This window comes from Hemicordylus capensis, chromosome 2 (genome assembly GCF_027244095.1).
Source record: "Hemicordylus capensis ecotype Gifberg chromosome 2, rHemCap1.1.pri, whole genome shotgun sequence".
NCBI classification, from domain to species: domain Eukaryota; kingdom Metazoa; phylum Chordata; class Lepidosauria; order Squamata; family Cordylidae; genus Hemicordylus; species Hemicordylus capensis.
The window spans coordinates 392,321,209-392,548,809 of NC_069658.1; the positions used below are offsets into that span (position 1 = coordinate 392,321,209).

Sequence of the window (227,601 nt, forward strand, 5' to 3'; positions counted from 1 at the left end):
TATTTTTTATTTTATATTGTAATTTGTTTGTTTTGTGTTATGTGTTTTAATTTAATTTTTTTATTTTGGTGTTGTGAGCCGTCCAATTTGTTATGGGGTGGCATGGCTAACAAAGTTTATTTATTATTATTCTGTGCCAGGCATTTGGAGATGCTGTTTCAGCTGAGATTGGAAAGTGGGACTTTGAAGATGAAGGAGATGCGCGCGCACACACACACACACACACCCGCCCCAAGCTGGATGTTCCAGGATTGAAGAAGGGTCTCTGTGCTCTGAACATGGTTGTTCATTCCTCTGTTCATTAGGAAAGTCAACTAAAGGTAAGTGTGTGATCGAGCGACACTGGAGGAGTAGCTAAAATCTAGGAGGCATGCATGCTTCATTTGCTTGGTTTGCAGGAGGTCGTGCTTTGCCACAGTAGCTTTCTCTATGAGACATATTAACGAGGAAGAATGTGTAACTATCCAAAGGTCACTTGGCTCCACTGTATAGCAGCAGCTTCAGATATTAGTAATGTACGAATGATCTGACCAAGTACTCGGGTTGTAGAGTGTAAGCTACTATAGAAAGGCCTGGAAAAGGCAGCTTTTAGGTTTCACCCTTCCTAGTATATCAATGCTCTGTTCATGATGTCAACTATTTATTTATACGAGTTGTGCACATGATCTTTTATTGTGGGGAGGTATTTTGTTCTCAAGAATGCTTCCTCCTACATAACAGCTTACTGGCAATTATCAGAAAACTTGGAACAACAGAGAAAACATAAGCAAGGAGCAAAACATTTTTTGACAGGTCTGTCTACTTCATGATACTGTGAAATATCACCAATAGAAGCAGTGCCATGTCAGCACTCTTGGGCTACAGTGTGTCACCATCTCAGGCCAGTACCCCTTTGTCTCCCATTTCTCTAGGCATTATGCTAGCAGTGGCCTAAGCCAGGGTTCCCAACCTTGGGTCTCCAGATGTTGTTAGACTACAACTCCCATCATCCCCAGACACATTGGCTTTTGGCTGGAGATGGTAGGAATTGTAGTCCAACAGCATCTGGGGACCCATAAGAACAGCCCTGCTGGATCAGGCCCAAGGAGGCCCATCTAGTCCAGCATCCTGTTTCACACAGTGGCACACCAGATGCTGCTGGAAGCCACAGGCAGGAGTTGAGGGCGTGCCCTCTCTCCTGCCATTACTCCCCTGCAACTGGTACTCAAAGGCACCCTGCCCATGAGGCTGGAGGTGGCCCACAGCCCTCCGACTAGTAGCCATTGATAGACCTCTCCTCCATGAAGTCATCCAAACCCCTCTTAAAGCCATCCAGGTTGTTGGCTGTCACCACATCCTGTGGCAGAGAGTTCCACAAGTGGATCACGCATTGTGTGAAAAAGTACTTCCGTTTGTTGGTCCTAGACCTCCTGGCAATCAATTTCATGGCGTGACCCCTGGTTCTAGTGTTGTGTGAGAGGGAAAAGAATCTCTCTCTCTCCACTTTCTCCACACCATGCATGACCTTATAGACCTCTATCATGTCTCCCCGCAGTCGTCTTTTTTCTAAACTAAAAAGCCCCAGGTGTTTTAGTCTTGCCTCATAAGGAAGGTGCTCTAGGCCCCTGATCATCTTGGTTGCCCTCTTCTGTACCTTCTCCAGTTCAACAATGTCCTTTTTAAGATGTGGTGACCAGAATTGTACACAGTACTCCAAGTGTGGTCGCACCATAGTTTTGTATAAGGGCATTATAATGTTAGCCATTTTATTTTCAATCCCCTTTCTAATGATCCCTAGCATGGAATTGGCCTTTTTCACAGCTGCCGCACATTGATCGACACTTTCAACAAGCTGTCCACCACCACCCCAAGATCCCTTTCCTGGTCCGCCACCGACAGCTCGGATCCCATCAGCATATACTTGAAGTTGGGGTTTTTCGTCCCAATGTGCATCACTTTACACTTGCTAACATTGAACTGCATTTGCCATTTTGTCTCCCACTGCCCCAGTTTGGAGAGATCCTTTTGGAGCTGCTCACAATCCATTTTGGATTTCACTACCCGGAAGAGTTTGGTATCATCTGCAAATTTGGCCACATCGCTGCTTACCTCTGCTTCTAGATCATTTATGAATAAATTAAAAACCACCGGTCCCAGTACAGATCCCTGGGGGACCCCACTTCTTACTTCCCTCCATTGTGAAAACTCTCCATTTATACCTACCCTCTGTTTCCTGTCTTTCAACCAGTTAGCAATCCACACATGTACTTGTCCCTTTATCCCATGACTGCTAAGTTTCCTCAGGAGTCTTTGATGAGGAACTTTGTCAAAAGCTTTTTGGAAGTCCAGGTAGACTATGTCAACTGGATCACCTTGATCCACACACTCGTTGACAATCTCAAAGAAGTCCAAAAGGTTGGTGAGGCAAGATTTACCTTTGCGGAAGCCATGCTGGCTCACTCCCAGCAAGGCCTGTTCTTCTAGGTGCTTTACAATTTTATCCTTGAGGATGCTTTCCATCAATTTGCCTGGAACGGACGTTAGGCTAACTGGCTTGTAATTTCCCAGATCGCCCCTGGATCCCTTTTTGAAAATTGGTGTTACATTTCCCCCCAAGGCGGGGAACCCCTGACCTAGCCAGTACAGAAATTGTCTACCTTATTCAATGTTTGGTGCCACTTTAGTTTTGTATGTATAACAGAAATAAAGCTAAGCTACATATAATATTGATGGGGCTGTTGAGCTCTCAGCCCTGCTTCTCTTCCAACTCTGTTATTCCACAAGGGAGAGAATAATTGAATTTTTTCCCCAATGTTTTGAAAACCTTGAGCTGATGATATTCTAGGTCAAGAGTAATTGCCCTTAAAAGTGATGACCCAGTTGAGATGGATAAGATTAGATTGCTTGTAGGGAGATGGGAAAGTGGTGCAGTTGACACTGGGAAGTTTGTTCTCACGCATCATATCATGGTAGAGGCATTGTGAGGCCACACAAGGGGGAGGGATAGAGAGGGAGCACCCAGGTGTCCTTGTTTGCCACCAATAATGGAGGTTTTGAAACTGTATGTTAACCTAACAACATTTTCTCAGTGAGCTTTAAATGGCCTCTGAGAGCCTTTCTCTCTGCTATTTGTAATGTTGGCTCAATGTTAATGCAAGAGAGGTATTTCTAGTGCAAATGAGCATTCCAGCCAATTTTGGTTTACATGCTTAAAAAACCAATTAAAGTGTGCCCTAAATCATTCACTAGAAACATACACATGTGCACATACTTTCGATCTTATCCTCTAGGGCAGGGATTCTCAACGTTGGGTCCCCAGATGTTATTGGACTTCAACTCCCATAATCTCCAGCCACAGTGGCCTTTGGTTGGGGATTATGGGAGTTGAAGTCCAATAACATCTGGGGACCCAACATTGAGAATCCCTGCTCTAGGGCAGAGGTTCTCAACCTGTGTTCCTCCAGATGTTGCTGAACTACAACTCCCATCGCTCCCTGCTGTAATTTATTGTGGCTGGGGATTATGGGAGTTGTAGTTCACCAACATCTGGAGGACCACAGGTTGGGAACCCCTGCTTTAGGGCTCCGGAGTTTCTTATTCCTTTTCCTCTTTGAAATGTCTGTTATTTAGGGGACTTTTTCATGCAAGCTGTTTCCCCAGTTGTGTTACCTTAACATAGAACTAGGGATCTGAAAGCACATAAGGACATTTGTCAGATTTCACAAATATGTCAATATGGACATTCTGTTCGCACCAAAAATGTACCCTCCTTCTTGTCCAATATTTCATTCCAGATGGAAGATAATTTAATTCTGTCCATCAACATATTAGAATATGACATGTCTTCCTAGGGCAGGGTTGCACAACTGCAGCCGTTTTTGGACTACAGCTCCCATAATTCCCAGTCAGAGTGGTCAGCAGTCAGGGATTGTGTAAGTTGCAGTCCAACATGTACAGGAGCGCCAAAGTTGTTCATTCCAGTCCTAGAGCATTTTGGTGGCTCTGGAGGCTTCTTTAATATTGTAGAATACTCTATGCATGCCCAGAGGCCTCGTGAATCAGCTTAATATGATTATGTCATTGTGCTGCACTTGCACAGGAGGCTTCTGGACATGTGTTGCATAGTGTACAATGTTAAATAAATCTTCTAGATCTACTGCAGAACTTGACAGATTCCACTAACTCCAGCTTTCAGTTTGATTCAGTTTTACTGTGTGCAGAACTGCAAATCTGCTGAAAGTTGCTTTGTGTGGAATTCAGCACTATTGTTACTAAAAGGAACAGCACAGAGTGAAAGAGAGGGTGGCAACTAGGCAGATTAGAGGAGGGGATATTGACAAACTTACATGGGGAGCATAAGAAGAGCTCTGCTGGATCAGGCAAGATGCAGCAAGGACAAGTCCTTAGAACATGTTGATCCAACAACAGCCAGAGGCAGACTGAGTTCTTAAATAAGTCTCATAGTCTGCACCTGCTGGGCTCCACCGCCCTACCTGGAGAGCAACAGTCTGAAAGGGGCAGACATCTGGCCTGCAGTCTGGCACTCCTTCTACTCCTCCTTTACAGCTGATCATGTTGATATCAGAGAGGGTAATGGAAGGGGAGGAGCCATCCCCCTTGGGAGCTTGGGTTCCAAGAGTGTTGCTTCAGAAGTCATGACCGTTCCCCACAATGATCAACCTGATGTTTCCAGGAAGTCCATAGCAGGATTTTGAGGCAATGGTTGCCTTCCACTGTTGCTGTCCAGCAGTTGGTATTCAGTGGTATATGAGCATGGAGGCTCTATATGGTATTCATTACTAATAGTCAATGGTAGACCTAATCTCCATTAACTGGTCTAACCCTCCTTCAAAGTCATCTTAACTACTAGTAGCTATCCATCACATCCCATAGCAGTTTATCATGCACTGTGTGGAGAAGTATTTCCTCCTGTTTGTCCTGAATCCATACTGTCAATCAACTTCCACTGGGTGACCTCATAAGAAAAGCCAGGTGCAGAGCCTGACCGCCGGCGGCCCGTGTGTGGCCATGGCAGTGGCCCCACTGACCCCGCATCTGACATCAGACATGGGGGGCGTGGTCTGGCTCCCAAACGGAGCCTTGAGGCTATGTTCGGGAGTTGGAGTTCAACTCCCAAAGAGGCCGCGCAGCCCCTTCAGGAGCTATTCAGGCTGATGCTGCATTCGCAGCCCAGCAAGAAGTGGCTCTTCCCTGCCTTAGCAGGGAAGAGCTGATCCTGGCTGCTTTAGTTTCGCTCCCGAAGCGGTCGCGCAGCCCCTGCTCGGGAGCTAAACCAGCACACCCACGTCTGACGTCAGAAGTGGGGGGCATGTCGGGGCTGCGAGGTGTGGCCCCTGATTGGGTGCGGCCCGAGTTCTTTGAATCCATTGGCCTAATGGTGGCTCCGCCCCTGAGAACAGCCCTGTCAGTTCAGGCCCAAAACCCATCTAGGTCAGCATCCTGTTTCACACAGTGGCCCATCAGATGCCACTGGGAGCCTACAAGCAGGAGTTGAGGGCATGCCCTCTCTCCTGCTGTTACTCCCCTGGAACTGGTATTCAGAGGCATCCTGCCTCTGAGGCTGGAGGTGGCCTATAGCCCTCCGTCAAGTCTTAGTATTATAGTGGGAGAGGAGAAACTAAAAAATTGCTCCAAATGTGATAACCTTACTTAACAGAAAAGGAACTACAGCCCCCTGATTACTTTGGTTGGCCTTTTCTGTACATTCCCTGGCTCTACAATATCCTTTTTGAGATGGGGCAACCAGAACTGTACACTATTACAAATATGACCTCACCAAATAAGGACATTCAATCAATCAATCAATCTTTATTACAGGCCAGCATAAAGTAAATTATAAAACCTAAGTAACAATAAATTTTATACTCTAAGACTATCATAAGATGATTTAAAATATACAATAAGAAATATAAAAGATGCTAAAATATATTACTAACATAAAATGATTTAAAATATTAAAAATAGGCATGTGACTGTACTAAAAATCTAGCTATGGCTCTAATAAGAAACATAGTAGACTCTGGGCAACATTTAAATAAGGGCATTACAATACTGGTAATTTTATTTTCAGTCTCTTTCCTTATACTCTCTAGCATGTAATTAGTCTTTTTCACAGCTGCCACACACTTAATTGATGGTTTAATTGAGTTGTCTCTTTCATGGTTGGTTCTCTGCAAGGTGGTCACAGAAATGCTGTGTTGGTCATCTTCCCTGGAGCATAGGATGCTGCCTATTCAGATTCCATCAGTATAATGGAAGACTCAGATTTTAAATATATATATTCACATTGATTTCAGTGGAACATTGTCAGTTACAGATGCCGGCCACTGTAGTTGCACCCTGAAATACAAGATAACTACTAGTTTTGGAGACAAACCAGGAGGAAAAGCCATTTTTCATTTGTTTTGCTAAATTTGGCATAAGGCAGAGTGAGCTGACATGTCTGTGTAAACTGCACAGTTGTGTGCCCATCAATCTCAATCTCATCAATTAATCAAGAAAAATAATTAATCTGTGATTATAGCTTTAGTTGATGAATCTACTAATTAACTTGATGAAATCTTGCAAGCCTAGTTATTTCATCTTGCAGCAGAAATTGACCCTAAATGTGAAGATCAAATGAGCGTGACTATTTTTACCCACACAATAAGATCAAAGTGAATGAGTCGGCCATAATGGCCCCTTGTCAATTGACAAAGCATGAACCTTGGGGGCCTATCACACAGTCCCAGTTTCAATGCAGCATCTTCCGTAAACTAACAAAATATCACAACTAACTTTGCTCAGTAAACTGTCCAACAATATTCATTCTCTTTTCTTGTACACAATACCTTTAGCTAAAGAGTACGGACAATCGGGCTCCACAGTTCCTGTTCTAATGTGCTGGCACGCAAATACATTTGCGCTTATATCTCAAGTCTCATTGCAGTATATAAAACCTCTGCTCCTTGCATGAGGATCCATTGCATAAGGAGCCAGCACACCTTACTAGATATGCATCAGACATGCCTTTCCTTGGCTCCCTGAAACAATATGGACTACTCTTTGGTCCCTCCTTAATGTTGTCTGGTGACTCAATATAAAATGACACTGACAAGCTCCTAATTCTCTCATTCCCTCTCAAAACCAAATTTGGTGAAGCAACCTGTAATGTTTGACTAGAGCCCTTCGAATCAAGCAATCCAGGTCCGCAATGCAGCAGGTCACTTTTTCTGGATACATGCATGTATCCATTACTGCTGCAGTCAAAGAGCAGAGGCAGAGTTAAAGAGCAAGTTATAATGCTGCAGGTAGAGAGGGGAAGCGAGAAAACTTGCACCTGTCAACATTACGTCTTCTATGCAATCATGTACAGGGATACTATCCTCTCTTTCATCTGGTCACCTCTGCACTTTGTAATGCTCTTTTGCATATTTTTTTGCAAACCGTTCCAGTCAATTTTTACATGGCACACACTGCTTAAGCCATTATTAATGACAGATGGGCCCCACCAACATCTCTTGAATGCCTGAAATTAATACAGGCTTTGGAAGGGTTGGTTATGAATTGAAGTCCTCTAGGTTCCATTGTGCTTCTGATTTGAGAGAATGTTGGGAGGGTGATGGAGCCTATTTAACCCAAAGTTCCTTTCAGCACAAATAGACCCTCCCCACCACTTTGGCTCAAGCCACCTAATGGCACAGTGGGGAAATGACTTGATTAGCAAGCCAGAGGTTGCCGGTTCGAATCCCCGCTGGTATGTTTCCCAGACTATGGGAAACACCCATATCGAGCAGCAGCGATATAGGAAGATGCTGAAAGGCATCATCTCATACTGCATGGGAGGAGGCAATGATAAATCCCTCCTATGTTCTACCAAAGACAACCACAGGGCTCTGTGGTCGCCAGGAGTCGAAACCGACTGGACGACACACTTTACCTTTACCACTTTGGCTGCTTACTGAAGGCAGAAAGGAAGGAAAAGATGGCTCCTCCCATCCATGTATGTGTAGGGCTCTGGGTGCAATGGGAGCTGAGGTATGAAAGCCTGAGCGCTATCACACATACAAGGGCAGGTAGGGCTCCATTTTGGGATGGCTTGGATTCCAGTGGCATCTGATCTGAGATTGACACAGTGGGACAGAAGATGCATTAGATCTAGTGCCTGAGCCTATCCTCATCCCAAATTTGGATTCAAAGTCTGTCTCAACACTAATAATTACAAATTCTGGTCATATGCACATTTAGGGCTCAGTCTGGAAGTTCCTCACTGCCAAATACCACCAACTCTCTATTGTCATGGATAAAATTTACAGTTTAAAAAGTCTTGATTATTGTGATGATGGAGAGACAGCCCAACCACAAAGGACCTCATGCCCTGTTATATCTTCTGGTAAAGGAGCCATTCTGGCCATGTAGAAGCAATGAGGGATAAGAGCAGTAAGGCCTATAAGAGTGCCTTCTCTTAGGCAGGCCCAGAGAAGATGACACACATGGGCTCCATTTACAGACCCATATTCTGAACTGTATTCATGGGTCTCTGGTTGATCAGCTACATGGTAACTTCTGCTACCATCCAGATGACCTCACACAGATGAAATCATGGTTCTAGGTTTTGTGGTGCTCTTTCGGGAAAACTCCCTTAGTGGACCTACTTCTTCCTTGCGCTACCCCCCACCCTCTCCTTTCTAGCTCAGTTCCCTTACTTCATTGCCCAGAGGGAAAGGATGGGCAAGAGAGTAGGCAACAGCCACAGCAAAGAGGAGCCATACCTGGTGGCTGCTCATTGCCTTGCTCTCTGAGTAGTGATGGTTATTGGATCTTAGGCTATTTCCAGTCCCCACCACTGCCCAGAGGGAAATGGCTGCTGCTTCCTATATACTGATGCCATTGCTTGTGTGTGGAAATTTTTCTGTAATTTTGTAATAGTTTGTGGCACTAGCATTTGCTAGTGGTGATCTTAATTGGAGGCAGAGTCCCTTCTTTCTTCCTGCCTGTACCTTTGTAGAACTTGTCTTTTCCTGTTACACAATAAAGCAGTCTTATCCTATAATGGCTGCCTTCCTCTGAGCAATCATGACAGCTTGCTTGCTTGCTGGCCTGCTCCATTGGGAGAGAGTAGAAGACAGAGATGCTCTTACCCCTGGACTTCAGGGCCGAAGTCCAAGGCCTCTACACCCCCTGGGGATCCCCCAAATCATCTTTAGTCTGTCTTGGGTGGTGTGGTTTGTGCCCTCAAGAGTCTACGTGTTAAAAAAGGATGCTTAACTTGCAGTGGGTGGGGGCTCCTAAGGCCTTTAGGTCCAGGCTCCAAAATTACCTAGGTGTAGCTCTGGTAGGAGAACAAGCAGGACAGAACAAGTCATCCAGGCCAAGAGAGTGTTTGGTTCACCCTCTTGGTCTGAGCGATGGAAGAGATTGGGTTCAGCCCCACCACCACACAGGGGGATAAGGCAGGAAACTAAACAAGAAGCAGCAGCAGCAGCTGCTTCTCTTCTTTCCCATCACTGATCACTTGTTTGCTGCTCATTCTCTCCTAGGACCAGAGGGAGAGGGCAACAGAGTGGGCCATAACAGTGAGGAAGAGCAGAGCCTGTGGAGGAAATCCAGTGGGTTGGCCCTCTGCTCAGGTGTAGGCCTTGGGAGGTATATGACCATGCCAATTCCTGATGCCAAACCCTGCATAACAAATAATAACTGAATTCCATCTTACCCTTTAAAAATCTTCTGTTTCCATCAATATTTTGCTCCTCATCTTTGCCAGCTATCAGTATTCCACTTTGTCCTGTGGCTACTGTGGGGAGGAAATGTTCTTAATTAATGTCTCTCTTCTTTCTGAGTTGCATATAAGAGTAAGGGAATTCAGTACAAGACACAGTATGCATCCTTATCAACGGGATAACTATGCTCCAGCAAGGATCCCAGTGTAACTACATCCCTTCTTGGGACACAAGTTACAGTGTTTCAAGATTAATCCAAGCCTGTCTACTGCTGTGACGACTGCTGGATCACTTTTGCTCTCATTCTTATTTATGCTGTGTTAAGATGCAACAGCACAGTATTGTGAAATGCTCACTAATTTGTGTGATATTTGAAGCATGACTGAACCCTTTTAGGATGCTATAAGACTCAATGATATACAGAAGCCACCAAATTGACTTCAAAACTACCTAGAAGCAGTAGTATTGTTTAACATTCCAGTCCTATAGAGATATGACAAATAGGAGGAAAGCTTTAAGTCGGGATGACTCTCTGAAAACAATTTTGCTAGATATTAGGCTTATAGTGGGCCCCTTTCTGCCCTAGAAGCTCAGTAGCTGCTCTGTGTGGTTTTAAAGAGGCCAGCAGTGGGGCAGCTAATTTCCGCTCCCCTCTAACTCTCTTTCTCCTCCTCCTCCAGCTGTGACTTTGTTGCTGGGCTCCTGTCTGGCAAGAATTCGGCTCTTCACCTTTATTCTTCAGAATGTTTCTTCATGAAGGAGGAAATACGACCCCTCCTCACACTTCTCTAATGTAACAGCCCTGCCTCGCTCTCCTCAATAGATGCAATGCTATGGCCAGAAGGAAGTAGTACAACCCAAACAGCCTGCATCCCCCACTCTATTCCAGGCTTGTCTACACCCTGTTCAAACACTCTGATGCTTGTGGTCAAATGGTAACCAGGAAGTTTTTCTCAGGAGATTGAAAACTGGCAGAAAAAAATGTTGCATGGAGATGCAACAGGCTCTTTCCTCAAAATCTGTGTCCAACTGAACTCTGCCTAGTCAAAGAACTAGCAAAACAAAAGCACTGAATGACAATCCAGAATGAAATGGTCTGATCACAGATGGGGACTGCATTAGATAATGCAAGGATTCCCAACCTTTTTAAACAAGTGTACCCCTTCTGCCAGAAACCTTCAGCTCAGGTAGCCCATATAGTGTTTGTGTGTGTGTGCACATGCGCATGTGCACAAATTTAAATGTTATGAGACAGGCTACTCTAATAACTGGCTTACATCCAGACTAAGTTACTGATGAGTACTCCCATTGAAATTAATTATTTTCAGTGGGAATACTCCATGCTCATTTTCTAAAGCCTGTCAGTCAGGCTGAGGGGAGGTACACTGAACTTCAGCATGTAGCCAGCCAACCAGGAGCAGGGGACGAGAGTCTTAACTCTTCTCCTTTTCTTTTTGCAATGGATATATCGCTGAGGACCCATTGGTTTCAAGCTGGCAGTGCTCAGATGGGGAATAAATAGTGCAGCTGCAGCAGCAGGAAGCAGAAGGGTACCCCCAGGAGCCTTTCCTATACCCCTAGGGGTACTAGTACCCCTGTTGGGAATCCCTGGGTTAAAGTATAGATGGGGGAGGTGTACATCATAACTGTTATTTTGATGAGGCCAATTAAATGTTGGGCAACTGGATTGGCTAGTGGACTTTCTAGGAGAGATCATAGAGCGGAGGGGCCAACATAAAAAAACAGCTCTGCTGAGTTACCAATGTTCACCAAGTAACAGTGTGAGAATAGCCCCGGAAGCTATGAATTATGTGAGCATGCCAAGGGGAAGAACATTGCAGGAGGAAATATGAACATTTGAAGCTGCTACTAATGGCCAAACTATTGCCTCACTTCACTCAATACTAATTGGCAGTGAGCCACGGTCTGGGGAAAATTTCAGACCTGGGTCTTTTCCAGCCCTAAGAGCTATCAGTGATTGGTTCTAGGTCCTTCTGCATGCAAAACACAGACTCTGCCACAGAAGCATGACCCCTACATGCAATGGTCAACTCTGTATAAGAGGAGTCAAATTGTGTTACATATCCAGTTTCATCCAGACTGGAATCCTGTTGGGTGCTCAGCAAAGTCTAAAGACAACCAGTCTGGAGCAGAGGATATGCAGCAGTAGATCCCACATATCCAATAGCAGAGAGCAGGCAGCCACTCAGAGACTGCAAGGCCAGTCTCAATGAAGTGTTAGCCAAGAGGATCTTCATACTTGCACAATATAAGTTGTTCTTGCTATTATTTATAAAAGATAGGAGTCCGTGGTAAATGGATGCACCGCATATGTGGTGATGTTTACATACAGATGGATACTACAAATATTGTAGCATGCAATGTAACATGTGAATTAAGCATGACATAGGGGTATGTGGAGTGATCAATGTCTTAGATGTGAGGCTAAATTTCCACAAAGGGGACCAAATAAAAACCCTGTATTAGTGAGAGCATTGTATGCGTTGTAAAATCCCATATTCTCTCTGTAGACAGTGAGCCATTTTTGCCATCATAAAATACAATATGATTCCAGCTAAAATTGTGAAACAAACTTTCAAACCTAGGTTGTGAGACAAGGAAGAGGGAAAGGAAGGAAGAGCCAGTATCTGAAAAAGGCAAATCAGAGAAAGACTTTCCATCTTCCTTGTGTTAGAGAGTTCAGGAGGGGAGATTTCTTTATCTGCCCCAGCTACAGCAGAAGTGCGCAGGTAGTTAAGTGCACTGCTAATTAAGATTGTCTGGAGATATGGAGTTAAAGTTGCAATAAAGTAGTTTATTTATGAAATCCATCAGGGAGATAGATTGAGACCAGCATGCCTCACTGCTAGCTACATACAGAAGTGGGGAAAGGGAGAAGAAGTCAGTCTCTCTTTCAGGTGAGAGAATGAAATCTCAAACTATCAGTCTAGGGAATCACAGTAGAGAAAGCCTGGTCAAAGGGGGAATACCTTTCCTGGCTATCCATGCCCCTAGTGCCAGTGCTAAGAGCCGATGCCATCAGGAGCTGCATCTCCAACACCTTGGAGGTTTTGAGAAGCTTTAACCATAATAATGGTTTAAAAATAATGGCAAAAACTACTTCACAGAATATCCTCATAATATGTAGCATTCTCTGTTCTAAGAATTACCTGAAAGAAGAGGGATGAGCTTGAGCTAACACAATGGTGTCATCTATACCATGAAACTGACTCTGCAAAAGATAACAGAGCTATGTTTGTATGTCTCCCTAAAGTGACAGGGTTCTGTGGTCTTTAATAGTTGCAAGTGTCTTCCAGGCTCTAGGAACTCTACTCAGACCAAACTGCATATAGGATTTCACTGCCATTTCTGCCTGAGAGAGAATGGGATAGCCATATCAAAGCCACAATATTATTCTAATCAGTGGTGCAGCTTCTTTTGTGAATTGGTTGTCTCTTAAGCTACAGTTCTGTGCACAGTTAGGCTACTTTAGTCCCATTCAAGTTGATATGCCAATGTGCACCACATACAGGTGAAACTCGGAAAATTAGAATATCGTGCAAAAGTCCATTAATTTCAGTAATGCAAATTAAAAGGTGAAACTGATATATGAGACAGACGCATTACATGCAAAGCGAGAGAAGTCAAGCCTTAATTTGTTATAATTGTGATGATCATGGCGTACAGCTCATGAAAACCCCAAATCCACAATCCCAGAAAATTAGAATATTACATGGAACCAAGAAGACAAGGATTGTAGAATAGAACAATATCGGACCTCTGAAAAGTATACAGTGTACTGTGCTTGATTGGCCAGCAAACTCGCCTGACCTGACCCCATAGAGAATCTATGGGGCATTGCCAAGAGAAGGATGAGAGACATGAGACCAAACAATGCAGAAGAGCTGAAGGCCGCTAACGAAGCATCCTGGTCTTCCATAACACCTCATCAGTGCCACAGGCTGATAGCATCCATGCCATGCCGCATTGAGGCAGTAATTGCTGCAAAAGGGGCCCAAACCAAGTATTGAATACATATGCATGCTTATACTTTTCAGAGGTCCGATATTGTTCTATTCTACAATCCTTGTCTTCTTGGTTCCATGTAATATTCTAATTTTCTGGGATTGTGGATTTGGGGTTTTCATGAGCTGTACGCCATGATCATCACAATTATAACAAATTAAGGCTTGACTTCTCTCGCTTTGCATGTAATGCGTCTGTCTCATATATCAGTTTCACCTTTTAATTTGCATTACTGAAATTAATGGACTTTTGCACGATATTCTAATTTTCCGAGTTTCACCTGTAGCTATCTTTATCTTTGGTTTTCATTTACTGAAAGAAATGTAAAAGCAGGAAATGTCAGATGACTCTAAGATGCCAGTCTGGCATCTTGAACATTAACCTAGAACTAAAACTGATATACTTACCATGGATTTCACAAAATCATATGATTGTTCAGATGTGAAAGGGAATGATATTCATGTGCCTTTAATGGTAGTATAAAAGAGGTACAGCTTTCATTCTTATTCCTCAGTTACAAGCTGCACCTTGCCAAAATGTTCTTTTATACACAAGCTATTGAGGGTATAGCTGCCTGGTCCACTGCATATGAGACACCCTATGAAATGGTAGGTGTGGCAGGCATATGTATGTAATTTAGTCCAACCTCCTGCAGTGAGGCAGGGTCTTCCAGTGCAAGTTGCACAATCCAAAAATGTCATCAGGCTTGCACAACATTCCTACCAGGGGTTTCAAACTCAAGAAACGTTAGTGCTGAGCTTTAAAAAGTACACATATCAAAGTATCTACAAGCACAAAATATGATAAATAACAGACAACTTGCCACACTTTCATGTCACCCAAAATCTGCCATTGAGGCAGGGTTGGCCCTGTGCTAGTTTGTACATTTTCTTGCTATACCTCCCCCCATATTGCACCATGAAGTCAGCTATGGGAGATGTTGCCATCTGGACAAGTCCATATATACGGATACAATAAGGCCTGGACTATATAAGTAGTGAAATAGGAGGAGAATCTTGAGGAGGCAGAGTGGTTGGTATCACTTCAGATTACAGGTGGAAGATAATATTTGCATGCTTTTCCATGTAAACTGCTCCCTGCAAAAAAACAACAACAAACTAGTGCATCAGGGGAGAGGATTGGATTAGAACCTGCCTTCAAGATATACTACATTTCTACTTGCAGACTATTGCTTATGTGGGGGAATATTCAAAATATGATCCTCCAGCTTCAAGTGTGACAGTCTACACTATCGCTGTATAACTTTACGGCAGCATTCCACTGCGTGTGTACACCAGGCCTAAACGTAGCTTTGGTAAATGCTACATACAGCAAATGGCTGTTAACATATTTTGTGTGGCCAAAGATTGTCTACTGAAAATATGTACTGTACTAAATGGACAGTACGTTGCACAAAAAATTGGCTTGGGGATGACTGATTTATTTAATAGAGGCCTAAATGGGAAGTACTTCCTGCCTGTAACGTCTTTGGCCTAAAGAGTCAATGAATTCCCTACCAGGTAGTGTATTTCCCCATTCTCCAACACATTTTTGCGGTGTGCACACACTGCTGTTTGCTAAGTGGATTAAGGACATAGTATTTACTTTTATCTGAGTTGCATCAAGAATAGCTTGCCCCCTGCCTGAAAGGAATGTCCCAATTAAATTACAAATGACATGTCCTAAGTGTAAAGACTGAAGATTGGTTGAGAGCAAGCAAAGCATTCAAGCTTCACTGTTCACCTGTCAAGATTGGTGCATAGGGACATCTAGTGGATAGGACATGTTGGCTAGGTTTGGTTGGGGTTCCCTCCTCCCCCCACCAAACAGTTATTTGCATGTCATGGTTTCCTGCTGTATTTGTATAATGACTATAAAATTATTTGATATGCGTTTCTTATGTAAAACTCAAGATTTACTGGCTTAAAGGGACTATGAATTTGACTAGTCATATTATTTCACCCATTTGTATTCATGGGGATAGTTTTGTGTCATGTTTTTCCTCATTCTGTGTTTAGAACCACAATTATAGATAATTTACATTTTTTTCCCTTCCAAAAGCATCCATGCATCTTTGTATCTACGCCTCAAGAAAACAACTACAGAAGGAGAATTGTCAAGAGGATACTTTTTTAGGATGGTGTGCAGACGTGAACTCTTGAAATGAGATATAATGTCTAGGGACTTATGCCCATCTCCTCATGCAGAGATTAGTGTTCAGCTCCTTAGCTTCATGTGAGTCAGCTATATCTGGGCAACATGTTGGCATTCAAATGGTCCTTGAACTGCTCATGTTATACCTGGAACAGAGCAAACTTAACAGTGTGCAATAGTAATTTATACCTTTCTAATGTACTGTGGCAAGTTCCATACAAGAAATACAACATATATCAAGGTCATATGTTTGTAGTATGTGTACGGTTTCTGTGAGATTTCAGACCACAAATTAATTTATCTTCCTCTTCTTGCTCACACAGACTTATCTGGATCAGAGGGCAGTTTTTCAGGTGAGTGACACAGTCTGAGCTTAAATGTTCGCATGTACACTTGGGAGTAAGTCCCACTGAACTCAGTAGAAGTCATTTCCAACAAAACATGCAGGGAATCAGACATACCATGTACGGTCCCTTTGAACGGAATGGGGTCTGTTGGCTCTAGCCAGCATATTAAGGATTGCAGCCTTTATTCCAAATAAATGTCCATAGGATTCAGTTGTTGGTCCAGAAAGGTGGCTCTTGTGACTGCTAAAGCAACACAAAGAACTGAAAGAGCCCAAGTTATAGCCTTGAGTCACACTTTTCAGAATTTGATATATAAATAAGCAATTTTAATGTGTAAATAATAAAACTAGGTCTAAAAGTTTAAACTAAGCATCTAAAATTAAAACTAAAGACTGAACTAGGGGCTCATAGTCTGGTAATAAGCAGGTCAAATGACTGAGCTTCATTTTTAAGAGGTAGAAGAAACACAATTTTCTGGAGAATTACTGAAGAATCAAATTTTCATACAAACTAGAAAGCTTCTTGTCTCATTTGATGCAATTTTATTTTCCTATAGCTTAAAACTTACTGCAACCTTAATAAGTGTCAAAATTCAGAAAGCAGGAGCAAAGTTCTGACCTCTGATCCCCAGGTAATATTAACTTCATCTATTATAAAGGAACATAGCACTTTCCAGCGTGCAAAACACTTTGCTAATTTATACAAACAGCTCTAAGGCCAGACAGAATTCCAAGATAAATCTTTGTGAGCCTCTTAAGTTATTTACGTTGGAGAATACTCCTAAACCAGCCTCGTCGATTGATTAAATAAATATTAAGACGGGCGTGTCCATTTTGATTAGCATACCCATATTAAGACGAAGCCAAACGTGCTTTACTTCTTTCGCTATCTCCGTGGCTGAAAACCAGCCAGGGTACCCATGACTAGTGATTAGTTGTCAGCGCCAGCCTCTGGCGGGAAGGATATCACCTCCCAAAGGGTTTAAACCCAGCGGCGTTGGATGCCTCTCCCAACATGGCCGTCGTTTGCAGATGGCCGTCGTTTGCAGGTTGCCGGCGTGAGAAGCGCGCATGCCTGTTCTGCTTCGCGTGAGCCTCCCCCAGTCTCAACCCTCTCAATAGGGCTCCTCGTCGTCCTGTACTGCAGAAAAATCGGCAGCTGCCACTCTCAAGATGGCGGCATACTCTGCCGGGGAGGGCGGGGAAGGAGGCGGAAATGAGGGTGGGAAGTGTTGACAGGTCAGAGCAGGGCGGCGCTGGAGGCCTTGTATGTGTGTCGGGCACTGTCCGGTGTCAGGATGATTCCCACCGAGGAGGCGTCTGGCCGGAGGCGGGAAATAGAAGAGAAGCTTAAGCAGGTGGGGCTGGCTTGGAGGGAGGGAGACGTTATTCTCTCAGAAACCCCCAAGACACTCTCCAGCCTCGTCCTCCGCCCGTCTCCCTTCCTCCCGGCCCAGGTGCTCTCCGACGTAGCCATCCCCGCACCCTCTGGAGCACCCGAGGGGGCTCCCCTCAAGCGACTGTGGGCCGCCCCTGTCTCCTTCACTGCGTCAGAGACCACAAGCTGGAGAAAACCTAGCCTCGGTTATCCCCGCCCTACCCCCGAGAAAAGAGCCTGCCTGCGGAGGGTCTCACTAGACTGAGCATGCTCGTCCGTGGTGTCTCTTTTACCTTATTTGTATGTTAATGGCCCTGTTCCTCCAGTCCTTTCAAGGGCAGCCTGGGTGAGGCACTCAGGCTCACTTGGCAGGTGAAGCTTTTCCTTGCATAAAGATCAGGAAGTGATGGGGAAATCCTCACCTGCTAAGCGCCCCCCCATGGGGTGGTGGTGGTGGTGCAGTTAAACATAGACGACTGGGGCAGCGGATGGCAGCTCTGCTGCAGCATCTTGCTGAGACCCTCTGATCTCTTTGGTCTCCGAGAGAGGCAGACTCCTCCCTCAACAAAAGTTCCTGCCTGGGTGCCGATTTTGTGGGGATCTTAAAGTGCAGAAGGCCCTGCTGGAATGTTCCTAGGGGCTCATGTGGGGGGAAATCCTTTCTTAGTGTTTTTGAAGAGTGAGAGATCCTGATCGGTATGATCAAGCCGGGCTCTAGAGTGTCTTATTTGAATGCTTTTCTAGAGTCCTGAGGCTCTCCCTTTCCAAAAGAGAGCCTTGTGCTTGTGGTCCTGATTTTGTAGTACCCAAAGTGTTTCCTTGTGTCCGCTTTAGTTCTCTCTGCAGTCAAGATGGCCCAGGTTCTAGAACATTTCTAATCAGACTATTCTGTATGGCATTTGCTGTTCTACAAACAGTATCCAATGCATCTCCTTGGTATTCTTGAGAATTTGCTGCAACACATCCTTTAACATATCCCAAGAGCCACTCAGGAGCAAAATAGCTGTATGCCCCCTTAAAGTGACACAAAGTGGCCAAAGGAATAGAGCTTACTCACAAAATCTCTTCTCCTTCCCCAGTAGCAGGGGCATAACTATAATAGGGCAAGGGGAGACAGTTGTCTGGGGGCCCACTGCCTTGCCCCCCCCATAGGCAAGTCACATGACTGACTCCCCCAGCCACGCACCCGCCCGGGCTTCCTTCACTTGTATTCATCCTCTGAAATTGATGTGAGTGTTAAGACCTGGAGCTACCAGAACAGCATGTCTTCCTCTAGTACCATTAAATGACTTGCATTGTCCACAATTTACAAAACCTTGTGGCACATGGGATATAGATGGATAGATATTTTACTATGCTTTTTGTTTCCACTATTCAGCCTCATTAAAAATTTCTTTACTTCATGAGCTGAGCTTCAGTGAGGGGGGAGCCCATTTTAAAATCTTGTCTCTGGGCCCACTCCAACCTTGCTACGCCCCTGCCCAGTAGATCTTCTCAAAGGCTTAAGAGACCTCCTGGGAACTTAGGGTGGGGATATCATGGTATTTCCCTCCAACTCTTGATTTTGTCATTTAAAACTCAGTGTATCTTTCAATGTATCCTCCTGTTCTCTCTTCCTATACCCTGCCATCCAAATTTCGGTGTCTTGACCCTCACCAAGCCCCTGGTAATTTGTATAAAATATATAAAATCTATGTTAAAAGCTCCTAGTAATTCATATAAAATCTGTATTTCATTTATCCCTCAAATTATATTTGAAGTCATTTATAAATAAATAAATTTTACCAGTAATATTGGTTTAAATGTCTAGTTAATCTGGCAAATCTCATGCCATAGTCACAACACTTTACAGTACTACAAGAAAATGTCTAGATAAAAAGCTGCTTTTTAATGTTTTTCTTCAACTCAGTATCCAGATCTCATGATATAATATATAGAGACAACATTTATGCAGAGGGTTTCTTTCCCCCTCCTGCAATAACAGGAAGAAGAAACATTGTCTTTCATTAGAGACAGCCTAGAAAAAAGTGACCAGCTCACCAAAAACATGGTAAGTTGACATAACTTAAGTGCTTTTTAAAAAGTAGACTATAAGTATTTTGTTGCACAATTTCATGCATGTTTACACAGAAGTAAGTCCCACTGTGTTCAATAGAACTTTTGATCCATAGTATTGCAGCCTTAACCTTTCGTCATAGTGCCTGGGTTCAGACCTAATGGGAAACCGTGGTTTCCTGCTATGAGAATGAGCCTCAAAGAGTTGTGGGATTAGGCACTTATTCTCTCCTCTGCTTTTGCTTATGCAAGGAGATTGAAAGTTCTTGTATTCACTCAAAGAACAAACCACTTTTCTGTGTTGCATATGGACTAGAGATATACACAAATCATGATTCAAACAGTGATTCGCAGCACAGCCCTGGTACCTGTTAAAAGGGAGGAAAGCAGGACCATAACTGCTCCTCTGCTGCTCGCCACTGTGCTCCCCCACCCCAGCTTCCATTGCATGCCAGCAGCGCTCTCCCCAGGTGCCTCCACATGCTGCTGCCATGTGAGGACAGCTGCGGGGGGAGTGCTACCAAAACAGGAAGCTGCAGCAGAGGAGCAGATATGGATCTGTTCTCCTTCCTTTTAAAGGTGTTGGGGCTGTGCTGTGAATTGCTGTTTGAATTGTGATTCGTGCATATCCCTGACCCGGCCGCTGAGGCAAGTGGCGGCGGTGGGCCCGGCAAGCCCCAGGAGGGGGGAAAGAAAGGGGAGGGGGCAGAAGTGGCAGTGGGGAGGAGAGGAGACTGGGGCAGAAGGTGGTGGGGAAGAGGTAACCGCAGGCCCCAAAGAGCGCACAGATGCTCTGTGCGGGGTTGGCTAGTCTATACTAAAAGAAATGATGCCAATCATATATTGGATGTTTCTGGTTTTTTGGGTTAGGTTTCCATTCTTTCATCCTTTGAAAGCCGTTTGATGAGGCTGGAGAACTCAATTATCCCTGTGCATAAGCAGACTGAGAATCTTCAGCGCCTACAGGAAAATGTTGAGAAGACACTGTTTTGCTTGGATCATGTTATAAGTTACTACCATGTAGCAAAGGACACAGAGAAGATCATAAGAGAGGGGTGAGTTGACTTCCAGGACACTCAAGGTCTTAGGTCTGTTCTTCTTCCAGTGTGTGTCTCCTCCTCTATATTGCCACCTTGAATAATCTAATTAGTCTTGAGAATTGTGGTTTTGTTAGAGAAATTCAGTAGAGGTGAACAAGGATATATTGCCTTTGATTAGGGAAGCAAAATTAGTAATAATTTTGGCAGGGTTATCCTGAGACTGACGGTCATCCTGAACTTGGCTCCTTGAGGAAATGTGTCAACATGCATTTCTTTTAAGTTGTTGGACAAAAATGCAAGGCACAGCTTCTAAATATTATATTGGGGGTCTAATAGAAAACTTTAAGCAGTCTGCTGTTTTAGTAAACAGTTGTATTCTTAAGTGGCTGTTGTAGATTTCACAGTTTGGATTTTGTTCATATGCCTAGTATTATTGTTTAGCCACCTGACATGTAGGAAGAGGTGGGATAAAAATGTGCATATAAAATTATCAAGACATTTGGTTAGTGCAAAGCAAAGTGTCAATCCATTATTTTTCTCGGTTCTTGCTGCCAGGGACATCTCATGGGTTATCCCTTTCCACCAGCTCCGAGACAGGACAGATACTCTGATTGGAAAAAACAGATAACGGCACGCCCACTCGGGGCTGTTGTGGATAACCCCGCCCCAGTTCTTTCTGTCCTCACCTAGCTCTGGCAGCAGATTTTTTCCTCTCCGTTCGTACTCCTGATCTTTCTCTTAAATCTTCTATTATCTGTCGTTCCTATCGTGTCCTACTTCGTATGTTAGTCATCCTTATTCTCCCTGTTTAAAGAAACAAAAAACCAAAAAACCCCACCTTTATCTTCTCAGCGTTCCCTGGTTTCGTCTTTCACTCTGTCCCCCCTCCCTCTTCTCCGCTCCCGTTGCATGGAGCTTCCTTTCAGAGGGAAAATAGTGCTAGTCCCCAGGGGAACGAGGCAAAGTCGCTTCGGGCCAACGTGTTCCAAGCCATTCGGAGCCGCGGCCCCACTGCACGTCGCGCCGCCGCTTTTTCAGTCGCCTGCTAGTGTTCCGGGCGTTCTGGCATCGCACCAAGTGGCCCCTCTACAGCCGCCCGTTCTGCTGTTCCCTGCCGTTGCGGGGGTGAGTGAGCCTGAACCGCGAACGGCCATAGTGGCCTCCGAGGAGTTTACCACTGCAGCGACGGTGATGGCTGCCTTAGAGCCGCCCGCGCCACTCGCTCCCGGGTCCGCGGCGAGTCTCCTGCCTTCGGGCCGCGAGACTCGTGCTTCAGCGGCCCGGCATGCAGCTGACAAAAGCGAGGGCCTCCCCTCTCAGGGCATTGTTTTTTCGAGGCAGCCCTTCGCTAATCCACCTCCTTGTTCGGCCAAAATAAGGGCCATAGCTGAGGCCCACGATTGGAGAAAAGACAAAATGGCGGCGGAGGCGGGGGGAAAGGCGCAAAAAGAGGCAGAAGTGGCCATTTTAACCAAAAAAGACCAACTCCCGACGGGGCCACCAACCGAGAAAACTTCCTCCAGGGAGGTAATGGGGGAGTTCTTGGATGGTGGGGGAGACTGGGGCCAGTCTGTTCCTGTGGTGTCAGTGACTATTCCTAAAACAGTACCTCCTGACTGGCAGGCGTGGTTTAAAAACGCCATTATAGACACCATCTATCAGGTCAGACCAGTTAAAAAGGACAGAAAATCCCATAAGCGGAGAAAGTGGGAACCTTCGCCTTCAGATAGTGCTTCCTCTAGTGACTCCTCCCGCCACCCCCTAAGAAGGCCAAGGCCAAAACAAAACATATCAAGGTTAAAAAGGCCTCCCAACATAGGAGTGCTCCTCACTCTTCTGATATGTCTGACCAAGACTCCGGCGATCCTAGGCCTCTTAATCCTAGGCCTTTAGCGAATCCGTGCAGAAATCCCCCACAAAGCCTGATATCGGGTGGGGAGGATACCGGGACTAGAATGGGTTCCTTACCACAGGACCCTGAGGGCCCAGATAGGAAAGACGGTGATTGGTCAGGGGGAGAAGACAATGATGCTACATCTGTGTCTCAAAGGCTGTTCATGGCGGAAGATTTCAACCCTCTCATGTCCAGGATTATAAAAACTATAGGGCTTCAGCAGACCACTATCCCTGAACCCACAAATGAAAAAGGGGACTGGGTTTTTCCTAGGGCAATGCCAAAGGACATTCTCTTGCCTTTTCCAGAATTATTTGCAGATGTGGTGAAACAGGAGTGGCAGCTTCCCACGGCAAATAGGAAGCCTCCAGCTATTTCTAACCGTTTTTATTCTTTTCAGAAGGTCACAGAGTTGTTTAAAACGCCCTGTACAGACGCTCCCATCGCGCAGCTGGTCTCAAATTCCTTGGTGCCAAGAGATGGTGAGGTAACTCTCAAAGACCCGGCGGATAAGAAAGCCGAGTCTGCGTTTAAACGCACGCACAATAACTCGACTCATGTGACCAGAGCAGCGGCAGCAGCCTCCATGGCGGCTAGAGCCTCCTTGCTTTGGTTATACGGGCTGCTAAATGATCCACCAGCTGAAAACGTTAGGTTAAGACAGCAACTGGTCAAGATACAAAAGGTGCAGGTTTTTATAGCTGATGCCACCCTTGATTCCATCAGGTACTCTTCACGGGTGGCCGCAGCATCAGTTTTAGGGAGACGCCATCTGTGGTTAAAAAACTGGGTGGTGGATAGCACCTCAAAGAGCAACCTCACAGCTGTCCCTTATGACGCCACTAAGCTTTTTGGGGAAGAAGCACTAAAGGACGTTCTGGTTGAGTCAAGCGATAAGTGCAAGACCATGCCCACAGCTGTACGCAAGCCAGAGAGGCATCCGTTTAAGAAACATTTACAACAGTTCCAGCCCTTTCGGGGGTTCCGGCCTTTTAGAGGCCGGTACAGGGATACTAGACAGCAAAGGGGGTCTTGGGGTCGTCAATGCTTCCCCTACAGAGGGAGAAGTAGCTTTAGACAACAACCCGCCCAAACAAAACAAAAACCCCAGCAATGACTGCCAAGCAGTCCAGTTGGGGGGGCGCCTAGCTCAATTTTTTCCCGCCTGGGAGTCTTCCATAACAGATTCCTGGGTTCTATAAGTAATAAAGGGAGGCTACAGAATAGAATTGGATGCTCCTTCCCCCCACAGGTTCATATCCACTCCCCGATCTCGATCTCACCTAAAGTATGCAGAGATGTTACAAGCCATCAGGCATCTCCTAGAGATCGGAGCGGTGGAACCAGTACCCCTTCCCAGGAGGGAGGGGGTATTTATTCTGTTCTATTCACCATCCCCAAAAAAGACGGCTCAAAAAGGGCGGTCCTAGACCTAAAATTCTTGAACAAGTCAGTCAAGAAACAACGCTTCCGCATGGAAACCTTAAGGTCGATTTCGGAAGCCCTTCTCCACCATCGTCCATCGACCTGAAGGAGGTGTATTTACATGTACCCATTCATCCCGAAAGCAGAAAACTACTTCGCTTCAAGTACGCAGGGCACCACTATCAGTATGCTGCATTGCCTTTCAGCCTGTCTGCTGCACCCAGGGTTTTCACCAAGGTCCTAGCGCCCTTGGTGGCGCACTTACGTCTGCGGGGAGTTCGGCTTTTTGCGTACTTAGATGATTTGCTCGTGAAATCAAGCAGTCTACAGGAAGCTCATCAAGACCTTGCCTTAACAATAGCAGAGCTAGAACATCACGGCTTCCTCATAAATCACCAAAAAAGTCAGCTATGGCCAAGCCACCATCTTTGCCACCTCGGGGTGGTGATAAATACAGTAGAGGATCGTCTTTTTCTTCCATGGGACAGATTCAACACCATCACGGAGGAAATAAAGACAGTATTGGCGTCTCCATCAAACCTGCTTACGTCCCTATCCAGGCTGTTGGGCCTGATGGTAGCAACGATAGAAGTAGTCCCATGGGCAAGATTCCACCTACGCCCACTTCAGTGTTTCCTGCTTCCGCACCAACAGTCCATTGCGAGGAAGAAGTAGTTGTGGCTGCACCTTCCAGTTCAAATCCTAAAGTCACTGCGTTGGTGGTTGAACCCGATCAACCTCTTCCAAGGGAGGGAGTTCCTGGACCCTCCAAAGGTGTTGGTGACAACGGACATGAGCAACAGGGGCTGGGGGGCACACTGCCTCCATCTCTCCGCTCAAGGTCGCTGGGACAAATCTACACAGCATAAATTGGAGGGAACTCAGGGCCATTCGCTTAGCTCTGGAAGCTTTCCAACCGACAATCCGGGGTCATCATGTTCTCATAAGTACAGACAACACCTCAGCAAAGGCCCACGTGAACTGACAAGGAGGTACCCGTTCCCGGTCCTTACATCAGGAGGCGATGCTACTCCTCTCCTGGTCAGAGACAAACATCAAATCTCTCTCAGCACATCATCTCAAGGGTGAACTGAACCAGGTAGCGGACTGGCTCAGCAGAGAAGATCTCCACCCGGGGGAATGGGGCCTCAATCCAAAGATATTCCAGCTGATCACCAGGCGAATGGGCAGTCCAATAATGGACTTATTCGCAACCCTAAAAAACACAACTAAAGTGGTTCATGTCCAGATTCCCCTCCAAGGGAGCAGCAGCAGTGGATGCCCTGTCAAGTCCATGGCCAAGAGGTCTCCTGTTTGCATACCCGCCAACACCCCTGCTGACCAGGGTACTCAGGAGGATTTGCCTCTTGAGGGCCTGAGTGATCCTCATCGCACTGTTCTGGCCCAGACGGCCGTGGTTTCCGGAACTGGTACACCTGGCCACAGCACCCCCTTGGGAGCTCCCCGTCAGCAGTGATCTCCTCTATCAAGGACCAGTCCATCATCCAGATCCGGGTTGGTTAAGGCTGACCGCCTGGAGACTGAACGGGGATTGCTGAGTCGATTTGGTTACTCACCAGCAGTGTTACGGACAATCTTGGCTTCGCGTAGACCGTCAACCAATCGTATTTACCAAAGTACCTGGCACGCGTTCCTACGCTGGTGTTCCCGTCACTCCGTTCCTAGGGGGACTGCCACCCTAAAGTACTTATTGCCGTTCCTGCAGGATGGTCTGGAGAAGGGCCTCAAGCCGAACACCTTGAAGCGCCAGGCGACATCTTTAATAGGGCTTCTATCCGGGCGTCCGCTTTCCTCCTCGCAGTCCGACCCTCATTTGAAAAGGTTTCTCAGGGGGGCTACCTTGATGTCTCCCCCGGTCGTCCATAGATTTCCATCATGGGATCTACATGTGGTCCTTACGGCTCTCCAGCATCCTCCTTTTGAACCAATCTCAACCATCCCGCTGAAAACCCTATCTTATAAATTGGCTTTCCTAGTGGCGATAACCTCGGCCAGACGAGTCTCAGAGATAAGGGCCTTATCAATTGGAAAATATTTTTGCATCTTTCAGAAAGAGGCGGTAAGGCTTATTCCTGACCCCCTTGTTCGTCCAAAGGTTTTGTCTGTTTTCCATCCGTCACAGGACACTTACCTTCCTTCCTTTTGTCCTCACTCTACCCATGAAAGGGAGAGGCTATGGCACAAACTGGACGTGCGTAGGTGTTTGAAGATGTACATTAAGAGGACTGCATCTATATGCAAAACAGACACTATGTTTGTATCATACAATGCACGTTCTATGGGAGCCGCCACATCTTCAGTTTCGATTGCTCGCTGGATAAGGGAATGTATTATTATGGCCTACGACACACAACGCATAATGCCCCCTTCTCGAATCACAGTACATTCCACCAGGGCAGCAGTGGTCACGGCAGCTTTCTCTTCCCACGCACCAGTACAAGACATTTGCAGGGCGGCTACCTGGTCGGCTCAGTCGACGTTTACCAGACACTATAAGATGGATACACACGCCACCATCCAGGCGGCTTTTGGTAGGAGGGTCCTTCAACAGGTCCTCCCACAGGAATAGGCAGGTATGCTCCTGCCCAGGTTGGCCAAAGCTGTGGTATGTCCCATGAGATGTCCCTGGCAGCAAGAACCGAAAAAGGAGCGTTGGTTTCACTTACTGTGAAGGCTTCTTCTGGTTCTTGTTGCCAGAGACATCTCGACCCACCCAGTAGGCGCGTCCTGCCTGTTCCTGTCGGATATTGAGATATTACTAGGGAGTGCTTCTTTTTCTGTTTCAATAGACCTAATTCCTTGCTGGTTTCTTGTTTCTTGTCAATGTCAATGCTCATGCTTATCGGATATAGGTCCGTTTCACCTGTTCCGGTTATCTGAAGTTTCTATGTTAGTTGGTTGTTATTTACATGTGGATAATTATCCTTTTCACAGCTCAATTTGAACGAAAGAACTGGGGTGGGGTTATACGCAACAGCCCCGAGTGGGCGTGCCGTTATCTGTTTTTTCCAATCAGAGTATCTGTCCTGTCTCAGAGCTGGTGGAAAGGGATAACCCATGAGATGTCCATGGCAACAAGAACCAGAAGAAGCCTTCACGGTAAGTGAAACCAACGCTCCTTTCTAGTGGTATTGAGATGAATGTAGCTCTTTAGTCTTTGTGTTGTTGTTGTTGTTATTGTTTATAAACGGTTTTTCAACATAAAGTTCTCAAGGCAATTTACATAGCAAAATGAATACGAAAATGGTTCCCTGTTCCTAAGTGGTTCATCATTTGAAAAGAAATGCAAGAGAAACATGAGCAACAGCCATTAGTTACCCATGCCATGATAAACCACAGTTCAAGTGGCTGCTTATTTGCTAACTATAATCTGTAATATATGCCAGCCATCCTTGTACTTAAACTAGATCAGTGAGAGAAGGATTTCTCAAGCTGTCTGTTGCCAAAATCCAAAAATTACAGAATTATTTTTTAATCTCTTAGGAAAATAGTGGTCCGCTTTACTGTGATTTCATGATAAGCAGTTGACTATACACATATAACTTTGTCCCTGAACCAGCTGTACTTTTTATTGCAGCCCTACGGGGAGACTGGAAGAATATTTGGGCTGCATGGCTAAAATCCAGAAGGCTGTAGAATATTTCCAAGACAACAATCCTGACAGCCCAGAACTCAACAGAGTGGTATGTAATGTCTTTGAATGTGGGACTACTGAGTGTTGTGGCCTCTCCTTATAACATTCCTTGCTTTATTCATTTAATTCACAGTAGGGTCTATTACATTTGAAAGCAAATATCAGTGCATCATGATATCTTTGGAACTTCTAATGATCCAGAAGTACACACACATTTTTATATACACAAATTTATGTATACATCTTGATTTTTTTCCTAGCAGAAAGGGTCCCCCAATTTCTAAACCTCTTTTCTGCAGTAGTGCCGAAGGTATTCTCAGTTGCTGGGGTCAAGGCCATCTCTACGGGTTATCCTCATCACGTGCTCCAGGGACAGTAAATTAGTTGAAGAAAGACCCGGGCTGAGGAGGATGACCCCGCCCAGTTTTTTTTCAGTCCTGCGTAGCTCCAGGCAGGCTTTTCTCTCTCTCCGTGAATTCTAGCCTTTTCCTTCCGCAGCTTTCTACCTTGCTATTTTCCTGTACCCACTGCTGCTTGTTTTCCTTCTGCTTACCTCTCCTGCAAAAGAAAGAAAGAAAGAAAAAGATCATGCTTCCTTCATTTGTCTCCCCACTTCCCCATCCTCTCCCCCACCCCTGTATGGAGCTACCAGGAACATCTTTGCATATTTGCGTTCCTGCGGGGAAGCCGAAGAGGGACTTTCCAAAGGGCACTAGAGCGCTTGGTTCGTCCCTTCCACCACTGCCCCCACGAGCTGCCGGAGTGCCGGCCTAAGGGGAGCCGGCCTCAGCCACAGCACGTCTCCCACCCTCGGGCACTGGGACGTGCCCCACAGCGGCTCAGCAGACCTCCTCCAGCCCGGGCGAGACGGCGGAGCCCTTTCCTCCCCGGGTTCTGCGGAGCAACGCAGCAGCAGGGTGCCTGGTGATTTATCCACTGCCGCTGCAGAGGGAGAGGAGAGCGACATCAGAGGCCAGCATGGAAGCGGCACCTTCCCCGGCGCTCCAAGAGGGCGCCTGCCCCGAAAAGCCTGCCAAGAACGCAGCTGCTCTGACGGAGGTCCTCTCGGACCTACTCTTGCAAATGTGGTGAGCTCTGCCCAGTGGCGGGAGGGGTACTTTCACCGAATGTTTCCATTTGCTGCATCCCCTGCCTTAGACTGTTTTGATGAAGCCTTAGTGTGCTTCCTTTTCTTTTTGGCTTTTTTGGGAGAGGGAGAGTAGGGACTAGACTCAGAGAACTCTTCAGAGGAAGAGTCCCTTTTCCTCTTTCTGGATCATTTTTTACGCTTTTGGGGGTGCAATTGCAAAAAAGTATCCACCATGGCTAAGGTGGATACTTTTTTGCAATTGCACCCCCAAAAGCGTAAAAAACGACCCAGAAAGAGGAAAAGGGACTCTTCCTCTGAGGAGTTCTTTGAGTCTAGTCCCTACTCTCCCTCTCCCAAAAAAGCCAAAAAGAAAAGGAAGCACACTAAGGCTTCATCAAAACAGTCTAAGGCCTCCTCCCCTCAGGCCACCAGGGCTCGCTCACTCTGAAATCTCAGATTGGGATTCTGGGGATCCAGACCCCTTAAAGCGCAAGCCCGCATTTCCATTGCAGTATGCCAGACCTATGGCCTCTGGCGGGGGCTCCCACATGGTGGAGGTTCTGATGGACTCAGGAGAAGAGGCGCAGATGCCAGCTACCCCTTTAGATAAAGAGGATGGCGAATGGTCAGGGGTGTGTGTGTGTGAAGGGCCTGAACCCTCTCATGTCTCTCAACGCCCAGAGGACTTTAACCCTTTAATGACTAAAATCCTCACAACTATAGGCTTGCTATCAAAGATCCAACCTGACTCTACTCCCGCTTCAAAGGGTGACTTAGTGTTTCCCAAGGCAAAACCTAAGGACATGCTTCTCCCCTTGCCTGACTGTTTCATTGAAAGCATTAGGGAGGAATGAGCCTTACCCGCCTTGGTGCGCAAGCCCATGGCAGCGGTGCGTTTTTACTCTCTTCAACAGGAACCAGCGTCTCTCCTGAAAACTCCAAATACAGACGAGCCAGTGGCTCAGCTGGTCTCTAATTCGCTGCTGCCTCATGATAGAGAAGTCTCCCTCAAAGATCCGTCTGACAAGAAAACAGAAATGGCCCTGAAGCAAGTACATGACAACTCTTCTTATGCTACCAGGGCGTCAGCTGCCGCATCCATGGCCACCAGGGCCAGCCTCCTCTGGATCAGTGACCTCCTTGCTGACTCCCAGACGGACCCTTCCCGCCTTAGGCAGCAGCTGGTTAAGCTGCAGAAGGCCCAAGCCTTTGTGGCGGATGCCACTCTCGACACCATAAGATTCTCTTCTCGAGCTTCTGCCGCATCAGTCATGGGAAGGAGGCATTTATGGCTAAAAAGCTGGCAAGCGGACGCCACCTCTAAGGCTAACCTGTCGGCAGTACCTTACGACGCCAAGAAACTCTTCGGGAAGGCTGCCCTTCAAGAAGTCCTTGTAGAATCCGCTGACAAACGGAAGACCATGCCTTCCGCACCCCGCAAACAGGACAAGCCAGCATTCAGATGATCCTTCCAGTCCTTTCGGCCCTTTCGCGCCTCTTACAGGCCCCGGGATCAGGACCTCAAGGCGCAGCGAGGAACCTGAAACCTGCAGCATTTCCTCTCCAGAACCTCGGGAAATAGACAGCCTTCCTCTCAGGCGAAACAGTCAAAGCAACAGCTATGACTCGGGCCAGGTGCTCCTGGGAGTTTGCCTTCCTGCATGCCTGAGAGCAGACCACGACAGACAAATGGGTGCTCAGTGTGATCGAGTGAAGCTACAGAATAAACGGCCCTCCTCCCCCGAGATTCCTACCTACCCTGCGCTCAAACTCTTCTACTAAACGCTCAAACCTGACCTGTGCAATTCAACATCTCGTGGAGATCGGAGCGTGGAGTGGGTTCCTCAGGACCAGGTGGGGAGGGGCGTTTACTCTATTCTCTTCACAGTGCCAAAGCAGGATGGCTCATTCCGAGCGGTGCTGCACCTCAAATTTGTAAACAAGTGGGTGCGGTACAACAGATTTCGGATTGAGACGCTCAGAGCCATCACGGAATCCCTACATCATGGGGATCTTCTCTCATCAGTGGACCTGAAGGAGGCTTACCTCCATATCCCGATCCACCAAGACAGCTGATCCCTCCTGAGATTCAAGTATGCGGGCATCAATTATCAATACACAGCCCTCCCCTTCGGGCTGTCCTCAGCCCCCAGGGTATTCACAAAGGTCCTGGCCCCACTCCTGGCGAACCTTCGCCTGCGGGGGATCAGGGCCTTTGCGTACTTAGATGACCTTCTCACTCTGAGGCGCCACGGCTTTATTATCAATGTTCAAAAAAGCCAACTGGTCCCTGCACATCGCCTTTGCCATCTCGGAGTCATAATCGACACCCATCAGGATCGTTTATTTCTCCCACACGACAGATTTCTACTCCTGACTTCAGAAATCCGACAGCCACTGGACTCCCATGCTTGATGTCCCTCCCTCCCTTGATGTCTCTCACAAGAATCTTGGGCCTCATGGTCGCCACACTCGAGTCAGTTCCCTGGGCCCGGTTCCATCTTCGAACCCTTCAGTGGTTTCTCCTGCCTCACCAGACAGCCATATCTCTAAAGAGGCCGGTTCTGCTCACCCTTCCTTCACTGGTACGTCACTCCCTCCTCTGTTGGCTGGCACCCCAGAATATCCTGCAGGACAAACGATACATGGACTATCCTCGCCTGATAGTAACCACGGATGCCAGCACCAGGGGATGGGGAGCCCACTGTCTCCAACAGTCTGCTCAGGGTCGATGGTCTCCTGAGGAGCAGAAGCATTCCATCAACTGGATGGAGCTGAGGGCCATTTGTTTGGCGCTCTCCAGCTTCCAGGACATAGTCCAGGGAAAGGATGTCCTCGTGAAGACAGACAATATGACGGCAAAGGCCTTTGTGAACAGACAGGGGGGCACCCAGTCCAGATCACGGCATCATGAGGCAACCCTCCTACTCTCGTGGGCGGAGGAACACCTCCTCTCCATAACAGCACATCATGTCAAAGGTGACCTCAACTCTCTGGCAGACTGGCTCAGCCGAGAGGACCTCCTTCCGGGTGAGTGGTCACTTCACCCCCACATTTTTGATCAATTGGCACGCAGGTGGGAGACCCCAGAGGTCGACCTCTTCGCAACTCCCATCAACGCAAAGCTTCCAAGGTTCATCTCGAGGTTTCCATGCACGACCTACACAGACACCCTGTCCGCAACCTGGCCTCTAGGGGTCCTTTATGCCTTTCCACCTATACCTCTCCTAGTGCGCTTCCTCAGATGCATCAGGACCTTGAAGGCCGAGGTGATACTGGTGGCACCTCACTGGCCTCGTCACCACTGGTTCGCCGAGCTCCTCCATCTCAGTATCATGGAAACCTGGCATCTCCCAGTGTTCCCTGACTTCCTATCTCAGGGACCAGTACACCACCCAGATCCAGGTTGGTTTTGGCTAGCCGCATGGAGACTGAGCGGAGGATCCTAGCAGAGAAGGGGCTCCCCCAGAATGTCACCACTACTATCCTGACCTCACGCAGAGACTCCACTAACAGAATATACCAATGCACATGGAGAGCCTTCCTGCGCTGGTCCTCCCACCATCATGTCAAGAAGGGCACGGCCTCTATGACTCACCTTCTACAGTTTCTCCAGGAGGGTCTGGATAAGGGGCTCAAGCCCAACACATTGAAGAGACAAGTGGCCTCACTGATCGGCTTGATTGCCAGCACCTCTCGTAGGTCCTTGCTTGTCCATCCTCTCCTCAAGTGTTTCCTCCGTGGAGTGATGCTGCTGTCACCTCCGACATCTCACTGTTTTCCCTCTTGGGACTTACACACCGTTCTCAGGGCTCTACAGCAGACACCGTTCAAACCTATCAAATCAATCTCTCTCAAAATGCTTTCCTTCAAGCTAGCCATCCTGGTGGCTGTCACTACCGCCAGACGTGTGTCAGAGCTACAGGCCTTGTCAATTCATAAATCTTTCTGTGTGTTTGCGGCTCTGTTGCCAGATTTGGCTTTTTAAAAGCCAAATTTTGGGTTACGGCCCATTTGACTCACGGGTATACCCCTTAGGTTCTGGCCACACTGGCAGAGGACTCTGTTCGCCTCATCCCCGACCCCTGTTTCAGACCTAAAGTCCTGTCACAATTCCATCTCTCACAGGATGTATTCCTACCTACCTTCTGCCCATGCCCTCTACATGCCCAAGAAAAGCTGTGGCATAAGCTGGATGTCTGGTGTTGCCTTAAAACGTACATAAAGGGGACTGGTTCCTTCAGGAAATCCGAGGCTATGTTCATTTTATACCTACCAGTCTCCATGGGTGAAGCGGTCACCTCAGCTACCATCGCTAGATGGATTCGAGCCTGCATCGTTTCAGCATATGAATCCCAACAACTGCAACCCCCAGCTAGGATCACAGCCCATTCCACTCGAGCGGCAGCTGCATCTAGGGGTGTGTCCGAACCGGTCCGGAGGCCATTGTAAAGGCCTCCGGACTTTCCAGACCGGTTCGGATCTGGCTGGTCCGGGTCCGGGTGGGGGGGTTCCTTTAAGGGCGGGGAGGGTTTACTTACCCCCCCTGCTGCTTGCCCCCGTCCAGCGCGCGTATTTAATGTAATAATTGGGGCAGCAGAATACTTCCCTGCTGCCCCTTGTCCCTCTGCAATGCCGCCAGCCGCTTTGACTCACAGTTTTGAAAGTTATTACTGCTGCCCAGTGCCAATAATGAAGTCGAAGAAGAAGCCGGCCTCCACTTCGGCGCCTCTCCGCCCGGCAGCTCCCCCAGGAACCGCCGCCACCCGCCTCCCAGCAGCCACTGAGAACGGCTCTGCCATGGAGGACGTGCCGACACACCGCGGCAACCCTCACTTCCAGCTACCATGCGACTTTCCCCCACATACAGAGTGGCTGCATTCTGCCACTCTGTATGCAGGGGGAAGTCGCATGGAATCCGGAAGTGAGGATTGCCGCGGCGCGTCGGCGCGTCCTCCATGGCAGAGCCGTTCTCAGTGGCTGCTGGGAGGCGGGTGGCGGCGGCTCCTGGGGGAGCCGCCGGGCGGAGAGGCGCCGAAGTGGAGGCCGGCTTCTTCTTCGACTTCATTATTGGCACTGGGCAGCAGTAATAACTTTCAAAACTGTGAGTCAAAGCGGCTGGCGGCATTGCAGAGGGACAAGGGGCAGCAGGGAAGTATCCTGCTGCCCCAATTATTACATTAAATACGCGCGCTGGACGGGGGCAAGCGGCGGGGGGGGGGTAAGTAAACCCTCCCCGCCCTTAAAGGAACCCACCCCACAGTGCCGGACCGCAGCTCTGCGGTTCCGTGCACACCCCTAGCTGCATCCACTGCGTTCTCTACAAACGCTCCTCTACATGAAATTTGCAGGGCCGCAGCTTGGAAGAATCGATTGACCTTCACGCAACACTACAAGCTGGACACCTTTGCCTCTGCCCAGGCAGCGTTGGCCGACGTGTCCTTCAGTGTTCTCCCCCAGGATTAGTCTTGTCCAGTCGCTCCCGCAAGACGTACAGCTGTGGTATGTCCCGTAGAGATGGCCTTGACCCCAGCAACAGAGAACGGAGCATTGGTTACTCACTCTGAAGGCTTCTTCTGGTTGCTGAGGTCAAGGCCATCTCAACCCACCCGTTCTGTTCTGGACTACATCTGGGGGAGACGTTCCTTATCTCGGCGTAGCATGGAGCCGCCACCTGCAGACTTGAACTCTGGGGGTCCCTCTTTCTATCTTCTCAATGCTCTTTTTTCACTACCTGTAATACATTCTCTGCTGCATTCTACTGGGCTTGTAAGAACTGGGTGGGGTCATCTTCCTCAGCCCGGATCTTTCTTCAACTAATTAACTTAAGTCCTGCCCCTGGAGCACGTGATGAGGATAACCCGTAGAGATGGCCTTGACCTCAGCAACCAGAAGAAGCCTTCACAGTGAGTAACCAATGCTCCATTTTACAATTAATAAAACAATTTGCTAAAAATAAGATTAAAGCACATTTTTGAAGTCAGGATTTTAGAGCGGAAAAATACAGTGTGTGCACCAACACCATTTTGCTTTAAAAAGCATTTGGTCAAATATCTGACTGTTTGTTTGAACTCATGAAGTGAAAGAGCAGCTTGACCCTGTTGGAGTATCTTCTGAAAGGGAAATGGACATATCTGACTGCAATTGCACATTGTGCTCTTGCCTTTCTGTGTGGCAGCTGTGTTACAGTCTTGTGCCACCTTAGAAGCAGCAGTGCATGCAACTGATCTTTCTTCTGTGTTGTTTCAACTAGAAATTGTTGTTCGAGAAGGGGAAAGAGTCATTGGAGTCTGAATTCCGTAGCCTTATGACCCGAAATTCCAAACCAGTTCCACCAATTCTCATTCTGGATCTCATCAGTTTGGATGAAGAAATGGAAACTCAGGAAGATGTGACCTTAGAACACCTCCCTGAGGGTGTCCTGCAGGACATAATCCGTATTTCTGGTTGGCTGGTGGAGTATGGAAGGAACCAAGGTAAACTGACTAAAGGATTAGCTATTGTCTTTTACATTTGCACTGGGCTAGGAATGGGACAGCCACCTTAAGTGGCACAGCAGGAAAATGCTTGACTAACAAGCAGAAGGTTGCTAGTTTGAATCCCCACTGGTACTATATCGGGCAGCAGCAATATAGGAAGATGCTGAAAGGCATCATCTCATACTGCATGGGAGGAGGCAATGGTAAACTCCTCCTACCAAAGAAAACCACAGGGCTCTGTGGGTGCCAGGAGTCAAAATTGACTTGACGGCACACTTTTTCTTTAGGAATGGGACACATACTTGTCAGATTCCTGGAGAAAGCAATTTTCATATTGTTTATGATCTACCTTTATGGCTACAGAAACTTGTTTGAAAACAATGGTTGCAAAAATGCTGAAGCGCAGGATGCAAGTAAAAGTCGTTAAAAATTTAAAAAGGCTTTCAGAGATCATGATTGTTCACAATGTAGGTTTTTGCTGTTTAGAATGCAGTTACTGTATATCTAGTATAACCTGTCTATCAGCTGTTGTTTGTGCATCAGCCACGTTAATGACATTCAGGTTCCATTCTACCATGATATTTGTATTAGTCACGGTCTTCTCATATCACCAAATTTCTGTTAGTTTTCCCAGCTGATCTTGTTGGCTTGGATGGTCCATCTGAAGGAATATTATATGATAAAATGAGACTGTGTTGATCAGTGCTTTTTAATAATTGTTACATACATTTTCCAGAATGGCCATGGCAGGTTCAAGTAATGTGTTACGGCACACACATTCGGAGCAACTCCCCCATGAGGCAAGGTGAGGTAATGGCCTCAAGTGGTGTCTGTGCCATGGGGCAGCAAGTGTGCCCTCCCCATGGGTGTCACCTCATCTGCCTGCCACTGCCATCCTTGCTTTGTGTTTCGCCTCCTTTTATTCTGACCCCACCCCAATGTCAACACCAGCCTTGCTCCTTTGCTGGCACCACCCTCTTCCCTATTGCCCAGCTGCCTTCCCTTTTGGGTGCACTGCTGTTTTGAATTGCAGGTCAGTGATGAAAGTGGTGAGTATGGCACTTCTTGCATGGAGATGCCTGCAACCTCTCCTCATTGCCCCTGATTCACTAGCTTCAGTAGCTGGATAGCTTTCTCTCTTGCTCTTTTCCCCCTGCACCTTCTACCAACAGATTTGCGCACTGTGTTTTGCTCTCAAAATGGAGCAAAGTGCACAAGTAGCCTTGTGGAGGGAAGGGAGCAAGAGAGAAAATGATCCAGCTAGTGAAGCAGTGACAATGAGGAAAGGCTGCCACTTCTTGCTAGAAGCTCTGTCCACCTTGTTTCCTTTGCGGACCTGCAATTTAAAACAGCAATGCACACAGCAGTTATAAGGTAGCAGGACAATGAGGAAGAAGGCAGCACCGGTGAGGGAGGTGGGGCTTATGTCAGTGTCAGGGGCACCGTCATCATTAGGAGTCAGGGCTGATGTCATCTTGACTCTCTCCTCTAGTGGCAGTGGACAGCAAGCTGGCACTGCACATAGTGAAACTAGGTTTTTAGCAAGTTAATATGAGCTTATAGTGGTGACTACAGATAAGATCCAGAGTTTTGTGCAGAGGTCTGCACGAATTTTGCTGAACAGCTTATCTCACGCAATTTTCAAATGGCATTTGAAACTAACCATAAAGAAAAATTGCAGTTTGGGAGTTAAGCAGGGTGAGAAGCTGCTTCAAGGGAATGCAGCTAAATGAGTGGGTGGTGCATAGACATGGATTGTGGCCAAAGCCTATAACTCAGAACATACATAATTCCCCCTCCTTTTGCTTGCATGAAAATAATGAGGCATTATGAATTCAGTCCTTCTGCAGTCTTTGTCAGAAGGAGAAAGCACATTTCTGATCAGTCTCTTCTCAGAGCAGGGGGCAATGAATTTGACTTTCTTGTTAAAACAAATGTGTCTTTGCACAGGAATGTTTAGCTTTGGTGTTTCCACTAAAATTCCCATGGGTTTTTATTCTGTTTAATGTAATTAAGGGGTAGAATGAGGTAACTAACTTTTCGTTGATATTTTGTATGTAACTGTAGAGACCTCATTTGTATCAAGACCTGTGCAGGATTAAAATCCCATTGACCATAATGGGACTTAACTTCCAAGTGAGCATGAATACAGTTGTGCTGTTAGGCAGCTATGCATAAGTCCAATATAATTGCAGTCCAGCCAACTTATTCTTTTTGAAGTCAATGAAACTCCCCAACTTTTAAGGTCAAATATGCCAACTTGTATGCTTTGTAGCTCACAGTATTTAGTGTGAATCTTCAAAATGTTAGTTTAAAGCAGCTAGAAATCCACATGTTATAGACACTTGTGAACCTAATATGAGGTTTAGTTATGGCTTCTACAGCAAAACTACACCCCCCCCCTTGGTTTTTCTTTTTTTAATCAGGCAAGGGTACCCATCTGGACAACTTAATTTTTTCCCAAGGTCTCATCTGTTGTTTATCATTTGCAGTTAAATTCTACTGCGTACACTCTTGTGCAGTGAGCATGACATAGTCTCATTGATTTTTTTGCTTCACCAGTTTGCAACCTTCATAATCTTCTATTCCCTGGGTATTCACATCTCCCTTCTGAATGGAGGGTGGTTAATTCTGTGATATTGCCAGCAACTGCAGGATAATATGAAGAAACTTGACTGACATGAAACTCCACTTAGATCATGTAGATGTGTCGACTCTTAATGTAGCATGGTATAGTGCTTTAGGGTGTTCATTGTTCTTCACATAAATTGAAAAACTTCCAACAGCCCTGAAAGGTGGGCCGGTATTATTTTCATATTACAGACAGGTTGGGGGCGGGGAGAGGAAGAGGGGCAGAGGCTTGCTTAAAACCACCTGGAGAATTCATGGTAGAAATGAGATTCAAACCAGGGATTCACTTTGCTACATTCTAGTCATAGGATCGAAGGGCTTGAATAAATCCAGAGGCCATAGTTCAAACCTTTGCCCTGATGTAGACACCCCACTCCCGCCCCATATCTTTCCCTTTACAGATCAGTCCAGCTCCTCATTATTGTAATGTGTCAGAGGGAGAGGAAAAGGGGGAAAGGTAGCTCATGCTACAGATGCTGTGTGACTCAAAGAATCGTTGAGTAATTCTTTTGCAACCACTCTCTTGACAAAATAGTAGGGTATGGTTTATGAGGTTGATTGTGGGGGTTATTCTCATATTCAAATTATAATGTACAGAAGTTGGAAATCTGCATAGTCCACTGTCTTGAGTATTCATTTTGGGACCATAGAGATCTAGGTTCACAGTTGCTCAGATATGAATGGCCTAAAAAAATGGTCTAAAGGCACATGACGAAGATCTTCTGCTGCAGCTTTTGGCCTTGAATACTAGTTGGATAGCAGACTATCCGGAATCTATACATAAGCTGTTTTGAGCTCTATGAATGAATAGTGGGGTACCTGTGTACTCTGAGGCCAACTAAAAATTCTGAGCTTCTGTTATTTTCCAAAAAAATATTAGGGCCTATCTGATAGTGACATTATACATAAAAATCTGAGAAGAGCTGTAAAGCACTTCACTCTCATAAGCAGTTAACAATGTATTCATTGCAAACTTGTAACAGAGCCCTGAGACTGGTTTTTAATAAGAAAAGCAGCTTCTGGAAAGGGGGAATCTTGTTTACAATTAGTGTTATCTGTCCCTGAACATGCTTCAGTGCTAGTTTCATTGGCATGAGCTGGAGAGGGACGTGCAGAACCAGTTCTGTTCAACCGACCCTGGTTTGAACCAAAACGACCCTGGTTTGTATGGAACCGGTTTGGAACTGGTTTGGTGGTTCGAGGGGTATGCTTGTAAAGGGGAACCCAGTGAGGATTTAAAATATTTAAAAAACTCATTTCAGTCTTTGACTGGCTCTAGGGATGTGTGCATGGAACTGATTCCAGCGGTTTGGTCCAAATTTGAACTGAATTCAAACTGTACTGCCAGTCCGCAAGCTGGTTTGAGTCAAACTGGCCCCCAGTTCAATGGTCAAACCAATTCAGAACCGGTTTGATTAAGTTCATGGGGTATGTTTGTAAAGGGGAATCTAGTAAGGATTCCCCTTTACAAGCAAAGTGTGAAACCATGCCTTTAAAATACTTCTAATGGTGGCCGGGAGGCCACCAGCTGTTCCTTTAAACTTTGGACCAGGTCTGGCACTCCAGCGTGGCCCAAAACCAGAGCACCAGACCTGATCTGGAGTTCAGAAAAGCTGCCAGCACTGGTAGTAAGATGCCCACTTGCCACCCCACCCCCCTGGCCATCATTAGAAGTATTGTAAAGGCATGGTTTCACACTTTGCTTGTAAAGGGGAATCCTTACTAGATTCCCCTTTACAAACATACCCCATGAACTTAATCAAACCGGTTCTGAATTGGTTTGACCATTGAACTGGGGGCCAGTTTGACTCAAACCAGCTTGAGGACTGGCAGTCCAGTTTGAATTCGGTTCAAATTTGGACCAAACCGCTGGAATTGGTTCCATGCACACATCCCTAGAGCCAGTCAAAGACTGAAATGAGTTCAGAGCAAGTCAGAAATAAATGTGTAAACAATACATAAACAAGACTTCTATTAGAAAGTTTTTTGGTGCCTTCCAGACATTCTAAAGTGCCCTGCATGCTTTTCTAGCATCAGCTACTTACCTTTCTCTGTCCCCAGCAGTTCAGCAGCAGGAGCAAGAACAGCAGCAGATGATGGTATCTTCAAGTCCAGTTTGGAGTGAGTAGGGAAGGGGGCCAGCAGCAAAGTCTTGAGGTTCTCTGCTGCTGGGTGAGGGCATCTCTTAATGGGTTATCCTTCCAACATGCTCCAGAGGCAGGAGTATGTAAATTAGGTCAAAGGTCTTTAAGAGCCTAGGAAGGATGACCCAACCCAGTTCTTTTAGTCCTGCGCTAGCTCCAGACAGCTCATTTACTCCTTATTTGAGGCCTTTCTGTCTTCTTCTTTCCCTTCAGCATTTTCATTCTTTTAAAAAACCAAACTGTGTTTTCTCCTTCTCTGCTTTCCCTTGCTTCTTGCCCCTTTGATCTCCTCTGTCTTCAATGGAGCAAACAAACAGACTAAGGAACATCCTTGTTCTTGAGGAGGGGGGGAAGCATCAACAGCTTCCCCCCCCAGAATGAGAGCTCCAGGATCTTCTCTCCAGCAGTCATCCTGTGTGATGAACACCAACAAGCCTTCCTTGCTACAGACGGATGACGCCAGGGATGATTAATTGGGTCTCCCACCTTCTGGCCGTGAGACCTGATGCTGAGCTGCTCAGCGTGAAGGTGCTGCTTCTGCAGGTGGAGACTGAGCCTACAACCTACCATCTGGTCCACCCCACCTAAACAACCTTACAGTGTGGCAATTTCAGCCCTGCTTCCTTCTGTGCCCCACGATGGTGCTCCAATGCAATGGACACTGCTCACCCAAATGCAGCTGCCTCTCAGGGAATGGCGGGAACCTCCACCACCACCTGCAGGCAGAACCATGCTGCCATCGCTACCCAGGCCAGCTTGGAAGCACTAAACGCCGGGGATGAAGAACCGCCTGATGGTCAGCCTCACCACCCAACCCCTTGTGCTTCAGCCACCTTAATGGGTTTGGAAATGGCGACAAGCAACAAATAGCTGGTGAGACCTCCGCCTATCAGTCCCGCAGTCACCACCATAGACTTGTCCAGAACTCCTCTGTGATCCCCCTTCCCAGGCTTTCCCAGTGAAGTTCCTCATGTCTGGCAAGCCTTTCAAAATGCCCTGTCCCTATCATTCCAGCAGGCTAAGGAATCCAGGGCACAGAGACCCTCTTCATCACCCTCCTTGGATTCTTCCTCTGCTTCTCACAGCCCCATACCTAAGAGAGCCAAAATGAACTGGAAGCGTACAAAAAGATCAAAATCTCATGACTCTAAATTTTAAAAGTCTACTGCTGCTATTGGCAGGCACAGCTCAAAATGGTGCACACTCTCACTCCTCTGAGATTTTGTGGCATGAATATCCAGATCCGCAGCCCAGTGTTCCACCCACTACAGGCCTGGATGCTTTTCCGTCCATGCCAAATGTTATAAGAACAGCTTGTTTGGGTGCTGCAAGCACCGCCCTCTATATGATTTGGAACTGCAGGCTTGCAGTCACCATCTTGGCTACCTGGATTTGTGGGACTGTGAGCCCTCCATATGCCCATATTTGACAAACTCTCAATTAAGTCACTTAGCAGACGCCTCTTGGGGCACTTTTACCCCCAGATCAAGTATGGCATGCAACTGAAAAGTAAACCCCCCCCCCCCAAATTCCCCTCTCCATCTCACAATACAGAGAAGGATGCTAGCTGGGTCAGTTAAGGAGAAGGATTATTTCTCAAGAGAATAATCAAACTCCTCTTGTTGTTGGCACAAAGGATTAGCTGAACTAATCACCTCAAAAGTAGCTTAGATAAGGCTGTATCACTCCCTTTCCACTATCACAGTATTAATGGTCTGGCCTAGATTAGAGAAGGAGCCTGTTAGCATGAAAAACATTCCAGTTTCCACACCTAGAAGGCCTTCCTGACCCATGAGATAAGCTTTTAGCTTGCCCATTCACTCTGTCCCACACAGGTTTTTCAAACCAGTTCACTCCATTGTCTTTCAAGACTGCACACACCCATAATTGAATCATACAGTATGTATTATTACATTTTTATTTTACATTTATATCCCACTCTTCCTCCAAGGAGCCCAGAGCAATGTACTACATACTTGAGTTTCTTCTTTCTTCTTCAGTATTATTTTGTTAACCACAGATGTCAGCCCCTGCAACCAGGAGGTGTGACCCGTGTTTGGCCCGAAGGCATGTTTGTGCCTATCTTAACCCTGAGCCCCACTCAATGGCGTGCTGCATCTTCGGACCCGATGGCGAAGGAGTACGGTCGTGATGATCCTTTGATTTAAGCTTCTTTCCTGATGGCTCGGACAAGTGAGCTGAAGATTTCCTCTTCGGACTCGCACAATGGCTTCCCAGCTTTTAAAAGGGAGCTTTCCCACCCAAAGATGACTTCAGGGTTTTCGCTATCGAGGCAGTCGATATCAGAGCTTTTGACGCCCAAGGTGCAGTCGACATGGCGGGGGCTTTAGACTGTGTTTTAGCAGGACCTGGCCCGGCAGAAATGGAGGAAGTCTTCTCTGCAAGAAATGCCTCTTCCATTAGGTAAACTTTGAGCCGTGCACTGTGATTTCTCAGGGTCTGTTTGTTAAAGGTTACACAGACACTGCAATCTGTGGTATTGTGGGCCTCCCCCAGACAAAACAATCATGTCCGTCTGTGGAGGGAATTTTCCCGCGGCACTCGGTGCACCTTTTAAAGGTGGCTTTCCCCTTACCAACTTTCTTGGTTTTGCTCATCTGGCCGTGGATGAGATTAGAGTGGTCGTACAGTCCGAGTCAAAGGGGTGCTGCTAATCTTTCCAGATCTGAGGGAAACCGAAAGTGGAGTAGTTGTCCATTCTGCATTAAACCAGGGGATCCAAAATTCATCAAGGGAAGGTGGCAGCAGAAGAGTGGTCAAATATGTTCCGGTAGTTGTTTACGAAGTTCAATTGAATCTTAGTTCATCAAGTTTTGAGATGATGATAAAAGAGTGGTCAAGTACGTTCCGGTAGTCGTTTATGAGTCTTTATTTTTCCGAGGAGCAAACTGCTTCCGAGGACTGATCTGTAACGCGGTCAGCAAGAAACTGAGTAAGAGGACACCCAGCCGCTGCTAGAGGGTACTGCAGTCACATGCAGGGGCGATTAAGGGCGTCATGAGGAGCTAACAAATTCTAACCAAAGCTGATCTGCGCAGGCACAGAACCCACTATGATGAATGTCAGAACCACTACCAGATCATCAGTTACAGGTGAGCAACCTTTTTTTTTTTTTGGTTAACCACAGATGTCAGCCCCTGCAACTAGAAGGTGTGGCCTGTGTTTGGCCCGAAAGCATGTTTGTGCCTATCTTAACCCTGAGCTCCACTCAATGGTGTGCTGCTTCTTCGGACCCATTACCCACGTGTGCTTTGGCTCTGGCAATTCCATCTACCATTGCTCCAGCTTCACTCCCAACTCCTGGTTTGGACTTACCTCTTTATCCAAACCATGCACCACACTGCTTGGCAACCTTAGAGAGCTGACCTCCCCTGGATTTTCCCTGGAACTCATCACTTTCCTGGATCCCTGGCTTGCGAGTGGTACACTTGCCTCCCTTCTACCCCATCCTTCTGCTTGGCCCCTGGGGAAAAAGATCCCAGCATTCCTCATCCTGCAAGGGTGAGAGACACCCTGACAGAATTTGAAGAAGTTATACTAACAATCTCTCCCTTTCTCTCTTCCCCCGCTTTCTAAATCTGAACTCTGCATTCCAGGTCTTCTTTCTCTCTAGCAAACTGATTTAATAGCAATTTGGACCTTTAAGCTAAAAATAGAGATGCAACTCTTAAAGATATCCTAGTTGAAACTAAGGACAAAATGAAGGCCCTAACTTATGTAGAAATTACATTTCTCCCTGCAGAAATGAGCGCATTCAACCCAGAAATTATTTTCAGCCCTTTTGATCGTTTGGGACACCCTTCAGACAACAAGGCAGAGTCGCCTCTTTTCCTCGCATCAAATTCTCCATCTAGGGGTTGTGATAGACATACTAGCAGACCATCTGTTTCTTTCCTGAGAACATCTCCAGACCCTATGGGAGGCAGTTTTCTCCATCATGTCATCAAAAAGTACCTCTGCACTCCTTGGCCCAACTACTTGGATTAATGGTGGCTGACTTCGACTTGGTTCTATGGGCCCAATTCTACCTTCACCCCCTGCAGTGGTTCCTCCTTCCTGATCAGTAGACTATAGCCATGAAAACCTCAATATCTGTTCTGCCTCACTCAGTTGGTGGACCTCACTGAACCAGCAGGTCAAAAAATTCCTGGATTCTCCAAGAATTATCGTCATCACAGATGTCCGTGAACTAGGGTGGGGAGCCCATTATCTTCGCTTATCAGCCCAAGGCAATTGGACACCATAGAAGCAAGTACACAGTATCAACTGGCTGGAGCTCCAAACAATTCGCTTTGCACTCCTAGCATTCCAACACATCCTTGCTCACCAACATGTCCTTGTACGTACTTACAATACCATAGCAAAAGCTCATGCCAATCGCCGAGGGGGCACCAGAGCGAAGTCATGACATTGTGAATCAGTCTTTCTTCTCCAGTGGGAGGAAAAACATCTGGCATCTTTCATATCCAGGGGAATCTCAACTCCCTAGCTGATTGGCTCAGCCACAAAGAGATCCTCCTGGGTAAATGGTTCCTAAAATACCAAGCATTCCAACTCCTCATACAACTTCGGGACTCCTCAGGTGGATCTGTTTGTGTCTCCAAAGTCACAGACCCTGTCAGTCCACAAGAACCTCTGCATTTTCTATCCTGACTCAGTCTAATACCTGATCTGTCCTTCTGATCTAAAATTTCTTTGTATTTTCACCATTCTCAAGACATCATCTTGCTTTCCTTTTGTCTGAAGCTGGTAGACCCATCTTTAAAAAGCGTAGTACAAGGTGGATATCTGTAGGTGCTTAAATATAGATGTCCAATTCACCGCCCACCTTTTGTCCACCAGGGCTCTGTTTGTGTATTTTCTCCTGATCTCCATGGGCAAAAAGGTTTTCTCTTCAACCATTGCCAGGTGGATCAAGGCATGCATCACCCTGGCGTACGAGACTCAAAACCTTTCTTCTCCTACTCACAATCTTGCGCATTCTACCTGAACGATGACTACATTGGCAGCTTTCTCAATGAACGCCCCTCTTTAAGAAATTTGCAGAGCTACCATGTGGAAGCTTCCTTTGATATTTACCAAGCACTACAAAATCGACTCATACGCTTCTGCCCAAGCAGCATTTGGAAGACAAGTGTTGCAACAAGTTCTTCCTCCAACATAGAAATGCATGCTCCATCCCGACTCATGGGACTGTGACATGTCCCACTAAGAGATGTCCTCATCCAGCAGCAGAGAATGGAGCACTGGTTACTTACTGTGAAGGCTGCTTCTTGCTGCTAGATTTGAGGACATCAACCTGGTCTACGTCTTGGTCTACCCCAGGGAACGGATGACTTTATTCTGCCTTATGTAAATATATAAGTATTTGTTGTTCCTATGTTTGTCCACTATACAGTATATTTTCCTTCTGAAGCTATACATCTTGCTTCCTGTCTTTATTCTTCTAACTTTGCCTGATAGAACTGGGTGGGGTCATCCTTCCCAGGCTCTAAAAAGACTTTTGACCTAATTTACATAGTCTTGCTTCTGAAGCATGTGGGAAGGATAACCTACTAAGAGATGTCCTCAAATCCAGCAGCAAAAAGAAGCTTTCACGGTAAGTAACCAATGCTCTGTTCTTGGTAACAATGAGGTGAACAGATAATTAGAAAAGAGTTCAGATTCTTGGTAGATGAGAGTGGAAGTTGGAGATGAGGGAGAAAGGAGTGATTAGTATGTGTTTTGTACAGATCATGGGGGAAATGCAGCAAAAGGCGGGGCGGGCGTTAGACTTACAGGTGACTCTTGAGCAAAGGATAAAGCCTGAGTCTCCTGAATAAAAAAGGAATAACATTTTGAGAACCTTAGAATATGATTTGCCTTCGGAATCTGGTCCTGTTGCCTATATTTAAGGATTTTTCAGCTCTGGCCTGTAAACACAGGCTCTGAAATACATAGCAGGAACTCATAGCAACTGGACACAATTAGCCATTGCAGTGGCGTAGGGAGGTCAGCGAGGCCCCCAAGCCACTCCCCCTGCATGTGACATTAGACGCAGGTGGCATGGTTTTGCTCGCAAACAGGGCAGCGCGTGCAAAATTCCATCCCATAGGGATTAAAAACCTACATTCTGTGACAGATATAGAATTCTATGTTTCCACAAGGTTATGGCGTGTGCGTGTGCACGCACACACACCACCCTTCCACCTCAGAATGCACATAGCCCTCATAATACCCTAGAAAAATAGAACTTCTAGTTGGAAGGGATCTTGGAGGTCTTCTGAGCCAATCCTGTTCATTGCAGAGAATTATTACAGTGTCCCTGTTGTTGTAAACGGCAACAAAATCAAGTCGGGTATTCACAGCCCAAGATACAATCACATGAAACAATTGCTGAAGGGAGAGAAAAGATGCAATGGGTATCGTTTTATAGTGTAATAAAACTAGAGCACAAGTTGCATGAACAAATCTGAAGGAAGAAATTACTTTTATTCTCAATTTGCCACTGAAGGGGAAGCAAGTGACAAAACCAGAACTTGCCATACAATGATCCCGTTTGGGATCACTGGCACAAACACCAAAGGCTAACAAATGTAATGTGTCATCTTTATGACACAATGGACTGTTGACTGTCTGCTTTGCCATATAAGCTTATGCCATGAAAAATTAGCTAGCTTTTCATGTGCCATGAGACTTGGAGCCTTTTCTCACGATTAGTGAGAAAAGGCTCCAACCTTCAGGGGAGGAAGCCTTAAAAGCTTACCTCCCTTCTAGATGATCGAGGGCTCCTTCCTTGGTGGGTGAATCGCCCAGCCAGACAATTGCCGACTACTGGAGGGTCAGGGGCTGGGATGCGTCTTCCCACCACAAGAGTGTGGTGCATTATAAGGATTCTGCTGGAACTGGCAAGGAGGCTGCTTGCGTGTAGGTGTCATGCGGAGCAGTGCTGCACCGACACATGAGCACTAAGCCCAGTTCAAGGGTGCCCTTGCACCCATAACCCGGGCTAAGCAGCAGGCTCTCTGAGCGGGTTTGCTGCTGCACCTCCACTGGGAGCTACGTAGCTCCCGGAGGTCCACACACTCTGGCAAAACCGGGCTGGGCTTCCTTAGTCTGGTTTTCCCTGTGTCTGTGTGTGAATAGCCTCTTTGTTTTTGGTACTAGGGACTAGCGTGCCTGCCCTTTGAAATGGCTAGTAAGAATGACCTCGATGCCTAAAATGTGAACAAATTTGGCCTGAGCCCTTTGAAGGCAGTAGTCTGCATTGGTTGAAGCAGGTACAGAAAACAGTTAGATTTGAAAGTGCTCCAGCAGTTAGGTATTCCTGCTGCTACAATTAACACAGCTACTGTTCTGAAATTATGTCTCTGAAACTAATTGTGATTATTGTTGCAGTTGTACCTCTTAATGTAGGAAGTGACAGGTGTAGTGTGTTGAGATAGTTGCATTTTCAGCTATTGATTTCCTTGGCCCCTAACCTGTGAAGCTTCTCTTGCCATCTGAATTGAGCCTTACAGGCATCTGTTTGACATAGTTTGTCTTGGTTTTTCTTGTGGTGCAGGTTTTAACTGTCTGTGTGAGGACAAGCAGCTGCCTGCAGGAGCCCAGAGAGGAAACCTAAAGAAAGAGCACAGAGCTAGTTCCTGCACCAGCATAGCCTCTAGAGAGAGCTTTGTAGAACGGTCGCTCAGAGAATTAGGACACAACTGTAGTAAGTGCAGGGGAGAGCAAATTTAGAAAGCATCAGGGAGTGATACAGAATTTAAAATGTCTGCGTCTTTGCTATTTATCTAATCTATTTAATCTGGTCTTCAAAATCTGGTCTTCAAAAAATGTTCCAGGGAGGCTTACAGCACAAACAAAAACAGTGAAACAACAGCATACAAAACAAGACAATAAAACATAAAAACAGCACGTCAAATTGAAAACAAAAACAAAAAACCAGCACATAAAAAGCATAGCAGCACACTCAATTTTGTCAAGGATTAAAATTAGTCACATCTAAAATGTGGAAATTTCAGTTACCTGGGAAAATGTTTTTTGCCTGGCACTGAAATATCATCTGTATAGGTGCCAGGCAGGCCTCTCAGGGGAGTGTGTTCCAGAAGCAGGGCATTACCATCAAGAAGGCCCTCTTTCCCCCATTGCCATCTGCCACACCTCAAATGGCAAGAGCATCTGAAAGGGGGCCTCCAAAGGTAAGTGTACATACAGGCACATGTGGAGATGAGTGTTCCTTCAGGCTTTAAAAGTAAGCTTTGAATTATGCCTGGAAACTGACCAGAAGCCAGTATAGCTGTAAAAGGAATAGAAGAATATGTCCCCAGCTACTGGTTCCAGTTAGTAGCCTAGCGGCTATATTCTGAACAGTCTTCAAAGGCAGCTCCTAGTATTACAGTACATGTTGTAGCAGTCTAACCTGGAAGTTACCAGACTATGGATAACTGAGGCCAGGCTATCTTTCCAGGAAGGGTTGCAGCAAGTCCACCAGTCTAAGCTAGTAGGGATGTGCATGGAATGATATTTGCTTTGTGTTCCGAGCTCGGAATGGAATGCAAGTGCCCTGAATGTTTCATCGGAACATCTGGTTGAACCAGTTGTTCTGACAGAATGAACTCGGAATGTTCTGAGCGCCATTTTTGGACTTCAAAATGGCACTCTTCTGGTCCCTGCACACACGTGGCAACCATTTGCTTGTTTGTGCTGACCACACAAATGGCTGCTGCACTGGTCATGCTCTTTCCAGCTGCGTCAGCATGCCAACACAGGGGGTGTTATCCGCACTGGTTACTGACATGTGGCCCTTCCAGCTGGCCAGTGTCTTTTTGCTGGCTGCTTTCCTCTCCTTTGCTTGCAAGGGAAAAGCACCGAACTGGGCTGGTGAAGAAAGTGCTGGCTGGCTGGGCCCCATGTGCACAGCACTAAAAAGGGGGCAGTGAAATAGAGTGGCAGCCAGCAGCAGGGAAGGGTGTGCAAGGCATCTGGCAGCAGCAGGGAGGGATGGTGGTCCAAGTAGTCATTGCCAAGGGCTGTAGCAGCTGCTTCTGCAACACTGGGGAGGCAAAAGGATGTCCTAGGGGAAAGGCAGCAGGCATCCTGGCAACTCCCATACCCCCATGCCTCCCCTTGCTCAGTGGTGACTACACCACTTGCTGGATTTAGTAGCAAAACCTAACCTTTTAAGAGAGTGCAAGCCAATCCAGAAGAGGTTGAACACCGCCATCCCGGGCCGATGACCTATTTATCTACAGATATATTACTCTGGGAAAGCATGTTTATGTGCCGTGAAAACAATTACGTAGGGTTTTCTCTAAATTAGTTGCAAATGCATTGCAAAACTAATTGTTTCCTGTTTTATTTCTTAGATTTAAACCATGGTTAATGCAATTTTTGAACATGTGTGCCTTACTTTTTTTTAATAAGCAGGATTTTTACTAATCTCCTGGTCAAGCCCCATGCTCATATGTATAAAGTATAAGATGCTCCACATTTACGTTTTAGTGTAAAGGCTATTGCTGTGTTTCTGTCATGTTATCTTTAATATCAGTGGAATTTTGGAAGAAAAACTTGTTATGTTGCTTTATGTACACTTTTCCTCCCCTAGATTTCATGAATGTTTACTACCAGATCCGTTCCAGCCAGTTGGACCGCTCTATCAAAGGACTGAAGGAGCACTTCCGGAAAAATAGCTCTTCCTCAGGAGTCCCATACTCCCCTGCTATTCAGAACAAGAGGAAAGACACACCAACAAAAAAACCCATCAAAAGACCAGGTTAGCCCAGAATTCTAGGTGTCAGTGCCCTGTCGTTGTCCTGGAAGAGTCAAGTCTGGTCATTTCATTTGTTTTTAATCAGTATATTACTCTAGAAAAGCATTTCTCTTTGTCTTCTAACATTTAATACTATGTCAGGTCTTTCTAGAAGTTTCTGTATTGGGTAGGATGCCCAAAGAAACTTCCAGATAGCCACAAAAAGGTAAAAAAACAGGTATTTATTAGGGGTTTTTTTGGTTTTGTTTCTTTGTGGTGGATTGTGATGGAAAGTGATGGATTGAGCAACCCTCATTTCTCCACCCTGTGCTGCACAAGACTATAGGAAGCTCAGCCTGTTTCATTTCATGGGCCCCAAGGCCATGTTCACTGCATCTGTTCCTGTCGTGACTGAGACCCCTTAAAGCTCTCTGGGACTCTGCTCTATGTGCCTAGGCAGGAAGAATTTTTCTTTATGCATTCTGAACCCCCAGTCTCAGTGAGAGTGCCTTGGTCTTTTTATGGACAGATGGGCGTTGTGCTCATCAGTTAAGCACTGTGGAGAAGCTAAACTCATTAACTAAATGACTATATTTAATCTACTTTCTCACTGGCACTACTGGCTAAGGAGATGGAGGTTTTGCAAATATTCATATACACATACACATGTTGCTCACACCAGTGTGCCTGAGTGCATAAAAAGGTGAAAACTTTGTGGAACCTCACTCTGCCACCTGATGGTGATGTGGAGCCACAGTAAAATGTCAAACATTTCCCCTTGCTGAGCTGTCCACACAGTATTTATTCACCTTAAATGAGTATTCATTTAATCTTGAAGGCTTCTGGAATGTTAGCACTTTATTTGGCTTTCAAAAGATTCTCATACCAAAATGATTATCTTCAAATCTCCCCTTTCCTAAGCCATGTGCTTTAGATTCTCTTGCCATTTAGCTGCTTTCAGAGCTGATTGTCTTTATGTACAATGTACATAGTGGTTTATACTGAACAAATATAAGCATTTGCCATTCTAACTGGCAAAATGGGACTGAAAATTATAAATGCCCTTATGTATAGAAGAAGTAGACAAGTAGCAGGATTATAGAAAAGTTGAAGATTGGCATATGAGGCATGAAAATGGCATGTTGTAATTGTCATGTTTTTTTTATTTTTGTTTCTTATTATCCTTATGTGAATGACAGTCCTCATCCCAGGTAAAGTGTGTGTCTCGTCTGCAGCTTGATAGAACTTACTAAGCTTCTGTGTGCAAAGATTCCGTTGCAGGCCTATCACTGCTGCTAACAAAAGGTGTGCTTGGCATATTCCAAATGGATGTCTGCCCATGGAGGCCTGTAATGCTAGGGGGATGCGTACAGCCAGCATTATTACCATGTCTTAGAGTTCTCTCTGAAAGCTGTCAGTACAGAGAGGAGGAGGGGGAGTATGATTTGGGGCCAGAATTTCAATTGATACTTAGTGCACTGTACATGTTGATGTGCCATGGTTAGGCTGCCTGTCGGCCATCTCTTTCTCGCTTGAATGTAAACCAATCTAAAAATTTCCCTTCCAACCCTGCTACCACACTTGCTCACACATGTGTACACTACATATGTTTGCAAAATTAAATTGCAAGTTTGAATAACAAATGGACTGCAATCTGGACACTAACGTTAGGGTACCTTAGAGGAGCAAGAGGTTCCAAGAGTGTCCAGGGCAGTCTAGTGCAGTTCTTCCCATTTATAGTGCCCCTAGTATAGCTTTCATAGGTTTTTGCTCTTTGTAAAGTCCTGAAGGCAGGAAAACTTTAGGTTTCAAGGTGAACAAAGGAAGCAGATTTGAAGAGAGTATGGGGGTGGTGATGGCTATTCAGAGGAAGAACAGAACCAAAGAGTGCTAGTGTGCTGAATATGCAGTGATGTGGGACTTGAACTTGATTGCATGTTGGGGTGCTTTAATCGTTTAGAAGCTCTTTAGCCTCAGAGACTTTAACATTAAGGAACCTTTTGCTGTCAGGAACTCTGGATTCATTAAGAATGCACAAGATTGAAAGAGAAGGGTCACCTTTTGCTAGGTAGCTTTTGCACTGATTCAGTCTTTGCACAACACTCTTGCTTGATCCAAGCAGAGGTCCGCTTTTTCTCCTGGACTGTCCATTCTTTGCTTCTCTTGCTTTCTGTAAAATGTCAGTTTCCCAGAGAGGGGTGGGGTGGGGGGTTAGGCTGTCTGGTAACAGTTCTGAGGCTTACAGTGCTGTTTTTGATTATACCATACACATTTCTTTTGGGGAAAGCTCTGGGAGGAACTACAGTCCCCTGGCAGCCCCATGCTTTTTCCCAGCCACCCCTGTGTGTCTTCCTGGCATTCCTTGGACCCACCTGACTTCCCATGTGCCTGTGCTGGGAATTAAAGAACCCCCACCCCAACCACTGTACTACCTGGGGCAATTTACCTGGGGCATCAGCTGCCTCCATGTGGTGGGGGGAGGGAATGGCCCTATCAGGCCTTCCAATATTTCCGAAAGATCAACTCTAACCATTGCCTCCCACTTTGTGGACATGATAAGATTGCTAGCTATCTGAGCTGATGTGTCAGGCCTGGAATATGCTCAATCTGAACTAATGGTATGTATTTAAAATGGTAAAGCAAATCTGTGCTTCACCAGCAGTGAAGCATACCTTAAAAATAATGACAGATAATTGAGCCTTCATGATTCTTTGGCAGATAAAAAGTCTCTTAGTTTTATTATTCCCCATGAAGTATTCAGCTTTCAAAGGCAGCTCTTGAAGTGAAGTTCTAACATCTTTGTCAAAATTGTCGTCCTTGGTTTCTTTTGTTGTAATTTAATCGTCCCCTATTTTGTCTTGAATGATGAAGGAAAGAATTTTTCCATTTTCTGTGCCACAGCTTGACAAATTCATGTTAACCCCCTCCCTCCTAGTCACTTTTAAGCTTATGGTTTGTGTTCCCTGGTTCTAAAGGAAGAATATTTCAGCACTATATCCCTATTTTAATCTCCTGCAACAAATTAATATGATGCAACCCTTACCCCAAAGTCCTGGAGAGTGAGTACTGGGTGGGGGAAGTGCTGAAAGGTGTTATATTCCAGGATGCAAGTGACAGACCCATACCAAAACGTAGCTGGACCTGGGGAGAGCTTTCTTTTATATTTGAATGGTGAACCTTTTAAACATGTTTCCATCATATCTCTGCACCTTGCTTCCAGCCAGATTGCATGTTTGGAGGCCTTTCTGGCACTCCAAACAGAATCCTCTCTGAGTTGCCGAGGTATTTGAGCAGATCAAGGGAAGGTTCTAATACAATGAAATTACAAGCCTACATGCTCAGTGTCCCTAGGAACTTTGTGAATAGATTATCAAGTTGCCAGCCTAGAGCAGTTCAAAAAGTTAGACAGGTTTTTTCTTCTTGATGGGAACAAAACTGACAGGTGGGTCCCAAGCAAAGAGAGTTCTGCTGTTGGATAATGTTTACTAAAAGGCTTTGAAACCATTATGCTAGTTGCTTTTCTGTAGTAGAGGCAAAATAGTAGGATTCCATAACCCTTTTACAGAGAGATAAAAATCTGGCAACTGTTTGAGTACCTTAGAAGGGTGGAGAGTAACTTGGGCTGCAGTAACACTGTCCAAAATTTGAGGCAAATTTACTAGATGAAGAACCCTAACTGGGCTACCACCAAACAATAATTTTTTAGTCTTAACTGCATTTATAAATATCACACCATATATAGCCCAGAGGCACTCATGGTGGTGTATGTGCCTTTCCTCCTCCTTCCCCCATTTTATTTAGTCAAAAAGCCTGTGAGATGGGCTAGGCTGAGAGAGAGTGACTGGCCCAAGGTCACCCCGTGACTGTGAAGATCTGAATCCTGTCGCAGTCTAACAATCTAAACACTATACCATGTAATCCAACTGTACCACACAATTTCTAATTTGAACACGTTTTCCCTGAGGAAGTGTGAGGGAAAAATAGCTGGTGTTTCAGTAGAAGTATGTTTGGATCTAGGGTGTGCCCCCCCCCTTAAGTTAAAACATTCATCAAGACAAATAGGTCAGAATTATTTACTTTGAACTTTTATGGTGATTGCACTTCATATGGATCTTTGTATTAGTTCAGTCTCATACTGCATAATGTAACATTGCTGTTTCTAAGCTGCAGGGGCTCCTGCACATGTAAAAGGCAGCCCCGGCGGTGTTTTATGAGAGTTCACTTGCACAACTACCTAAACCAGTGTGTGTGCAGTTGCACAGTGCTGCTTCCATCGCACACAATAGAAACAGCGTGACGCAAATGATCATGTGCTGTTTTAGGTAGTTGTTTGAATGCACTCTCGCGCAACACACCTGGTGCTACCTTTTACATGTACCACAGCTCTGACGAGTTAGAAATGCTGACGTTGCTTTGTGCAGCATTTTGACCAGTGTCACTAGAAAAAATTACCAAAGAAATTTATCTGGTACCTTTTGGTTCAGAAAAAAAAAATCTTTATAAAAAGTTGAAGAATGTGGCTCTAATTAAAATTGGACTATCTGATTATGTCATTGCCTGATATATAATTGCTGAAATGTGAAAATTAACACCTAACAATTGTGTTAATATTCAATGGATTTTCATTGAACTGTGAAGGGCAAAACCGCACTTTTAGGGAGAGATTTTAAATAGCTGTTTCTTGGCCATTTCTTAGGTGAAACCTGGCCATCTTACAGCTCTGGCCTTGCAAGACTCTCTCTTGAAAATTTCATAAAATTGGGACAAATTGTATTGATTTTATAATTCTTCAAATATTCAGACATTACCATCTGCTTCAACAGTTATGCTAGAGAACTCAGAATTCCACAGCGTTGGAAATAATTGCTGATAACTAATTAGAAAACCTTCAAATGGTTATAGTCGGGGAACCCCCTTGGAAAACTACTACCATTCATTCTGAAGAGCCATTGCTTCCTGGAGAAAGTAGGAAGCTTCATTCTCTCTAGACTACAAGTAGTCTAGCCGTCTCTTCATCCACCTTCTTATTGGTGGATACTAATCCACCCTGTGGGAATCACTCTATTAACTACTTGCTGTATAATGCTTGCAAGGAGATAGTGCTCTAAGGACAACTGCGTAAACTTAGAAGCAGCAGGCTGTTCTTTCTTTCCATGTTTGATCACTGCCTCTACCTTGAATGTGATGCCTTCATTAGTAACCACCATGCTATCCCACTTGGTTCAGAAGCGTCTATTCGGGGAAAATAAACCAATAGAATCCATCAAAGCCTAATTAGGATGCTAAATACTCTGCTCTTCAGTAGCACTAAATTAATACCCAGCAGCACTTGGTGTGTCTGGCGGTAAATATGGCTAATTGTTCCTATGTAAATTGGAGGAGGATGCTGAGACGTGCAGGTCCTTATCTGTAGAGAGCAGGGGGGACTGACACTCTCATCTTGCACTGGGAATAGCTCAGGCTGATGCCTGCTGCATACATAGTAGCTAAACACATACTTATGCCAGTAACAAAAATAAGGCTGTTAATTTCAGTTATGCTCCAGTTCTTCAGAATCTGATGATTTTCTGTATAATGTTTTACAGAGGAAAAACTCTACAAAATATCAGTAGTTACTTCATTTAAGGAAATCAGTGGGTTTATTACACAGTTGAAAATGTTTCATTGTGTAAAGGAGAGGATTTTTTTAAAGTGTGCCTGCTGCTGGCTGCTAGCAGACACTTTCAGACACACAGCCTTTCCAAAGGAGACAGACAGACACACCACCAACCTCCAGTCAGTTTGTAATCCTGGTACCATTCCACTGTGATAATCCACAAAACTGACAAAAGTAGAGAGAATATTAGGGAGTGGTTTTTAGTTCTCTGCAACCACTGGGAAGAACACTTTATCTGACTTTGTTGATCATAACTGATTGCAAAGTGTGATTTTAATTAGGGTTATCCTTTGTGAAGGGATTTTGGTGCTCATAGCATGGTGGTAAGTACTGAACAAGTGTGTCTGTATATGTGTGTATATACGTAAGTGTGTGTTTGTGTATACACACACACACAGCTTTTGATGCAGATAACCCATTCATGTTTTTCAAAGAAGACTTTTAAAAAGCTATTTCTGTGGTTTTAATCGTGCTATTGTTAGGCAGCCTCTGTATACACTAATACCTTTTATAGTTATTCTACAGTATCTTATTAATTTTCTTGCTTTCATCCCTAACTGCAGTTAAATCTGTTTGCGTGAGCATTTGCTCACATTCATCCCTTGTTGCACTCTTTACAACCACCTTTTTCTGTGAAACCCTTTCTGAACCCACTATGTAAAGATGATGATGGCGGTGATTAGTATTATGAAGTGCTGTCAGTATATTTTGCTTACCCTATAAAGAGCCACGTACAAGTTCCTGCCCCAAGGATCTCACAGTCTAAAGTTTGATGTTGGAAAGAAAACTGGGAGGAGAGGAATCCTAACCCACTCACCCGCTTCCTTATATTCCACAAGACTTTCTTGCTGTTAACCAATCAGTTGAAAATTATTGAAGTGTCTAGTGATTGTAGAAGGGCTTATCTTTTGAACTGGTGCTGTTCACACATATTGTCATATGGTAGGATAAATACTATGACAATATTCTTGCCAAACTGATAAAACCTATTTGGGGAGCTTTTAAAAAAATCTTTCCCCAAATAGCCATCCTGTTAAATTACTACTTGTAGCACACAACAGAAAGAACATTTGCTTTCTATGGGGTGTGCAGAACGTGTACGCCCCATTGCATGCTTAACAAACTTTGTTTCTGTGTACCACTAGTTCCAGATGTGCTTACTGTAAATGAGAGAGTAAGCACTTGTTACAGTGATAAGGGTGCTTGTTCCTCTGTTGTTCTGTTATCAAGTGCAATTGCATAATTATATCCAGTCTAAATAGAATACTCTCTAGTCTGAATAGGGTACTGTGGACTTTTTAATCAGCCATAATGCACATGATGTTGCAATCACAAAAGTGTTTGGAAGTTGGGGTTAGTCTGTCTTTTTCTTCTTTCTGCAAAAATGGTGTTTCTTGTAATATCAGCACCCCACCAGTCAACCAATTCATTTTTGTCATTGGAAAGACTATTGAATTTTTTATACCTCCCCAAACTTTCCATTCCTTGCTTGTCTACAGCATCTAATCTACAGAGCAATACCTGCACTTAAGGGGGGATGGGGGGATGGGCATGTGTGCATGCATATTTGCCCCTGTTTTATTTTGCTTTTTTGTGCATTCACTAATAATGTTCTGAGGTTTGTTGTGGACCAACATTGTAATGCTTTTTCTTTTTTGTGCTTTTTTCAGTGTTTCTTAGTTGCAGCATCCTGCTTCAGCTACAGTTTAATGTTCTTTTTAAAAATCCATGTTTGTAGTATAATTGATTTGCATTTATTCAGAAGAACAAAGTCCTGGCATGGGGTAGGGTGGGATGGCAGAGGGAGTAGCTTGATTTTTGTCTTTCTTTTCCTGCTAAAGAGGGGGGTTGGAGCAGAGATGGGCTGTGTAGTTAGCTCCTGGCTTCTATTACCTCTGCTTCTTGTGGATGCTAACCTCGTGCTATAAAGATCGACATTTCTCTTACCTTTATCCTTTTGTTAGAATCCTTATCTATCCATGGTGAGAATGCTCAGAAATAACCTACAGCTTCTAACTGTTTTTGTGATCCATCTGTTCCTAAAGCAGAAGTGCAAGGATGGAGTCCTTATATGGCCATTGGTGGTAGACCTTCACTGCAGAGTCTAGTAGCTGCTGTGAAATTTTGAGAATGTCCGCTACTATTTGCTTTGAAAGAGCATGTTTGTAGCTCTCCTAACAGTGGAGTAAAACTTGTGCAGTGCCTGCTAAATTGGCAGGGGATTTGGGTAAGGTCTTCAAGAATTCAGTGTGTGTTAGTTCCTCACAGCAAAGGCCTGTGTCCCTCTCAGGCCACAATTACGGTTGACATTCTAAACTTCCTTGCCTAATTTCCTAACAATTTGAATAAAAACCACTCTTCCTATACTGGAAGATGTGGGAGCTTGCCTCTTTTTAAGCTGGCTTCAGACATTGATGAATTTGGTAGGGTCTGTCCTTGCCATTTGTAACAGAAGCCATGCTGTGGAATGGGAGATGACATTCCCTATTTGTGCCTCTAGACTTAGGGCAAGTACAGCCCATTAATAAAGACTTACTGCGCAATTCACCTTACAGGTATTATGGCTTCAGCATGGCGCCTGCACCATATGAATGTGGTTTTTCTGTAGCACTTGTGCTGAATCCATAATGTTTTAATTTGGGCTTAATTCCCCACTGGAGAATGTTTCTGTAACACAGAATTTTAGATCTCCCTGAACATAAATACCTACTTTTATGTAATAAGAAAAGAAGATATGATATGGTTATTCCATGCTAAAGCTCAACTAAGATAATACTACTGGGGTGATTTTCTGTGCTTTGTACTTATTGGCCTGGAAAATGTTAAAAACTTGCAGTTCAAGTAGAGAATTTTTATGATGCACTGAGCATTCTCACTGACACGCACTACCATGCTAGATTTGGGTGGCACAGCGCTGGTGAAGGGTTGCTTTGTGTTTTGTTTCTCTCATTCATTGCCAAGGTCTCTTTGTCTCTCCTCTCTTGTGGCTCTGGTGACAGGCACGATCCGTAAGGCTCAGAACCTTCTGAAACAGTATTCTCAGCAATGTCTAGATGGGAAAAAGGGGGCCTCTAACCTCATTCCTATGGAAGGTAATCACTTCTCTCTCTTGGGGTCTAAGGTGGGTATTGGTCTTTCATCTGTGTTCATAACTTCTGTTAGTCTTTAGCCCGACTGCTGGTATAGCTTGAGGAGAACACTGCAACTTAAGTATCTTGGCTTCTTTGGGACTCAAAACAGCATGAAGAGCAAAGGGAGAGAAATGAAAGGTAATTCTTTGCATAGCTTTAAAGGATTTGGGCCACATATAATTAAGAAAGGTCCAATCTGTAATGCAGTTTGACTGGCTAACAGAAGTTCTGCTGTCTCTTGGTGACCTTTCCCTCCACACTATCCTTGATCATTTATCTGGACATGTCAAGAAAGGTAGTAGCTCTTTCAGTCTCGATCAAATCAGAATTATATTAGCTTATGGTACAACTTCTTGCTGTCGCTTGCTTCTTTTGGGATGTACATATTGAAATAAAGATATCAGTGTCAAATTATGGTTGCACTTGCTTTTGTCTGTCAACCATGCATTTGTATCCTGCTTGAAACTGCTACTACTGCTATTGTGTTCAAAGAAAGGATGATAGATTGGGTTGCTAGGAAAACACTTGTAAATTTCTAACTGATTTGACAAACAAAACCTGAAGTGACAAGCAGCCATGCTGTGATGTTCCTGGATAAACCACTCCTCCTGTTAATGCCCGCTGACATCTCGCTAGGTCACGAGCATGATTTACGAATTAAACACCTTTCCGACACCCTGACTGACAAGCACGGGCCAGCTGCTGGTAAGTACCATGTCAAAAGGAAAGCTGGCTAACTTAACCATTTCTTTGGCATTTCATGTGGTATTCTTCCAGGCCACTTCCAGATGGAGGCTTTTTCAGAATCGGCGTGCCTGACACCTGCAAGCCACACAGGGACTGTGCTGATCCCTGCTGGTCTAAAAAAAACAGATTAGGGACTAGCAGGGTCAGCATGGGTCACTATTGCACGAAACTTCTATAATGGTTGGGACCTCTTTCTTTGGCACGCTTTCTCCCCTTCCCCTCCACCTTCCAGTTAGTGCTACATCACTAAACTACCCATAGGAAAGAGACTGTCTGGATAACGTCTTAGCTAGCTTATTTCCACTTGACTATTCCTCAGTCTTAATATTATCTACCCATTACTTCAATGGAATGGATTCATAGTGTTTTTACACGCATTCTCTGTAATGTGCGAGTCTACCAAGTGTCCACTGTGGGGTTTCTTTTGAGGAGTGATTTCTCACTGGTATGTAAAGGTGAGCGGACTGAATGCTCTGACAGTGCCAGTAGGAAGATATAAGAACTGGAATAAAATATCTCCTTCTTTACACTTCCTAGTGTCCATATTTTCCATATATGGAGTCCATATTTTCATAGTATTTGTGAACATTTCTTTTTTAAACCTGAGTGTTCCCTCTAATTTTTCCCCATCTATGTGTGGAAAGAGTTTTGTTCTGGGTGGCAGTATCAAGGCAGTGTGCGCACACATTTATTTATTTATTATTTATTTATTTATTTGATTTCTATACTGCCCTTCCAGAAATGGCTCACATGTATTCAAATTGGGGCCTTCCTGATTCAACCTGGGCAGGAGCTAAAATTAACTGAACAGACATAAAAAAACTTGTGAGTGTGTGCACATACGCACGTCTTAGAGGGAACCGTGACTTGTAACTTGCCTCAGAATGGCAGAATACTCTTATGTGCTCTGGCAATGGCTATACATTATGGCAACATTGCCCTGTTCTTTCCCACACCATAGTAGGCACCTCCAGGGTAATCTGTTTTAATACTTTGCAGTGTGAGAGAAGTATCTAGATCTATTTCTGGATTGTCAGTCTTGGTTAGACACCTAGCTGCATGGTGCACACCAAGTGATGGACGCTGTTTGGAGGACAGAAAATGGCCCTATTCTGTCTTTCCCAGACAGTAATATGCTACTTAGAGTAAAGCATGATCACATACTGAAACCATGAAACACTCTAGCAGAGCAAGATTGGAGAACCGCTCTGCTGCTATCAACAGAAAGCTCTTCCTTGCCTGTATCCCAAGTAGCTTAAAGCTGCTGTGTCGTCATGATGAGAGAAGGTGCCTCCGTGGGTCCTCAGTTTCTAGTTCTTGCACTAGGTAAAATTGGTTATCTCTCAGTCCAAAACATAGTGCAGAAATGGGGGCCCCATGAAAAAAACCGAGTTACAAAGTACAGTTGTTTCTAGACTGTGTTACATTAGATTGCAGGGGGATCCATACATTTGAATATTTCCCTATATTAAAAACAAAACTCCCTGTGCATAGAAAACTTATGTGATAGAAAAAATATGACAGAATTATTTTCCCTTAGATACTAAGTTTTCAATGCATAGGAAGTTTTAATATGAGGAAATATTAACCAAGTGACACACAGCCCAACCTCCAAAGTCTCAAGTGGTGCAGTCCAGCAGCAAATACGTCTTACAGTCCTGCTGCTTGGGTAGATTAGCTTTTATCGGTTGGAGCAGAAAACCTGCTCCATCAACAGGGAAAGGCAAGGCACAAGAATTGGGTTCAGGCATTATAATGTAACAGGCAAGGTCATTCTCCAAGACAGAGGAACTGGCTTCCTGAGAACATTATAGAAATAACAGGATATGATAAACCAGTCTGGAGGGGAATCTTAATTAGCTCATGGCTAATTTGAGAGATGAGATGGTAGCAGATTTCCAGACAGAGAGCCTACAAACATGCTCCTAGAGCATCCAGGGCTCCCCAGATCTGCTATTTTTTAGATTGCTGTATGGGAGACTCTCAGCTGACAGAGTATTTTAGCATATTGGAGATGTACTGGGGTGTGTTGTGGTGGTGTTTTGGGTAGCATATGCACTTTTTAAGGTAACATCCGACTTTAGCTGATAAAGTACTTCTCCAAGTTCCTTGTTGAGCATCATGACATACTCTGAGAATGGAGTGTGCTACTAAATTAAGGCTTTCTGAGCCCCCAGTGTGTTGCAGATGGTGTGGCACTGTTCATTTTAGATATGGGATGTTTAATTAGAGCTCCCTATATTGGTGTGTAGTGGAGCCCACAAATGATGTGACAATTTAAGTCTTTCCATGTGTATATCCAGCTTATTAACCAAACGTTATTCTTCAGGGTGGCAACATTTCTTGATCAACTTTTAAGTTATTTCCCAAATGCTGAGCTATCTAGACAATAGGTAGATTTCTTACAGATGAGAATCTCTTAGTAGAAATTCTTTTTCACAAAGGCATGTTAACAGCGCAGACTGTTTCAGATATACTAACTGAAGAAAAACGTGTACAAATGATAGTGCTGAATTGTTCAGTTGTCTTCTTGCCCGTAGGTGCTTAGGATACTTTGTCCCCTCTTCTTCCATATCTGGTAAATTTTGATCAAGTTGTAACCTGTCAAGTAGAGTGTGAAACTTCTTGTTTCTGTCCTAGCAGCACTGAACCTGGGTGTGTTTGCCTTGGCATATTTATCCTGTGGGCAAGGATATTTCTCAGATTTAGATATTGTTGGGTCATGTGTACAATTTGAAGTCAAATGGGTTAGGCTAGTGCAATCTGGTCCACTCCAGATGACATCCATAGATGTGTTGGTGTGCAATGTCTCTGCAGGAAACAGCCATCTGTCTTATCTACCTGTATAACCCACCCACAGGGAGAGATGACATGTTGGACATAGAAATCGATGCATACATCCACTGTGTTAGTGCCTTCATCAAACTGGCCCAGAGTGAGTACCAGCTTCTCACAGAAATCATCCCGGAACATCACCAGAAGAAGACATTTGACTCTCTCATTCAGGTCTTTTAAAAACTTAGTTTGACTCTTTGTTTTCACTGTTGTGCGAAAACCTATGTTCATTTCTCCAACTCACCCAAGGCTTACTTTGTTTATAGGAATCTTTAGATAACCTGATTATAGAGGGGGACAACATTGTCTCTGCAGCTCGGAAAGCCATCATACGTCATGATTATTCAGCAGTGCTGACCATTTTTCCAATCTTGAAGCACTTGAAGCAGACAAAGCCAGAGTTTGATCAAGTTCTACAGGTAATTGCTTAACAATAACACCTTCTGTTGAAAAAGTAGGTTGTGCATTGCTAAGCACAGCAGGATCACAGCCTTTGGCACAAATCAACAGCAGTTGAGAACTGTGGTAGGCTGAAGGCCAATTCACAGTACAAATGTCTGGGAACAGGTGAAGAATCTAGCTCAGACCAGAAGTAAATTTAAAACTAGCAAGTAGATCAGTCAGAACTAAGATGGTACATAAGAAGTAGGAACTGAAGTCTGAAAAGGGCCCACATTGGGTATGACTTGAGGACAATGAGAATAGGTAAGTTAGGTATGGTTAAGTTTACAGAAAGATTCACAGAACTGATGTGAGAGATTTTATTGGCCCAAGCAACAGTTTAAAGTTGTTATACAGTCTGATGACTCTTCTTCAAATAACACATTCCAATTTATTGGCTGCCATCTTAACCATTTTGTCACTTAATATGACTCACAATAAAAACACAAAAATCACCCATATTGGCTTTAAATAATAGTAATAAAAAATCTCAGCATGCTATGTAAAAGAGCATGAAGAGGGCCTTCCTAGCCTGGTAGTTCCATAGCAAAGATGGGTTTACTTTTCGGTCACATTCAGTTTGTCCTGATTGACAAGACAGAGACTGGGCAACGCCTCTTCTGAAAATCTTTAAGATCAAAGTTCATATTAAAGAAATTGTTCCCAAACATATACTGCGGATCCCAGGCAATGTAGACTTTTATTGGTACAGTATATCAGCTGCACCTTGAATTGTACTTTCAAGACAATAGGAAGCCAGAGCAAGTTTGGGAGCACTGGTGTATGCTTCCTCTCAAAGAAGAGCAGCTGCATTTTTTAACATAAGAGCCTTGCTGGATCAGGCTCAAGAACTGTCTAGTCCAGTATCCTGTTTCTTACAGTGGCACACCAGATGCCTCCGGGAAGCTCAGAAGCCCTCTCTTGTTGTTGTTCCCTTGTAGCTTATATTCAGAGACATCCTGCCTCTTAACCTGGAGGCCACATCTAGCCATTAACATTAGGAACATAGGAAGCTGCCATATACTGAGTTGGACCATTGCTCCATCTAGCTCAGTATTGTCTACACAGACTGGCAGCAACTTCTCCAAGGTTACAGGCAGGAATCTCCCTCAGCCATATCTTGGAGATGGCCAGGGAGGGAACTTGAGATGTAGATGCTCTTCCCAGAGCAGCTCCATCCTTTAAAGGGAATATCTTATTGTGCTCACACATCAAGTCTCTCCTTGAATGTATGTAATCCCCTCTTAAAGACATCCAACCTGGTGGTCATCACCACATCCTGTGGCCGAGAAGTCCATAAATTGATTTGTTGTTAAACCACCATGCCATTCACTGAGTGTCAGTATACAGATGCACTGTGTGAAGTGCTTCCTTCTCTGCTGCTGAATCCGAGGACATCTCAGAGTAGGTTATCCTCTCCATGTGGCTCAAAGGCAGGACTATGCAAATTGGTTTAAGAAGCCTTTAAGAGCCTGGGCAGGATAACCCCGCCCAGTTCTTTTAGTCCTGCATTGGCTCCAGGCAGAATTCTCTCTCTCCTTATCTTTTAACTCAATCATTGTTCATTCTGTTTAGTTGTTTCCTACTGTTATTCCAGAACAACTCCTTTTATCATTTTTATCTCACTCTTTGACTAGTGCTTTAAAAAAAAACCAAAAAACCTTCTTCGTCTTCTGTTCCTCTTTACCTCCCATCTGCTTGTGTTTGTCTCCATGCCAAGGAGCACACCCAGGGGATTCGTCACATTCTGTTGCTGAAGGGGAAGGACCAGACTGGCCTGCCTCAACTGAGCCAGTCTTCCCGCTTAACCCCAACCATGGCAGCCCCAGACAGGCCTTTGCTGCGCTGGGAAGATGCTCAAGAGAACGCTGTGCTGGGTCTCCCGCCCTCAGGTCACGAGACCCGTAGCAGAGTGGTGCACTGAGGAGAGAACTGCTTGGGTGGCATGGGCCAGACTGCTGCCTCATTCCCAGCCCCACTGAGCACTGCTGCAGCATAGAAAAAAAAACCCGCCCTTGCGTTCTAACTGCAGGTGGGGTGGCAAGCCAGGGAGTTGATGTGCGCCAGAACAGTGCTGCCACCATCCAGATGGCTTGTGTTTTGGCAGGAACCTCTAGCATTGGGCCTTTGCAAAGCCACACTTCTGCCACCTCTGCTACAACTACAGGGCTACTGGGGACGATTTCGAGAGTGGCAAGCAAACTCGATCCCTCACCGCACAACAACGTGCCAGCTTCCACATCTTCTTTCCAAATGGTGAGCTCTGCTCATGGGTTATTCCTCCCACCCCCACCCCGAATTTTCCAACAGAAATGCGCCCCCGCCTGGCAGTCCTGGTTCCAGGATACTCTGGTGCATTCATTTCAACAATTTGAGCAATCCAAGTCCAAAAACAGGAGAACCAGGAGGAATGTACTTTCTCTTCTAATTCATCATCTTCTGAGTCTAGGAGCCCCTCTCCTAAAAGAAAAAATGTAAACATGCCAAAAGATCAAAGAAAAATAAATCCAAAACATCCCAGGGATCCAAATGGGGATGTGAGCATACACTCTTTTGAATTGTCAGGGCCTGACACCCCTAATCCCAGAATGCCTCCCCCAGCAGCCCCAAATAAGACACCTCTCAACCCAAGTCCCATCACCCCACTTGAGGCTGATATTGAAATTATACCTATTGAAGATATGCCCGGAGAACCAGAGCTTGATCCACTTGATAAAGAAGGTGAATGTTCTCATGGCCGGGACCCAGAGAATGTGGTGGCCCCTCAAAGGCTATTCCAAACTCCTGATTTTGGGTCACTCATGAACTAGGCCATTTCTACCCTGAGTCTACAAACTTCACCTACTGTGGAATCCCAATCACTTACTAAAAGCACGTTGGTGTTTCCAAAGCCAAAAACCAATGACTTGGCACTGCCTTTCCCAGAACCATTCATGGAAGCCATGAAATGTAAATGGCAATTGCCCACATCTAACAGGAAATCCCTTGTGGCTGCTAACAAATTTTACTCCTTTCAGCAGGAAGCTTCTGACCAACTTAAAAACACCTCCCACCGATGCTCCTGTGGTAGCTCTGTTATCGGGCTCATTGCTACCCTGTGATGGAGAATCTGCATTAAAGGACCCAACTGATAAATGTCTTGAATCTGCCATGAGATGTTCACATGAGGCTCCTTAATTGTCTATAAGATCTTCAGTAGCATCCTCACTACTGACTAGAGCCTCCCTGATCTGGTTGGATGACTTAATACAAGATCTTCCTACAGATTCTGCCTGACTTAAACAACAGTTGGTGAAGCTCCACAAAGTGCAGGCATTTATATCCGATGCCACCCTGGATTCCATTTGTTTCACCTCCCACACTGCTGCATCATTAGTGGTGGGACGCTGTAATTTATGGCTGAAACATTGGCAGATGGACTCCAAGAGCAGCCTTACCTCAGTCTTCTACAACAGCACCAAGCTTCAGTGACAAGGCCTTCAAGGACATTCTAGTGGAATCAAAAGACAAATGGAAAACAATGCTGTCCACATCATGCTGACTGGAATGCTTGCCTCCTAGGAAGCCCTTTCAGTCCTTTTGTGCATTCAGACCATCTTTCAGAGGACGTGACCATGACTTCAGGCCTCAACACTCCCCATGGAATTGTACATGCTCCACAAGACAATTCAACACCAACCTTGCAGCTTTCAACACTCAGGCCAGAAACACAAAATAATAATCCTGACTCTGAGTCACCCTCCCTGGGCGGATGCCTCTCCACACATCTTCACACCTGTGAACTCACCAGCTCCAACAGCTGGGTCCTCTACTCGATTGCAACTGGGTACAAGATAGAACTAGATACCATTCCACCAAACCATTTCCTTCCAACACCCTTCTCTCATTCGCCTTCCAAACATGCAGGGTTGCAAGAGGTCATCTGCTAGCAATAGGGGCCATAGAGCTTGTTCCCCCATCTTAATAAGGCAGTGGCATGTATTCTATCTTGTCCATAGTTCCATAGGAGTACAGCTCTGTAATGGTGGTTCTGGACCTCAGGTTCTTTAGAGGCTGGGTAAAAAAGAGGAAATTCTGGATGGCATCCATCTGATCGATAGCAGAAGCTCTGCAACACCTAGACTTTCTGGCATTGCTCAAGGAGGCCTACCTCCACATACCCATTCACCCAGACAGCCATGACCAACTCTGCTTCAAATATACTGGGGTTCACTGTCAATACTGGGCACTATTTTTCAGTCTGTTCTCTGCCCTCCACATTTTTACAAAGATTCTGGTAGCAGTAATAGCTTACCTACACCTGCAGGGTGCGTGTGTTTTTGTTTACTTGGACAATTTGCTCCTGAAATCTCCACCAGACAGACTAGCAGACAACCCTTCAGGTACTACAGGATCACCATTTTCTCATCAACCACAAAAAGAGCTACCTCAGTCCATCACATTAGATCCTCCACTGAGGTTTTCTAATAGACACACAAAAGGACAAGTTGTTTCTACCCCTTGAACACCTACAAACATTGAAGGAGGCAACTTTGAAAGTCATTGCAGAGAAGACGGTCACTTTGCCCACCTTGACAAGACTTCTGGTGGCAGCAATGGACTCAGTTCCGTGGGCTCAGTTCCACCACTGGCCCCTTCAGTGGTTCCTATTACCACACCACTCAGACACTGCCACAAAGTCAAACAGGTCAGTTGAAGTTCCTACAACAGAACTGCACTCCCTCTGCCAGTGGACCTCTCCAAGTCATCTCAAAAAAGGAAAAGAGTTCCTAGGCCTGCTACAAGTAATAGTACCCACAGATGCCAGCAGTTGGGGGTGGGGCGCCCACTGCCTTCAAATATCAACTCAAGGCAAGTGGACACAGGTAGAACAAGCCCACAGCATCAACTGGCTGGAACTTTGAGTGATCAGACTGGCCCTTTTGGCCTTTCAACATACTCTTTACCACCAGCACATTCTGGTATGGACTGACAATACCATGGCAAAAGCCCATGTAAACTAGCCGGAAGGGACCTGATCCAAACTTTTTTTTGGTCTTGGGACTGCCTCTCTGGTGTTTGGCTGAGGGATACGTCTTAGAGGTGGGGTCTCAGCAGGGGCAGCTATTTAAGTAGTAGTGGGGCACAGAAAGAGAAAGAGCATTGGCAGGTCAGCAGGCCATTACAGGAGAAAAGAAAACAGAAACTCAGTAGCCGTTTCCCCTTCCAGCTACCTTGTCAGCTCTTTGAACTTGGGGAGCAGTGCCAACTACCCACAGAACCTCACCTTGCTCCTTTGCAATGCCAGATCAGTCCAAAATAAATCAGATATCCATGATCTGATTGTGGATGAGAATGCCGATCTGCATGTATTACAGAGACCTGGTTGGGGAAAGCTAGTGGCCCAGTTTGGTCCCAGCTTCTCCTTACAGGATACTCTGTTGTGGAGCAGGTGAGAGGACATGGGCAGGGAGGTGGAGTGGCTGTGGTTTATAAGAACAGTATATCCCTTACCAGGATCTCTGTCAGTGTACCTGCTTATAGAGTGTGTGTGTCTCTATCTGTCTGTCCTGGGAACCAGGGATAGATTGGGACTTCTGTTGGTGTACCACTCACCCCGCTGCCCAACAGAATCCCTAACTGAGCTATCAGATTTGGTTATGGAGTTGGCATTGGAGTTGCCCAGGTTGATGGTGGTGGGTGACTTCAGTGTTCACTTTGGGACTGAACTATCAGGAGCAGCACGGGAGTTCATAGCGGCCATGGTAACTATGGGCCTTTCCAAAGTGGTCTCAGGGCCAACATATGTTGCTGGTCACATGCTTGATTTGGTATTTTGCTCTGATAAGGGAGATGTTCTGTGGGTGGAGACGCTGATGATTTCCCCATTGCCATGGATGGATCACCACCTGGTGAATGTTCAGTTCGCAGCCGCTAGTCATCTCTGCAGGGTTGAAGGGCCTATTAGGATGGTCTGCCCAAGGAGGCTATTGGATCCAATAGGATTCCAAGAAACCTTGGAGGGCTTTAATGTTGGCTCTGCCGGTGATCTTGTTTACACCCTGATGGAAAATTGGGATAATGAGCTGACTAGGGTGATAAACTCGATCACACCTAAATTAGTTCCATGGTATATGGAAGAACTACGGGAGCTGAAGCAGCGAGGCAGATGACTAGCGCGCAAGTGGAGAAGGACTCGGCTCAAATCTGACAGATTACAGCACAGAGCACAATTGAAGATCTACGCTCTGGCAATACATGCGGGAAAGAAGCAATTATTTGCTACATGCTTTGCATCTGCAGGTTTGCGTCCAGTGGAATTGTCGAAGGTGGTGAGGGAACCTATACAGGCTCCTTCTTCTCCAGCTTTGGAACCATCTGTTAGCCACTAAGTACGGAGTTTTTGTGTGGACAAAATATCTTATATTCAAGCTGATCTGGATTCCATTGTTGGTGCAAAGTCTTTAGCGGAGGTATCCAGTAACTCCTCTTGTGTGGTTATATTGGATCAGTTTCAGTTTGTGACTCCTGAGGATATGAACGAGCTTTTTGTGCATCCTACCACCTGTTCTCTTGACCCTTGTCTGACATGGCTTATATTATCAAACAGGGAGATTGTTGGAGAGGGTCTAGTTGAGATCGTAAATACTTCTGTAAGAGATTATGGTCACTGACCCAACAAAAAGGTACAGAACACAGTAAAGATTACACAAATAGTACAAAATATAATATCAGGGTCTTCATAATAATACCGGTAACGTAAACCAACTCAGACCTAATCCTATGTGTGGCTGCACAGTATTTGGCTACACACAGTGTTATAGGTGTACAGCAATCAGCTAATAAAATAGATGTATATCCATCATCCTTTCTAGGAGTGGTATTTGACAAGAGGGGGGAAAAAAGAGAAGTATGGATATCTCTATGAAATGAACAGTGTAGAAGAACACTGTCACAGTCTCAACACCCTGCCCACAGGGACAGATCTGGCTGGTAATAGGGATTTTATGATACCTGCCCTCCAGTACAGCAGATGGAAGTGCGTTCAATCGTGTAAGGGAAAAAGCCCTTCTCTGGGATAGAGTATTTAAGCTCATTAAATAGTGGGCTGGTTTAGGATAATTTGTAACACTATATAAAGAAAGTTTCTTGCAGAGATTTGTGCCAAATAGCTCTACTTTTCAATGTCTGCTATATGTTGTTTTATAAGCCCTTTAGCAGCATCAAGACCCAAAGGCATTAAAGATTGAGGAGAGAATCTATGCTTGCCCAACATATCATAGAGTCATTTATGCCTGCTAGATTGAAAGCCGTCTTCCAAAATGAGGAGGGTAGTCCTTTGGGACAAAAAATAATTTTAATCCAAAAGTTAAATACATGGATCAACTCCTTAGCCTCCACTCTTGTTAGGCTGGCCTCCAGCTGTAGAATGACATTGGGCATGCATATAGGGACCAAGAATAAAGCACACAAAAATGTTGATTGGACCATTTCCATTTGTTTAAAAGTGTGCAGAGCACAAATAGCAGCAACATACAACAATTGTGAAAGCACTTCAGCTTCATGGACCTTAATTGCAGCTGGTATGCAGTGGCCACTTCTGTGAAAGAAAAACATTAAAATAGCAGAAGCACTCTTCTGAGCATTAATTGTAGCATGCTCACAGTGGGCCCGCCAAAAGTCATTTTCGCTGAAAACCACTCCCAGATATTTATAAGTCCTTATTTGATCAATGACCTCCCCACCAATGCGCCAGACATGCTTCTTAGGTTGTTGTTTTTTTAAGCAGAAACCATGATCTTGGACTCTGGGGCATTTATAGATAAATGCTTCTCTTCACAGTATTGAGCTAGCGTATGTAAAGCTCTTCTCAGGCCGACAGATGTTCTAGATAGAATAACTGCATCGTCAGCATAAAGCAATACAACAGATTTACAAAAATCTGCAATAGGTTTACTGGCTAGTTTAGGAGGGTGGAAATCCGGATTGTCCATACACTCGATAAGAGAGTTTATATAATATTTGAAAAGGAGTGGGGCCAAAACACATCCCTGTTTTATTCCCTTCTGTGTGGGTACAGACTGGGTCAAATGTCCTTGGGCACTGCATCGCACTCTCAATGAGGTGTTCTCATGCAGCATCTGAATAAAGAGAAGTAGCCGACAATCAATGGAGGAATTGGCAAGTTTACTCCACAAATGCTCCCTAGAGATGTAGTCAAACGCTGCCTTAAAATCAATCAAGGCTGCATACAACAGTGAATACTTTTCAGCCAGGTGCTGTAATACTAAGGCCTGATCAAGAATTCTGAATCCTGCCTGTTCCTCCCTTAGTATGTTCTCCTGTTCCAGCCAATCCGTGAATTTAACATATAAATGTCTAGAGTATAATTTGCTTATAATACTCAGCAGACAAATAGGTTGATAATTAGACGGGTCAGAGCGTTGGCCTTTCTTATAGATAGGAACAATCACAGCTATACCCCACTCCTCCAGAATACAAGTGGTTCGATCAATATAAGTGAAAAGTCTTGCAAGTACAGGGGCCCACCATTCAACATTCAATTTTAACTGTTCAGAAGGTATCTCATCCAACCCTGGGGCCTTACCAACTTTGAGTTGGGTCACTAAACTGTTGACCACCTTGATGGAAACTGAGGGCCAAGTCAGTAAAGATTCTAGATGAGGCAATAAGGGCATTTCATGAAGGACAGATATCCCAAAACAAAGCCCAAAACTGGGTTACCCACACATCTGCAGGAATATGACAGCCCAGCTCAGGTCCCCTGCTAGAGGGACGAGCAGATACAATGTTCCAGAAGGTGGTAGTATGATTAGTCCTGGAGGTGACCCATAATTGTTCCCAGGTTTCCCTAAGTGCAGCTTTCTTTTTCCTTTTTATTTGTGCTTTATGTTGTTTCTTCTGATCAAGGATGTCTTGAACCATAATGCAGCTCTTACTGGCCCCATAACGTTTAAAGTTGGCAACTAGGGCCTTCTTTGCATTAAGGCAATATTGATCAAACCACCCACTAATACCACCTCTGCAACCACTAGGTCTGTTCTTAACATATTGGGCAATGGACTGTTGAATTGACTGAATAAGTTTCTGGAACTGGTCATGTACTCTAGAATGCTCAGATAACAAAGTAGCCTGACATTGTAATAAATTGTCTGAAGACAACAGCTCCTTAAATAGTCCATCTGTCCGGGTAGTTCATTTCACTCTAGTGAACTTATCCCCATTGCTAAAGGTGGTCTGAAAAATATGCTCTAAATATAATCCCTTTACAAAGGGCTTCAAAGAGAGGAGTAAAGGAAGGTGGTCACTATCTATGTGGCTGTCTATCTTAAATTGATCCAGCAAACTCAATAAATTGTGTGAGACAAGAAGGTACTCTAGAACACTTGCCCTCATCCCAGCCCACTGAGTAAACTCCCCCCCTGCTCGAGTCTTCCATAGCCCCATTCATTACAAAGAAATCCAAAGAATTAATTAGATTAGTGAGATTACTGACCCAGTCTTTTGATTGGCGTGTTTGAAGCCCTTTCTGGGGAGTCTCTCTGATGGGCTGTATATAAAATGATGTCATTTGGCCCAAGTCTAGCATTAGAATCACCAGCTATGATGACATATGAATTTGGGAACTTCATAAGAAGATTATACACATAGACCTCAAATTCTCTCCATACAACTCTGATTTAAGAATGCAACTTCTGAGGGAGGAATACTGGTGGATTAACGGAGAGGCAGTAGAGGTGACTGCCTATGGTGGCAAAATTCCCCTAGCAGCGAATTTTGTTCATTGCATAAAAAAAATTTCTTAATCTTTAAAACTGCCACTATGCAGGAGTGTGGTGGCGAGAGCTCCCTCGCACCTGCTAGCCCGCCTCTCACATTATGATGTTGGCAGATCAGGGCAAGACAAATTTGCGGGCATGTGGCGCCGAGAGAGTGGTGATACCCCTCCTAACCCAAGGCTGCCCACCTCCCAAATGACTGAGATCACTTGACTTCGGGCTTTTCTGCACGTGTGCATGCGCAGAAAGTCCCGAAACTGACAATTCTACAGATATGTTTAAAAGTTTGGGTGAATAAATTATTGTCAGTTCTAGGATTAGGCAAAGGACAGGAATGGTTCCTTAATTAGACTTCTTCCTGGCCAGTAATTGGAAGATCCTGCTGGGTTTCAGATTACCAAATTAGTGGAATGGGTTGCCCAAGTAGCATAATGGAAAATTTATTAATGTCAAGGTTCTTTCACAGGCAGAAAATGCAGCAACTCAGAAGACAGTAGCCCTTGAGCAGCATGAAAAGCTACTTCAAGATCTATCTAACCAGATGTCTGGACATTTTCTAGACTTTTACATAAAATTACTATGAATTCTGTCACAGCTTGAGATAACGGCTGGATCAGATTCTGAGATTGCTGTGGCTTGCTTTATTGTGTTCTCATTTTTAAAAAAAAATTATAGCAGCCAGTTGAATACAGATTGTGAAGATTATGATCCCCCCGGGGAGTAAGCTTATTCACTCTTTCAAGATCACATGTGTTGCCCAGCAGTGTTCAGCAGGGAACACTGAGTTTTACTTTGCTGCAGGTTTCATAGCACCAGCTGAATTGTGAGTTGCTCTGTATTCTGTGGATGATAGTAGCCCCCTTTCTTTCTCTCTCTCTCTTAATTATCTTATGTGCTGTGCTGGGTATTTCAGGGCACTGCAGCCAGCACAAAAAACAAGCTTCCAAGCCTCATCACCTCAATGGAGACCACGGGAGCCAAGGCTTTGGAAGATTTTGCAGACAACATCAAGGTAACTAGTGCCTTTCTGCTGGTCATCTCTGTAGTCAGTTCAGGAGACCTGTGTGGTGTTTTATTAATTTTAGGAGTAATGCAGAATCCTGAAAACTATGATAGGGAGGAGACAAGAAGAACTGGCTTCCCTCTCTTGAGTTTAGATTCTGTTTATAAGTAAATTAGTTGATTATTTATTGATTATGTATTTAGCAGACAATTTTGCCAACTGTATGAAGACTGCAGAATGTCTTGTAAAAGTAAAGAAATCTTTTGACTGAGGAGACCACTAGTTATGGATGAATCAAATACAACAGCTGTTGTATCTGCTATGATCTATTTTTGTTCGAGCAGTGCCATTTCACAGTCACCAGTTGGTGGAGCCCTTGGCCATTTGGGCAGGAGGTGGTTCAGAAAAAGTAAAACAAGATTAAAGTAGTTGGATTCTAGATTCATTTTTAAACATCCATGAAATAATCTGTTTTTCTTCCTAGAACAACCCAGACAAGGAATACAACATGCCCAAAGATGGAACAGTTCATGAACTCACTAGCAATGTATGTAAAGACGTTCAGAATCTGCCTTGATAAAACCCACAAAAACATAAGAACAGCCCTTCTGGATCAGGCCCATCTAGTCCAGCATCCTGTTTCACACAGTGGCCCACCAGATGCCGCTGGAAGCCACAGGCAGGAGTGCCCTCTCTCCTGCTGTTACTCCCCTGCAACCCATCCAGTGACTTCATCCCCCTCTTGTCTGTCTTTATTGTATAAGGGTAGTATTTTTGCTGTAATAGGAGATGCTAGATGTTTTAAAATTGGGCTGCCTTTAGTGTCAATAGAGACTGGAATTAAGGGAGATTGATTTGGGACAGGAGGGCATTTCCCTTTGCCCTGCCATTTCTCTGTACACCAGGTTGGCTGGCTGATTAAGAAGGGGTATGGTAGAAATGTGAGTCATCACTTTGCTTCTCTTTTCATTGTTTCATGCATCATTTCCTCCAGGTCAGCACTTTCATCTGTACTTTCTTTGAGCCTTGTGTCTCAGAATAGAAGGGTATCTGCCAGGCTTTGGGAGGCTGCTGTGACTTACTGTAACATGAATGAAACTTGTTGCTTTTGGAGTCACTTTGGGGTTTTCTCTTAGGATCCTCTTCTTCTGCAGTATTTCCTGCATTTTAGATCCTTCAGTTGTGTAGCAGGCCAGTTGAAGCCATAATTGTGCAGTTCTGTACCTAACTGTGAAGCAATCTAAGGCTCATTCACAAAAGGGTTATTAGGGATTGGGGTTCACCCCTCTCTTCAGACACAGAAGGAAAGAAGAGTGTACATCATCAGTCCCTGTGACTGGCTGGCAAGCAGTATAAAGCCTCTGGATTGAGCAGGCCTGATATAAATAGTAAAAGCTTTGCTTTCTGTCTTTACCTGGTCAACAGAGCAGTACCTTCTTGTCCCTGAGCCTCAAGATTCCAGGTCCAGTAACTAGGCCTTGGAGACTTGAGGGGGAACACACTCTCTCCCACCAGGTCCAGATTTGGCCATACAGCTCCAGCTAACAGGGTATACCTTCAAGCAATAGCCACCTCTTCCCTTTGCTTGTCACCACAGTTGTATTGTCTAGGGCTACCAGACCTTCAGCTGGAGGTGGTGCTTATAATTGTAAAAGTCCTGAAACACTGAGAGGTGATACAGCTGTTGCTCCTCCTGCTCTGTCTACCACTGTGGAGCAAAACTAGAGCCCTGCATGATATAACAGTAGAAGAGGCAAAGGTGAGCAAAGGCAAAGATGGAATCAGAAGGGTAGAAATCGCAGTGGCTACATAGGTTCTCAGTGCCTGAATTCCTAAAAGATGTAAACCACCCTGAGCCATTTCGGGATATATAAAGGGAATGAATAAATAAATAAAGGGACAAACAGCCCCTCCAAGCTAAGACTTGACAACCTTGGAGACGATTACCATGGAGGTGACAAGATAGGCATGCAACATTAATAAGGCATAAACTGGTAGAGCCCAAGTGTGGATTATCATGCTTCAGCTCAATGTGAGTTATCCCCCACATTGCTTGGGGAGATATATAAGGCATGAATGCGAACAATTCCTTAGCCTCAGCTGCCTGCCACGAAGGGACCCATTTCCACTTTATGTCAGGTGCTGAACTGTGTGTCATTCTCATTATAGTGAAAGGGTTATGTTTCAGCTGATACAGGTATGATTGCACTAAGATTATCTCTGAGACCAGATAATATGTGTTGTCCAGGATATCCTTTCATAATAATCTGGTGAAGAACGTTTGACCTTATTTTTCACAAAACAAGGTAATGAATTATTCTGTTAAAATCTATTTTCCCCTTCTCGTCACAGGCTATTCTGTTCCTGCAACAGTTACTGGATTTTCAGGAAACTGCAGGTGCCATGCTGGCATCCCAAGGTATTAACACAGGGCTCTCTGAATGCAAGAACACCTTCTTTGTACTGATCAAGCCATTTATTTTGCTTGCTTCTCAGTAAAAACCTCCTTAACAAGGGTATAGCTTCTCCTCTTAGGTTGAGCTGCCTCAGCAAAAGTACATAGCTGTCTAAGGGTTTGAGTGGCCAGAGAGATGAAATTTTATTTATTATTTATTTAACATATTTCTATACCACCCAAACTCACACATCTGGGCAGTTTACAACAGAAAGGTTAAAACATTAGTTAAAATAGAATAAATGACAGAAAACTTAAAACATTAATTAAAACAAAATAAATAACAGAAAAGATTGACACATTACAACAATTTAAAATTTTAAAATATTTTAAAACAATGTTAAAACTATTAAAATACTATTTAATTAAAAGCCTGGGTGAACAGATGCGTCATTAAAGACTTTTAAAAAGTTTTCAGAGATGAGGAGGCTCTTATTTCAGCAAGGAGAGCATTCTAAAGCTTCGGGGCAGCAGCAGAGAAGGCCCGTCCCCGAGTGGCCACCAAACGAGCTGGTGGCAATTGCAGACGGACCTCTCCAGATGATCTCAGTGGGCGGTGGGGTTCATGATGAAGAAGACGTTCTCTTAAATATCCAAGGCCCAAGCTGTTTAGGGCTTTATAGGTTATAACCAGCACCTTCTATTTTGCCTGGAAACTTAGCAGCAGCCAGTGTAGCTCTTTCAATACAGGAATAATATAGTCTCTCCAAGATGAACCCAGAGACCAACCTGGCTGCCACATTCTGGACTAACTGTAGATTCCGGACTACATACAAGGGCAGCCCCACGTAGAGCACATTGCAGTAATCCAGTTTGGAGGTTACCAGCATGTGTACCACTGTCCTGAGGTTGTTTATCTCAAGAAATGGACATAACTGACATATCAGCCGAAGCTGATAGAAGGCACTTCTGGCCACTGCCTCAACCTGAGATACCAGGGAGAGGCTTGGATCCAGAAGCACCCCCAGGCTGTGTACCTGTTCCTTCCAGGGAAACGTGACCCCATCCAGAACAGGCAGATCAAACTCATCTCCTGAGTTTCGACCCCACACAATGAGTACCTCATGGATTCAGTTTCAGTTTGTTATCCCTCATCCCGCCCATCACCATTCACCACCTCCAGGCAGGCATTTAGGGAGGTTATGCCCTCTCCCAATGATGTTGACATGGAGAAATAGATTTGGGTGTCATCAGCATACTGATAGTACCCTGCACCAAATCTCCTGATGATCTCTCCCAGCTGTTTCATGTAGATGTTAAACATCATCAGAGACAATACGGGGCCCTGAGGGACACCATACAAAAGTTCAGATTTTGTGGAACAGTCTCCAAGGGACACCATCTGGAACCTACCCAAGCAGTAGGAGCATAACCACTGCAAAGTGGTGCCTCCCTCTCCCAACCCCCTCAGACACTCCAGAAGGATACTATGGTTGATAGTATCGAAAGCCACCGAGAGGTTCGAAAGGACCAAGAGAGTCCCACTTCGTCTGAGAATTCCCGATTGGAGAACATCCATCAGGCAAACCAAGGCAGTCTCCACCCCATAGCCCTCCCGAAAGCCTGAAATGGGTCTAGATAATCAGTTTCCTCCAAGACTGACTGGAGCTAGGAGGCCACCACCCTCTCAATTACCTTTCCCAACCACGGAAGGTTGGAGACAGGCCTGTAGTTGCTCAACTCTGAGGGATCCAAGTTAGGCTTCTTCAGAAGTGGTGTAATAATGGTCTCCTTAAGACAAGGAGGCATCCTGCCTTCCCTCAGAGAAGCATTTATGATCTCTACCAAGCTTTCTACAACAACTCCCCTGCCAGATAGTATAAGCCATGTTGGGCAAGGGTCAAGAGAACAGGTGGTAGGCCACACCATTCCAAGCAGCTCATCCACATCCTCAGGAGTCACAAACGAACTGATCCAACTGAACCAAACGAGAAGTCTCTGAACACCTCCACATCAGACATGGAAGTAATTGTGGAGTCTAAGTCAGCCTGAATACGAGAGATTTCCCCCACAAAGAATTCATTAAACACTAAGGAATCTGGTTTCCTTAGCCTATAAGCATACAAATATGCTAAACATGCTAAATAATAAAATAAGTATTCTGCCAGCTCCTAGATCCTTGAAGCCTATGGACAATGGGTAAATTGTAAGATAGCCTTTCATCACCTAAAAAGCACAAGCTTTCAGTGATCACCTTCAGTTTTCACCTTATGAATGAGTTAACTGATTATATGGTCCAGCCAGAATGTATGGAACATATTTTTTGCTAGACCAGCTTCTCTTGGTGGGAAAGAGTGTGAACATTTACTTCTGGTGGAATGAGAAGAGAATGATCTGAGCTTACCTCTAAGTTATCAGGGCAAGTAGTCCATACACTATGTCACAGACTTTGGTACATTGTGCATATGTTGACAATTTAAGAATAGATGTTTCCCCCAACAATTAGAAATTTTTGTTCGCAGGCATATATAGCTATGCGGTGACACCTCAGTATAAGGCAATCTAATTTCCTACCCTTAAAAAAAATTTAGCTAGGGTTAGGGATAGGTATGGTAAGGTTATTTTTAAAAAGATGTTGGTTTTTAAAGCTGCTCCAGCCAGGCACATACTAAGGAGGTTTAACTGTGTGCAAACTGTATCTTGTGTGTGCTCCCATCATGTGTCCTTAACAAATGCCTGAATAATACTTAAACTAAGATCCATCTTTGTGCTTGACTCACCAGCATTCCCTCACTTCCTCATGCCTCTCTTGTCGTTAAAACTGGTTGTGGGTGAAAGGTGTGGAGCTGACTCTTTCATTGACCAAAGGAACAGCAGTTTTTTGCCACTAGGGATATTGGAAAGCTGACTTATTTCTACAATTCTGTTTTGTTTTCTTGGACAGGAAAATATAGCAGTGGTTGTGACGCAATTGCACCCAAGCAGTAAGCAGCTGTGGGCACGCATACTGTAACATAAGTGTGCTTTAGGAACAAAAGATGATGACAAAGGCTAGCAGAATGTGCGTCTGTTACCGTCTCAGTTAGTAGGATATTTGTATTAAGTTTTTAGGGGATTCTAATTGTTCACATTGTCTTTCATGTGAAGCAAGATAGAACTGCTGGGTTTGCTGTTAATTTGAGGTCCAGTCAGGGGCTAACAACATGCAAATACATGTAATGGAGCTCTGATACTGTTCATTTTTCAAGAAAAAGCAACTTTAGGAAAAAGCAGACTTGATCAGAGAAGAGATGAACTGTGTGTTCTTAACTCTTCCCCCTTCCATTTTGCCTCTCTAGATTTCTGCCTTCCCCTAGCAACTTCTCTTTTGCAGAATTTAAATGCATATTTACCTGTAATCTGAATGATTTTAGAGAGCAACAATAGTAGGCAGAGAAAGGGATAAGTACCTCTCCCCTTCTGCTTCTTTGCTCAAAGTTATCTGACTCTCAAGCAGTTCATTTTTTCTTTTAAAAAGAGGAAAACAAAACCCAGAATCGAGGCTCTGTTACTTGTAGAGTTATATTAGCTGGATTGTTTTTTCCATGGACTTAGGTGGAAATTCAACTAGCCTCTTGCTGATCTTGTAAGCAGGACAGGGCATATGCATATGTAAAGAAGTCAAATCTGGAGTCTAGAAAGCCAAAATAAATAATTTATTAGGGAAGTTTTAAGCCATTTGCTAACTGTAACTTCAGCTTTTGGGTTTTGACAGACTTCAGAATATTCTGGCAAGAAAGAAAGAGAGATGTAGCCTCGAACTTTATTTCCCAGTTTTTTAAATCTTTGTGGTGGTCTGGTATTTTCACAACATGGGCTCTATGCCGCACAGTAGTCCCTGTGGAAGGATTTACAAGCTCCTCAAAAGGCTCTGAAGCTCCATCCATTGGGCACGGAGCACACTCGGTTTTATTCTTGGTGCAGAGTGCTTTGTCTCTCAGTTCCTTTCTGACCGTGTGTTCTGAGGCACACCTAGCTTTAAAAAAATAAATAAATCAGGGCACGCTTCCCCCCCCCCCCGCTTTTTCTTATTACATACCTTTTTTTCTTATTTGTCGATGACAGGCAGAAGGGGGGATTGGTTGATTATAGGGCAAGCCAGCTCCATAAGAGGGAAATTTAAACTCCCTACTTTTGGAGCTGGCTTGCTACCTTATGCGTACCTTCATAGTGCATAAGAGAAAAAAATTAGCAGGACACACCAACTAGTGTCCCATGGCTCACTCATGTGCCTCAGTGCACCAGGTGGGAAGCAGTGGCTAACATCTGCTTCAAATGCTGTTTCAGTAAAAACACATCTACATTGCTTTTAGAACAAGCATGATCTTTTTTCACAAGTACGCAAATTGGGAAAACAATATATACTAGGGATGTGCCCGAACCAGTTCAGTGCCTCCTTAGTAGGGAAGTGCCGAACCAGCTTGGTTCACCGGGGCAGGGATCAGTTCCTTTAAAAACTAGGTAAGCAGGTTCTTACCTGCTGCTCTGCCACCCCACCACTTTTCCGGGCATGGCACTTGCTGTCCAAAAGCCAGCACACAGCTGCAGCGCTGCTCCTAGTGGCCTGCATGCGGCGTCAGCATGCACATGGCGATGCGCAGTGGCCATGTCCATGCTGACACCCTGCACAGTACATCAGTCTCCTTCTCACCCTGCTGTTTCTGCACCCCAACCAGCTCTTCCACCTCAACAGCCAATTCAACTTGACCAACCTATTGACATTGTGGCACCACCAGTGCAGCCTGATCCTGTTGATGACTACACTTCCTCATCTGATTCTGACACAGACTCTAACGTTACAGAGACACCATCGGGCACCTCACCAGACGACAGTGTGCCCAATAATCCGCCGGATCCACCCACAGAGGAGACTAAGTCCGATAGGATTCATGTCTCCGAGATGGCAAAGACTCTAGGTCTTGAACTGAAATCTCCTGCAAAGACCTTGAGTGATCCAGTCCATGATTTCATAGTGGCATCTACAACCTCTACACCGGCAGCCTTGCCCATGCTACGAGTCCTTGTTAATTCTGCTAAGGTGGCCTGGGATGCCTCGTCTTCTACAGTTTCAACTTCCCAAAGACTGGAAAACTTTTATTTTGTACAGAATGAAGATTGCCAATTTTTGTTCAAACACCCACCACCCAATTCCTTAGTGGTGGACTGTGCTCTCTCATCTAAATTTGGCAAACTGCATTCTACCCTCACAGACAAAGAGGGCAGAAAACTCAACACTATGGGGCGTAAAATCTATTCCTTATCCTCTCTTTGCATGGAGGTCTCCAACTATATGGCCTGCATGTCCAAATTTCATTATGCCATTTGGGAAGGCTTTAAGGATGGCATGCAAGAAGCCCCTGCCCATCTTCAAGCTCATTTTAAGGAGCTACTTGCCAAATCAGCAAATGTGACAAGACAGTCTCTGAGCACTGCAAAGCATTTGACAGAGACTGGGTCCCACACCATGGCCAGTGCTGTTTCGCTTTGCAGGCCTGCCTGACTCAGATCATCTTGATTACAGCAGGACATTCTGGCTAAAATTGAAGATCTACCCTTTAATAGGGAGGGGCTTTTTAGCAAAGAAACTGACGATGTAATGGAAAAGATGAAGTCGTCCAAATTTACTGCACACACATTTACTACTGCTTCGTCAGCCCCTTGGTCCTTTGGTCAGAGATTTAGGAGGCCTGACAGATCAAGAACCTCCTACCCCTACTCTGACCACAGAGATTTCAGGAGCTCTTTCCCCCAAAATCAAATAAAGCCTTTTTCTCAGGAGGCGAAACAACATCAGAAGCCTAGGTGCCAGGACACCTCAAAACAGAGTATTTGATTTCTTAAATGCCTTGCCTATTACTCTCGCTCCTTCTGTTAGCCAGCTCACCCCCTACTTAGCACCCTGGCGTCTTACCACCTCTTTTGCTTGGGTGCTAAGTATCATTTCCATCGAGTTCTAGTCCCTACCTCCCTTTATTGAAGTAAAATATACCTCCGCAACTCCTACACTGTAAGTGGAAGTACAAGAAATCCTATCCAAAGGAGCAACAGAGCCAGTCTCTGCTGAGCACCAGTGGGTGGGGTTTTATTTCTGATATTTTCAAGTCCCAAAGAAAGATGGTGGCTTTCACGCCGTATTGGACCTCCGTCTGCTGAATGAGTTCGTACTCATGAGAAAATTTCAGATGCTCACACTTCAGCAACTTCTTCCACTTCTAACTGGGGAGGAATGGTTCATCACCCTAGACTTGAATAATGCCTATTTTCACATTTCCATTTGTCCTTGGCATCACAAGTATTTTTGTTTCACAGTGGGGGACCAGATGTTCCACTATGTTGCTCTACCCTTTGGCCAGTCAGCCACGCCACGAGTATTCACAAAATATATGAGTGTGGTCATCGCCCACTTAAGAACTCAGGGAGTTTCCATCTTCCTGTTTCTGGACAAGTGTTTTGTTTTGTTTGTTCTTTCTCTGTGTAAACTGCCCTGAGCCATTTTTGGTAGGGCGGTATAGAAATCGAATAAATAATAATAATAAATAATAAGTGGCAGATCCATGTCCAACAACAGGGATCTTCTCCAGGCGCATGTTGCAGAATTCCTCTCCGTCCTGGAAGCATTAGGCATCGAGCTGTACTGGGAAAAAGTCAAATCTGACCCCGCAGCGTGATCTGCAGTACATTGGGGTGATTCTTGACACCTCCTTCAAGTGGGCCTTTGTCCTCTCAGAGAGACAGCAGACAATCTGCAACATAGTGTCAGCATTCCACTCCAGTTGGCCCAGTCCATCCAATGCTTTTTAGGTCTCATGGTCTTGTGTATGATCACGGTGCCCCACGCCAGACTTTGAATGTGGTGCCTACAGATATGGCTACTCTCTGTATTCTGGCCCAGTGTTGTTGTCCGGGATCTATGCTTAGAGATACTGGCCTCTGTACTAGACTCTCTGTTACAGTGGACCTGGTCAATTAATGTGAACATGGACCAATCTCTCTCACAACAAATGCCTCACTGATAGGTTGGGGCACTCACTGCTAGGGCCTGCATGCCAGGGGCCTTTGAAACTGCCAGCAAGCTTCCCTTCACATCATTTTCCTGGTGCTCATTGCAATCTTCTTGGTCTTGAAATCCTTTCTACCTCTCCTTTAAGAGAAGACAGTAAGTCATACTTGACAACACTAAGGCGATGCCCACTTGAACCACCAAGGGGGCATGATCTCCAGATCACTGTGCAACTTGGCCATACAGATATGGGACTGGTGCATACTACATGACATTTATCCACTCGCTCGACATATAGCTAGTGTTGACAACATCCTCGCAGACAGACACGCAATTCCTGCCCACGAATGGGAGCTTCATTCAGAGGCTCTGAGTTTTCTTTTCCAACTGTGGGGGACTCCCCAAGTGGATCTATTCACCAACAGAGAAAACAGGAAATGCCTGAACTACTGTTCAAGGGCTGCAGTGGGCAAAGGGTTGCTAGGAGATGCCTTCCAAACCCCTTGGACGGGCAAGTTCTTTTACATCTTCCCCCCGTTTCCACTCCAGGGTGATCAGCAGGATCTCCCTACAGAAAACAGACTGCATCCTACTCACCCCTTGGTGGCTAAGTCAGCCTTGGTTTCCTCTTCCCTTTAATCTTTCCCAGGGATCCCACCCCAGTTTTCATCACTGCCCCGATCTCCTCCTACAGAGCAATGGTCAAGTCCTCCATCACAGCCTCAGGTCCTTGAACATGACAGCATGGAGGCTGTCATTAATTAATTAACATTAATTGAAGACCCCTTTGAGCCTCTGTCATCAGCCTCCCTTAAACTACTCACATTCAAAGTGGCTTTCCTTGTTGCAATTACAACAGCTCAAAGAGTCAGCGAGTTTGCTGCGCTATGAACCAACATTCCCTATACTGTCTTCTATCCTAATAAGGTGATAAAGACAGAACCTTCCTTTCTCCCCAAGATCGTTTCAAACTTTCACATCAATCAAGACATCGTACTACCCACTTTAACGCCACTTGAATTTTCACTGCATTCGTTGGATGTTAAGATTGAGATGTTGCATTATTTAGCATGTATTAAAGGCTTTAGGTGGACACACAACTGTTTATCACATTTGAGGGTCCTAGTAAGGGAAAGCCAGTCTCCAGACAAAGGCTTTCAGAATGGCTGGTCCAGGCTATGCTCTTCTGTTACAAAAAACAAGGAATTTCTCCACCCTCTAACATCCAGGCTCATTCTACGAGATCACTGGCAACTTCAGCTGCTCACCTGGCTGGCGTTTCTGTCTGACCTCTCCGACATCGAGAAGACCGCTACATGGTCATCAGATCAACCCTTTATATGTCATTATACCCTAGACATCCACTCTGCAGCTGAGGCTGGTTTTGGGCATTTTGTTCTAAAGAAAGTTCTTTAAGTTTCCCACCTCCTACTATTTGGGAGCCAGCTACTCACCCAATGTTGGGAATTCTGACTAAGCCATCACAAAGATAAACAGGTTACTCACATGTAACCTTTTGATCCTTTGGTGGCTTGGCAACATTCATAACACCCACCCTGCCACCCTGCTAATTGGATTTACTTACCTGCTTCGTTGATGTCCTGTGGAAGCTTCATAGGCACTTCATCTGTCCAGGAACTGAAAAGAAGAGGTGCTTGCTGCCCAAAGAGACTGAGCATGCTCTGTGCGTGAAGGGTGGGGCTTCAAACACTTTGTGGAGCTATTGAATCCTTCTGTGGTGGCTATGGTGCAGGCACAGAGCCCAAAGTTATGAATGCTGCCAAGTCACCAAATGATCAAAAGTTACAGGTGAGCAACCTATTTTTCCCTACATGAATGTAATCTAAGGGTAGGGAAAAGTACCAACTGAAATGGTCCTAGGAGCTGTGTAGAGGACTGTATGCATCCCACTGAAAGACGTTGAGGCTTTCGCTGCTGCTTCTACATTTTCAAAGATTTTTCTGATTCCAGAGGGGCTAGAAACTTTTTTTTTTAAGTGAACGCTGAAATTTGTCAGGGTCAGATTCCTTTCTGCATGGTACAGTGAATACCAACAGCTCTGGGTTTTTAAAAAAATGTCGCTAGTAAGAATGCCAGTTTTAGCACCCTACTACAAGCAGAGGCTTCCTCATTTTCCTTTCATATCATGCTCTAAAACAGAGTGGCTCCTGTCTGCTAAACCTGTGTGTTGGTATCTTCTGCTTTGTTCTTGAAGGTATGGTTGTCTCTAACCTTTCTTTTTGCACTTTGCATTTCTTTCTCTCTTTTTCTCTCTACTCTTTTCTCTCAACTATGCCTTAAACTTTATAGTTCTTGGGGACACATACAATATTCCTTTAGATCCCAGAGGTAAGCCACAATAATGCTTGTTCTACCCACATGGATATATAATACTACCTCTTTTGCCTTGGTAATATATTTCAATTTGTTCTAACTGTACTCTGTAAAAGCTAGTCTGTTTCAAGGACCAGAACATTTCCTGAACGTAGAGTGTTGGGGTGATGTGTATGTGGTATGTAAATACAGCTGTTTATTTTCAGGGATATTGAATGATGGTAAAGCTGCATAAAGCTCTTCATGGTTCTTGATTAGGTAATAGACTAGCCAGCTCCTGCTCCTAAAGAGCACGCCTGTACCTCTTAGGGGCAAACTAGCCATTACACACAAAGGCATGTAATAATGTCCCAACAGCTGGGTTTGCTAAGAAAAAATAGCTTTGAGGGGGCTGTCCTTGTAGGCAGAGAAAGTGAGGGGGGTAATATTTTCATCACTGACATTTTCTATTCCAAATTTCACCCTCAGCCACACCTGTTTTTCCCCCTCTCTGTGAGGTTCCCAGTTGTGTGTGCTCTTCTGCAAACATGCAGTTGTCTGGAGGGTGGGGGGAAACTTGGCAGGGAGTTGCAGTGGGAAAAATGGTGGGTGGGGAAAGGATTAGCTTAAGTACCCTCCTTCCCTGGGGCTTCTCCATCCAATAATGCCCCCTCTTGACACTGTTTTTGTTTCAAAAACTGCCTGCCAGAGATTTCTTGCATGCATTTGAATCTAATATTAGTTTGTCTATTAACAACCACACTTCCAGCAAGAGAGACTTTCCTGCCTGTTTTGAGGAACCTGTTTGTCTGTTGCTAACTAGGTTAGGCATGTTGAACTAAATCTCTTGGGCTCGTTTGAAACTGCAAATTCTGTTTCAGAAGTGCATAAATAAATGGCTCCTAAAGGCTGCTAGTATGACTGATCCTCCATAATTCTTAATTATTCAAAGCATTACCTGGTCTGTGTGTGGCTCCCTCCCAGGAGGAAGTTATCAATCCCACCTCCCAAAGCATGCCTGTCCATATTTTTTCTTTTTTAGAAAGATTTAATATACTGCCCAATCCACAGACTTAGGGCAGTGTACACTTGAATATCTTTTGCAATTGAAGGCCTTCTCAAATTGCCCTCTTAACACCCATACTTACTTGAATCAGTCAGCATATTTTCACTGCCAGATGTGACTATAAACAAGGGAATTTTAAGACTCTGTTATAGAAAACTATATATAAGTTGTGCCTTAGCTCCTGGAAAGTCAGAGCTCCCTTCTATACCACAAGGGCTGCCTTCTACCCGCAGTCACGTGGTCTTCTTCAGAGCACAGATAATAGCTAAAATCACTACATAGCTACTTTCTTCTCCTACCTGGGATCCTTATCCCCTATATGTTTAACCTGTTACTTCTTCTCACAGTGTGTGCTCAGGCACGCAGCATGTGATGGGTATGTTGCAAGAGGATAGAAATTCTGTGTGCTATGCTTTACCCTTTGTCTTAACCTTTACAGGTATAGAAAGTCATTTCAGACCAGAAATGAGTGATTCTGGCTGAATTGGGTCAACTGGTTTTACCTATAGTCTTGCATGGTATTGAAGGAAGTAGCTTGCAGCAGGCAAAAATGCTGCATCCTCTTATTGTAGTAACAGAAAGTAACAGAAGAGTTGGTCTTGTGGCAGCAAGCATGATTCGTCCCCTTTGCTAGGCAGGGTCCACTCTGGTTTGCATTTGAATGGGAGACTACAAGTGTGAGCACTGTAAGAGATTCCCCTTAGGGGATGGGACTGCTCTGGGAAGATCATCTAGGTTCCAAGTTCTCTCTGGCTTCGCCAAGATAGGGCTGAGAGAGATTCCTGCCTGCAACCTTGTGTAGACAATACTGAGCTAGATAAACCAGTGGTCTGACTCGGTATAAGGCAGCTTCCTCTGTAACACAAGGATTAGGTGCATTGTGTGCTGCTAATCTCTGCATGGGAAGAGCTACCTTCTGGTCTCCAGAAGCCTTAGTTTTGGCATACCTGGACTTGCCTCTAGTGTGTTTTGATTCCCCACCAAACTAGGGTCCAACAATATGCTCCTTTAGGCCACACTGATAACACCAGTTTATAAGCCAGCTAAAAAATACCCGGCCTGGAAATACCTTGCATGCCAAAGCTATCTACAATTGCAGTGAAACAGGCAGATATCTTTATTCTGATCCGTGTGTTAACAACATTCTTGTTCTGTTCTTCTTGTGGCCTCAGTAGAGCATCCAGAATTCATATGTAGTTTTGTTATCTTAAGGGTATGTTCTGGGAGCACACGGTGCAGTCACTTTGCTGAAGCTAAGCAGGTCTCGGACTGGCCAATGCCTGGATGAGGGGCCACTTGGAAACTGCATGTATGCTGCCTTGAGCTCCACCATGGAAGAAGAGCAAAACATATAAAACACACATTTCTAATTAAGTTGAACCATCCGATGGCTTCTATCAAGCGTAACACCATTTCAAAGACAAAGTTTCCTATTCTTATTTAAAATGTTTAAGAACAAAAAGTTCTTAAAGTAATTTACTTCACAAAAGTAGCTATATTCCTTTACTAACCTAAGAGGTATTGTGTGATGGTCACTGAAGTCAAGTGATTCATTGCGTTAATATGGAAAAATAAATTGTGTATCACAAAAATATCACAAGAATGACTGCTTTTCGCCTGATGAGATTATCTGGTACTGAAACATTGGGGATAGTGAAGTCTTTAATTTGTTCATTTTCTGTATAACAGCGTCTCTGAAAATGCTATGGTTGCTCTGAAATAGTTCATAAGGGTAGCATAAGCTGTACACTATCAAGGGTAAGTCTAGACTCTAGAAGCAGAGGGGTTTATTTTCCTCTACTGGAAAGTTCAAGATCAGACTTGAAACAAGTTTGCTTAAATAGTCCCATTGACAAATGGCATATTGTACCTAATTAATGCTCATTCCCTTTCAGAAACTAGCTCCTCAGCCAGTAGCTACAGTTCTGAATTCAGCAGACGGCTGCTTAGCACCTACATCTGTGAGTAACTCTCCTTCACTTATTTATTACTTCTCACAGTTGCTCATTCTGTGTTGGTGTTTAGAAATGGGACATTGCCAGCACTACAACAGTTTCCTGGAATACAATGCAGGTAAATGTGAGCTGAAAGTCCGTTTCAATCAGATTAGCCTTCATTTGCCCTAAATTGGGTAAATGAAATTATTTCAACATATCCAGTAATTTTATAGTAGTTTTTCTGTAATGTGGTTTATTGTAAAGCTGAGCAAATCTCAGCCTGAATTTGACCCTCTCTCTCTCGTTTTAGTTGCCCTAAATTGGGTAAATGAAATTATTTCAACATATCCAGTAATTTTATAGTAGTTTTTCTGTAATGTGGTTTATTGTAAAGCTGAGCAAATCTCAGCCTGAATTTGACTCTCTCTCTCTCATTTTAGTTGATTGATAAGCACATTAAGTATCAAGAGCTCATAAGCTTAAGTGGTTCATGAGTTGTTGGTTCTTAAACCTGAGCAATTCATCTCTTCTTCCTGAAGTATGAATTAACCTCTTGCACCTAAGAAGAAATGTTAAAGATAACATTTTAACAATATCCCAATAAGGCTGAAGTGCTCTGGGTTGGTAAAACTGAGCATCTGAGTAGCGAAGTAAATCTGGTCTTGGACCCCGAAAGACACAAGTCTGCAGCCTGGGGGTGTTTCTGGACCCGACACTGTCCTTGGAAGCATAGGTGGTGACGGTGTGCAGAGGTGCTTTTTACCAGCCACAACTGGTACGCCAGCTATGACTCTACTTGGAGTAGTTGGACCTGACCTCAGTCACTCATGCTTTGGTAACATCCAGATTGGACTACTGCAAAACGCTCTATGTGGGGCTGCCCTTGAAGACGGTTTGGAAGCTTCAGCTTGACCAGAACACTGCTGCAAGGATGCCCGTGGGTGCAAGTCATTTCATAAGTGTCACACCCATCCTGCAGTGGCTTTATTGGTTACCAGTCCACTTCCAGGCTAGATTCAAGGTGCTGATCTTGATCCATACTAAGGGTCAAGACTGTTGGGTGGTGTTCATCCATATGAACCTGCCAGGGCCCTCCTCTCAGAATCTCAGGCCCTGCTCATCCCACTAAGGGATCCGGTTGGTGGGGACTAAACAGGACCTTTTCAGTTGTGGCCCCTTGGCTTTGGAACACACTCCCTGAAGAGCTTTGCCATGTTGCCTTCCTCAGTGTGTTAATTGTTTTTTAAAATCACTTCTTTTTAAAGAGGCTTTTAAATGCTTTTTCTGCTGCTTGTATCTGGTAGTTTTTATAGTTCTCAGCTTTTAGCTTTTTATTAATAACTTCTAATTGGAGACTTCTAAAAATGAAATAGTAATTTTAGATGTGGTTTTAGCCTGGTCTTTTAATTTGTTTAACTTATTAGTCTTTTATTTTACATTGTATCTATTTTATTAATGTTGTGAGCCTCCCTGAGCAGTAGTGTACTGAAGGGGTGGGGTGGCAATATTTTAATTAATGAATTGAATTGAATTGAATTGAATGAAATGTTAGTTAGCAGAAGCCACCACTTACTTACTTAAAATATTTGTACCCCACCCCTCCAGTACACTACTGCTTAGGGCAGCTCATTGAGGAACTGTCCTTCAGGATCCTCAAGTAAAACATCTTCAAGACTTTGTACTATATAAGCTGATGTAAATTAAACTAACCAGTTAGTGACAAATAGTTGATTATTGTAGGGGCACAGGAAGATGGCTTTACAGCCTTGTGATCATGCGGTAGCTGACAAAGATAAACTATGCTTTGCTCTTTTACCTGTATAGCACTGGAGATCTTTATAGTGACATTTTTTGTTCTGTTCATGTATTCCTTTTACTAAGGCAAAGTTCTAGGCAACTTGCAGCTAAACCTTCTCAGTAAATCCAAGGTTTATGAGGACCCAGCTTTAAGTGCCATCTTCCTGCATAACAACTACAATTACATTCTCAAGTCCCTTGAAAAGTAAGTACATGTGTATTGCATGGTGCATACTGAAGAACTCAAATTTCTGCTGGTATAACTTTGATTTGTGCTCATGAGCTTCTTTTGTTAACTCCTCTGCTGAGTGCATTTATACTTCAGCTTATCTTATCTTCTTATGCTTTGCTCCCCTTCAATAAGGACCCTTTGAAGTCTGTCATTCTGACAGTAAACAGTGTCTTGTGTAAGGGAATGGAAAATAAAGGCTGCCAAGAAGGCCAGCTCTGATTGCCTCAGGCTCTTTCATCTTCTCAGCAGTGAGGCTCTTGCTCTGGAGAGCACTTTGCAGTACATCCAGAGATGGTTTTTTTTTCTTTTTCGCCGCTTGCTTTGTGTGTTCCGAGTGCTAAAATAAAAAAAACACCTCAGGAAAATAATTATAAAAACAAGACCAGTTAATCTTTACAGATCTCCTGATTGTCTAGTGTGGTGTGCTATATCCGGGGCAAATGTTTGGTCAGACAAACCCTTTTGGTCTAAGTGGAAACTGATTAATATCACACACTGCAGGGAAATGTGAAACATTTCAGACATCCATCCCTGTGGGGCCAGGGGTATGTGATATCTTCTTAATCTAGCAGTTGGCTATAGGGTATCCAAAGTTCCTAAGACCTGGAGCCATACACAAACCTGTATTTTGTCAAAACTACCAGACAATGTACCTATTACTTACACCTCAACTTCTCTGCACCACTAGTTTTCTCTCTGTCCATGAACTCCCTACTCCAGGGGTTCTCAAACGGATCCCCAGTTGTTGTTGGACTACAGCTCCCATCATCCCCAGCCACAATGGCTAAAGTCCATTGTGGCTAAGGTTGATGGGAGTTGTAGTCTACCATCTGGTGACCCAGGTTTGAGAACCTCTGCCCTACCCCTTAATGCTACCGCATTTCCTTCCTGCAGCAGCCCCCAACCCCTGTTGCTTCCACTGTGCCAAATGTAGCCAGACAACTACTCTTCCATTATGCCTCTTTTTTACATTCTTGGTGCCACTACCTCTTGCTTTCCTTCGGTCCTAGAGTGGCCTTGGGATGGAAAGTTGCATCTTGTGTGGGCCTAGTGTGCACACACGCTTGGATGTTACTATCACAGCCCTCCTGACAGCAGTAGAATGGTTCGCCCCAGAGCTACATCCTCTTGACAGTAGCACATCCCCATCAGCTAGGCTGTAGGGAATTTTGGGATTAGACACACTAGACACAGACCAGAAGGTGGTTTATCAATGGGGAAAGATTGATTCAGTCCCTAAAATAAGGGTAAGGGACTGTGTTTGAAAAAGGTAAAAGTAAAGTGTACTGTCGAGTCGGTGTCGACTCCTGGCGACCAGAGAACCTTGTGGTTGTCTTTGGAAGAATACAGGAGGGCTTTACCATTGCCATCTCCCGCACAGTGTGAGATGATACCTTTCAACATCTTCCTATATTGCCGCTGCCCAGTATAGGTGTTTCCCATAGTCTGGGAAACATATCAGCGGGGATTCGAACCGGCAACCTCTGGCTTGCTAGTCAAGTCATTTCCATGCTGCGCCTTTAGGTGTAGGGGGAAGGAAAGGATACAGCACCACAAACTAAGCAAAATATAATAAAAGCTAACTAGCCTCATGTAACAGATCCTTATTGCTCTCATGAGGATTTCATGTTCTGGTTCCAGTGGGCAGACTGACTCCTCCTCCTCCTCTCCTCCTCCTCAAGAGTTAGATTTTTCTTGGACACATGCATCCCTGGGGGGCAGAGCTTAGCCAATCACTGCAAAGCTGTCTTAGCATTGCAGGGCGGTTGCTTGCAACTTTTACTAAACACTAACTAAAGAGAGTTGCAAACTGTAAGAGTCAGAGCCTTACATTTGAGACGATGCAAAGATTTGGTTACAATATCTTCTCTGCTGCTGGAGGAGGACATATCCTGTGGGTTATTCTTCCCACATGCTCCAGAGGCAGGACTATGTTAATTAACTGAGAGCTTTAAGATCCTGGGAAGGATAGCACAGTACTTCCAGTGACTGTTGCTGGTGTTTATCTTATGTTTCTTTTTAGATTGTGAGCCCTTTGGGGACAGGGGTCCATCTGATTGATTTATTATTTCTCTGTGTAAACTGCCCTGAGCCATTTTTGGAAGGGTGGTATAGAAATCAAATAAATAAAAATAAATAAATAAATAGTCTAACCCAGTTTCTGTAGTCCTGCATCCTGGAGGCAGCCTTCTCTTTTATCCTTATCCAAGGCCTTTACCTCTCTTTTTCATTTCCTTTCAATCTCTTACCTTAGTACCGTTTAACCTTGCTTCTTTTTGTTGTTCCTCCTTTTAAAAAAAATCCTTTATTTTTCTATTCACTCCTTCCTTCTATCCCTGGTCTCTCCCTCAACCCTCTACAGCAGGGATGTCAAACTGTGGCCCTTCTGCATATGTTGGCCTACAACTCCCATCATCCCTGGCTATTGGCCACTGTGGCTGGGGATTATGGGAGTTGTAGTCCAAAAACAGCTGGAGGGCCACAGTTTGATATCCCTGCTCTACAGGATGCAGAGAAAGGGACAACAGATTGCTTCCAAAAAGTAGGGACCACTCTGATTTCCTGCCCAAATGGTCCTCAGGTGCGCCAAGCACCATCAGGTCCTCGTCAACGCTGCCCGCCCCCCCCCCCCCCCGCAATTGGCCGGACCCAGGAGACGGTCCTCAGGCACTTCAACCATCGCCTCCGCGGGCTTACTTCAGCTTCCATCCCAGTAGGGCTGAGACAAGCAGAGGCTGCAGACACTGCAAACATAACGAGGCCTACTCACCCTCACCCCGCCCCCAGGCCCACCCTTCTCAGCAGCAGCCTCAACATCCTCTATCTTGCAGTCTGGTCTTGCGAGGAGCAGGCATGGGCCAGGAATGGCCAGCGGAGCTTAGAAGCCAAGATTTGCAACAGCTAGGCCAGGTAATGGAAGTTCTGTAGCGGCTGCCGCCAGCCCCAGGAGAAGGCAGGGTCCAGCATCCAGGGGATGATCAGAGCCGGAGCGGCTTGCGACCATCACATCCCACCACCCTGAACAAAGGAGGCTGCAACAAGGCAATGGTCACCAGAGCCAGCTCCCGCATTACGGCAGCTTCCACACCAGACAAGGACATTGCTCCCAAAAGACCGTCAGAACCAGTGGGACCAGGGCCATCTGGCAATCTGCTTGAGAGTTTTCCCATAGATTTGACCCAGTCAGCACCCCCAGTCCCAGCTGGGAGCAATCTAACGGGTCCCCTACCACCTGATGTAAATTGCCTTCCTCAACCAGACCTAAATAATGAGGTCCCTCTTGTCTGGCAGACATAGTTTCAAAATATGCTCTCCCATTCATTAAAGCAGAAGAGGTCCTCCAAAGAGGGGAAGCATAAACACAGAAGGAGGGGGGAGTCTTCTTCCTCTTCATCTTCTTCCTCTAGCCTGATCTTCAAAAGATCCAAGTGAAAAATTAAACATTCTAAGCAGTGTTCCCTCTAACCCCTGCTAACTTAACAAAGAGGCACCTTTGAACATGGTGATTCTGTTTATTTAGCAGGGGGAGAGTAACTGGCCCTCTCTACCCCCAGCACAGTACCTCCAGTGACTGTTGCTGGTGTCTATCTTGTGTTTCTTTTTAGATTGTGAGCCCTTTGGGGACAGGGATCCATCTTATTTATTTATTATTTCTCTTTGTAAACTGCCCTGGGCCATTTTTGGAAGGGCAGTATAGAAATCGAATTAACAACAACAACAACAGGGTTTCCCAAATGTTGTTGACTACAACTCCCAGAATCCCCAGCTGCAATGGCTTTTGCTTGGGGATTATGGGAGTTGTAGTCAACAACACATGGGAATCCCAGATAGAGGGAACACTGGTGGAAGTGAGTACAATCGTGCTTGCAAAAGCACTTTTACAGTGCTTTTTGCTGCTATCTAGAAACACCCATAATAAGCCACCAGAGGCAGTTGGCTGTTCTTCCTTCACAGTATGTTCACTTCTGTCCAGAAGGCACCTTTCTAACCTGGAAGCCCAATCTAAATTGTATAGGGTCTGGCAATGTATCTTGGTGGCAAAGGTAATGCATTCTACATGGCTTTCAGTGACATTCTGAATTATCTAACTATGATTCTCCTAATCCCCACCCAAATGTACCAGAGGGCCCTGAATCCAGGGAGCCTAAGCCCAGAATGTAACTCCCTGGGCATCACCCTGGGCATACATCCTACCCTCACTCTCCATTAGGAGGTTCTGATGCAGAGCAGGACTCTAAAGAGGATGGGGAATGGTCTGATGACCAAAATGATGATCATTTGCTACCTCCCAGAGGTTATTTCCTTCAGAGGATTTTGGTTTGATTTGATTAAGTGCCATCAAGTCGGTGTCGACTCTTAGCAACCACATAGATTCTCTCCAGGATGATCCATCTTCAACTTGGCCTTTAAGGTCTCTCGGCAGTGCATTCATTGCTGTCGTAATCGAGTCCATCCACCTTGCTGCTGGTTGTCCTCTTCTTCTCTTTCCTTCAACTTTCCCCAGCATTATGGACTTCTTGAGGAGCTGGGTTTTCACATAATGTGTCCGAAGTATGATAGTTTGAGCCTGGTCATTTGCGCCTCGAGGGAAGATTCTGGATTGATTTGTTCTATGATCCATTTGCTTGTTTTCCTGGCTATCTCTAGTATCCTCAAAAGTCTTCTCCAGCACCAAAGTTCAAAAGCATCAATACTTTTTCTATCTTGCTTCTTCAGAGTCCAGCTTTCACATCCATAGAGTGTCACGGGAAAAACCATGGTCCGAAAAATTCTAATCTTTGTATAGAGACATCATGGCATCTAAATATCCTTTCCAAGGCCTTCATTGCAACCCTACCAAGTGCTTGTCTGCGGCATATTTTTTGACTGCTAGATCCTTTACTGTTGACAGTCGATCCTAAAAGGGAGAAGCTATCCACCATTTCAATGTCTTCATTATCAGTTCTGAGGCTGGTTGCTGTACCCATTGTCATCAGTTTAGTCTTCTTTACATTTAGTCATAGTTCCGTCTTTTCACTGTGCTCCTTTACTTTCATTACTAGAGCTTACAGATCATCCGCATTCTCAGAGGATTTTACCCATCTGTTAAGGCCATTTCCACCTTGGGTGCACAGCTACATCCAGCCTAAGAGAAACAGCCTTCTCCAAAAGGAGCACTGATTTTCCCAAAACTGAAATCCAGGAACAGTAATGCCTCCTCCCTGGAGTTCTTCGTAGACACAGTGAAACAAAAATAGTCAGCCTCAGCTTCAAACAAAAAGCCTAGCCCAACAGCCACCAAATTTTATTCTGTACAACCCAAACCCATGGAACTCCTAAAAGTTCCTCCCACAGATGCTCCAGTGGTGACACTGCTGTCAGGCACAGTGCCCCCTAAGGATGGGGACAACTCCTTTAGAGATGTTTCTGACAAAAAGATTGAGGCACCCCTCTGGAGCACACATGACTCTTCCTCCCTTACTATTCAGTTATCTGCCACAGCCTCTGTCATAGCTAGAACATCTCTCCTGTGAGTGGATGAACTACAGAACCCACCTACTGACCCAACTAGACTGAAACAAACCCTACTGAAAATCCAGAAAGCACAAGGTTTTATAGCTGATGCAACCCTTGATTCTATCCATTTTTCTGCATGCGCCATCTCCACATCAGTGGTGGTACAGAGGACTTCATGGCGAAAGCACTGGCAGGTAGATGCCACATCCAGATCCAGTCTGGCTTCGGTGTCATATACCTGGTTATTTGGGGAATAAGCTCTCAAAGAGGTATTAATTGAAATGGTGGTGGGGAGGACAGGAGACCTTTTGTCCCTTCAGAACCTCTTATAGGTCCAGGGACAAGGACAATAAACAACAAAGGCCCTACTGGAACAGAAAGCCATACCCTTAAACAAGGATCCCGAACTGCCCCTCCTTCACCCACCAGAGCAAGGCACCTAAGTAACAGTCCTGACTCGTATCCTTCCATAGTGGGGGCCACTTGTCTGAGCATTTTCATTTTTGCGGTACCAGTGATAAGTCAGTTTCTACACAAGGTATATCTGGGCAGAGCGGAAGTGATTCTCGTAGCTCTTTATAGATAGACCCAGGTGGTTCTGGTTTCCAGAGATTCTGCACTTAGCCATAGAGGACCCCTGGCTTGTACCAATAATTCCAGCCCTTATTCAACAAGCTTCTATCCTACACCACAACCCAGCTTGATTAAAATTAGCCATCTGGAGACTGAGCGGAACCTTTTGGGTCTCCACAGTTATTCACCTAAGGTGCTAAACACCATTTTAGCATCACAGTGGCAGTCCACAAATCATATCTATCAATACACCTGGAGAGCCTTCTTGCATTGGTGCACTAAACATCAAATTCAAAAGCATTAATGTGGGATCAGAGGGCTCTTGGCCTTCCTCCAGGAAGAGCAAGACAAGGGACTGAAAGGCAATACCCTAAAAAGGCAAGCAGTGGCTTTAACTAGTGTGCTATCCATACAAAACAAAAAGGACCTATCCAACCATTCTCATCTCAAGAAATTCCTCAGAGGGGCCACTCTCCTCTCTCCACCTACTATGCATCAGTATCCAACTTGGAATCTGCATAAGGTGCTAAAAGCATTACAGGCTCTTCCGTTTGAACCTATACGTTCAATTCCCCTGAGATTGCTGTCCTTTAAATTAGCCTTCTTAATCACTATCACATCTGCTCGGAGAGTATTGGAATTACAGGCCTTGTATGTTATAAAACGTGTTTTTGCTCAGGATTCAGTTCGACTCATTCCAGACCCCTCCTTTGTCCCCAAAGTTTTGTCTGTCTTCCATTGTTTACAGGACATCATATTGCCTTCATTTTGCCCTAATTCAGTCCACCACTTGGAGAAGGCCTGGCACAAACTAGATGTTCCACGGATTCACTGTTTGTGTCATACCTGTCCACCTCCATGGGTTAGAAGGTTTCAGCAGCCACCATAGCCAGGTGGATCAAAGCATGCCTTAGCCTATGAAACACAGTTTGTGAGATTGCCATCCAATGTTACTGCACATTCCACCAAAGCAGCAGCAATGTTGACAGCGTTTTCTACCAACGCTCCCATTTTGGAAATCTGTAAGGCATCTGTAAGGCCCTCATAAAACATTACAAGTTAGGTTTTTTCAGATCTGTCAGCGCATCCTTTGGTGGAAGGATATTACAGCAGGCTCTTCCTCCTCAGTAGTCTGGGACACTGCACCCAGGTTTCTTAAGCTGTGGCAAATCCCACAGGAGATGTTCTCCCCCAGCAGCAGAGAAAGGAGCATTGGTTACTTACTGTGAAGGCTTCTTCTTGCTGCTGGAATGGAGGACATCTCAACCCACCCTGTCAGCTAACCCAGACTACTGAGGACACAGTTTTTTCATGGGTTGGTCTATCCTTCCCAGGCTCTTAAAGCTTTCAGTTGATTAGCATAGTCCCTGCCTCTGGAGCAAGTGGAAAGGATAATCCACAGGAGATATCCTCTGTTCCAGCAGCAAGAAGAAGCCTTCACTGTAAGTAACCAAATGTTCCTTTTTGAAAATTCTGTTTCCATTCCCTTTTTTCATCTACCCAGAAGCAACAGTTGCATAGTTTGATGACTCCTGAGTTACCCCCAAGCATGCAGGCAAGCTCATTCTTCACATAAAGTTAAAGAAACATTCTTCAGTATTTCAAAACCATTCTACATGTTATCTTCATGATCAGTAAACTCTATTGGGGGTGGGGGGAAATGGGAGAAATCTTTTGTTTGTGTCAGAGGGTGTAGCTAAGTCGATTTGTTCCTCACCAATAATAGGCTACTATTGAAACAGCAGACTGAAACGAATCCTATAATACCCTATACATCTGTCTAGTTCAGTACTACAGTTAGGTTTAATTGGTTTTCACAACAGGGGTGCACATAACTGCTTTCTACTGGCAAGAACATAAAAAAAGAAGAAGAATCCTGGCAAGTTCTCCCAAGCCTGGGAAAGGGGCAGAGGATCACCCAAACTGTGCACTGTTTTTGGATAGGTTAAGAAAGCAGTGAGACTCCTTGGTGTGTGTTAACCTTGTTAACACACAAGTCAGTGCAAGGCCTGGTAGCTCCTCTGCCTTTCTTTAGAAGAGTGGGGATTTCCCTGGCCTTGTATCAAGCCTTGGAGAGAATTGGAACTGAACTTTTCTGAAGTTCAGCAAATCAGGAATGAGCCCAACCTCCTGCAGCTTAGACCTGGGGAGCAGGGGAGACTTTCCTCCTCAGAAGTTGTGCTGCACCTCAGAGCTCTGAAACTCAGCATGATGTCAAGGTCAAGTCCCCTGATGTCCCCCTTCAGCCTTGGCCAGGTGAAGACAAGTGAGGATAAGGTTTGGATTTGTTGAACCCCTGTTTTGGGCTAAAACTATAGAAAGACCAAGCAGCTGCAGTGAGCAAATTGAAATTCCCTCGTGCCCTGTAGGCAGGTGGGTGCTGCTGCTTTGTGGGCTCATTGATCATTTAGTGTTCCTTTCCTTCTTTCTCTTAGGTCTGAACTGATCCAGTTGGTGGCTGTGACGCAGAAGACAGCAGAAAGGTCTTACAGGGAACACATTGAGCAGCAGATCCTGACGTATCAGCGCAGGTCAGAAAAATCTACCTGGGCATTTACCCCAAGAGTTCAACACTATAATCCAAGTTTAATGCCCAAAGGAAGAAGGTTTACAGCAAGACATTATGAATCAGGAGAGGGCAAGTTGTCTCTTTCAAAATGCTATTCCAACAAAGCGATTGACCTGGAGCTGGATCTTCATGTTTTGGAATAGACAGCAAATTCTGTTCCTGCAGCTTTCATTTGAGCCAGAGCCCAGTACTATCATTGCCTATTATATTTATTCATTAGGGAATGAAGTCTGCTGGTGAAAAGAGAAACCAATCTGAGACCTGGTGGCACCTGGGTATTTTATTCTACGGTTAATAGAATTGCTTTTCAACCAAAAAAAAAAAAGCACTCAGAGTAGTTTGCCTAGCATAAAAAATAAAAAGGTGCTTCTTTGTCCCAAAGGGACTCTTAATCTGAAAAGAAGCACAAGGGAGACGCAAGCAACAGCCACTACGATGCTGGGATGAATAGGAGCAATTGCTGTCTCTCTGCTAAATGTAAAATAACCTTTTAACCACCACTTAAAAGGTGCCTCTTTGCCCAGTTAGCAGGGATCAAATAAATCATCATACAGTGAGATCTCCCATTTGCTTAATAAGCAAGTTTGGAGAGCAGCCATTGGATTTGCATGCAAATCCTGAATTGCAAACAGAAGTTGGCACACAGGAGCAGTCCTCTCCCAAGTTGCAGGTAGTTTCAGGGAACTGAGATGACAAACGCCAGCCTCTCTCCTTTTTAAGCTTCTGTCTTAAGTCTGCCATATGTAGGGAATGGACAAGCAATAAGAACTGCTCAAAGGCATACTTTGATCTGTGCCTGGGTATGCACATAGTTTGAAGCAAAACATGCTGAAATGGATCTGTGACCATTTTGGATTTTGGTCTGATACTGGAACCTACACCATAACTATTTCTTATTTGCATTTATTTTATTTATGGAGATCAAATCCACAGTGCTTCCCTTTGATGTTTATTGCAGCTGGTTAAAAGTATCAGATTACATCTTGGAAAAAAACTTGCCTGTCTTCCAACCTGGTGTCAAGGTGAGAATTCTTGAAATGTAGCTCATTGCTGGAAGATTGAAAATAGCTCTGACCTCTATACAGTTTTTGTTAAAACTCTGATTAGAGGTTTTGCAAATTAAGAATTTACTTAATATATGAAGAAAGTATTATAAAGTGTCAAGTACACAAAAATGCTACAGAAATTATTGCTGATAATATCTTCTTTGAGCATGGGAATCTCTGCAAAAAACATTCTGTAGTACACTGCTGTAAGGAGAACGGTTTCTTTCTGCAGTTTCTTAAGGAAGTCTAGGACATCTGGACTTCATAGGACTCATGCAGGATACTTCAGTCTAACCCACCATGGTTCCTGCTGGTCCATGAAGCTCGCAGACCATTTTGCTTTGTTTTTGCACTTCTCTTTGACGATGATGGTGCTGCAGAGGGAAATAAGGCTTGGTAGAAACCCTTCGGGACTCCTGTTTGTACTAAGGCTAAGCAAAAATGTGGAAAGCTAGTATATCACATGCCTTTATGGCTGACCAAAAGTATTACACACTTTGTTTCGAAGTTCTGTTGTCTACAGTAAAGGACCTGTATAGGCTTTCTAGGAAAGTGTGGGGTTCAGCACTGGTCGAGCTGCTCCCAAATAGCAAAGAAAGCAGCACTGGCAATTAGTCTGAGAGGGAGAGGAAAAAAAATCAAACATCATTTCTTAACCTTCCACAGCTTAAAGACAAGGAGAGACAGATGATCAAGGAACGCTTTAAGGTAATTAGCTATTGAAAACCAGGCAAATAATCTTGCTGTTAGCTGTGTGCCCATTTTGTTGCCATGTGATATTCAGATACAGATCTGTGCTTAACATCATCTTCTCTGTGGGAAAGGGCTTTAATGATGGCCTGGAGGAGCTCTGTAAAATCCAGAAGGCTTGGGCCATCCCTGATACAGAGCAGAGGGACAAAATCCGGCAAGCCCAGAAAACTATTGTGCAAGAGACCTACGCTGCCTTCCTAAACAGGTGACTACTACTCTTCCTGCAGTGACTTCTATTCATCCTGTTCTGTCAGGCAAGCAAGGCTTTGCGGGATGTCTTCTCGCATTCCTGCTGTCTGCAAATGCCATCCCCATTGTATGTGTAACATATTAGCTGTCCTTGGGTGGATCAAAGAGCCAGAGTTCCACACAGAGATTAACCAGCATCACAGGAATCTCCCAGCATGTGTGATAAACATAGAGCCTTTCTCTTCAGCCCTGCCATATAGCAGATTTACAACTGCTTGTAGCACTTGGGCAGATGGTGACTGAATTAAATTCACTGTACCGTTTTGCTGGCCACTGGTAAAGGAGGGGAGGAGATCTGTAGAGTGGGAAGTCTCCCTCTTTACAACTTCTGAGCTTGTCACACAGGATTTTTCCCCCTTTTGCCTTGACAGGTATGGCAATGTGCCCTTTACCAAGAACCCAGAGAAGTACATAAAATACAGAGTTGAGCAGGTGGGTGAGATGATTGAGAAGCTGTTTGACACATCAGCATGATCTTCCTGTCTCAGTGCCAGTGCTTTCCTCGTCTCCTCACCAGCACCTTGTGAAGGCCATGAGTTATGCTTGTATTTATCACATTTATTAACTGATTAAAACATGATGTATTGCTTGTCTGACTTACTTAAAGTTCATAGGTGACACCTGGAATCTCCCCAGGTTGTGTGTGTCTGTCTCTCTTATAAAGATTGGTAGAAAAATTCCTGTATCAGGATTAAAGCTTTCAGTACAGTCTACACACAAACAGAATATGTGGCACAGAGCAAGCTATATCTCTTCTAAGGCACAATTTCTGGCATCCTTGTGTGGGCTTAAAACCCCATCTTTCTGTTTTTAAAAAGTTTCTAACCTCATGGTGGCAGTACTCTTCTTTTGGACACCCAAATTAAATTGAAGTTATTTAAGACCACAGAAAGGTAAACTGAGAAAATGGTGAATATCTTATTAACTATCTCAGCTCTGCTTTGGCTGCACAGGAAAACAAAATAGAGAGAAAAGTGCCGCTTAGCTATTGCTAGTGGATATATGAACATTTGGGTTTTTCTGAAGGGCAAGTAAATAATAGTAGGGGCAGATGAATAGCCATCATAACTGCAATGGCCTCTCTTTACACCCCATCTCTTGAGCAAGGCATGAGTTGACAAAGTGCCTGGAGATAGTCTCATCACTTATAAGTATTGTAAATCCATGTTCATTACTGAACTATGAGATCTTGCTTTACATTTTTCTTCCAAATATAGCATGAACTCCTAATCTCAGATTAGAACTGGAACAAAATGGCAACACAGAAGCATTTGCAACATGCCCCCATGTTTGTTTGAAAAATACTACATCATGTTGCAATGAAGTTCAACCCATATTTCACTGTGGCTTCCAGGGGTGAGCAAATGTTTGAGCCCGAAAGATCTTTCAAAGTGGTTCACAAGAAGTCAACAAAACAATAAGAGATATAATCAAACCACTTGTTAGTAATTTTTTAAAAATGAACATTCTTTCTAGAGTTGAAAAGAGCAACAGGCATTTTCTGTAGATGTTGAGTGTTTCCACTGGGCATAGTCCTTTATCTTCAAATGGCAAGCTCCAGATGAGGTTATGGGAAGTATATTGGATTGTCTTTTACAACACTGCTGGATTATAGTGCTCTGATTCTAGAAGAGTAAAAGCCCAGGCAGTCAGTTCCTTGATGGCATTCATGCTCTTAAATGTCATTTAAAGCTGGAGGGGTTTTAACAGTAGTTGGTTTTTCCTACTTAAAATTTAGGACTGTTATTAAAGCACAGTTGGTGAACATTCTTGAGCTAGAAATGAGGTGATGGGAAGGAATGAAGAAGGGGGCCTTATTCTCACAGAATTAGTAGAAAGATTACACAAGTTTGCATTCTTTTTGGATTCTCACCAGCTCTGTTCCCAAATCCAGACATTGCAACCAGCCTTTTTAATCAGGATCAGCTAATCAGGACTACAGAAAGGTTAAAACAGAAAACAGGCAATTGGAATAAAAATATGAGTCAGCAATCGGGATGAAACAATGGCAGGGGAGAAGGGAGATGGAGACACTGACTGTAATAGGAGACTTATAACTAAAGTACAGGTTGAATTTTCAGGAAGATTGAAGACAGGGGTACAAGCAAGTAGAGATGTAACATAGCAGCTAATGGGTATAGGAACACTCTTCCTTGAGAAGCATTGTATTTGAGGTGATATGAAATTTCCCCTTGTGGTAGCTGAGCTGTGATGGTGCATTTACACATGCAACCTGATGTTCCATTTGATACATGATGGACATGTTTGAGTCAGACGGAATAACAGAGCTTTGAAACAGTTCTAGCTTTCCATCTGTAAGTGCCCTCTAACAACACTGCTGTTAGAACATGCTGTAGCTGGCTCCTGAGCAGTGTCTGCCCAGTTTTCCTTTTGACAGATGAACCACAACCAAAATAATAATAAATGTTCCCTTAGTCCATCTGGTTGTTTGGACATAGTATCAATGAAAGGCACCAACTATACCCTTTTCCTTTTAGTGTCCTGGTAATTCTACACTGTCCTATTAGAAAAAGCAGATCAGGAAAAAGAGTACACACAGAAGTTATGGCACTCTGTTAATCCAACTGTAATTGGAGATTCATTCATGGAGGCTGAAAAGGAGCACCTGGTCTAGCACCCGTGTTTTAGTTTCAGGCACGAGAAAATCTGGTATTTCCAGACAAACGTTAGTTGCCTGAGCTTATTAGGAACAGAGTAACATTTGTTCTCTTTAGTCAGTCAGTCATTTAATTACAGTCAACGACCAGACCAAAAGTAGTTATAAACATACAATGGAAATACTACAATAAAACATCAGATAATATCAAACACGCACACACACAACTAGTAAAATCATCACCTAAAAAGAGTCTACTCCTAGACAGTATCAAGAAAGAACAATATATCAGCAACCTATTATTATTAACAAATTATCAACAGAACCAGGTAATTAACACATTACTATGTTGATTGGTCAATACATCTCTTCCAAAATCTGCAGGCAACTCCACATTCTAGCAATGTTATAAGAAATTTTAGTTTTTTAAATCTGAGAACAGATCAGTAGGAGAGAACAACAAAAATCATTAGATCTACCTGGGAACTTATGTAGAATAGGAACAATAAATTCTTGACATATATCTCAAAACTGACTACACAAAAGGACATCTCTTTTGTAGGTGTAACTCTGGCTGGTGTTTTTCAAAGCTTGTATTTAGTTTGGAACCATACAGGCTTTCAGATTAAAAGTTCCTGCTGTGGTATAAAAGAATGAAAGGATGGATGCTTGGCTATCTAACTATTCATGGCTTTTGGCTAGTCAGTATGGTCTCCGCTTGAACCACGGTCCCCTTGTGATAAAAAGAATCATGCTGCTTTTATAGATACTTTCAAAAGCCTGAATGTTCAAGACTACCACTTGCAGAAGTTCCCCCATAAGCAGGCCCTTTCAGTAACCTGGGGCTACCCTGAGCTCATTTTGTGATGGCCAAAGTAATTAAATATTGTAAAATCAATAAAGACTGCCTTTCAGTAGAAACCTTTCACAATTTACTTTTCAGTGGTTTTATTTGCATTTTAAAAACAATCCATACACAGTAGGAAATCGAGACAAACATTTAAAACTACATAAAGACAATGAAAATCTGCACTAAATAAGAGTGTTTTTACTTGTCTGGGAATAGAGAGCAAAGAATAACACATCCAGGCGTTCCTGGGGCAGAGCATTTGATCAATATGAATGGGGCAGTCTCCACATTTTTAGGGAGGAGAGGTCATTTGTGTCCTAACTAAAGTGTATCAGAATGCCTCTTTCAATCCACCCTTTCTTTTTTCATTGCCTCAGAGAATGATTCGAAGGCACAAGCTGAAGGCTGGGCCAGGAAGCTACATAGATAGGAGGGAGACTGCCTGGAAACAGTGGTGCACCTAGGTAATTTTGGAGCCTGGGCCTAAAGGCCTTTTGAAACTCCCCCCCCCCCAAGTTAAGCATCACTTTTTTTAACACGTAGGTTCTTGAGGGCACAAACCACACTACCCAGGACAGACTAATGAGGATTGGAGGGGCCCGCAGGGGGTGTAGAGGCCCTGGAATTTGGCCCCAAAGTCCAAGGGTAAGAGTGCCTTTGCCTGGAAACCATATGGGGTGCCTTATGTAACTGCAGTAATAATTATTTGCAGGGGTGTAGCTATAATTGAGTGGATGGGTTCAAAGAACCTGGGCCCCCAAGCTCCGGAGGGCCCCCCAGCGCCACCCTTCCTTATCTTCTTCATTATCTCCCTCACTCCGAGGGGCCGCCAGAGAGAGGGGTGAACACAGGCCCCTTCTCCCCTAGCTACACCCATGATTATTTGTTAACCTCCACTAGGCTTGAGCCACTGAAGAACAAAATCCATTGTCCAGTAATACAGACGTGCAGTATTTAAAATCAAAGCGATTTATGCAGATAGAGGATGGGCAAAAGTGCGTAACTCCAGCTGAGTACAAGAAGTGACAATATTTAACATGGATGGCCTTGTGTTATCCTCTGTTTCCCCACTTGATTCCATCTAGGTGGTCTTCTCCTGGAGGCTTCTCAGATTCACAATGCCAAAACAGCCAGAGGGCTGCAAATAGGACATGAAACATAACAGCTAGTCCTAAGTAGACAAAGAAGAAGAGCCTGTCCAAAGCGGCAGAAGCTTGTTTCAGCGGCAACCCCTCTTCTTTTGTTCCGCAGTCTACAGGGTGGAGAAGAAAGATGTGCCAAGTGAACTCTCAGCTTGAAAGTTCCATATGACCAAGAGCATTTGAGGGAAAACACAAATAATCTTCCACACCAACATTATCTGGGTGATTGCCACAAAAACCCAAACAGACAGAATAAACCAAAAAGTATATTTAGCAAAAGGTAAATGTTGAATAACGCTGAGAGAACAAACAGCTGCTATTTGATGACCTGATTTCACCAAAACTGAAATATTTGTTTAAAAGTAGATCATTAATGTGTGATGTGGATCTAAATACTTTGGCAAGCAGTTCTGAAATAATTAATTCGTACAGGAATTTTAAAAAAATGATTGGGCTTGTAATGTTCTGACTGATACATGAATTCAACAAATATTTATATACCGCTTTTCAACAAAAGTTCCCAAAGTGGTTTACATAGATATAAGGTGTGTCGCTTTAATTGAGTGGATGGGTTCAAAGAACCTGGGCCCCCCAGCTCCTGAGGCCTCCCCCAGCTCCACCCCTCCCTATTTTCTTCATTATCTCCCTCACTCCAAGGGCCTCCAGGGAGAGTGGTGAACACAGGCCCCCTCTCTCCTAGCTACGCTCCTGAAATATATCCTGATTTACCATGCATGAGTGCTTCTAACAAAAGCACATACTCAGTGTTCGTCTTCCTGCTTCCAAAGCATGGGTGCTTTTTCACAACTGGGACTCTTTTTGCCACTCTCCCTTTGCTCCAGAAGTGTTGCGACCCTCAGGGACATGTTTCCACAGATCAAAGAGCACTTCTGGAACAAAGAGAGATTAGCAAGAAATGTATATGGCAGCTTCCTATGTTCCTATGTTGCACTCTTGCTCGTGAGCACCCATGCTTCGGAAGCAAGGAAGGCCAGCGCAGCATGCATGCTTTTGTTAGAAGTGTGCACACATGGTTAGGAAGTTGGCCTCTGGATGTAGCTTAATTAAAGCTGGACGTTTTCCCCCCTTTGCAAGCTAGATATCTTGGTAGGGGAAATGTAAACTTCCTAAATGGGATAGAGCGCTCTCATCTTAAGGCTTTGTGTCTGGGTACAAAGCTCTCAGACTTAAGGCTTCAAGGAAAGGAGAGAGCAAGTCTTTGGAGTTATCCGGTCTGTAGCTGCCAACTTTCTCCTGATAGCAATTTGGAACCACATTGTCTTTGTGGCAGCATTATGGCAGAGTATGGAAGAGGAGATGAACCTATGCTTTGGCACCAGAATACTCTCCTGCCACAGAGTTAAGTGGACCAGAGCCTTACCTGCATCGGGATTTAGTTTCATTATATTGAAGGGGAGCTTGCTCGTCATCTTCCCTCTGAAATGTCGCTGTTCTCTTTCTTCCTGTTAATGCTTACCATTTGTCCTAGGATCTTTGGTATCTTCTGGGTGATGACTTGGGTCTGTAGCTAAGATAGTAGAAGCCCTGGCCTTTCCCTCTTGCAATCCACACTTCAGCCAGAGATTATTGTTGTCTGCAACTAATTTTGTCACCAAGACGGTCTCAATTGTGCTAAGGACCAGTAATACCAAGAGACCAATGTAGTAATAACCTGGAGGTTGAAAGGGGAGGAAATTAGTTGCACTGTTGACCAGTTTTTAAATTAATTGTTTAAACAGCTGGCTTAGTGAAGGTGCTGAGGGCAGCTGTGAAATCCCAAACGAAGACAGAGAGGCTGGAAACCTCAAAATTAGTGTACCGAAAAGCTAATGCACATACTTTTCCAGACAGAAACGTCGTGCTTTCAGATGTTGCTAGTCATTCAGGAAGGAAACCTCTAGCCTTTGGACAACACATCTGCAATTTTGTATTCTTGCATGCTATTTCTTTTGTGTCTCCAGAAGCTTGAGCTGGACCTACCCCACAGGCTTTGATATTTGTCTGATCTTCAGCAGCAAGTGCTTTGCTGGCACCTGGTATTCTGTATTCCCTGGTGAAAGATCGTTATAATTACAGAATTCTTTGCAACAGGAGTCCTCAAATTAGGGCTTCTTAACCAAGAGATTTCTGCCAAAGTGGGGGGAACACGGCAGTGTGTCAAGAAGGCATTGAAGAAGATAATGGAAGTATTGCAGAGAGGAGAGTATACTTTTTGTGTTGTATACAAAAGGTAAGAGCACAAAACAATGGCAGGTTCAAAGTGACATTTGATGAAAACAAGCAGCTGTGTGGTAGCATTCATTGCAGAAGTAAGAAGATGAAAAGATGGAGGAAGAAAACCACAGGGCTCTGTGGTTGCCAGGAGTCGACACTGACTGGAGGGCACAATTTACTTTTTAAGTATTTTGACACTGTCAGAAGTAAATTAAATTAAACCATGTTTTACATGTGGAATTGAGTTCCCTACCGTGCTAATAGCAAGGAAGCGACACACACAAACACACAATTGCCCCATTCACTTCTAATAGCCAATCTAACTAAACAGACACTTGCCATCCACTTTTTAAGAAAACTGTGTGTAGCTCCTTCACCTTCCAGCACTATTCAACCCATAAAACTGATCTGGGAAGGAGCTTATGAATTATGGCTCATAACTGATCCTAACACATGCCTCTCCATCCTCAGCAAAGTCAACCACTTTTGAGAATCAAGTTTTCTCAATCTCATAACCATGTGCGTTTCCCCACCCACATAACTGGCTCCATCATTCCTGGGGAGGGGACACAGCCCTGGGCTGTCATTGCTGGCAGCAGCCCCATGCTCCTGCTGCCATGTGTATGCCCTCAGCTATGCAATGTCCTGGGTTTCAGCTTATTCAACTTACTCAGCAAAGGGTTGCAGGAAGCGGACCCTGGTAGGGAGCCAACCAGCGAGGAATGAAACACCAGGTATGCAAGTAACAAGGTGATCATGTAGGACAATCTGTCTTGGAGGGGGATCAGGAAGCCGCAGAGATCAGCTACCACCAGTACAATACTTGGCACTATCAGCGAAAGGAGGGTTCGCATGCCCGTGTTTTCTACATTTAACTGCAAAAGAGACCAGAGTTCGTGGTAAGAGGAAAGAGTGTTTTAGTCTCTCTGGGTTTTACCAAAAAGTGTGTATCTTGAGTATTGGTAGTACAAACTGATTCCTTAATCAGGCTCCCTTTAATAGGTACCATATAAGCTGTTGCTTGCTATCTGTCATGAAAGGCACCCTGTTCTCAAGAATAGTTTGACTTTATTCGTTTCACTTAGCATGCAATTTTCACAAGTAAACTGAGGGGGGAGAGAGAGAGACCACTATCTTCTTGTAATAATGCAGAAAGCAACAAAACTACTTAAAAGCAGAGATTTGAATAAAGTTGCACTGGTGCTGTTAGGTGAACATTTTCAGTGTGAACAGGTGACTTCTGGAGGACCCCAAAACATACCAATTCAACATTTGTTTGTTAGTCCTCTCTGAGCATCTTCTTTGGTGCATTTATCCCCCACCCCACCCCAAAAATGGGGCTGCATCTTTTCCACATCACAATCACATTGTGAATGTGATGGTGTCACAATGCCAAACAGCCAATCATATGTGGCAGTGTGGCAAACATCAAAGGCATACATAATCAATTCAGAGTGAGGGTAATGTACCATTGACCCTGCTCTAAATGGAAGGAGGTAGGGAGGGAATGAATGCCACTGTGATTGCAGCAGTTGTTTGCGCAGCTTCCCCACCAAACAGACAACTTGGGGAAGGAAGAAGGAGGTATGTATGTTGTGGTGGTGGAGGTGGTTCTGCTCACATCTCCTGTTCACATCTCCCCATCACTGAAAATGGACCCCTCTTCATTGCCTGTAAGCAGGGCTATGAAGGCAGGAGTACATAGGAAGCTGCCTTATACTGAGTTAGACCATTGATCCATCTAGCTCAGTATTGTCTACATAGACTGGCAGCAGCTTCACCAGGGTTGCAGGCAGGAGTTTCTCTCAGCCCTATCCTGGAGAATCCAGGGAGGGAACTTGAAACCTTCTGCTCTTCCCAGAGCAGCTCCATCCCCTGAGGGGAATATCTTACAGTGCTCACACACATAATCTCCCACTCAAATGCAAACCACAGCATACCCTGCTTAGCAAAGGGGACAATTCATGCTTGCTACCACAAGACCAGCTCTCAATACAGTGCTCTGTATTGGAGCAGCCTTAGAAATGATTGGCAGAATGGATAAAAAGGAGATGGTGCAGAAGCTAAGAGACTAAGTGTGAACCAGAAAGTCCGGATTCAAACATTTCCCTCTGCTATGAATGCTATAGGTCAGGACTGTACAACTTGGGCACTCCAGCTATTTTTGGACTGCAATTCTTCCCAGCCACAGAGGCCAATGGACAAGATTGATGAGAGTTGCAATCCCACATTTGCAGGAGGCAGGTCAAAGTTGTGCAGCCCTGCTGCAGTAGGTGGCCTTTGACAAGTCACACTCTCTGCCTCAGTCCTCTATTTGCAAGGCAGAGATCATAAATTCAGACCCATAACACAAACCTACCTTACAGGATTATTACAAGAATTAATGATAGCATATGTAAAGCATCTGAAACACTCTAAAATGCTATATAAATGCTAATGTATATTGCCAATGTGTTCTTGGGTCCTGATTTGTGAGCCAGGACTCTTTATCCTGTTCCAGGTTATCTTGATGGGTCAGAGAACCTATCAAGCCAAAGAATCAAAATAAGCTTTGGTTCCTGATAAGCAATTCTGTTGTCTGTCCTGCCACAGTTCTTGCCTTTCCACATTTATTTTTTATGCCCCAGCAACCCTTCATTCTTGCCATTCCCACCAATCAGCAGGGCTGGTCTTGTGGTAGCAAGTATGACTTGTCCCCTTAGCTAAGCAGGGTCTGCCCTGGTTGTATTTGAATTGGAGACTACATGTGAGCACTGTAAGATATCCCCCTCAGGGGATGGGGCTGCTCTGGAAAGAGTATAGGGCTGAGAGAGATTCCTGCCTGCAACCTTGGAGAAGCCACTGTCAGTCTGTGTAGACAGTACTGAACTAGATAGACCAAAGGTCCGATTCAGTATATGGCAGCTTCCTATGTTCCTACTGGAGTTCATGATGGAGAGAATGGCTGGATTATCACATCCCCACCTTCCACCAATCAGCTTCCAGTTCCGTTCAGTTTATTGAGATCTTTGATCAAATAATACCAATCAGCATGAGGATGGCGCTGAACAGATAAGCAGCTGAGCTGACATAGAGTCCAAGTAATCTCCTTACCATCACTATGAAGCATGGCATTGCCATATTCCTTTGGGTTGTGATATTCACAGCAGTGACGAGATATTCATGCTTTATGTTTAGGATTTCATTTCCAATAGAGACACTGAAGTCCAGCTCGTTGACTTGAGAGAGTCAAAGAAATAAGTCACAGATGAGATGGGGTGGGGGTAGATTTAAATAAGGAAAAGATAAATCATTCGTTACTGTTCCTGTTCCTCCGGTTGTCTGAAACCAACAGACAAGCATCAAGTTCTTACCCCACTCCCAACCTGAATTGTGTGCTGACATGAATTGAGAATGTGCATAAACACTGCAATTGTGCATATTCACAGGATGGCATGGAGAATGTGCATAAACTGACAACATAAAGCAGCTCATTTCACACATTGCCAAGTTAATAGGCAGAGACTCTAAGTGATGCTGGAGAATGTGCACAAGTTAACACTGTCAGAGAGTAGCATGCATATTGGCCAATCGCTATTGTCTGCGGAATATTGCCTGGGCCATGTACAAAGGTTTAGGTGGAAGACAAGCATATTAACTGGGCAATACACAAAATTCCTAATATCATCCTTTTGACACCAGGTGGTGACTATTTTTCGTACAAACCAGGCAACGTGTGAGCATCTCTGTTGATGTTGTCAACTTGTGTCCATTTCCATGTCTCCAACCATACTCATGCCTTCATCTCACATCCACCTGACATGGAAGTCTAGTCTGGCGCAGTGGCATCAGGAGTAAAGTACGTGACCACCAAAATACCTCAAATCTGTAGCAGTGCCCCAAAAGTATCATAAGGAAGGACTCTTAATGGGTTGGTCTTGCATGCCCAGGAATGCAGTTCAGTTCTTCACAAGAAATCCCGCTTCCTTACGTTCTTGAGGGCAGACAGAGGTTTCACCCACCTTTATTGGCCAGAGCAAAGAAGCTCAAAGTGCACCGGGTGCTATCACGTGGGTAGTAGAAGAGGTCGAAATTACAGTTGCTGTCGATGCGCAGAGAGAACTGAAACTCCATTTTCCCATTACTGTGCAAGATCACTTCAGGTGATTCAGTCTTCCACTCTACCTCAAAACTTCAGGAAGAGAAAGGTGCCATAAGTCTTGAGAAGCAAGCAAAATGGTGTTGCTTCTCACCATTTTGTAATCTTTCCTGACATTCTGAAACCTCACCATGAGCTTGAGGCCTGTCTTGCCTCCTTACTTTGTGAGAACAGAGCAAGTATGAACCCCGCCTTCCCTAATGCAAGGGAAAGAGGAAGAAATGTGATTGCTTGTGAATGGGCCATGCATAGGCACTAAACAATTACTGTGGGCTCCATAGGAACATCCCATGCTTTGTTAACCATGTACATAGAAAAAAGTGCAGTATGGGCCGGCAAAAAAACCCCTACTGGTTCATACTGCTATCTTAAACCTGTCTGTCTAATATGGAGTCCATCTTGTCAGTTAGCAGTAGACTTGTGCCTTCCAAAGGATCTCTCCCAATCATGTCTAAAACAAGGGGTGAAGATGCAATGTAAAATACCAAAGGGATGTATGAGTGGGCATAGGGCTGAAGCAACCCCACGCTCACGCCACGGCCTTTCCTCCAGGTGGTGTTCTCCATGTTGAGCTGACTTTGAGATTACAGCCTGGCTGGAGGTAAGGGCTACAGCCTGCAGGAGTGAAGTGTGGTGAGCAGGGGAAAGATTCAGCAACCCTCACCTGCTGCATGCCCCTTTGGCACTTTAAATTGCACCTCCAGCTCTCCCTTTAGACACAGCCAGGAGACACTTCAAACACACATTTGAGGAAGCAAGTTTATTGCCACCACCATAGGCGGATTACCTATGCTGGCCTTGGGCCGAAATAAACAAATACATAGGCAGATTACCGCATAGGCAGTTGCCTATGGTGGCAAATCCTGGGGAAGTGGCAAATCTTGGGCGGGGGAAGTTGAATCTTAAAAATAATAATAATACTGCTGTTGCATGGCGGCGGCAGCAGTGAAAGATTAAGCCATTTGCCGCCCCACCACCACAGCGAGGAGGGTAGGGGTGGCATCGAGGAGCAAGTCCCTCTCTTTTACTTATAAAAGCCCACCACTGTGGTGGGCTTTTAGAAGAAAAAAGGGGAGACTTGCTCCTCAATGCCACCCCTACTCTCCTCGCTGCGGCGGAGGGGGTGGAAAATCCTTGGCCGCCTACAGGCAGTAAAAGGCTTAATCTGCCCCTGGCCATCACATGGCTTCAGTCAAACTTGCTTCTCTGTAGCTTTGCCTGGAAAACAGATTGACACATGCATGGCAGGCTGAGGAATCAAAACTGGGTCAAACAAAGTATCTGTCTATTTACTGGCACGATTCATGGGTCCTTTAGTTCTGACCAAATAGTGCTCTGTCAATGTTGTGCTCCCATTACTAGGACCAGCCACCCCCCCCACCCCCCCACTCTCTCTGAAGGAGCTTAAAGGAAGATGAATACTTTAGTCACCTGGGCTAGAGGGGGGAGGTAAGTGATAAGATGAGGAATTCTCCCCATAAAGGGAATGTGTTTCTATGAGGACTTGTAGGAATTTGTTAAGTCAATAACAAATAAAAACAGCAAGTTGTCCTAAAGTGTTCCAATTAAATGCTAAGACTTCAGTTTAAAAGACAAACATTTATGTTATGTTAATACAGTCATTGTGATAGCCTGCGTAATTAAAATTGTGGGCTGAAGTTTCAGTTTTCCAGACATGTTGCGACCACTTTGTAATTACTATCTTGTTACTAACTTAAATTGCGATTTGAACACCGTTTTGTACATTCAAACTGTACAACAATTTTAGGTGGGTTTTATCCTGACTCTTATATTTCCATGCATTCTGCTTTCCCTTTTGTATTCTGTCTATGTTTTTCAGTACTACTTACGCTTCTTGAACAGTGAGGGATGGGGTCCACACTGAACTCTGAGGCACAGTGATAGAGATGAAGGGGAATTTGGCCTCATCCCATGCCAGCTCTTTGTTATACCATGACTGAGAAATACAGTGGAAAAGAAGAAGGTTAGTTTGGGAAGGGCAGGAGGGTGGCGGACAAGACTAAGATCTGAGTAACACCAACCATCTCATGGACACAATGCACACAGCTAAGCCAGGCAGCTACCTGGCCCAGGTAAGGCAAACCCATCTTGGATTCCATACCCAATTATATGTGCATTTGACTAGGAAGCACAAGCAGAGGATTGGAACAATGGAATGTCTCACCACTCCTTCTGTCAGCACCCCTCCATCTAGTATTATTTCCTAGATCTATCTATCTTTCTTTCTTTCTTTCTTTCTTTCTTTCTTTCTAAACTGCCCCATCCAAAGGCTCTGAGCGGTGTACAACAACTTTAAAAAGACATAAAAACACACAATTCAAAACACAGTGCTAAAAACAATATCAAAAAATATATAAAAACAATTCAAAAACAATTAAAGCCATTTAAAACCAATTAAAATACTTAAAAAAAACACTTTAATAAGATTACCTGACACAAATGTAGGACAGCTGAAAAAGTATACTTCAAGATATCCTGGTGGAGACAGGAGAAACAATTCAACGTCACTTTTCATTCCAGACCTAATAAGCAGCAGAGTTCATGCAACAGGATACAAAAAGTCTCAAAGGACAGGGGTCTAAGTTAGTTGCTTTTGATTTTGGCCAAGAAGCCCCCTGTGTCTTCCTCATAACAAGCTCAGTTTTGTATTGACCTTCTTTTACTTTTGAGCAAAGTTTTTGGTTACTATACATACCACATTTAAAATATTGGATACAATCACATTGACATCCACTAGAAGTGGATGGCTGCCATTTCTGGGTATCTGGTACAGGGCGTATGCATTCAGCAGAGATCCCAGTAGCTCGTTTTCAAAAGAGGTGGTGGAGTTTTGCCAAGTTGTCTGAGACTGGGCTGCTAAAAAAACAAAACAAAGCAGAATACAACGGGTTAAAGATAACCCATTTCAAAACAATTGTCTGTCATGATACTCTCCACCTCACACCAGATATAATACTTTGCATCAGAAACACAGAGGATGTCCACAGCAATTGAAGGGTATTGAGAATCCAACTCTCAGTATATGGCAGCAGACATTGCAGGTTGTATCCAGACTAACAACACTCTTGTCACATTTCATTTCAATTTTGCCCTTTGCTATTCCAGGGCCTTAGATGTGTGTGCTCATTAATGATTATTTCTTTGCCTGTGGGAAATGTAGTTAGTTGAGAAGGCAGGGATCTCTAACTGAGAATTCCCAGAAATCCTTCCAGCCTACTATGTCCAGCAGACTCTTTGGCCCCATAATGCCAAGCCAGAGTTAAACATGCCAGAGTTTGCAATTGTCTGAAAATGTGAAGCCGCTGTTTTGTCAACCAACCGCGACTCTGTTTTCTCTCCCAAACCTGCATTTGGACCCTTGGTTTGTAGTGAGTTTCACTGCTGAAACCTGAGGTTAGAAGGCAGCATTGTGTTGTCCAAATTCCACTGCAGCTTCATGCACAAGCTCCACCCACCACCATAGAGAGGATGGCTCAGAGCAGCTCAGAAATGCATCGGTTCTAGGGTGACTGCGCTCTTGGAACTGATGCCCCGCCCTCTGCCGTCCCCTTGCTCCTCTTGCTGATGCTGGCAACAGGGATGCCACATCCCTGCAGTTCCTTACATTTAAAGGGACAGAACAGCATTGGGGAAAGCATGCTTTACATAGAAGAATAGATACATGTGCAAGGAGCCCTTTCACCTATCTAGCCCTCTTTCTGGGGCTCTCAGATCTTATCACTGGTGTGTGGTTTCAGGGAGGGGGGGAACCAGACCAAGAGACATGCCTGAGTATTTCGAGGAAAGACACCAGTTGCCGGACCACGGAAGGGCCAGGGCTGCTTGTCTGGTACTCCATGAACAGATCTTATCGACTTCCTAGGAGGGGATATGTATATTAAGGCAGGCATAGAATCCTGGAGTTTGGTTCACTGTAACCTAGGGTTCCACCAGGCTTGCAGACCCGGGCAAAGCAGTGAGAAAGGCCCAACACATTCTCATCCTTGTGCCAGCTTGCCGGCTGGGAGATTAGTCTGAGTGGGCCAGTTCACTGGAGAAAACAGAAACACTAATGTGGAATATCTTCCCCGAAGAGGTTCACCTGGTTTCATTACTTTGTTCTTTTAGATGTCAGGTGAAGACCTTTTTGTTCACTCTGGCTTTTAAAATTTTAAAGTTTTGATCTAATTGATTTTTTTAATTTTAAAAAACAGTCTTTTAAATTGTATTTTGTATTTTTCCCTCCCAGTCTGTTATGATTTAATGTATTGTGTGTTTTTATCTTATATTTTGACATTGTGTTATAAACCACCCAAAGAACAATTTGTTAGGGGGCAGCTAACAAATAAAGTTTTTATTATATTATTAATTTATTATTTATTGTCTATACAGTCAGACAGGTGTTATTGACTGGTTTGTTTTATTCAGACATCGAGTCCTTTCCAAGGACCTGGATGGATGGCTGAATTTTATTATCAATGTTGTTGCTGTTATTATAGATATCGTCACAGAATATAGGCTGTTCCCAGTAAAGTTGCTTTTTGTAATTGGCTGATGGTGATTTCTGTGGCCCCTATGGTGTTGAGGTGCTCTTCAAGTTGTTTTGGAATTGCACCCAGGGCGCCAATTACCACTGGGATGATTTTGGTCTTTTTCTGCCACAGCCTTTCAATTTCAATTTGTAGATCTTTGTATTTGGTGATTTTTCCTATTTCTTTTTCTTCTATTCTGCTATCTCCTGGTATTGCTATGTCGATTATTTTGACTTGTTTTTCTTTCTTCTCGACTACAGTGATATCTAGTGTATTGTGTGGCAGATGTTTGTCTGTTTGTAGTCGGAAGTCCCATAATATTTTTGCATCTTCATTTTCGACAACTTTTTCAATTTTATGGTCCCACCAATCTTTAGCTACAGGTAGCTTGTATTTTTTGCAGATGTTCCAGTGTATCATCCCTGCTACCTTGTCATGCCTTTGTTTGTAGTCAGTCTGTGCAATCTTTTTACAACAGCTGATTAGATGGTCCACTGTTTCATCTGCTTCTTTACAAAGGCGGCACTTGCTGTTTGTTGTTGACTTTTCTACTTTTGCTCTTATTGCATTTGTTCTAAGTGCCTGTTCTTGTGCAGCCAGTATTAAACCCTCAGTTTCTTTCTTCAAGTTGCCATTCTTAAGCCATTGCCAGGTCTTGGTGATGTCTGATTTTCCACTTATATTGTGGAAATATTGACCACGCAGTGGCTTATTTTTCCATTTTTCTGCTCAGTTCTTGAATTGTTCTTTCTTGTAGGCCTGCTTTGTTTCATTGGTGTTAAATAGTTTCTCGTTCTTGACCATTTTAAGTGCATCTTCTTCACTGTCCTTGATATATTCTTCAAGGCCTCTTTTCTCCTCCTCTACTGTTTAATGGACTTGCAGCATTCCTCTTCCACCTGAGCTGTGAGGGAGGTATAGCCTATCTACATCACTGTGGGGGTGCAGAGCATGATTGATGGTCATTATTTCCCTGGTCTTACGATCTAGCGTCTCTAGCTCTGCCTGTGTCCAGTCTATTATTCCTGCAGTGTATCTGATAACAGGTATAGCCCAGGTGTTTATGGCTTGTATGATCTTCCCGCCATTGAGTTTGGACTTGAGGATTTTTCTGACTCTCCTGATGTATTCACTTCCAATTTTTCTTTTAACTTCAGTGTGTGCGATGTTATCAGCCTGGAGAATGCCAAAGTATTTGTAAGGTTCTTTCTCTTCCAGGTTCTTGATGTTGCTTCCATTGGGCAGTTCTATTCCTTCTGTTTTTCTTATTTTCCCTCTGTTCATTATTAATGCAGCACACTTGTCTAGTCCAAACTCCATTGCTATATCGCTACTGACTATACAGACAGTGTTTAGCAGTGATTCGATTTCTGACTGGGACTTTCCATACAACTTCAGATCGTCCATGTACAGCAGATGGTTGATTTTACTTGATGTTTTAGATGTTTGGTATCCGAGGCTTGTTTTCTTTAGTATTTGTGAAAGTGGGGTCATGGCGATTACAAACAACAGAGGGGATAGTGGGTCCCCTTGGAAAATGCCTCTTCTAATGCTAACCTGTCCAAGTGCCTCGCCATTGATTGTTAACTGTGTACTCCACATGCTCATTGCTTTTTTAAATAAATATCTGAATTTTTTTGCTGACACCAGTTGTTTCTAAACATTTTAGTATCCATGTGTGAGGCAATGAATCGAAGGCTTTCTTGTAGTCAATCCATGCAACACTTAGATTGGTTTTTCTTCTCTTGCCATTTTCTAAAATCATTTTGTCAATCAGCAGCTGGTCTTTTGTGCCTCTGGTGTTCGGGCAATTTCCTTTCTGTTCAACTGGAAGCTGTTTGTTAGTTAATAAGTGTTGCATCACTTCATCTGCTATTATTCCAGTTAATAATTTGAACATGGTTGGCAGGCAGGTTATCAGTCTATAATTACTTGGAACTGCACCTTTTGCTGGGTCTTTCATAATGAGATGAGTTTTCCCAGTTGTTAGCCATTGTTCAATATCACCGCCTTTCACAATGTGATTGAACTGTTTTGATAGTTGTTTATGAAGGCTTGTTAGGTGTTTAAGCCAGAAGCCATGCAGTTCATCGTCGCCTGGCGCAGTCCAATTTTTAATTTTCTTTGTTCTTTCACTTATTAATTCTGGTGTTATTATTAGATCTTGCATTTGTTGGTTACATTTTTGACCTCTTTCATCCAGCCTGCTTTTTTATTATAATCTATTGGATTGTCCCATAATTTCCCGCAGAATTGCACTGTTTCTTCTTTATTTGGTGTTTCTACGTTTCTCACAGTTTCTCCTTCTATGCTTTAGTAGAAATGTCTCTGATTCGACTGGAATTGGAGATTCTGCCTGTGTTGTGTAATTCTGGCTTCATATCTGCTAATCTTCTTTGACACTGCTGTTATTTGCTGCTTTATTATTTCCAGGACTTCTCTAATTTTCCTTGAATCTAGGTGGTATTTTTGGATCAGATACTGTTTGGTGTTTTCATTCTTCAGCTTCTTGTCTTTGATATCTTTCAATTTACTAGCATCTGATCTAAGCCTGGAGATTTTATTTTCTAATCTAATCTTCCATTTAGGTGATGTACTGCTTTCTTTTTTTACAGGTCCACTGATCTTATATCCGAGCTCTTGTGTTGTTATTGTTGCTGCACTGTACATTAGTTGGTTTGTTTCTTGCAAATTATTGGTTGTTATTTCTGCAAGTGCAGCATTGACATCTTTTAATGCCTGAGCAAGTTGTTTTTTGGCAACTGTTTTTAGAGCTGGAAGTCAAACCCTGGTGGTTGTTTGGTTCATGTACTCAGTTATTTTTTGCTTTAGTTCTTGTTGCTTTTCTGTTAAACAGCATTTGGGTTTTTGAGGTGAAGGCAAAGGGGAGGTTGCCTGGTTTTGATTTTGAAACAGTTCAGCAATGGTGGTATCCTCTATTTCCAACACCTCCTCCATGTGCGCCTGAGCAACTGCTTCAGTTGGTGGTAATTCTTCTTCCATATCTTGAGCCTGTGTTGCTCTTTGCAGTTCTTCCAGTTCAACTCCTGTGAATACTTTATTTCTTATTATGAATCTTCTCTGGTCTGCTAGCCTTTGTTCTGTTATTTCTGTATCTGGATGCTTCTCTTTCCAAATTTGGTACCTTCTTTTTAAATAACCTCTTCTAGTTGGACTAGACTTGTAATAGCAGATCATTATTTCCTTGTTGGCATTTTTTGTATATTATTTTCGGTTAAGTGATGTTTCTTCCAGTAGCTTTGCTGTCTCCAGCCCTGGTTGCTCAACTGAAGATCCTGAGTCCTGTAGCCCACTTGCCACCAGATGTCCAGGGACTATAGCACCTGGCGCAGTCCTTGTTGACCCGGGCGACGACCGATCCTGTATAGATTTATTAAAGTTACGTCTCACCATATTGTTGATGGGAGAGGCACTCTTTGTCTGGCTCCTCTGGTGAGACCTGTCCAATATGGTTGGACCTCTGGCATAGCTCTCACCTTCATCAGAGCACACAAGCCCCACAACCACGTCAAGGTAGTGCCTCACTGGGGGAAGGTAGTGCCTCACTGGGGGGCAAGGTAGTGCCTCACTGGGGGGCAAGGTAGTGCCTCACTGGGGGGCAAGGTAGTGCCTCACTGCTTCCATTGGGCAGTTCTATTCCTTCTGTTTTTGTTGTTGTTGTTGTTGTTGTTGTTGTTATTTACACACAGTCTACCAGATGTTATTGACTGGATTTGGTACTTTAATTATTGGGCCCTTTACAAAGGGTCTAGAACAACTAAAGAAAAATTAAAGATATTGTTGTAGTATTCGTGCTGTCCTGAGTAGTGTGGCCTTCTGTAGTTGATGTGTTGTAATTTTGATGTTGTTGTTATGCAAAGGCCACTCTGTGGGAGACTGACACAATCTGTTGCTGATTTCTAAAAATGATCTGCTGTGTTGCCAACATCCATTCAAGGGTTATCCATCCTGTAAAGTTGTGTAAATAAACCAAATATTTCAGACACCATAAGTTTCTTAAAAGGGAAATCAGAACAAAAGGTAAGCCACTCTTCCCTGTTTATTGTTTCATGCCATTATGTCCCTATTTGCTAACTCTTCCACATTTCCTTTTAATTTCATGGAGCAAAATTTCAGGGCGGTATACACAGAGAAATAATAAATAAATAAGATTATGTTCCCTGTCCTCATTCTTCTTGCCCATCTCTCTGCTTTGCATCAGGGCTGAGTTTCCCCACAGTCTTATCCTGTATTTCTGAAACAGAGATTACACCAAGAGGTAGCAATTGCTTCCCCAAAAATGTCCCCCCTCCCCTGTTCACTCTACCACCCACCAGACTGGAACTGTACGGTAAAGTATCAAACATTTCAGTCGTAGTGATATTAGGGTCCTTGAATTAATTATTATGGCAGCTTGAATTAATTATTTTAAAAGCCTCAATGATTTAAAGAAGCCTCAATGATTTAAAGAAGCCTCATTTGCTACCCCAGGACAAAAGAAGAAGCCAGAACAGCCAAGTAGGTAGAAGACTCCTGCAGCCTCCCAGGAGCCAGGCCAAGCCCTTATCTTCCTTCCTGGCCAGGAACTGGACTGTAGACCATATATGCAGAGGTTTGACCCTGACCCTAACCCTAACCCTAGACCCTAACACTAACCCTTGCAGCCACCCTGGTTTAGACCTCTCTCCCCTCATAGGAAGCTGCCTTCTACCAAGTCAGACCCTTGGTCCATCTAGCTCAGTATTGCCTACACAGGCTGGCAGCAACTTCTCCAAGGTTGCAGGTAGGAATCTCTCTCAGCCCTATCTTGGAGATGCCAGGGAACCTGGAACCTTCTGCATGCAAGCATGCAGATGTTCTTCCCAGAACAGTCCTATCATCTTACAGTGCTCACACATGTAGTCTCCCATTCAAATGCAAACCAGGGAGGACCCTGCTTAGCAAATGGGACAATTCATGCCTGCTACCACATGACCAACTTTCCACAAGTCCCACCCAAGCCTTTCCTGCCAAATGGTATTGGACAGGAAGAGAAAAGTAGCCTAGTAGCAGATTGAAAGATTCAGCCTAATCCCCCCCCCCCAAAGACATCGAGGCTGTTCTCATGGGTAGCCTAACCCAGGCTAAGCCCAGCCTGGGTTAGGCAGTGCATTAGAAAGGCTGAGATTGGGCCCGATCCCGGTAGGGCAGCACCACCTAGACTGATTGCTAGTCGGGGTTAAGACTCTTTAACCCGGGCTCTGTGATTGTGTGTCTCCTCTGGCTGAACATAGCCTGAGGAGACACAGAGATGGACACCTAGAGTCCGTCCCCTGTGGGAATCTCCCAATGCACTGCGCTCAGCACATGGTGAATTGTGGGATACCCGGAGGCCGGGACATGTCGTCCCAGCCTCCAGAGCTCCGTGCTGCCTGGTGTAACACTGCTCATCTGGGAGCGCGCTCCATGAACCCAGCAACCTTTGAGGGATCGTCTGGGGGGAAGGTAAAGTTTCACAGCCTTCCCACCCACCCTCCTGAATGGCTGTGTAAATGCCCTCATTATTTTCTAAGAGGAATCTATCAAACTCATTTTCTGAATAAGTTTGAAAATATCAAGCAAGCAATCATTAAATAAACTAACAACATGAATTACCTTCGCTCCCCTAGTAACGTTATTTGCCACCCCTTTGCTTCCCCAAACTAGTTGCTCTAAAGTCACCCCTTTTCAGAAATTTGTGTATGTTTTGGCAACTAGAAATTTTTCTAGAATGGCATTAGCAGAACTGAAGGCAGAATCAGCCTATCCATGGCATCAGAGCAAAAGGGAGACCCATCCTACCTAGCATCAGGAAGAGGAAGTTCAGGCTGCTGCTCCTCATCACCTCCATCCTTTTTAGGCCTGCAACACGAAGACAAGACAGAAGGCTTTAACAGAACGCCAAGTCAGCTTACTACAACGACAACAACATCAACTACTACTACTACTGATATTTTTATACTGCTCTTCAAGACATAATTAAGATGGTCCCCTGTCCCCAAAGGGCTCACAATCTAAAAAGAAACTTAAGGCAGATAGCAGCAACAACTGGAGGGATGCTGTGCTGGGGCTGGATAGGGCCAGTTGCTGTCGCCCGGCTAAATATAAGAGAATCGCCAACTTGAAAAGGTGTCTCTTTGCTCAGTTAGCAGAGGTAGATTAGCTTGGTGCTAATCACAGCACAGAATTTAGGGTGGGTTCACAAATGAACTTCCAAGGGGAAGGAGTTGCTTCCTTTGTATGGAACTCCTCAACGCCATTAGGCCACTGCTGGGACATCAGTACAAATCTTACCATATAACTTGACTGGATATTCCCTTCCATTCTTCTAGGCAGGATTGAGTTTTAGTGCCATAGGCCAGTTTGGACAATACTTTACCTGCCCACCCTAGCACATGCCATAAAGATGTGTGCGTGCTGTGAGCACACACCATCCTTCCCTCCCTTCAAGTGCATCAGAACACCTTTCCCTAATCACATGAGGGGGTCAGTTCATCCAAATTGCTCCTCTCCCCACACGACCCAAATACCACTTTAATCTGAAGTGGCTTCCAGATGCATTGGATGATAAAGACATTCGTGTGGCCTCTCTCGCGTTACAAAATACATATTCACACATACAAATAGATCTATGCCTACGGAATAAGCCATTTATAAGCCCTGACTGTTCTCCACTGAGCTCTCATGCAGAAGGACTGCCTGAACTTCTCTAATATTGGGTTGCTGGGGCTCCCTCCAAAGACCAGTTTATGCCTGATTTTCCCAGGATGGTAGGAGCTGTGCAGCCTTCATGCGGTTCATTCTGTAACCACAGGCACAAAATACGGGAATTCTGAAAAGCTGCTCCATTCTGCAAATGTTTCCCAGTCACAGAATCTACATGACTAAGACTATCCAGGTATGCATATCCGCATATATTTTTCCAGGGATGGGGGCAAAGTATAGACATCTAATTATAAGTATGCATGAACCAACACATGCATGTATAAATATATGGCCTTGAATCCAAGTGGTGGTTTGGGGACTGCACCCCCTTGCCCACTCTTGGATAGCCATGTGCCCAGGATACTCTGCAATCAGCATGCACACTGATCAACCATACCTGCAGAAGGTGCCACTGTGTTCGGATCAGGTCAAGGCCAATCTCAGACGGAGTAAGTTTTTTGATATAGTGTGGTTACTGTGATGCCTCTTAATGGATGGACTGTGATCTTGCCTCCCATAATCTGTGTGTAACCAAACAATGCACCCACCCAGCGTTTCTTTTTACCAGCAGCTGCCACTTGAAAGTTAATTTCCCAGGCTTTTATTACCTTCCCAACAAAACAATCTGTACTGAAAGGCAATAGGCTGGTGCGTGTTTTGAAACAGACCAGGTTGCCATAGTGGGAAGTCTGGTTTGTTTTCTCTGCATCAGTAATCAAACAAACCATCGCCTCATTTACTATTTGTTTAGATGCTTCTTCCTGTTCTCCCTTTCTTTTCTCTTTACACACCAGCTACGTTGGGGTTACTAACGTATTGCTTGCCTCTCAGTGATTTTTCCCAACTAGTGAAGGATTAAACATGGATGCGGTTACACACACCAGCTGACATGATTGGCAGTGTTACAGCGCTGTAATGCTGCACCCCAGGGCTGCTGGGGACTTCACAGGCAGCCCTGATGCTGTAAGGGACGGATTAAGCTCTTTGCTGCCCATAGGTGACCAAAGATTTGTCACCTCAGCAGCAAGGGAGGAAGGAGGGGGGAGTTCAAATCACATATTTTAATGCTCAAAACTGCCACTGCACAGGAGCGTGGTGGCGAGAGCTCCCTCGCACCCACCAGCCCACCTCCCAAATTATGATGGCAGCGGGTTGGGGCAAGAAAAATTTGTGGGCGTGCGGCACCTTGAGAGCAGTGATACCCCTCCTAACACAAGCCTACCTACCTCTCAAATGACTGCAATCGCCCAGTTTCGGGCCTTTTTGCACATGCGCATGTTTGCAGAAAAGCCCAAAGTCAGGCAATTGCAGTCATTTGGGAGGTGGGCAGCCTTGAGTTAGGAAGGTTATCACAAATCTCTCAGCACCGCATGCTCAAAAATTGGTCTTGTCCCGATCTGCTTATGTCATAATTTGGGAGGCAGGCTGGTGGGTGCGAGGGAGCTCTCGCCGCCAAGCTTCTGCCTCAAGGGATGTTTCCACTATCATAGGGTGCTTCCAGAGCATGGATGAGCCCTCTGAAAGATTTGTACTCTAGTCAGGAACGTAGGGAGCTCAGCAGGGGGCAGGGGACAAAGTCCACCCCCTGGGTGTTCCTTCAGGTGAGCCCCAAGCCACACCTCCTGCATCTGACATCAGATGCAAGGGGCGGGGCCAGTGTGAGAACAGGGCTGTCACAGCCCCAGCAAAGTTTCATTCCCCTGTCAGCAGTTGGTAGAATCACTGAAAGGAAGCTCCTCACTGGCTGGGTGCAGGAGGGGGCACCCTGGCTGAGATCAAGGGGGGCCCTTGGGGCCTGGGGACAATTGTCCACCTTGTTCAGCGGTCGCTATGCCCCTGACTCTAGTGCTCTTTCACAGGGGTGGAGAGCCAGTCTGGCAGTAGTGAGCATGAATTGTCCCCTTTGCTAAGCAATATTTGCCTTGATTTGCATTTGGATGGGTGACTGCCTGTGAGAACTGTCTGCTGTAAGATATTCCCCTTAGGGGATGGGGCCATCACTCAGTGATAAAGCTTCTGCTTTGTACGTAGAAGGCCCCAAGTTCACTGCCTGACATCTCGAGGTAGGGATCAGCCACTGCCAGTCAGTGTAGACAGTACTGAGCTAGATGGGACAGTGGTCTGACTCCGAATAAGGCAGCTTCTTTTCTTACTTGCAATCAGAACCCAGTAGATCAGTAGGCTGCAGGGGCGTAATTATAGGGGGGCAGGGGGGGCACGTGCCCCAGGTGCCACCCCGGCGGGCCACATGGGGGGCGCCACAAAGTGGCTCCCCCTCTGCCGCCCCCCCCAGATCGCCCGCCGAGTGTGGCAGCGGGCATGCGGGCGGCAATTCGGTGGTGGGTCGCCCGCCAAGTGGCGGCGGCGGGTCGCCCGCCGCGCCGAGTGCGGCGGTGGCTGGTGTGGTGGCTGGCCTGGCGGCGATGGGATGGCCTCCTCAGTGTAGCTGTAGCGGCCAAGCGGCGGCGCGGAGTGCAGGCAGCGACGCCAAGCCTGCCTTCTGGCCCGGCGGCGCTTCTGTGCAGGCGCGCCTTGCGCGCCTGCGCAGTTGGGACGCCGACCCGGGTATGTGGGGGGCGGGGGGCGGGGGGGGGCTTCATTTCAGGGCGCTTGCCCTGGGCACCGTTTCCCCCCGATACGCCACTGGTAGGCCGGCTCTCACTGGAATCCTCCAGCTGCTTGAATTGTGCATGTTTTGTTAGGATCTGCCTTGCTGGCTTGTGCCCGTCAAATCTGAGCAAAGCAAAAACATGTTGCGGAGAGCTAAGTTCAAACCAGACACTAACACATAAATAAGTACCAGCCTCGACATGATGCAGAACAGCAAAAAGGTGCAGCATCAGTTATGTCACAGACAGGAGTTGCAGCTCGGATGGAAAATGAATGGCAGAACAATTCTGCTGCTTCTCATACTGTGTGAGGCAGCCAGGTGGTGCTTTGCACAATAAAATAGGCAGCACTTGGAGAAAATGGATTTCAGTTCGAGTTGAAAATCTGCCATGATCTAGCTCTGAGCAATAGCAAACAAAGAGGACCCTACAATCTCATTATATGCCTCATTCTTAGGGCACTTATTTTATGTCCTCCTAAGTGTGCAATTGTAAGTTACCCAAGAACAGGATGCTACCTTTTGGGGCTTAATAGCAGGTCAGGCAGGCACATTCCCTCCACAGACTCCCTCCCCCCCCACCATAAAGTGACAATTTATTTAGTTTTTATTGGGAAGCATCTTTCTCAGGTTTTGCAGTAGTGTTTTATATTTAGTATTTACAGATGCGACCACTGTGGGTGCATTCCAAGCAGCACTTTATAGCTGGTTTCTTGCTGGAAGAATCACTATGAGATAGATTCCCATTCCCTATATGGTAATTTGGTGGTAAAGCCAATTTGCTTATTGATGGAAAATTTACTCCTCATCATGAACAAAAGGGAATTAGCATTCAAAAGGGGAGTGAACACAGTTGCAGGATCAATTGTTTTATATGTCCTCCTAAACAAAAATAGTTGGTTAATGGGGCATTATCAAATGCAACTTCCCTCACACTCCTTTTCTCTCTGTGATGTAGTATTGCTTCAAGTAGGCTTATACACAGATTTGCCACACTAAGGGCTATCCAGTGGTTTATTTTAATGTCTCCTTACTGGTGGGTTGGACATTTAGATCCCAGAGTCAGTGGACTAGATGGAAGGTCCAAAGGTTTTAATTATTTCATAGAAAAACTCCATCACATAGAACCATTGAGTGCCTCTGAAAATGGGCAATCAAACCGAGGATGGAATTGCATTGGTTCATTGAATTGCATTGCGATAGACCAATTGTACAGTACTGAGATGCAGAGATTTCAAATAATTTTGCAAATAGATTCACTGTAATGGCCCTGCTTAATCAGACACTCATTGGGAGCTTCTGGCAGGATAATGTATTTCAGGATAATGCATTTCAGGCTCAACTGTATTTCTTTTCCCAGTGTAATATGTTTTTACATCATTTCAGATGCAGCAGCTGAGCTTTTCATGGGGCTTGTAATGCCCCATAAGGCTTGTAAGGCTTGTAAAGCCTTTGTCTCAAAGCAAGCCCACTTGAGGGGAAGAAAAATGCTGAATCATCCTCTCTCTTGCTTTCACCCACTAAGGCTGTTCCTTTAAAACGTTCCTGTATCCCCAGTAGCTGATTCGCTGCCACCACACCCTAAAGCCGCTGGAGAAGCTGCTGCCAGTCTGTGAAGACAATACTGAGCTAGATAAACCAATGGTCTGACTCAGTATATGGCAGCTTCCTATGTTCCTAAATTATTACAGAGGTCCCACCACCACCACCGGATTTGAGTGAATTTCCAAGGAGACTCTCCTTCTCTATACTATTGGAAAAGGGCACAAAAACCTCCACATGCAAGCCTACACATGATGAGAACTTGGTAGAGTTGCTGAGCAATCAAATTGAGATGTGTGTTGCACCAGAGACAAAAAACCCTTCCCAGCTCCCCCACACCCGCCTTTCCTGAGTTAAAAATCCACACAAAGAGGCTGGCTAAAATTGCAAAGGAAAAAAAGAAAAATAAACTTTATTCAAAATACTACTTCCATCCGAGGCATTCTCAGCGTTTAGTTACAGGTAAAAGGAACACCCAGTAAACTACAAGAATACTTCAAAAAGCACCCTCAGATGATATTCGGGTGGCACACTTTAAAAATCATAGTTGCCCAGTTGCAAAGTACATAGCTGTAAGAAAATACAAAAAGCACCTTTTAAGAGTTTACAGAGATTTTTGCAACGCCCTGTTGGAATGGCTCATCATTTCTTTGCTTTTATGCATTACAGATAAAACTCTATAGAACAGTTACAAGGATTTGCAAATCACACAAAAGGAAAATCAGTTCATGACACAAACTAACTAGCAAACTGCTCCCTAGGCTAAACTTCCTGAAGTCAAAAGCCCTGGCTTCATTCCCCCTTGAACTCACCCCAAACTCTAGGAGACAATTAAAGCTTCTTGTAATCCTTCCTCTCAGGGATCTGCAGATGTCTTTCCATGAAACTATTCTCCAGGCTAGCTGTTCACTATGAGGCAGCAAAACTCCATTGCTCCTCACTAACCCTTCTGCCTGTCCTTTCTCACCTCCCGCCTAGTTGCATCTGCACAAAGACACGCTTCTCTTCCTGTGTCATGGCCTCTAGGTCCCACCCACCATGTGCTGAGTGGCTGATCCCTAGAAGTCACTGACTGTCAGTCAAGACAGAGTTCACTTACGATTCACTCTTTGGGGGCGGGGAGTGCTGATCATTACAGGGGTCTGATTAAAAATGCAACTGGAACTGATTGGACTTCAGCTGCATTCTTGCCCTTAGCTCAACAGTGATTGAAACTGTTGGTTTTCATCAACCCTGGGTGATGAATTCATTGACTGCAGCTTCTGAAAAGAAAGGAGTTTGTTTAGTGGAGGAGCAAAATGGAGCAGATTTTCAACAGTAGTGACTGATACTTTTAGGAGTAAGACCTTCTGCAGCTCCTGCTTAATTTGTATGCAACACTGGTTTATTTATCAGAGTGGGTACTACCCAATTTTTTAAAAAAAGTTTGCAAGATGCGAGACAAAATAGGACAACCAGTTCTTCATTGTAGAGGATTTTAAATATGGTGCTGAAGGAAGGGGCTGACTGCATCCAGTTGCATCTAGTAACACTCCAAATTCTATTTTTTTTAGTATGGAAATATAATTGAACCCTTCTCTCTTTTATGCAGAACGTGATGATTGTCTTTTGGTGCTCTGGAATTTATGTCCTGGACTTCAAGGAATTGCATCACTATATATTACAATGGTTGGTTGCCTCCCGTGTATCCAACTTCTGTACACATCAAAAGCAATTGGCAGCAATATGAGTTGAAGTGAAAGTTTGTCACTGCCACCATGCTTTAAAAACTCGTCTCCAATGGTGCCAAGGAGCCAGTTTCCTTCCCGGGTTTGGATCACACTAAAGAAGCCTTCTCAGAATGTTCTTTTCATGTGACGGGTTTTTCACGGAATGGTTTGCTCCATCCTTCTTGGCTACTTCTTTTCTCCCTTTGTGATTGTCTGCACATATTTTCCATTTTGGATCATTATTCTGTATTATGAGGAGGGAAGGAGTGGCTCTGACTCCTGCCGATGAATGGCTTTTCAGTGCAGAGGAAATTACTTTCCTTCTGAACCCTGTATTTCAATTATGTCTCCTTTGTTTGAATTTAAACAAAAGGTGAGACTTCACTTGTCAACACTAGAAATATTTTAGACTCAGAGCCAGGTGACTTGCTTCAAAGACATTCACCTGTGGAGTGTTACCGAGCTTTTAAGAATGAAAGACTAGCGAACAATGCAAAGTCATTCAGGGCACTTTCCAGATTAGACCCTGAAATGGGTTCAGGCTATATCTCTGAAGTGTGCTTCCACACGTCTTGTGTTGTGACACCACAGTCCCGATGCTGACCGCAGGGTGCCCGTTCATATGTCAGATGCCATCTTTCAAATGATTTAGTGCTATGACAACATTTTTCTGGCATTAAAAAGGTGTTGTTTTTCTGGGTTGTTAGCTTTTGTGAGACTGCTCCCCCTGCAGGTTTTACGTTTTGACTGTGATTTGCCTGAACGAGGCATTTAGCCGCTTTTGAGCGGCTAATCAGGAAAGCGCCCTGATGACAAAGGTTATCACCCATGCATTTACACGGCTTTTTACAGGCAGGGTGTCATCACGACCCACCCACGCACTTCCAAGTCAGACTCAGAAAGGGAGTCTGTGCCCGAGGAGCCCTCTGTGCAGCCCCCGCCCCTCAAGGGGGTCCCCAATGAGTCACTTGATGGGGAAACACCACTGGATATGCAGGAGAGTGAGTGGCCAGAGCAGATTCCGCATCACTAGAACCCAAGGTAGACCCCCAGCTCCCAATATTCACAAAGAATCCTGAGACGAGAGCACAGAATGAATCCCCACCCACATTGCCAGCAACAAACCCTGAGAGGCCGACCCCAGACTCCAGAAGAAGGGGCCAGCAGCCACATCTGCGATCGCTGAAAAGCCTGGGCAGAGCTGCAAAAATGGCAGAAGAGCACTTGGCTTGCAGGCCAGGCCTGGGCTCTCACAAAAGTGTCTCCGAGAGTACAGGAGCTCCTCGGAATCAAGGGAGAGGCCAAGAACAGCTATCCGGACTAACAACGGAGCTCACAACTTCAGAGTAGCCACCTATCAACACTTCCTCCTGTCCTGACACTCCCATTCTGCTGGGGGGGGAGCTCATATCAGCTGCTGATTCTGGCCTCAGAGTTCTCACTCTGTTCTGAGAGTCCCTGAACCTGCAGGGGCCTTCAAGGACTTTCCTACCTGCAGTCCCTGGACCTGTCACCTGGCTCTTGCTCCCAACACTTTGTTCCCGCACCACTTTGGCTTCTGAGAACCCCAATCGGTACCCTGCTCCTCCTGAGGAGCTCAGCGGTGACACAGAGCTGCCCATAGATACAGCCCTCTTTCAGACTAGGCTAGCCTGTTCAGTACACCCTTGTAGAACAAAGAGCTTGCCAGATGTCCTCCGTTTAAAGGGCATCCCTTATTCTAAGGGAGCACCCATTGTTCCAGAAAACTGAGTTCTACAGAATGTTGTCCTTCATTTCAGAATATTACAGCCCCGCATGGACAAAAGAACGAATGATTTTATTATGGTCAAAGACCAGCAACAATGCAAACTACACACTACTGCCCCATTAAGACAGCACAGCACAATGCTAGAGGAGCCTTGCAGTTAGTCACTTTCCTAGGCGTATAGCTGTTAAGGGGGAATCGTTTGTCAGACCTGTGCTCAGGCCAGCCTTTCACTGGACAGGGACTTGGTCTAGTTGATTTCACATGCTTTTCATATTAGAACCAGGGGCTGATAATACTGCACTATAGCATATAAGCCTAGTAACATTGCATTGGCCCAATTTGTATAAATTGTGTTATACAAGAATAAGCAGATTGGAAATAACGGGCTTACTCTTGTGTAATAGAGCCCCTGGTGGCGCATAGAGCCCCTGGTGGCGCAGTGGTAAAACTGCCGCCCTGTAACCAGAAGGTTACAAGTTCAATCCTGACCAGGGGCTCAAGGTTGACTCAGCCTTCCATCCTTCTGAGGTCGGTAAAATGAGTACCTAGAATGTTGGGGGCAATATGCTAAATCATTGTAAACCGCTTAGAGAGCTCCGGCTATAGAGCGGTATATAAATGTAAGTGCTATTGCTATTGCTAATGCAAATTGTGCAAATGCAATGTTACTAGGTTGACATACTCTTGTGCAGTATGTCAGCCTGTCATTTAATGCAGAAATGTAACCCTTGAGTCCAGGTTGGATCTTATCTATGAACAAAATGAGCAGCACTTAAATTTCTCAGTCAGCCATGTTGTCTGTGTCTCCATTTTGTGTGCTTACTGCCTCCCTCTGTTGTTCCCTGCTGCTTTTGCTTGCTGCTGCTTTAAGAGTTGTGAGATGGGCAACAATAGGAAAGAACAAATGAAAAGCCCCAGATCTTTTAAAATATTAATAAGGCAGGAGCCAATAAGTATGCTCACTTTTATTTTTGCAAAGTAGGTGATCCTCCGACTGCCCTATAAAAGCAATCAGAGAGGGACTAGGCTGATTGACTCCTCAGACAGCCAATCAGAGTGCCCAGAGAGAGGGAAAGTCTTTTTATTTTAGTGACTCAGAAGAATCCAGTCACCATTTTGGTTAGAGCTGGCTGGCTGTTGGTAAGTCTGATCTTTTGCTGGCTTCTTTGTGTTTTTTTGGAGGGGTTTTGCTGGCTTCTTTGTTTGTTTGTTGTGGAGGAATACAACCTCTGCTTTCTCTCCCTTGCTCTCTGATCTTATCTGTATGCAAAGCATTATGGCCCTTTCCCAAAATGACTTGCCATAAAACATTGGAAGGAACAACAAACTGTAAGACTGGACTAATTTGATTAGAAACTGGCATAAGTATCCAGACAGTTATTTTAGGGCATCTGCATGGATTTCTGAGTCCAAACTGCTTTTCAAATCATTGCAGAAGTGGCTTTCTGTGTGGGTGTTGTGTATGTAGGGAAGGAATGGATTCTGTTGGAAGGAAAATAATTTTTAAAATCCAGAGAGCTAACCAGGTTTTTCTCTGGATTGTGGCCAATATCTGTAACATTAATATATCCACTGGGGGTTAGGGTTAATTAGGCAAAGATTGCGGAAGTAATCTCTATTTTTTTTAAAAAAAAAAAAATCTTCCTTACTTGGATGTTCACCTAGGCTAAGTGATGGGCACGCAAGGTGAGCAAAGAGTGGCACCCAGCTGTTCAGTAGGCATGGAGTAGGGAGAAGGTGCCCCCATGCATCTTTGCTTCCCATGGTGTCCTCTGCATTACTGGAGATAGGTCATAGCTGCAGCAAGCTTCACTGAAAAACCTGTGGTTTTTCTATTATTTATGTATGCATTTTTTAAATAGGCAGGCAGAACTGCCCTTGTAACTTTGGAATGCATTTGTTCTCCACTTTTGTGGCTGGTCTCTGTTTTAGCTTATATAGATTTTTTTACATGTATAGCCTGTGCTTCTTCCAAGAAGCCCAGAGTAGTGCACATGATTACATTTATCCCCTCAACAGCTCTATGAGGGAGGTTATGCTGAGAGATAAGTGGCTGTCCCAGAATCAACTAGTGAGTTTCATGGCTGAATAGGGATCTGAATTTGGATTTCCCCAGTCTAGTCCCCCACACTAACCATTGTCCCACTCTTGTTGTTTGTTATTAGTAGTATTCATTTTTTTAAAAAAATAACCAGACAGAGCAGCCCTGGTGACTTCAGAATGCATTTACTGTCTACGGAAGCAGCCTTTTGTAGTTGGCCCATGCTTTATTTGTATGTGGCTTATACAGTTATTTTCCTGTGGGTGTGTCCATGCTTGAGTTTTGATCCATGTTAGATACAAATCTACTCACTACTGTAGTCCTGTTAAGCACTACAAAGCAACTGATCTTTCCGTATTTCTCTGTATCTCTACTGATGAGCAATTGAAAGGTGTGTATTTTGACCACACTCGTTAGCTACAGTTGCCAGTTATTGCTAAGGCAGCTGCCTAGTGAGGATGTGCGAACAGGTTTGATTCCGAACCTGTTCAAAGTCAAACCGGTTTGGTTCGACGTCGGACCAAAACCCACCCACCCCAGCCGTTTGGGAGCGGGGAGGGGTTTCACAATTTTTTTAAAAAAAATTAAGATATATTTATTTATTTTTTACTCACCCCCTTCGGGGGGGCTTCTCCGAGGTCACGGGGTGTGTGTCCGTGTCCGTAGATGTTCCCCTGCCCCCCGCCGGCCTTCCTTATGTATAAAAGCGCCTGATTTGGGCGATCCTAGGCCCTTCCCAGTCCTTGCCCCCGTCACAGAGGCCACTTTGGAGGATGCTGCACATCTGCAATGGGCCCCTGCGTGGCCTGGGTCATGACCCGCCTAGTCCTGGCTCCACCTCTGCAGCTGCCCACAACTAGCTTTGCTGCCTGCACTGCCCACAATTGGCTCCACCTCTCACTACCTTTGGCTCCACCCTTCACCTGCCCTGCCTAGCATGCCCCCACCCCCCAGTCCTGGGAACCACTGGCTGCTACTGCTTGAGTCAGCATCAAGGATCATGTTTAGGTGTCTAGAGGTTACGTCTATAACTCTGTTTTGGCTCAAGCAGCCCCCACCCAGGAGAACTGAGACTCTAATCTGAATATCTGGGCAACATCTCCCCCACCCCACACACATTCGAGACAAGGTACAACGAGAATATTTCCTCAAAGTTTTGTGGGGGGTTTTTAAAGTGGTGGCATAAGCAAAACCAGAGAGGCTTCCCACAAATCCAAAAGTCCTCAGTTCCTTCCCAAAGTCTAGATACACTAAGGTGGGTCTGTGGCTGATATGCTGCCCAAGGATATGAAAGCAGCTTCCTCGGAAAAGGAGGCTACTTTCAAAACGGGCTTCCTGACCTATAGTTCCTACAAGTTAGAATTATTGGCTGAAACTGTGAAGATCAAACTACCAAAATCTGTCTGCTGCCACCTGCTGGCCTCCCCTTATTGCAACGCTCTCAACTCCATCACAGTTTTTAGAAAGCTTGTTTGAATCTTGGCTTTTTATCCAGGCTTTTACATGATAGTTTTTACTGCTGCTTCTATGTGTTTTTACCCATGTATAATTTTTATGCTTGTATTTTATAGATTTTAAATTTGGTTTTTTTTATTTTTAGCTTAATATTTTTATTGTCACTTTATTGTATGTTTTTAACTTTTGTAAACCGCCTTGAGATTGTTTTTAATGAAAGACGGTATATAAATTCAACAATAAATAAATAAATAAACAAACAAACTTCTGCTAATACTGTAGACAGCACACTTTACCTTTATCTAGATCCCACTTCTGAAAGTCACTTCTTTTCCCAATAGTGAATCCAGCAGGAGAAGAAAGGCCCACCCACTTATGATTCCAACACATGAAAATTGAATACTCATCATTGTAGTTCCTAAAGTAGCTAAAGACTTTCCTTCCACACTAGTGAACTCAGGAGCAAAAGACAGACATTTATAATTTCAGTGAAGCAGACCAATAGACTGGAATGCCAAACTACAAACAATCCTAGCTCAAGAATCCAGCCCAACAAGCTTTTAAGCTGCTACAAACTTTGGCTGACATGATGGGGAAACGTACTCAAAGGGGTGCCATTGAAGCTAAAAGGACAAATGGGATTACTTTGAGTTATTTTCTTCATCACGGCAGTCCTTATAAATAAGTCTCACAGGCACCTGTTCAGCTGTGACAAAAGACATGTCCACCTTGCTCACTCTTTCTTCTCCCAAGATCTGGACCCCTTGACTACTTGCTATGGGAAGCTCCGACCTGGAGCAGGAAGACTAAGTAGCGGGCAGGCAGCAGGCAAAGCCCTCACTTGTGAAATACACCAGGGCCACTGCTTTGCCTGCAGCTCGGTACGGACTCCTGAGCTTGGAGCAACAGATGGGGCCCTGATCTACAGCTAATCCCAGGGCTCTGCTCTGTGTTTGAGGGCAAAGTCTACACATTATGCTCCAACCCATTGGGGAAGGCTCTGCAAATTGGTAATGAGCTTCAGCAGCTTGCCTGCTTATCACCTTTAATTAGACATTAAGCAGGGGAAAGAGCATGGATGGCAGACCAGTGATCTGCATTTCAATTTTTGCTTTGTGGCACCTGGCACCTATTATCCCTGTTCCTTCACACATTAACTAAGGCTGTTTACAACGCAAAGACTAGCCTTGTGGAGCATACATGCAGGTTTCCCCAGGAAGACGAATTGGTTTAGGAGCCCTAGAAATTTCCAGGGTCAGCTGTTGCCCTCAGTGTCATATCCTGGATTTATATTTGGCTCTGCCTTAGGCCGAAATGGATCTATGTTTGAAACATCCTTGAAGGATGATTAAACCCTGGCCTGGATAAGTGCCGTGTTGCATGGCCTTGAGTTGTGGTGTGTAATGTTAGGAGTCCCCCAAGGGATGAGGGTGCAGGTTCAATGGCAAATTGTGCTCCAGTCCCCTCATCCATCTCAGTTTGGGCCATTTCAATCAACCACCATCTCACAATATTTCCTCTTCAAAAGGAGCCTGAAAATGAGCCCTGAGCGAAACTTCACAGTCCATTGGTCATGGGCCACCTGGCTTTCTTTGTTCAAGTATTTCCAGGTCTCGCTGTGCTCTGCGTCTCTTGTCCATGGTGATGAATAATCTGTGCTTCCACTGCTCCACACAAACTCACTCTTCTGCTACTAACACTCTTCTTTGGAGGCAAATGGAAAGGAAGAATAACTCACTGCAGTGGTTTAGAGAATAGTAATTGGTCTAAGTTATCCATAATTTGGTGGGTGTTCTTGCTTCATGTGCTGGGGATGGAGTGCCCTCCCATCTGACATGTACATCAGTTCCACTACCATCCTCTTTCTGTTCCAGGAAAGTTTAATGAGCCAGCCAGCCCCAAATGCTCATTCTGCCTTCCTCTCCCTGGGTGTAAAGATGTCACTGCTTAGAAGTAGTTTGCACCTCACACAAGTAGATTCAGGAAGAGGGGAGAGTGGGTACATCTAAAGGTATATGTACATGAGAGAGGAATTTCAGGGCCATATCATGCTTTTTCAGGGACAACCTTTTGCTGTGCCAATTCCCTTATGAAAAGCATTTACTGGACTCTTTTAGTGCCTTTGCTTATTTATAAGCAGCATGGATCCAGTTCCCAAGTTCCCAGAGGCACCCCTGGACTTTGGGGCCAAGGTCCATGGCCTCCACACCCCCTGGGGGCCCCCAAATCCTCTTTAGTCTGTCCTGGGTGGTGTGGTTTGTGCCCTCAATTACCTACATGTTAAAAAAGTGATGCTTAACTTGCAGTGGGTGGGCCTCCAAAGGCCTTTCGATCCAGGATCCAAAATTACCTAGGTATGCCTCTGCAAGTTCCTTAGAAACTACTTCTAGGAGCCTTCTTAAAGTAAATTAATTCCCTGAATTATTTCCTGGGTGCCTGGAAAGTTAATCCGGATTCCAAACTGGGTTAGGATTAGGCTCTTAGTGCTGATGTGTTTTCATAATTTCCAGCTTCTTCCTGGCTTCCATGGAGATGAGTTCCTATGATTCCTGGCTTCACCAAATATACTATGCCTGCACAGCAGTGTCCAGAGTTGTAGACCATATTCTATTCTTCTTCATATTGTAAATGAAGGTCCCCACCCCTGCCATCCCTCTCCCCTCACACCAGGAAGCAATACGAGGGAAGAGTTCACTTGTCTCATCATTTACAGGACTAAAGTTCCAGTAGACCTTGAAGTGCCATTAGAACATAGGAAGCTGCCATATACTGAGTCAGACCATAGGCCCATCTCGCTCAGTATTGTCTACCCAGACTGGCAGTGGCTTCTCCAAGGTTGCAGGCAGGAATCTCTCTCAGCCCTATCTTGGAGAAGCCAGGGAGGGAACTTGAAACCTTCTGCTCTTCCCAGAGCGGCTTCATCCCCTGAGGGGAATATCTTACAGTGCTCACACATCAAGTCTCCCATTCATATGCAACCAGAGCAGACCCTGCTTAGCTAAGGGGACAAGTCATGCTTGCTACCACAAGACCAGCTCTCCTCTCCTCTCCAGCTCTGCCTCACACTATAGCCAAAAGACCTCTAAAGGCCCAATCCAGAGACGTTTCAGATTCAATCCATATGCGGTCCGAGGTCCAGACTGAAATGAATCTCTGCAGGATGGGGACTCCCAAAATCTGGTGGTAAGTCCCAATTTTTTGGACTTTGCTAGCATCTCTAGATATAATAGACATATATAGACATATATAATGTGACCGTCATCCAGTAGCAGCTGGTGAGGGTGCTGGTGGAGGGGTGGCGAGAGGCACCTTTATGAGTAAAAGAATTGCTGCTTACCTCAGCTCTTGCAGCACCTGAACGCTGCTCGGAGAAGCAGTGTGTCTGCCCAGCACCCCTTGCGACAGGGCAGGGATCACCTCCGCCACTCACCTGGCTTCCATGGAGCCGATTCCCTGCCCACAGCCAGGTGAGTGGTGGAGGTGATCCCCTGCCACAGGAGGTGCTGAGTGGCATGCTGCTTCTCCAAGCAGCATTCAGGTGTGGCGAGAGCTGAGGTAAGCAGCAATTCATTTACCCTTAAAGGTGCCTCTCACTGCCCCTCCACCCGCACCCTCACTGGCCACTACTGCCTTCATCCATGGTGAGGCATGCAGGCCTCCCCTTCCTTCCTTCCATCTATACATATTATTGTAGGGGGAAAGTTTCTGTGGAGTAATGCAGACCTACAGTTTTCATTTCTCCTTTAGCAGCCAGTCATACCCCCACACTGGGCACCAACTAGTACATGTTAACCTGACTTGTCTCCCCCTGGCAGGTGTTATGACAGTGTTAGCTTTTGAGGGCTCCCCACTGTTCTTCTAGTTGCACCAGCAGGCTTGCTTCTTCCGCTCAGCAGTGGGACACTAAGTGAGCAGCCGCCTCACCCAGGCGAGCTTCGGGAGAACAGCTCTGCAAAGTGGCTTCCTGGTGTGCTGCTGATTACTTGTCAACGGCAGGAGCTCACAGAAAGCTTAATACGGCAGCTTCATCTCTGGCTTGTGATTGAACTAGGCAACGTGTATCTTGCTCCCGGCAAATCAAGGGCTGTGTGTGTGTGTGTGTGTGTGTTGTAGCAGCCCTTTTCTTCGTGGTGTACAAAATTATAGACACTTTAGAGAGGAATATTCGGCTGGTTTGCCCCCAAGCAATATTTGGATGGTTCAGGGCAAGCTCATCCAACAATGCTATCAGATTCTAAACACGGGCTAACTCACAGTGCTTTTCTATCCTGGCAGTATGTCCACTGAGTTAGCCGTGTGATGCAGCTACCAAAAAGGAGAATGCAATTTCAGGCTGCATTCACAAAAGCATAGTTTCCAAGTCATAAGATGTAATTGTTCCTTTTTTCCCCCTCTTTTTTTTTTTTTTTTTTTTTTACCACTTGTCAGACCTCATCTGGAGGACCGTTCTCAGGAACTGCCTGGGTTGAGGCTGAGAGCCAGGTGTGCCTGACCTCCAAACTGCAGTGGCCTTGCCAGAACACAGAATCCGGGCTGGCCCTGTGCAGCTGGGCTCTTCACTGGACCCTCCTAGGACAGAAAAGGTATAAAAGCTTCCTGCTTGGAGTAAGGCTTTGCATCAGTATAGCGAGATCTTCTTGGTCCTGCTGCACTGTAGTCCGCAAGCCTTGGTTTGTCTGCTTGGCTTTGACTCTTGGCTTCAGTTCTGACTCTGAGTTTGTTTCCTGACTCTGGCTGACATGATGCTCAGTGGTAGGGTGCTGCTGTGGATGCATAGTGCAGACCCAACATTGTCTAGGGTGAGCGGTTGTGCAATCGGCAACCATGGGAGTAGCTGCAGTAGCACTGATTGCACGGCCACTCATTACCGGCAGCCTTGAGGTGCACCACTGCACATCATGTCAGCCCCTGCCTCCTTGTCTGCTTGGCACCTGCTTTGGCTGCAACTCCCAGCTTGCTTCCTGAACCCACTTCCTGGTCTCTTCCCTCACTCCTCTTTGCCTGCTCAGCCCTGACTTCAGGCTTTGCCGTGGCTGCCCACAACCCAGCCCTGACCACTGTATCCAGATCTGGCACAGCCTGGAGATACACCAGTGTTGGGGATCTACCCTAGTACAGCACAGCACCCCTTGGCCAATGACGCTGATTGGCTGCTGCCTGAGCTGTTGGTTCATGCACGGCTACCCTGTGCTGGCACGCTTGCTCACACACATGTATGCTGCCCGCATGTCTCGAGGTTTTTGTGCCAAACTGGGGGTGTCACTCAGAACCAGCATGACTGATAAACAGACCACAGGCTAGACTGTGATGGGTTTTTTAAAGGAGCATCAATGCTTAAATAATTTCCCTTTAAGACTGCCTCTCTATCTCTGCTCACAGTTCAATGAACATACAAGCTTTAAAAATGTGATCTGCATCCTGTTCCTCAGGAGCAATGAAAGGTTTGGAGGGGTCTTAATTAAGGGAGCTTCTAGAGTTATTATAGCAGGCATTCTTTACTCTCAAACATCTCCATTGGAGAAGAAAAGTGCATACCTCTTATTCGCACACTTGATCTTGCATGCTCCATGTTTCATACACCAAAACGTCCGTGTGACTCATCAGTTTTAAAATGTTACATCTGTAAGCCTAGATGCTCACCACAGCAAGATGCATCCTCTTGCTTTTGAGGATCAGAGCCTGAATAGTCTCAATATCTTTTGTACCATATGTGCCAGGGCGCTTTCCAGACTAGCTGCTGGAACAGCCGCAAAATGCCTCCGTTCGGGCAAGTCACATTCGGGACGTAAACAGCAGGGGGAGCAGTCTCGCAGCAACTAACAGCCCGAAAAAACAGCAACTTTTTCACGCCGGATGTCCGACATCCTTGCTCTACGTTACAGCTATTAAATTCGCAACAAGGCATTGGAAATGTGAACGGCACCCTGCTGTCCCTGTACAGACTGCGGTGTCACAATGCAGGGAGTGTGGAAGCACACTTCTGAGATTCGTCCTGACCCTGTGTAGGGTCCAGTCTGGAAAGCGCTCAGGCCAGCTATGTGCACCTGTCATAAACACAGAAAGAGGAGACCAGAGAATTAAGCTCCATTTACTGGTCTTGTCTGCAACACCGTTTGTCACTCCCACTGCATTAGTAGCGTTATTAGTTCCACACAGCAGACAACCAGGGGAATGTGTGATGGTCTAGTTTGCTCTGAAATAATGAGATTAATGAAGGCATATTTATTCTTAAAAGCATTTCAGAGATATGGATGACTTTGTGGTCAGGGGTGAGCTCAAGTCCTTTTGTTTTTTGCTTCTAATAAATGGAGACAGTGTAATGATGCTTGTTAGTACTTTCATCATCCATAGCCAAGAGACAACAAAGCTTTTCATAGAGTTTCAGTGATACTTTCTACAGATTCATACCATTAAAGTGCCAAATTTGCATCATTTCAAGCCTTCAGAGCAAAGTTCAAATCTAGATTTGTGTCTGTGAAATTGTTTTCAAACACCCAATTTTCTCTCTCATATTTCCAAGTCAGGTTGCCTGTTCAATAAATGCTTGGATGTGGACACACTGCACAGACAATTTCAGAAGTTCATTCTATCTAAATTGCAATATTAATTTGTCCAATGAAGTCTAGAAAATGGTATGATTGTAATTATGCTGTATAGACAAAAATCAAGATAGGCAAATTCCTGAGAATCTCCATTTCATCTTATTAAAAGCAGGACTACAATGTAACCAATAATTTTATGCACTGAAGTCCTGCTGATATTAATAAGACTCTATTTCGGTAAACATTCGACTGTGGTCTATGGCTAATATGATGGACAGCCCTCCATTGGCATTAGGGACCAAGTGCAACTTGAACCAAGTGCAACTGTACACCTTTGGGACCAAGTGCAACTGTAAGCCTTTGGGACCAAGTGCAACTGTACACCTTTGGGACCAAGTGCAACTACCTTTGGCAACCCCAAAGGTGTACAGCATGACACCTGCTGCAGAACAAAACTGCTTCCGGGCAGTCATGCCCATCACGGTCAGGTCTGCCTTTCCAGTTGGCACGGCAGTTCTGGCAGGTCTCTAATCCAGATGTTCCACTGCCCGGAATGTGCAAAAGAAGACGTCATCTTGGTAACATTGCATCTGTGCAAATTGTGGAACCCCAAAATTGGGTTGCCAAAGAATAAGCCGATTGGACAGAATGGGCTTACTCCTGTGTAACGCAGCTTGCACAAGTGCAACATTATTAGGCTGATGTACTCTTGTGTAGTAGGTTAACCAGTGTATTTAGTGTTGTAAATCTAGGTATTAAGTTGCTTTCTAAATACAAGTATAATGTTAATGTATAACACAAATTGTTGGTTGTTATGTATTTTCTTTCACTGGTCATTTTTAACTGATTGGAAGATTGTATAAGATTTATTTAATGGGGTAAAAATGATATAATAAAGTTTGAAATAACACATGAACTTAATAGCAAAGGCAGCCTATAGCCAGCACGAAGAGTAAGTGAGAGACAAGTGAGAAAGTCTGATGCAGAAGTTTTTGTAGGGGTCAAAGAATATCATCTAATCTGCTCTGGCCTATTAATGCAAAGATATTACAGTTCAAGGCCTGCTGCAGACTCAAACCCTGACCATGACACTGGTAGTGGTGGTGTGGTGGGACCTGGTTGCCTACTCACACATGCGAGTACTCTCTTTTACATCTGTCAGTTGTCCATACTTGGGATAGAAGAAAACATTGCAAAGAACCATGGCTGTTGCCAAGTGGGGTGTGTGGTTTGGGCAGTTCCAATACACTGTAAAATAGAACTGAAAGAATGGGAAATATTAGTGACTTTATGGCAAGCGCTTTGAACCATTTCTTTCAATCTGCCCTGTCAGCCTTGTGTGTGTGTGCGTGCATGCACGCGCGCGCGCCATAAATATTATCAAGCTGAAAAACAAATGCAAGACAGGCACAAGCATCTCTCACTCTTTGGTCCAGCATGATGGTGACCTGGAGAATCCACAAGAACAGCAGTTCTGTACACAAGTGTCCACATATCAAGGCAGCTCAGCATAAAAAGCAAGCATGGGGGAAGTATCATCTTGTGAAATGAGAACAGCAGCAACACATTCTTATTTCTGAAGTAAATAGTGTCATGTGACATTTGGATTGGCTGTTTGAACTAAGAGGGATATGGGGCTTAAACCATTATTCAAAACAAGCTTCTAGTTTTTTTAAAAATTCAACAGTGTACTGGTGGCAGGGGTGTAGCAAGGTTGGAGTGGGTCCAGAGACAATATTTTAAAATGCCCCCCCTCACTGAAGGTCAGCAAGACAACTGTCTGCCCTTGCCCTATTATAGTTACGCCCCTGGCTGGTGGTATCAAATGTTCTCTTTTCATTAGATGAGACTTTCCTCCCTCTTGGGAGGGAGAATGGGCAAAGCAAGCCAAGAGAACCCTTCAGAAAAGAGCAAGAGAGCCTGAATCCACAGAGTGAGTTCAGGAGTGCAAATGAAGCAGCAAAGGGAAGAAACTGCATTCAAAAATAATTAAAAAAAAAAAAAAAGACTCGGGAGCAAGGGACCTCTTTAAGGCTGCTGTTTCCTTGGATACCCAGAGTGCTGGGGTCACTCACCAGCAATATATCACATCCTTTTCTATTGCCTTCTTTCTATTCCTTTCTTCATTTAGTGCTTGAAGAACTTTAATCAACACCTCTTGGTTTCCAGGATGCAGCCACTTACGATGACCCAGTCCTTGTGTCAGGCATGCTCTTTTGAAATCAGACCCTAGCCTTCAAATTGGTTTGCTTTCCATGAAGTCACAGCCTATCCGCAGCTCTCTTCTCTCCACCATATTCCAGAAGCTGATCTCATTGAGCCAAAGTGTTCCTCAAACTCTGATGAAGTCCTGAGGGGAAATTTGATACACAAGTGCAGGAGCAGGCTAACTGGCTTTCATATTGCCTCCTAAACTAAGGCTAGCTGCCATCACTTTAATTACCAGCACCAAGGAGGTAAAGATACCTAGTTATGAATAACACAAACAGGAGTCCATAGGACTGTGCTGTAGCCTTACAGTGGCTGTAATCTCTTTCCTGTTTGTTTCTGATATATTAGTCCCCAGGGCTTGGCGGAAAGGGAGAGGGAAGGAGCAAGGAGAATGGAGAAAAGAGAAGAAAGGAAAAGGAGGCAAAAGCTGTAACAGAGACTGAAAATAAAGCAGCAACTTGGTGGTGTCCAAGTTGTCAGGAATTTGACACAAATGTAGTGGCAACATTAGGCATGACCTGGAGGCCCAGGGCTGGGTGCCCATTCTGAGGGCCCCATGATTTTCCTCAAGGGAAAAGAGGGTCCCTTTTATATTTTCATAATGGCTTGGACTAAGGTTCTGAAATTTGGCATAGATGTAGGGCACGTTATCAGGACTCTGTGTATTGATTTTGAAGCATATCAGCCAAATCCATTGATTTTTTAATGATTTTTTTAATTTAAAAAAAAAAAAAAAACACCTTCCAAAAAGCCTATAAGTGGGTTGTCTCATGCCGAAAATTACAAAACCTTCTGGAACGGAAGTCCCCCTTGGACCATCTTTGCACCCAATGAGAAGGAATCTGCCCTTTGCTTTCATAAAAAGTGCAATATGCCCCCTCCTTTTTGCCCAACCCTTTACATTTGCAGAATGGCTGGGCTTAGTGTTCTGAAATTGGGCATACATGTAGTCCAAGATGGCAGGAATGTGTATTTTTTATTTATTTATTTATTTATTACATTTTATATCCCACTCTTCCTCCAAGGAGCCCAGAGCGGTGTACTACATACTTAAGTTTCTCCTCACAACAACCCTGTAAAGTAGGTTAGGCTGAGAGAGAAGTGACTGGCCCAGAGTCACCGAGCTAGTCACCCTTTCAAGGAAATTGTTCAGTCCTGTGATTGGTTCCCTGCTAACTGAGCAAACAGGCATCTTTTAAAAGTGGTGATTCTCTTTATTGAGCATGGGGAGAGCAACTGGTCCTATCCATCCCCAGCGCAGCATCCCTCCAGTGGCTGTTGCTGGTGTCTATCTTATCTTTCTTTTTTAGATTGTGAACCCTTTGGAGACAGGGAGCCATTTTTATTTATATCTATGTAAACCACTTTGGGAACATTTTTTGAAAAGCTGTATATAAATATTTGTTGTATTTGTATTTAATAATTTTTTCCCTAATGCAGTAAAGCTGACAGAAAGGGTTATCCTTATCCACAGAGTACTTTACATTTAGTAAAAGTGGAACTGTTACATAAACAAGCAAGTGGTGTTGTTGTTTTTTAAACAAATGTACTATGCTCAACCTGGTTTATCTAGAAGGTCTGCATGAGAACTGTGAAGCAAGGGGTATGTGTTGTGGTTTTAATTCCAACCGCCTTACAAATGCACTATATGTAAAAAATGGTATTGTGTTTGAATTGTGGAGCAAGAGGTACATGTTGTGTCACAGTTAGTTTATGAATGGTCAAGATGCTATGCACTCTGGCCCAGATCTGTAGCTTTGTGGTGAATGATCAAGAAGGTGTATGGATCCTTCAGGGACTGTGTAGGCCTCCCCCTCCAACCCCAGATGCACTCTGGACCAGACCTGCAAGTTTGTGGTGAAATGTGTATATATACGGAAAGGATGCTTATTTTGCAGCCCCCTCCACCCCCATAAACTCATTAGGTCCCAGGTCCAAAATCACCAAGCTGCACCTCTGCACAGGGCAGCAGCAGTGAGACAACTTATGAATAATGTGCTTCCTTACCGCCCCAGCCAACGCCAGTTGCCAAGTATGACTTTGGTGCCCACAACACATGTTCCATTAAATATATCCTGTATGGTACAGGAAAGCCACCTGATGGTGCAATGGGGAAATCTAGGGAGCAAGATGTTTCTGGTTTGAATCCCCGCTGGTATGTTTCCCAGGCTATGGGAAAGACCTATATCAGACAGCCGTGATACAGGAAGATGCTGAAAGTTTTCATCTCATAGTGCGTGGGAGATGGCATTGATAAACCCCTCCTGTATTCTACCAAAGACAACCACATGGCTCTGTGGTTGCCAGGAGTTGACACCAACTCAACTTTAACGGTACAGGATATAATTTTAACAACTCAACACCAACTTTAACGGTACAGGATATAATTTTAACTGTGGAGAGGGTGCTTAAGTCATACTTTGCTTAGGGTGCCAAAAACCTTATAACCAACCCTGAGAAAGAAGGCAAAGCAAACCTCCTAGGAAGGGAGTTCCACAGTCTAGGCAGCCCCACAAAGAAGGCCCCGCTTTCTATAGTCATCCACCACACTTCATATGACGGGAAGACACAGCAAGACCTCCAATAGGCTCCAATGAATGGGACTTTTCATATGGGAAAAGGCAGTCTTTGATATGTCCTGATCTTAGACCATGTAGGGCTTTAAATGCCAGGAGCAGAACTTTCACTTGGTTCCAGGAACCAACTGGGAGCCAGTGAAATTTATATAGCCTTGTATTTCTATGTTTATTATATGCTCTAGTTAATATTCTGGCAGCTGCATTCTGAACTAATTGTCTCTGAACACTCTTTAGAGGTAGGCTCATGTAGAGTACATTACAGTAGTATGAACCAGATGTTATCAAACATATTAGCATGTTCCTGCTATAGGACGAGCAATGGCTTCAGGTTTTTAGTTGCTACACTCCTACTCTGAAAGATAAAACGCAATAGGATTTTGCATGTAAGCAAGTCTCACTGACTGCAGGCTCCCTGCTCTCTGTTATATCTTCTGAATTTGGACAGGACGGTGGGGTGGGGTGGGGAGCGGAGCAGAACTGCAGACCCTTTGGAGAGCTGGTCTTGTGGTAGCAAGCATAAATTGTCCCCTTTGTTGAGCAGGGTCCGCCTTGTTTTGTGTGTGAATGGGAGGCTACATGTGAACACAAAGATATTCTCTTAGGGGATGGAGCTGCTCTGGGAAGAGCATCTGTATACTTGCATGTAGAAGGTACCAAGTTCCCTCCCTGGCATCTCCAAGACTGGGCTGAGGAAGACTCTTGCCAGTAACCTAGGAGATGCTACTGCCAGTCTGTCTACACCAGGGGTGGGGAACCTTGGCCCTCCAGCTGTTTTTGAACTACAACTCCCTTGTAGTTCAAAAACAGCTGGAGGACCAAGCTTCCCCACCCCTGGTGTAGACAATACTGAGCTAGATGGACCAATGGTCTCATTCGGTCTAAGGCAGCTTCCTATGTTTCCATGACCCAGGGTTCCATGTTACATGCAAATACAGCCTATTTCTCCCCTACCCATTGTTCTGTCAAATCTATGTTTCCTCTTGTTTCATTTCTTGCTAAGTACACACACTCTAGAGCTCTGGTCTCAGGAGCGAACTAGATGGTTTTAATTATTTTTCTTGCTTCTATGTGTTTGCTTTTAAAAATGCAAATAGGCTTCCCTCAGTCTGGACTGGGACCAGGATAGGGGTCAGGAATGCTTATCAGAGCCTCCAATAGTGTAGGCCTAGCACATACCCTACACAACATACAATACTTCCATCACTGGCATCAGGTACCAGTCCCCTGAATCCAATATATAACTTCTGAATTGCTAAACTACTTACTTTCTAGAAATGTAAATATATTATGAAGTAGATTGTTTGTATGAAGTAGTAACTGTACTGTTATAAAAATGGCTGTACTAATTCTGGCAGGGTGAGCCCTCTTCCATGAGTCCCTGTATCATTTTTCACTTTTAATGTATGATGAGCACTCGTAAATTAATTTGAGAACATAGTGCAGTACACTGCAGGATTATTGTAATGCTCTTCTCATTATATGTTCCCAGAATCAGGTATTGAGAGGGATACTGTCTCTAAATGTGGAGGCTCGATTTAGCTTAAGTAGCTAATAGCTGTTGGTGTTACATGAATTTCTCAAAAAAAAAAAAATGTCTTCAGTAAAGACAATCTCACATGCTATGCTTTACAAATGAGTCTGCACATAACCACACTTTGCTTGTTTTTTCAGCTTGATATTGGGGTGGGGAGGGATGAATCCAAGCAAGCAGCAGCCAATAATCAACAGCAGCACTTTCCCCAATCATTTGCTAGAGGTGCACCTGATCAGGGGCAGGGCCATCATTGGGCGAATGGGTTCAAAGAACCCAGGCCACCACAAATCAGGGGCCATGCCTCGTGGCCCTGAAATGCCCCCTGTGTCTGACGTCAGATGCAGGAATGCTGGTTTAGCTCCCGAGCAGGGAACGCAAGGCCTCCCGTTCAGGAGTTAAATGGCTGCTGCATTCGCGGTGTGGCCAGGAGCGGCTCTTTCCTGCCTTTAACTCCTGCTAACTGGGCAATGAGGCACCTTTTTAACGTGGTGATTCTCCTTATTTAGCAGGGGGAGAGTAACTGGCCCTATCCACCCCCAGCACAGTATTACCAGTGACTGCTGCTGGTGTCTGTCTTATGTTTCTTCTTAGGTTGTGAGCCCTTTGGGGACAGGGAGCCATCTTATTTATTTATTCTTTCTCTATGTAAACCGCTTTCGAAACTTTTGTTGAAAAGCGATATATATAAATATTTGTTGTTGTTGTTTGTTTAAAGCAGGGAAGAGCCACTCCTGGCTGTGCTGCAAATGCTGCACCAGCCCCAGTCTAGCTCCCGAAGGGACCGCATGGCTCTATTCGGGAGCCAAACCACCACCACCCCCGCATCTGACTTCAGACGCAGGGCGGGGGGGCACTGCTGCAGCCGGACATGGGCCTCTGGCGGTTGGGCTCTGTGCCTGCACCTGCTGAATTTATCTACAAGGCACAGCACTTCCCCAAAATGCCACCTAATACAGTGAATATCCAACCAGAAATTCAACACCATTTATTTGCTAGATGATTACAATTCCATTTGACAATGTTAGACTTACACACGCGCATTTATATTAAATCCACATTTCATTTTAAACTAAGTTGGCCAACATGATGTACAATGCAACGATGGCTTTGCCCATCCACTGGCACTGCTGTGCACGAGTACTTCTGTTGGAAACAACAGAGGTAGCACTGCACAACTGCAGGCACACAGTTTTAAGTGGTGCAACTGCCTGCTTGCGGCTTGTGCAATACTGCCAGGGCTGTCTATCACAGGGGCAGCAGTGCCAGCTGATGGGTAAAGCCAGCATTGCATTGTGCATCGTGTCAGCTGGGGTTTTATTAAAGATACTTAGTGAGATTTTAAATAAAAATGTGAAGTTGATTTTTTTCATTCCTTTCTAAAAAACTGAAATGTATCCACGTTGCTTCACATTCGTTATCATGTTGTAAGCCTCTCAACAAGCCTGTAATGTTTTGGGATAGACCCATAAGTCAAGCTTGTGACATATTTGGTCAGTAAAGTTGTGCCATCGAGTTGGTGTTGACCCCTGGTGCCCACAGAGTCCTGTGGTTTTTCTTTAGTAGAATACAGGAGGGTTTTACCTTTGTCATCTCCTGCACAGTATGAGATGATGCCTTTCAGCATCTTCCTATATCGCTGCTGCCCTATATAGGTGTTTCCCATAGTCTGGGAAACTTACCAGCAGGGATTTGAACCAGCAACCTCTTGCTCCATAGGCGTTACTTCCCTGCTGTGCCATTAGGTGGCTCATTTGGTCAATATTATTTATTTATTTATTTATTTATTTATTTTATTGGAGTTACAATTTTGGTTGTAACAGAGCCTGAGGGCCTTCCACTTGCCGTCACCATATCACTTGTGTACTCTGTGAAGCAAATGATGAAAGATAATAACTTAATGAGACATTTGGATGCCTTTGAAACTATGGGTAATGCAACAACAATTTGCTCAGATAAAACAGGAACCTTAACCATGAACAGAATGATAGGTCCAAATCTTCATTGGTAACACACATCATAAAGTTATTCTTGAACTTAATTTAATTAAACCAACAACTTTGGATTATCTGTAAAGGTATTGCTGCTAACTGTGCATATACTTCTAAAACTGTGAGTTCTGAAAAAGAAAGGAGTCTGCCCTGCCAAATTGGCAATAAAACTGAAAGTGCTTGATTGGGCTTTCTTCTAGAATTAAAACAGGATTATGAGGCTATAAGGATGAATATGCCAGAAGAGCAGCTGTATAAAGTATGCACCTTCAATTCTGACAGGAAATCTATGAGCACAGTTTTGAAAAACGATGATCATAGTTATCAAATGTTCACCAAAGGTGCATCTGAAATACTCCTTCAAAAGTGCTGCTGCATACTGAATGATACCTTTTGCAGAAGAAGACGATGACCTCATGATGACAAATGTGATAGAACCAATAATCCAAGTCAGATATGCTCCTAATGGGACACTAACTGATTTAATTCCTGTCACTCGTGGGGTCAGGCAGGTTGTGTTCTGGCCCCTTCTTTGTTCAATCTCTTTATTAACGATTTAGTGCAGTGTTTAGGATCGGTGGATTTGCATGCCCCCAAACTGGCCAATACTCGTATGCCAGTGCTGTTATATGCAGATGATTCTGTCCCAGACCCATCTTGGTCACCTTTGATTGCTGGGAGCTTTTGCCCACTATTGTAATGATAATAACTTATCTATTAATTATGAGAAATCGAAGGTCCTGGTTTTTACTAAAGCTAGGAAACTTTACAAGTGGGTGGTAAACAAGGAAAATATCGAGCAGGTTTATAAATTTAAATATCTTGGTATACGTTTTCAGTAAAATCTTAACTGGAAATCTCAAAGATTGTATTCTATCTCTATTGTACGTAAAACCCTCAATGCTCTCTTGCAATTTTACTATTCCAAAGGAGGCCAGTATATACTTATGGCTCTCCAGGTTTTTTGAGCAAAGATTGTAGCTCAATTATTTTATGGTGTTCCACTCTGGATTCAGGGAGTAACATCTGAGATGGAAAGGGTTCATTCAATTTTCCTTAGGGCTGTTTTTGGGGTACCCAGATGTGTACCTTATTCAGTGCTATGTTTAGAGTCTGGATCCCTTACTATTTCCTCTAAAGCATGGAGCTTACCTTTATTAAATGGATCAAACTTTGCTTGGAATATCGGGAGCCCTCCTACTTTTAGTTCTTATGGAGGGACTCTTTCCCTAGCCCTTGGCTGTCATATGCCAACAATAAAATACTGCAAATGGGTCTATCTCCTTCTGAAATTCTACTTATGGGAATAGAAAAGGCAAAAGATATACTCTTACAACATCTCCATGACACTGAGCATCAGAATCTTGTTTCTTGGGGAAACAGGACCTGTTCTCCTTTATTTTGGGGGATCATGTCCCCTTCGGGGAATAGAGGTGCTAGTTATCTAGCTTCCCTATACTTTTAAAAGTTTAGGATAGCATTTACTAGGGCCTGTATTTATGTGCTGCCCTCAGCCCTTTTGGAAAAAAAGATTTGATAAGGGATTGCCAGACTCTGGCTTATGCCCTTGTGGTGCAGGCCTCCCTGAAATGGTTTAGCATGTGTTGTTATATTGCTCTCTTTACTGTGATACCAGGGAAGAACTTATATCCCCTTGGTTAGAGCAATTTCCAGGAAGAGCCGACCCCTTTTACTTGAACTTCTGCCTTGAGGACCAAAATAATGAGGTCACTGAAGTGGTGGTGAAATTCTTCTAGTTGCTATTAGATTAAGATCTTGTTTAAGGTCTAATTTATAGGAGCTTATTGTTTTATTCTGTTTTATCCTGTTTACGATGTATAATATTTTGTTTTAATGCTTTTTTATGTCTTTTGTATGGCCTATGGCTGTAATAAAATTGATCGATTGATAGAACCAATGGCCTCTGAAGGACTCAAGACCATATGTCTAGCATTCAGAGATTTCCCAGTCAGTGATGCAGAACCAGAGTAGGACAACGAGGATAATACAATCAAAGGCTTGACATATATTGCAATTGTAGGTATTGAAGATCCAATGAGACCCGATGTTCCTGATGAAATAACACTGTTGTGTGTATGGTCATGGAGGATAACATTAATACAGTTTGTGCAATAGCTGTAAATGTGGCATCCTTCAACCAGCAGATTCCTTAGACAAATTCACGGAGGACAGGTCTATCAGTGGCTTCTAGTTTGGTGTCTGTTGTCCACCTCCAGCCTCAGAGACATGATGCCTCTCAATACCAGTTGCTGAGGAGCAACAGCAGGAGAGAGGGCATGTACATACCTTTTGCCTGTGGGCTCCCCAGTGGCATCTGGTGGGTGGGCCACTGTGTGAAACAGGATGCTGGACTAGATAGGCTTTGGGCCTGATCCAGCAGGGCTGTTCTTATGTTCCAACTGCCCTGTCAGCAATTTGACCTTGGGGAGCGGTGCCAACTACCCACAGCACCTCACCTTGCTCCTTTGCAATGCCACTCTCAGATGAACCTCCCCTGAACATCTTAATAGGCGGCAGGGTTCATAAGAAAGAAGGCTTTCTTCTAAATACTCTGGGCCCAAGACATTAAGGACTTTATTGGTAATAACCTGTACTTTGTATTTTGACCAGAAACCTATTGGAAGCCAGTATAGTTCTTTTTAAACTGGAGTGATATTGTCTCTTTGGGACGTCCCAGAAACCATTGGACAGCAGCATTCTGCACAATTGCAGTTTCTGGACTATGTACAAAGGCAGCCACATGTAGAGTGCATTGCAGTAGTTAAGGCTGGAGGTTACCAGCATGTGCACCACTGTCTTAAGGTCACTCACTTCCAGGAAAGGGTGCAGTTGGCAAATCAACTGAAGCTGATAGAAAGCAATCCTAGCCACTGCCTCCACCTGAGGTATCTGTGACAAAAAATAACAACACAGGACTCTTTCGAGGCCCTGTAATTGGAATGAGTACACTTTAAACCCTTTAATGAGGATCCATTGGAGGGCAAGTCTGATGCCAGCAGCCACAGTAATTCCAGCTCCAATAGTGTATATTAAAGTTGCTGCAGTTAAAAAGCTTGTAGTTGGATCTTGAGAACGAGCTGGCGGTCCGCCACAAGGTGAGCTACCACCTGTCCCAGCCCCTGCCTCTCGGCGCTCCCTTGATGCTCTTAACTGAGTGTCCTGAGGGTCCGAAGTGTTTACTTTGAAAAAATTAGTGTTCCAAGCAGGCCGGTTGCCGGAATACTCCAGCTAGGAATAATGGAATAGGACTCCGGTTCTATTTTGTTGGTTTTCGGAACTGGGGCCATGATTAAGAGGGATGGCTGGGGGCATTCGTATTGTGCCACGAGAGGTGAAATTCTTAGACTGGTGCAAGATGAACCAGAGCGAAAGCATTTGCCAAGAATGTTTTCATTAATCAAAAATGAAAGTTGGAGGTTCAAAGACGATCAGATACTGTCATAGTTCCGACCGTAAACAATGCCGACTAGCGATCCAGTGGCGTTATTTCCATGACCCACCCTTAAATTCTCAGCTACTTTACAAAATAAATGTGGCTCATGCATAAATATGAGTAGAAAAATTTGGTTGGTGTAAGATGGGTAAGACAACCAATCAAACCTGCTCAAACTGGTTCGCCGGTTCAAGCAGTTGTAAAGGGAAATCTGGTGAGGTTTTGTAAAGGGTGGCGGGGGAGCAGTGATTGAGAGATGCCTTTATAAGTCAACGAGAAGGTGCTTACCAGCAGGCCTGTGATGCTTCCCCCCACACACACTCTTGCAGCGGCGGCAGCAATATCTAGTTTACAGGCCTGCTGGTAAGCACCTTCTAAAGGCACCTCTCACTTTCTGCTCCCCCACCACCCTTTACAAAAACTTTTAAAACTTCCGAAGCAAAAGGGAATCCTCACCGGATTCCCCTTTACAGCCGCTCAAACTGGCGAACCAGGTTGAGCGGGTTGGGTTGAATTTGGACCATGGTCTGGTCCAAATTCAATTTGAATTGAGACCAAACCATGAGAATTGGTTCCGCACATACCTAGTGTAAGATGTAAGCTATCTTGAAACTTCTCCCTTCCCTTACAAGAATTACTTAGATATAGTAATTGCAGCAACCCTGATCCTCCTCTTCCCCCACCCCCAGCTATGGAACTAGGCTAAGATATGCAGCAGCTCTTGAGCCAGAAGGTTTCCTCATTCTGCAAAGTGAACTGTGGGCTATGATGTTCAATGTGAATCCTGTCCATCAGCCAGAGGAATTTTGAAGAATGAGAAAAGGAGGGATGAGAAGGAATAGGAGGGTGACAAGGCTATTAAACATCCTCCTCCACCATAGAATGTTTGGACCAGGGAGGTAAATAAGGAGATATATAATGGGAACGTTTATACAATCATTGTGCATGATTCATGCTAGGAGGATTGTTAAACTAAATATAGAGATTATTGATAGGCGGCATTACCATCCTTGACATTGGAACAAGCAGTTCTGGTTATAAGTTTTAATGGAGGAGATTAACTGTCTCGGACAGAGAAGTGTTTCTCCAAACCTCAAAAGGAGAGATGGAGTCAAAGAGATGAGGACTATAAAAGAGATTTTACTTATGGGTCTTAAATGGGAGGGACTTTGCTGACCCATTAATTAGTGCATACTGTACTTGTTTGTTTTAAGTTTAGTAAAAGTTACCTAACCAAAAAACGTTATGCATAAGACAGTTAGTGATGAAAACAACACTAGGTTATGTGCCTTCTCCCCACCTCTCCAAGTGGTAAGAAGTTCCAGGGCTCAGCACTACTGGGGATTCTGGCTTCCTTTGGAGGAGAGATCACTGGAGGCTTTCTAATATTAATAATATTCTAATATAAGAGACGCAAGTTTGGGGCAGTATAGAAATATGTTAAATAAATAAATAAAATAATAATATTTGGTTTATTTAATATACAAGCTGACCATCAGATGGAGTTGAAATAGCAAAGCTCTCCTGCAAGTCAGCTACAGGTGACTTAGTTTCCCTGACAGCAGCTCCACACGCTTCTCCATTCCAGCCTCTCCAAAACTCAGTCTGTGGTCTGAATCATATGTGACATGGAACCGCAGGTCAAATGGATCCACCGTTCTGTGCCCACCCACCCCAGCTCTCCGGTCTTAATGGAGAGCCGACTTGCTGCAGTCAGTGAAACTGCAGAGAGGCAAGGGGGCTGATTGTGCAGGCTTCTTTCCTGAAGGACAGCTGGCACAGCCAATAGCAGCCAGCATGAGGTAGGAGCTTCCTCCCTCAACTCCGGTTTGCAGTGAAAGCAAACTGCACTCCTGGGTTCGAATGTACCTCTGGTGCCAAAGAAATACAGTTTACAGCAGTGAAACTAAATACAAACCAAAGATGACAAATGGAGTTTTGGGAAGGAACCCGTAGGTCCTTTTAAAATTTTGCCTGGGTTCATATGTTCAGGTTTGGGAACTGGAGGTGAAGGAACCTCCGGTTTCCTGTTACAAATGAACCAGGCCAGAGACTGTATCATGTCCAGCCTGAAACTGCTCCACCTTGGGCTGGCAGGGTGATAGTAGAAGAATGAGTCACTTTACACTGTCAAATCAGGTGATTGGGTAAAGGATATGTGCCATCTTACAAGACTCTTGATGGCTTCCACCCTCCCCGCCACTTCAGGATAGTTCAGGACTATGAATACCCTGTTAAGAAACATCCTCTGACCTCCTGGACTATTAGCCAGTAATCTGCCCAAGAACCGAGTTGGTCAACTGGCATTAATAATCATAACCTCAAACTCACTACAGCTGGGAAAAGACTTTGAAGAGACTTGCTGCTGGAAACCACAGCAGTAGCTGCTAGGTTTATGTGCAGACTGTCTGTGTTCTATGTAATTGCATCTTTTCATCAGTCATAGGTATGACCTGTGCATGTAGTGAACTAGGCAAGTCCTAACCTTGATTATTCCTTTCCATCTAGAGGGAGAGGAGGGGGGGAAAAACCTCTTGAAACAGGAACTTCTATGCCACTCTTCCTTTTATTGACAACATTCAATGCACAGCAGTAGTAGAGCTATCACTGCTGTGACAGACAATGCAAAAACAGATAAAACAGATGATTACTACATTCTTCACCGTCTCCAAAATGACAACTAGATATACTTCTGAGCCTTAAGAGTAAACAGGTATCAGTTGTTTTGTGTTCAAAATATAACATAAATCAGCTTGTGCTGAAAAGTGTACAAATGGCATCATGTAAAAGTAAGACATGTCAGCCAGCCACATTCTTACGGCATTCACACACAGAATTAGGCAAATTGTGTTATCCATGTAAATTAAATTCACAGATTTGCTGTGACCCTCTGCAATATTATTATACTGGTTTGTTTATTTTATTTTTACATTGATATCCTGAGCTGCCTCCAAGGAGCCCAGAGCGGTGTACATGGTTATGTTTATCCTCACAACAACCCTGTGAGGAAAACCTGTGCAATTTGCTCTAGGTAAATTTGCTCAGACATGTCTCCAAAAGCCCAACCATATCCAAAACATGCCCTTGTATTAAGAACATTTCCTAAACAATTCAAGTATAAAGTTGCCTTTAGAACATTTCTTCTCCTTTAGCACTACAAGCCCAAGCGGCCAGATTCACTTTCTGTTGTGCTGGGCTCTCTATAAACCTATCTAAAAACATGGACTTTGCCCCCAATGTGTTTAAATTCCTAAAGACAGATGATCTGGAATTACACTCTGCAGGGATGTAGCAAGCCTAGAGTGGGCCCTGGGACAAAAAGTGAAGATGGACCCCTGCCCCCCGCCCACTTTGGGGAGATCACAAGGGGGAGAGCAAAAAGCAAACTATCAGCCTGCCAGCCAGGCCCAAGGACATTTGCCCCACACAGCCTACATCAGGGACATAGCTAGGGGAGAGGGGGGCCATGTTCACCCTTCTCTCTGGCAGCCCCTTGGAGTGAAGGAGATAATGAAGAAAATAGGGAGGGGTGGGGCTGGGGGGCGCTCAGGAGCTGGGAGGCCAAGATTTTTTGAACCAGTTCGGTCAATTGTAGCTACACCCCTGCCCCACATCTTTTTCAGCTATAGCTACATTCCTGATATTCTGGTGTTTGCCATGAAAACTTCATTATCCAAACTTCAGGTATTCCAAAAAGCTTGTGTCATCATAAACATTAAATCTTATGCAGCATCCCAGTATTTAGAACCTCCAGATCATTCAAATGCCTTGCATGTTTTCTGAGCCATTTGAATGAATGAAGTTTGCTGTTCACACAATTTAGTAAAGGCATCACACATATTGGCAACATTTTATTATACAAGGACAAAAAGCGTCTGTTGTTAAGGCTGTTCACATGAGCAGCCTAACCCAGGCTGAGTCAGAACCAACCTGGGTTAGACTGCTCATGTGCAGCACCAAGATGGTCCCTGATCCTGGTGCTGCCTGCCCACCCAACCCTACTTTTAACCCCAGCCTTTAGCCAGGGTTAAGGGCGCAAGCGCACCCTTGACCCCAGTGCCAGGGTCATGTGGGTGCTCAAACTGCATGCAACCCAACTCCTGGGGCATTCCTCCACTGTGGGATATCTGGAGGCCGGAAGGAACACATTGTCCCAGCCTCAGGGGATCTGCGCTGCTCCAACACCAAGATCCGTGCATGGGGAAATGTACCTACCCTTCCCCCGTAGAGTCTTCCACAGTACACTAGCTTCTGGCACAGGCTACTTTGGGGAGCAATGGACAATGAAGTATATGGATTGTTAGCTTGACCTATTTGGCAGATCTTATGTTTTTTAAATCCCATCTGATGCTCTTACATCAATGCATCCTTAGCACTGCCTTCCCCGCTGCCCACCTGGCAGTTGTGTGCATAGCCCTACTATCTACCATTATTCAACGAGGATGGTCAATCCAAATAATTTCCATGGACAGATCACAGTTCTTTAGGTAAAGAATCTACGGATAAGACTAAGGATTCCTAAACCCACCCACAGACCTCTCTTTTTGTTCAGAATGTCTTAGGGTCAGGGTCAGGCTCGGGACATGTATGATTGGACCCAAATCCAGATTTGGAGGATGCACTCCCCTAGGTCTGTGACTTATGCCAGAGGCAGGAAGCTGAAGTGCAGCAATCAGAATGCTTGGGTCTGAAGACTTAGGAACGTAGGAAGCTGTTATATGCTGAGTCAGACGATAGGTCCATCTAGCTCAGTATTGTCTACACAGACTGGTAGCGGCTTCTCCAAGGTTGCAGGAAAGAGTCTCTCTCAGCCCTTTCTTAGAGATACCAGGGAGGGAACTTGGAACCTAGATGCTCTTCCCAGAGCAGCTGCATGCCCTCAAGGGAATACCTTACAGTGCTCACACATCAAGTCTCCCATTCATATATAACCAGGGAAGACCCTGCTTAGCTAAGGGAACAAGTCATGCTTGCTTCCACAAGACCAGCTCTCCTCTCTCACTTTTACAAAACCTATCCAATCTTGAAAATTCATAATGCCTATCAATTGCAGGAGCTGTTGTATATGTCCATTCCCTTGTGAACCTGAAGAGGGGTCTAAGGCCTGATCACACACAGTCCCTGGTCACTCATCACACTAGGTTCTGGTTCCAGAAGCTCCTGGCTCAAGCCTTCAAGTCCTGAACAGAATAGTCTGTCATTACATTCTCTAGTTTTGGCTGCCATCTTCCTTTTTGTCCCTTTGGCCACATAGCTCCAGTGCCAAAAAAACTTCCGGTGCTTTTACCTAAAATGGCACTAACAGCATCTCACACTCAGATGTCCTGCAAATCTTCTGTGAATGTTTGATGTCTCAACCTACCCTTCCTGTGTAGAGTCTTCCACAATACACTAACTTCTGGCACAGGCTACTTTGGGGAGCAATAGACAATGAAGTATATGGATTGTTAGCTTGAACTGTCTGGCAGTTCTTATGTTCTTAAATCCCATCTTATGTTCTTAAATCCATGTATCCTTTGATGCAACCATCACTGTGCTCAAGGATTCATCCTTTGATTAGAGCCTACTGCCCCAGAATAGAGGCACTGCTCTAAGTAACGTTGAAAGTGATGGAAGAATTGGCAACTTTCTCTTGGCGACTCAGCTGCTCTGTCTCAGCCCATGTCTGGATAGGGATCTGGCAGCAACTGGAGGCCCTGGCATGTGAGGGCTCACTGACATGTATAACCTCTGTCAGATCTGCTTCCAAGGTACTAACTGTGTGGGTCACCTGTGCCACAAGGACTTTGTTGGTCACTCTCTTGCGCAAGATGCAGCTGAAGATTTTCTTGAATCCCTTACGGAAATGCTTGGATACCAGGGCATAGACAATGGGGTTGACACAGGAGTTGGCATATGAAATCAGGTGAGAGAGGATCCTAAGCACGTAGGTAGCATTGTTTAGTGGGAAGTAGCCAAACCAAAAACAGAGGATAACCAGATGATGAGGCAGCCAGCAGAGACAGAAGAGGACGGCCACAATGATGATCATCCGAGTGACCTTGCGCTTGCCCTTCTTAGAATCAGACACGTCTTTAATGGGGTCCACAGATGTCCAGAGATAACGGATGGTCCTCAGATAGGTGAGGCTCAGGATCAACACCGGAATGACATAACTGAAGACAAACGTGCAAAGGTCCATAATTTTGCGCTGAGAGCTTTTCCAACTGGGATGGCAAACAGTAACGTTGGCTATCTGGAACTCCTGGTAGTAACTGATATAAGGTCCAGAGAAGATGAAGGAAAGACCCCAGATGAGGCAAATGGCTGCGAGAGCATTCCTGGGGGTTCTTAGTTCTCTTGAATGCAGAGGGTACCTTATGGCCCAATACCTAGGAAAGCATAAGAAAAATAAGAAAAGCCATGATAATCAGACTATATTTTTTAAAAACACACCTCTGAAAAATGCTATATGTTAGGAGAAACCAAAATCAATAGCCACAATTACAATTACAAAGCCAAAATAGCAGGGGAAAATATCTTGAATGGTGGAATTATGACTGAAATTGCTTATGATGATGATGATGATGATGATGATTGGGAAGAGGCCAATTATTAATACAAGGACTAGTTTGGGCAACTCCAGACTCCACCACCATAAAATTGAACTCCTGAACAGGATGTGTAAAGTTGCTTAAGTAATCTGAAATATTTCCAGGTGGAGCAAGGAAGAAGGGGGCGGAAAGGGTAACCAGGTAAGGTGCAGTGGGGTAAAAAAATGGGTCTGAATAATAGGGAGAAGGAGAAGAAGAGACCTAAGGAGGATAAGCAGAGGTCTCCAGGGCGTGTTTTCATTTCATTTTGGGAGGGGCACCTTGGACTAAAAAGTGCCACCCCATTCAGTGCATATGGCCTGGGAAGCACCTCTTCTCAAGCACATATGATGCAGGGTCCTCTGGGGTGTCCTCTCCTGTCGCACTGGGAAGGGTGATGCCTGAAGCCTTTCCCAGAGTGTGAAAGGGCAAACCCTCTTTGGCGAAGCTGCTGGGATAGGTGCGGTGACATCATGCTGAGCTCTGGGCAACTTACTGTACAGTAAGTTAGCTGGTCCTCTGATGGATTAAAAATGGAATATTGTACATCAGCAGTAGGAAATGGGCCGCAGCAAGGACAAATACTTCATTTACGACACCATTCTTTCCTACACTTATATTGGCTGGAGGGAGATAGGACGGCTATTCACACAACTGTGTGCATGGGCAGGTGTTGCGGGGGTGGGGTGGGGAAGGCTCAACCTACCTTCCTCCAGACGACTGCTCATAGGCCCTGCTGTGCACAAGCTGCACGCCCACATGACCTGAACTGCCGGGACTCGTTATCCCGGCCTGTGAGTATCCCACAGTGCACTGCATGCCGAACACAGTGCACTGGGGGATGCTCTACGCGCCTGTTTCTCTGTCAGCACAAGCTGCAAGCAGCTCACGCTGATACATGATCCCGCAGCTGGGTTAAGGGCACGTTTGCCCCCTTACCCTCAGCTAAGAGCTGGGCTAAGGCTCTGGGTTTGCCGCCACGGGGCTGCCGGCATCTGGGTGGATCCCAGTGGTTCTCATGGGCGTGTGAGAACAGCCTCAGGATCTGACTAGGACTAGTGAATACCAAACATATGCCGGCATTGGGGGCCCACAGTATTGTTGTAATAAACTGTGCCTGTGCCATTTCTGGTTGGCAGTGGAGAGTTCTTTGGAAGACAGAATGCTGAGGTAAGGGAGGGGGTGCTGGGAGGGGGGGGTAGGATACAAGGGCAGATGGATGGGGCAATTAGGGTTGTTGGGCTTTAGGATAGCGTGGGGAAAGGGTGAATAGGATTTTAGGTTGAAATTAGTAGGATATTATACAATCGGCATATTGTAAAAGAGACCTGTGAAGAAGGAAACATTCACCGACACAGGCACTGTTACTTGGCATGTGCCTTTATTATGCTTGTTTGCAAATAAACCTGAGCTTCATTAGAACAGTGGTTACTTTGAATCCCACACCTTTAGGTTGAGCACCTGCCCTGAAGAGAAGCTTTGAGTTCAGTTAAAAGCCACAGTGGATCTGTGACAGCCGAGCACTGTGGTAGGAATAGAGAAAGGGGGTGGCTGCCTTATACCCCAAGTCAGACCATTGGTCCATCTGGCTCAGTACTGCCCTCCCTGATCTTTCCAAGGTTTCAAGGCAGGAATCTCTCCCAGTGCTACCAGGAGAGGACAGGAATTGAACCTGGGAACTTCCACATGTAAAGCAGATGCTCTGCCACTGAACTATGACGGCATCCCCCCCCCCCATGGTTATGCTGGTATCGCCCCCATGGTTGCGCAGCAGTCTGCTGGTTCAGGGGCCAAAAATTTTAGATGTTGGGAGGAACTGAAATCCTATACTCTCTCAGACCTCACTCCTGTATTCGGTGAGGCAGAAGCACTATCCCACCAACGGAGATGGTGTCAGTTAGAACAGTCCCACTGAAGTCAACAAAGAGCCCCAAACCACTCCCTTTCACTTTTCTTCCTGCTTCACTACCACAGCCACGATGGAAGATAGGATTCCAGTTAATTGCATCAAAATGGTAGGGAGCTGAGTTGTCAGTCTAGAACAAATTCCCAAAAATTGCAGCCAATCATGACACGCCAACAGTAGTATATGAACCCCAGTCACAGGATACACTTCTCAGGACACAGGGGGCTCACAGGATGGGGCTACAGCACTCTGTTCTCTTTTCTGGGGAACTGGGAGCACTCAAGTGGGTCCTTTGGGAAGGAGGGTAAAAGGGCACTTGTCACTAAAAGGGAGCACTCTGCACAAACAACAAACAGCCTGGCCTAATAAGAAATGTCAGAAGAACAAATGGCAAGCGCGTGTCTCCTCAGAACCCTTACAGCAGGAGTCTCAAACTGTGGCCTCCAGGGCGCTTTCCAGATTAGCCACTCAACAGCAGCAAAATGCTTCCGTTCCGAAATATGAACGGCACCCTGCTGTCAGCGTAGAGACTGCGGTGTCACAACACAGGAAGTGTAGAAGCACACTTCAGAGAGACGTCCTGACTCCGTTTCAGGGTCTAATCTGGAAAGTGCTCAGCTGTGTTTGGCCTACAATTCCCATCATCCCTGGCTACTGGGCGCTGTGACTGGGGATGTGTTGTAGTCCAGCAGAAGCCTGAAATTGGCTTGAATCACCTCATTTGGGGGAGGAAGGCGGGCTGGGTAGGGACTCTTCGCTGCGTTCTCCCCTGCCCTGCCTGCATTGCCTTGCCTTTGGCGCGGTGAACACGCCTGCCCAGAGCAGCAACCTGCTGCGTGTGTCCCTGCCTAGTGCTAAACTTCACCATTGGGAGGCGGGAGGAGCTCTTGCTACCGTCCCTGCTCTGCCACTGCAGAGCGGCAGCTTTAAAAGTTAAAAAAAAATGGTATAAGCACTATATAAAGCACAACCCTCTCTTGTTTGTTCCAGCATCTGCTATTCGGAGATATACTGGCTGACATCCTAATAAAGCGTGGGCACTCCTAACATCAGCAGCCAGGCAGTGCTAACCCCCATGTGTGTGTTCTTGCATTAGAATGCAAATACTTTTCAGAGCTTGGCTGTGCCCCAGACGGCGCCCTGTTCGAGTGGAAACATATCAATGAGGGTCAAGCAATGTATTTCTATTCTAACAGAGTGCTTGTGGAGTGCCAGAGCTTCGGAAGCATAGAGACCAGCACTGCATAGGTTAGGACTCAGGAGTGCCCATGCTTTGTTAGTCAGGGTTGTGACAGTGCAAATAGATATTAGTCAGGGTGTTAGTCACTGTCTTTGAACACAGAAGCTCCATCCAGCAATCACGGCTACTGTAAGTAAGTTTATTGTTGTAACCACAGGCCTGAACACACATATTAAAGCTTAATAAAACAACACAAAACATAATCGCTAATACATCATGATTAAAGAAAAACAGATAAAACATAATAAGACAGTAAAAAAACATAATAATTAGCTAAACAACATGCATTAAGATAAAAAGAGATATAATCCTAAATACAACCCGAATAAGAAATCTAGTCCTGGAACTACAACTTAGCCAGATGTGTAGCAGGGCTAGCAGATACAGTTCTTTTCCTAATTTTAAAAGACAATAAAGCAAAAATGGCCACTTGATAACTAACATAAGGAAACATACCTGCCAGCAAGCAACTAAGTTCTGTTTCAGAACCTGTGGATTTATCAGTTATCTGACCCTGTGTTTTTCCCCTCATTTTTCCACAAAAGGAGCACTGTAGGACATAGTGTTTAATGTCCTCCACTTGCCCCTGGTCACAGGGACAGAAGCACTTTTTCACAGGAACTTTGTGAAATCTACCCTCAAGGTATGCTGAGGGCATGGTTTGAAAATGTAAACTGGTAAATGCCTTTCTTAGTGGTGTGCTGGTGAGGTTGAGTAGGTACTTGAAGTGGATCTGTTTTTCTTGGCTATCATAGGGAGAACTTTGAATGCTGGACCAAACCAACGTCTTGTCTGACATCCTGCTCAAGGAGCAAATCACGGATTTTTTCCCTACCCCAGGACTTAAGTTCCTCCTGTGAAGGCAGAGAGTAAATTTGTAGAATATGGGGTAGAATATCTGCCCACTGATTCCCTTCTTGGTAGTGCCAATAGCATGATTTAACTAGATGGTCTTACTAGACCATCTGGTCTTACTAGACCAGAAACTTGACAACTTGAAGGTTGTCAAGTTTCTCAAAATATTTTAGCAGTATCAGATGGGCTCTAACAGAAATTGAGCCCTGGCTCCATTCTTAGATGTGCAGCAGGGATGCCTGGTGGAAGGCCCAGAATTTTCCTCAGGAAATTATTCTGGACTATTTCTAATTTCTCCCTCACTTTCACATTCCACCACCAAATCTCTGCTCCATACAAAAGCTACAGAATTACTTTGCCCCTGGGGCCCCCCAAATCCTCTTCAGTCTGTCCTGGGTGATGTGGTTGCTTGGCAGAGCATGATGATGCTTAATTTGCAGGGGAGGGGGACCTCCAAAGGCCTTTAGGTCCAGGCTCCAAAATTACCTAGGTGCACCTCTGGCAAGAAGTATTAATTGACACACACCCTTCCTGGAGAAGAATAATTTTTAAATGATTCCCACTGTAAGTTGTGTAGTTAATAGGGCTGCATTAAGATGAACTGACCAAGAATACGATTTCTGAAAGGAGACACCCAAATATTTAAAGGAGGGGTATTGCTCTATTTGCTGAGTGTTAATTGTCCATCTATGTTTGTAGCAATCTCTCTGCTCTCTCACTCTGAGAGTAAAAGGCAGACAGAGAGAAAAACTGCCCTCTGAGGCCCTCTGGTGGCTGTTCAATTCCAACCGCTGCATACCATGTAACAATTAAATACTTTGTCTCAGAGCAAGCTCACGTGAGGGAAAGAAATGCTGAATCATCCCTGCTGAGCTGCCTGGCTAGGCTTCTCCTAAAACTATTCTGTATTATCGGTAGGTTCAAAATGCTGCTGCCACCATCCCTTTTGTCTACAGAAACTCTCTGGGCTTGGGGTGGAATAATCCAGAAAAAACACTCTTTTAATTTGGCTCTTACACAAGTACAAAAATCTTCCACATGCAAGCCTACATGTGGTGATAAAACTGATAGCTACTGAATGTTTGAGGGCGTGTTTGCACCAGAGAAATCCTCCTTGTCCCCCTCTTTCCTGAGTTAAAAACCAAGTCCTAGAGGCTTGTAAAAAGAAAAGAACTTTTAAAAAACAGTTTTATTCAATTACTACAGACTGCTTCCGTCTGAGGCTTTCTCAGCTTTTAGATATAGTTAAGATTACTTAGTAGGATTACAAAAATAGGTTGTCTTAAGGCATGCTTAAATGTTTATAGAGTCTTTTGCAATGCCCTACGTAGGGTGGGTGTGGGTATCATGGCTCAGACCTCTGAGTCAGAGGAGGAACGGGAGGACTAGGTTGGGAGTGCAGGCTCAGAGGCACAGCAGCAAGATTTGGCTGGGGAAACAGACTCTGGACCTGGGCTGGAGCGGCAGCATACAGAGGAATCTGGCAGACATGAGGGCTGAAGAGGCTGATCAGGAGGAAGCTGGAATTTCACCTGTGTTAAGAAGGCGTCTCAAGAGAAAGGCTCAGTAGAAGACACACAGGCACAATATATCACAGGAGAGGAAATAGAAGTGCTGAGTCAGGAAAGCCTGATTGGCTGCCGGTTATCTTAAGCCCTATATTAAGCAGACTGTTATTGGCACAGATTGCTGTTAGCAACTTTTGCTTACCGCAGACCGTGTTCATACTTAGCATTCTTCAACCTTTCACATTCCAGCCTGCCCTTGTTCTGTTCATTCCCTGCTCCTTGTTCTGTTCATCCCTTGCTCTGTTGTTTTTCCAGTTATTACTCAGTTATCGTAGAGAGGGGGGTACCTAGTTTAGTTCAAGGGTTTATATTTTGTTTGCGACTATTTTTATTTGTGAGTCTTTTTCGCTTTCATTCATGCAGCTTTGCTGCTTCTCTTATTTCCAGACTTTCCGTTTAACTCACAGAAGTAGAGCTGAAGGGATTGTAAATCCTGTCGGGTTAGCCGAGCCAACAGATTTACAACAGTAGGCTAGTGTTTCTTATTTTAATTATATTCCAGGTAAACAATAAAAGAACAGTATCAGGAATATGCAAAAGCACAGACATACAAATAAATATAAGTTCCTAACACACAGTCTGACTAAACAAACTGTTCCCTATGCTGTATTCCCTTTTCCTTGAATTCACCCAATTTCTGAGGAGAATCGAACTTCCTGCAATCCTTTCATTTAAGGATCTACTGAGTTATTCCATGAGAGAAACCTCCATGCAGGCTTCGAGAGACTGCCCTTCTTGTTCCCAAAATTCTCAGCAATCACTCTCTAGGTTCCACCCACCTGGTGTACTGATTGGCTGCCCTGGAGTTCACCAGCCTGTCAGTCGAGACAAGGGTTCACTCCCTGTTAACTCTTTAAAGGGAGGGGAAGCTGATCACTACAGTGTTTGATTCTACTGGTACCAAAAACTACTACTTTTGTTTTATTGTAGTTGATCCTCAACTTCTCTTTGCAGTAATTGGCCATTCTGACCAGCATTTTTCTAAGCCCAATATCAAAACAAGATATGTGCCATATCATCAGCATGCGTTAAGGTCAAGACTTTACACCCATTAAGTGAGGGGAAGAAGAATTTCTGAGACTCCATGGCCTGTAATATATCATTGATATAAAAATTAAATTAAAAGGAAGCCAATATACAACCCTGTTTGGCTCCTCTTTTTAATAAAATGGGGTTGGATAGTGATCCTTGTTGTCCTACTCTTGCCCTGGCCATGAGCAGAGGCATATCTAGGGAAACTAGTGCTTAGGGCAAGCACTGAAATTGCGCCCCTATCCAAACAGAGATGATGGGACGTAGTCAACAATATCTGGAAATCCCTGTTAAAAGGAACACTGTACCATCTAGACTTGGTTGTTGATCAAAACCTGAAAACATGAGCCATCTCTGTTAAAGACTTAGAACAACAGTCAGGAGTTATGTGAGGATTCCAAGTGTCATTTTCTCTGTCTCATCTCATTCTTTAAAAAACATGACTTTGTCCTAGAGGATCACCTGCCCAAATAGTCACTAGCAAAATAAGGGAAGAAGAAGGTGGCGGGGCAGAGGGAGTCTATAAACCAGTGAATGATTCCTGCCAGCCTTTGTCTTGTAATGACTGTTGGCTCATGATGGGGTATATGTGCATTCGCCACACTAGTGCTTACTTTGACACCAGGAGGGAGGAGGATACATTAGTTTGCCACACTAGACAGAGGCAGTTGAAACAGGAGCAGACAACCAAGTTCTGCCAGGGCCAAAACCAGCCCCTGCCAGACTAAGAAATCATTGTAATTTGCCCCTTCCTGTCACAAGCAGTGTGCTGTTCTTTTCTTATTGACTCTAACTCTCAGATATCCCAGTCATGGATGGAAAATTCAGGGTCAATTTACAAGAGACACATTTTCTGCATGGAAGTTTCTTCTGTGCAGGTGTTGTGCAGAAACCCATGTGTAGTGATCAATACATATGTATCTATTCCGCCAGGGGCATAGCAAGGTTGGAATGGGCCCAGAGACAAGATTTTAAAATGGGCCCCCAGACCCTCAAAGTCCAGGGCCTCCACACACCCCAGGCCCCCAAGGATTTAAGTCTGATATTTCAAAATAAGTATGTTGCCTGGAAATACATTTCACTGAATACACACACGCACACTTCACAATATATAGTGATATACATTGAGTACTATATATTTGTGCTACTTTTAATGCCTAGAACACACTAGAAACACTAATTATTAAAATGACCCCCTCGCAGCAGATTAGCAAAGGAGACTTTCAACCATGGAGTGTGAGCCTATGTATGTTTTCTCAGAATTCTGAACAAATTCAGTAAAGTTTGATTGCAGGAGGTTTTTCACAGGAGGCTTTTAAAGCCCTTTAACACACATCTCCTCTGGAATGGAGGTGCTGCATTCACATGTTGGCCAGATTTACCCTGAAGTCCCTGCGAGTTATTGGGGAGCAGTTCACACACAAGAAACATAAAATGAAATGAAATAAAAGCACAACACATGCTTCACAGTTCTCACTCAGACCTTCTGGGTAGCAAAACAACTTGAACATATGTGCATTTATAAATGAATGAATGAATGAATATAATATTGTTCCAGAAGTTTTTGTAATTTTCTGCCATGAAACAAGCCACTTATAGGCCTTTTTAGACAGTTTTTGTTTTTAAAGCCAGCAAATTTTCCAATCTGTTTTAAATTAATTCAGAGGCTTCTCAGTATCCCACACACACCTGATATCAAAGCCCTATGGCAAGCAGATCTCTATATATGGGGGGGGGGGGTGTAACCACAAAAAGAAATTCCCATTCTACCTGACAAAAGCTGTGCAGGATGGTCTGGGCAGAGGGTCTTCTGATGCAGAGAACTTTGCCTGCCTGCCTCCTTGCTTGCTTGCTTGGGGCCTGTCCAGTTCAGGCTTCAGGGAGGCCTGCACAGAAGCCTCTCTGTAATCCCCACCCATACGCCAATCAGCTGAGAGGCGGGGAGAGAAGGTGCTCTGCTGCAGTTTGCAGGGGTCAAGGCACCAACTACTTGCACTTTAGTGATTACAGGCCACTCTGGAAGGGGGTCAGATTCAGGAATTGGGTATTCATAAGTTGTCTCATTCTGAGTGTAACCATAGATAGATGAGAAGTATTGAAACCAGGTCTCAGCTGGGATATGTGCATCTGAGATGGAATTAGACTGAATGCCACCAATTCCCAGAACTTCCTATCATTTTTCTGAATTATAAAGAGACCCAGCTCTCTCCAATGATCTTTATAATAGGAGACTTTCTTAACTTTCAAAAACTGCTTGGATTGAGAGCGGAATAGCTAATAGCAGACCTGTCCTTCATTAATGTGTATTGATAGACCTGTCCTTCATTGTGTCTAGTCCTTTTGAAAAGCCACCTAAGCTAGTGGCCATCACTGCATTTTGACGAAGTAGATTCTGTTGATTTCCATAAATTAATTGTGTGAAATACATCCTCTTGTCTGTCCTGAACCTACTGCTAATCAATTTCACTGGATGTCCTTGCTGGGATCCCAATGTTGTGTTAGCTGTAGTCAAATAATGAGTCCATACAACAACTAAACAAGTCAGATGGTCACACAAGGCAGCACTCTGGGATCATAACCAGGAGATCTGCAAAAAGCTTGAGATCAGAGTCTTAAACATGGAACAAGACTTGGGAGATGGGTAGACAGAGATGATCAAAGTTGCCAGAACAGCTGTATGGGGCTGACCACTGTAGTCAACGGCAAGTAATAAGGTTGTCTAGATAGACAAGTTCACAGAGCTGGCTTGGAATCACTGGCAGTGGCAGCATCAGCAGGAACAAGTAGCAGTCTTTGGCAGAATTAACTCTGAAACCTCCTCTGAGAATAGAGTCTCATATTTACTATTTATTGTATTTATTTAAAATATGTATATCCTGTCCCTCCAGCACACTGCTGCTCGAGGTGACTTACAATAAAAACATAAAACCCATGAGAAAAGAATAAAGGAGTAAAAGACAATAAAATGCAATGAGACTCTACAGACGATCCGTTTGTTGAGCCTGGGAGCGTTCTGCGGGGAGAGCCCGCTCAGCCCGCTCTCCCCATAGACAAGCAGTCATACAGCCCTGGGCAGCCGGATCGATCGTGTGGACAGATCGGCCGCCCACATGACTACCGGCTCCATCACAGAGCTGGTGGGGGCTGTGGGGATCAGGGTACACTCGGCCCCAAGAATTCCTAGGACGACCTGAGCAAGCACGTGGGGAATTCGGGGGTGGGGACCCCCAATACTGGAAGGCTGCTTGTAGCCTCCCGGTCGGGGGTCTACTCGTGTGTCGCCACGTGCCACAGTGGCACACAAGCGGGGAAACGAGGTTAACAGACCACCCGCTCCATTAACCTCATTTAAGGGGAGGGTGTTTTAGGCAGACTAGCTGCCTTGGGAGCATCGGGTTTGCTCGCGAACCCAGTGGTTCCCATGATCACTGGAAAGTGGGCTAAGCTCCCATTTCCAGTGATCGTGGGAATAGCCTCAATGAATCATCCTAAAACACAATGAAAGGTACTACACATAATCTCAGCCAAAATGCAGAGAAGCAGTTAGGGTTATGTGTAATGTTTATTCTGGTTAATGACCGAAATAAAGATTCATTCATTCAATAAAAGACAAAGCAGATAATATAAGACAAGTAGAACATCAACAAGGATTGCAACTAGATAAGAATCACAACCAGTCTTTAAAGGCTTCTTTATAAAGGAAGGTTTTAAAGTTCTTTTTAAAACTAGACTGGGGCCCCAAAGTCCTGGGTTTAGAGCACCTCTGTCCAGGTTTTCCTCTTACCTTGCTTCCACACAACCAAAAATTGAGAGCACATACAGCTCCCAAACCCAGGTAGAACATTATTTTTGACTGTGTGAATGACCTCACTGTATATAGCTTCACCCACTAGGCATCTGGGATTGGCTGTGGCTCCCAAGTATGCAGATATGCAGTGGCAAACACAGACTTGCTCTCCAATAATATATGGAGGAATATCTCCTACTATACCAACTATACAACAAAAAGTCTTGTGGCTTCTTAAAAATTAGCATATTTATTCTAACACAAGCTTTTGTGACTAGAATCCACTTCATCAAATGCACCAGCTATAGTTATTGTAAAAATGTTGTTAGCTTTCAAGCTCACTCATCCAGTGATGAAGATCTGTATGAAGAAGTAGGCTTCCTTCCACACACTAAGGCAGTTCACACAATCATAATTTGAGTAGGAGAAGCCTTCTACCCCAGTTTGGGAGCTGTGCGTGCTCCCATTTGTGACCGTGTGCAAGTTAGAAACAAGGTTGGTGGTGCTGGCAGTGACTGTATGATGAGCAGCAGCTGGTTCAGAGGGCTCCCTCCTACCCAGCAACTGCACCCAAGTCTTTAACGAGGGAGGAGGAAAAGCCCTCCAGGGTGCTTTTCAGATTAGATCCTGCAACAGGGTCACGTCATATCTTGGAAGTGTGCTTTCACACTTCCTGTGTTGTGACACTGCAGTCCCTACTCGGACAGCAGGGTGCCGTTCGCATTTCCAGTGCCTTGTTTCGAATTTAATCGCTGCGATATAGAGCTAGGACGTTGTATATCTGGTGTAAAGAAGTTGCTGGTTTGGGGGGTTGTTAGTTTCCGCAAGAGTGCTCCCCCTGCTGTTTACGTTGTGAATGCAACTTGCTTGAATGGAGGCATTTTGCTTCTGTTGACCAGCTAGACTGGAAAGTGCCCAGCCCAGCTGCTGCTTAGCACACAATCATTGCCAGCACCACCAACCTTGTTTGTAACTCACACACAAGCAGAAAATGGTAGCACACATAGCTCCCTAACTAGGGTAGAAGGCAGGAGGCTTCTTCTACCCTAATTATGATCAAATGAACTGCCTTACTGATCCTCATGGTTGGTATGCATATAGAAGCACATTTGTGTAGTGATTCATACCTGGATGCAGGATGTAGATGGAGAAGTGGGTCCCCATTATTTATTTTATTTATTTACTATGTTATATCTCACTCTTCCTCCAGAGAGCCCAGAGGGGTGTGTATACAGTTATGTTTATTCTCACAGCAACCCTGTGAAGCAGATTAGGCTGAGAGATAAGTGACTGGCCAGAATCATCCAGTGTGTTCTGAGGCTGAACGGGGATTTGAACTTCAGTCTCCTCAGTCCTAGTCCAACATTCTAACCACGATACCACATTGGTTCACATCTGTCTCACAATATGCGTGCAAATCTGCACGAATACCCACTGTCTTGCCTACACACAGCTACCTACGAATCAAAGTGACTATTTCATCACCAGGTTTTGTTATATGTCCAGCATAGTGGTTATCCATCTGGAAATTCTTTGTTCCCCAGACAAAAAATCAATTTTATTTTTTTCTCTACATATCTTTGCAGCTGTGGGTGCAAAAGTCTGCAGCATTTTGCAACAGTTATTTGGTTCAATAAAATATTTTGTCTTAGATATTTACAGACAAAGTTTTCAAAGAGCAATAGCTCTGCAATCCCTATCATGACCATAATAGGATTTTAAGTAATCTGGAGGTACCTGTTCTACAGACAGCTTGTTCAGACTTGGGTCACAGTGTGATCTGAGATGCATGAGATAATTTTTCAGGGAGCACCTATATGGACAGTCCTGCTTTGTTGCAGAGTATTACAGGAGGCAGTCCATCTAATGTTATAATTCTGCGCCCCTTCTTTGTCTAGACAATGTTTCTTTTCAGAATCTGTTCTGAATTTGCAAAATGTCATTATATTGACTGATAGAATAATAACAACAATATTTTTTTAGTTTAACTGAACTGTTCAAGAAATTCACGATCTCCCTTCTGCTCATTCATCACTATGAGACAGTTGTGCATGCATTCAGGAAGCTTGGAGAGATGAAATTATCAAGGCATGCTGCAGAGTTCTTTATTTGTGACTTTCTAAAACTATTTTGATGATGCTTCAAGTCCATACTCCCTCCCCTTCCCACCTGCTCTCTCACCTGTCCAAGGATACAGTCGTGAGGGTGAAGCTGCTGGCATACATGGTCAGGTAGATGAAGAAATGCACTGCTTTGCACATGAGCGACCCAAAGATCCAGTCATCCAGAGTGTAGATGGTGGCCTGGAAGGGCACGCAGAAGACAATAAAGCATAGATCGGCCACTCCCAGATTGAGGATGAAGAGATTGGTGGTATTGTTGACTTGCCCATTCCTCAGCAGCACTGCCAGCACCAGAGAGTTGCCCACCGTGCCTACTAGGAAAATCAGAGCATACACAAGGGGGATTATGATGGACACCAGCTGCCAACTGTTGCTCTCACCACTACCAGAAGAGTTTAGCTGGGGCAATGATCTGTTCATCTTGGAAGAAAGAGGCATGCTCTGAGTAGGGAAGAGATGCTGGAGAAAAGATCCTTCACTACGTTGGCTTAGTCAAGAGCACAGAAATCACTTAAATCTAAGAGTCCCTTCCAGACAGAATTTCACTTCTTTTCTAAATGCTGTCCTTCATCGGGTATTTTGTGTAGCCACTTTCCAGTTTGTAATCCCTCCGCTCAGCCCAGATCCCATGCACAAATGCTGCACTGAGGATCCCGTCTGTCAGCAAGTTAAAACAATTGCACTGTTCAAGTTTCTTTTGTAGCTAACAGACTCCTCCTTTGCACAGCACTGGAGTGTCTTTCAGGCTGCTGCCTCTTTTCTGGCTGAAAGCACTGACACAGCCACTCTTCTGGTTGTGTGAAGCTGAAGGACTAAACTTCTTGCCAGTTCCACTTATTGGCGGTGTCATATCCCTGTGTGCCAAACCCCTAATGCTCTGTGTGCTCTCTGAATACTAGTGTATGGAGTGCCAGAGGGAGGACTGATGTAGTCAAGCCTGCCTCTTGTTTCCAGGGAGACAAACTGATAAAATAAAAGTAATGGTATCTATGGAAACACAACCCCTTTCCCCCACCACACATACTGACCATTTACGCTATTTGGAAGTCTGGGGTTTGTCATGTGCTTCACTGAGAAAGAAAGGACTGTTTATTGGTTTTCAAGGGTGAACTGACATTCCTTCACTGATAGCATCATGCTGCAGTGGGCTGAACTGGAGACAGCCGTAGTTTGCCTCTTATCTGGTGGATCAGTTCTCTTCTAAGACATCTAAGGACTACTTCATACTACTACTACTAGAAATAGTACACATACTATTCCTCAGCTGGATTGTTTGTTTGTTTGTTTGACATATTTTTATACCACCCAAAACTTACGTCTCTGGGTGGTTGTGTATATATTAACAGTTGTGATCACGCTGGGGCAGCTCAGATACTTTCAAATGTGTGCTTCCCATAAGCATGGCAGCAGCTGAAACATGTGCCACTGCACTCTTGTTCATGACTCTCAGCTCTGGGGCACAGGCAACCAGGAAGATAAAGAGGTTGTTCATACAATCAGAAACTGGGTAGGACCTGTGTCCTATCCAGGTTTGGAAGCTGTGTGCACTCCCAATTTTTGGTTGTGTGAACAAATTACTAGGTAGGAGGAGAGAGAACTGATTGTGTGAGAGACAGGAGCTGGGTAGGCTGGCACCGTCCTACCCAGCTCTCATACCCAGCATTTGATCAAGGAAGAGGGAAATGCTGTCCTACCCAGCTTCTGTTTCCGACACAATCACTTTTCTCTCCTCCTACCTAGTTGGTGGATTCCACATGACCAAAAACGGGGAGCACACATGCTCCCAAGCCTGGGTAGGACACGGAGAAGGGCAAAATACTTCTAAAATGTATTTTAGATACAAAATATAAACGACTTGGTAAACAACCAATAAAAATCAACTACAAAATAGTATTTTAAAATACAACTTAAAATACAATGCCTGAAAAAAGGGAGAGAAATTGAGATGTTCATTATCTGAACTTGTTTCAATTTCCTTTAAGCAATACAAATCTCTCAAAGATTAAATCACTCAAATTGTGTCTTCTGGGGTTGTAAATTAACCCAGCAAAGGAAAATAACTGTTCTATGGGACCACTTGATGTGAGACTCGTATTGTAGCATTAAAAAATAACCATCGGACACTGGGATACCCACCCAACATACTAATGTTCTTGGATTTGTCCTGCAAAAACTAGAGTATTTCCAGCTTTTTAAAGACTCAATCAGACCAATAATTCCAAAACAACGTAATACCCTGTTTCTTTTTAGCTACGTTTCTCCATTCTCACCACCCTCCATGGAGGTCTGTAGGCTTTTTTCTGGGGTCAGGGGGCAGGCAAAATATACACAAAGGATGTCAACAGAAAATAATAGAAATTCAACAGAAAGCAAAACACAACAAGATGTATCCAATGTTAATCCTGCTTATAGTAGACCAATTGAAATAGTCATGACAAAGGCAGCAATCTTATATCTGTGGCATAGTAAAATGAGCAGCAAGTTGTATTATAGTGAAGCAATCATACGGGGAGGAGAACAATTCCTTTTACCCCAATTAATCCACTGCCTCCTTTCTTCTCTCTCTCTCTCTCTCTCTCTCTCTCTCTCTGCTGTTCTTGAAGCACTGAGAGCAATGGAGGGGGGGTGTTTTACAGGAGTGACTCAGAAGGATTCCCCTAAACCCAAGCTGTTACTCAGTAAGAAAGCTAAAGAAAGCTTCTAGTTTATATACAAAGCAAAAGGATTTATTTGTATATCCTCCTACAAATCAGAAAATAAAGAAGATTCTAACTGCCCCATAAGCCAATGTGGTATAGCAATTAGGTTGTTGGATAAGGACTGGGAGACCCAGGATGAAGCCCTCACTCGGTCAGATCACTGGTGAGATCTCGGCCACTCACTATTTCTCAGCCTAGCCTACCTCAAAGAATTGTTCTGAGGATAAAATGGGGGGCTGGGACAAACTTGGGATACTGTACATGGAGCAATTTGGTCCTGTGAGTCTCTCTCTCTCTCTCTCTCTCTCTCTCTCTCTCTCTCTCTCTCTCTCTCTCTCAGTGTGACCAACTTTGCAGGCTGCTGTGAGGGAAAAGTTGGCTTTTAAAGCTTCAGAAGCTTTTAATCTAGTCTAAGCAAGCATGGGTGCTTGATTTCCTGTATTGTTCTGTGCGTCCCACTGTGATGCTGAGGCTGTTCTCACACCCAACCTAGCCCAGGCCAGGGCACCAGGGCTGGGTTAAGCTGGTCATGTGAAGTGTTGGGATACTCGCAGATTACAGTGCTCCCATGCAGCCTGACCCCCTTACTCAACCTAGCTGTTAGCCAAGGTTAAGGCTAACCCTTATCCCAGCTGCCTGGTATCATGTGCATGCAGCCCGAGGAGACACAGAGATAGGGAAATCTCCCAGTGCACCGCGCATGGTGTATAGTGGGATAGATTGTGGTCGGAACAATGGGTTCCAGCTGCCTATCACTCCGTGCTCCCCCATGGAGTGCTGCTGCCCAAGACCTGGGGCTTGGTCATCTGGGGGAAAGGCGAGAAGAAGAAGCAGCCTTTCCCTCGCAACCTCCCTGCCTGCTCTCCACGATCATGAGAATCACCTCAGTGTGTCCCACTCCCACCACTTGTGTCCCACTTTCCTAGGTAATCTGGAAAGCCAGCTAAGCACTCTGCCTGCATGACCTCCAGCAATCTGGACACAAAGCTCTCTAGAGGTAAACCTCAGACAGAGAGTATGCTGACGCTTTATTTCACAGAGAGAAGAGAAACGGACATTTCCTACCATTAGTCAGTCACAGTAAACAAGAGGGTACACAGACTCAAATATTTGTAAACTAGTCTGCAAAACAACCTGGCTAATCCTTAGGCAAATTATACATTTACACGGAGACTGGACCAGAAGAACTTCAGCCTCTTCAGGTCAGGTCAGATCTTTAGGTTCAGGGTTGCATCTAGAAGGACAGAGAAACTTTAATGCAAGTTAGCTGTGACGTAGGGAGTTCTCTTGCATCCAAAATCCAGAGGGGGGGGTGCTGTTTCCTCCTGCCACCCTCACCTCTCATTTCCCATTTTATTCACAGGGACAATCTCTCTCTCTTTCCCCCTTTGATTTTCAAACTTGGCTGGCTGAACAGTCAGCAGCAGAGTAAAACTATTCAAACTTCAGGGCAGAGAGAGAGAGGAACAGAGAACACACATGAGGATGTTTGGAAGCCAATGGGCTGCCTGCTTGCAATAAAAAGGCAACTCTTGAAGCAAGAAAGCAAAACAATGATTTTGAGATGTATTTTGGTTATTTTAGATACAGAATACTTTTCTGAAAAGTATTTAAAATAGGTATTTAAATACTTTTATTTTAGATATTGCCCACCTCTGATAGGACACTTGACCTACTCAGTTTTGAGTTGTGTGAAAAGCCTCAGGGTGTTAAAGCATGAATGGAATGGAAATGGAGCTCAGAGGAGCTGAAAGATGCTGGGCAGATCTAGCAGGTATATGAAGCAATCAATGAGAGAATTGTCCGGGAAACCTGGGTCCAGAAACACCCCCAAGATATGCAACTGAACCTTTAGGGGGAGTGCAATCCCATTCAGAACAGGAAGATCTCTCACATCCCTTGAAGTATGACCCCTTACCATGAGTATCTCTGTCCTGCTTGGATTCAGTTTCAATTAATTATCCCTCATCAAGTCCATCACTGCTTGTAGGCAAGCATGGGGGTGGGGTTAAGCCATTTCCTGTGATTGTGTGCAAGTAAAAAGCAAGGTAGGAGACGGGGAAAGTGATTGTGTACGAGGTTTGCACCAAGTAGGATGGCTCTGTCCTACCCAGTGGCTGTACCCAGCTGTTTAATGAGGTAGGAGGAAAAGCCATCCTACCCCGTGGAAGCCTCAAAGACAATAACTTCCCCCACCAAATAACTTGCTTTTTAAGTGCATACAGTTGCAAAACAGGAGTGTACACAGCTCCCAAACTTGGATAGGAAGCTTGTCTACCCAATTAATGATCCTGTGAACCAGCCTACTATCTCCTAGCCTCACCCCAGTAGTTGTGTTATTGTGAGGTTACATTTTCTATCTAGCTCATTGTTCCCCGAGTCCAGCAAAGGGATGTATCTTCTCAACTGCCTGACATGTCTAAAAGAAAATATTGTACAAGTTCCTTTCAGACAGGGAACAGGGAATTAGAAAGGGAGCAGTCATGTAGGGGGGAACCACTTCATTCCCATCATCTAACAATATGGTAGCACGGCTTGCAGCTATCAACTGCACAGTTAATCAGCCATTTTTCTCTTTTTAGCTTGAAAAAAGCCAAAGGTGTTCAGGAGTGGTTCCAAAGCCCTTGTGAATGTAAGTGGGCTGAATAGAAATGAGAGGCGTGATATAAGAGAAATGAGCTGGAGCAGAACGTTATGAATTCTTCATTAATATATTAAAAGTGCATTTCCCCATGCAGAAGAAAGGATGCATGTGCCATGCGACACTCATTTTGAAAGGTAACAACACAGCACTCCAAATGGGAATATGTTCATGAAAGCAGCAAATCTGTGAGATCTATTTACTGAACAGAGAAAGATCTCTCCTATCAGCTCAAAATGAAGATCAGATTTAAAATACGTCTGAATAATCTAATTTAATGCTGGAAGGAATAGAGTTGGTGAGGGCCTGTGAAAATTTATGGGGGAGCCCAATTCCTAGGAACAAAGGAAGCTGCCTTTTGCAGAGTCAGACCATTGGTCCATCTAGCTCAGTATTGTCTACACAGACTGGCAGCAGATTCTCCAAGGTTGCAGGCAGGAGTCTCTCTCAGCCCTATCTGGAGATGCCAGAGAGAAAACTTGGAACCTTCTGCTTTTTCCAGGGGGGTCCCGTCCCCTAAGGGGAATATTTTGCAGTGCTCGTAACATGTAGTATCCCATTCAAATGTAAACTAGGGTGGACTCTGCTAAGCAAAGGGGACAGTTCATGCTTGCTATCACAAGATGAGCTCCTTCTCTCCTCATGATTTTCAGCAGCAAAGAGATAGTCTTTCTCCACAGCCAAATGAATCTTTTTCAGGGGGGGAATTGTGCTCTAAGAATGGAGCTCAGTTCCCCTACATCTCATGACCCTTCGATGTGAAAGAACACCCGCTTCACAACCAGAAGGAGCTGGGGAGCCAGTGGAGCAGACTCTCCCCTGATGTCAATGACAGCCAGTGGTTCCTGGGACTGAGGGGCGGGCAGTGGGGGCGCTAGGCAGGACAGGTGATGTGTGGAGCCACTTTTAGGCAGCTGCAAAGGTGGAGCTAGGACAAAGCGGGTGCCTTAGCAATAACTGACAAATTGTAAATTTGTAGCTAACAAGTGGGATCAAAATACAAACACAACACACACACACACACAGACATCTCAATTATTTTATTTATTTATTTATTTATTCAATTCCTATACAGCCCTTCCAAAAATGGCTCAGGGCAATTTACACAGAGAAATAATAAATAAATAAGATGGCTCCCTGTCCCCAAAGGGCTCACAATCTAAAAAGAAACATGATAGACACCAGCAACAGTCACTGGAGGCACTGTGCGGGGAGTAAATATAAGATAATCACCATTTTTAAAGATGGCTCCTTGCTCAGTTAGCAGGGGTCCAAACTGCTTTTCAAATAATTACAAAAACAGCTTTCCATGTGGGTGTAATGTATGTAGAAAAGGAATGGATTATGTTGGAAGGAAAATTATTTTAATTACTCATTTGCTATGGAGAGAGCTAACTAGGTTTTTCTCTGGATTGTGTCCAGTATCTGTAACATTAATATGTCCACTGCCAGTCATGGTTCATTGGAATGGGATTAAATAAGTGCTGTCTCTTAAAACAAGTTGTTCTAGTAAAAACCAATCTGCTTACTTAACTTTCACTATCCTTACAACTGGACAATTTGGTCCAAATTGCTGAGGTGGTTCACAATTTAGCTCATTTCAGTTTTAAACATGCACATGTTGGCCATCTTGAATTGGTGTGTATGATCTCATCACAAATTATGTGTTTGAGGTATTCCTATGTGTTCCTACAACTGTACCAAATTTGGTCCAAATCGATTTCCACTTGCACCTCAAATGTCCACGTGTCCGCCATCTTGAATCAGGGTTGATGACATCCTCACAATTTACACCCTTGAGCCGTCCCTATGTGTCCCTACATCTGTAGCAAATTTGGTACAGATTGGTTAGGTGGTTCACAAGTTAGCCCAATTGTGCCTCAAATGTTAATGTGTCCACCATCTTGAATTGGGGTGGATGACATTATTATAAACCATGCTTTTGATGTGCTCCTGTGTGTCATTCACTACAACTGTACCAGATGTGGTTCTAAGCAGTTAGGCGATCCACATTTTAGTCCTCTTGCACCTCAAACATTCATGGATTTGCTATCTTGTAATGACATCATTACAAACTACACCATTGAGGTGTCCCTACATGTCACTCACTACAACTGTACCAAATTTGGTTCAAATTGGTTAGATGGTTCACAATTTAGGCCAGTTGCACCTCAAACATTTACGCATTTCCCATCTTGAATCAAGGTGGATGACATTATTGTAAACTATGCCACTGAGGCATCCCTATGTGTCCCTGTATCTGTAGCAAATTGGTTTGAATCAGTCAGGTTGATTTCAAGTTAGCCCACTTGCACCTCAAAAGTTTATGCATCTGGCATCTTGAATTGGGGTGGATAACCTCATCATAAACTACGTCTTTGAGGTGTCCCTATGTGTCCCTACACCTGTAGCAAATTTGGTTCATATTGGTCCTGGCATTGCAATGTTTATTGTGGTGGGGGGACACACATGGATACACACAGAATGCCAGGTGATCTCATAAGCCTACTGGAAAGTAGTCTAAAAATATGTGATGCTTGCTAGGATGGACACTCAGACCTTGAGTGGTGGGCACTCAAGGTGGGCTTAGCAGCATGGAATAGGAAGAGGGTGTCCCTGTGCATCTTTGCATTCCATGGCATACTCTTAAGTTGCAGGAGATTCTTCATAGCCACAGTAAGCATCATTGAAAAACCTGTGATTTTTCTATTATTCATGCATGAATTTTAAAATAGGTAGGCAGAACTGCCCTTGTAACTTCAGAGTGTAGTTGTTCTTTTGTAGTTGGTCTATAAAGTAACTTATGTTTTCCACATTTCTCTGTATCTCTGCTGACGAGCAATTGTACCTCTGCTAACTTGGCAAAGAGGCACCTCTTAACATGATGATTCTCTTTATTTAGCAGGGGAAGAGAAACTGGCCCTGTCCACCCCCAGCACAGCAGCCCTCCAGTGGCTGTTGCTGGTGTCAGGTGCGGAGCCTGATCACTAGTGGTTTGTGTGTGGCTGCAGAGGCAGCCCCGCTCACCCCACCTCCCGCATCTGACATCAGATGTGGGGGACATTGTCTGGCTCCCAAATGGGGCCATGCGGCTCCATTCGGGAGTTGGAGTCCAGCCAGTGCTGCGTTGGCCCCTTCGGGAGCTAGATTTGGGCTGGCGCTGGGTTCGACCATTTAACTCCCGAATGGGGGCCGCACAGTCCCCACTCGGGAGCTAAACCAGCACCCCCATATCTGATGTCAGGTGGGGGGGTATCAGGGCTGCGAGGCACGGCCCCCGATTGAGTGCAGCCCAGGTTCTTTGAACCCATTTGCCCAATGGTGGTTCCGCCCCTGGCTGGTGTCTACCTTATGTTTCTTTTTAGATTGTGAGTCCTTTGGGGACAGGAGACCATCTTATTTATGTATTATTTATTTTTCTATGTAAACTACTTTGAGAATTTTGTTGAAGGTAAAGGTAAAGGTAAAGTGTGCCACAGAGTCAATTTCGACTCCTGGCGCCCACAGAGCCCTGTTGTTTTCTTTGGTAGAATACAGGAGGGGTTTCCCATTGCCTCCTCCCATGCCCTATGAGATGATGCCTTTCAGCATCTTCCTATATCGCTGATGCCCGATATAGGTGTTTCCTATAGTCTGGGAAACATACCTGTGGGGATTTGAACCGGCAACCTTCTGCTTTTAGTCAAGCATTTCCCTGCTGCGCCACTTAAGGTGGCGGTATATAAATATTCACAGTACTACTACTACTACTACTACTAGTAGTAGTAGTAGTAGTAGTAGAAGAAGAAGAAGAAGAAGAGTGTGATTTTTGATTCCAAAATGGTGCTCAGAACAGGTCAGAAGGTTCCGCCTCTGAATGGGATGTTGTGTTCCAAGTTTGAAACAGGCTCTCCCTTTAAAAGGGGTTCCGTTTTGAGTTCAAAACACTCAAAATTGAAAATTCTGCCCGTGGAACATTCTGCACATCCCTGGTTTCTACTCCAGCCTAATGTTAAGCCAATTGGAGGCAAACCACCGCAGACTGCATTGACTTCTCTATAAGGGTAGTTTCTCTCCCAGAGCCATGTTGAACCCATGGAGAGGAAAACCACCCAAAGCTCAAAAAAAGGTCCTAGAAGAGAGCCCCCTCCCAACTGCTGAATCTGTCCTGTAAACTAGTGATGTAAGCAACAAACAGGCATGGGTCAATAGAATGCCTTTAACAATACAGTAAGTCTCATGTGCTTCATAAGGCAGTACCGTACAAGACCAGGATAGTGTGGGACAACTTTGCTCTTATCAGGCACTCCATCCTCCTCTTGTTTTAGGCCTCAAATACCAAGGGAAAGTGTGGGTGCATGAAGGTGCATTCACATTTGTGAATGTCAGAAATTGTGACATTATACAACATAATTATTGATCATGTGGCACATCTGTTCAGTTCGGGTATCAGCTTTAGGTTCCAATTTCCTGGTTTCATAGAGCTTGAGCCAAAATGAGATAGCCTTAACTCTGGTCTAAAACTGGCTGGTTTTCTGACCATAAATCCACTTTTCAGGGAAATAATTTTAATGATGATGTCTACAAAGAGCATTCATGCCAGTGCAACCCTAACATATGCCTAGAGATTAAAATTTATGTTTGTAAAAAACAATTGATTTAATAAAAATGTGGGCTGTTATAAAAAGCCATAACATCCCAGGTTTGTCTAAATTTTGATTATTAACAAGTATACAGTGTGCTGGAGTCACTTTACCTGCAACAACAGAAAAGGCAATCTTCTCTGAGTAGGCAGTTTTGCTGTATCTGTGATGGGAGTGAATGATTCTCTGCAGAATGGTCTGCCTCCAGTGGTCCCGGATTGGAAGAAGGCAAGGTCAGAGTACTGTATCCATCATGCAGAATCACAGAAGGCAGACTCTTCTGTGGGTGAGTACTTTGGGCAAGCAGCCAATTAATATGTACAGCATGACACACTAGCAATTCCCACAACGTATATGTCCCCAAAGTAATATTGCTTAGAGATGTTCATGAAATAGATTTTGCATTCTGTTTTGAGCTTGAAACAAAACACAAATGGTCAGAAATAGTCCTACCGGTTGTTTTGACACAAACTCGAAACGTTTCAAGTGTTTCGGCCATAGGGTACAATGGGGAAACTCGAAACACCCCAATGTTTAACCTTTTCCCCAAATCCCCATAGGATCCTATGTGGGGGGTTGGGGAAAAGTTAAACATGTGTTTAAAATTGCCCGCTTGCCCATTTCTTTTGTGGGTTGGGTGATAGGTAGCACCCATCATGCCCTACCACACAACCCATTTGGGTGTCCCTAAGAGCTAACCATGGGGAACAATGGGGTGTTTTGAGTTTCCCCATTGTTCCCTATGGCGAAAACAAGCTGCATTCACAGAGTGCATTGCACACAAATGTTACATTGCAATTTGCAAAGCATTTAGCAGCCCTGCTTTGAAAAACATTACAGAAGTACACGGTAAAAGGGAATCTGTCCCTCTCAACACACATTTCAAACTCAGTCCATAAAATCCAAAAAAGAATCACAGGACCAGAATCCACTACCAGCCACAGTGTCTGCTCTGCTGTAACATAATTGGCACAAGTTGCCCTCTCATACACAATTATGACTCCTTATTTTCTAGCATTGCAACAGCTGCCACCCTTACTTCGCAGAAAGCATAGCTGTAAACTCAACTAAAGCATACAACTTTGATGCATACAGTACACCTTGCAATGCTGACTGCAGTGCAGAGCAGACCAGAGCAGAGAGTGAAGCACAAATTAGTCTCAAGGGCAAGGCCAGGCACATATCACAGCATATCATCCTCTCTAATAAAACGCTTGGTGTCCGTCCGTGGACGGACACCAAGCGTGTGTCCGTGCCTCCCTTCCCTGTTCTGCGCCTGCGCTTTGCGCAGGCGCAGAACAGGGCAAGGGAGACACGCTCGCCGGTACCCGGCAGCCATCTTGGGCGGCCAGAAGTGGCCGCCCCAAAGAAGCCGGAAAACCGGCGCCGGGGTAAACTGGGCGAGGCAGCGGCAGAGCCGCTGCCTCGGCCAAAAGAGACGGAGGCCGGGGGCGGAGGCCACTTAAATATTTTTTAAAAGGCACCCGCAGCCGACGCCGCCGACCCTCCCTCCCAGCTGACCCCCCCCATTAAGGGCCAAATCGGCCCAGCCACTTGCCCCCGCAGCTTCCGCCGCCGACCAACCGCCCGCCCACCCAGCTGCCGATACCTCCTTACTGCCGGCACACGTCCTCCGCTTGATCCGCTGCTCAATTAACAGAAGGAGAGAGGTGCTCGCATGCAGAGCTCCACTCTCTTTAAAGTCTCTTCCCGAACTGGCGGTTTGCGTCCTTGCCGCCCAAACCGCCAGTTCGGGAAGAGACTTTAAAGAGAGTGGAGCTCTGCATGCGAGCACCTCTCTCCTTCTGTTAATTGAGCAGCGGATCAAGCGGAGGACGTGTGCCGGCAGTAAGGAGGTATCGGCAGCTGGGTGGGCGGGCGGTTGGTCGGCGGCGGAAGCTGCGGGGGCAAGTGGCTGGGCCGATTTGGCCCTTAATGAGGGAGGGAGGGGGAATGGCAGCGGGGGACAGGAGAGCCGTTACTAGGGCCCGTTGTTCAACGGGCCAAAATTAACTAGTAAAGAAATATTACACACAGAGAAAGAGAGAGCTGCCACTGCCCATTTCTCACCACAACACTTTTCTCAAAGCTCCAACACTTCTGGAGGTTTTTTAATGGAACTGTTCTCTCAATAAACACTTGCAGCCACAGGTTATCCACACAGAAGATCCCTTCTGCTAATGTCTCATAGACCACTGCCCAGATATTTGTTGAGAGCCCCCAAGATCAAGCTAAGACTGCCACCTTCTTTTCTCAAAAAGGGATCCTGTACCTTCCTTCAGGTCACCTTAAGTGGTGCAGTGGGGAAATGCCTGACTAACAAGCAGAAGGTTGCCGGTTCGAATCCCCGCTGGTACTATATCGGGCAGCAGTGATATAGGAAGATGCTGAAAGGCATCATCTCAAACTGTGTGGGAGGAGGCAATGGTAAACCCTCCTGTATTCTACCAAAGAAAACCACAGGGCTCTGTGAGTGCCAGGAGTCAAAGTCGACTTGACAGCACATTTTACCTTTACCTTACCTTCCTTCAGGTTATCCTGCTTTTGGACTCACTTTGTCTATGTGTTCAGACCTTGCCTGTGGTCTTGCCAGAGACATCTGATTGACCACTATGGGCAACAGGATCCTGGGCTAAGATGAACCTTTGGTGTGATGCAGCAGAGCTCTTCTCATATTATTACCAATAGCAAAAATAGGCAGAAATCCAACCGGTAGAGTTTTACAGCATGGAGATGCAGTGATGGGGAAAACTGAAGCTGTAGCTTAAAGCTTTTCTGTCTGTTGAGCAATTGTTAAAGGAACAAGAGCCTTGGCAAAAAAGGGGTGACTTCCCTGATATTCTTTGTAACTCCAAAGTTTCACAAAGAGAAAACTTACAGAGGGGTAGCCGTGTTAATCTCTTGCAGGAAAAAAAAAACACACAAGAGTTGCAGCTCCTTAAAGACGAACACATTTGATGTAGCATAAGTTTTTATGAAGTAGAATACTTCATCACACGTGTCGGAAGTGATGAAGTGGACCGTAGTCCATGAAGGCCTATGTCACAATACACGAGTTACTCTTTAAGGTGCCTCAAGAGTCTGAGCTGTTTTCCTAAAAAGAGAGGACTCTTGCGGCTCGAGGCTGAGCGGGAGCTTCCCAGCAGCTGCAATCTACCACGGCCCCCGTGCAGCGCTAGCCTGAGCATATGCATACCTGCCAACATGTCCCTATTTTCCCATTCAATGGGAAAATAGGGGCATGTTAGCAGGTATGCACATTTACTCATAAGTTAAAGCCTACTCAGTGCAATTGAAGATACTCCCTTTGCTTAGCACGCTGCAGCCTTTAAAAAAAGCTCCAGCCGTCCCCGTAGCTCCTCCCCACCCCTTCCTTCCGCCTAACACACGGGGCTTGAATGGCCAGAACGAAGCTGCCTCGCGACTAGCTGGGAAGGCGCTAACTCGCCCTTCCAAGCACCCTTGCGAGGCGCCTCTTTTTCAAAGCCTGTCCTCCTCGATCCCGCCAGCCTCAGCGGCCATGTCTTCCGCGCACGGCGGCGCTCCCGGCAGCTCCTCTCTCCCGTCCCGTGATGCCTCGCGCTGCAAGCGGAACAGGCGCAAGATGGCGGCTGAGCGGCAGGTGGCCGGTGGCGGCGGGGGCAGCGGCGGCCGAGGAGGTGGCGGCACCGGAAGTGGGGGTTCCGCAGCGGGTCCCGAGGAGAACAAGGAGAATGAGAAGCCGAAGGCGGGCGATCTCGGGGACAGCCTGGGCCTGGAGAGTATCCTGCCAGCGCGATGGGCATGGGGCCGTCATTAGTGGGGACGTGTCACTTCTGCTGAGCGGGGGCCCTCCATGCTGCCTCTGCTCTGAGGAAGCCTCTGGCCCCTTCCTGCCGGCGTGTATCTTCCAGCTGCAGCATCTCCCCGGAATTGGGGTTGTGGCTGCCGGGGAAGGGGCTGCTGGCTGACTCCCAAGTCTAGGAAGAGGATGGATGTGGCCCAGGCTGGAATACGTACGGGCTCATTCCAGTCGCACACCGTGGGTAGAACAATTAGACCCCCTGGCCCTCCGATGTTGATCTTCCGCTCCCCATGAAGTGCTGTGGGTCAGAAGCCTTAGCCTACTGCTATGCTTTGAGATCTAGTAACATATGGCATATTGAGGGAGTTCTTTTATTCTCTTCCCCCACCCCCAGGAACTTAGTTTTGCAGAAGGAGGCCAGTGTGGGGAAGGTCTGTCAGAGATCTAAGGCAGACTTTCCTGGGAAACTGCAAATGTGCCTATACATGTAGAAATCAATGTTGAAATGCAAAATTGCCTGCAGTTGTTTAGAAAGATCTGTGAGCTGGAGACAAGGTGCCTGCTCACAGAGCTTGTCTTTTTAGAAGATGAGCGTTTTGTAATACTATAATATTTCATATGTGTATCTCCATTGGGTTTTCCTATATGTGGAATTTGCCCCATATATGAACCACTGGCTACCAGCACTAACTATTTGGGCTATTACGGGAATCGTAATTGATTAATCTTGTGTATTCTAGCCAATTTATTAGACTTTGGGTTAAAAGCATTGTTCTGAAATGGAATACATCTTTAGAAGATGGATGCATGTGTTGTAGGAATTATTCTCTTAGAAGAGGCATCCCCTCCTATGAGAGATTCATCTAAGACTTGTATACATCTAGGATTTAAAGCATGGTTTTAAAAAAACGCCTTGATGCCCAATTAAATGAGAACATCTTTTAATTTGATAGGTCTAAACGTTGCAGTCCAGCTAACTTCACTTTTGTGTTATGCAGCACTCTCTTCTGGACAGTGTGCTGAGAAACACTGAAGCCAGTGTCACAAAATAATGATTGCTGTGGAAAGAAATGCAGTGCTTTTTCTGCTAAGAGGTTTTTTGGTGAAAATTACCACTGTTTGATGCTATCCATGTACACAGTGTTTTATAGAGTGACATAAGACAACTTGCTGAGCTGAGGGTGACAGCTGAAAGAGTAAAAGGCATGGATAGGGATTTGATGGGATGGTAAAGCAGAAAAGTGGGGCAAAGCTATAGTGAGGTTTAAAGGAGTTTCTGCTGGATCCAAGGGAGGAACGTGAGCCAGTATACAGACTGGAGGAGGGGTGTTGGCCATTAAAAGTATAATAAAAGGCCTTTGTCATTTAGTCAAGATTATTTAAAAGTCTGATACTTAAAAGGTGGGATATTAAATACTTGTGAAACTTTTTCACAAGTTCTTGGTTAAATGGCAGTGGTGGTCTATAAAAGGCTTTGTTCTAAATGTGAGTTAAATGTTTTCCCCAACCCCAGTCCAGAGGACTCTACCCTTATTAAGTTGACCACGTTTGTTTGTTTGTTTGTTTGTTTAACACAATTTTAATCTCCCCATACACAAATCCCTGGGCAGCTCACCATCTAAAAACACTACAGTTAAAACATTTACACAATTAAAATAATTTAAAATACAGATAAAAACTCTAAAACATTAAACTTTAAAACTATAAACCTGACTAAACAAGTTTTCAGTTCCTTCTTAAAAACATCCATAGAAGGGGAGCTTCTAATTTCATTTGGAAACATGTTCCAGAGTCCTGGGGCAACCCTAGGAAGGCCTGGTTTTGCCACCAACCGAGCCAGTGACAACCACAACTGGACCTCCCCAGATCTTAATAGGTGGTGGGTTTTGTGAAAAATAAGGTGTTCTCTTAAATACCTTTAAGATAAATCAATCTTACCTTAATTACTAAAAGTAGCTAACTTACAAGAGTTCTAAAACTTGGGAAGACAACCCAGAGACACATATGTACCAAAGTAGATCCCACACAAGCCATTCAGGGCTTTATAGATAATAATAACCAGCACTTTGTATTTCGTCCAGAAACTTGTTTGTAGCCAGTGTAATTCTTTTAAATGGGTGTAAAATGATCTCTTTGGATAACCGCAGAGACCAACCTGGTTGCTGCATTCTGTACCAGCTGCAGTTTCCAGAGTATGTCTGGAAATGAGCCCCTGGTGGCGCAGTGGTAAAACTGCCGCCCTGTAACCAGAAGGTTACAAGTTCGATCCTGACCAGGGGCTCAAGGTTGACTCAGCCTTCCATCCTTCCGAGGTCGGTAAAATGAGTACCCAGAATGATGGGGGGCAATATGCTAAATCATTGTAAACAACTTAGAGAGCTCCGGCTATAAAGCGGTATATAAATGTAAGTGCTATTGCTATTGCTAAGTGCTATGTACAAAGGCAGCCCAATGTAGAACACATTGCAATAGTCAAGTCTGGATGTTAGCGTATGCACCATTGTTTTTAAGGTCATTTATCTCCAGAAATGGACATAGTTGGCACATCAGTCAAAGCTGATAGAAAACCCTCCTGGCCACTGCCTCAGGGAGAGACTGGGAGAGGTTTGGGTCCAGAAGTACTCCCAGTCTATGTATCTATTCTTTCTGGTGGAGTGCACCCCATACAGAACAGGCAGCGCTAAACCACTTCCTAAATTCTGACCTCCCACAATGAATGCTTCCATCTTGTTTGGATTCAGTCTCTTGTTTTCTCTCATCCATTACCATTTCTTGATGAAACTGACATGGAGAAATAGATTTTGTTTATTATGTCGCTCCCCTTTCATTAACCAACCAAAATTTTACACTTTAGGAGAGCATTTAGCCTGATGTAACTACAGTTGCTTGTTAGCTCATATCTCTCTTCTTCTCTTGTAGCTGTTTTAAATTGTTTTTCAGCTTTGTAACTATGAGCTGACTTGGACATTTTCTAGTGGAAAGGCAGGAAATACATGTTTTAATACATAAGAATTCATCAGTGAAGCATAAAAGTGTGGCAAATGTTTAGATTGGCAAGCTATTTGCCAATAGAATTTTCCAAGCGGAAAATTAGCCCCTTGGTATGCGGAGGAATTATAGGGGCTGAAGCAGCAAGGTAGATGGCTAGGAGTGCAAGTGAAGAAAGACTCGGCTCGAATCTGACGGATTATAACGCAGAGCACATTTGAAGATCTATACTCTGGCAGTGCATGCCGCATAAAAGCACTTCTTTTCTGTCCTCATTGCTTTTGCAAACTCACATCCAGCAGAGTTGTCTAGGGTTGTGAAAAGGCTAATACATGCCCCTCCGCCCTTGAATGAGAATTTGAATCCATCAGTTACCTGCTGTGACACTTTAAATGAGGTTTTTTTACAGATAAAGTCTCTCACATTCAAACTGAACTAGACTCTACAGTTACTGCAGAACTGTTGGAGATGGAGTTCCAGTGCATCAACCTTTTGCACCAACTATCCTAGTGACCACTAGGGGCATTGCCTGCTGTGACATTTTAATTGAGCTTTTTACAGATAGAATATCTTGCATTTGAGCTGAGCTAGACTCTATACTTACTGCAGAGCCTACTGTGGAGGTGTCCAGCAGGTCCTTTTGTATGGTTAAATTGGATCAGTTTCAGTTTGTGACTCCCAAAGATGTGGACAAAATGCTTGGGACATTTCGCCTTACTACCTGTTCTCTTGAGCCTTGCCCAACATGGCTTATACGATCTACCAGGGAGGTTAATGGAGAGGGTCTTGTTATAGCGGCTGAAGATTATCAATGCTTCTTTGAGAGAGAGAGAAGGCATGATGCCTCCTTGACTTAAGGGGGCAATTATTAGACCACTGTTGAAGAAACCTGCATTGGATCCCTCACAATTAGGCAATTATAGACCTGTCTCCAACCTCCCATGGTTAGGCAAGGTGACTGAGAGGATGGTGGCATCTCAGCTCCAGGCAGTCTTGGAAGAAGCAGATTATCAGGATCCATTTCAAACTGACTCCTGGACAGGCTGTGGGGTTGAGATGGCCTTGGTCAGCCTGTTGGATGATCTCCAATTAGGAATCAACAGGGGGAGTGTGACTCTGTTGATCCTTCTGGATCTCTGCAGCTTTTGATACCATCAACCATGGTATCCTACTGGAGTGCCTAAAGTGAATGGGAGGAGAGGCACTGCTTTGCAGTGGCTCTGCTCTTACCTCTTGGGTAGGTTGCAGATGGTGTCACTTGGTGACAGTTGCTCTTCTGAATGGGAGTTACTATTAGGGATGTGCATGAACTGGTTCGGAGGCCCTTTTACAGGCTTCTGAACTGGTTTGAACATCCAGTGGTTCGGCCAGTTCGAAGGTGGGAAGGATATCTTTAAGGACGGGGGAGGGTGCTCTTACCCCTCCCGCTGCATTTCACCCACCAGTGCTGCCTTTTAAAGTAGTGGCAGCTTACCTCCTTGCCACCCAAGTGCCTCCTTGGACTGGAAGTGCCTGGTGTTTGTGTGCTGGGCACTTCCAGTCACTTCTGGTCTGAGGAAGGTATGCTGGCAAAGAGGCATGCTGCCACAAGGAGGTACTCTGCCGCCCCACTGGACCATTTTAAAAGGCAGCATCAGTGGGGGAAATGTAGTGGGAGGGGTAAAAGCACCCTCCTGTGTCCTTAAAGTTATCCCCCCCTTCAAACCGGCACACCACTAGCTACTATATGGAGTCCCTCAGGGCTCCATTCTGTCACCAATGCTTTTTAACATCTACATGAAGCCGCTGGGAGACATAATTGGTGTAGGGTGTTGTCAGTATTTATTTAACACATTTATATACTGCCCAAAACCTGCATCTCTGGGCCAGACCATTATGAATTGAGAATGTGACACAGAACACATTAATTGCATCTTGCAAGTGAGGCTCAGCACTCAGCAGCAGTGAACAAGCTCCTTTCAGGGACCTTGTGTACCATTCCTGATCATTCTCCCGCAAACCAGGGTGTCGGACCATTACAGGCTGGAGTTCAGTTCCAGTCTTCAGGTGCATCAGTATTTTTTTAATTTGACCCTTAGGGACTCATTTTAGTGATACACCTTGGGCTTCACAACAAAGGGGATATTGGTGAATATTGCCCCTTTCCTTGCTCAAGCAGCAATGCATCAGTAGCTTGGAACTCACACTTCTGCACACGTGCAGTGCTAATCTGGGTGCTGGCCAGTGAATTTTTAGAAATAGAAAACTTTTCACCCCACATCTCTGCATCCAACAAGCATTTGCTGTAACTACTTTCATAATGTTTTATTAAGCTCTTTTATTCAAATTTAATAAGTTTATTATTAAAGTATTAATGAAACCTGTAGTGTATGTATGCAACTTCAAAAAAATAATAATTTGTCAGTACACTATAGATGTGTATGTTTCCCTAACAAGTCTTTCAGTTCTTCAGATTGTTAAGGAATCACAGCAGCAGCATGGGTTACGACATGGTGACTTTCAGAGATATAGGTTAGTATGCTGTGAAGAATGAATGGAGGTTATTTGCCTTTTCCTTTACTACTTTTCCTTTAATAATTATATTCCTTCACTACTATAAATCCAAATGGTTGCTAGTTCTTAACAGTCTGGCAAGATGCAGTTAACTTGAGAGAGGAATGTGTAAATTGAAGTGCCTGTAGCAGAAACATTGTACCTAAACTCTTCTGACAGAAGAAAGACAGCCAGCACTGATCCCAAAATTCCTCCCTGTCTGGAGGAACACTGCAGTCTGATGCACCTGACATGTATGGCTTGCAGGGATCTTAAACTTGGTACGAGCTCATCTAAGAACAGCCCTGCCAGATCAGGCCCAAGGCCCATCTAGTCCAGCATCCTGTTTCACACAGTGGCCTCTGAGAGCCCATAGGCATGAGTTGAGGGCATGCGCTCTCTCCTTCTGCTACTCCCCTGCATCCTGCCTCTGAGGCTGGAGGTGGCCTATATCCCTCCAACTAGTAGCATCTGATAGAACTCTCCTTGATGAAGTTATCCAAACCCCTCTAAAAGCCATCCAGTTTGTTGGCTGTCACCACATCTTGTGGCAGAGAATTCTACAAGTTGATTATGCGTTGTGCGAAAAAGTACTTCCATTTGTTGGTCTTAAATTTCTTGGCAATCAATTTCATGGGATGACCTCTGGTTCTAGTGTTAGGTGAGAGGGAGAAGAATTTTTCTCTCTCCATTTTCTGCAAACCATGCATGATTTTATTGACCTCTATCATGTCTCCCCACATTCGTCTTTTTTTCTAAACTAAAAAGCCGCAGGTGTTGTAGCCTTGCTTTCCATAAGGAAGGTGCTCTAAGCCCCTGATTGTCTTGGTTGTCCTCTTCTGCACCTTTTCCAGTTCTACAGTGTCATCATTTAGAGGTGGTGACCAGAATTGTACGCAGTACTCCAGGTGTGACCACACCATAGTTTTGCATAAGGGCATTATAATATTAGCCGTTTTATTTTCAATCCCCTTCGTAATGGAAGTATGGAATTGGCCTTTTTCACAGCTACCTCACTTTCAACGAGCTGTCCACCATGACCCCAAGATCCCTCTCTGGTCAGTCACTGACAGCTCAGATCTCATCAGCATATACTTGAAGTTGGGGGTTTTCATCCCAATGTGCATCACTTTACACTTGCCAACCTTGAACTGCATTTGCCATTTTGTCACTCACTCCCCCTTTTGGAGCTCCTCACAATCTGTTGTGTCTAGTTCTCAAAAGGAGTGTTGTGTGGGCATGCCCTTTCCCTGAACTAGTTCCACTGAGAGTTAATTAAAATCTTTCATTCTGTCTTGTGGGTTGCCAGGATTTGCTGCCAATCAAACTTCTTACTATGCTGCTTTCAACTAGAAGGATTGACAGTAAACACAGTGTTTGTAATCATATGATAAAACAGCTCCAAGTCCTTTGTTTTTCTTGCTGTTATCCTTTTTGCATGTAACTTCTAGTTGGTAGCTCATAAGTTGCGCAGTTTAATGTGGGTGGTCCGTACTGCTGCGGGAGTCTCCATTTTTTGAGGCGGGGGGAGAGCAAATAGTCTTGTACAAGACTCATACTTAAACTCATGCTACTGCACTTCTGGAGAACTTAAAAGTCCTGTAAGTAGCATCACAGAAGTACGATTGTGTATTTGCATTCTTGTACAGGTTTGCCAGTGATTTTTTTTTTTTTAGACACTCACAGCAGTACAGGCAGTTCAGAACCACCCAAATTAGCAATGCGCTACATGTCAGTTACTGTCTCCAGATTGTTAAACTGTTGTATACAACTTATTTTACAAACCACAGATGTTTTCTGCCTGGTGCAAACTCTTAATTTTGTTTAGGTTTACAGTGGAGGAAGTAAAAAATAGGGGACAAGTTATGTGTAAGAACTAAATTTTCTTTACTCTTTCCCCCATCGTCAGAGGTTACTGCTCCCGCCGGCTAAGACGGCTCAGAAAAACACTGAACTTCAAGATGGGAAATAGGCACAAGTTTACAGGGAAGAAAGTGACAGAAGAGCTGTTATCTGATAACAGGTACTAGGAGACTCAGTAACTGTTCTAATGTAATGCACACTGGTGGTGAAATCTAGTATGTACCCTGATACTAAAAAGCCAGTTGAGATGAAATGGGAATGCTGTTGCATGCTTCTCAGAGCAACTGTTCTTGGACGCATGCATAATCACCTTGAAAGTGCCATTCTTGTCATCAGGGGTGGCTTTTTTCAGCTTCTGAGAAGTTGGGAGGGGTGGGAAGAGATATGTGAGATCTTCCAGTAGAGCCGGACTTGTCTAATACTATAAGTTGCTGCAGTTTTCTGTGCTGTTCTTTAAAAATTCAGTGACTTGGGAGAGTATTGTATCCCATCTGCCAGAGTTGTACATCTTTATGATTTGTGGAAAGAAAACAAATGATACGTGTTGTGAGATTTCTTGCCACCTGCTTTATTTGTGGGGTAAAATATCTTTGGTTAAATGTTTCCTTATTTCCAGATAAGGGTAGATTCGAATATAAGATGAGCTGATTAATCATGTCTGATATAAGCAAGCCACATGAAAAATCTGACTATTCTTACGGTGATCACTGCTAGCTCAAAAAGTACCATTGAGACTGGCAAGATCAATGTAGGTGGCGCAGTCCAAAACAGAATCTATTTAGTACTGCTCCCTCAAGGTGCCTGTACCAGCTTTTCTGACTTAATGCTAGAGAAGTGTGTCTCGCATGGGGATGCAGTTGTCTGGATCAGCGTCAGAAACGCTTTAGTTCTAAAAAAAAAATAAAAAAATGTACAATGCCAGAATTTTGTGATGTCGGCATAGACAAGAGTTGTTGCTTGCAAGTTTAGATGTATGTAAAGAGAGCTAGTTCTGCCAGCATCATAAGGTCTTCAGACTGATGTATGGTTAGGGCTTTTATGGTTTAGGAGCACATAGATCCATCTGTTCTAACCAAAGCATGCTCCAATTCCACAAAGACTTGTTGCTTAAGTGATGTAAAGGAATATAATTTGTTTAGAACACATTTTGAACTGGTAACTTGGCATCTCCTCTATCTTTCACTGTAGATACTTGCTCTTGATTCTGATGGATGCTGAGAGAGCTTGGAGCTATGCTATGCAGCTTAAGCAAGAAGCCAACACTGAGCCTCGCAAGCGTTTTCATTTGTTATCTCGCCTGCGCAAAGCAGTAAAACATGCTGAGGAGCTGGAGCGTCTGTGCGAAAGCACCCGGGTGGATGCCAAGACCAAGTTGGAAGCTCAGGTTACTGCTAGCTTTCAGAGCTGTTTTATAGCAGAGGCAGAGACAATATAAACTAACTTTTTGTTTCTTGTTGAACAGATGAGTTTGAATTGTAAACTGACATTAAAGTCTCCTGTGAAGATTAAGGCAGGAATGCCCCGTATGCCTGGAGTTTGATGTGTTATGCTCTAGTTATAGAACATAGCCTTCTTGGATCAGAACTGCCTATCTAGTCTAATATTCTATCTCAGTTGGGGGCCAGTACACGAGTAGTGGTGGTGGTGGGGGAACAGACAAGAATTAATTGTAGAGAGTTAAGTGTATTATGCTTGGCTGGGTTCATAGAATGTGTCTGTTTGGCCCACCTGTATGCTGTTAAGCCACTCCTAGGACTGGAGTTAAAAGTATATAGCACTATAATACATCTAGCTAAAGAGAAGATTTATATTTCTGTGTATATATGTGGGTATATAAGGAAAGGTTGATGCACAAAAGCTTTGGGAATGGTTTTCAGAGAGACTAGGCCTCACCATATCGGTCTGTGGATGTGTAAACAAATTGGACATCTTTCATTTAACGCTGCGCAGAGAACATAGATTATTGCTCTTTTGTTCACCTCAAACTTCTGGCTATGGCTTATAGCCGGGACCTAAGAACTTTGTTGGAGGCCTGCACACAAATTTAACCTCTTACAGTAGAGTGCAGCATGATCAGGCTGCAGCTGGCAGTAGATTAGGCTACATTTTGAGGGGTTCTCTATTTTGGCGCAAAGCCAGGAAGGGTGAGGTGCTGCTGTTTAGCCTGGTCTGTATATTCAGTGAATGTGGAACTGCTCTGCAGAGCACAGATTGGTAACAGAGTATGGACCACTTCATAAACCTTTGTGGTTTGTGTGGTAGAGTAGCATAAACACTTGCATGGAAACGGACCAGTATCACAAGCTTTGGCAAGGAGTCTTCCATTTAAAGATTATGGATAGAGGAACAATCTGTGGATAGACTGATAACAGGAAACAAGCATGCCCCCACCTCCTTTATTCAGTAGAGTTCATAATAACGTTGTGGGCTCGTGTATGTCTTGTCTATATAGTTGGAAAGGTATTGTGACAATGAAAATGTAAGACATTTGCTTGCCTTCACTGCCAGTTCTGGAAAATCCTAGGTGCCTGATCATCTGAGCACTTGGATGTTCAAAACTGGTTCCTAGAGACCTATCCAGGCAGCTCGGGGGAAAGAAGGAAATTTTAAAAAGTTGCCAGTCTCTGCTATTCTGTTCTTCACAGTTGCAGATTGAGACCATTCTGTTGTGCTCACTTCTCCTTTCTCCCCCCGGCCCCCCTTATAGGCATATACAGCTTACCTCACAGGGATGCTCCGCTTTGAGCACCAGGAATGGAAGGCAGCGATGGAGGCTTTTAACAAATGCAAGTGAGTGTTTCCTCTCTTATTTTTGTTTGTGTTTAAACTTGTTAAACCAGTGGATACAAAGCTGGTTACATGAGTTTTTAAAGTTCGTGTCATTCCAGTATTATAGAATAGTTCTTTATTGATACCTTTTGCACCCAGGGTAATTGTCCTCCTGAGCAGTCTGGTTGTGAAATTAAAATACTACCTGAACATTGTTCAGCACTATAATCCTAATCTTTCCAAGAAAAACACAGGTTACGCTGCTATACTACTAATTAAGTTTGTACCTTGTTGCAGAACCATATATGAAAAGCTGGCCAGTGCTTTCACAGAGGAGCAAGCTGTATTATACAATCAACGTGTGGAGGAGATTTCTCCCAATATTCGATATTGTGCCTACAATATTGGTAAGTAAGTAACCCAGGAGGAAATGTTACTTGCGAAAGAGTAACACTGCCTCCACTAGTTCATTCCTGTGTGAAATGAGGCAGTATGTTAAAGTGCAGCTGTGTGTTGCATAGTTCTAGAATCCACAGTCTTCTTCTGCTTGGCATCTTGATCATCTCAACTTTCACTTAAACATTTCTGGCTGTTAACTGCCACCTGCAGCTTGAAAATGTGAAAGAAGCTCCTAAAAGTTCAGGACCTTGTTGAGTTAGAGCTTCAGTAGTTCCAAGGTAGATCCAGGTCCTTGTTTTCTCTCCCTGCTTTGGTCTACTTCATGCTCCCCCACCCCAGTTTTCCCAGCACATTTCCAGTCTTGAAGAAAACAGGAGAAACGTTTTAGCTCTGCCCAAAACTGTCATTGCAATATTGGCCAAGCACATGACATGTAGCCCCCCCTTCCCTCCCCCCACCCCCAAGCTGCAGAGGCTCTGTAGCAGAAGACAGCTCTGTAGGGCAAGAGGCTTCTTAAGACTATTCTGGGGGCTGGTTATGTAGCTAAGTAGCAGGGCACATGCTTTGCATGCAGAAGGTCCCAGAATCAACCTGTGGTATATCTCGATAGGGATGGAGAACTACCCGGACTGAAACTTTGGAGAACTGCTAGTTGGTATAGAGCAGTGGTTCCCAACGTGGGGGCCTCCAGATGTTGCTGAACTACAACTCCCATCAGCCCCAGCCACAATAAACCATTGCTGGGGCTGATGGGAGTTGTAGTTCAGCAACATCTAGAGGCCCCCATGTTGGGAACCACTGGTGTAGAGTAAATGGTCTGATTTGGTATAAGCCCACTTCATACGTTCTATCCCTATTCAGTTGGTTTAATCCTTTCCCTTCCAGTGGTTCTCTGGTTGAAAATCACCTCCTTCAGTTGCTTGCTTTCCCACAAGGATATCCATGCCTCTTTTTCCGTGCAGCTTAGGGAGGGAAATTATTAGGGGTGGGGAGAAAAAAACTATTTCTTTCTGCTACAGATAAAACAAGGATTGTGAGTGGGCAAAGTAAACTGCTTGTGACCCAAATGTTGTTTGCAGTTTGATTAAGAATAATGTGTTAAGCAGATTTGTTGAATGCATCATTTGGGTATCCTTAAGACTCTCATTAAGTAACCCCACACTGTTGTGCTTGATTCCATGTAATCTGTATTCTATCATTTGTCCCTTAGGTGACCAGTCTGCTATTAGTGAGTTAATGCAAATGCGTCTGAGATCCGGAGGAAATGAGGGGCTTCTTGCTGAAAAATTGGAGGTAACTTATTGTGTCTTTATAACATCATCCTTTTTTCAACGTTTTCTATGCCATTCTTCATTTTAAAAAAAAAAATCCAGAGCAATGTCCAACAATTCCAAGTTTATTTGAGTTCAGGTAAAATAAATTCAAATGATCAGTAAGCAATGCACAAGCAGCAAAGTCAACCAGTCAACTCAAAGGTTCATTGGAAAAGAAAAGGCCTTGACCTCCCTTCAGAAGGACAGCGCCGAGGAAACCATACAGATTTCTTGGGGATAGCTATTCTAAAGCACTGGGGCTGCAACAGAAAAGGCTCTGGTTCTCATGGAATCCTCTTGAAATGGAATTCAAAGCAGGGCTTTTCTATGTCCTTGAAGCCAAGGGCAACAGGGGCAATTGCCCCCCAGCCCCATGCTTCCCCAACACCCCCATCCCAGCTACGGGCGGCAGCATGTGTGAATCGTTTTAAAAATGCCACTCTTCACCCAGCATTCCATGGGGAGGCTGCCCGGCCTCTACTGCTTAGTTGGCCTCCACACATGCACAAAGGCCAGCTACGTGGTGGAGGCTGCCTCAGCGGTGCAAAAACTCACCAGCAGGCACCGCCCTCTTCAGTGGCCTCCTTCCTTCTGACTCCTCCCTGACGCACCCCCCACCCCTCCCATTTGTCTTGGGCTCTGTATCTGACTAGGGATGGCCCTGCCCAATCTTGGGGTTGGTAGCCCTGTCCTAGACTATATTATAGAAGCAAATGTTTTCTGACCATGGATAAATAGGGAATCCTTTGGTTGGGAGTTCTTTTCCAGTCTTTCTTCAGGGATGGGACCGACTGGAAAAAAGTGTCATCAAACATTTTTCTGAAAGTTGGACTACTACATTTTATGGTTATTTCATGATCTTTACACTGAATAAGCAAAGCTTATTGTGGATAATGAGAATTTCTGTTCACTCTTGTAACTAATGATTTCTGCATTCTGCAGGCACTAATCACCCAAACTCGAGCAAAACAGGCCGCCACTATGAGTGAGGTAGAATGGAGAGGAAGAACTGTGCCAGTGAAGATAGACAAAGTGAGGATCTTCCTACTGGGACTGGCAGATACTGAAGCAGCTATTGCTCAGGTCAGTAGAAAATCTCAAGGATATAAGCGCCCTGGTGAATCAGACCAAAGGTGTATCTAGTCCAGCATACTATCTCTTGCATGGCCAGCTAGATGCTCATAGGAAGCCCACATGCAGGAGTGACCTGCTCCCATTCTTGCTCTGCTTCAGTTGGTAGAACAATAGAATTTCAAAGTTAGAAGGGACCTGGGTGACCTTCTGGTCCAACTCCCCACATACCACTTCTGCACTTAGAGGTGGTATGTAGTCAATGGACTGCCGCATTAACTTAAATGCTAATGGCCATCGCCACATCATGTAGCAGAAAATGCCATAAATTGATTGAAATATTTTCATTTTGTCTGCCCTAAATCTCCTACCAGCCAGTTTCATTGGATGACCCTGGCTTTAGTGTTGAGAGAAAGAGAGGGAGGAAGTCTACACACATACACCCTATGTCCCCAATGATCAAATTGCCCACTACTAGGACCCCCTTATCTCTGGAGGAATATCCTTAGCATGAGAGAACAGGGGTTTGTTATCCAAAGAATAGGCCGTTTCCCCACTTCCTTGGAATGACTCCGTCCTTCCCCAAAATCTCATGCTCCATGACAGCAGAGGAGCTGTTGGCCTGGGAGTGGATTGCCTGTATCTCTTTGCTGAAGGTTTATTTATGTGCCGACCCCCCACCCTGACTCTCAGCTCTCCAGCAAAACTGCCTTTGTTTCAAGGGATCAGTTTGTTCCATGAGAGCCAGGAGCTCATTGCACTGAGCACACACTCCTGACTTCTGCCCAACAATCAGTTGGTCTTTGCAGTGCACTTGATAGCACCCACTCCTTTTCTAGCTTTATATCTAGTTATTGTTTTTGCTTTGGAATTCTTCAGTCTTTATTTACTTGGAAAGCTGAATCTTAAGATTTACACTTTTAAGGAAGCTAAATTTTATGGATAGGAGGAAAACAAATGCCTTGGTAACCTCACACTGTTCCTAAACTCAGATGTTTAACTCAGTGGGCTGTTATCCTTGATGCTTTATGGCTGGGGCTCCTTCATAAAGTGGTTCACCACAGTTTCTCTTTGTGACCAATTAGAATAGGAGGGCCTTGTTTAAAGTAAGAGAATATGACTCAGCTACTGGGATGCACCAGACTACAGTGAATTTCAATTGAATAGAGATTAAGGCACTTTCAGCCCCTGCAAATCCATGCAATCTGCACACACTCTCGTGGGAATAAGACCCATTGAACTCAGTGGGGCTTACTTCCAAAAACATGCATAGGACTGCACTGTTCTGTACAAATCCATTTTGCCCCTCATTCTGCTCTTTAGGTACCTCTATACTTAAAGTTCTTCAAGTATTTAGTATTTAAATACTAAATCCTTAAATATTTAGCTCTTTGTTTATATTTAAAGGCTCACAGGTGCAGTGCACTTGGTGCTTGTCTGCATTGCTGTGCTCAACATGAGTTAATTCAGAAATTTTATACAGCAAAATCTAGATGACGACTAACTCAGGAAGATGTAAAGTTCTCTGCTTTCTGCCCCTTCGAGCCTCTTCTTACTTAACTACTCTTGTTGGTTTCCCCTTTGTATGTTCAGAATTGGATTACTCTCATGGGTGTAGTTGAGAATGTTGTCAGACTTGTCTGACATGTCTCTGTGGTAGTTCACAGTAACTATGGCCCCTCCTTAATATGAAATTAGAAAATGTCTTGATTTAAGCCTTCCTGCATACATACCTGAAGGATAAATGGCATATTTGTGATAGGATGAGCGATTAAAGGGGCTATCTCAAACCTGCCCTAAAGTTGCTATCCTCAACTAGGGTAGATTTTTTCAATTGCTAATGGACACACTGGATAAAAGACTACAGTCTGCAAGTCAAACTGTCCATGAATCAGATCTGATTTTTCTTTTCCAGATGTGGTAGACATCTGCTTTTAATCAGTGATGGTGCCAACACTCTGCTGCTTCACTTAATAAAACTTTCCATGCCACTGTTTACAGATTTTTACTATTATTCAGGAGGAGTTATTAGAATGTCACTTTTTTCAGTGACTTGAACAGTCTCTGGCAGTGTTCCCTCTAAGACGTGCAAACATGCGTGTGCTCACATGCTTTTTTGATGGCTGCTTAGTAAATTTTAGATCCTCCTTAGGAAGGCCCCACTTTGAATGCAGGTGCACATATACACACACACACTGCCTTGATACTTCCACCCAGAACAAAATTCTTTCCGCACACAGATGAAAAAAATTATAGGGAACACTGGTCTCTTGACATGATAGGGATGTTAGTAGGGGAAACCGACTGTAGTTCAATATGTAGCACAAGTTTCTGAAATGTTGAGCATGATGTTATTTGTCTGTAATACCCTGGTTGCAATAGTTAACACAGTTTTGGGTGTGTGTGGTTTTTTTGAAGTGGCAGTGGCCCAGAGGGTGTTAAATGCTTTTATACTTCTAATATATTTAGGCAGAAGAAGAAGAAACTAAAGAACGCTTGTTTGAGTCCTTATTGAGTGAGTGTCGAGATGCAATACAGGCTGTTCGTGAAGAACTGAAACCAGATCAGGTGAGCATGAAGTATTGTGGATCATATAAGTTTGTGGCATCATAACTGAAGCTTTCTTGAAGAAAACATACTAAGATTTCCTTAGGGTTTAAATGAAGTAAAACAAACTGCAGTTTTTCTTAGACTTTGTTTTATGTATACTTGTATCTGTCTTTTCCAAACAAATCTTAACACAGCTCCTCTGTTTTTCTCCCTACAGAAGCAACGGGATCTCCCTTCAGAAGTGGATTCTGGGAAAGTCACTAATATCCAATACCTGCACAGGTAAGAGTACTTCTGAAGAACAGAGGTCTGTTGCTGCAGTCTCCATTGAATAGTTAGACCTGAGGTAGTGTCCAGTTAGGAACATAGGAAGCTGCCATATATCAGACCATTGGTCCATCTAGCTCAGTATTGTCAACACAGACTGGCAGTGGCTTCTTCAAAGTTACAGGCAGGAATCTCTCTCTCTTCTACTACTACTACAACAACAACTACTACTACTATTTATATTCAACAAAATTCTCAAAGAGGTTTACATAGAAAAATAAATACATAAATAAGATCGTTCCCTGTCCCCAAAGGGCTCACAAGCTAAAAAGAAACCTAAGGCAGACACTAGCAACAGCCACTGGAAGGATGCTGTGCTGGGATTGGATAGTGCCAGTTGCTCTCCCCTTGCTAAATATAAGAGAATCACCACTTCAAAAGGTATCTCTGTGCTCAGTTTGCAAGGGTTAGGGTTCTCTCTGCCTTATCTTGGAGATGTCAGGGAGGGAACTTGAAAACTGCTCTTCACAGAGTGGCCTCATCCCCTAAGGGGAATACTTTACTATGCTCACATGTAGTCAGGGCCTTCCCTAGGGGGGTGCTTGGCTAGGGTTAAATTGGCATGTGTGGGGCTTCCTTGACATTTCATATGATTACAGAATCATATTGACTGACATACTGTGTAAATAGTGAGAGTTTGTTTGGACATGTACAGCCAGTTTGGACATATAGTGCATTTGTAAGGGGGGAAAGTTAAAAGCACAACACATGCCCCTTGCTTCACAGTTCTCACTCAGACCTTCTGGACTGCAAACCAACTTAAGCATAGTGCATTTACAAAAAGAAATATTGTTTGTTCGACTGTTTAGTTAGCTCCACTTTGACTAGGTGTGAAGTATTCCATGGATAGAGAGAACACTTTCTGGCAGCTTTACTGCGGTAGGCAAAAATTATTAAATCAATGGATTAACCAATCCACTTCATATTAAATACACAGAGGTTTCCCACCCTGCCCTACATCTATGCTCAATATCAAAGCCCATTATCAAGCCATTCCAGGAGATCTAAAGGGTGGAGGAAAAGTGAGGGGGGGGTGCTTTACCCTTTTTTTATGAAGGCAGATTACTCCATATGGGAGTGGAATGGTCCAAGAGGAGGCTTCAGTTCAGTAGCTTTTGTAACTTTCTACCATGAAACAAGCCACTTATGGGACTTTTTTGTTCGTTTTTTAAATTCAGACATGTATTAAAAATCAATAGATTGCACAGTCCACTTCAGAATAAATATACAGAGCCCTCCCACCCTGCCCCACATCTGTGCCCTATATCTAAGTCCTATAGCAACCCATTCCATAAATATGGGGGGTGGGGGGGCAGAATAATCACAAAAGGGAAATCGCCTACTTTCCATTTCTGACTCTGAGGAGGAAGGTAAAGGCTCAGCACATGGCTGCAGGGCATGGAGTGTGTCCTCTGGTGCCTCCTTTCTTCTCTTCTGCCTGCAGGCAGCTTGCCAACCCCCACTGGAGAGCTTCAGGGAGGCCGTCAAAGGCCTCTGGAAGCCCCGCCCACCCACCAAACAGCTGATACTTGGGTGGTGGACAGAGAGCTGTAGTAGCCTTCCAAGAGCCTTTCAATAGCAGGCAAGCATCCCGATCCTGGCCAGCCCCATGCTGCCGGCACATGGGGTGCAGAGGAGGCATCTCAGCCTGCGCCAGCTGCAGGGCAGAGAGGCAGGTGGGGAGCCTGCAGGAGCGCACAGCTGGGGTCAGTTGCCCCGATTGCCTTGCCCCAAGGACGGCTCTGCATGTAGTCTCCCTTTCAAATGCAAACCAGGGTAGACCCTACTTAGCAAAAGGGACAGTTCATGGGTGCTACCACAAGACCAGCTCTCCCCCCATGTTTCTTTCGCATAAATTCTGGGCAAGTTTGCCAGCCACCTCATTCACTCCCTTTCTTGTCTGCGCATCTTATCTTAGTTGCTAGTCGAAATCTTAAAAGAACTTATTGATTTATTTGATTTGATTGGTGCAATCTTGGTGCAGATTGGTGCAATCAAGAGGTTTTGAAAGTTATTTATTAAAATATTTACATCCTGTCTTCCTTTACCAAAAAAAGAGGTGTAAGGTAACTAGCAGTGCTTAACTTATAAGCATATACTTATATGGTTTTATATTTATGTAAACATATAAAATGTTTAACTTAAAACCAAAGACAATGCCAATGGAGCAACAAAGGCTCCACAAAAAATTTGTGGAGCAGCGCAAATAAACAACTAGTTCATTATTTCCTCCAAGCTGCAAGGCTTTGAACAGCATCCCAAACTCTTTCAATGCTGATTTTTAGTTACCTGACCTACATCAAGCTGTCCACAGCGATCAAGCGCAACGAGAGCATGGCAGAGGCTCTGCAGAAGGCACTGCTTGAACAGCAGCAGCCGCCAGAGGAGGATGGCAAGCGCACCGCTCGGCCTCAGGACTTGATACGCCTTTATGACATCATCTTACAGGTAAGGTCGAGTGGGGAGGCTTGCTTGGCAGCCAAAGAGCAGAAGTCTACCACCGTTGGGAAACAAAGCTGTTTTCCCATCTGTTGTTGTCATAGCAACGTGTAGCAGGCCCACTGCCTTTACTTAAAAACCTTTCTGTGGGTCGGTAAATGCATAAATAAAATACTTCAAGCTGCTTGTCTCAGACAGATGGACTCTTCATTCTTGGAGATTAGGCAATGCACAGAAACATGGGTTTATGGCATAGAAAATCAGTCTAACACATTCACTTCATGTTCCTATATGACACTTGCTGGTTGCCATATGGATAATTCTCATAAGTTCAGGTTATACTCCAGGCAGCAAGTGGGAAGGGCATCTGTTTGCAAGAAAAATAAAATACTTAAAGAGAGCAATGTTGTGAAACCTCAGTAGCTCTTGTATCCAGTTACTTAAAATGTTGACAGTACTTCCTAAAGGGATATATGACTTTCATTTGATAACCATTCTCTGTAAAGCATACTAAATGTATTTTTCATCAAAACTTACTTGTTTGTAAAAGAGTCAAAAGCATTTGAACACACAAGAACTGCTGCTGATTATTTTTATTTTTAATTGCTCTGAAGAATCTGGCAGACTTGCCGCAACTTCCTGGCCTTGAAGAAGATAAAAGCTTTCTGAAGGAGATAGGGATAAAGACCCTGGTGTACAAGGCTTACAGGTAATTCTCTCAAGCAAACAACAAAATTACTTGATTAGCTGGGGCTTAGCTGTAGAATTCCCCCACATAGCTAAATCTTTTTTCATATGATGACTTGAGTCTGAGCTGAGGCAGTGGGATGGCTTGCCGAACACTTGTGAAGAAACAGGCAAGAAATTGGCTTATGATTTCAGCACTATAGGAGACATTATTTCAGCTGCTGCCACAAGGATACTGCCTTAATATTCACATCATTCATCCTGCCATTTTAAAGCATTTTGAACACCATACTCCTCAAACAACTGTGAGAGGAAAGAGTGAAATGAGGGAAACAGGATGTGAATTATCTTATGCCGCTTGCCAGTTGTGTTGATGCCTGTACTGCTAATGGGTTGACAAATGTGCTACTACACATATGCCTAGTCATGTCTTTCTATCCCACTAGGTGTTTTTTCATTGCACAGTCGTATGTTCTAGTGAAGAAATGGAGTGAAGCTCTCGTTTTGTATGATCGAGTTCTGAAATATGCCAGTGAAGTTCAGGCCCAAACTGGAACATGTAAAAACAGCCTGAAGGTATGAAACTCGGCTTTCACCACGTAGGAACTTTCTTTTAGTCAGGAAACTCTGGAAAGATAATGGACCATCAGCCAAACTGTGCTGCTAATTGTTCAACTGACTTTGAGTAATACTGTGTTGTGCTCTTGTTCAGCTTTGATCTATAGACTTTGATGTGATGTGCCAGTGCAGGTATAGTTTCCAGAGTCTTTTTGGGTGTTGGAGAAAATCCACTGAATATTTGCATCTTGATGTGACAGATGCAGGGGGGAAGAAGAGGGACCATAATGGTGGCCATGTGGTTTATTGTTCATATTCAGTCAGATTTTAAGTCCCCCAAGTCTTCTGGAGTGATAAATGCTGTTCTGTATTATCTTTGTGTCTTGACAACTTTCATCTACTAATCTAGGAGCTACCTGATGTTCAAGAGTTGATCACCCAAGTGAATGCAGAAAAATATTCCTTGCAAGCAGCTGCCATATTAGGTGAGTAGCTTAGTCCTAGTAGGGCTAATAATTCTCTTTAGTTTACTGTGCTTCAAGTGTTTACAATATAAAGACCAAGATGGCACCACCAGGTTTTATGGCCTTGGATGTTTTTGTGCTACACTTAGTATTCACAGTGACATGAAATTATGACAAAGCTGAGCATGCTAAAGGCAGTGTCTGCCATCAGAAGGAAACTGGCTATGTGGAGTGTTTCCCTCTCTTCCATCGGGTTGTAATGGTGATGGGATTCCTTCTCGGTTGCTGAGGCCAGGGACATCTCATGGGTTATCCTCTCTCAAGAGCTCCAGGCAGGACAGAAAGTAAATAGTTAAAAAACTAAGCCACACCCACTAGAGCCTGAGGGGGATAACCCCACCCAGTTCTTTCTGTCCTCAGCAAGCTCCATGGCAGCGTTTTTCTAGCTCTCTCTATTTTCTGCTGATATTACTTCTCTAACTACAGTATTCTCTTCTCCAAATCCTTTTTTTCTGTCCCTGATCTTTATTACTTGCTATTATCTGAAAAGAAAAGAAAGAAAACCACCCTTCTTTCGTCTGTTTCTCTCCCCACCACACTTCTCTCCCCCCTCATCTCCTCTTTCCTCTCCGTTGCTTGGAGCCAGTCAGAGAGGTACAGAGCAATTTCTCCAACAAGGGGAAGAGTTTGAATGTTTTCAGCCTGGGAGGCTTCAGGGCCGTTTTTAGGCCCCATTGGTGCAGGCTGCTGCAAGCCCTGCATAGCAAGGCCGCTTTTCCGACCTCCCGAAAACCTCCTGAAAAATTCGCCAGCAGTGAGTTGACAGTCCGTGATCGGCCGTCTCTCATCTATGGGCCACGGAGTCCCCCCTGGAAGGGTGTAATTTTACCGCGTCGGTGACGGCCGCTCTCGAGCCGCCCGTCCCGATTGTCGAAGGGGCCGCATCAAGTATCCCGCCTTCGGGCTGCGAGACTCGCTCTACTGCGGCCCGGCGCGCCACGCTGCTGCAGGCAGCTTGAAGTGGCTGTGAAGAGCGCTTTGGGAGGCTCCCTATTGCCAACGCCCCACCAACCTCAGAAGAGATTAGGCGGATTGGCGAGCTGGCTAGCAACCTGACCGGCAGGGCAGCGAGGCCATCACAGGCATCTTCTGTTCCTAAGATGGCGACGGTTGCGAAGAATCCCTCCATTTTACCTGAAGGAGCCGGTAATGTAAAAGGGAGACAGTCTCTAAAAGGGCGGGAAAAGCCTAAGACTGTGACTATGGTGTTTGGCCAGCAGGGGGAGTCTGCTGCAGAGACGGGGCCTGAAGCAGCCTCCAGTTCTAACTCTGCTGTTTTACCTAAGTCTGTGCTGCCACCTGAGTAGCTGGCATGGTTTCGCAATGTAATCATTGGCACCATCTACCAGGTTAGGCCCCCTAAGAGGAGTGAGAGATCCACAAAGGGGAGAAGGCATAAATCACCCAGTGTGAGCTCCGCACCTAGCGAGTTTGTCAGTCCTTCTCCCAAGAAGGCCAAAAGCAAGCTTAAGCATAGTGAGCTGGGCAAGTTGTCTGGCAAGGTGGCACGGGACCATTCCTCTGATGCTTCTGATCAGACTCTGGGGGCCCTAGGGGTTTACTTGCACCTCCCCCCCCCAAAAAAAGTCATTGCAGACTCAGAGAGGCCTAATCTGCCTTCTGACCCTGAAGACCCAATTAATGCAGGAGGAGGTTTTGATCCGGACCCAATGGTCTGGAGGGGAGGACACTGGTGATGCCTCAGTGTCACAGCACCTCTTTGTGGCAGAGGACTTCAGCCCACTGATGTTCAGAATTATTAAAACAATGGGACTGAGGCTGGGCAGAGTTTTGACTCTTGTGCCAAAGGGGACTTGGTCTTTCCTAGAGCACACCCCAAGGACAGGCTGATGCCCATGCCAGAGTTGTTTGTGGATGTAGTCAAACAGGAATGGTTGACACCAGCTTCCAGCTGCAAGGCTGTGTGCATGGCTAACAAACCTTATTCTTTTCAGCAAACCACTACAGATATGTTGAGGACACCAAGTGCGGATGCCCCGATTTCGCAATTGGTGTCGGATTCCTTGGCATCTCGAGAGGGTGAGTTTCCTCTAAAAGACATAGCTGACCAGAAGGTCTAGCTGTCATTTAATCGTGTCATGAGAACGTGTGCCTGGTGGTCCGTGCAACAGCGGCAGCATCCAGGGCAGCCCGTGACTCCTTATTATTGGTGGTCAATCTTCTGAGTGATCCTCCAGGGGACCCAGTTAAGATGTGACAGCAACTATTCAAGATCCAGAAGGCGCAGGCCCTTATAGCCGATGCCACTCTTGATACGATTAGATTCTCAGCGCAAGAGGCGGTTTCATCATTTGTTGGCAGACGCCACTTGTGGCTCAAAATTGGACAGGTTGGTTCTACCTCTAGGCTAAACCTTGCTACCGTCTCTTACGACAGCAAGAAGCTTTTTGGTGAGTCTGCCCTACAAGACATTCTTGTAGAATCGTCTGATAAGTGAAAGACAATGCCTTCAACCAATAAAAAGACTGATAAACAGCCTTTTAAAAGGCCCTTCCAATACAATCGGTCCTTTCATAGCTTCCGGCCCTTCAGGGGCCAGGACAGAGATACAAAATTCCAGAGGGGATCTTGGAATCCTCAGAGAGCACCCTTTAGAGGGTTTGGTACCTACAAACAGCAAGCTGCTCAGTCAAAGCAGCAAAAGCCACTACAATGACTTGAAGCATTTCAGGCTTGGAGGGCATTTGTCTCACCTCGCCCCAGCCTGGGAAGATTAACCTCAGACAACTGGGTTCTGTAGCTGATCCATCACAGCTACAGGATAGAGTTTCACTCCTCTCCCCCTGCTGCTTTATCCCCACTCTAAGGTCAAAAGCATTCTCAAAGCATTTGCCGATAGTCTAGGCAATCCAACTCCTCCTGGACATCAGGGCAGTGGAGCCAGTGCCTCTGGCACAGGAGGGAGAGGGAGTTAAAACAAAACAAACAAACCAAAACAGCAAAACAAACACCTCTATCCTATTTACCGTCCCAAAAAGGGACGGTTCAAGGAGAGCTGTTTTAGACTTAAAATTTTTTGAATAGATGGGTCCACAGAACTCATTTCCAGATGGAAACTCTAAGAGCAGTTTCAGAGGCACTCTTTCATCTGGATGTGCTCGCATCCATAGATTTCAGGGAGGCCTGCCTGCATCTTCCTATACACCCGGAAAGCAGGCAGTACCTTCGGTTTAGATATGCTGGAAGGCATTTTCAATACAGCAGCCCCTCATGTCTCCACAAAGTTGTTGGCACCACTGGTGGCGCAACTCTGTCAGAAAGGGATAGTCAATTGTTGCTGCAGGCGAGATCTCTCCCAGAGGCAGAACAGGACTTGGTCCTTAACTATCGCAACACTCGAACCATGGTTTCATCATAAATGGAGAAAAGAGTCAATTGACGCCATGCCACAGGCTGCGCCATTTGTGGGTAATCATAGTTACCTTAGTGGACCGCCTCTTGCTTCCACCAGACAGGTTACAGACTATCCAGACAGAGGTTCACCTGGTCCTAGCGAATCCAAGAGTTCCTCTGGCTTCCTTGTCAAGACTGCTGAGCTTGATGGTGGCCTCACCAGACTCAGTTCCGTGGGCTTGAATTCATCTGCATGACCTCCAGTGGTTTCCCCTACCCCACCAGAAGGCAATCGTAAGGAAGTGTAGACTGCTTATGAAGTTGCCACCAGACCTGCGTCACTCTCTCTGCTGGTGGATCAACTCCAACAACCTGAATTGGGAAAAGACCTTCTTGGACCCACAGATGTTCATCAGAACAACAGACCCAAGTTGACAGGGGCTGGGGAGCCCACTGCCTCAACCAGTTGGCGCAGCAGCTATGGAACACGGAGGAGCGTTCTCACAACATAAATTGGAGGGAACTCCATGCAATTTGCCTAGCGCTACTAGCATTCCAGGAGATCATCCAAGGCACTGAAGTATTTGTAAAGACCGACAATACGACGGCAAAGGCATATGTAAACAAGCAATGGGGGTCCAGGTCATCTCACCAGGAGGCTGTCCTTCTGCTGTCTGGGGCAGAGAGCAACCTTCCTTCCCTGATGGCACACCACATCAAGGGAGAGCTGAACCTGTTTGCAGACTGGTTAAGCTGGGCTGACATCCAACTGGGGGAATGGGCTCTAAATCCATCAGTTTTAACCCAGATAACAGAGAAGATGGGCATGCCCGAGGTAGACCTCTTCATGACTCCGAAGAATGCACAATCCCCAGCATTTATGCCTAGATTTCCATGCAGGGAGGCGATGGCAGTGGATGCCCTATCCAGTCCATGGCCAGACGCTTTCCTTTATACGTATCCTCTGACACCTCTGTTGGCCAGAGTCCTGCAATGGATGTGTCTTCGAGCAAGAGTACTCTTAGTGGCACCATTCTGGCCCAGGAGACCCTGGTTTCCAGAGCTCCTCCATCTGGCGGTGGAGCCACCTTGGGAGTTGCCTCAGACCCCGGACCTGCTCCATCAGGGTCCAGTTTTACACCCGGATCCATGTTGGTTTTGGCTCATCGTTTGGAAACTGAGTGCCGAGTCCTGAGCCAACATGGCTACTCGGAGGGAGTTCTCAGCACTATGCTGGCGTCGTAAAGTCCATCGACAGAGAGAATTTATCAATATACATTGGGAGCACTCCTTCGCTGGATGTCTCGCAACTCCGTTCCGAAGGGCACGGCTAAGTTATATCATCTCCTGCTCTTCTTACAAGAAGGGTTCAAGAAGGGACTATGTCCGAATACCCTGCAACGGCAGGCATTGCCGTTGATGGAGTTGCTCTCAGTAGAAAAGACAAAATGTCTCAGTCACATCCTCACCAGTGTAGTTTCTTTGAGGTGCCTCGCTGATGTCACCTCCAACAGTGCATACGTTACCCTCTTGGGAACTACATACTGTCCTCAAGGCATTGCAAGCTCACTCCTTGGAGCCTTTGGCAGCTATTCTGATCAGGATCTTACAGTTTAAATTGGCCTTTTTGGTGGCCATCACTTCAGCAAGGCTCTTCTCGGTGCTGCAGGTGCTGTCTGTAAAACAAGTCACATTGTATATTTCAGAAAGAGGCCATCAGGCTCATTCCAGACCCCTTCATGAGGCCAAAGGTGGTGTCCCCCTTCCACCCATCGCAAGATGGGTTCCTACCTTCATTTTGCCCCAAACCCGTCCATCCTATGGAGCGGAAATGGCACAAGTTGGACGTTAAGCGATGTCTTAAGGTCTATATTAGATGCTCAGCCTCATTCAGATTGTCGGACGCTCTGTTTGCATTCCATGGAGGTCCCAGATTCCTCGACCAGGATTGCAACGTGGATTATAGCGTGTATATCGATGGCCTACGAGGTTCAGAAGTTGAGGCCACAAACGCATCTCTTTGCACATTCTACTAGAGCAGCAGCAGCATCAGTGGCGTTTTCCACTAATGCACTGGCTGAAGAGATCTGCAAGGCGGCCACCTGGGCATCGTCTCCCACTTTCACCAAACTTTACAAGATCGAGGATTTCGCGTCTGCCCGGGCAACCCTTGGCAGATGGATCTTGCAACAAGTTCTTCCTCGCTAGTAGACCAGAGTGCTCCCACCCGAGTTGGACAGCTGTGGTATGTCCCATGAGATGTCCCTGGCCTCAGCAACCGAGAACGGAGCATTGGTTTCACTTACCGTGAAGGCTTCTTCTGGTTGCTGGGGCCAGGGACATCTCGGCCCACCCAGTTTGATTTTGCACTCTGGTCTACTTTTGTTGAAATGGTGGAGACTGACATTTAGTTTCTACAGTTGGTTGCTACACTCTGTTATTCTGGAATGTTTAAAACTGTTTATTCTGACCTGCTGTTTTCTACTGTTTTGTATTGCCTTTGTCCTCTTATGTCTCGGCCCGAAAGAACTGGGTGGGGTTATCCCCCTCAGGCTCTAGTGGGTGTGGCTTAGTTTTTTAACTATTTACTTTCTGTCCTGCCTGGAGCTCTTGAGAGAGGATAACCCATGAGATGTCCCTGGCCCCAGCAACCAGAAGAAGCCTTCACGGTAAGTGAAACCAATGCTCCGATCTCATCCTGAAAAAGAAAGCTATGTATTTTTTATAGTGAAGGGAAAGTGTAGAGCAGATCTCTCAGAAGTTCTTTGCCTTCCTGAAATGTGTAAGGTCCGCCCTGAGACTTTGGCTCATCTAAGAATTCTGATTAAGGATATCTTCATATGATGAATGTTATACTTAAGCAGATCACTCAGTATAAAAGCCACATGTGTAGCATTAAGGCAAAGTCTAGCTTTTAATTTTTTTTATTCCTCCTTCCTCTTTTCTTTGTTCCTCATATCAGTCTGTCTCAAATAATGTTGCTTTTACATTGCAAAAACACATTCCTCTTTCTCTCCCCTTGCTCTTCCACTGTAGCTCCTTGTTGTTACCGCTCTTTAATTCTTCCACCAAATCATTTGTCCCTCTCATTGCTATGACCAAATTATACTGCTCCTTAAATTCCTGCAGTGGCTTTCCTGTCCACTCCCAGATTCAACATAGACTGCCTTCAGAGTTATCTGTGGCCTTGTCCCCATCCCACCCCTGTCTTCTCTCCACTCTTGTATCTAGTATGTCCTTGCCCATGATATTGACTTCTCCTCCAGATCCACCATTCTCAACTGTCCAAAGATCTCCTGTTTCCTCAGATTTTGCCCTCGCTGTCCACTATGCCTAGAACTCTTTTCCTGACACTCTTCCTTCAAAACCTACCTTCCTCTGTGAAGCCTCTGACACAACCTTGTAGTCTTCATTCTTTACAGAAACTAAGTTTGTTCATGTAACTAAAGTGAGTGCACATCTTTCTCCCCTTTCTGTGCCCCTCCTCCCGCCTACCATCAGATTTCCGATTGTAAGTTCCTTGAGACAGGGGTCTGTCTCTTCTGTAATTACTAAGTACAGTGCTATGTGACTGAAGGCCAGGAAATTTAGGACTGACAAAAGGAAGTACTTTTTCACACCACACATAATTAATCTATAGAATTCTCTGCCATGGGATATGGTGATGGTCACTAGCTTGGATGGCTTTAAAAGGGGCTTAGACAAATTCATGGAGGACAGGTCTATGAATGGCTACTTGTCTGGTGGCTATAGGTCCCTTCCAACCTCAGAGGCAAGTTGCCTCTAAATACCAGTTGCAGGGGAGTAACAGAAGGAGAGAGGGCATGCCCTCACCACTTGCCTGGGGGCTCCCTAAAGGCATCTGGTGGGCCACTGTGTGAAATGGGATGCTGGACTAGGCCCTGGTTTGGATGTTGCCTAATGAAGGGCATTCGAAGCATGTAAATTGCAAATTGTGACTAGGAAACGATTGGCTCTCTCCTTAGATGTATTTTGAATTTTTTTTTTTAATAAATGGATTCTCTAGTACAAAATACTATTTACAGATGTTCCAAAGTTGCAAAATTTCAAAAGTATTTTGCAACTTTGGAACATCTGTAAATAGTATTTTGTACTAGAGAATCCATTCACAAATACAATATATTGTATGAAGCAGCCCTTACAGTTCAGCTTGTTCCAATGTTGGGAATAAGTTTGGTTTCTCTAAAATATTCTACTAGTTGGGTTTCTCTAAAAAGTATTCCTGTATATACTCTTTCAGATGCAGGTGATGCCCATGAAATTGAGTCCCCATCCCAGGTCAAGGATGGAAAGGTAAGCCAATTTTGGTACAGACTGATGGGGAAAAGATATTATTTCAGAATAAGCAAATCTGTGTCCTGCTCTTCAGACTTCAAATGTTGTGAATGCCGAGTTTTAAGTACTGTATGCAGAACAGTCAGATCTTTACAAAGATAGTGTATCTATTTATAAACCATCCCAATTTAGTTTACAAATGAGGTACTTATAGATTATGTTGTGAATGAATCAGGGCAGGCAAATGAGGGAGGTCTACATGAGGAACATCAGAGTTTTGCCAAGTCTGGCATCTCTCTGCAATTCCTACATGTTGAATAATACTGTCTTTAAAACAAAAGTTGGGGGGGGGAGCTGTCTTTGCAATTGTGAGGAATAGAAATATTTCTAAGCTGTGATGTGGAGCATCTGCTAGCCATGACTTATTGATTGTCTATAGAGCATGATAATGTAGACTTTAGTCCAGATTATTCCATACTTTGGTATGAAAGGAAGTTTCAGTGGAACAGGTATTGTTCCTGCTCCATTGCCTTGGACATGTTACAAGTCTGAATAGTGGGAAGGGAGGGAGATGAATAGGCAGTTGAGGGTTCAGCTAACCATGTATGATGGTGCCTAGCCATTAGAACAGGCTTGATTAGGCAGCAAGCTTTGTTCCAATTAATCTTATCTGAGTTTTTGTTTCCTTTTTTATATCAAGCCACTTTCTGAACGGTTTGAGACTTTCTGTTTGGATCCTTCTCTCGTCAGCAAGCAAGCCAGTCTGGTGCATTTCCCTCCAGAATTCCAGCCAATACCATGCAAGCCTTTGTTCTTTGACTTGGCTCTCAACCATGTCACTTTCCCACCTCTGGAGGACAAAGTGGAGCAGAAAGCAAAGAGTGGTCTTACAGGATATATCAAAGGCATCTTTGGATTCCGAAGTTAACCAGGACCGTTCTCAAGAAGAGTGTTTCTTTTCCTGTATTCTTGGGAAACTTCAGCAGGTTCAGACCTTGTGCCTGAAATCTACATGGGAGGTTTTTAATATATTCCCAGTATGCTTCTCTGTCTCTACACCTGGTTTGTTAGAAACTTTATACCCCAAGAACATGCATAATAATGGTCTCTCCAACATCTGAAACAGACGGAAATTTTATCCTGCCCTCTTGAAAGAGCTGGAGTCTTGAACTATTTTGCCCAGTAACTCAGGCAGGACTAATACCCATTTAGTATGGGCTAGGTATATCTTAATCTTCATTTAATGGCTGACACTAAACTTGATTATTTCTCTTTTGTGTGTGTTTTTTAAATGCTAGCCCATCCTCTGGACAGTACAGAGGGAAACCAAAGGCACAAATATGTACCTATCCAGGATTTGCAAATGAGCTGTCTAAGCAGTGGGTATGAAACCCAAAGTTGACTAAGTCCTTGTTCTGTTATAGCCATGTAAAGTGTATGTTTTCTGTTTTAAGTTTCAGAAGCTTCAGAGCTTTGAGATTCTTGGCTTAAGGATCAGGGTTGATAGATTATGATTTAAAATCTATGAAGGTAAAATGAGATTGTTCTAGAACACACTTTAAGCCCATGCTTAAACATTGCTTAAGCCCATGCTTAAACAAAAGCCCATGCTTCTACATTGAGGCACCTTTTCTCGGAACAGAAGGATTTTGTTTCTGAGGTACTCCCCAACTGCAGAGTATTTGGCTGCAGAGAGATCAAGCCATTTCAGTTTATACCCCGAGAGACTCCATATATTTCTTCTCCCTTCCTGTTTTACCTAGTTGAAACTGTTATATTGGGGAGAATCTTACCTTTCTTTTTTGGTTGCTTATTCTTTGTCTTTTTTGATGTTACATTTCACTATTTTAAGAAATCCAGAGTGAGGAATCAGTAAATGAAATCAGTGGAATCCTAAGCAATAAAGATCTTAGCCATGTGTTCCTGGATGCATTTTCAATGAGAGAGCATTTAATTGTGCTGTGGGAATCCAAGTATCCTCATGTCAATGTTACAAAAACAAAAATCGTAGGCACAGTGGTTCTAAATACTGGTGAACCTTAACTGTATTTGGGAAAGTTTCCGTGAACTATGTTGCTTGTTTTAAAGGATTTATTCCAGTTAGTCTGAAATATTAGTTGAATCAGACAGTACTTAGCTATATTCTAATGTTCAGATTTTTGTCATATTGCATACCAGTTTTGCTTTGTTTCTGGGCAATGTTAGAAACAGTAGATAAACTGGATTGTTTAGTTATGGACATTATTCCATAAAAGGTGCTTCTCAACATTGAGTTAGCAAGCTGCAGCAAATTTTTTTCAAATTAAAGAAAAATTGCATTTAATTATACCAGAATTACTGAATCTGTTTACTTTGTATTTTTTAAAAAAATTATTTCAGGAGGGTTTAATGATTCCACATCTGTGTTGAAACCTATATATGAAATAGGTTTTCTGACCTGTCTTGTGGAAGGTGAATTTTATAGAAGAAAACTATTGTGGAAGAAGTGGAATTGAAGAATATTTTTTAATTTTATCAAGTGATGAAATTTCATGGAGATGAGGTCTAGAAAGCTAAGTGACTTGGTTGTATTCAGGACTAAATGGAAACAAGCAATTTCTGTCAGTTACTGTGGTCAAGTCTCCTTTGTGGGATGTGCCTCTTAGTGTGTGTTTGTGCTGTACTTTGCTACAGGCTCCCTTGTTGTCCTCCCTTTTCAGATATGAATTAAACCTGATAATTGTGTTCCTCTTCTGAATGCAGCCTAACTCTGTTTTATTTACCTTTTTTACCCCAGGCTTGTGGGAAACTGGGCATATTCCACTCACACTGCTTTTGCCTTTTGTTTGCTATCACAAATTATTTTACATCCTTTGTTAAACATATTGTGGCACAAAGTATATTGGACAGAAAAAATCCTGAACCAATAAAAAATTGTCTCCTGTCTTGATGGTATAAATTCAGACCACTGAGTGAGTGTCCATCTTGATACTACTTGACTAGTAAATTGAAGGCCACCTGTGCAATTATTGAAGGTAAACATCTACAAGGACAGTAAAATCACCATGTTTATCTATCTTTGGAATAAAGGATTCACCCCTCCTCTTTGCTCCCCCACTGCCTGCATACTCCCAACTCTTTATTCTAGCTTTATTCTAAACGGGCCATAACCAATTAGGTGTCCTGGGACAGTGCCTCATGTGCTTAGCATGATTGTTACGAACTTGGATGTTTTTGGGACATCTTTGTCTCATACACTCCTCTCTGCATGGTATGTCTTCTGCTGTTCTATGATGATGACTAATATTTCTGTGGAGTGTTTTTTCCTTATGTATTCTTTAGCAATGTTTATACCACTGAAAGTGTAGCGACACCAAAGCAGTTCTTGTCTGTCCATGCAGCTACCAGTATGTGAGCCAAAGTGCAGTTGCCTGTGACTCCTCAACTGCTTTGGAGCAGTTGGGGAGTCAGACTGGTTCTGTTTCAGAGCAGCTTGTGTACCGGAAAGACATTCTTTTTCATGATTATTAGTGTTCTGCGTTCTGAATTTGTGAATCGTGAAGCACTGCAACGGGACTGATGATGATGGGAGTTGTAGCTCAACCTCTGCAGGAGGGCTGAAGCAGTACAGAAATACCCAAAGAGAGTAAAAGGATTTCGGGTGTTTCTCTAGGGCAATTAGCTGCCTAAATGATTTTTAGAAAGATAGTGTGGTAACATTTTTATCTTTGCATCTGAAGTTGACCTTAAGTCATGTCAAGAGTGGTTCTGTGATAGGAAAGAGGATCCGCAGGCAGCACTAGAAGAATATGTTCAATGAACTAATTCAGTTGGACATGCTGCTTTACCCCAAAACAGACAGGGGAGACAACATGAAGGGGAGAAAAATGGAAGCAGGAATAAACTGGGACACAATATGCTATTTAAATTAAAGCTACGCATGTGAGAAAATATCTAGTTTTATTTTTTACTGTGAGCCAGTGTGAATAGTGGGGGGAAACAGCAAGAAACCCAAGTATAAGCCTGGAGGCAGGATTATGAGGCAAGATACATCCTGCAGAACTCCTTTATTGCCTTCCTTGGAACTAGCTGAAGAATGACATTTAACTCCCAACATCTTTGGGGACAGCAGTGTTCCATTCTGATACCTCTGTCAAAAGCACAAGAATATATACGTATCTATTCCCCTATGCTGCTCTAAGAGTTCGAGAAGGGAGGCAGGAGAATCCTTCTTCAGAAGTCAAATAGTATTCATCGTGGATTATGAGGTTTAGCTTTGCCGACAGCTGCAGCAAAATGCAGGTTCCTTGCTTTAACAGAAAAAGAATCATTCACACTAAATGTCAAATACACTTCCATAGCATGAATGCTGAACAAGTGTAGCATCTAGCCTACATCTTTTCGTCTGTGTTCATGCACTCTGAAAACCTTGAGTGGTTCATGGTTGGGGCAGAACCAGTGTGGCTAACCATGATTAATCTTCTAAGAGGGTCAAACTATATCACATTGATAATCCATTAAACACACCCAAAGCTGTCTACTATGTAACACTGGTTAAAAATATCCAATGAGGGTGCTGAGTCCTGGGGGAGGGTATTCCATAAGCTAAGTGCCACCACAGTAAAGGTCATTGCTAACTGCACTGGAGACTCGAATGTTTGAGCAGGCTTATATGGGAGGAGATGGTCCTTTCAATTGTTTGGTACCAAGGGCTTTAAACCTAGCAACCAGCACCTTAAATTGTGCCCAGGAATGGATTGGGTGCTGATGCAGAAGGTAGAGTAGGGGCTTTAAAAGTTTCCTATAAATGAGCTCCCACCACAACATGCACTGAGCAAGGAGCTGTACTGAAAGACCTCCAAGGTCCCTGCCAACTCTAAAATTCTATTCCAATTCTTTGGACACTTCAAGGGCAGCACCATGCAGACCACATTACAGTAGTCAAACCCCCGTGTGACTAAAGATTTGTCTTGTTCCGCAGCCTATTCAAACAGTTATAAGCCAGCTGCTTCTGGGAAGCCCACAGGTAACTTTCCACTTCTATGTGTACCACAGCAACTAATATTCAGGGGCATTCTGCTTCTGAATACGGAACATAGCCTGACTATGAACAGAATTTGTATTTCTCTTTCCTATGAATATTATTTCTAGTTACCCTGTTGTCCTCAACCACCTCTTGTTTTAATGGGTTCTGCAGATCAAATTATGCTTCAGAGGTGAAAGAGGATAGAAATATGTATAAATAGAGAAATTACCATGTGTCCATCTCAGTCATTCTCTAATAGTTTTCTTAATTCAATTACATGGCTTTTAGGCCTGACCCTCATTTATTTTGTACAATCCTGTATGTTATTGGCCTCTGATTTTGTCGCTGAGCCATGTCTAAACTAAGCTGAAGAGTCCTAATTCCTTGAGCAGATTACTTTTATTGCACTCTCTCTATTTAACCTTGACTCTGTTAATTCTCTCGGATCTCTCAGTGGCTTTTGATACCATTAACCATGGTATCCTCTTGGATAGGCCAGCTGTGCTTGGTGTGGGAGGCACTGCTTGGAGTGGGTTCTGCTCCTACTTCAGTCCAGACAACACAGAAGTACTGTTGGATGGTGGTTCTTCTGCCCACGTGAATGGTGTTCAGCCTGTTCTAGATGGGGTTGCACTCCCCCGAAGGACCAGGCTCGCAGTTTGGGGGTACTCATCGATCCAGCACTGTCATTAGAGGCTCAAGTGGTCTCTGGCTTGGAGTGCCTTTTATTGGCTTAAGCCGATACTCCAACTGCGGCCTTACCTGGACAGAGATAGCTTGGCCACAGTTACACTCTGGTATCCTCTCGCTTGGATTACTGCAGTGCATTACATGTAGGGCTGCCTGTGATAATGGTCCAGAAACTACAGCTGGTACAAAACAGGGCTACAAGATTATTAACTGGGACTGGACGTTTTGAGTATGTGCCAGGGCTTCATCAGTTGCTTGCATTGGCTCCTAGTCCATTTCTGGGCCCAGTTCAAAGTGCTGGTTTTAACCTATAAAGCCCTAAATAGCTTGGGACCAGGTTACTTGAGTCTTGCTCCTTCTATCCCAACCCGGACCTTACGATCTTCAGAGGCCTTCCTCAAAGTGCCCCTGCCAAATGAGGTGAGGTGGGTGGCTGCTAGGGAGAGGGCCTTTTTAGTGGTTGCACCCCATTTATGCAATAGCCTCCCCAGTGAGTTTTGCCTGGCATCATCCTTTAGTATTTTTAGATGCCAGGTAAAGACTCTCTTGTTCCCTCAGGCCTTTTAAATGTTTGGTCTGTTTCATGATTTAAATGTGTTGTGTGTTTTTATTCCATGTTTTAATTTTGTATTGTGAGCTGACCAGAGAATAATTTGTTATGGGGCAGCTAACAAATACAGTTTTATTTGCTTTATTTATTAATTCACTCATTTATTTTTGTTTGTTTATTTGATTATTACCTTTGTGGTTCTGCTATGTTTCTTGAAGTGACGTGAGTAGAACTATTTGTGACCTACCTTCACTATTAACTAAGACAGTACTGAATGTGTATGATTGGTTCCTTTCCTAACATTGCCATCTTCAAACTGATGCAGCAACCTGAGCTCAGGTGTTTCTGACATGCTCAGTTCTCTGTACCAAACAGATGCAGAGTATACAGAAAATCAAGGACGTTCAATTCAGCAGTTGGAATTCAATCTGACATTACTGTTCTCTGCCCCTCCTTCTCCTGTGCTTTGAGGAAGTAGAGCCAGTGTTAGTGAGTGCCACTTGTGATTGAATCGGAGGTTTAATGTGTACAAAGGTTGGGGTGTTGGTAAGTTTAAGATAATGCTCTCCTCTCTTTCTCTGTAAAAATTCTCTCTTTGCAACGTTTCTTTTTCTTGACTCTGAATCTCGTTGAGATAAATTCTGGCGAAGTTCTGGAAATGAACTCTCATTACCATTCCCACCATTTTCATGTAAGTCTTCAGTTTGTGTATTTATGGGAAATGTTGTGGACTTCCAAAGTACTTTGTGCCCATCCTTGCCTCTCTCAATCAAAGTTATGTTGTTCTTTGTGATATCTGATGAAAGCAAAGGGGTGAGGTATTGTGTAGCTAGTTTGTCTGCCTTATTCAGGCCCGCCTCCCTGGCCATTTCAAAACAATGCATACATGAATCCATCTGACACCAAATGGGAAATCTGAACTGCCCTGGCTACCTTCTTTGAAAGAGATGACCTGGCCCTTCCTTGGCTTGACATCTGCCACACAGATTCCTAATGCAGCATGTGCATGTAAGAGAGCAGTACTGTACTATGGTTTGCAGAGTTTTTGTTCTTCCTCTCCCCTCCCTCCCCATCCATATTTGGGATTGGATAGAATTGCATATAATTAATTCCTTACTCTGGTCTACCTTTTTAAAATGTAGAGCTCTACTCCTTAAGTTTGGAGCCAATAAGGTTTGCAAGGGCTGTGGTTCCTCTTGCTCTCTGCTTATAGCACACTAGCATCTGGGCCAGATAGATACTGGAATTCCACAAGGCCACAGAATGTAGTGGGCACAAAAAGGCAACTGAACCCTTATGGTGGTAAACAGAAAACTGCCTTTTACTGAGTCAGAGCATTGGTTCATCTATTTAAGTATTGTCTAAATGGACAGACAGTGGCTCTGCAGGGTTTCGGACTAGGGCCTATGACTGAACCAAGGATTGAACCAGGAACCTTTTGCATATTATGTGCACATGCTCTTCCACTGAACTATGGCCTCCTTCCCAGAGTGTATGAGCAAAGCTTACTGAAATATTGAAAGCTAGAGAAGTGGCTAAATGGGAATGTTCAGTACTTGGGACTTCAGTGCCCCCATACCTATTGGCTCCTTCCAGTGACCAGCAACATCACAATAAACTAAGCAAAATAATTACAACTGTGGAATAAATTACTGTATTCTAACATGCTTGGTGTGCAAAATCTGTACAGATTGCAGAATCCCGCTTTTCTTGGTGCAGTATTTTGATTGCTGGATGTAGAATTTTAACCTTTTTGTTTTAAAGCATAGAGTGCCTCCGTGGCGTAGGGAGGGCATACGCGGCTCATGTGGGGCACCTCTTATTCCTCCACTCCGTGCGGCGGCCAGCCTGATGGAGCAGCCTGGAGAAGTAGGCTGCCGTGCCCCCGCTGCTCAGCTGGATGCCGTGCATGCGTGGCGGGGAGAGAACAGTGGGAGCAGGACAGCCTGTTAGGGCTGTTGCTGCCACTGCACATGCAGCAGCGAAAAAAGTGGTGGTGTGTGTGTGGCAGAGAGAGAAGAGACACGGCTGGGAGGGCAGTTGCCTGGTGCCCGTTGCAGTGAGTGTGGTGGTCCCGGTGGCAGCACAATTACAGCTCCGTCCCAGGAATACCTACAGCCTAATTATAATTTGGATGACCATAGCCTAATAGCTTAGGATGGCTGGATCTAAAGGGCTTTCCCTGTTTGCAAAGAGCTAGATGTTGGGCTTCCCAGTGGCATCTGGTAGGCCACTGTGGGAAACAGGGTGCTGGACTGGATGTGCTTGGGCCTGATCTAGCAAGCTGCTCTGGTGTTCTTATGATGTAGCTGCCCACATGCTCTTTCCGTGCATTGAATCCCTGAAAGTTGTATGGCTCCAGTTACCATGTTCCCTAACTGCACTGCAGCTGGGGGTAATTGTGAGGCCAGTATGTACAGTGCCACCCACACCATTCTAGCAGCAGTATCAGATAAGGCTTTTTCCGTGCCTCATTGTCTCTGCTTTGAGTGGTGGACTTTTACCTGGCTTAGCAACGAAGTATAGAACCCAGAGGGAAGGAAGCTTCCACATGGTTGTAAGGCGATTTTAAAAATTTCCTTTCAGCTGTAGTTCTGTGATAGATTTGTACAAATGAATGCGACAATAGCTGATGTTCCTCTAGCCCTGCAAACAGAATTAGAGCGGTTTGTCTTCACTTTAGCCATGCGTAGAAAGCTTGATTGAAAACCTGCACAGCAGGTTGTGATTTTGCTACTTAATTTAATCATGCAAATCTGTTTGGATATAGAGCTTTAATCATCTCCTGTTCTGTGCATTATTTTTAATTGAAAGTGTGTTTTGTGTTACCTTTCTCACCAGGGGGCCCCCTGGCAGGGGCTCTGAACTAGGTAATTTGCTCTCCCTTCCCCAAAGTCAGGAGACCTGAGTTTTACAGGATAATTACTCAACTTATCATCCAGTTTGAAAAACTCTGATCCCCAACATTGCTACTTTTCCATCCATGGCACCTTGCCCAATAACAGATCCAAAAGTGTACAATTTATATTTATTTTATTTTCATCTTGTAAATCTATCTGTCTTCTAAATGAATGTGAATTCTCAGTATCTATACCATACGTTGAGACTTGACAACAATCTATAGACTCCAAATTCTGCACATTGGAGTGCAATGTAGCTAATAACTCATTTGAAGTCCATTTTTATTTCCCACCCAACCATATTGATAAGGTTTCCTACTGTGGCGGGGTGGACTTCACAGGTGGCCAGGGCCTATCCAAAGGTCCATGGGCATGCTGGACCTCTGTGGCTGGTTGGATATGCTCTTCAATCCGGAATGTGCTTCAGCCACCTCTTCTGTTCCCAAACTGCTGGAACTGAAGCACTCAGGAGGTAGTATGCCATACACTTCCACATCTCTGAGCAGGGAAGCCATCACTCCCTGCGCAGCTGACTATCCAGTGTGTACTGGATAGTCAGTGCTGCCCTGACTTCAGAGATAAAGTCATGTCCTATCGTTTTGACCAATACAAACAACATATGTAGCAGAATAACTGTTGTACAGAAAAGAAGGCTGAACAAAGCCATGGAGAATAACGGGGAGCCTGGGAATTCCTAGGTACTAATCTGAGGTTAGAAATAATGGTTGCACTAAGAAAAATAATGTATTATTAATAATTTAAAGAAACTCCTTCTTCATGAACCCGGTACCTATTAAGATCATCTGGTCAGGTGCAGCTTCCAGTTGCAGTTGCCACCAGCTCGGTTGGTGGTGACTCAAACTAGGCCTTTTCTAGGGTTGCCCCAGGACTTTGGAATATGCTTCCCAATGAAATCAGAGCCTCTCTTCTCTGGATGTTTTTAAGAAGGACCTGAAAACATACCTGCGTCGTCAGGCTTTTAGTCTATAACTTTAAAGTTTTAGGTTTTAGAGTTTTAATCTGCATTTTAAACTGTTTTCATTGTGTTAATGTTTTAATGGTTGTGTTTTGAAATAGTGAACCACCCAGCGACTTGCGTATGGGGCAGTATAAAAATGTGTTAAAAAAAATTAAAAAAAATAATGGTAAGGAACAAGCGTGGTGAGGTATAATTCTGGAATAGTTTGCCTTTTCTTTGGAGAGAGGAGTACTTAAATTAATCAAAGTATCAAACAAGCCAGAATGCTAATAATCAAACAGTTGATACAGAGCTGCTTTGGCAGTGGTAATAAAGAAGTAAATGTGTAGTTAATCAAATATCAACATGATGTTTATACCACTGACAAACTGAGATATTAATGGGTTAATCAGAGGGTGGGGATGGGGCCATAGTTCAGTAACAGAGCATCTGCTTTACATGTAGACTGTTCCAGGTCCTATCCCCAGTATCTCCAGGTAGGGTTGGCCATGGCAGTTCCCTATGTTACTAGAGTGTTTCAGGCTCTTAATACTCTTGAATAAAGACTGCCAGATCAGAAATGTAACTGGTCAACCAGTTTTGCACAGGGTATTTGACTCCTCCATCAGTAACTAATGTTGCAACAAACAAAAAGCTTTGTTGCTTTTAGGCAACAAAAATGCCATGCCAATTATTCATCCTTCTCTGATAGTTCTGAGGGCAGTGCAGGACAAAGCCTGCTTGGTAGAATGACTGAAGTGCATTCTTCTCTTCGGTTTGGTTACAGCCAGTATGCATGTTACATTCCTCCGGTATGCTAGTCATCTGGACTAGCATACTCTAAGAAATGTTAATTTTGCCGACAACATATAGTGATAATAGCACAAGCAAAATCCATGCCATTATACCAACTGCTGTGAAAAGTGTTCTCTGGCCATTGTATGAGCTCTTAGCAGGTGCACATTGTAGTGCAATGAGAATATGTAAGTCTTTGTATGCTTATCTTTGTATGCCCAAAGACTTATAGGCTGGCCTGAAAGGAATTGTTCTGCTTCAAAAGTCCCAACAATCTTTCATTGAGAGATGCCCTGTAGCATAGAAGTATTTCATCCCCATATTCCCACTATTTAATTGTAGGTATTTTCCCCCACTTCAGATAAAACCATATTATATGTCACAATATTTATGATCTGTAAGCGTCTGTATATCACAGTGGTACATGTGTTTGTGATATTATGTTTTGGAGTGAAACTTGCCTTTGTGTGTTAGAACAATTTTTGTGTGAGTCAGTATCAGTAACTGATGCCAATTGTGAAGAAATTTCTCGGGCTGTGGCCTGAGAAAGAAGACAGAATGTTTGGTTCTGGTTTTCTAGGACTCCATGAAGAAACAGCTCACTAGTGATTTCATATTTAGGAGCAAGGCCCAGCCAGGGGTGTAGCTAGGCAAGAGGGGGCCCCATGTTCACCTCTCTTCCCAGCTGCCCCTTGGAGTGAAGGAGATAAAGAAGAAAAGCAGAAGAGGTGGAGCCAGGGGGCCCTCAGGAGCTGGGGGCGTGGGTTCTTTGAACCCACCTGTTCAACTATAGCTACACCCCTGGGCCCAGCTCCTGTGTAGCACTGGCACTTGTCCTGAAGTGAGCCGGCTCCTTTCCTGTTGCTTCCTTGTCCCCCTTCTAGGCCCCCTCTCTCTGTGCCTTTGAGCTTTTGGTTGTTGCAGCTCTTGGTAGTTACTTCCCACCTTGTGAGGTTGGTTCTTTTCTCCTTTCTTCACGCCCTCTTCATGTCAGTCTGGACTTGCAGTTGGATGTGTCCTCTGGCTAAAAATGTGCTCTCCAACTAGTGCTGTTACGTCACTGCCTTCATGTTAGCTGGAAAATGAAGAGAGTTAATTGCATACTAGTACAACTCTGTCAAAGAAGTTAGCAGCATTGGCCAGTTTTAATATTACCTCACCTCGCCATGTTTTACTTCATTTCTTATGTGGGGGGAAATATACACTGCCCTGGGTGGTGTTTAGCAGAAAGACGGTTTATAAATTAACTGATATGAAGGCAATGCAATACATAGGAGCATAGGAAGCTGCCATATACTGAGTTCTACTTCCTGATAGTACTATAACTGGAAGGAGCTGTAGAGAACTCTGTTCCAGTTGACACAATCGTCATCCTTACCATTTCTCTGGCAGAGCTGGTAGCTGCTTCAGGTACTGGTGCAGAGATGATGAACCACTTGCCACAAGGAAAAGGCATGTGCTATTTGATTCGGTTGAAATAGAGGATTATACTGTGGGTATAAGACTACTTGGAGGTACTGGGGCTGAGGAAAACCTGGAAGTGTGCATTCAGTATCATCCCTTTTGCTTCCTGGAGCAACCCTTGCTTTCTTTTAGGCAAACGAAAGCTTTGAAGAGTGAGGGACCAGCCTACATTAATTGGGGCATTAAAATACTCTTGGCAACTTGTAAGGCAAGTGAGTTGTTGTGGTGTTTGTATGTTTGTCCAAGTAGGAATCCTGTAGAGTGGGGGTGGGGCGGGACAGGGGGGAATCAGGAAGAAAAAGGGAGGGAAAGGAGAAGGAGAAAATGAAGTTGTTGCTGAATAAAGCTTTAGGTAAATCAAAATCATTTTTATTTGTGTGTATGAGGGAAGCAGTTATAAAACTTGAGCGGAGATAGGAAGATGTAACCCAGGAAAAGCACCTCTCTACCCATTAGCTTCTACCTTAATTCTGATTCGAAGGCTTCTGCCTTAAATTGGTTTACTGGAGAGTAAGAGCCCCACTGAATACAGTGGGCCTTTCTTCTAAGGAAACATACATGGGCTTGGGCTATAAGAAAACTTTGGATTCTCTACTGTGGAAATGACTGGAAAATGCTTATGTGGGTGCTAAGTTGATAACTGCAAAGGGTTCAAGCACCTGGTGCAACAACGCCAATCGATTACCCCAAGAGGAGATCTAACTTACTTTATTATATTCTGCAGAATACAAGAAAGGTGATGCTCTATATCAAATGCAGCAAGGTAGAGCAATCCAAGATGGAATCCGCTCTAAGTATATATACAAAATGACAACAAGTGTCACACTTCCAGCAAATCAAAGGGCAGGAGACAGTCAGGTGATACGTTACCATTGCAAGCTTCTACATCAAACAATGACTGACATTGTTACTACTTTACATTCCTAAAACTATGTATCATTATTCTGAGCAAGAGAAACAACCATCTTTCCCACCAAAGGGAAAGAACAGGAAGGCCCATCACTTCATGACTGTTGCTAAGTTCAGGATACAAAAGTAACATAGGAGTGTGAGAAAGGAGGAATGCATGGGAACACTGATAGCAGCTAGCCAGATCCCTCCACCATGTAGGAAGACATGTCAGGGCAAGTCTCAGAGCCTGTGGCTCTGTATTAGCAATCTAAAATGGCGTAGCTTATGTCAACTAAAGCAAAACTGAGTCTAGGAGTATTTTCCAGATATCATAATCCCCCTTTGAGACAGAAATGAGTGCTAACGACACTTCTAAGTCTCACTAACTTGCACATCTAACTGTTGTAGGGCAATTAATTGTACAATCTTACTTTTGACCGCAACTTGTGTAGGATTTCACATAGCAAGCAATCCTGGTACACATTGTATACAGTGTCCTAAGGCTAAAACACACCTACAAAAACCATAACCAGTCCCCAGACACCTTTAAACCATCCCAGTCCTTTTCATAACCAAACATTTGAACAAAAATGTCAAGAAGGTATACAGTTGCCCTAAAATGCCAATAGCATATGCTATACTAGTACTGAAACTAGACTTCTAAAACAAATTCTTGGATAAGCCAACACAGCAGCAATAACAGAACATATGTTGTTGGTCAAGACAGTTGACACTTGATCTCATTGAAATAAACATGCATTCATGAAAATATTGCACTAAATCTGAAATGAAATTGTGGGAAGTAGCTGCAGGGACAGGTTTTGGTTGGATGGATTGGACAAGATGCTTTTTTTGGTTCCACTCCTTGCTGCTGTTTCCACCTTCAACTTGCTCACTTGCCCTTTTTATCTGGCCAAGAGGGAGAGCAAGCAAGTGAGCTCCCAAAATAGAGAAAAGAGTGCTGTACTCTGCAGAGGTCAGCACAGTGAGTAATGGCTCTCATATTGGAGGGTCTTTTTTCTTTTCTTTTGCCAAAGTGGCTCCCGCTTGAAAAATAGTGAAGATCATTGTCTTGATGATATGTGAGGAGGCACCTGATAACTTTGTTCATAAGAACAGCCCTGCTGGGTCAGGCCCAAGGCCTATCTAGCGCAGCATCCTGTTTCACACACTGGCCCACCAGATGCCTTTGGGGAGCCCACAGGCAAGAGGTGAGGGCATGCCTTCTCTCCTGCGTTTCCCCTGCCGCACTGAGCACTTACAGTCTGACGTGCACCGGGGCAGCAAGGAGGTACTGTCGCTGCCACCCTGTGGGACCGTTTGTAAACACTTAAGGAAACATTTAAGGGAACGCCTTCTTCTGCATGAACCCCATCGCCCACTGAGATCTGCTGGAG

General features: G+C 44.6%; 5 protein-coding genes and 2 long non-coding RNA genes across 36 annotated transcripts; 2 read left to right on the forward strand and 5 right to left on the reverse strand.

Moving 5' to 3' along the window:
• Positions 1 to 5,784: 5,784 nt before the first annotated feature.
• LOC128344655 (uncharacterized) lies at positions 5,785 to 18,340 on the reverse strand. 7 transcript variants are annotated; one of them, XR_008315972.1, is made up of 6 exons: positions 17,896 to 18,031; positions 16,340 to 16,468; positions 14,132 to 14,821; positions 12,869 to 13,071; positions 9,692 to 9,772; positions 5,785 to 6,339 (listed from the first exon to the last, which is right to left on the reverse strand). It is a non-coding gene; the product is annotated as an uncharacterized LOC128344655 (long non-coding RNA). The 7 variants fall into 7 exon arrangements; XR_008315971.1 differs by having other exon boundaries at positions 9,692 to 13,071; positions 16,340 to 16,465; positions 17,896 to 18,340; XR_008315973.1 differs by having other exon boundaries at positions 9,692 to 12,930; positions 17,896 to 18,340.
• Positions 17,451 to 101,412, forward strand: EXOC7 (exocyst complex component 7). Of its 21 annotated transcripts, none has more exons than XM_053295242.1 (24): positions 17,451 to 17,582; positions 19,587 to 19,652; positions 20,528 to 20,712; positions 27,615 to 27,720; positions 35,015 to 35,237; positions 35,977 to 36,045; positions 39,933 to 39,992; positions 47,580 to 47,729; positions 49,623 to 49,790; positions 50,966 to 50,977; positions 58,422 to 58,514; positions 62,161 to 62,306; positions 62,402 to 62,554; positions 73,269 to 73,367; positions 73,843 to 73,905; positions 75,711 to 75,777; positions 85,103 to 85,141; positions 88,067 to 88,132; positions 89,990 to 90,110; positions 98,642 to 98,737; positions 99,734 to 99,797; positions 100,488 to 100,529; positions 100,646 to 100,779; positions 101,195 to 101,412. In XM_053295242.1, the coding sequence occupies exons 1-24, from the start codon at positions 17,523 to 17,525 to the stop codon at positions 101,295 to 101,297; spliced, it is 2,385 nt and encodes a 794-aa protein (XP_053151217.1). In that variant the 5' UTR covers positions 17,451 to 17,522; the 3' UTR covers positions 101,298 to 101,412. The 21 variants fall into 21 exon arrangements, with proteins under 21 accessions (XP_053151217.1, XP_053151220.1, XP_053151218.1 ...); XM_053295245.1 differs by lacking the exon at positions 58,422 to 58,514 and adding an exon at positions 59,190 to 59,258; XM_053295243.1 differs by having other exon boundaries at positions 39,936 to 39,992.
• LOC128344656 (uncharacterized) lies at positions 27,894 to 32,570 on the reverse strand. 2 transcript variants are annotated; one of them, XR_008315974.1, is made up of 3 exons: positions 32,360 to 32,570; positions 29,623 to 29,781; positions 27,894 to 28,229 (listed from the first exon to the last, which is right to left on the reverse strand). It is a non-coding gene; the product is annotated as an uncharacterized LOC128344656 (long non-coding RNA). The 2 variants fall into 2 exon arrangements; XR_008315975.1 differs by lacking the exon at positions 32,360 to 32,570 and adding an exon at positions 30,106 to 30,242.
• Positions 101,413 to 103,559: 2,147 nt separating the features above from the next.
• Positions 103,560 to 110,865, reverse strand: LOC128344653 (zinc-activated ligand-gated ion channel-like). Of its 3 annotated transcripts, XR_008315965.1 has the most exons (4): positions 108,908 to 108,948; positions 108,317 to 108,521; positions 106,910 to 107,104; positions 103,560 to 105,542 (listed from the first exon to the last, which is right to left on the reverse strand). XR_008315965.1 is itself a non-coding variant. In XM_053295267.1 (3 exons), the coding sequence occupies exons 1-3, from the start codon at positions 108,498 to 108,500 to the stop codon at positions 105,343 to 105,345; spliced, it is 579 nt and encodes a 192-aa protein (XP_053151242.1). In that variant the 5' UTR covers positions 108,501 to 108,573; the 3' UTR covers positions 103,560 to 105,342. The 3 variants fall into 3 exon arrangements, 1 of the variants encoding a protein (XP_053151242.1); XR_008315966.1 differs by lacking the exons at positions 108,317 to 108,521; positions 108,908 to 108,948 and adding an exon at positions 110,740 to 110,865; XM_053295267.1 differs by lacking the exon at positions 108,908 to 108,948 and having other exon boundaries at positions 108,317 to 108,573.
• Positions 110,866 to 111,639: 774 nt separating this feature from the next.
• On the reverse strand, positions 111,640 to 128,384 carry LOC128344024 (zinc-activated ligand-gated ion channel-like). Its single transcript, XM_053293459.1, has 6 exons — positions 128,289 to 128,384; positions 122,137 to 122,196; positions 114,501 to 114,661; positions 114,236 to 114,280; positions 113,635 to 113,741; positions 111,640 to 111,817 (listed from the first exon to the last, which is right to left on the reverse strand). The coding sequence occupies exons 1-6, from the start codon at positions 128,320 to 128,322 to the stop codon at positions 111,640 to 111,642; spliced, it is 585 nt and encodes a 194-aa protein (XP_053149434.1). The 5' UTR covers positions 128,323 to 128,384.
• Positions 128,385 to 154,999: 26,615 nt separating this feature from the next.
• On the reverse strand, positions 155,000 to 172,634 carry GALR2 (galanin receptor 2). Its single transcript, XM_053295266.1, has 2 exons — positions 171,594 to 172,634; positions 155,000 to 158,823 (listed from the first exon to the last, which is right to left on the reverse strand). The coding sequence occupies exons 1-2, from the start codon at positions 171,971 to 171,973 to the stop codon at positions 158,043 to 158,045; spliced, it is 1,161 nt and encodes a 386-aa protein (XP_053151241.1). The 5' UTR covers positions 171,974 to 172,634; the 3' UTR covers positions 155,000 to 158,042.
• A 12,249-nt stretch (positions 172,635 to 184,883) lies between these two features.
• Positions 184,884 to 215,874, forward strand: SRP68 (signal recognition particle 68). Its single transcript, XM_053295265.1, has 16 exons — positions 184,884 to 185,258; positions 190,714 to 190,780; positions 192,711 to 192,824; positions 193,853 to 194,048; positions 195,372 to 195,454; positions 195,731 to 195,840; positions 197,043 to 197,125; positions 198,088 to 198,228; positions 200,686 to 200,784; positions 200,984 to 201,048; positions 203,379 to 203,541; positions 204,147 to 204,241; positions 204,666 to 204,795; positions 205,187 to 205,262; positions 212,917 to 212,969; positions 213,652 to 215,874. The coding sequence occupies exons 1-16, from the start codon at positions 185,018 to 185,020 to the stop codon at positions 213,877 to 213,879; spliced, it is 1,944 nt and encodes a 647-aa protein (XP_053151240.1). The 5' UTR covers positions 184,884 to 185,017; the 3' UTR covers positions 213,880 to 215,874.
• The last annotated feature ends 11,727 nt before the right edge of the window (positions 215,875 to 227,601 follow it).

Excerpts from the sequence above, each read along its gene's own strand:
- LOC128344024 (XM_053293459.1), bottom strand. The coding sequence starts at position 128,322 with ATGATCAGCACTCCCCGCCCCCAAAGAGTGAATC. Across the intron at positions 114,662-122,136 it reads CTTCCTCTTCCTGATGCTAG|CAGCCCAGTCTCAGACAACT; the intron begins GTAGGATGGGTC and ends TTGTTTTTTTAG. Across the intron at positions 114,281-114,500 it reads TATCCAATATTTTAAATGTG|GATATCTTGAAGTATACTTT; the intron begins GTATGTATAGTA and ends TGTCTCCACCAG.
- GALR2 (XM_053295266.1), bottom strand. The coding sequence starts at position 171,973 with ATGCCTCTTTCTTCCAAGATGAACAGATCATTGCCCCAGCTAAACTCT. Across the intron at positions 158,824-171,593 it reads ACGACTGTATCCTTGGACAG|GTATTGGGCCATAAGGTACC; the intron begins GTGAGAGAGCAG and ends ATGCTTTCCTAG.
- SRP68 (XM_053295265.1), top strand. The coding sequence starts at position 185,018 with ATGTCTTCCGCGCACGGCGGCGCTCCCGGCAGCTCCTCTCTCCCGTCC. Across the intron at positions 192,825-193,852 it reads GAGCTGTTATCTGATAACAG|ATACTTGCTCTTGATTCTGA; the intron begins GTACTAGGAGAC and ends CTTTCACTGTAG. Across the intron at positions 195,455-195,730 it reads GAGGCTTTTAACAAATGCAA|AACCATATATGAAAAGCTGG; the intron begins GTGAGTGTTTCC and ends ACCTTGTTGCAG.
- EXOC7 (XM_053295242.1), top strand. The coding sequence starts at position 17,523 with ATGATTCCCACCGAGGAGGCGTCTGGCCGGAGGCGGGAAATAGAAGAG. Across the intron at positions 39,993-47,579 it reads ATCTTCAAGTCCAGTTTGGA|GTTTTAACTGTCTGTGTGAG; the intron begins GTGAGTAGGGAA and ends CTTGTGGTGCAG. Across the intron at positions 73,906-75,710 it reads TTCATGAACTCACTAGCAAT|GCTATTCTGTTCCTGCAACA; the intron begins GTATGTAAAGAC and ends TTCTCGTCACAG.
- LOC128344653 (XM_053295267.1), bottom strand. The coding sequence starts at position 108,500 with ATGCGAACCCTCCTTTCGCTGATAGTGCCAAGTATTGTACTGGTGGTA. Across the intron at positions 107,105-108,316 it reads TTCCTGCAACCCTTTGCTGA|GTTATTACTACATTGGTCTC; the intron begins GTAAGTTGAATA and ends TTCAACCTCCAG. Across the intron at positions 105,543-106,909 it reads CAAAGATCCTAGGACAAATG|ACTGCGGAACAAAAGAAGAG; the intron begins GTAAGCATTAAC and ends TCCACCCTGTAG.